At 41.9% G+C, this 243,793-nt stretch overlaps 13 protein-coding genes and 1 long non-coding RNA gene across 23 annotated transcripts; 1 reads left to right on the forward strand and 13 right to left on the reverse strand.

Annotated features, from left to right (window-relative positions):
* Window positions 1–10,324: 10,324 nt before the first annotated feature.
* Window positions 10,325–55,091, forward strand: pea15 (proliferation and apoptosis adaptor protein 15). Of its 2 annotated transcripts, XM_080486506.1 has the most exons (5): window positions 10,431–10,832; window positions 38,842–38,996; window positions 51,216–51,390; window positions 51,483–51,638; window positions 53,085–55,091. In XM_080486506.1, the coding sequence occupies exons 3-5, from the start codon at window positions 51,219–51,221 to the stop codon at window positions 53,147–53,149; spliced, it is 393 nt and encodes a 130-aa protein (XP_080342632.1). In that variant the 5' UTR covers window positions 10,431–10,832; window positions 38,842–38,996; window positions 51,216–51,218; the 3' UTR covers window positions 53,150–55,091. The 2 variants fall into 2 exon arrangements, with proteins under 2 accessions (XP_080342631.1, XP_080342632.1); XM_080486505.1 differs by lacking the exon at window positions 38,842–38,996 and having other exon boundaries at window positions 10,325–10,832.
* A 6,298-nt stretch (window positions 55,092–61,389) lies between these two features.
* mrpl48 (mitochondrial ribosomal protein L48) lies at window positions 61,390–63,972 on the reverse strand. Its single transcript, XM_080486507.1, has 8 exons — window positions 63,822–63,972; window positions 63,582–63,616; window positions 63,343–63,374; window positions 63,156–63,241; window positions 62,905–63,074; window positions 62,503–62,605; window positions 62,231–62,320; window positions 61,390–61,690 (listed from the first exon to the last, which is right to left on the reverse strand). The coding sequence occupies exons 1-8, from the start codon at window positions 63,840–63,842 to the stop codon at window positions 61,613–61,615; spliced, it is 615 nt and encodes a 204-aa protein (XP_080342633.1). The 5' UTR covers window positions 63,843–63,972; the 3' UTR covers window positions 61,390–61,612.
* A 1,274-nt stretch (window positions 63,973–65,246) lies between these two features.
* LOC308123814 (sterile alpha motif domain-containing protein 9-like) lies at window positions 65,247–68,554 on the reverse strand. Its single transcript, XM_080486508.1, has 2 exons — window positions 68,518–68,554; window positions 65,247–67,703 (listed from the first exon to the last, which is right to left on the reverse strand). The coding sequence occupies exon 2, from the start codon at window positions 67,652–67,654 to the stop codon at window positions 65,654–65,656; it is 2,001 nt and encodes a 666-aa protein (XP_080342634.1). The 5' UTR covers window positions 67,655–67,703; window positions 68,518–68,554; the 3' UTR covers window positions 65,247–65,653.
* Window positions 68,555–82,585: 14,031 nt separating this feature from the next.
* supt16h (SPT16 homolog, facilitates chromatin remodeling subunit) lies at window positions 82,586–95,610 on the reverse strand. The gene is made up of 24 exons (XM_080485809.1): window positions 95,197–95,610; window positions 93,633–93,725; window positions 92,697–92,867; window positions 92,458–92,610; window positions 92,210–92,356; window positions 91,579–91,730; window positions 90,956–91,128; window positions 90,704–90,794; window positions 90,321–90,394; window positions 90,093–90,205; window positions 89,736–89,801; window positions 88,433–88,531; window positions 87,897–88,012; window positions 87,016–87,169; window positions 86,169–86,296; window positions 85,815–86,077; window positions 85,613–85,731; window positions 84,899–85,137; window positions 84,711–84,786; window positions 84,444–84,613; window positions 84,225–84,354; window positions 83,989–84,115; window positions 83,832–83,906; window positions 82,586–83,567 (listed from the first exon to the last, which is right to left on the reverse strand). The coding sequence occupies exons 1-24, from the start codon at window positions 95,260–95,262 to the stop codon at window positions 83,467–83,469; spliced, it is 3,096 nt and encodes a 1,031-aa protein (XP_080341935.1). The 5' UTR covers window positions 95,263–95,610; the 3' UTR covers window positions 82,586–83,466.
* Window positions 95,611–96,587: 977 nt separating this feature from the next.
* Window positions 96,588–107,763, reverse strand: tox4b (TOX high mobility group box family member 4 b). Of its 7 annotated transcripts, XM_080485846.1 has the most exons (11): window positions 107,622–107,751; window positions 104,924–105,108; window positions 103,678–103,746; window positions 103,296–103,346; window positions 101,744–102,031; window positions 101,392–101,652; window positions 100,574–100,855; window positions 99,969–100,049; window positions 98,912–99,493; window positions 98,667–98,821; window positions 96,588–97,833 (listed from the first exon to the last, which is right to left on the reverse strand). In XM_080485846.1, exons 2-11 carry the CDS (start codon window positions 105,029–105,031, stop codon window positions 97,776–97,778), a joined length of 1,935 nt encoding a protein of 644 aa, XP_080341972.1. In that variant the 5' UTR covers window positions 105,032–105,108; window positions 107,622–107,751; the 3' UTR covers window positions 96,588–97,775. The 7 variants fall into 7 exon arrangements, with proteins under 7 accessions (XP_080341972.1, XP_080341975.1, XP_080341974.1 ...); XM_080485849.1 differs by lacking the exon at window positions 104,924–105,108 and having other exon boundaries at window positions 107,622–107,763; XM_080485848.1 differs by lacking the exon at window positions 103,296–103,346 and having other exon boundaries at window positions 107,622–107,753.
* A 1,923-nt stretch (window positions 107,764–109,686) lies between these two features.
* Window positions 109,687–136,612, reverse strand: slc12a6 (solute carrier family 12 member 6). 3 transcript variants are annotated; one of them, XM_080486600.1, is made up of 27 exons: window positions 136,449–136,612; window positions 131,702–132,461; window positions 126,471–126,565; window positions 126,110–126,238; window positions 125,067–125,213; window positions 124,388–124,442; window positions 121,809–121,939; window positions 121,421–121,647; window positions 120,869–120,996; window positions 120,574–120,759; window positions 119,655–119,819; window positions 119,202–119,300; window positions 118,876–118,933; window positions 118,619–118,793; window positions 117,864–117,982; window positions 117,255–117,353; window positions 117,053–117,172; window positions 116,689–116,793; window positions 116,413–116,581; window positions 116,104–116,299; window positions 115,853–116,022; window positions 115,625–115,756; window positions 114,376–114,483; window positions 114,067–114,123; window positions 111,971–112,236; window positions 111,741–111,874; window positions 109,687–111,307 (listed from the first exon to the last, which is right to left on the reverse strand). In XM_080486600.1, the coding sequence occupies exons 2-27, from the start codon at window positions 131,922–131,924 to the stop codon at window positions 111,216–111,218; spliced, it is 3,585 nt and encodes a 1,194-aa protein (XP_080342726.1). In that variant the 5' UTR covers window positions 131,925–132,461; window positions 136,449–136,612; the 3' UTR covers window positions 109,687–111,215. The 3 variants fall into 3 exon arrangements, 2 of the variants coding, with proteins under 2 accessions (XP_080342726.1, XP_080342727.1); XM_080486601.1 differs by having other exon boundaries at window positions 131,702–132,458; window positions 136,449–136,586; XR_013936265.1 differs by having other exon boundaries at window positions 109,886–111,307; window positions 114,062–114,123.
* Window positions 136,613–137,169: 557 nt separating this feature from the next.
* nop10 (NOP10 ribonucleoprotein homolog (yeast)) lies at window positions 137,170–139,628 on the reverse strand. Its single transcript, XM_080486602.1, has 2 exons — window positions 139,459–139,628; window positions 137,170–138,567 (listed from the first exon to the last, which is right to left on the reverse strand). The coding sequence occupies exons 1-2, from the start codon at window positions 139,510–139,512 to the stop codon at window positions 138,427–138,429; spliced, it is 195 nt and encodes a 64-aa protein (XP_080342728.1). The 5' UTR covers window positions 139,513–139,628; the 3' UTR covers window positions 137,170–138,426.
* A 1,008-nt stretch (window positions 139,629–140,636) lies between these two features.
* lpcat4 (lysophosphatidylcholine acyltransferase 4) lies at window positions 140,637–165,600 on the reverse strand. The gene is made up of 13 exons (XM_080485823.1): window positions 165,352–165,600; window positions 164,048–164,411; window positions 150,187–150,299; window positions 149,188–149,248; window positions 148,877–148,935; window positions 147,142–147,176; window positions 146,280–146,334; window positions 145,511–145,593; window positions 145,179–145,304; window positions 144,757–144,913; window positions 144,100–144,192; window positions 143,364–143,499; window positions 140,637–141,870 (listed from the first exon to the last, which is right to left on the reverse strand). The coding sequence occupies exons 1-13, from the start codon at window positions 165,433–165,435 to the stop codon at window positions 141,695–141,697; spliced, it is 1,542 nt and encodes a 513-aa protein (XP_080341949.1). The 5' UTR covers window positions 165,436–165,600; the 3' UTR covers window positions 140,637–141,694.
* Window positions 165,601–166,518: 918 nt separating this feature from the next.
* On the reverse strand, window positions 166,519–171,334 carry emc4 (ER membrane protein complex subunit 4). The gene is made up of 6 exons (XM_080485982.1): window positions 171,190–171,334; window positions 169,680–169,824; window positions 169,184–169,298; window positions 168,493–168,646; window positions 168,223–168,383; window positions 166,519–167,088 (listed from the first exon to the last, which is right to left on the reverse strand). Exons 2-6 carry the CDS (start codon window positions 169,781–169,783, stop codon window positions 167,053–167,055), a joined length of 570 nt encoding a protein of 189 aa, XP_080342108.1. The 5' UTR covers window positions 169,784–169,824; window positions 171,190–171,334; the 3' UTR covers window positions 166,519–167,052.
* Window positions 171,335–172,211: 877 nt separating this feature from the next.
* Window positions 172,212–183,694, reverse strand: cyld3 (cylindromatosis (turban tumor syndrome) 3). The gene is made up of 17 exons (XM_080486408.1): window positions 183,636–183,694; window positions 183,198–183,425; window positions 182,128–182,245; window positions 181,647–181,801; window positions 181,018–181,557; window positions 180,181–180,286; window positions 179,023–179,504; window positions 178,401–178,566; window positions 177,145–177,286; window positions 176,707–176,829; window positions 175,333–175,424; window positions 175,130–175,193; window positions 174,470–174,674; window positions 174,274–174,382; window positions 174,054–174,172; window positions 173,600–173,807; window positions 172,212–173,370 (listed from the first exon to the last, which is right to left on the reverse strand). The coding sequence occupies exons 2-17, from the start codon at window positions 183,366–183,368 to the stop codon at window positions 173,186–173,188; spliced, it is 2,985 nt and encodes a 994-aa protein (XP_080342534.1). The 5' UTR covers window positions 183,369–183,425; window positions 183,636–183,694; the 3' UTR covers window positions 172,212–173,185.
* Window positions 183,695–183,906: 212 nt separating this feature from the next.
* On the reverse strand, window positions 183,907–198,305 carry LOC308123754 (adenylate cyclase type 2). The gene is made up of 26 exons (XM_080486407.1): window positions 198,139–198,305; window positions 195,663–196,778; window positions 193,589–193,798; window positions 193,327–193,488; window positions 192,616–192,765; window positions 191,859–192,013; window positions 191,389–191,500; window positions 191,158–191,285; window positions 190,675–190,833; window positions 190,382–190,541; window positions 190,069–190,239; window positions 189,751–189,782; window positions 189,093–189,146; window positions 188,909–188,972; window positions 188,706–188,803; window positions 188,509–188,593; window positions 188,190–188,327; window positions 187,970–188,047; window positions 187,677–187,852; window positions 187,174–187,258; window positions 186,900–187,058; window positions 186,627–186,773; window positions 186,418–186,525; window positions 186,087–186,204; window positions 185,694–185,818; window positions 183,907–185,229 (listed from the first exon to the last, which is right to left on the reverse strand). The coding sequence occupies exons 2-26, from the start codon at window positions 196,533–196,535 to the stop codon at window positions 185,095–185,097; spliced, it is 3,882 nt and encodes a 1,293-aa protein (XP_080342533.1). The 5' UTR covers window positions 196,536–196,778; window positions 198,139–198,305; the 3' UTR covers window positions 183,907–185,094.
* A 2,553-nt stretch (window positions 198,306–200,858) lies between these two features.
* On the reverse strand, window positions 200,859–212,697 carry khnyn (KH and NYN domain containing). Its single transcript, XM_080486357.1, has 9 exons — window positions 212,279–212,697; window positions 210,721–210,994; window positions 209,685–209,819; window positions 207,352–209,090; window positions 206,704–206,834; window positions 205,527–205,623; window positions 204,353–204,460; window positions 203,983–204,084; window positions 200,859–203,331 (listed from the first exon to the last, which is right to left on the reverse strand). Exons 2-9 carry the CDS (start codon window positions 210,955–210,957, stop codon window positions 202,974–202,976), a joined length of 2,907 nt encoding a protein of 968 aa, XP_080342483.1. The 5' UTR covers window positions 210,958–210,994; window positions 212,279–212,697; the 3' UTR covers window positions 200,859–202,973.
* Window positions 212,698–226,129: 13,432 nt separating this feature from the next.
* On the reverse strand, window positions 226,130–233,340 carry LOC308123961 (uncharacterized protein; the record flags this gene model as incomplete). Its single annotated transcript, XM_080486712.1, has 11 exons — window positions 226,130–226,614; window positions 226,710–226,858; window positions 226,956–227,017; window positions 227,142–227,320; window positions 227,667–227,851; window positions 227,957–228,018; window positions 228,135–228,469; window positions 228,885–231,153; window positions 231,201–231,271; window positions 231,561–231,901; window positions 233,333–233,340. The coding sequence occupies 4 exons, from the start codon at window positions 233,338–233,340 to the stop codon at window positions 229,918–229,920; spliced, it is 1,656 nt and encodes a 551-aa protein (XP_080342838.1). The 3' UTR covers window positions 226,130–226,614; window positions 226,710–226,858; window positions 226,956–227,017; window positions 227,142–227,320; window positions 227,667–227,851; window positions 227,957–228,018; window positions 228,135–228,469; window positions 228,885–229,917.
* Window positions 233,341–237,867: 4,527 nt separating this feature from the next.
* Window positions 237,868–240,829, reverse strand: LOC308123524. Its single transcript, XR_013936220.1, has 6 exons — window positions 240,525–240,829; window positions 239,677–239,737; window positions 239,122–239,585; window positions 238,936–238,997; window positions 238,690–238,838; window positions 237,868–238,594 (listed from the first exon to the last, which is right to left on the reverse strand). It is a non-coding gene; the product is annotated as an uncharacterized lncRNA (long non-coding RNA).
* Between the last annotated feature and the right edge of the window lie 2,964 nt (window positions 240,830–243,793).

Here is a 243,793-nt window from a genome sequence, read left to right on the forward strand (position 1 = left end):
TTGAAAACGATGTCCATTTACACGAAACGGCAGAAATGCTGGAAAAGATGTAGTTGGCATGCCAGGCCAGGAGTGGGAGCTGTTGGTTGTTTTTATGATGAAACCACACACACATGCGTGCAGAGAGAACAACACGCTAGGAACACTAAAAACGGACATTCGTTTTGACAGACGATAAGGTTGGATTGGTATTCCGGGTGACTCTCAACTATAAATCTCCCAATAGTCCCAGAAGATTACGGTCCGGGAGTCATTCCGTCATTGTTGTTACTGTCCGTCTGCTCAGCCATGGCGCACGTGCGTAGCAGCAGCGTTTCAGAAATGTTGTATTGTCCTCCATTTCCACAGAGATGAAGTTGGATCGTTTTCGAAAAGTTCCACCTTGAGAGACGTTTTTTTTAAGTGTCTGTATTTTCCAGCACCGTCGTCGGTGTAAACCGACTCCCGAGAATGCATCATGTGGCCTAATTTGTGTTTTTCTGTAAAAAGCCCTTAGAGCGCCGAATTCACTCATTATCTCCAGCTGAAGACATATTAGCTCATTGGGGGAAGATGCTCTAAAATGAAGGCGGAAATGTCATAAATAGGAGTAACAAGATCGGTGAGCTGTACAATCAACATGCAGCAGAGCGCACATACAGAGGAAATGTAACATATATTCAGAGCTGCTAATCCATCGAAAGTCATCATGAATCTTGAGCGCTGCACGCTTTTGTCATTGTGTCAGGAAAAACACCCTCCACCTTTCCTTTCCTGCGGTGTTTTAAATAAATATTGACTCATTTCAACAAAATCTCCTCAAACAGTGCAGGGCCTGCTAAGCCAACCATGTTGAGCTTTGTGCTAATATGTGTAGTCACTCCTTTCAAGCTTCTTTTAAAAGCAGGTAAAATCAATGTCCAATATTTTCCTTGCATTTCTCTCACACTTTATCCCCCCCACCTTTTTTTTTTCTAACACAGCTGCAACTCACAGAAGTCAATTTGTTTTGGGAACAATGACACAAAATCAATACCTCTGCTTTTCTCTGCACAGCACCTAATGTGACAAAACCATCAGGCCATAATTGTTGGAGGTTGTAATTGGGCCTCAGCTAAAAATAAAAAAGAAATTAAAAAAAGTCTTGTAGTGATGGTTTGATGAAGGAAAATGAAGGCTAGTTTTTGTTCAAGTGACTCCCTGAAGGTTCAGAAAATAATTAGTGAATAAACATTTTTATCTTTTTTATTTTTTATTTCATTTTCTTACATAACATATTCAATCTTCTGGATAAGAAAACCTTAAATAGCTAAAAAGATTAGACAACAAATATTAAAAGGGTAAGAACTGGTAAAATGTCTAGATGAATAAATAAATAAATAAATAAATAAATAAATAAATAAATAAATAAATAAATAAATAAATAAATAAATAAATAAATAAATAAATAAATAAATAAATAAATAAAGGCCTGCAACTACAAGACGTGGCTATAAAGAAAAACAAAAGAGTGTCTAAAAGACTTTGAATAACGAAAGCACTTACAAACAAACAGCTAGAATAGAACAGATTTCTCATGAAAAAAAAACTCTTAAAACTGCTAAAAAAAAAATAATTTAAAGATAAAAGGGAAAAAACAGATGTTTAAATGAGTCAAAACTGCTAAAACTGTAATGAAATGCAAGCTGTGTCCTTGATTGCGGAGGAATTGTGACACAAAAATAGAAACTACATTTTGAATTATCAAGCTGTTTTCGTCGTTTCAAATTGTATAATGAAATCACAAAAGCCACCCTACATCAGTGAACCATTCTTTAGACATACAGCAGCCTCAAGATCAAAACGGAAAAATCGCTTGCAAACATGAAAATATAAATCATATCAAATTAAATGAGGAAATGTGTGTTCGTTGGGCTGTTTCTTTGTGGTAAAAATGCTTTTTGAGGATAAATGTTGTTCTAGTAGACAGCCCGATTATTTCTCTTTTAAATGGTAAATACGGTAATATTTTTCCCACTGGAAAGACGTGGTTGACTGAAAGAAGTAACAAATGAATTTAGCCAGAAATTTTTTAAATCACAAGAAGAAGCAATAAGCTGAAAACTTTTCAAACCCCATATTTTTGTCTCTCAAAGTGAAATTGTAGCCTAACCATTTGAAATACCTTCCACCAACCAGGCAGACTAGAGGAAAAGATTTCAGGCCTTTACTTCCTGCATGTTTTCTGTAATGGAAAAGAAACCCTGCCGCGATGCTCATTTTCATGTCGATATAATTTGTCACATGCGGTAGTGAAATGTCACATTCTTTTCTGTGATTGCACTACCAAAATAATTTTTTATTTTTTTTTTAAATCCCTTTGGTTTCGTCAGTTGTTACTCATCACAGCAGCAATCAACATGAGAGGCAATTAGCGAACTGTGCAGAGGAGTCACGACCGTCTGCAACAAGGGGACATATTTAGATAGCGAGTGAGTTTTTTCAGCAAAGCGCTTGAGTGGCTCAAGTCGCCCTCAGGAAATATAGCACTTGACTCATTAGATTAAAATCTAAAAAAATAAATAAATAAATCATTCATCAGACTAAATCTGGTGGTAATAATACCAATATTATAATGTTGTTGATGAGTGATTGATTGATGGTTTAAAAAAAATACTTTTCTTTGTTGCTAAAGTAATTAGATTTAAACACTGCAACCCAGTTTGGTGTTCGGCCATGGATTAAAGCTGCACTCGTTAACTGTTGGCCACATGGTATAATATACAATCCTAACACTTACAGTATTTGCCTTCCGTCTTTGTGTAATTTGACTTGTTGTCACAGGGGGCAGTGTCTACCCAATGAGATGTGACGCTACTGATTGATTTTGACCAGGGTTAAAGAGTGAAAATTCATCCACCATCAAAAGTTCGTGGCTGATGGATAAGCACTCAAGGAAAACCCACAGATGTCAACACAGTCTGTGCTTTAACTGAAGAGTGTCATACCGTTTGCACATAGAAATCCAGTGCAGATGAGAGCTGGTTCACACCTACTGTCGGATAATTGTGAAGAGTAATTCAAACAATTTAAACAGGATGTAATGATTACTATTATTTTTGTATTTTCAATGAGAGTAATAATGGGGCTCATTGTGTTTAATCACAGTAGAGAGCCCGGCAAAAAGCACTAAATGCTCGTGGTTTAACAAGTTGTCTGTCTGCGGCGTGTCGTTTGTCATTACCGCTCGGAGCCGGCTGGCTGTTTATAATGGGGCCTGATGCACTGAGCTGCCGGCCTGCACTTAGTGCTGTCGGTGATTAGAGCCCAGCCTTTCATTTCTGCTGCACAGTCCATGTCATCACCTGCAACAGCAGGAAAATAAGACGAGTTGGTGAAGTTTTTGCAGCTACGTTTCCTGATATTTGACTTTCCTAAAGATACATGACGTACGGAGGAGACAGGTGACACAGAGCCACCTATCATCTCGAAAAGGCCAAAAGAAATGATGATCGATGTGATTTTAATCACTTTATTATAATCAGTGCGGGTAAACGTGTGTATTTCTCTTTTAAATAGCGTGGAGACTCACGAGGCGAGGCAACAAACCCAGAGTCTCATGTGTAGTTTTTCTCCAGGTATTCTGGTTTATGGAAATATGAAAATGTTGAATGTCTGACGGATAATCCTGTCCAGGGTGCCCTGCACCTCCAGTGTTTGCTGGAACAGGCCCTGAGCACTGAGACACACTCTGAAAAAGCAACTTTTATAATGAAACGTCAGAAGAAAAGGAAATATCTTGCACATGTTTTCGATACGGAAGACGACTAAGATGTTTAAAATAGACTTTTTGAAAACGGCTCCCTAGGTGGAACTATTCATTCGTTCTTCAGCATATGTGCGAGGAGATGGAGAAAAGCATCAACAATGGCGGCCTCCAGAGTGTCATGACTCCTACTCCATATTTTCCTGAGAAATAAATTTTATATGAGGTATATACAGGTTGCAGATACACCACACACCACATGATGTGTGTGTGTGTGTGTGTGTGTGTGTGTGTGTGTGTGTGTGTGTGTGTGTGTGTGTGTGTGTGTGTGTGTGTGTGTGTGTGTGTGTGTGTGTGTGTGTGTGTGTGTGTGTGTGTGTGTGTGTGTGTGTGTGTGTGTGTGTGTGATATGGCCTGAACTGGATTATTCTGTCCTCTGAGTTTTATCACTGATCAAACCTCAATGATTGGTCAATGACAAAAACTTTATTTTTCCCCCCCTTTATTTCATTTTATTTTTTTAATCCTTTAAATGAGGTACAAGGAAGATCTGAGTGAACAGGGTGCTGTGACTCTGCATTCTCATTGTTTCCACTGACTCATCCCTCTCAATGGACGCATTCACATGCAGTCCAAGCTTCTCTTCTCTTTTACTCTCGTTCTGTCGCTTCAATCCTCTGTTTTTGATTTGTTCTTTCCCTTTTTCTCCCGTCTCTCTTGTCCTTCCTTCCCTTCCGCGCAGCTGAGGCAGCCTCGGAGTTGTTTTGTTTGGGAGAACTTCCTCTCTGTACCGGCCTTTCTTTCTTCTGCCCTTCGACAAATGAGCCGATCTTGTGATGGGGAAAACACACACACACACACACACACACACACACACACACACACACACACACACACACACACACACACACACACACACACACACACACACACACACACACACACACACACACACACACACACCATGCATTCTCTAGCGGGGCATATGAAGTGCATGTGTAACTGTGCGTTGACACAACCTCCGTTAGATGTTTGGCTCAGAATGAAAGAGCATGGCCTTGTATGTGACCCTTATGTTCCTTTGTTAGAAAAAAATAAAAAACCAGCCTCTTGAACATCCCCAGGAAGTGAGCATGTAGGAATACACCCACCGAAAAACACACACTCTATAGAGCAAAACCTTGCTGAGTCCTGTGTTCACCACGTGAAGCCATTAGCACTTTTGACGGTTGGATCCTCGCTGATCCCAGTTTAAAGCCTCCGCATTGGTACAAGTACAAGTTTTCAAAGAACCACACTGTCATATGCAAAGACTACTTGTGCAAAATGGTTTTAGTTTATCAACCTGGACCTCCCCTCAGACATCAGGTTCATCTCTTTTAGTGTTTCTTCGGAGTCGGACACAAACATGCAGCAGTGCTGCTTTTAGCTTCGGTGCACCGGTACGGTTTCTGATGGTGATATTTGGAACATTGTATAAAATACCATGGCATTTCTATACAAATGTAGGTTGATTGATGGACGAGCTGTATGGTTGTGTCATTTATTACAAAAGTTTCAGTGATTTCTTCAAAAACAATGTGCATTGGCAAACAAAACCACCACAGCAGTTAAACTATAACCTAATAGCAAAGTTAGATAAAGTACAACTTATGTAACCTGTGACTGAAAATACATATTCTTAGCATTGATTAGCCCGCCATGAGCATGGTTGGAGGGGGGCAAAGTGGAGGGTGATGGATTAATGCTGCACACTGTGTTCTTGCTTTCTTCACTGTGGTGGTTCTCCCCTTCTTTCACTTCACTTCTATAGTCTAAACTCCATGTGAGGGGTTTCTGTTACCATGGCACATCTGAACCAGCAAGATAATTCATTTGAAGAAACTCTCCAACACGCTGTTGAAAATATCTCGCACGGTATCAGCATATTTCCGTGAATAAAGGAGAACTCGGCACATTCATTGTGTTTATTCATTGTTACTCTGTGATGAGACAAAGTGGGGGAGCTGTTGTCTGTCATGTTGAACATTTCCATAAATCCCAGCATGTTAATCAACATATGGCCTCGCAGGCAATGGAAGATCGTCAACTGACTCATCCATCACCCACTGAGAGCTATTTAGATGTGTGACATGTGATGTACAAGTTGGGTTTTTTTGTCCTCCCAACCTCTTGTTTGTTCTACATCAAGTCGTTCAGTCATTTTTCTATTCACGTTATTATTTATTACTTGATTTGATAAACCACGGAACAGGAAAACAATGAGTCGCATTGATGCGTGGAAGCTTGTGTTCCCGCATCATCGTCAGTCCAAAGAGCATTTTGTGTTCCTCCATTACAAATGCAGGTTCCTATTTGCATACATTAGCAACAACATGCCTATTGTCTCGGGGAAACCAGCTTGTGAGGGGACTCTGGGGATAGGTGGAGTAAATCTGGATGGCGTGAAGACATTTAACAGCTGCAGTCATCGCTGTGTTTCCAAAGATCATCGTGAGTCCCGATATTTCATGAGACACTTTCCAGATTCTATCAAATCTCTAGCAAAACTTTCAAAATGACTCTCTTCATGTCTTCATGTGTGAAGCTTTATATGATCTGAATCTCGTCTATGGTTCTCCGGTCTGTTTGACTATTTCTGCTGCCAAAGCAGAACAAACAAATCACCCAATTTCTCCTGGAAATTCTGTGTGCCTGCCTCTTTAAGAGGCAAGTTGCAAAGAACATTTCTTTTTTTTTTTGGGGGGGGGGGGGGGGGGGGGGGGCTGTTTTTTTCTTCTTCTTCATCTTTTTCTTCCGCGAGTAACTATTCCCGCCCAGTTGGGTGCACATACACAAAAAGCACTTGCGTATTTGTTCGTAATTGTGCAAACTCTTCAAATCAAATCGTAAATGTGCCAGTCAAAGCGGAGGGATTGTGGTTAAAGTGGGAGCACGCACACGTGCGTGCGTGCATGTGTGTGGAAAAATGGGGCATCACCATCGCCTCCGGATCAAAGCCCCTCCAACAAAAGTCTAATTCATGTGCACACATTTCATGATCCACCTAATCATGGGATCCAAACCAAAGCGACTCCGATTATGAATAAAGCACAGCATGACACTATGAAAGTCATGAGATGCACGATGAACGATTAGGAAACTTTTAGACTGCAAGGAAAATCATTTCATAACTTTCCGGAACATGAAACTGATCGAAATTCTTCAAAAAGGTCCAAAAGACTTTATCCAATCCCTTGCCATGATTTCCCCCCCAAAAATGATATTTTGCCTTCCACACACCAAAAGTATGTCAAATCATTAGAAGGCAGCAGAAATGTCTCTTTCAGTGCAGTTGGGTCTCCTTTGGTCTCCAACACCTGTGGACGTCCGGGCTTAAGTTACACTTTACAAAAGCTCAAGCAGCTGTGCAGTGAACACCCACATGGACACACTTCCGAGGACTTCAGTAAATGAGGTGGTTGGAGGACTCGGTCTTCAAAGGTGGAACATTTTGATTATTGTTTAGGTTTGTGAGCACACAACAGACAATAGAGCATCACTTGTCGAGATGTGGCCAACTCACCCGGTGATAATTTCATATGATCTAATAGCAGGCCATGTTTTACTTGAATACATCATAAAATTAGTCTATTTGAAGATTGGTTTAAATCTATTAATCCTTTGCCATTATTGAACAAGCGAACAACAATAGATACATCAAATGAAAGAAACACTGAAGAATACCAGAATCAATCATTGCTTTATGTGTGTAAAGTTTGTGTTTTGTATATGCATCAATTGAGCCCTGTGCAGAGTTTGTAAGAGCAAAGAGAAAGGGCTTTATAAGAGCAAAAATCACTTGTTTAGTCCAAAGGGGGTTGAATTATTTAAATGGTTAGAAAACGTTTCTAAAGGGATTGTCTGAGTAAACAACATTATTCTCTTATTAAAGGCTAGTGTTTGGTCTACCCATCCATCTAGCCCAACCTCCTCCCTATGCAGACATTTTGGCTCTTTAATATATTTGCTGCCGGCAAGAAGGCACACAGTAATTTAGATTGGTTTGGATTATTAGTAACCTTTGTCATGAGCTGCCTCAAATGTTTGTGTTTCATCTACCGATCCATCCAACTCATGTTGCTCTCTTTGCACAATTTGTGGCTTTATATTAATGCCTTTCATAACAACTGTAGTCCCTAGAGAGCACCTAAAATCTAGGTTTGTGCAGATATTTAATTATTGCGTGATTTTTTTTGTTCCTTTTTTCATTGGGAACATGTGAGGAATGTTACTGTTGCATTGTAGAGTCACACAAAAAGCCTTATTTTGTCATCATGATTGAATGATAAAGACTTTGTTGAAGTTTGAGAAAACAAGGCTGCGGTATTGGTAAACAACATCAATCTCCTGTGACCCATGGTTGGTTTACCCATCCATCCAGTCTAGCCTCTCGTCTAAAGGCTCATTTATAAGTTCTACGTACGCATAAGGACATAAATAAATAGACTTCTGTCCACTGTTTGCATTCATTTATAGTTCTGTCTGCTCGAAGCTTAGAGTTGCAGTACCACCGGTAGCCATTTGGGGCACTGTTTGCATTATAAGCCGATAAACACTGAAGGTCTATGACAACTTTAGGTGTTTATCACAGTCACAGACCACCACCACCTGCAACACTGCATCTGATTGGCCTATATGTTGATTTACAGCAGTGTCCTCTGGGTGGATTGAATGTTCAAAGTTCATTCAGATACATAATTAAAGTGCATGTATCTGTTTGCATGGTGACATAGGACACATTTGCTTGAATGCTGACTTAAATAACAAGTTTCACTTTTCTTTCATACTTGGATGAAGCGTTTTGTCAACCCATCCATGCGGCCCACCTTCCTCCAGTTTGATGCTTATCATACTTACAACCATTTTTAGGGCATGCTGTCATTGAAATATAGACATTTGTGATCATGGAGCTTCTGATGAAATGACTGGATATAAAGTGTTTACATTCATATTCACAATCACAAGAGGGTTTTTTTTGGTTTGTTTGTATGGTTTTATGGTTTCGAGTGAGATTAACCATCAAATTGTGTCATGAAATCCAAGACTTTGACATAATCACGTCCTGTTTTTCCATTTTATTTGTGTTTTGTAGCAGCCGCCCCTTTCAGAAGGGCAAAGGAGTGAAACTAATGATTTAACTTCATTTGAGGGATCAACGCCCAGCAGCACCAGCTCCCATTGGCTCGCTGTCACTTTTAAAGAATGGAGTCGGGCTTGGACGGGAGGGTTGGTGTTTTGGATGTTGCTGTGATGGAGAGAAAGAAACAGGAGGAGGGATTTGCAGACCGGATAGCTTGGTGACATCAGCCACGAAAAATGTGTGTGCAAGTGAGTGTGAGTGTGTCAAATCAGAGGGAAGAACAGACGGAGCTCTCACTCTGTTCCTTTAGCTGAAAACCATTAAAAGTTTTTGTTTTTTTCTTTTAAATGAATGGTAAAACCTTTCTGACAGCTATGGAATAAACATGTAAGTCTATTTTATAAAGGTACAATATAATGTTTTTTATTTAAATCTGCCAACAGCACAACAAAAAAAATTGATACGATGTGTTGTTCGCATGGAAACTGAACTTAGAGATTACACCTAACGCAAACAGCCAGGACTCTCACAGAAACACGTTGACTCACTACTGCCACCTAGCACACAAGAATGGTATGACTTAAATATTACACAGTACTGCATCTTTAATCTGCAGTTTGTATGTTTCCCCCTTCTTTTTCTCTCCGACTGTCTTAATACATGTTTGTTCTCCAAGTCAATCCTTCCATCCATCCTCTAAACCACTTCGTCCCCTGCAGGGTTGCAGGGCACTATGGTCGAGGGCAGGATACACCCTGGAGAGGTCAAAAGTCCTTCATAGAGAAGTGTGTCAAGTATGGTATAGTCATCGTCTTGCTTTTATGTGTATTAGAGAGTTTACTCCTTCAACATACCTTTATAGAGCTTTGAAAATGTCTGATGACAGCTCATTAATTTAGATTGAGCAAAGAAAAATGTAAAAACATGCAGGGCAGTAGATTTCCAAGACAAGAACCAAGGGCCAAAGAATGTTGGAGTAGAAAGTGCAGATTGTTATGTTAATGTTTCGTGCTCCTGTCTAGGGTGCAGTGCATGCTGAAAACAATATTCTAGTTTGACAAAATCTGCGACATCCAAAGAAATGTTAAGTCATGTAGACAGCTAAGGTTAATACATGTAGTCAGTCAGTTCTGTGAGACTCCCTTTACTATGAGTCCAGGTGTTACACTCTCATAATAATAGTTAAATAGTTTTGGTCCTTTAAATGGCTTTTGTATTTATTTTATGCACTCATGTTGTGTATTTTGTGTTTGTGTTGCAACTTTTGTATTTGCACTTGCGTGAAATATGCAGCAAACAACTGGATTTGGGAAAATTATTGAAAAAACAAATTTTATTTACTATTAATTTTATCATTATTTCAGGTCTCAAACTAAGTATAATTTGATGTAGGTGCTCTTGTAATGAGGAGAGATGCACACTGTTCTGAATAGACGATCTTTGGACGACTCAGACAGCGTGCTTAACCGTGACCGAGAGAGAGAGAGAGAGAGAGAGAGAGAGAGAGAGAGAGAGAGAGAGAGAGAGAGAGAGAGAGAGAGAGAGAGAGAGAGAGAAGGCGTTTCCACGCTTCAGCAGCCGGTTATAGAGCAGCAGAGCGCACAGTGGACGGACGATCAGAGGAGTCACGACCACCCTGAACCCGTCTTATTTCAGTCTCTCCATCCTGACAGCTCCCCCAGCCCGTGTCTCCTTCACGGACGCCTTCCCACGCTCGTAAAAAACAGACTCCCCTTCATCCCCGCATCCGCCAAAGTGAACCGAAACCAGCCCAAACCGAGGGGGTGGACTTTTTTCTCTCTCTCTCTCTCTCTCTTTTTTCCCTCCCCCTTCTTGCACTCGTGTCTGCCCGGTCTCCTCTCGGCTTGTCATCCCCACAGAGCTGCTGTATTTTATTTTTTCTGTGAGATTTCGGAGGAACATTATCTCCCCGCAGACTCCCGCATCTCTCTCTGTCTGTAGCTGACTCATTTCGCAGCGGCCGGGGTGAGTACATCTTTTTTGTGTGCGTGTGTGTGAGTGTGTGAGTGTGTGTGTGTGTGTGTGTGTGTGTGTGTGTGTGTGTGTGTGTGTGTGTGTGTGTGTGTGTGTGTGTGTGTTTTCCCACGTTTCCACTCATGCAAACCGCTTTTAAAAAAAAAAAAAACGTTAAAATCTCAAATCCTCTCTCCCAGTGTACTTAATTCACGCGCTGGGAGTCAGTGCGCCTCTCCCATTCATGGATCTGGACCTCTTCTCTCCTCCGTTACATAGTAACTGTGAGAGTCTACTTCACAGCCTGCCTGGAAAATTTAGTTTTCCGGTTTGCTTTTTGGCACATCAGCCCAATTGAGCAGCCTGGGAACTACTTAGAAAATAGGCCGCCCGTGTCTTGTGTGATTATATAATTCCTCATCCTTCACTAAAATTCAGGTTTGGGCCACTTTTTTTTTTTTTTTCTGCATAAAAATGATTAAAGTAGGTCAGAAGCGTTGAATTGTAATCCATTCCCTAATGAATATATGTTATGTGTGTCTGGATAACATTTGAAATGTGCACTGGTGTGCTTGCTTGACACAACTCATTCATGAACTTGACTATTAAGTGCCAAATTGGTGAATTTCCCATTCTCGAGAGGGCATTTAACACACCATTGATTAAACTAATTGGATTGGGCTTAGTGTGGCTGTGGGCACTCATGTATCCAATGTCCTTTTCATTACATCCTTGGCCAATGTCCCCACAGTACCCAGACTTTAGTGATATTAATACTGTATATGTTCTCCTGCTGAACCTCAGTATTTATTTTTAATTTTTTAAATTATATAATAAAAGCCCTGGGGGTCTTCTTTTGAGCTGATATTTATGGGTTTAAGCTGGAATTGTTATCCAGGTTTGAAAATGTAAGACAAAAAGAGGCTGTGGCCAACCACTGGTGACCCCCCCCCACCACCACCCCTGTGTGTGTGTGTGTGTGTGTGGGGGGGGGTTACGGATGGGGAAGGGGTGGGTCATTCTATGAATGGATATGTCTGGACAGCAAACACTGCATGTATGTGTGTATTTATGTTAGTGTGCTGGGAGGACTCCAGGTCACTGACAAGCCTCTTCCTCACTTAATATCTCTTTCTTGTGTGTCTTTAACATGAAGTACATTTTGTCCAAGGCAGTCCAGTTTGTTTTTTTTCACCTGCGGACAACAAAGTTAAGACTGTCATGCTTGTAAAATCAAAACTTATTAAGATTGAATATGTTATTTCAGCATCAGGCCCGTTGTTTTAGTGATTTATTATCATGTGAGTTAAAGTGGAATTCTATTGTTGGGCAAGCTCAGATGGGTTCAGTAACTTTGTCAAGAGGATGCATGTGAAACCTTAAAATATGTCAGTTTTGTTGATTATATTGGTCATAAGATCTGATTTACATTTATACGACCAGAAAAAAACAATAATTTCTGTGTCCCAGCTCTTTAGCCTTCTATATGTTTATATTTTTTGACAGTTTCTGATTTGTGCGCGTATTTATTCTTTCTCCATCCCTCATACTGTGTCACAAAACCCGTTGTGTTTTGCCACTGCAGCACGACACATCCACATCTTTCAGAGTGACTTGTGTCATGCGAGTTAAAATTGATGTGATATGCTAAAAAAAAACAAAAAAGTACCACATAATAGCCGCCACAATTTGTTTTGCATTGCTAAGCTCTGATTTTAAAACAGTTTGTGTGTCATGAGATTAATCATCCTTTATCCACCCGGACGCTGTGTGACACACAAACACTCCACGTTACAAGTGCAAAATGCTCTGTGTAACACTTGTACACACTGACAGCTGTCAGTCCACTTCCTGTGCGGCTGAATTCCTGTCATACTGTCCCTGACCAGCATGCACAGGCTGTAAAACATTCCCATGTTTTGAATCGTCGGCATGCTTTTGTCTGGTTGCTTTTTTTTTCTTTTTTTCATGAGGACGTTGTTTTTTCTGAAACGTGAGCTGTCTGAGGGCAGTTTTTAAGGGTAGTTGGACAATCTTGGCTCATTACAAGCGTTACAAGGGTAAAACTTGTTCGTGTGGGCCTTGACTCAGCTTTTTGGGTGCCGGCCGCTTCTCCACTGTGATAAATATCGATCTGTCTCTTTCAACAGGGGAAAAAAAAAAAGGAGGCAGCGCAGCAGAAATATGCTTCCTCTCGCAGGTTCACTTCCTCTGTGTGTGTGTGTGTGTGTGTGTGTGTGCGTGTGTGCGTGTGTGCGTGCGTGCGTGCGTGCGTGTGTTGGTGGTGTCGGTTGTCTCTCTGCCGCCGCCAGGGGAATGTTTGTGGTTGACTGTTTGCAGGCGCTGAGTCAAACACAGTTTTCGGGAAGATCAGTGTGAAAGTGGAACAACCGTAAACTTTTTTTTAACCCTCGACAAAACAAGGCATCACTTTTATTTTATAATCCATTTATTCTATATTTTTCTGTGTGAATCTCCGTTCTCACGCAAACTGGCAGTTCGCGCTGCCATAGGAAACTACCGTTTTGGTCATAACTGGTAAAAAAGTTTGCTTTGATGTGCACGGAAATGTTTTTGCTTCACCACAGGCAGAGACTCATCGCTCTTCTGGAGATGAGTGTGGTTTCTTCTGCTACCGCAGGGAAAGAGGAATCAAAGCTTTTGCTTCGACAGAACTGGATTCGCTAACATCTGATCTGTTTCCTCTCAGCTCGCTTTTGGTTTCATTTGATAAGAAACTCGTGCGAAGATACTGTATTTTTTAGACCAACGACCAGTTTTTTACTGACAAATCTCAGAACGTCCTCCAGCACCACATAGAAAAACATCCGTACATCCGTATCAAAATCAAACAAAGGGGCCTTCTGCTCGGTGGTGGTGTTGTTGTAATCCATTCTCTGAATTCCAAGATTTTCTTTTGGATTTAGGGTTGAATAGAGGTGTTTTTAGTCTATAAGATTCCCAGTGAAACCCACCTGAGCCTCGGCAGCCTCACTTGAGAGTGCTCACCAAACCTCCGTATCAGTCCAACCTGGCAGCAGTGCACGTCGGAACAGCTCAGTGGGTAATTGCGATCAGTCAGAAAACCAATACAAACACGTGTGGTCCCAAAGTTTGGACTCGGATGGCTTGAAAAACAGCAAAGCAGGATTGATGAGCTGTGAAAGGGTGGCGTCCCGTGGCGGTGGACCCTGGGACGGTGCACACTGGGAGATGATTTTTCACTGTCACTGCCCTTTGTTTCCCATGTCTACTACCCCCACCCCCCCCACCCCCACCTCCACCCCCGTGCAGGGCATTAGTTGTTGTTTGTTTCTTTCCCACCATGTGTACTCGAGGCTCCCAGGATGCGATGAGTTACAGAGGGCCGGTGTCATTACGCCGCGCTACATCACCGCGCTGCATCACCGCGCTGCTCGCTCGCCCACTTTTCTCCGCTTGTGTTCGAGGTATCCATTTACACATTAAACTGCTGGAGCGGATGCCACTTTGAAACTCCGCAGGAAAACGTCTCCCGTAAACAAACAACACATGCGGCCCATACGGTGGCTGGGCGAAGTTTTCAGCACAGTCCCTGCAACTCCAAACCAAACTGCACAGGAACTCACGGCGGGAATCAAAACCCTATGAAACAATCTTCCACCACTGATGCAGTTCCTGACTCTCTGTTCGTCCGTTTTCACAGTAACCCCTCGGATTACCAGGAACAACTCCGCTAAAAGTTCCAAAATGTCCAACCAGGGTCTTGGGAGAAATGCAAAACGTTGGAAGATTATCCTTGCAAATCATAAAGCAGCTAAAAATGCTGGAACAACAAAACAATCACATAAAAAAACAAGAATCCTAATATGTAATGATGTTTTGCTCTAAACATAAAGAAAAGACCTAAAATGTGACAAAACACTCGTTCAGTTGTTTTAAAGATAAAGTGAGAAAGAAGCAGTTGTAACGCTGCGGATGGTAACGTAGATAAGAAGATGGCTTATAAGGAGCGAGGACTCTGAGAGCTGGCTCACTACTGACACCCAATGGACACTGGTGGCATTACATTAGTTGTATAGACTGCGCCTTTAAAATCAACCTCAAATTCATTTTTTTTCTGAACTGTACATTGTCTTGTCCTATGCATAACTTTAGTCATATATCACATTTTATTCAAAAGTTATTAGATTTTTTTAAATTCTTAATATTATATGTCGTCTCATGTTCGATTGTGTTTTAAATTCAGTCGGTCAGTTTTACTTTACCTCACTAGTTGTTATTAATTGACCTTTGGTGTCCAATCCTGTTTTTAAAGGGATTTTTGATCCCTTTTTTTTTCACAATCATATAATAGTCTTTTTCATTGTGGCCTTGGTTTTGCAATTTACTAATCGTCATTTGTTCTTGTCAATCATACGTGAAGCATTTTGTACTAACTTGCATGAAAGGAGCTTTCCAAAAGAAGTCTGACTCATTTAGCTGCAAATCTCTGGTGAATGTGACGACAGTTTTTGGTTTGTTGTTTATTTTCAGTTGTCTGGTTTGAAATGTTGACCACTGTTTCCTAAACTAACCAAATATGTACACATGTTCTAGTTTCAGGCAAAAGAAAATATTCATGTTTTAAAACCAAGGAAGCTTAAAAAAATATATAAGTGTTTTCCAGTCACCTAATTGATTAATCAAGTAAGAGCCAGCTACTGTCAAGCTCCTGCTCTCAACAAATGTTTGCTATATAAATATTTAATGTTTAATTGACTCATTCTTCCATGTGAGTTGGTTTTATTTTGACAGTTGCTGGATTTAAAAAAAAAAAAAAAGGCCTACGCCTGAACACCAGTGATTTAAGCCACCAGCCGAAGCCCCCCCCAGCTGAACTTCAGCTGAATCACTGCCATTATTTTCTGAGTCATCCCTCACGCGTTTCCGTTTGCCACTGTCGCTGCTGGCGAACATCCACTTCTGCTCCGTGCGACTGACGTCTCGGCTCAGCTGTATCCGAATGATTTAAAATCACTAAACTGTTTACTGAAAGCAAAGGCCCTTGAGATTTCACATCTTTGTTTTTTACAAAATGGCTACTGGATGTAAGAATAACTTGACACGGGTGTTTTCAGATTGTGGCAGGAAGTCGGAGTCGCTAGAGAAAACCAGCAGAGGTGGAACATGCAAACTCCAGGCCAAACCTAGTGTGTAGTACTTCACCATGCTGTCCTTGCAGATACTATAATATCAACAGAAAGAACACTTTATTAAACAGTTTTGTCAAACAAACATCACAATATATGTTAAATAAATTAGCGCTGCTGATGTTCACTGTAATAGTTTTCCGGATAGAGACAATGTCCACTCATTCATGTCCCATTTCACCAGGTGTTAGGTTAACATGGACACAACAGACACAGGAAAAGGACCCGACCCAGAATCAACCCCTGTTTTGCTTTTGCTGTGAGGCTATAAGCACTTCGCCACAACCTAATACCATCAACCATGATGGTGACGTTCTCTCCTGCTGCATCTCTACTGTGTATCTCAATGTTTCCGGTCAGAAGCAGAAATCTGTGGCATGTTTTTCCAAATTTAAAATGTTTGTCATAGTTTCAGATATTAAAAACAATCAGGAGTAATGGTAGTGAAGAAGGAAAACCACATGCAAGGACTGTAAAAACCCGAAACATGAATGATAACTACATGAAATGGACATTTGTGGGGAGTCTTGTGTTTCTGTCTCGGTATGTGGGTTTGCAGCGAGCCATCATGCCAGCAGGACCGAGTAGGTGTGTGTAGAAGCAGTCCTCCCCCACTGACTTTAAAAATGTCCGAAGCAAACACAGGATATTGTGTTGTTATTGTGTTACCGTCAGCACTCTGCTCCCGAGCTCGCAGGTGATGCCTTGAAGGGGAATTTTCCGGTTACATCACTGCTTTCATTCTCCTTTCCCCAGGTGTCTTATATCGTAGCTGCATTACACATGATCCTGTTGGGAGGGTTTAGCTTTCCAAATCCACCCACTTGCCTGCAGTGTATGAATATGCACTGATTCATTTGCAGGTTAATGGAGTTGGCAGACTACTGTGTTGATGTTCACCTAGGAAAATAGCATTGAATCTCATGGAATGGGTTACTTGGATGCAGGGAAAATGTCTCGTGCTTCCACCCAAAAGACGGATGTTTTTACCTTGATGCAATGCGTATTCTGTACATGTGAACCATGTACTGTGATTTATTTCAAATTCCCCTGTACTGCAGAGGTTAAGCTTTATCCATCAAAGGCCACACCAAAAAAAAAAGAAAAAAATCAGATTTAATCCCTCCAGCAACTGCTTGGTTGCGTGGTCGTTTGGTTGCTGTGCTACAAGTGACGCCTACACCCGGCGAGGAGCTACTTTTTGAATGCTCGCTGCCACTTTTGACTAATTTCATCTGCATCATTTACACTTCCTCTGTGTTTGGATCGCGTCTCTGCAAATGCAGCATGCTGCAGAGCGCCCACATTTCCCTCTCTTTGGGGTGGAGCAGCCGCGGTCGTGGTTTCACCTCACTAATGTTGATCAACTCTAGCGGTTGTGTTGATTTTGTGGATGGACGGGGGGAATCTAGGAGAGGGGTGTTGCCTGCATTAACACACAGTTGTGGGAATGTTTCATGAGTCCAATCTGTCTCACTGGCAGTGTTTCACAGTGGTCAGGATAATGGATGAAACGCTGCGCACACACAGGGAGCACACTTAAGCCTGCACAGACGGGCAAAGCGGCACAAACGGCAACAGTGCAGATTGACAGACGCGCACACGTGCGCAAACACGTGGGCACGTAGATAAACACCAACGCGCTCCTTCTCTCGGTCGTACATGTACGCCCACACGCACATTTGATTTAGAACATTCCCTCTTCATTCGTCTGCATAATCTACTCTGCGAATGCGATGCCTCAGTGGGCCTGATTGGATTTGATGAAACTTGATTCGATTGAAATGGGAGGGGAAGTGGGTACAGCCCTGCAGTGTATTTTGTGTGTTTGTGTGTGTGTACATGTGTCAAAACATCCAGTCACAGGTCACCTGAAAGTGTTGACTCCATCCTAAAGGGGCAGGTAATTTGCTTTTATAGCCCTCACATCTTCACATTGGGTCTCAATAATCCACAATATGACAACAGAAATGTGGCTAAACTATCAGCCAGGGAGCGCGGGTATAATTTTGCCAAAAGCCACAAGACTCAATGATGCAGGTGTTTTTTTTTTTCACCACCGCACCAAAGTTACGACTCCAGTAAAATTGGCCACAGAACTGCACATGTGACTACACTAATGTGTCCATTAAAAAAACAAAAAAGTACAGTTTATACATTTACCCAGTATGTGTGTATAAATGAAAACTATTTTCTGCGTAGAAAATACAAGAATGAGAAAAGCAAATGATACAAGACTTCCGCGTGTATTACATTATTCCTTTTATATAATGACCTCCTCTCAATATAGAAAAAAAACGACAGAGAAAAGAGCAGGCTGGGAACTGAATATGACCTGCTGGATGTCAGAGTGCCATCTCACTGTTGTCCTCAAAGTTGGGAGTTTCGTAGAACGCATCATACGACTCAATGTACTGTAAGTGGCTCTTCCGCGAATACATTTCGCCTGGTGTTTTCATCCATTACAGGCTGTAACGCACTCGGGTGTTTACACACTTGCACAATCCAGGATCACTTTAGATTTTAGATTGGTGATATCTTTCGGTCAGACGTTATTTTCCATTGACATTAAATCTAAGTTGCTTTTGAAAACACTCCAACGTTCTGTGGAAACAGGGGAAAATGAAACCTTTCTGAAATGCTGCTACGACAATCACAACAATGGCAGCCTCCAGAGTGTCATGACTCTCAGTACACATTCTCCTGGGACTGTAGTTTTATAGTTTAGAATCACCCGTAATAACAATCCAACTTTGTCAACCATATGAATGTACGTGTGTTGTTCTCTGCAAGCATGTGTGTGTGTGGTTTCATTACAAAAACAAACAACAGCACCTACTAGTGGCTCTACATGAAAATGTATTTATCTTCACGTGAAACTTGGAAAAACGATGCGTTTTCACCTGAAACTTTTATTTTGTAACCTTGTATTTTAGCGAAAGTACCACAAAATCACAAACTGGAGGTTCATTTCTAAAAAGCAAATTACATCGGTACAGAAATTTGTATCTGTGAGAGCGGCGAACTTTCCAGGCTATACTTTGACAGTGGAGGAGTTCGCTTTTGGTGGCGTGCAGAAAATAGCAGGACGTGTCAGAAGGGTGCTCGGGTGTGTTTTGCATTTTTCTTTCCATCTCTGTGTGTGTGTGTGTGTGTGTGTGTGTGTACCATGGAGAACACACACACCGGTGTGTTACAGTGATGAGATGCTTTGTGCTGCTGAGGTGATTCAGCTGGACATGAACAGGAACGAATGGCACGCCTTTATCAACTCGTACCAAAGATCATTTCCAAACAAAAGCTTTTCTAATTAATTCTTCTGTATCAAATTCCTCTTTAGGAGTGAGGTCCGTTGTTTGTGCGTGTTCGGATATTGCGTGCGCCTATTGTTGTGCTCTTTGTGTGTTTGACAAAGCCTCGGGAATCAGGTTAACCTCTTTGCCACGACTATGAAAAATTCAAAGTACACACAAACACGAACACACACGCGGGCGCACACACACGCACACACTTTAGCCTCTCTGCACTTAAACATGATAAAATGCGATGCAGGCGTCAAACTTGTTCGGTGTGTGTTGTTTATGTAACCCTCTGGGGACCTGTGTACCCACCTAGTGCTCGAGGTATCTTAGCCTGCACTAATGCATTGGACCGTTACACAAAGACCCAAGCTCAAGCTTTTATGTAATACCTTTTCAGAGTTTTTTGGCGAAGCGAGGTGGGCAACGAGCAGCCCACAAGCCACATCTGCCCTTGCTTGTTATTTAGTTCAGTCTGGACCCAGATTAGTTTAGATTTTCTTTTTTTTTTCTTTTCTGTACAATTTATCCAGGAACATCTTTTTTTTTTCTTCTTCTTCTTTTGATGGCTTATATGACATTTTCTGGAATGATTATTCATTATTTGGAAACTGCTTTACATGAAGACAGAAAGGGTTCCTCCGTCAGTACTTTCAAAAGGATTCATGTTGACGACTATTCGATCTCTGGGCATTTTACTCTCCATTACATGTGCAGCCTCACATAAAGATTGCATACCTCACCGGGTGAAAAGCCTTTGTCTCCCATATCTCCAGGTAAATGTTTATTCAGCTTGAGTTCTCTGGTTTGCTGTAGGATAAATGCTCACAACCTGAAATCAGGATTAGGACCTGCATGCACTGTGAGCCAACGCTTCCTAATTTATAAGCTGCGTTTGTCTGTTGCCATGTTAGGAGAAAATGTTCAGTACTTTTATTGGTACGATGACCCATAGTCATAATGAACTTTCTGTTTAGCACTATTAGGAACGGCGGAACTAGAAGTCGATGTTCTTTCAGCATGAACACTGTATTAGTATGTCTATGATTATCCACTGTAAAGCAACGGCCAATGCCAAACCTTCCTCTCAGAGACCCTGTTAACAGAAACGGCCGTCTCCGATCTGACATCACAATGAGCCCAAAATTAATGGACACACTTGATGTCAGGAATTTATAAAAGTGGGAGACTTCTAAATGAAACCGATGGTCGTTTTCCCAGGTCTTCTTTGCAGTGTATAACAGGCATGGCCAGGGTCAGAGGTCATCTCTATATGGCCTAAAATGTTTTTATTTCATTGGATGAAGCAAAACATGCAACATGCCATTCCTTTATTCTTCCAGGTTAGCGGCGCAATTCTTCAGCATACGTTCACATTCTGTGGCGTGTCGACCAGTCAGAGCCGGAGTTGCACGCCTCACATTCAATTCAGTGTTTTGCAATTTGTGAAACACATTTGCTTTATGAGGACAGAGTTTACTCACTTATGTATAGCTAGTAACAACATCCTTAAAGGGGTTGTTGTTTTTTTTGGTTTTTTTGTCAGTCGTTGGCTCTGGTGGCCAAGGACCTCATGTTGAAGGCCTACTGAGCAGAAAGTCAATGTTCCTTCGGTATTAGTGACATATTGTTCTGCCTGTGGTGATCTGATGTATACTTTACCTGCTACTATAATAAATAAATAAAAAAAGAACTGTTGTCAAACGGAAATGGCACAAACATCAACATGAGCATTATTAGTTTATTGTTTAGCGACCTCACGGCTGCCCTCCAACATGCAGCTCAGTGCTTGACTCACATTTTATGTGCTCTTGATTATCAAAACAATCTCTCTCTCTCTCTCTCTCTCTCTCTCTCTCTCTCTCTCTCTGCATTAACTGAGAGTGATGCACAGACAGAACATTGCTGGATCAATGTGAACCAAAAGCACTGGAAGAATGAGAAAATGAGAGGCAAACGATAAATATCCCTGCTGTCTTCTTTGAGGACCTCACACAGCGTTCGGTCCCCACATCAGGAGGACAACAACGACGTGTAACAGAGCGATTGGATCTTTAATGGCGGCGTTACATAAGCAGTAATTGATTAGAGATCATGTGGATGAAAGTGATCAAAGTTACACTTCACCAATGCCGATAATCACCGCAAGAAGACAAAGCCGGGGGCTTTACTGGTTGCTAAGGCGATCGGGTAACCAGGGAACTAATTACCGGTGTTTCATTATACTACAATTACTACTACTACTTATCTCAGTTAGCATGTGTTGGTGTAATGACACGGTGAAAAAGCAGCAATAAGGTTGTTACTTACTGTAATTGTGGATACATGAACTGAAAAACAAGCATTTCCACCCTAATTATTTTTCATTCTATTGTTTGTCGGTCATGCTCGAGTTGCAGTGATTGTCATGAATGTCTTTATTTAATGATCCAAAGAACCGAATGAGTTGAGTGATCCGAGTCATTGTCGAGTTCGATGCTGCAAAGGGCAGCTCTTCCTTTGCAACTCGGTCTTTAACGTCATCATATCCTTTCTTCAGCGGGAACGCTCATTTAACCGTAAGCTATTACTTTAATAACATGGTGGACTACACACAGAGTCTCACGGAGAATTCATCTGGTGCTGTGTTATTATAGAAATCCATAATCGAGCCGTTGCTTGAGCCTGGCAGGTAGTGCATGCTGGTTAGATGCCTCAGTCCCAGTGCAGGGTGATGGACTGAGTTTCATTTCCTCGCCGGTACCGGTGTGCTTAATCCCCTAATGGAACAATAGAGAGGTCTGAGCGATGGGAAGAGAGACAGAGAGAGTAATAAATGTGGATGGGGGAGAGAGAGAGAGAGAGAGAGAGAGAAGGGGGAGACAGGGGAGGAAGCAGCAGGCAGACAATTCAGAAATTCTGAGTCACGCCTGGAGTCTGAAATGTAGGCTGAGCAACTTGTTTAATCTCTAATGGACTGCTCAGGGACTCCAGCCCATTCATGTGTGTGTGAGAGGGGTCAGTGGCTCCAATATAGAGGGCCAGTCCCCACAGCCACCGACCATTTGACTCCATGTCCCCGTTAGTGAAAGAGAAGGGGAGAGGCTGCCATTAAAGATTGCCTCTCCTGTGTCGTTGGCTGTGTGTGTGTGTGTGTGTGTGTGTGTGTGTGTGTGTGTGTGTGTGTGTGTGTGTGTGTGTGTGTGTGTGTGTGTGTGTGTGTGTGTGTGTGTGTGTGTGTGTGTGTGTGTGTGTGTGTGTGTGTGTGTGTGTGTGTGTGTGTGTGTGTGTGTGTGTGTGTGTGTGTGTGTGTGTGTGTGTGTGTGTGTGTGTGTGTGTGTGTGTGTGTGTGAGACAGCCTAAATCTGTTTACACACTTACAATATGGGGGGACGTTTTCCTCGTGGGCACGAAAAACAAGTCTTCATTAGAAAAATCATTTTCATTCAATGTAATATCACCCTGGAGTGACGAAAATTGAACTGTGTGTTCGCATGTGAATGGGTGTGTTTTTGGTTTTTCTACATTGGTGGGGACCACAATTGGAAGTCAAGGTCCCAGTTCATAAAAATCGGTTCATTTTCAGATGAAACTATGTTTTAAGGCCAGACCATGGTTAAGGGAGCAGTAGCAGGCGACATCCGAGGGTCAGGGGAGATTTATTTTTTTTCCATTGTGGGGAACTAACTCTGTTTTCACGTTGAAATAAGTTGCTAAATTTTTTATTGAAAGACATGTTTTTTTTAGGGTGAACAGGAGAATAAGTGCACAAAAAAATGAATGCAAGTCACTGCAGTGTCGTCAGACGGCATGAGGACACGTTTGTGTGTGTGTGTGTGTGTGTGTGTGTGTTCGTATGTGTGCCATTCTTTCACCCCCTTCGGCTCACATGATGGTTGTAACTGACGATGACTCAGACCCCCCCCCCCTCCCCCCCTCCATCTTTCCCTCATCCATCCTCTCCTTTCTTTCACCTCCTCTTCCCCCCTTTTCTTTCCCGTTCATTTCCTTCCTCCCTCTTCTGTCAGAGATTCGGAGCAGCAGCAGCGGCTCTCATGTTTTCAATGGCAGGTATTGTGGATTAAGAATCAGGAGTTAGATGTGTTCCCCACCCACCGACTGACGATTCACAATCACGCGTCGCTCTAGATTACTCAATTAAAACATCTCGTGGCAGCTGGTGGTGGCGTGATTGATCACAGCTGTGACATTAGTCGTGCATGGTTCATTTTACATGCGAAGCTCAGAATGATTGAAAAGTTTCATGATAATAGTAAATAAGTGAAATAGCATGTGAGATGAAATATCTTCACTTGGTGATTATTGATGACTTCCAAATGATGTTGTATGGACTTTTTATCTGATAATTATATTTATCTGAATGGGTTAACAATTTTTTGAGTCAGATGTGAGCCGCTTGTTAGCATTGTGTGCTCACGGAGCTGGTTTCCATCGATGGGCGTCAGAGGTTCAGTCCTGAATGCTTGGACTGCACATGTGTTTGTGCAATTTGAAAGTAAATATATCTAACATTAATTAATTAAATGTTATATTGAACGCAAATTTTCTTCTATTTCTCTAAAATTATTATAAAAAACAGACTAAATGCTTGAAACAAATCAATAAATGTTAAAAAAACAAAAACCATCTTATATGTACTATTTAGTCATAGGATTATTGCAGAGACACCCTGAAGTATCATCTTATTTTAGAGCCGTATTGTTCTTTCCTTTTTAGGGTTCAGACTTTGAAGTCTCAGCGCAATAGTAGTTATTAGATATTGGAACTCAGACGCCTGGTGCCATGTTGACAGTGCAGCAGTCTCATATCCAGTTCGATAAAAGGGATTTTACAGAGGACAGAATAATAATAATGTTTTATGCTTCAGGCTTTCAACTTGGAGTCGGACAGAAAATCAGCCTAACAGTTGCTATTAGTCTCAGATGTGCTTGCCAGTGATTGCAAGGTGTGTTTAAGAGAAGACTCTGGAAAAAAACTGAAAACTTCTGAGTTATTTCTGGCTTATTGTAGCTCATGTGAAAAAAGTATTCAAATTTTCTTTAAAAATTTTTTTTTATAGTGTTTATAATCATCTCTGTTGCAGTTAAATACATTTTTTCTTGCTTTAAAAAGCATATATTGCATCAGGAAATAGCTAATGGAAGTATTTAAACATTACAATGTCAAGTAAGAAATTGCCTGTTAAAACTATATTTTCTGGACTTGTACTTCTTCTTCACTGTAATGAAATCAAGTTGCACAGGATCCATAATAAAGGACAGTTTTTCATGTCCAAACATGTCAGAACAGACCAACAATCTTACTCTTGAGACAAACTCTCTCACACGTCTTGACTCCTCTGCCTTTTATTTTGCACTGAAATTGAAAACACAACAAAAATGCATTTTCTCGCCCTCCTACTTCTCCACCGCTTCCAACTCCTCCGCCTCCTTTACGTTCTGTTCCCGTCCAACAACGGCAAAGCGGCGTGATTACGGCCAACACTCAGTGGAGTCTGTTTCTGTCTTCTTCCTCTTCTTGTTTTTGTTTCACTGTGTTTTCACTGAGGCCAGGGTGAGTTCTCATTCCTGCTCCTGTGCTTCATGTGAATGTACAGCTGAGATGCGTTCATCTTTTTTTCTCTACGTGCAGCCATTCAAGTGGGCTGATGTGAGCACGATGATGTGTGTGTGTTTCTGCAGCTGTGGCTCTTGTCCACTGTGTGTGAGGCGAGGTTATGGCATCCTGTTCCTTTTCCTCGCTGCCTCTCCATCTGGAGCCGAGCCAGCCTCAGTCAACTGTGCATTACAGTAGGATACAGCCCCATTATCAGTGTGGAGAATGCCGGCATCCGGACTGAGGCCTGCTGTGTAATTGTGCGCGCGCGCGTGCCCGCGTGTCCTTATGACTGTGTGGACATTGGTGCTCAAGGGAAAGGACCTCTCACCAATTCTCAAATATAAATAAATCCACCTTCCCACAGTCTTGATATAAGAAACTGCTGTATAAGTTGTTTTATGGCGATACAATTTAAACTAGGGGGCAAAGAGGTCAGCTCTCTCCCTCTATAATTTGGCTTATGTTATTGATGCTGTTCAAGTTTGCATGTTCCACTTGTGTGTATGGGGTGTATTCTGCAGGCCCTCCATCTCCCTCCCACAATCTGACCCAAAATCATGTGTTATATGTTAAATGGTGACTCTTAAGTTGCCAGTTGGTGTGGAGGTGTGTCACTCTCTGTTGGCCTTCATGATTTGGTCCATGGTGTTCCCCGCTTCTCTCCTCTTGGTAGCTCGGATAGCCTCCTGCTAACTGGGACAAACCTGGTATCAAAGCCAGATGGAGTTTTCTTTTTCTTTTTTTTGTAGTTTTAAAAACATGTTTGCATTAGAAGGCACCAAGAACTTATTTGGTCTTCAAAACCAGTTTTGTTTTTTTTGGTCCATGCTTGGGATGTATTTCGATAATCTTTGCCACATTTGGATAAAAATGACACAAAGACACGTGGGTTCTCCGCTTACACTGGTATTTTTAACATCAGACCAAAGTATTTACCCACAACACATGTTGGGCAGCTGTTGGGATGTGTAATTTTCCACATAGTTTACTGCATGAATGCTGATCTAATTGCAGAACAATGCATGTTTTTACCCCCTGAAACCTCACAAGCAGGTCAGAAAATGTACAAAGACACCAAACGGAGGTAGGAATTATATGACTGTGTACATCACTTATTATCTTCTGCAGTAATCTTACATTTATGAAGTTTGCCAAATCCTGCGGTTTGGCCTGTTCAGAGCTGTTTGGTCCGGGCCGCTGCACGGCCTCAATGATGAAACAACGTGGTTTACATCATCAAAACCATCAGGGAAGGTGCTGCATTGTGGGGAAGCTGAAGTACCACTTGAATGACTAAGGTTCTGGGGGTCCCTACCGTCGAGTTTTTTCCTCATTCCCATCCTCACATGTGAAAATCTAGGCTTGGTTGAAGGTGAGGTTGTGGGTCTGTCAAATGCAAACTTGAAAATATTTACACGGTGTGACGAGCCAAAGAAAACCTGTTCTTACTTTTGTTTTCCTAATCAGAAAACTTATTTCAGAGACGCTGCAGCTCAGGGATTCTCTATGGAAACACGTGAGCCGGACGTTACTCTCTCTCTCTCTCCTTCCTGTCTGTCTTTATGCAAATGTACCAGCGGCAGATTTACATTTCTCCGTTTTGGGAATCAGGATGTAGACAAACAGGAAGTGAATTCTTCCTTGGAGTTATTTTTGCAAATGTGTTGTGAACAAAATCAGAGGGAGGGGGACTCACAAAGACAGAGCACTGCTTTGCATTGTACATCTCATCACATGCACAAAGAAAACTTCCTGGTCCTGACGTTACCTAATATAGAACTGACTTAGTTTTTGTACAGATTGAACAAGCATGGTACAACATCTGTTATTACGGAAGTTTGTTTTTCACTTATTCCGCATCATGCAACTATGAGGCCACCAACTGACTGCACTCCAAGCAATAAATCATGGACACACTTATTTTTGTGTAAAACGACTTCATATTTAAAAAAGATTTCAATCTAAAAATATTTAGGCTTCATCCACAACAAAACAGCGAGAAGCTACGTTCAGTGTAAAAAAGTTATTTTAGTCATTTAACCAAACGATGCGTTTTCACTAGTGATGACGTAGAAGCTCCTCCAGCAGTAAACAGGAGTTTAGGGAAATGGTAATAATGTATAGTTTATAGTAGTGATGGTTTGCTCAGTAACTTGTGCACTTCAACACACTGGCCTTGATCTTGCAAGAGGGTAAAACAGGAGGCGTGAGATTACGTGAGCAGTGCAACGAGAGAAATCTGCAGGAGCGGATGAAAGCGAAGGGTGAGTCGCCCGAGATGATCGGGGGAGTAAATGGAGGCTGGAGAGGGAGGAAGTGAAGTGAAGAAAAGGTGTCCGAGACATCGAGAGTGTGAAGAGAGAAAATGAGAGATGTGTTGGTGTGATTTCTTTGAGGGGGGAGGGGGTTCTGCAGCATTCGACAGAGCTCATGTCACAATACAAATAAATCCAGCAGGTAGAAAGTTGAAACAATATCACAGCAGTAAAACACATTTCACCCGTCTCATTTCCTGAGGAACACATTTGGGAAATTGCTGCTGTTTATTTTTTTTCTGAGTGTCACATAAGACCAGGTTGTCTCCTGGAAAATGTATATAGACGGAATTTCCAACAGTAAAGAGATATTGAAACGGAAGTCATGTTTTAATGAGGTCTACACAATACGAGCCCCAACAAATGATTGAAAATGTATGTCAGAACAAGTTTAGACTTTTTATAATCCCACAAGATGATTTCTGAATGTCATCATCACCCTGGTGTCCAATCCTTAGAGACCATTTCCAACAGCCAGATGTGGAAACTTGTCAGTGCTTTCATAAACTAACAAATGCAAGTATTGCAATACCACACTGTGCTGCAGGAAGATAAACTGATGCGATTTCCTTCACCTATTCCCTTCAATAAAACAAATGGGGAAAAAATCGGACACCAAAATAAACAGGAATTATGAAAAACTACTGAAAGTCGGAGGAACAGGGACTCGCTGCTGTCATCCAGTGGCCAGAAGTGGTATTGCTTAAATGTTAAAACGCTGTAAATTTAGACTTCACAACATTGTGTGTGTGTTTTTGTAAAGCTTGGTGTCCAAAGGTGTAGTTTTCCTAACTTCCTCTACCAATGATGACTCCATGCTGTGACCTTTGACCCCGGGAGGAAACGAGGTACCGTTAAGGAAGCTGCTCCGCCATCTGGCTCTCATCTTCTCGTCGCTGCTGTAAAACATATCCAGGACACGAGTCACAGATCAATGAGAAGCGTAACGCACAGCACGCCGCATGACTTTACCACCTCGGCCTCGTCTCATCCCTCCTTCAGCCTCCTCTTCCTCCTCCTCGTCTTTCTCTCCCTCGGGCCGTTCGCTACTTGTCTTGTTAATTTAGTGCTCGTCCCCCCACATAAACACACACATAATAAAACACACCAACAGACACATCATGAAAAAAAACAGTGCCTTCTGATTGTCTTGATTATTGGACAACCAATCAAAACGTGTGACAGCGTTTCCCCGCAGGGTGACTGTGTCTGAACATTTTAGGCTCTTAATAATATTTATTGATTGATTACCTGGCCACCTGTTTCTTTTGTCTTCCTTTTGCCTGGGAACCAGTGTCTTCGATAATACTTCTTTTACTACAAACATGGACATAACAAGACTTAATATTGGATTCTATTTTAGAGGATCCGCCCGGGTTTGACTTCCACAAAAATAGCAGGTTTTCCGGTTTTATTGTGTTACACACAGGTTCACAGTGTGTTATTGGATGTGAATCACAATAGGGGCTCGATGAAAATTCAGTCACTTCTCCCCTTTTATTGTAACTCTGTGGGAGAGTTATAGTGCTTCGAATCAATTCAAGAAAAAAAGCACTGCGGCAATTCTTTCACAGTCGCAATTCGTTGGTTATATTGAACTACAAATTCAGCACAAACTAATCAATAGCATGCGAGAGAAGGTCTCCAGAAACAAAATATACATTTTGGGGGCTATTTTTAAGTTGTGTTTACAGTCCAATGGAAAATAATTGCACACAGATAAAATACGTTCACCTGCTTCCTCTTGTAAAACACCGTTGAAGGCTGATGACTGATCCCACACTTGAGGGAGTTTATTAGCTCTCTCTTTGGATATGTATGTTTGAATTGTTTTGGCCCGACATGTAAAGCACCAAAACCTCCTGCTTGTGTTTCTCCTGGCTTCAGCTATCAGTTCAAACAGGTGTGTACCACACAATAAGGACAATTAGCTGTTTATCATAATGTTTTGACAACATGCCCAGCAGTTCCCCTATATACTTATTTCAATTTTTTTCATCTGAAATACATTAACACACGCTATTTGCGAATATTACATTTGTTTTCATGCTTTGAAAGTGTAGTTTAGAAAAACCTACGATTTAACATTTGTTTAAACATCCTCTTCATGATACTTACGAATGTTATCATAAAGATCGTTGCAATACCATTGTTCGCCACAAGGTGGTGTAGGGATGTCACTGTAGTCCAGCATGTGCTGATGCTGTTCGATGGAAGAATAGATACGATGATGACTGAAACACAATTCATCAGTGAAGACACTAACTTCGAAAACACTGAGAGCTCAACACTGCCCCCCGATGCACAAAAACAACTTTACACACTGAAGTTTTAAGATTAGTCAATTAGTTTTGTTGCTTTAATTGTAGAAGCTTTACTTGTATTATGTACGGGGTCAGGGAAAATAAGTTTCACTTCAGCCTAAACCCTTCGGTCAAAAATTAAAAGAAGGATGTTGTCACATTGACACAGTAAGTTGACAGAAATTGTTTGTTTTTTTGTTTGTTTTGTTTTGTTTTGTTTTCCTTTTCTTTTCTTTTTTGTTGCATCATGCATTTGGTGGACCGAATAAACTACTTCTACTACTACTACTACTTCTACTTCTACTACTACTACTACTACTAAGGAATTTGACTTGGATACCATATCATTATCATTTTGGCTTTCATATGAATATTATCTGTCTTCTGCAACATTAAAATGCACACATTTTGGTTGTGGGCTGTTAATTGGAATGGTAAAAAGAGTTGTAATGCTCTTTTAACTGTTGTATATTGTAGTTTTTAGCACTTTGAGATTCACCAAATGTACAATCTGAAGTCATCTATATACTGAGACAGACATCTTTTAAATGCCGTGACTGAAACATCTGCACATGCAGTTCTTCCTGTTGTTAACCAATATAGAGACTGCATTATTATTATTAGTAGTAGTAGTAGTATTAGTAGTAGTAGTACTAGTAGTATTCTCATTGTTATTGTTATATGTAGAAATTAAGGTTATCAATAATAATAACAGTAATAATCAGGCTGAATCCAATGATTTTGAAGAATAACATGACATTTTGGGGCATTTTCAAAAAATTCAGTGGCAGTGATATCTAGGTCATTTGTGTCTTTTTACGCATCTTTATGCTTTTTTGTTAGTTAAATGTGCTGTAATGCAGCCAAAATTTTCAGTGTGGACCATTAATTGATGAGTGTCTGAAATCAATTTACGATAATAGAGTTTAGTTTAGTTATTTGCTATCTGAATAGGTCAGGAAAATCTATATTTCTTCCAGCAGTTTCTTGCTTATCTTTGGTAAAATTCTACAAATTTAGCTCCCTATCTTAAATATATGTATTGTAACATGTTCTGAAGACAGCATTGTTTCCTTTCTGTGTTTCATTTCCCAAGTTGCCTCATTATTTCTTCTTTTAATCACTACTTTTGAGGTATCTCAGCCAAAAATGGGCATTTTCCCTCATACACTCACACAAACCTCCAGTGTGGCTGGGATGAAGGAGCCGGAGGAAGAGGCGGAGATGAGGCTGAGAGATATTTTTGACTTGACTTCACAGTCGGATGTCTGAAGAGGCTGACGTCAGCTTCGCCATTCTGCACCTTTTGTCACGTTTTGCCTGCAACTTTCATCTAAGACGGTGGCGCTCGCACACAAACACACATATCTGGGATGCATGCAAAAAAATGTAGATATATTGCACCCTCATTTTGCCTGCATACAGACACACACACACACACACACATGCACAACCCCTCCCAACCTCATTCTCGCTCCTCCCAGAGGCGCAGAGATATTTTTATCTTCTGTAAAGCCCAAACACTAATGAAGCATCGACAACACAAACGCATTTCCATGATTTTTCCTATCTGGCTTCTACCGCCGCTGCTGTGACACGCCGCTGCATCTCCGTCTGCTGCTGTGAACAGAAACTGTCACGGTGCATGAAAGTCGAGATCACTGGGAGTCATGTCTGAAGCATTTCCACGATATGCACGACATTACAAACGGCCATTCAATCCCATCTTATTTCACGTACATTTAAGTGTTTCCGATATTCTCAAGAATTTTTTTTATCTGATTAGAAATTATCATAAAACTATGGTACACTTTATTAAAACATATATTGAAAATAAGAAAAACTCAAATTAACTGTTGCAAAAGTGTAACAGGTAGGACAATTGCAAGCTATATACGTATAGAGAATTACAGTGTATTTCAATGTCAATGCTTCTTGTCAGATTTCTGTTTGTTTGTTAATGTGATATTTATAAAGATAGAAATACTGCTTCAGGGGAGACAAAAGCCAATCCCCAATGCATGGCAGGCATAATCATACCACCAACTGAATCCCCTGCAACATCTGCTGCTAACTTATGCTAATGCTAAGAAAGTGGCCTTGTTTTATGTGAACCTTCAAAGATGTTGATTTCTGTTTTTCTTGTTATCCCCAGCTGTAATTTTGGAGCGACAAGAAACACTTAGACTTTGCCATTCGCGCTTCCCACACAAGCAGGACTTCAGTATCTTTCAGCTTCAATTTCTTCTTGATAAAACAAAATTTGCAGAAATGAAGGTTTACACAAAAGCTCGAGATGCAGTTTATCTATTTGCTTCACCATAAGACCTGAAATTACTGTTTTAATCTGTCACTCGACATGTGCAGACATAAAGATGATTGTATCGTGTTATTGCTGTCGAGGGATGTGCTATCAGCCCGGCATGATGCAACAGACTGTCATCAAGCCTTGACGTTTGGAGGCAGTTGTGGCCGGACCACATGCTGCACGCACGTCCAATCATTCATCCGCCGCGTTGTCAAATTCATGCGCGGACAATAGAATGCACCTGTTTTTTGGGGGGGGGGTTTCTGATTATCTGCCATGAGGATTTGTGTCGGTTAATCCTCTGCAAATAAAAGAAAAAGTACTCCATGGATGGATTTTCTGTGCGTCTGTGCTGAGCCTCCATCACTGTGCAAATTCAAGCCTTGTTTTAAAGGAGGTGGGTTGTAATTTACTCAAGCGTTGCACTTAAGCAGCAGTGATTAACTGTGCTTGCAAAATTTAATTCTGAGTCACATGTATTCACATCACAGCTAAACACATGAGGATTTTATTAATAATCACAGAATGCAGGAGTCTAAGCAAAATAGACAAATGCTCCACAGTAGAGAATAAATGTTAATAATCAACTGGTTGAGTCATATAAAATGTATTTTAGTGTCCCATAGATGAAGATTGTCTACCATTCTCTTGTCTTATTTATTTCTACACATATTTCTCTCTGGGCTGCTGAATCTGTAATGGATGGGTGAAGCTTGCTGCACAAACCTGTTGTCCATTGAGGCCTTTTGTTTTTGTGGAGAAGTCGTTCTGTGTGGCTTTCTTCAGCTTCCACCCACAATTAAAAAAGATGCGCTTTGTTTTAAGTTGTGTCTCTAAATGAGTTGTCGGTGGAAGAGTTTTAGTCCTGTGATGGCTTCCTCTTGTCCAGTCTTATCTTGAATGGAGTCTTTTCTGCTGATCTTGGTACAGAAAATAAAAAGCAGTTCAACTTTAACACTAGTAAATATGACCATGATTGAAGCGCTTGACCGTTGCCACCAATAAAAGCTCCTGTCCAATGGCTGACTTGCCTAAATACTACTGTGAGGCCATGTTCGCTCAGGCCAGTCACTAGACTCGCTGCCACCATGGCTCTGCCCTACACCCAAAGTCCTTTCAGAAACTTCTGAGAATCGGTGCCTAGTTAATCACAGCAGTGGTAAAATCATCTAATGAATAGTCCCATCATCATAAAACTACATTTTAATGCACTAATTAGATGCATGTTGTCATAGTGACTGCAGGTGTCCAAGACTGATGGTAACTGAGGTGTCATAGGGCAAAGCAACATTGGTGGGAGTATGTGCCCCATCACAGAGATCATCTGTATGGAAATGATGAAATCATGCATACCAGTTCCAGGTGGTGTTCAATGAGTGGTGCAAACAGCCCAAAGAGTCCTCATCAGGGTTCATTTTGACCTTTTCAGTATGAATGAAATGAGGAGGTGCTGGCAGCTCGGTACAGTAATGTCTGCCATAGGGCTAAATTCTTATTAAAGGGCTACATTTCATCACATTCATCATTGATTCATTTCCCCTGAGTGTATATGCCCTACCAGTACCACTTAATACTACAGCCATATTTCTATGGTTCAGAGTGCAGACTTCTTGTTGGAGGATGTGTGGCTGTATTGCTGATTGACGCAAGTGAAAGTCACATTTTATGCATCTGCAGTGTCATGCTTCTCAACACTTTACACGCAGATCTAATTGGAATTTAAGTCAATGGCGTCTCTGCTGGGTAAACAGCCCATGAAAACAAGCTGCAAGTCTGACTTCGTCAAAACCGACAGGCAAAAGACTTTAGTAATGAAATCAGCGCAGCTTATGAATCAGGCAAAACAGCCTTGTATGACTGTTGACTGTGTCGACTTATCAGGTACAGGAGGTTACTGACTTGCTTATGGTCGCTTAGCTGCAGGGAAGTGGGATTTCAATGGATTAAAGAATTAGACCTGGCGGCGGTTCGGTATTGTGGCGGTGTGTTTGCGTGACAGAGCGCTGTTGTCGCCTTGTTTCCTCTGTCCACTGCTGCCGTGGGGTCACCGGTCACCCTGATCAAACAGGCTTACTTTTCATTAGAGGCACCGTGTTTACCTGCGTATGTGTGTCAGCGCGTTCAGACATGGTGAGGCAGAAGAAGTCACTCCCGGTATTTCCGCCAACGCTGTAAACGATTTACTCTCATCCCTGTGCATGTTCCCTCCTGTTTTGCGGCAGAAACTATCGCTTCCTGCATTCCTGCACATCTGGATTGTCTCTCTCTCTCTCTCTCTCTCTCTCTCTCTCTCTCTCTCTCTCTCTCTCTCTCTCTCTCTCTCTCTCTCTCTCCTCTCTCTCTCTCTCTCTCTCTCTCTCTCTCTCTCTCTCTCTCTCATCTCTCTCTCTACTCTCTCTCTCTCTCTCTCTCTCTCTCTCTCTCTCTCTCTCTCTCTCTCCTCCTCTCTCTCTCTCTCTCTCTCTCGCTGTCTCTCTCTCTCTCTCTCTCTCTCTCTCTCTCGCTGTCTCTCTCTCTCTCGCTGTCTCTGGATTTAGTCAGGGCCATCTGTTCTTTTCCCGTAGCCACAGTGAAGTGTTTGCCATTAGAATTTAGATTAAGGAGAAGTCAGCACCGCCTGACAGCAGATCTGGTAGATCGGCCCGTCTCTTTCTTTCTGCATCTCTCGCTCCCGTTGGAGCGCAAACATGTGGAACCCGCAGCTGTTCCCATTAATGCACACATTATCAAGTGTGTACAGTCATGTGGATCAGACCGCAAAGGCTCTGCACTGCAAGCGCATGCCATTTATGTATAGCTACATCTTTATTTATCTATTTATGTTTATTTTATTTATTTTTTATTTATCACCAAACTAATTTGAATAACTTTATATCATCTGTTTCTCTCACGTGTCCTGTCATAGTCATTATAGTCATATTACATTATATATTCATAAATATATATCCTGGTTGGTTTATTTTCTCAACAAACACCGTCCAACCGATCACTGCAATCTGAACATTGACATTTTTGGTTCCATTTCCAGCAGATTTGTGTCTGTAACTGCTCATCCGTTCTCACTTTCATGTGTGGCCACGTTTTAGACAAATGAGATCCGCTGTCTTCGAAATGTCCCCGCACACACAGCCGAGCCCTGAGGGGAGACAGGGAGACAGAGGAGGACGAGCGGAGCAGCGTCGAACAAAGCAGAAGGATTAGCTCCACTTTTAATTCCGATGGCGAGTCCAGCTGCTGTTTTTTTTTTTTTTTTTTCTCCTCCATACATCCCTTCCCTCTCTTCTATCTCTCTCTCTTCTTTCTCTCTCTCTCTCGCTTTCTCTTGGCGGCTGCTGTTTTTTCCGCTGCCCTAAAGCCAGGAGCAGGAAGTGTGTCCATGGCGACTGCAGGAAGTAAAGCCTCGGCTGGTCAGTCGCAGCCAGGTCTCCTCTACACGCAAGGCTGCAGCTCCATTCAAATATCTTGCTTTGCATCTGAGCAACAGACGGTATTATATTAACTGTTGCATCTCTCAGATCTCTCCCGTGTTAATTTTGCATTAAAATAACAATAAAACCCTAATTTATTTGTTATTTCTTTGAAATCAAGACATTTAGATGATACATGTTCGATCTCTTGTGAATTGCTCAGAGGTCATCCACACTTTGACTGCTGGATAACTTCCTTAAAAAATTAGTTCCAGGTCATGTTGTTTGTTTTGAATTAAAGAAGCTCTTTTTAAATATCCTGTTTACCAGAAGGCGTTCGCTGTTACATATCTGAGGTCTATTCGTGCTATTTTTGGATCACAATCAGTAAAATTCATATTTACCCATGTTTTGTTTTTTTGCTATTCTGTCTACGTTTTGTTGGCCTTCCTCGCTGCAATGAGCGACACACTGTCCGGTTTTACTAATGAATCAATCCCTTTCACTACTAACACAAACTAAGCAAAACCATTTTTCTCCTTTTCACTCTGAGACACACGCGTTCATTCAGCATAAACGCTTCGATTTATTGGCTAAGAGTCTGTTGTGGGTTTTTTTTTTTTTTCCTTCTCTCCTCTGGTGACCTTTACCCTCTGGCTTCACACGAAGCCCGTGCCAAAACTTGAGCAGCATCTGTATGCGGGACACATCCACAGGGTGCCCACAGTGTGTGTGGAGTGAGTGGGTTGTGTTGATGTGGCGCTCCGGAGGATTGATTGTTGGCTCTGCCTGCACAAAGGCTTCACCGATGCTGTTCTTCTATAGCTTTAGGAGAAATGAGAGGGAGGTACGATACCAGCCATAACTTATAGATCAAGTCGAGAAAGGTCGGCGACTCATGAGGTTCGGCAAGATGAGCAAAAAGAAAACATGTATTGTACCCTTTTTTTTTATCATTATTATTATTATTTACAGTTTATGTTTTCTTGGTTTCATATGATTCATAGTGACATAGTTGCTGTCAATGTTGTCCCCACAAAAACAGCAGGAATACTGTTTGTATATGTTTTACCCTCAAGCTCAGTCAATCCTATGTGTGTTTCCGAAGCAGAACAATAAGCATTTCTGTAAGTGTAAACCCACCAGGTTTAGAAATTCAATCGAGATCTCTGATTGGTCGATTTAACATCAACTTCCTGACCGAGCTTTCATGACTGACGCATTGTGCCACCGTGGTTCCAGTTCCTTCGTCAGTAGTGCATTACTACTAAAAATGTATCACTATTACAATTTGCTTTCGCCTTCGCATGATCAAAGCGGTAATCGTTATTGAAGAGCGTCACTATTTCACCAAACTCATTTTTAGGGTTGTAAATCATTCATCCCGAAGAGGCTCAGTCCTCCTGAAAGCAATATGAAAAGTTCATTATCATCTGTGATTAGCATTAGTAACACTCCATGTTCATCTTTGTTTTGTTGAACTGATTTATTTTGTTGCTGCTTCCGACCTACACATATATGCACCATGTATTGCACATTTCTCGTTATTGTGATATTAAAATGCAATGACGATATAGCAGCATATCACAAAAGACAGACTGAGGATTCCCGCGCTGCAAATAACAAATATGTCAAATAAAAGTCGGAATACTCTTGATTATTTGATGAAAATTAAGTGATTAAAGTCGACACGCTGCAATTGCATTATCTCCTTAAGTGGGTTGTGCAAACATGTCACTATTACAATACTCAACAACAATATCGCACTTTAATGGAATATTCCTCAACTTTATTAGTGACTGTAAATAAGTCAGGAAGTTTGAGTAACTTGAGCAGAGCGGACTCTCCTGGAGCTCAAACTTATGTCTGTTTTGAAAACCTTGCCCCTTATGAAATTCAAAAAATCCCCCAGCATTGCTAATGGACTTTAGAAGATTGCAAATATTACAATATTGCTGACACGGTTTCCAATAATCACTTCCTAAAATATGAAATGGGTTTCGTAATGGACACATTATGATTTATTCATACCAGTGATGAGCCAACAGTTAAGTTCTTCCACTCATGGTGAATCACTCCAAAAGACTTTTTGCTTTTAACAGCAGATGTGAGATGGATTTTAAAACCACTGTGACATTTATGCTGCTCGTACCGCGTGCCGTTTTTTTTTTTTTTTGTTGTTGTTGTTTTTTTTCCACGGCTGAGCGTGGCGCTGCCATCTGGTGCGAGTGTTCCTGCACGACTCAAACTAAAACACAATCCTGCCTTTGAAAGGTCAAACACAATGCTCCAAGGTGGTGCCATCCGCCCTCTCTCTCTGCATCCACACCACTGCCTCTGTGTGGCGGTCTGCTCTCTGCACTTCACTTTGGAGCTTAATGTCTGGTTTAAAACTTCTATTGCACTGACCCATGAGTCGAGCCAGTTCTGGACTCCTTACCATTAATCTAACTCTGTAGTTTCTTTCACCCTCATCTTGCTCTTATTATCAAATTTATACTTTACCTAACGAAAATCAGTCAATAAATGTTTAATTCAAAGTATAAATGAGATCATGTATATAAACAGTCTAAAGTAAAAAAGAAAAACTTATTCAGAACAAATAATGCATTATTAAGAGAAAATGGTCGTGAAAACACATTAAAATTGCCATTAGTGCAACAGAGCAAGTCAACAAATTGTTGCTTCAATGTTGTGCAATTGTGGCTGAAGAAAGGTTTGTCCCAATAGCATTTAAATGAATATTTGTCAGAAAGGGTGGAGAAGACACAGAAGCGTTTCTTGAAATTAAAGGGTCTGGGTCGTTTTCCTTCCAGACGGCCTCGTATCCAATGAGGCAGCGAGCACTGCCAGCACTTATCAGTTCAAAAGCCCAGAGCCATGCGAGAGCGAGCGAACGGAGGGAAGGGGGGAAGAGAAACAGAGGAGAGGAGGAGGAAGCGCTAATCTGGGGAGAAGCAGCGAAGCGCCAGAGAATATAGGCCACTGGCCCATTTCTTTCATTGAGGAGAAAAGAAGATTTGCTGTGTGTAAAAATAGTGTGCTTGATTTAGATATCTATATCATTTAACTATCAGTTTATCCTCTATTTACTCTCCAGTTTGATTTGTCCTCTTTTTAACATTCAGCTTGTTTCATTCCTTTCATCCGTTTTTTTAAGAAATAGGTGAGCCGAATCTGTGGTTCCCAGGACCCCCTTGGGAGGGCGCCAGAGATCAGAGTGGGGGCCCGGGGTTTTTCTGCTCCCAGGCTGCCGAAATTGGATTTGCATACTTTAAACAAAACCTCAAAAAGACACTTTCTAGAACCCAAAGCAGACCTGGCAAACTTTCCATTTCAGGTTTGGTTTGTTATTGGGAGTGGGCGTGTCCCCCAGTGTTTGGCTACACTGTAATGTTTTGGAAAATCAGAGTTGATTTCATCTGAGGGGGCTCCGGGGAAAAAAAGTTGGTTTATTTTTAACACTCACCATATTTTCAGAATTATAAAGCACTCTTTTGATTTGTTGTTTGACTAGTCATGTGACTTACGACGCGACGTATATAATAAAATATATGTCTACATACCATGTGGGACCACTAGATGGCACTGTATGACTGAATTTATTCCAAAAATTATAGATTATGCATCAGGAAACAGAAACGGAGTATCAAGAAGAGTTCAGAGTGTCGGAGAAACTGTGACCGTGATGAAGAAAATAAAGAAGGCGAACCGTTCGCTAAAAGTGGAATAGTGTTCTGGTTCAGCTGCTGGATGAGGATTATCGACAGTACAGGTACATCTGAGCATGTCAAAATAAATGCGTCTTGTATATTAGTGCAATATTTTATGTTTTTTACCCTTTCATGTCACAGTTTTTGAGGGATGTGATTTACATTCAGTTGTGACTTTAATTTGAAAAATACAGTAAACTAATGCTTTTTTGTGTGTGTGTGTGTGGGTGGGGGGGGGGGGGGGTGACAAAGTCAAAACTAAGAGCGACTGAGAGCCAGATTAGTAAATAGTACTTCATTTATTCTATTGTTGTTTTTATATGGAGGTTTCTTTCTTCTCTTGATTTGGAATTGGAATTATTCCCTGGTTCGATCTGACATAAACCTCTCCGCAACTTTCACCACAAAAATGTATATATATTACTATAACTAAATATACTCATATAACTAAACTCATTAATCACGATCATCTCAAAAACATCTGTGTATTGTGTGCTCCAGAAGCAGCTTGTCCAGTCTTGCAATACCACTTTGCACCACAAGGTGGTATCCAGTTGGTGTCGTCCGTCCTCAGCACTCAGTAAACGCTCCAATGTATGAAGCTGGGAATCATTAAGTGCAAAAGCTGCTAAAGCCTCGTGATCCTCACTCCCACCCAGTGAACAAAACTGCCATTGAAATAAATGTTAACATTTCTTTATATAGTTTAAAGAGATGAAGAAAACAAACTATGCAGCATTGGAAGGGAAATGTAGGAATGCAGACCCGACTTTGTATTGGTAAAATATATTTCTTCTCTGTCAAGGAGGCCACACTTCCTTTGACAGCGCTGACAGACGAGATTTTAACTTTCCACATAAGACCGTAAGCTTATAAGAGGTCCTTCGCATCTCTGCAGTTTATTTTTGACTTTGCTTTCTGACTGAAAAGGAGATCTCCACTCCGACGCTGACCCTGACACTGTTGTCTGTCTGGCAACTTCTCTAGCTTTCAGAAGACAAATCTCACTTCACCCAGTGAAGATGATGGAGCTGTGCACTCGCCTCTCTGGCAGTGTGTGTGTATTTTTCTTTATGTTACTCAGGGTTGTTAAAATCACAGAGAAATAAAGGCTTTTTCCAACGCATATGAAAATCAAAGTCTTTGTTTGAAACATAAACTATCCAGTAGGTTGGATTTGACTCTATGAACTTTTTATCTGTCTTTCACAGAACTTAGCGTGATAGGAAAACTAGTTAAAAAAGTTGTAAAAAAGTATGAGCTGTATCAAGAGTATTCAAGCTGTTTAATTTGTTAAATTTAATAAAATCTCATAATTAAATCATACGACAATAAGAGAGTAAGCCCTTAGTGTTGTGTAAATGTTTTTAAAGCACCCAGAGTTTTTGAAAAAAGTCTATATAACTATATATTAATGAGAATTCAAGTGTAACAGCTATCTAATTTATATATAATTATACATATAAAAAAACTGTCCCCAGAAACCACTTATGTAGAAATATCTGTACGTGCTCACGGCGTGGCGTCATGTCTCGGTGTGCCAGCGGTGGATAAAATCGCTTCAGTGAGGATACGTGGCGAGATCTGGACAGACGCACCTCCTCCTCAGTGGCGGCCTGCAGGGGGCGGCTGTCGTTTGATAGCCTGCGGTGAGGAAAAGTGGGCCACTTTGGGGTCTGTAGTACTGAGCTCTGATCGATGTTTGACACTCACTTGATTCTCATTCGTTTTTACATTTGGCAAATTACTTCGATCATGTATGAAATGATGCTAAAACTCCTACCAAAAGGCATTTAGTATGTATATCCTGTCTTTAACGCCCTCAGAAAGTTCAAGTTTGAGGCTGCATGTCATATTTGAGCATATTTGTAAATGTGGAAATATGCTCGAGATAATCTCTGCGTGCTCTAAACTTCTGAGATTATGACTTTGTTTGCACTTACACGATGTTTGCACTTACACGATACTTCATTTCAGCTGCAAGCCAGTGGCAACATAATGTGTCATGGACTGTGTCTTTTATAATGTCTGGATTTGTTTGTTTTCACTTTCCCACATGTGACCTGTTGCATTAGCTATAAGCTTGTACCAACTGCATGCACTCTAGGTAATCTGTTAAAGCTTCACTTTCCTTCCATTATTAGTATTTAATATAATATATACACTGATGTTTTTGTGCACCCTGCAACTGTGAGTGCTCCTGCCTCCCACTCTCCGGCAGCCCCTGCTGCTTCTGCCCGATTGAGGACGTATTCAGGGAGGGAGAAGAAGCTTCACCTCCCTGAGAAGGAGTGTTGTGTAAAAACAAGAGGTGTACAGAGAGAAAAACAGAGCGTTACTGAAGAAGTGGTGCACTTCACTGTGCAGTTGTCTCAATTCTGATCAGATTACATCAGGTAATTACATAATGTTTGGATGACGAGCCGGTTTAGAATAAAACTGCGAACCGTGAAGTCGTTCATGGGCGATTTAAAGATGGAGAGTGGGCGGGACTCCTACTCTCTGCCTCTCGGTCCATCGGAGTGAAAGCGATAAAAAGAAGGGAGAGAGAGAGAGAGAGAAAAAACGAGTGAAAGAGATGAGGAGAGGTTGTTAAAGGTCACTGAGATTTAATGAACAAGACAGAGACGAGCTGTTCTGCCTGCGCGAGTAAAAGATGCAGTGGAGAGGAGAAGAATAAGGAAAGAGAGAAAGTGTGCAGTGTTGTATTTCAGCCCTTACTATCTTTACTTTGGCACCGAACCCAGTATTCTAAAGACTTCACTGGTGGCTGTGCTCACATTACTGTTTGCTGCTTCACTTTAGAGCTTAATACAGGAAGAGAGCAAAGGCAACCTACTTTCCACATCATTGGGCTCAAGAAGTGGAGCATTGTGGATACGTCTGTGGAGGGAAATGGATGAGGCCCGTCGTTTTCTATCAGCGCAAAGCAAGGCACACCGAGATGTGACCGAACCAGAACCAGAACCAGAACCAGTCGACCGGTCAGGTGACCGGTTGATGTGTCTATTCGTCAGTGTTGGGAATAACTTTTTCTTTTGGAGCACATTGTTCAGGAGGCTGCTTGACCAGCGACGGACGTTTCCATGAGCTCGGTTGAAAAACCAGAAAGCTGCTGTGTTGTTACTATTTCATTTAGCTCCTGTTTACTGGAGAATCAGCGCCTTTTTAATCCTGAAACAACATATTTGCCCTGATTGTAGCCGTAGTGTCCGAACATATTTGTAACTGTGCAATAATACACCAAGCAAAAGCTCTGAGAAAGCTTATTTCACACATTCCGACACAAAACTGCCTCTTATGTGGTCAGCAACCAACAAAGTAATAACTTTTCAATAGTTTTGTAAGAATAATCATAGAAATACAGTCCTATGTATACAGCATTAAAAAATTTTTTAAGGTTTTTTAATATATATACTGGATAATGTAACCCGTCAATAATGTGATAATTTAAAAATACTTGCAAAAAGTTATTACAATAATAGCTGAAATATTTTACAACATCGTTATCAGGTTTTTACATCATTTGTTTTATTCCACTTGATAAATATATTATTGGTTATGACACATAAATGCAGTAATAAATGGAGGCATTAATGATCAAGTATATGAGTGTAAATTGAAGTGGCTGACAGCTTGAGAAAAAAAAAAAAAAAAAAACAGTGTGAGAGAGAGAGTTGAGGGGGGAGACCAGACAGCCAGTCTGGTTATATTGTAAAGAAAACTGCAGAGCGGAGTCTGTGGCTCCTTCCAGATCTCTGGCAGAGATTTTTCAGCAGCTACCCTGGTGGTGTAGTTGCCATGGTAAAATCTAAAAGGCTTGTCTCTACACTGGAGTCCAAACACAGTCGGCCAGCAGTGTGTGTGTGTGTGTGTGTGTGTGTGTGTGTGTGTGTGTGTGTGTGTGTGTGTGTGTGTGTGTGTGTGTGTGTGTGTGTGTGTGTGTGTGTGTGTGTGTGTGTGTGTGCGTGTGTGCGTGTGTGCGTGCGTGCGTGCGTGCGTGCGTGCGTGCGTGCGTGCGTGCGTGCGTGCGTGCGTGCGTGCGTGCGTGCGTGCGTGTGTGTGTGCGTGTGTGTGTGTGTGTGTGTGTGTGTGTTTTCTGACTTTTCAGACTCACCCTGCAGCACAGCGTTGCCAGATTTGACAGTTTTCTGCTCAACTGGGCTTGTTTGGAACACATTGGGCTGGAAAAACTGCCACTGCGAGCCCAGATTCTGGGATGTTTTTCACAACATCAGGCAGGTTTTTTAGAAAATAGCAATCGTGCATTAATCTGAAGGGAATAAAATACAAAGAGTTTGTTCCAGAGAACAAAAATACAACAAAAGAACTCAAAACAAAAACAAAACAAAAAAATATTGATGTGACTTTTCATATTTGTAATTACATTTATTAGAGGATGATTTGGCAACTTGAACTGTACTCGCTTTTTGGGTATTTTCAAGTTTTAGAGAAATAAACTAAAACATTATAAGATAAAATTCAAAGTGCAAAAAGACTCATACGATAGATGTTGACTTTTGAAAAATAAGTATGTGTATGAAGAATTTGCCAGGCAAGATTTAGTCAAGAAACCAATGTCATTGTGTTAATGTAAAAAAAGATTTTAAAAAATCGTTTGTTTATAGTTTAAGGAGTGTCAGACTGAGCTGGCTGTGTCGACTAGGCTTTGCATCCTTGCACTCTGTGACAGTCCTGTTTATGCTTCTACTTTATTCTTTTGGTTATTAAGTGCAGTCGTAAAAGTTGTGAAAGACGACAGTGGAGTTATGTGCTTGTGATATCAGATAATTTAATATGCTTTTCTAAAGAGGTTGTGATTCGTGCTGCTTGTGATTAAGTTCGGTTGATATGTAGATCTTAAGGGGATGGCTTTATCCGCAGGTATTGAAGGACCCGAGGTTTCCTAGTCGTACATTGTCAAGTTGTGATCCCTCGTGCCAGGTGGTTCACCAGACTACGTCGCCTCCTATCATGGGCTTTCTGTGCAGTGATGGCGCTCACATACCTGTTGGTAGTAGTGAACGATTGTGACTGCACTGTGGCTCTGCACTCACGTGCACAAAAAATTGTGTGTGTTCTCACAACTTTCTATCCGACCTCACAGAAGTGCATCGATAAACCTTGGCTGCCCGCGATCCTGCCTCTGATAACAAATCACAAGTGCAGCAAAGCTGGTGCTGTCCTGACCCCGGTCATCTGGCCATGGAAATGTAACGTATGCAGAACGTGCTTCAGGCAACAACTTGGAAAATAGAATAATAACAACTTGCTTGTTTATAACAGATGGTGTGATGCAGAGATAACTGGTGTTATTCACGTCGCATGTCAGTGGTTATAATGTTATGGTGGATCAGATTAAAAGAGAGACAGTGGACCCAGTGAGCTATTGATCATATGACTGTCACGATGCCACGGTGGAGAGATCAGCACACTCGCATGGTGTCTTTGTAGTGTGTGTGTGTGTGTGTGTGTGTGTGTGTGTGTGTGTGCGCGCACTCCTTTTCTTTTTTCCTGTTATATCTCACACAGACATTTCGGTGCAGAACTGCAGGTTGTGCAGATATTCAAACATTTGTTAAGTCAATCATCCCGTGGCAATTTGTTTCTGAAAGAGGTGTGATGATTGTGAGGTGAGGTGGACGGGGGGGGCACGGTGGTGGTGGCCTCTGCCATGTCGCTAGGTAACAGTCTCCGGGCCTAAAGGCAAAGCCAGGCCTGGTTTCCATGGCAACGTCATTGGTGCGGAGGGTGAATGGAGTTTTGGTGGTTGTATTGTATTGTTTTTGTGTGTGTGTGTGTGTGTGTGTGCGTGTGCGTGTGTGTGGAGCATTCAGCAGCAGTGCAGTAGTTGAACCAAATGAATTGAGAATTTGCGGAACATGAGGCGTTTATTGGAAAATAAAATAATATTTTTGATCTTGGCAGCCGCCCGGGGATGAGATGAGTTATTGCCACAGCTCTCAGGGAGAGGAAAGACGGTATCTTCATTCATCCATTTCATAGACAGTGTGTATCACAGTTTCTGCCTGAAACACAATACACATGTTCAGGACACGATCTAATACATTGTTATTACATAACTTTATTTTATTTAGCCTCCAGCAAGTTTCTATACCCCTTAATCCTGCTCAGGGTCGCGGTTATTAAACATCAAGTAAGTGAAGGAGCGGAGAGGAAAAATCGGTGAAGATAAATAGGGAACATAAAATAGCAGAAATGGGAGAGGAGTGTGTCGTGTCTGGATGTATAATGGACCCATTGCGTCATGTGAAGCGGCAGACTAAAGGGGGGAGAGGGTTAATAGTTTAGTCATTGAGTGGAAGAGGACCGCTTCCATTTACATTGAGAGCTATGGCGGAAGCTTGTCATGACAATAGTGGTGAATCGGTGCACAATAATTAAAGCTTGAAACATGGAGGAACTGAGTGAAAATGAGAACGCGTGAAAAAAATACACTCCGACTCCACGTGACCGGTCGGGTTTAAATATGGTCTTTATACCTGAAACCTCCAAGACTATGTTTTATTATTCAGATTGTTGTTTTGTTTTACTCGGTTCAGTTGTAGCTGCAGAGCTGCCGTCTCTCTCTCTCTCTCTCTCTCTCTCTCTCTCTCTCTCTCTCTCTCTCTCTCTCTCTCTCTCTCTCTCTCTGCTTGTCTGTAAGAAACCTACATTTGCATTTATGCCAACTCACATGGAAAACATCGAAATGCTCAAACACTTTTGTTCTTGACACCTGTTTCTTTCCTCTGTGGTATCTCCAGGGCGCGCTCACAAAGTCAATGTTTAAAAACCTTGAACGCTGCGAATATGCCATTTGACTTAGTCATGATAATTGCAGTGACAACTCTTTCTCCCCCTCTCTCTCTCTCTCTCTCTATCACACACACACACACTCACTCACTCACACGGGCAGCAGGGACAGAGGAGCCAGCAGACAAAAGCATGTTTGTGTTCATGAGAATGTGAAGCACAGTGGGTCTCTATGTATGGACGCAGTGTCAGGCTCGTCCCAGAGAGACCGGGGAGCGATGGGGGGGGGGGGGTTCACAGACTCTCTCCCTTTGAGCGTGGCTGCAGCGTCTCAGATATGTTTTTGGTGTCTGAATCTGAAAATGTCCCCACTGTGGCACAAATAAGGATCATCTTTTCTCATCCACGTCCACAGTTTTTGTTTGTATTTGTTTCCCTATGCTTGCTTCTCTTTTCTTTAAATTCTTTTACCTCAAACTAGTAAAACATGTGACATAAGGAAAAGTCGTCATTATTTACAACGGCATGTTTTTTGCTCATTTAAATCAAAGTTATGACAACTTTCCTCCTCCGTTTTGACATAAAAACAAAATAAATCAAATTTTAATTAACTCAGGGTCATTTTTTTTTTTTATAAGCTTGATTTACGTAATTACAGAAAATGATTGATGACTGACAATGCAGCAAAATACTCTTCTTGTAAGAATTCAAGCTTATAATTTCTTAGTTGATATAGAGTACGATTTAAACACCTTTATTCTTACATTAAGCTAATATTAATGCTCGTGCACAGAAATCTCTACTCTGCATCACAATTTATGATTAAATCCCTTCATGAGTCATAACTTCTGCGCAAAAAAAGTACATTTTCAAAGATATTCAGCTATAAGGACAGAATAAAATGTCAACAGTCAACAATAAAAATCGATTACCACTTGAATCGGTCGTAAAATGTTATGATTGTGTTTTAGCTCAACTGTATTTTTGTGCCAGACCCATAGCAATTAAAACAGCGTTTGTCATCACTTTAAAGCGCGGCCAATCGCACACATCTTAAACTCGTGGCTGGGAAAGCGTTAAAAGCAGCAGGGGAGGGAGCGCTGCAGAAAGACGAAATGTTGCCACTTCATCCATTGTTGTGGGTTTTTTTTTCTTTTTTTCCTCCCTATTTCTCCTTTAAAAGTACACAAAAGCAGCGCCAGTCCATTGTGGTGCAAAACAGGGACCGAGCAAGGCGACCTGGGTCGAGAGAGGAGACACACACACACACACACACACACACACACACACACACACACACACACACACACACACACACACACACACACACACACACACACACACACACACACACACCACTTTCTAGCATTCTTTTCTTCTTAAGAATCTGATACTGATCATGAAATGTCCTATTGTGCTTTGTTTTTTGTTTAGTTTTTTTCCATGAGCACATCTAATTTTGACAACATCAGTGTCATCAAGCTTTGTACTCTCATGGTATCTCTGTTGCTTTCCCAAGTGGGGCGCAAGGTTGTCAGCCACAGCTCACTGGAATCCTCTCCGTAGTCTGATTTAAAAAAATTATTTAATGCCTTCACCTTAACACAGAATTATTTTGTCCCCATGGTCAGTGTGCAACTTACTCAATGTCCTCACAAGTATATAAGAACAAGAACAATGCGACACACACATTGTTTAGGCGTCTTCTGGGGACACTGTGTTGACTTACATTCTTTTTCTGCAGACTGACTCTAAAACCCCTCATAACTATTACTTACTTAATTTGAATTTAACATTTTAACATCTAAAAAAAAAATATTACCGCCATGACACAAGTCAGTGTGAAACCCGAGTTGGTGCCCCCACTGGTATATAAGAACATCAACATGTGTTCTCTTGCCTCCTGATGACAATATATACTTACATTGACTTTCTGTGGACTTACTGTAAATACCACTTTCTAAACCCGACCCTGAACCTCTCAGTCCAACATGTAGTCACCAAAAACATGAGGGATTTTTCAGTTCTGGCTCACTTCCAGTGTTGGTACAACATGGATGAATGAGGAATCTCAGCATTGATCCATCATGAACAAGTCAATGAGTGAAGCATACCTTGCACATATATGCACATAACACACACACACACACACACACACACACACACACACACACACACACACACACACACACACACACACACACACAGTGAGTTAGATGAGCTAAGGAGCATATTCCTGCTCTCTCCTCCCACAAGCGGCTCTGTAATGATTGAGCTAGATGTATTGGTTAGAGAGGGGATGAATGTGACATTTAATACTGAAATAACACAACACACACACACACACACACACACACACACACACACACACACACACACATTGAGTAAAAGCGCCCTGTCATCACTGTGCTCTCGCCCTGAGGCTCAGATCGTGGTTCAGACAATCCAAACCAAATGCCACCATTAGCCATTAGAGAGCAGACAAACAAATCTGACCTTAAATCAGCCGCTGGGACAATTACATTAAGTCGTCACATCCCCTGTAGTATTCTGCACCGTCCCACTCATCACATGCTGCTTTACAGACACTTGACTCATTGATCGTAGCGCATTTTGCAGTCATTAGTTCGTTATTAGGTGTAATATCTCCTTTTTAACTTTTAGGTTATTTATTAAGACAAATTCAGCAGCGTGTTTGAATGAACGGATTGCACCATGAGTGGTGTCAGTCATCCATTCATGGAGAAGATATTATGAGCTCAAGGTCCACCGCTGTGCTATGGAGTATCAGCCCCCATGCATATGCCCCAGTGTGAAGGCTAAGACGATTAAGCGCAGATAGTGTTGCTGCACAGTGAGATGATCATGCTTAAAAAAAGCAAAGCAGACTGCGAAGCGCTACAGCCAATGGGCGCCTTCTGGTGGCAGGGGGAGGTAACGACAGCCCCTCTATATAGGTCACACCACTCATCACGCAGCTCTTCTGGGCTTTCTGTACAGCGTGTTTATCTGCGATGAGACGGAAGGGATCAGAGGCAGACAGAGTTTCGTGCCAGTGCCCATGATGCACTGCACAGAGCAGCAGCCTCTCGCCAGCTGCATGGATGCCAGGGACCAGGGGGGGGTGGGCTTATGTGTGTGTGGCTTAGGAAGGGCTCAAATGAGCAGTGAGTGTTAAATGCAGGTTTTACGCTGTGGAGCCCTTGCACAGGATGGATTGAAAGGCTGCAGTCCCGATGCAACTTGTATCAAAGTTGTTGAAGTGTCTCCTGAGCAAGGCACCGGGTCCAAATCAGCTCGGACGCAGCTGCTGCTGCTGGTTGACCTTAATCATTTACGTAAAGCTAATCTGCTGTCTTATTAAACTCTCTACAGGCCAGGGAAGTCTCTCCAGGATTGGGGAAGTCCTGAGGCAGAATGTGAGAAAACCGTGGGGGGTGGAATGTCAGCCATTTTTAGACGATGCATGCTGATGTTTATTTAAACCAAATGAAGATTGCAGCGAATGAATTCTTCCACGCAGGCTATATCACTCCTTTACACAGCCATGGATCACAGTGGCCATCATCTGCCCTCACCCAAAGTCAGCATGCACACTGGACCACTCACCAGCCAATCACAGTGCAAACACAGAGAGACAATTACATTCACACCTGCAGTAAACTTAGGCCAAGGTTCCGAGTCTGCACTGCAACTTTTCTTATTATCATGTCCGTTTACATGGAAACGGCAAACGATGTAGGTTTCCTGTAGGGCCACTAGTGGGTGCTGTTGGTTGTTTTTGTAATTAAACGACACACGTGCATGAGGGAACGACATGCTGTGAACATTATGGACATGAGTACACAGTCATTCCACCAATGGAACAAAGGAACAGATTATCAGACATCAGTTGTCTCTGTTACACGTTTTTGTTGCATTCTCACGCAAAACCAAACAAAACTAAAATAGCACTTGGAAAAAGAACCATTGTTTTGCATTGTCTTGTCCCATACATGCAAACTGAGTTTGATTTTTGGTTTCTTCTTGGTAAAAGCCAACAAAATCCATCCATCTTCCCCATTCTCTTCATCCATTGGTTATTGAATTATTTAAGCAAACATGTGCTGCACACTTGGATTATTTGCTCCCATTTTCACTCCTACAACTTCTACATATGGATATACAGCCAAGATGAGGAGCTGCTATCTGAATTGTAAAAGTCTGCATTTGCTTTGTGACGTATTTCTCTTTCCCAAACTGACACAGCTCAACAGGCCAGACATCTTCACAACATTTCTGAGTCACTGTCTTCTTCTGCTTCTCTGTTTCTTTGGGCCTTTCTGTCTTTTTTTTTTGTGTGTGTGTCTTTGTGTCTGTAACCTTAACCCAGTAATCTCTATGGCACTCACTCCTTAATGCCAGCCTGATCTTTATCTGCTGAATCCCTGTGTACGCTTCCCAGTGCAGGTCACAACATGAAAAAAAGCCAAAAGTACGTAAAGATTCAAAGAAATGTTTCTCTAAAAATAAGTTAGTGAGACTTCTAGGAGAGCAAAATGTGAAATGCAGCCATCTGTGGCTAATAAGAGCATTTGTTGTCTAGTTTCAGTGAAAATGTTAAGATTAAGTTGGAAATGCAATTCTTAATATAGTTGATTGTTTAGAAATCAAGAATAAAATCAAATTTCAGGGAGAAAATAATCAAAAATATGAAGAACGACAAAGGAATAAAATATGAGGAAGATTATTTTGTATTTTGTATTTTCAGATTCGAGAGGAAATGTTAAAAAAAATATAGTGAAAATACAATCTGAACAACAAAATAAAAACAATTTATGTTGTGACTTGGATGATTACTTCAGGTTGAATTATCATTAAAATAATATTTTTTTTAAAAACACCAAGAACAAATATAAAATTTGAATTGAAAATGTCACATAAAAGGCAACATATCAACTTGGACTTGTTTTCCTCAAAATAATCATCCTTATTAATTGTATAATGTTTTGAAAACAGGTGAAATAAGCTATGATGCAGATCCAAAGGAGGAAGAAGTGTGACAGCTGCACACAGTAAACAAACACTTCTGCTATTAACACCTTTTGGTGTCTGTGTTGTCATTTCACCTGTTGCCTCTAGGAACAATATATGGTCTTATTCTGTAAAATAAATATGAGCTGAAGTACAAATAGTGAATGTGTGACTGACGTCCCGCTCCAGATGAACAGATCTGCCCTTTGGGACGTTTATTCACTAACGTTCAGACAGTCTTACGTCCCATTTTATCCTGTTTTGTCTCTGAGATTTGTTGTGCTTCTCAAGCCCACCCCGAGTGCTGTATGCTATTGTCATTAGCTGAGCTTTCCTAGACATTTTTTCCACAGTTGACTGTGGGAAGTAGGTGGGCTGTGGCTCATAAAGCAACCTAACAACTCCAGGTTGAATTCAGCTTCTGTTCTTTGTTTCCTCTAGTTTCTTTCACCTTGGTTTGTAATTCAAAGCATCGCTCACTCCGTTTGTTTGCCTCTCTGCCTCCTTTCCAGAACATGGCGGAGTACAGCTCTCTGCTCAGCGACCTGTCTGAAAACATCACCAACGAGGACTTGGAGCAGCTCAAATCGGCCTGCAAGGAAGACATCCCCGAGGACCAGAGCAACAACATCACCTCCTCCAAGGAGTGGTTCAGCTACCTGGAGAAGAACGACAAGCTGGCCCAGGGTGAGGCGCACAAACTCTCCCACATCCTAAATCTCTCTTTCATGGTGTTTGAATGAGGCTTTGTGGGTAAACAAACTGCCTCCCCTGTGCAGATAACCTGTCGTACATCGAGCACATCTTCGAGATCTCACGACGGCCGGACCTCCTGACGAGGGTGATTGAGTACCGCACCACCGTGCTGAAGATCTCAGAGGATGATGAGATCGACACCAAGCTCACGCGCATTCCCTCGGCCAAGAAATACAAAGGTCTCACACTCTTTCATACGCATGCACACACACGTAGTGGTCATGTTGAGGTACACTGCAGGCTGTGGCTTCAGCGATGTGTTGAGTTTTACTGCATTTTATTGCGAGGGGTTTCATCCCACCGACTTAGATATTAAAAAGCCGTCTCGGTGTGACATCGTCCAGCTTGACACCATCCATCCATCTTCTATACCGCTTAATCCTTTGCAGGGTCACGGGACGTTGGAGCCAATCCCAGCTTAGCATGAGCGAGGGCAGGATTCACCCTGGACAGGTCACCAGTCAGCTTAACACCACTACAAGCTAAAAAAAAAAAAACTCAGCTGACGTTTGGTTAAATGAAAACTTTTCTGATGATTATAATAAAAACTAGAAACTATTACCTTTATGAAAGCAGCATTTATGGGAGAGCTGATGAACTAGAATAGATCACAGCAGTTTGTGTTTGTGTCCCTAAAATTTGAATTTGGGATTGCAGGGACAGACAAATGGTAAGTCTGTTTGCTGTATTAAAAAGAAACCTGAAAAAAATAAAATGCAAAAAATATCCCTTGATTGAGTTCATTTTCTGCCAAGTCCAGTGAAGCTCTGCCCCCTAGTGGTCAAACAGAAAACTGCCTCAATGTCCTTTCTCCAATGATTCTCTTTGATTTGACCAAACTTGTTGCAAAAGAGGTCAAATGGTTGGAATATGTCATTCAGAATAAACAATTTCCTGATATTTGAAATAGATTCTACAAGATTTTACAGAAGAAACAAAAGATTTAACTTAATCCAGGTCAAGAATGGCGCTGCAGAGCTATGAAACTTTAAACACACTTTTTCTAAACATCCATTTTATTGTGGATTATGACATTTATAATCCCATGTTCAACAGTAGGAAAATGAATATTAACATTTTTAAAGGAAAATGTAAGGATTTTTGCTTGAACGACAGAAAATTGGGATAAACTTTTGCAGGCAAACCAAATTCAGCCAGTCGCATAATACCATTTTCCACCACTAGATGGTGTAATGAGTCACTGTACAATCCATTGTTTTTCCCTGTACAATAAGTCAAATCAGCAATAATGTTAAATAAATGTGTGTGTGTAAATGCTTTCTAAGAAAACTATTAGTTAAAAAAAAAGTTATACTTTATTTTATTTTAGTTATTTGAATGCATTTATTTTTGTTATTTAATACTGTGGTGCCGCATATTGAGGATTGTGCTTCTGGTTGAATAATGAGATGCTATCCCACAGCGAAATGTGAGGAGGAGGTGGCACTTTGTTTTGTTCTCTACCCACAATTTTCTTTTTTCCTCATTATTCCACAGCTTTTGCTTTTCTAAAATTTGAATTGTGATTTTAGGACATTCTGTCTATTACTTTGTGGATTAAATATCTCTTTCTTTTCCTCTTCCTCTGCTCTCTCTATTCAATACACCACCGCTAAAACAAAAAGACATCATCCGCCAGCCATCCGAAGACGAGATCATCAAGTTGGCCCCGCCCCCTAAAAAAGTGTGAGGCCTCCATCCATCGACCGGATCTTTGCACCTTGATTTCTTCACTCCTCGCACTCCAATTGACCGACCAACAAGTTCTGACCGACTCCATCGCGCCCCTCTCACCCGCTCCTTGCCCCGCCCTCACACGCGCCTCCTCCCCCTCCCTCCCCCGCCGCATCACACGCCGTGACGCAGAACGACGCAGGCAGCCATCTACAGAGCGTCCAATCAGATCGTAGCAACGCAGTCCCGTGGTGATGGCGGGCTGCACGAAACACACGAAAAAGACACTGCAAGTGGAAATCCTGAGACGGGCCGACCATGTGTGTGTTTGTGTGTGTGTGTGTGTGTGTGTGTGTGTGTGTGTGTGTGTGTGTGTGTGTGTGTGTGTGTGTGTGTGTGTGTGTGTGTGTGTGTGTGTGTGTGTGTGTGTGTGTGTGTGTGTGTGTGTGTGTGTGTCCAAATTTCACACTAAACTGAAATAGGGGAATGTTTCAGAAGGCTACCAGGATACAGTTAAGATGCGTGCACATCATCTGCATACCTGTGAGTGCTTTTGTCCATTTCAATCATCTTGATTGTGGAGAATAGGCCAGAAATTCTAATTAGTGGACTGAAGACTGCAATCTGGGAATCAAATCGAGCTCCTTTTTATTATTGAGAGTATTTAAGGAAAACTACACTGTGGCTAAAGATGACAGGAAGGAATTTAATCTCAAGCTCATACATATGTGGTTTATTGCTTGTTATAGCGTGTGGCTGCAGTCATTGATTTGCGCCTGTTGTTCCGCAGAAGCTTCGCCAGGCTCCAGCCTCATTTGACTGTTTTCTCAAAAGCAAAACAAAGGAGATCTTGCGGAGGTTAAGATTGAACAAACCCGCCGACCCTCTGCTGGAGGTCTCACTCTGAGTATTACAGATTTCCCTGAATGTCTAACTAATCCTTTAGATTTATTACGGATGACAATATTTAAGGTTGTCAAGCTGCCACCAGGTTGCAGCTTGCAGCAAAATGTTTAAGTTTTGTGCAAATTCCCTTTACCGTTATATACGATTACATCAAAGTCTAATATAGAGGAAAATATCCGAACATTTTCATAGAAAATATATGCCGATATTTGCATTTAACCCATATAGAAAGATATTTACACAAGAGAGAAGTTATTTCTGTATGAAGAAAGCTCCCTGATCATAGGTCTTATTTTCAACACGGGGACCAGATGGCATTAAAGTCAAATTTTGTATGAGCTGAAACAGACAAATAATATATAGAGAGAAAATATAGGAGAAATAATATATTGAGTGTACGTTCAATTGAGAGAACTGGGGCTCTAGCCACGGATTACCAACATATGAGCAGATTTACAACTAAAGTCAATTTTGTTTTTTTCATCTCAGGTAAACGTTTTCAGTGTCTCCATGTCAATTATTTTCAGTTTAAAAAAAAAAAACCCTTTGATGTGTACAATGAAGTATATATTTTAGCTATTATTTTTTATTTTGTGAAAACACAAAAACAAATGCTTAAAAGTGCAATGTGTGATATTTCAAGTCTGAAAACTCAAGAACATCCTAAAATTGACTTTATTAAAATGCAAAAGTCAGCCAAGCCTAAACCACCTTGCAATACCACTTTGTGCCACAGGATGGTGTAGTGAGTCACTTTCCCATGCTTTCTCGGGACACTGAAAAGTACTGCAAATATGACGACAGCGGAAGTTTCCAACAACAATTAACAGCGAATCCCTGAGGAACTCACTGCTGCCCCCAGAGCACAAAAGTGGCGTGACTTTAATCTTACACGCTGTACCTTTAAACCTTTATTTTACTGTTTTCATTACCATTCCATTTGATGCACTGAAAAAAAAAAAAAAAACACAAGTGACCCGTGTGTCATTTCTCTTTGAAAGATGAAGGCTACCGGAAGGGGAAAAGAAAACAAAAGATGGTGAAAGACATCAAAAAAAAAAAAAAAAAAACCTAAAAAAAAAACTGGCATGTGATTTTAACGTTCATTATTGAAAATGTATATAACGTATATATTTTGACAGCGATCTCTTATACACACCATGGCTCCTAACTATGCGATCCCTGCCATGCACCGACACAATAGCTAGCAAGACTGTTGAAATTAAAGTATAATAACCGCTCTTTTGAACACTGTGTACGATAAAGCCTTAGCTCTTACTCTTAACCCCCAAATTTCTAAGAACTGTGAGAGGCGGCGCGGCGATGAGACAGGGGCACCACCGCTGCGAGTCAATCAAGAACAAAGCTCTTGTTTTTTTTTGTTGTTTTTTTTGTCGTGACTTTTATTCAGAAAAATTTGCTAAGGACTTCAGTGTCGGTGTGTACGGAACGTGTGTGGTCTGTTTCTGTACTTGTCTGTGTTTTCCTCGATGCTATAGGATCAAAAATACAGAGGAAATCCACATTTCAAAAAAAACAATTTTAAAAATCAATCAGTAGTTAACTTAACCCCGCCCCTCCACCTTCCCGCCACATTCCCCTCACCACCACGCTCCACTCCCACCCCAGTGCCAACGACCAAGACTTGTTTCTTTTTTTGGGGGGTTGTTCATTTCGGTCACAGGTTCTGTGATCTTTATTTTATCTTTATTTCAATTTTTTTTATTTTGTATTGCTCGGTGTGTGTTGTAGTGTTAAACTGATTTGTATCCTATGCATTTGTAGGAGAAAAAACAAACAAACTCTGCACTGTAACATATCCTCCCAACCAAACCACCCAATCTAAAGGACTTGAGCTCTTTAATCGTTGACAAGTCAGCGTGTCTGTTCGTGGCGACATCCTCACATTCTTGTGCTGCATGCTGGAAATTATACCACACGTGTTTTCCAGTCTTCATTCCATGAAAATGGTGGGGGGGGGGGGGAGTAGAAGAAAAGAAAAAAAAAGTTAGACCAACAATACTGTACTACCTGTGTTCTGCTCTTTTGCAAGCAACGTCTTAACATCCGCTCGTCTTTGAGTGACAGCGATCTTAAACCAAGGTCTGCAAACCCTGGACAGTGTCTCCCCGCAGGAAACATCCAGGCACAAATCAAGCTTTTCTGTAGTACTGTTAAAGGAATAATCTACCCTAAGATAGACCGACATCATGGTGTGCCAGCTCCGGATTGAACGGCCACCGTTGCACGCATAAGAGGATGAACGTAAAAGTTACAACATTCGCCGGAGTTACAAGCGTCCAGCGGGCAGTAGGGAGCGCTTTGCTTCTTCGTCCATGGATCCTTACGTCCGTTTGTGTTTTAAACATTTCTAGCATGACGGCATCTGGACATGTGCACGGATCATTTTCAGACTCACTTTCCTTTTATTTCTTTAGGTCCACTGCAAGATTACAACCAAAAATAGGCCTGATTATTATTATTTTATTTTTTAAGTTTTTTGGGGTTTTTTTTAAATCTTGCTGTTTTGGTGTTATGGTGTTAAGAGTATTTTCTCGGAGGATTTCCCCCACCCAGTGTCCAGACTAGCCCACGCCAGGCCAGACCCCGAGTGAAGCGGTGGCTGCCCTCCTTTAAAACTTTAAAAACCACTGCATCTGTAAAGGCCAAGAGCACGTCGTCAGGTGAAGGGAGGCACTGGCACTCACTGCTATGACCTGTGGGCGACGGTCGTTCCCCCCCGCCCCCCCCCCCCCCCCCCCCAGTTAGAAACAAAAGAGATCGCCACGTCTCGCACGGGAGGTTTAGAGCCACCGGAATTCTTAGTCTCCTTTTTTTTTATTTTGATTCTTTAAATAGCAACTTGTGGATTTAGACGTTTGTGATTATGTGATTTTCTTATTTTTCTTAGTTTAAAGTAGGCGATGGACTCGCGTTAGCAACTGTGTGGTAGTTTGTTAGTCGTTTTGACAGTGGATTGACCCCCCCCCCCCCCCAAAAAAAAAAAAAAAAAAAAAAAAAAAAGAGAGACAATTTAGACAAGTGATTTAATCCGTATAATTCGCATTAAACTGTGTAAACCTTTACTCTCTTTTTTCTTTCTTTTTAATGTCATCCCGATTCCCATCTGACCACGTCGCCAGGCAAATCACATGTTTCCTCTGTAGCCGTCGGCACATAATATATCGACATATCAGTCTCGAATGATGTCAAATTTGGATTTCCATGCACCAATTTACATATCAACTTAGTAAATGCTGCAAAAGCCTACCAAAACAAATCAAGACGGTCTCATGGAGGATTATTGTGACCTATACATAAGCGTGAACTACGTAGATGATGAAGACCCTGATGCTCTGTGAAGGTATTCATCGTGTGACGCTAAACGATCAGCTGAAATTAATTCGAGTAACAATTCCCGCCGCGGGTTTTTTTTTTTTTTTTGGTTGTTTCTCTATCGTTTTATTAGTTTGTAAATATGTATTGTGAAAGTATATCACAAGTGTTTGTTTTTTAAATGGATTAATTTATTTAATGTCTATATATTGTTTGTTGTTTTTACATATACTGATTCTTCTTTTTTATTTTTTATTTTTTACTAACTGGAAGCAAATCAAGGGGATGGCGATGCCGTGCTCAGTTAAAAACCATCACGCGTCGATACTTTTCTATTCCATGTTGTTCTCTTCGTTTGCGTTTCGCTGTTGCAGCTTTTCAGTGACTGTTTTTACAAAGATGGAAAAAAGACTCATAAATTGTATTTACTGATATGCGTGTAACATATTATGTTTTACTGTGTCGTGTTTGAGCCGATGTGTCGTGGTCACTGCTTGTAAAGCGGTTTTCTTTTTTTTATTCAGAGTTTCCAAATCATGACAAAAGATAAGAGGAGTCACAGATATCACGATCTGATTCACTTGAGAAATGTTGATACACTATTCACATTTTTCTATTTGAGTTTTCTACTATATTTCGCACATTTATATATAAGGGTGGGGTTGTTTTTGGGTTTTTTTTCAGAACGATAAAAAAAGTCACAATTATTTTCCCATAGAGCCCCAAAGTGTTTAATATTAAATAAATAAGTTCGACAAAAACATTTAAATGCAGCCTGGTAACTAAAATGCACTTGAAGCCACAGCATAGTTGAAAGTGTGATACTTTTATTTACTTCTACTTTTCAATGGAGAAAAAAAAAAAAAAACATTAAAACTCGCAAGTTAAACTTTAAAGTTACCTCCCAGTCACTTCCACTGATCCACAGACAGCCAGCTGCAGAGTGGACCAAACCAATGTGACACAAATAGGGGGGGGGGGGGGGGACTATCATCTTTGTTAAATTGCAAATGTATGATTTTGTTTATAACTGGAGAAGACAAATTTCAGTATTTATATTTGAATAATTTAAGGATTGTTCAAAAATGTATATTTTCCTAGTCCCTCATAAATTCTGCCCACACATCTGAAAACTTTTCATGATGTAACCACTAATCTGGGAGTAATCGTTACGAAATAACACTGACATATAAGCTTATTGGCTCGTTTCTCTCCTTTCACGAATATATACAGTTGTTTTTTTTAATCTTATAATCAGCTTTTTATTCAATATTAAACACTTGAGGCTCCTTTATCTTTTCTGTTTAAAAAAAAAAAAAAAAGTGGGTTTAAGAGTGCATCGATGATGTGAGGAGGTAACTGAGTGCTGAGAAGTTTGAGTTGTGAGGGCGAGCCCCGGGCGTGATTTTAGCTGTTTTAAATACACTGGGGCATCGGGAGGCGTCACACGGTGAGTGTGTGAGGCCAAAGGCGACATCCAGTGTGAGATTATCCTTGTGAATGTTGGCAGATCTTGCACAAGATTGCTGTACAATGTTGAGACAGTTTGTGGTTTTAATGGAAGCAGGAGTTCTGAATGTCTGGCCGGTCCCATCACACAAAGCTGTGCAGCATTTCTTTTCTTTTTTGTTGTTGTTGTTGTTGTTGTTGTTCGCCTCTTCTTTGCTCAAGCTCTCTTAACATCCTTTTGCACACAAAAAAAGCAGCGAGCTCTGGTTAAGTTGCAAAGCGCTGGGGTGTGTGTGTGTGTGTGTGTGTGTGTGTATGTGTGGAACTTGAAATCATGACATGCTTGACATTTGTTAACTTCTCATGAAGTTTGTGGTGAACAATCTTTAGTTTGGGATGTTGTCATTGGTGGTCAGATATCAGAGGTTTTCTGAATTGTGCGTGTGGTTTTTGTGGACGTGACGTGTGTTTCCAGCAGTGGTGGGACCCGTAACTGTTGGAGGGAGGTTGACCGTAACAATAACACAATGCATTCCTGTGATGTGGGGGTTTTATTGGGGGCGGGGCGGGGGGGTGTAGGCGTCGAACCAGAGATGTGCGGTCAGGGGAGGCAGGTGAGCCAAAGCCTCATTTACTTTTTATGAAAGTGCCATGTTTCCTGGTCAAACTGTGAGGAAGCGGTGCCTCCCACATTGACAAGTCGAGAGACAGAAAGTCATTTAGGACGTATATAAATGCAAAATAATGACTTTTTATGGCCTTTAAAAGAGCTGTTGTCTCACCTGTCGCCACCCGCACTGCACATCACTGCGTCTAACTCTCTGTGTTATGTTGTGACAGAATTTGTAGGTTAGAGAAGGTGTTTTGTTTCTTTCTTTCTTTTTTTTTTACTTTTTGGGAGAATCAGATAGCACCTGACGGTTCTGATCTCGTGTGAGTGATGGAAGAAGTATCTCAATACTCTGGAGAGGTGGTTACATCTGTTACTTTGGAAAATTAACCTCCAGGTTAGGCCATAATCCTGCGATTCGTTTGAGGTGTTTTGTGTCGATTCTTTCCTTTTCAGCTGCTAAATTGACGATTTGTTACAAGAAAAAGAAAAAAAAAATGGAAAATGGAGAGCAAGAGGAGCAGCTGTTAATCTAACAGACTTTAATCCGTGTAACATGTTTTAATTGGACCCGTGTGTCACTGCCTCCAGAGTCGGCCGGCGGGATGTTTCCCTATCACGTTCTGTTCTTTTGTGACGTTTGTAGTTTTTCAAATGGTGTAGCAAGTGGCAGGCGTGAGTCGATCCAGTTCATTCCGTTAGTCGCGGCGTGTTGCTCTTAAATAAATGTGACCATGTAGACTTACATCTGTTAGATATCGTGCACAACAGTCGATTTTTCGGTTTGAGACGTGATCCAGTTCTGTTCTCAGTGACAAAAAAAAAAAAAAAAAAGAAAAACATAGTTGTATTTCTGTTGTATTTTCTGCATTCAGCTCACATCGTTACCCTGTCGGATGCCATGGGCTCAATGCTGTTAGAAACTTTTTGCTAAGGTTTCCCTCTGGTGGCGGCAAAAAGACGACGCACGTCGGGATTTGTTCTGCGGCGACTGCAACAAAATATGACATGAGGTATTTCAACCAATTCAAAAGGTGTGGCTTTTTGTCATGATTTAAGAGACTGAACAGAAATTATGCCATTTTGTCATTGTGCTAAATGAATATAAATATTATATATTAAAATATATTTGCTAACCAACACTGTGTTGCCTGGAGTTTACTTTCACTATGTTTACGGAAGAAAGTTTTCGGGTTATCTATTTCACTTGAGTATTGTGCAATAAGGAAAACTTACTGTGATTGACCTTTGATTTTTAACTTAAGTTAGTGATGTTTAGGAGCAGCAGCCTGTGGACGTGGAGCTCGTCTCAGTTCAGGCGTCTGCAGTGAAATGACAGCAAACGTTTCACTTCTCGTTTTCAACTCGGCTCAAGTTTTCGACCGGTGGGCGAAAATCGTAGTTGTGCAACCTCTTGTGGACAAATTACGAATAGCAATAACATTTCCTTCTTTCGATAACATTTCTTTTGTAATTTTGGAACTTTTCACTGATCCCATCTATTTATATTGCATTAATCTCTATATAAGTTTTCACCAGAATTAGTATGATCACATTAAAAGTGACTATTTTATTATATTTCTATGATCAGAAACCCATGAAACACCGGTTATAAATCCAAGAATTTAAGTGCTATATTTATCTTGGCACTACCAGACAGCTAAAATAAATATGAGCGTGCCAGCCTTTTCCAAAACTTGACCCTAAAGACCAATTTCCAAAAATAGAGAAATTAGTTACACAGGTAGATCGATGGTCATATTAACACATTAAAAGCAGGTATAAAGTGAAATCGCTCGAAATGCGTTCATGTTAATTTCAAGTCTTTTTCATATAATCAGTGTTTATTCTCATGAATGGTGGCGGTAGATGTGCCCTCTGGTTGTGAGTGTGAAACTTGAGTGGCCCTCGGGATAATCACAATTAATTATTCCATATGAAAAACCTTCGGTTTTGGCAGAACATTCAAGTTTAATAGGAAGAAATGAGGCAGAAAAGCAGAACGAAAATAAAAAATAACATTTTATTTCCAAAAGTCACAGACTTTCCACGAACATGATGTGTTTAGTTATTTCAATCACTTCTACTAGACAATAAATATACTCAAACAGACAACTTATTTGAAAAAAAACAAAAAACAAAAACAATGTCAAACATGGTTTTAGAAGTGAGGTGGCCCTAGTGGCCCACCTGAGCTATGAGGCCCTCCAGCTCCGGTCGCACCTTGAAACGTGCTTGGTATTCAGCTTCCGTGTGCTGAGAGGTGAGAAGACAGAGGATTTTCATTAAACATTAAAAAAAACAACTGCAACAGACCTGGAAAACTTCCCACTGCTTTCGTTTTAAATAATTCTGTTTTTACTAAGTGTTTTTTTTTTCTTTTAGAAGAGAGAACTGGGAGAAGGAACTCCACCTTTTGGAAATGTCTGACTGTTTCCTGAAATGATTTCCAATAAGCTGCAATAAATACTGGGTTATGAGATTCTACTTCCTCTTACGAGGAACTGCAGTGAGATAGATCTGCCCACAAAGGACCAACGGCTGATGATTGTATTGAAAGAAATCTATACAATGGAAAAAACTAACCCACAAACTGAAGGACAAAAATAAATAAATGATATGAATAAAAGACTCTAAATCCAAAACGAAATGTTCTTATTTTTGTATCTCCGTGTGTTTATAAAAGCCAAATAAAAAATCTTGAGCGGGAAAAAAAATCTGGTTAGTTACAAATCCACTAGTTGATATTTGGACGCCGCTGGACTGTGTCAAGAGTTGCATCTTAAAGCCACTCACCTCCTTCACAGACAGCTGAACTCCTTCTGGCTGATTCTTCAAGACGACGTCCATGATGACGGGACACAAGGTGGCATTTACACTGCTCAACTACAGGACGTAAAGGACGTAAAGGTCAGGTCTTAAGTCCCATTGGTTTTTGGAAACGGAGTAACAGAAGTTGTAAAATATAAATCGTCTTGATTTACATTTAACCGACATACACGTTAAAAAAAAAAATAAAAAAAAAAAATGTAAAAGTATCTTTTGTTTTGTTTTAACACTTGTTGTACCTGGACGACTCGTAGGTGAGACTTTAGCACGGTGTCGACGACCGTCTTGGTGCCTTGCTCTTGCATCAGCATCACCTCTATGGTTCTGGTTGGTAAAGCGTAGCTGCGTGAAAAAGTAAAGAGCAAAGAATTCAAGTTGATGAGAGACCTGGCACCGCGACCAATCAACACGACGACTGCCGACTGTTGCCAGATTGTTTGCTCAACATACGAGTGCCATTTGTATGAATTCAACCTTCAGATCTCGGAACGTCAGTGTTCGGATCTGTACTATTCTACAACTGATCCTGTTGCTGAGGCAAACACGTGATCTCCACTCCACCAATCAACACAATTAAAACCCATGCACATTAGATCGTATAATACGTTATACATGTGACGAGACCAATAGAACTCCCTCACCTCTCGACCACTTCGATGCCGAGCCGGTTGCACAGGTTGTGGATGTACTGGGAGTAATGCTCCACCACCGTCATGTCGTAGCCCGACACCGTGACGTTGAGGGTCCCGTACGCCGTCGGCGTCGCGGCTACGATCGGCGTCATCTGCAGTCTGTCTCTCTTTTTCTTGACCTGAAACAAAGCAGATATATAATGACATCCCGTTCATCGGAGGCCGTGGGGTTTTGGCGTCCAGTGGCTTTGCTGTCGTACCATTTGTTTGGGTAAAAGATGCCTCCACCTTCCGATGCCATGGGTTGGCATGCTCCTGTACGGTCTCTCATTCGCGAATGCGGTGCCTGACAAGAAAAGTTTGTTAAATCAAGCAGTCGCCAAGTACAGTAATGTAGAGATGAGCCACACAGGACCAGCGAGGTTGTAGTGGCGTTTTAATACTTACACCAGACAGGGTGCCGGATGGAGGGAGCGACTCTGCAAAGAATAGAGGACAAATTATTAAAATCAGTAATTATAATAGGGAATTCAGCACAACACAACCAATTGAATCAGCAGGTTTTTATCTGTGGCAGTCTCGCAACTGATTTCATTGCTGAAGTCTAAAAATACAGTGACATTGCTGTATTATTTGTGCCTTTATGGTGAACGCAAAGGGAGAAAACGAGCAACGCAAACACTCACCGACACAAGGCTTGATTCAACACAGACACCTGCAGCTAAAAAAAAAAAAAAAAAAAAAAATCAGGATTTATTACATATAATTCTCTAGTATTTAAAACTGTAAAGGTTTACAAACATGTTGTGCATTAGCGGATTGTCTCTATTGTGACACACGCGCGAGCACCGTCAGTTGAAGCTAAAGCAAGTGACCTCAGAACAAACCGGAGTTTTTTTCCTGAGCTAAATCAGAACAAACGTTACCTTTCTAAATGCAGGATTCATTATTCAGCCCGTCGGGATTCAACCAAATACGCGCGTTGTCCGTAGAGACGAGAATAAGTGATAAACTACAGAAAAAGTGGGCTCAAAATATCTGAGACTGTGCGGACACCGGATGTGTTCACGTGACACCGGTCCGTGGGAGAAACACAAAGGAACGAAGGTTCCGCGAGACTGAAGAAAGTTTAAAATGAATGCTAGGAAAGGTATACGTTTGATCTCATTTATTAATTTATTTATTTTGTTTTATTTACTTTATTTCATGCTCACTTTTTGCTTAGAACTGTTATAAGAAAACAGGTTTAATTATAAAACAACCCAAAAAACCACTAAGATCAATTACTCATTAGATGTGAATACTTCCAGATTTTTGTTGTCACGTGGAGAGCTGACATAAACAATCACTTAACTGACGGTCATTTACATGGCTTTTCCATATATATACATACACAATAGAATAATAATTCTAATGTTCTAATTTTTGTATATTCTCACCACTGTTATTTAAATGTATTCATAATAAACAAATACGTTTCTAAATGTTAATGACAATGATTTAAATACATACAGTCCGACTATTGATTTTACTTTTTCTGCAATATCTCAACTTAATGTAACATGCATTTACGTTTCATAAAAATCAATATTAACTGATATATTAGCATCAATATGTAGCTAATGTATTTTCGCAGTTTCTATTTTTGCACCATAATCTGTCAGCCCTAAATATTTCAACCCCAAAGCAAATTTGAAAACATGGCTATTGTGTTTTTCTGTATTTCCCTTCACAATATATAAGCCTTTGTTTTATTTCATAAAATCCATAGGGAGCATATTCAATATCAGTGTCTAATTATAAACATATTTCTCCCTTTGTTCTCGATTGTCATTTATTAGCACCGAAAGATGGTTTTGTCTTTTGGTATTTACATATTTCCTGGTGAGTGAACTTGAAAAGTGATCAAATTGAAAGCAGTGTTGAAGGAGTGACTATTCTCATTGTGTAAAATATATTCATTTATAAATTGTAACACTGAGCAGCCTTGAACCAAGATTTCCATTGCCCTTTCATTTGTGTAGAATATGTTGTAACAGCAACTGCCTTTATTTTGTAAATGTTATGCCGTATTGAAAGTTGTGGGAACATTAATGTATAGCTGCAGCCAGCTGAAGTCGTTAATATAACATTTATATGTATGCATGCACACCTTTTGGTCTTTCTCACTCACATAGTTCACATAGAATTGTTTTTTGTTAGTTTTTTTGCCGCATAAAAATACCTGTACATTTCAATAAAATCTGGTGTTAAAATAAACTTTTGGACATTTTAAATTTACAGCATTTTATGTCAGATTATAGAGAAATAATGAATTCGTACATTCTCAAGAAAAAACAGCAATTCATGAAATATTACAATCTCTTTAATGTCCCAGTATAGAATGTTTACATAAAATAACGTTTGTTTCCATGAAAGTTGCATTGCAAAAGAAAACAAAACACCACACAGGATAAAAACAGAATCATTATTCAGAATATATTATTTCGTCACCAATATTTTTAAGACCACACTTCTATAAAAGAGTAAAATTCAAAAAATTGACATCAAGTTTGTTGAAAATTATGAAAAATCTAAACAACATGGTTTATGTCACCATCCACCTTAATTATGTAGGATTTTTATATTCACATAATTCAGCTTAAAAGTTATATTTCACCTTGTTTTTCAGCCACCTGATTTAGAAATAAACTGCAGGAAACTCGTTGTTTTATAGGGTTCCATCCAAATTTCTCCTCCAAAATCTATCATCAGCAGCTCAGTTTGGCTGCACGGCACAATCATTAAGTTGTAGTTCATCATGTGGGGTTGAAACATTAATGACGACGGGACCCTGAATGGTGAAATAGAGATAGAAAAGCTCAGACCTCTGAGATGGCCCAACTTCTAATCTGGCCTGAATTTCCTGCCCTCCCACTCGAACAGAAACTTCTTGCATCGCAGCAGTTTGCTGTGACTCCACTTGGACCGGAAGTAGGAGTTCTCTGATTCCCTGGACCTGCCACACTCTCCCTTCACACCACATATCATCGATCATCTCTTTCTTCTTTCTGTCATTTTGTTCTGTTAACTCAGAGTCGACTTCCCCCTCCACAACTGCATCCAGTATCGATTTGTGTATCCACTTGCTCAACCCATGGCCTTTCCCCAGGAAGAACAGAGGGAGAAGGTAGCGGCCGCGGAGGTATTTGGCATATGTGCCCTCAAAGGCATTCTTCATGGATCTGACATGCTGCTGCAGGTTAAGAGGCAGAAGAGCTTCTGTTTCTTGATCCTCATCTGTGTCCTCGTCGCTTGACTCGTCATCCTCTGCAGCCCGTCCTTCCTCTTCATCATCAGCCTCTTGTTGCACCTCTTGAAGCTGCTCCTCCGGCCAAAACAACATCAGAGCCAGAAGGTGAAACTCTGGTTGTGGCGGTTGTGACGGTTGTTGCCAGAGGAATCTGCGAATTACTGATTGCAGTTGTGTCAACCGTGCAAGCTGAGGAGCGTTATGCTTCCTGTTGCTCAAGATTACGTTTGAAAGGATGTACCGCATGGCCGTCACAACATCGTCACGATATACCTGATACATGCTTTTCAGGTCATCGACAATGCCTTCTAGTTCAGGAGTTGTTCTCTGAACCTCAGCTTGTCTTCTCAGCGTGAAAAGGCCATGGTTCAGAGAATCCAGAAGTCCTGGGAAGCTGGTGGAACTGGCTGCCGCCCTTCCTGTGTAGCGTTGATAACAAGCTGCGATGTCCTCCCGGAAGTAATGCGGCTCCAACGTTTTCATGTCAGGCATGGAGTAGGTGAGATACAACTCAAAAAACTCAAACTTGTCTTCAACGTCCCTTCTCAATTTTTCCCTAAAGGGACTTTCACGAAGCTTCACAAAAACTAAGTTCGCCACTTGAATGAAACCAAAGTGGCCTCTGTTGTTGAATGAAACTGAAGTTCTGACAGCAACATCAGGATCCACATTCTGTGAGTCTTCTTCTTTCATAGCTTTCTCCTCAACAGCTTCGAAGGCCCTGAGGGATTTATTTGCATATTCCCAAACGTCCACTATTTGCCAAGCGTTTTTCAAACGGTTCTTATAAACCTGCCCCAGAGTGTCGGCCACATAAGAGTTGTATGGATCTATATTGATGGCTCTTTCAGCCCATGCTGCTGCCATTTCATAATCCCTTCTTTCAATGTAGTACAGACGAGCTATTGTTTGTGGATAAATAGCAATTCTGAATCTTGTTGATGCTGTTTTCAAAACAGACACAGCATGAAAAAAATTCTCTCGCTTCAGTATATCGCTGATCAACCGGGAAAACTTCTCCTTGCCTTTCTTTCCCGTCTTTCTTTTCAATAGTAAATCCTTGACCATCTGCACTACGTGTGGTTGGGGCTCACCTCCACAAAGAAAGTCCATGAGTTTCTTGGCTGTGGTGCTTCTGTTAATCCCTGAATTGTGCAGTATCTCCAATTGCTTTCGTGCTTCGTCTTGGTCGCACATGCATACTTGACCGGGTGTGTCTGTACTGATAAAGACAGTAAAAGGTTCCATTCTTTCTTCAAACGGGGGTCCTCCATTGATGGGATCAGGCGGTCCGAGGATCTGTTGGCACACTTGCATTGGCAGGTACGAGTCCGGAACGTAAGCATGCAGCAGAGCCAGAAATGAGAAGAGTCGTGTGTTGGTGGAGTTGCGGTTTTGCTGGATGTAATTTGACGAATATTCATCACTGCCGTCAGTGGAACTTGTTTCTGTTAAGTCGCTTTCCATCACTGATGTCTTCAAAAAAAAAAATTTTTAAATCCAAGTTTTCATTCACCTGAAGAAATGAAGACAATAAATAATATACAATAAATAAAATAGAAAACACAATTTATGTGTCACAGTTCCATTATCACCTCCCAATTCCAACCATCTTCTATGCCATTGAAAGGATTCTTGTGCCACCTGAGGCAAAATTTTAATTGAAAAAAAACCTGGCACAGCTAAAGCAACAAGCACATACTTCAGTTCATGTCGCAGGGAAATACCCATCAGCAGGTGGAGCCGCAAAATTTTGTTATCTATATTTTCCAAATAGAATAACAGGCTGTTTTAATATTAAAGACTCAGTGGAATTGAAAATAAAAATAATAAAATAAAAAAAGATAAAGGGATCTGGATACAAAGAAGTAATTAAAATTTAAGATTTGATTTGTTGAATAATTCTGAAAATTATAACATTGTTAAAAAATGTATTAATTTTGATGACATTTAATCTCTATTTCTAAGATATATCACAGAACAAGTGAATATTTAAAAAACACATTTTCGAACTCACACCTAAAGGCTATTTAGAGTCACAAATGAACCTCAATGCATACACCGGGAGAACATGCAAGTTTATGTATAATGGAAAATCAAATATCATTTCTATTTCATTGGATACTTTTTTAACCTCCTGAGGAAATTATTTCTCAGCATTTAACGCATCGTTGAGGTTTGAGCAGCCATTTACCAAGACTGACGAACTTTAAAGCCCAAATAAAAACACGGCACAGCTTCTACAAGCAAGTATTCGTTCATAAATCTAAGAAAAACCTGTTTAAATGGTGTTTAGTTGATCAATTACACTCAGAATTTAATGTTGTTACCTTGAGTTGTAGATGATGTGGAGTTGGCTTGTGGGCATCAATAAACAGTGTGAGCTAAGCCTGCCTGTTATATCTGATTTGTGCCGCAATATGTTGAGAGTGACACGCCTCCATGGTGACTCAGCACATAATAGAAGATAAATGCAGCGTCACTTCACAACCTAAGGTGTATCACTAAGGTCGGTCCAGCCAGTTTTGTTTCTGCAGAAACGACTGAGGCATGATTTCCTGTAAATGGTGACTTTACGAGAAGCTTTACCCATTTGAGGAATGATAATTGAAAAACCAAACCAAACCAAAAACAAGAAATACGGAATCTCTAATACGCGGTTGTATTTATTTATTTATTTATTTCAAATTCAAATGCTGATGAAAACACACTTGAATATAGCACAGCAAAGCAAACAGTGAAACATTACACGCCTGAACAATGTCAGTAAATCAAAGTCAGAATAATATTTCAGTTGAAACGGATCCCATTTCCTTAACCGGCTGACAATTTAAGTGAATTTATCAGCTTTCGCTTGGTTTTCTTGTTATTAAACACCAAAATGTTATTGCTTTGTTTACAGAATCTCATCTTATTTGTTATAGCTTATAGCTGCAGCAGAGAAAACAACACCCAACATGGCAAACATGAGTCGCAGGAGCACATGGAGACGTGGGATCTCCTTCTCCTTTCAAATAAATCACAAAATATAGAAACCCTCAAATCCAGGAGTGTTTTTAAAATGAAAAATAGGACTTGTTTTTGTTTATTTTCTATTTGCTCAAATAGTCAGAATAACCATGAATTCAAATGAACCATTTAACCCTCAAACAGTAAGTTCAGTCTCCAGTTCAGTGTTTTACAAACTTTGGCATTTCTTCTGATTTTGTGTTGTGGCGGATGGGCGTCTTACAGCATTTGGCTTTACTGTCATGTTTAGTTCAATCTGTAATCAAAGAGGGCGTCCAAAGAATTTCATATAAGTAAAGTTGAGTTCTTTGTGAAGTTATAAAATGTCGAAATTATTTGTTTTCATGTTGTTGGGAGATCCAAAGCGCTCCAAAATCAGTTTTGTGTTTTATTAAGATCACATCTATACAAAAAAAACAAAAAAACCTGGATTTATTAATAACAGACAAAAGCTTTGTGCGTTGGTTATATCCAAAATCAAATGAAGCTAAACACACATGAATACAGCAACATTTGGTTAGAGTACGAAAAAAGCCAGAGTCAAACTCTTAAATGTCGACTTCAAATAACTGATGGGCGAAACGTTATGAGTCAGAAGTTCTTTATGTATTGATAAAATGACGCAGGTGGTGATCTGTGATCTCACCCAGCAGGATTCCGTGAATGGCTTCTTCACTTAACCTGTATGAAAAAACACAAGAATTGAAAGTGTTTTTGTCATTGGTTGCAAAGAAAGACCGTATTTTCTATCATTGTGAAATCCTCGGTTTTGTTTTCCAATCAATGAAGGAACATCCAAATGAGGGAATACCTGTTTGGTTTGTCGGTGAACTCCTGACTCCAATCTTGAAATCAGACACGCCCTCCTCCTTCAGCCTGGACTGTAACTGTAGAAAAAACAAAACATGACGACTTCAAAATCTTTTATACTTTCTACGTGTTGTTTCTCTTGTCTGACTCACCTGCTGCAGGAGTGACTTCCTCTGAGCAGAAAGGCTCGGATCTACTTTGGAGATCAGTGTCAGCTTCATCACAAATCTCTTGATTTTGGAATCTGAGGTCAAAAAACAAAGAGTCGATCAAAGACTTGGTGTAATTCTAAGTTCATATATGCGGCTTTATATGTTACTTCAGCTTTGTTACTATTTCAACAAACTTCATGTTGCTCAGCTACTCACAGTTGTGGCAGACAAAAGGCTTTCTGCTGTCGCAGCTGACATCATCCCAGTGCAGCTGGTCCATTGTGTTGAAGACCCCACACGCCTGAGCGCCTTGGAAATTGTCAGGTTGTCCAAGGATCCAGTCTCTGAAGGAGCTGGGGCTTCCGTCAGACCACCTCCAGGTGTCTCTGAACAGCCCGATCCAGAACCTCATCCCTTTCAAATGGGAAATAATCCGCTGTGTCACAGATTTCACTGTGGCCAGGTCTTTGTGATGCTGCCTGCAGTAGCCCTGAGCAGCTTGCCAGGATTCAGTACTGACATACTCGGTGTATTGCTCATTACCATACTTATCATCTGGAAGGGAAGAAAAAAATTGAGAAATACAATCAATTCCAGAAACCAGCAGAAGGGCTATTTCTTCGCATGTTCACAGATTATCATAAAAATCAAAAAGGAAAACTCGTGCTCAAGGTTTAAACTTACAGTCAAAGCACAGAAAAGGCCTCTGGTTGTTGCACTGGTCCAACTGCCAGAGCACATCCGGTTCCAACCACACGCAGTCACCGCTTCCCGAGTTCTGGTTGTCCACGTTGTTCAAACCAACGCCCTCCGACCACCCCCACTGATGAAGTCTCCACTTTGTGCAGGCCGCTCCAGTAGCTGCTTTGCTTTCGGCCCACGGTTTCCTCCAGGAGCTTCTGCTCTTCCAGGCTGCCGACCGTGGCCAGGTCGACTTCATGCTTCCTGCAGAACCTCTGAGCGTCGTGCCAGGTCAGAGGTTTTTCATAAATGCGGTACATGCGATGCACTGCAGATATCATTTGGGTGGGTGTGTGGGAGGGGTTCAAAAGGACATCTCTGTGCATTTATATCGTAACAGGGTTCATGCAAAACAAGTTACATTTGACGGCTGTTTGGAGATGAAAATTGTATATTACTTCCTTTAATACAATACATTATTCTCTACAAAGCAATAAAAAAAAGGGTGTGTGTGTGTGTGTGTGTGTGTGTGTGTGTGTGTGTGTGTGTGTGTGTGTGTGTGTGTGTGTGTGGGTGGGGAGGTGGGGGTGGTGGTTGTGGTGGGTGGGTTGCGTTAAGTGACAGATAACCCTAACGCTATAATAATAATAATATTAATAATAATAATAATAATAATAATAATAATAATAATAATAATAATAATAATAATAATAATAATAATAATAATAATAATGAGGGGGAGGAGTAATAATTGTTCTTACCTGGATGATGGGATCCGATCCAAATCTCTGAAGCTGTGGTCGCAGCCATGAAAAGCATCAAGAAGTGTCGTGCAAAACAATGTATTTTCCACAAACTGGACAAAAATGGATTTTGTTCATTATTTCTCTCTCTTTTTTTTTAAACCTCAGAACTTTGCACTGAGCTGGTTCTAAGTAAGCTATCTCTTGTGAAAGCTAGTTTATTTTGTGAGTTATTACTTAAATCACTGTAACGATAATCATCAATTTAAACATCAAGGATGTGTTGATAAAGCAGTAAAAAAATATATATTAAAAAAGATGCCTTTTAGTGTGAATGCCCACTATTTTTATCTTCTTTTTTTTTTTAAATTCTGGTTTGAAGATTCTTGAGATCAGTTACAAACCTCTAATCTGAAGACCTTTCCTTTTGATTTGCATCTCCTTCATTTCCATGACCTTGTAGATCTTGAGTGGAAGTTAAACCTAAACCTCACTGCAAACCAAATATTCAACATTTGAATATCTTCAAAACATATGGAAGGGGTATACACTACCAGTCACAAGTTGGGATACTACTTCTCATTCAGTGTTTGAAATATATATATATAGGCAAAGTAAAGGGTGTCTATTTTGAAAAATGACAAATTAAGTCAGCTTCAAAAGTGCTTAAACTGACCTTCCTGTTTTGACGACCTACCTGATAGATTGAACAATTTAATGAAATATGGAAATGGGTTCATCACAAGTTTTCCATCTGTACTTTAATAAACATATCATATTAAATATATGAATAAAGTGAAAGACTTACCTGGCATAATGCACAACGCTTGCAGAGGCTTCCCCCCGTGAAGCTCTTCACCGTCTCCAACAGAAGAATAAAGAAAATGTTCTTGATGCGGATAACTTGGCAAATGGTCATTCAAATGTGAGCAAATGTTCATTTTGAGGGTGGAATTATTCAGACGATATGCAAACCCATTATTTATGATTTGGCTTTGAGATGGGTGTCTGCAATATTGATTTGGCTACAGGTGTACCGTAATAGATTTGCAAACTTTGAGGACGCATGAGGCCTGTTTCTGGAGTCCAACGTGACCGCCTATCAGAGGTTACCTTAAATATATAATAGCTGAATCTAAAAAAACCTTCATGAGTCTCATGAAGGACATTATGATTGAAGTTTTGTGTGTGATGCTTTAACAAAGACAGCTTCAACTGAATGTTGACGTTCTCACTGTGTCTCTACATGTTCATATCACCGATTATACTGATTATATTATATATATTACATAAATCTTCAATGTGCACTAACCATAGTGTTGCAAATCTCATCTTAACTTAGATGAAGTGGGTATAGAAGATAAATGGGTGGATAAAAAGTGCATTCATGCTGCTGTCTTTACTCACACGAGCCTGGTTATTTTCACTTTTTCTGCAATAAATGTCAATTGTTACTCGGTGCGTCAGGCACCTACGACTTTCCCCAGTGGGACATTCCGAGTTCGACAGCGTTCCGAGAGGAGGCTTTCCCAACCTTCACTCGAGAAAACACCAAATATTCTAAAGGGATTGAAATGGTGTTGTATCAAGAATTCACAGCAGTGATTGACGACAAAGAGCCTGGAGACTTCTTCAATGTTTATTCTCATTTCAATATTCTCACAAGTCTAAAATCAAGCGATTCCAGAGTGACTCTGAAATTTCTATTTATTTTTTCATAACAATGTGCAAACCTCAACAGGACCAAGAGGTAAATCCTCCAACTTGGGATGGGCCAGAACAAGAAAAACTGTGACGTTATCTCATACTTGTGTGAGCCGGACCATCCTCGCCCCTTTTAATGTGACGTCATCTTTTTCTACACACTACAACTTATATTTTCAATCCCGTTTAACATTTTTTTGTCGTATTTCCCCCTTTAATTGCAACATATTACACACAAAAACTGCTCACGGTGAATTCAAAAGCCACACTTAATGCCTAAGATAAGATGCATAACACAGCATATTTGTAATAAAATAAAAATGACGAAATAACTACGATTTTTTTTTTTTTTTTTTGGATGAAACCGACAACTTTCGTCCCCGTCAGACAAACATTCATCAGTTTACATGAAGATTTCTGTGCACAGTTCATGAACACCGTGCTGATGACACTGCAGCTTGATAAAGTCTTCAGGTGATCAGTTGTCGATATGAAAGTCAACAATTAGCATCCTGTGAAAAGAAAAGAAACATGTCTTTAGTGAAATGTGTAAACAAATCACCAGAAAATGGAGTTTCATGATTGCTTTCCAGCATAATGTCACACGTTTCTGCTGTTTTTATGCACTTAGTTAGTTTCAGTATGCTGGGATGGTGATTTTCAAATCAAATATAGCCCTACAAATACATTTTTGTTAAATCCCAAAGTTCTGATCTACAGGTTTTCTCACCAAATATCAAGCTGCTATCACTTTCTCAAATGACACGGCTCTTGTGCCGAGTGCATTCCCATTACTCATTGCCACCAATTGGCCATGTCTGGTGTGAAGTTTGGAATAATAGGAGCAATTATTTGCCAGTAACTGAAGCCAAAACTGTATATTTACTGCGACTTTGCACAGGAGCCAACTTATCCTGGGAACACGTTCTTTTCTGCTCCTGACATCTGCAGAACAGCTGCAAACTTACCATGTCGCCTCTTTAATGTATTATTGTTTTCTGCTTCTTCTGGATTTGAGGAACTATACCTTTCTTCTTGACGACGGGCTCCTCCACACGGTGAAAGACGACCCCGTGGGCGTCTTTTCGCCAGCTGAGCTTGAAATCGGCAATGTTCTGAAGTCTCAGGTGTGTGTCCAGCTGTAAAAAAAACAAAAAGTCTGTAAAACATTATCTACCTACTATACACTGTACCTATGAACCTTACTTACTACAGTACATAATGATTCATCTTTCGGTGTGGTTCACTTTCTCACGACGCTTAAAAAGTTTGCCAAACCACCATGATGTCGGCTGTAACCTTACTCTGACTGAAGCGGGCAGAGAGGATTGATGGACTGATGAACCACAAAGGTTGACTTTATTCTGTATTTTCTTTTTTTTTTTTCAAATGCAAATTTACAGTATCAACTTTACTTTCTCACCTTCAGTAGGAGTGTGTTATTTACTGTGGTGTTGGTCAGAGCCATGCCTGAGTCCATCGTAATCCTTACGACCACCTTCTTCACTTTGAGAGCTGCAGATACACAAAACACGGAATCGCTGAACTCGAACTAAATGCTTCTGTGAACATGTCCGGTGAATTAACTTATCAGCTTTACATTTGAGGAACTCACCGCCCTGACAGATGAACATGGACTTCTGCGCACACTGAGACTGAATCCAGCCCCCTTGCTGCGCCGCTGAAGCTGAAACGCAGCTTCCCGAAGAACCGGAGCCTTTGAGCCAATACCTAAAGGAGGTTTCTGTCCCGTCCGACCACATCCAGCTGTCCCTAAACAGGCCGATCCACACTTCTTTTGGAAGCCAAATTAAACCCGTCCATGATTTAATGAGATTGGCAATCTCTGAATTTTCTGCACCGGTTTCTGTTTTGGCCAGGTCGGTGTGCTTGTCCCTGCACCGCTCAACACTCTCCGCCCAAGTAATTTTATCATCTGAGTAATGAACGAAGTTTTTAGTGCCGTCTCGCTGACCTACAGAGACAAAGAGACATCTTAGTACAAGATAACACCAATGCTCAGTTGGGAAAGTTAGGAAACTCAATGTTATTAATATGGAATAAACGTGTGCATGATTTATTTATTTTTTATATCACAGTGAAGATTTCAATGTATTTTTGTGCATCTATTTACTTACGGTCATAACAAACATACTCCCGTTTTGTTTCACAATCCAAGTCGTTCCACTCAGTGTTTTGAGACATCTCGGTACACCCCTCATGCCCGGCATCATTGTTTGGCTCTCCGTCTGCCCACTTGGTGAAGGTCGCACTGCCACTACCGTCAGACCACCTCCATCGGGCCGTGCTTCCTTTACGGAGCCCGATCCAGGCGTACGTGACATCAAGTGTGTTGTCCAGCTTGTTTTTGTCGTCCATGTTGCTCACGGTGGCCAAGTCACTGTGCTTCACTCTGCAGAACTGCTGAGCTTCATACCAGGTCATGGACAGACGGATGAGGTGGTACTGCTGAGGGGCTGAGGGGGAAGGGTCACGTCACAAAACAGGGAAATGAAGGTGTGTTAGAGGACAAGAAGGATGGGAGGAAGGAAGGAAGGAAGGAAGGAAGGAAGGAAGGAAGGAAGGAAGGAAGGAAGGAAGGAAGGAAGGAAGGAAGGAAGGAAGGAAGGAAGGAAGGAAGGAAGGAAGGAAGGAAGGAAGGAAGGAAGGAAGGAAGGAAAGACAGACTGACGGTTAGATGGACGGTGGAGGGAGGGAGGGAAAGAAGGACAGACGGTCGGATGGAAGGAAGGAAGGAAGGAAGGAAGGATAAAGGAAGGAGGGATGGCTGGTGGAAGGAAGGAAGGCTGGGTGAAGGAAGGAAGGAAGAAAGGAAAGAAGGATGGCTGGGTGAATGAAGGAAGGAAAGAAGGAGGCTGGAGGGAAGGAAGAAAGGAAAGACACTCAGACGGTTGGACGGATGGGGGGCGGGAGGGAGGGAAAGAAGGACGCACAGACGGACGGTCGGAAGGAAGGAAGGAAGGAAGGAAGGAAGGAAGGAAGGAAGGAAGGAAGGAAGGAAGGAAGGAAGGAAGGAAGGAAGGAAAGACAGACTGACGGTTAGATGGACGGTGGAGGGAGGGAGGGAAAGAAGGACAGACGGTCGGATGGAAGGAAGGAAGGAAGGAAGGAAGGATAAAGGAAGGAGGGATGGCTGGTGGAAGGAAGGAAGGCTGGGTGAAGGAAGGAAGGAAGAAAGGAAAGAAGGATGGCTGGGTGAATGAAGGAAGGAAAGAAGGAGGCTGGAGGGAAGGAAGAAAGGAAAGACACTCAGACGGTTGGACGGATGGGGGGCGGGAGGGAGGGAAAGAAGGACGCACAGACGGACGGTCGGAAGGAAGGCAGGAAGGAAGGAAGGAAGGAAGGAAGGAAGGAAGGAAGGAAGGAAGGAAGGAGGGAAAGATGGCTGGGTGAAGGACGGAAGGAAGGAAGAAAGAGAGGGAGGGAGGGGCGGACTAAGGAAGGAACAAACACACAAACAAACAAACAAACAAAGGTATCTATACACACACACATAAACATGTACTTACTTGGCCGAGTGCTGACGCTCTGCAGCCAAAGCAGAATCCCTGTAATAATCAATATAATCACTCTTTATTTCCCAACAGCCAATAAAGACAAAGGTCTAAACGTGAGGCTCTTACGTACCAATAAGGGGAAGGGCACTTTGTAGCCGGAACATTTACCTCTGAATCACCGGCAGGAAGCAAGAAGAAGAAATAAAAATGCTCATGCTCCATAATGAAAGATGCTGAAACTATCACCAGGTCACTTATTGCATGTTGTTCTTTTGAACGCCCGGTTAAGTATTTAGGGCCAATAAATCCAAATCTTACCTCTTCTCGTCACGTTTCTCCGGGTCCACCTCCGCCTGAGAGCCTCGAACAAGTCAGGAGCTTTCATGGAAATGTTTTGTCACCTTTTCACGGGTATACATGCAAACGCTGCGACAGCAGGGAGGCTCGAGAACAAGCAGATTTGGTTGCCAGTGGCGCATTGCCGTCACGTAGCTCAACAAGCTCATTTGGTTTCCTACTCCTTTGTGTTCTTATCGCGTGTTCATCCACGTTAATGCCATCAAAGAAAACTCTTCTTGAAACCCACGATGCAGCTTTTCACACAAATGTAGGATTTTTAGTTGTTTTATCATTTGGTGGGAAACGATTCATGTCGACGTCAATCATGGTCTGAAACCTCTAAAATAAGCTATAAAGGTGTTGTTGTTTTTTTTAACCTATTAAAATACAGATGAACAAGTGCAATTATTTAGGAATCATCCGACAAGGAAATAGCTGTGAAAGATAAACAAATAAGTAAATCGGCACAAACAAGTTTTAATGGACGCTGGTTCAACAAGCAAGAGACAGAAAACAAATGTGTTTTGAGGATTTATTTGAATCAGTGTTTAATGGTTAGAAAACAAAACAAAGAAGCATAAAAAAGTAGATGTTCATTTTCACAAAATCTCTGTTTGGAGTGCGAAATGAAACTTGTGTACCTGTTGGACCGGTGTGCGGTGGATCTCTAGTTAAGCTGTGCCACTGAGGGAAACGAGTTGACTTTGGTCGTCAAGGTTTACGTTCATTTTCACATTAACACATCAAGATATGCAATCCTGCCAAAGCTGCCACTGGTAAAAAATATCTAAACGCTGAAAAAGTGTAATTATTGATTTTCATTGTGCAGAGGCATCATTCACAACAAATGTAAATACACTTTCACACAATCTAAGTCCAACATATTCTGTCCCCGTGAGTGGCTGTTGTGGGATTATCAGTGGTGGCGATTGCAGCCGCGGCAGATGTTGCACATCATCATTTCGATCCGGTTTTACATGAACAGAGCAGCAGCTGCAGGTTTCATGAAAAACTCTGTGGGACATTCAAGGCAATTTTTTTGGGCAGATTTGTAAGGCAATGAAGAGAAAAAGGACAATGAAGGATGGAGTTTGATTAACTCGTCAGTGTTCATGGTGCAAATTTGTGCCAATTTTCACAATAAAATTTGGATTTTAAGTAGAAAATCCTGAATTTTCGACGCCATTGCCATGTTGCCACTGTGGTGGAGGTTGTTGCCCCTGTGGTGGAGGTTGTTGCCCCTGTGGTGGAGGTTGCTGCCACTGTGGTGGAGGTTGTTGCCCCTGTGGTGGAGGTTGCTGCCACTGTGGTGGAGGTTGTTGCCCCTGTGGTGGAGGTTGCTGCCACTGTGGTGGAGGTTGTTGCCACTGTGGTGGAGGTTGTTGCCACTGTGGTGGAGGTTGCTGCCACTGTGGTGGAGGTTGCTGCCACTGTGGTGGAGGTTGTTGCTCTTGTTCTTGTTCGCCAGAGGACAAACTCAGGATTAGAGAACACAGGACTCCATCCATGATGATGTTGAAGCTTGTGTAAAACAGAGCGTTCACATACGTCGCGAAGTGATCGAGGTTGCCGTCATAACGTATCAAACACTCAAGAACAAAACTGGGGAAAAAGATGACCCAAAAAGTGATCATGGCAACCAACACGATGAGCTTCTTCTGCTTGGCAAAGGAGGGCGTTGCGACTGGCGTTAGAGACTTAATGACGATCGTCAAAGCCAGCCCTATGATGACAATAGCCAGAAGGATAAACGCAACGTAGCTGGCGTATACATATGTTGGACTGATAACAACGATCATCAAATAATACGCTGCGAGAAAATAGCGGTGGTGGGTTCCCTGCGTTGGATGACACAGGTGAAAGATGGAACCCACGGCAACCAGGAGGTGGAGAATGATTCCATAACTTCGGGAGATGTAAAATACATTGGACGCGACGGTGCAGATGTCTCCACTCTGACAATACCAAAGCATCGCACTCCCCAAGACGATTGACGTGATGCCGTTGAAAAGACCCACGATGAGCAGGGTGGCGAGAGCTCTGTAGACGGTGTGGATGCCGCAGAGGTCGCTTTGCAGGGGAGACCTCAGGCATTTCTCCTTGAAGTCCCTGCGTCCTCTCGGCTGGGATTTGAAGGCCACGATCCAAGACTTAAGGCCGCCCAGGGGGAGGGCGATCAGAAATCCTCCAATCAGTGACAGGTTTAAATAAAGTATTCCGGTCTGGTCTGAGGATCTGAGGAGGAGGTTTTCGCTCACATCCATGGTGTTGATGTTTCAATCAGCCGCCTGTCCTGCCGGAGAAGAAAGGAAATAAATTCCCTTATGTGTTGATCTGTACAGAGAAACGCCATCAGTACAAAGGTTCAAATAAATTGGACCGATTTCATGTGAAAAACTGATTTAAAAATCTTTTTGCTCAAAGTGCAAAGTGATGTAAAACATCAAAACAACAAAGTTTTTGAGTTTTTAACTCCGATTAATGTAAACAGTGTGTGCTTATATCTAAAATACACACACAAACTGCTGGTCAAAAGTTTTAGTACACCCCTATTGTTCCAGTTATTTATTGCAATTCAAGTCGTTCATATCCAGTAAACAACACAGAAAAAGTCTGAGACCTCTGAGATGGAAAATAGGAGTGGCGCTCATATTTCTGTTCAGCGTGAGCTTGAAATGGCGCAAAAGTGGATCGTGAACTCGCAGAAAAAAAAAAGTTCAAAACCGAAAAACGATTTCACAAAAGGGCTCTTTTCAGTTAAAGCAGAAATGTGTTAACAACTTTAAACTGCTGAAAGTTGCTGCGGCTAATTCCTACAGGTGTTCCAACTTTTCCGGATTAATTACAGCCACCTCTGTCTACTTAAAACTGCAGGAAGCTATGTGTCGCTATAAAAATAGCGAGAAAAAGGCAAATAAACCCTTTTTTTGTAAATTAACAGCAAAGGAAACTCTGTGTTCATTTCTAAAAGAAGGAACAAGACTCACTTGTTGAAGAGAGCGATGATCTTATGAGGAAAGCTCTGAAGTGATGGACTTTGTCTCCTTTGTCACGCTGCGGAGTACCTTGCGAAAACTTTAGGGTTTGTCATTTCCTCTTCTTTATATCCTCACACAGACATCACCCACATACCAGGTGATCCCACTGAGCAAATAAATAACTATGAGACCGTCTGGAGCAGAACCACAAACACAGCAGGTGAAAAAACAAAAAGCAAACAAAAGAAAACCAACATTTCGAGTAAAGAAAGGAACCAATTTGAAACTGGGAACCTGAAAATTGAGTTTATTGACTTTACTGGCATTGTGTATTGTCAACGGTCCACGTCGTATAATTCATGCGAGGCCATTAACTTCCATCCAGAGCAATTCAAGTTCAGCGTCATCGGCCTCTCGCTTCAAAAGTTCTGATTCAAGAACATTTCTGTCTGAACGTTGGCTGTTGTTACCTTATGTTGTTTTCATCTGCTCGTATTTATTTATTGGTTTGGACGTATGTATGTATTTTGCCAACTTTTCACAAAAACTATTCACCTGAATTGCATGAAATTTTCATGGAAGATTTCTCATCATCCAAGGACCAATCAAAACGGTTTCGGGACATTGACGGCTAAACATTTCCAAATAAATCACCAAAAAAAACAGTGAAATAATGTCCCATACAAAGCGGATGAGAGGCACCTCATGGAGATCAGAGATCAGTGTCTGTTGCCATGGAGACGCTCCCTGCTCATCGATAAAAAATTTGGTGTTGAAAAGAAGCAGGAGCCTGAAAAACAATCTGTCTGGACCACAAGCCAATCACATGAGTAGCACTTTTGTTGGGTGTTTTATTGTGAAAATCTGCTGACATGTCAGGAATAAACCTGGATTATTTATTTTATACTTTTACCATCTTCATGTGACTTTATTGGTTTTTATATCCTGTGACGGTTACATAAGCAGCAGCTCAATGCTCCCAGGATGAAAGATTAACCATGAATAAAATGGGTTAAATGCAGAGAAATCATTTCCCCCAAGCTGCAATTGGTTTTAAATTCTTCAAATGTGGAGAAATGATTTGTTCCTAAAATATAAAAAAAAAAAAACTGAGTTAGTTTATTTTCTGTCTCAATATTTTGCTAAAAGCATTCAGAATATCTTCATACCTTTCTTTACATAAAAACCCAGTGAACTAAGCGCCTTCAGAAGTCCAGCGGTGTGCAATCTCAGTATAAATCCAGCTCTCCTGTGAAGGCCTCAGATGATCATCAGAAAATCGGTCAGATAAGGACAAAATTGAAAAATTTGGACAAAAAGCAAAACGCTGTGAGTGGCAGAAAACAAGCACCTCGCATCATCCTGAACTCCCCATCCCCACTGTGAAGCATGGTGGTGGTAGCATCATGCTGCAGGGATGCTTTTCTTCAGGCCAGACAGGAGGGTACATCTTTTTTTGACAACGGGTTCCACAGCGATTCAATTCTAAAATAGCTTTGAGGCACGGATGGCCAGGACCAGCATTTTGCTGAAAATAAAGTCTTCTGTGGTTTTGGTGTATTTCAATGGCAGTTACAGTGCCACCTAAAGGCCCGGCATATGTAACTACAAGGTTATGAGCAATGTGGACTACATTTCACTTAATTTATTTTTTTTTTTTCAGAATGAAGCCAAAAATATTGTTTTGGTTCCTCTGGACAGGGCCTTAGAGGAAAACTGGGGTGGAGGTTCCACCTTCCAGCCTTACAACCACCCGAAATATCCAGCCAAAGCTACAATGGGAAAGTTTCAAAGCATGTTCTTGTGTTAGAATGGACAAGTCAAAGCTCAGACCTTCATCCAAATGGAAAATCACTGTTCAGACACTCTCCATCCAACCTGACTGAGCTTCAGCTGTTATACAAAGACCGAGCAAATATTTCAGTTTGTAGATGTGTAAAGCTGGTCCAAAGAAAAAAGACTTGCAGCTGTGATTGCAGGTAAAGGTGGCTTTACAAAGTATTGAGTCGAGGGGGGTGAATACCTTGCGTGTTACAATTTGTGGTTTATTTGTAATAAATTAAAAAAAAAAAAGTCATGTATTCTTTTTTCCACTTCACAATTATGCAGCATGTCGTGTTGGTCTGTCAAAAAGAATCCCAATAAAATACAAGGAGCATCAATACCTTTGCAAGCCACTGGAAATCTGTCAAAGGGCACTTTAAAGTCTTCCTAAAACCACTTTTTCCCGACTTTGAAGTATTTCCTCAAATGTTTTCAGCTTCGAATTTTTGTCTGAATTAAAAAAAAAAACCAAAAAAACAACAACTTGTGGTTATTAAAGCAAACATTGATGCTTAAACAAAACCAAATTTAAAAAAATTTGATTTAAGTCTTTCTGTGACCATTTCAACTGTAAAAACACTACAAAAAAAGAAAAACTACAAAAGATTTCAGGAATATGAAAGAGTAAAAACAGCCCACTGAAAACAAACTACAGCTCCTTTTAATTTTATTACAAAAACAAAAACAAGGATTTTCAGAATTAACAGTACAACATCATACCTACTCAGAATGAACATTAAAAAAAGGAACAGAGGACAAGTGCGAGGAGGAGGAGGAGGATAGTTGTGTGTGTGTGTGTGTGTATGCATAAGTTTACAAATCCCATTTAAAAAAAGAAATGATCAGAAAAATGTGCATCTGTCCCTCCCATCCCCAACAACTCTTGAAAGGAAGAAAAAGTTTCAGTTGTTTACCACAATTTAACAAACACAAAAGAAAACAAAGACGAGGGAAGTGGAGAGTGGATGGGGGGGTGAGGAGGAGGAGGAGGAGGGGGTGATCATAAACCTTCTATATAAAACACTTGGCAAGCGAGATGTCAAGTCTTGTCTTTATTTTCTCAGTTAAGAAATGTGTTTTTTTGTTTTGTTTTTATAACCGAAAATAAACCGGCTGCAATAAAAACCCATTTGAGCGAATACACACACACATACACACACACACACACACACACACACACACACACACACTCGGGACCCTGATAGATGGATGAATGGATGGATGAATGAAATGAGGTGACGAGGGAGGGGCCAGAATGAAGCTAATAAACAGTGAGAACATCCTGCTGGTTCATGACACGCTGATGAGCAACATAAAAAAGGGGTTTTCTACGACTATTTACACATTGTGTGTGTGTGTGTGCGCGTGTGTGTGTGTGTGTGTGTGTGCGTGTGTGATGTGAGCGTCAAATAAGCCAGTTGATGAGGTCGGTTGGAGGGGGAACAGAGGGGGAGATCGAAGGTCAACTAGGTTTGGCAGTATGAGTGGGGGTGGGGTGGGGTGGGGGGTTGGGGGCGGGACTTAGTGTCGCCGCTTCTTCTTGGGGGGCGGCGGGGCTGGCGGCCGGATCTTCCTCTTCTTGTTGGAGGGGTCTTCGTCCTCGTAGTGGCTCTCTCTGTCAGCTAGGGGGCAGCAGAGCAAAGTGTGTCAGAAAACCTTTTTTCAGAAGTTGCTCCAGAACACAGCAACACGTTGAGATGGGGAATCAAACCACGGAACTGAAAGATGACCCGCTCTACCCACTGAGCCACGGGCATCCCAGAGTCCCACAGGAATCCATCACCACCACATCAAACCAGAATATCAACTTTAATAGCTGAATGCAAAGTGTTTGGTGACGCCATGCAGCAAACAGGAAATGACAAAGAAACTGTGCAGGACCAAACCTTTTCTGGCCTCTTCCTCGAGCTCGTCCCAGTCTTTACCGCTCTCCTCCCCGCTGCCGATTGACGCACTGTAATCTGCAGACAGAACCACGGAGGCTTCAGCACAGACGCGCTTTTCTTTGACTCACGCACACAGAGAAGATCGTCACAGTCCTACCTGAGTCTTCAGTTTCTGAGCTGTAATCTTCATCACTGTCCTCCTCTTCCTCCTCCTCTTCGTCTGCAGACGGGTTGAAAGTCTCGTCCTCCATTTCGGACTCGGAATCTTCCTCTGCCCCGCTTCCCTTTAGCACAAACGAGACACAGAGTTTAAATTGGAGGTCTTAAGAGGACCACACGAGGAAACAAAGACAAAAAGGTTCAGTGTCAAGAATCCCCCGTGCCCGAACCCACCTCGCTCTCAGGGTCCAGGAACGACCAGCCGCCCTGCTCAAAGAAGCCCTCTGGATCGTCAACGATGGTTTTCATGATCTTGGTCCAGTTCAGAGACTGGACTCCCTCTGTGTACTTGATGTCGCACGAGCTGGGGAAGAAGCACAAAAACATCTCCATGAGGACAAAAAGCTGGGACTTTGAAAAAGAGCAATTAAGCAAATCTCTCCTCTGTCTTACTTGAGCCACTCCTTGATGGGGTCAAGGGAGTTAACCGGCACGGCGTTGATCATAGTGACCTTTTTGCTGTAGTCCTTGTAAACAATGACTACGTCGAAGTTCTTCAGGTGGAACTGCACACGCTCGAAGTGGACCAACTCCACCTCGTCCAGAGTCACCACGAACGGCGGCTACAGAGGAATACAGTCAAGTTTAGTTGTTTTTTTTTTAAGATATATTATTTCCTCTGCGATCATATAAAAAACAACAGGTAATGAGCTCACTCACCCACTCAGTAACATTGACCAGCGAGCTGGATGTGGGCTGTAGTAAGCAAGTACTCCTGTAGGGGGCTCCCTGGAACCTGGAAAAAAAATTAATAAAAAGGTTGAACTTGTCAGCTTGATCCAGTTTTTTTTTAATCTTAATGAACTTTTCTCCCGCCGCTCAAAGCGTGACCGCCCGGAATCACGTACCCCAGGTCTCTGAACGGCACCTCGAACTCCAGCTCCTCTCTGGTGAGCGCCTCCACCTTGTCGGTGAAGTTCTTGAAGGCGGACTTGAGCTTGTGCCTCATCTCGCGCTCCATCTGCTCGGCGTACAGGTCGTCTCGGTCGTGCATGTGCTGGTGTTTGCCCAGATCTGTGGTGATCTCTCCAACCTCCGTGTAGAACTGGACGTCGGTGTGGCGCCTCTTACCGAACATGATGGCGTTCTGGAAGAAAAGGAAAATAGCTCAATAACTATGACAATTTTGCAGATGGTATGAAGGTCCGATAGCTTCTAACAAGACGCTTGTTTTCACATGTTGTGCGTACACAGTCCAGTAGGAACTCCAAATTGTCCCGAGTGTATTTTCTCTAATATGGACGAGAGGCATGTCCACATTCTACTCCTGTCTTCCCAGATAAGCTGGGATGAGTTAGAAAACAGTTTAAGTTGCTCTTTAGTTAAATAAAAATTGGTTTTCAATATTTTATTTTAATATCACAGCAGCAGGAAACTTTTTTCCAGCATGATTTTATTAATCTTTGTGAAAAAATCAAGATAAAAACAATCAGTATGACACAACAGTGATGACACAGTATTTCAAATTAAAAGCAGCCTTGCTTTATAATACCAACCTGTAAATATCATCTTATTGGGGGCTCATCTTTCAGCGACGTGACTTTTTCACAAGATGACTGTACCTTGAGGTGGAAGTGGAGAACGATGATCATTTCGCCGTCGCATGGCTGGAAGATGGCGTGTTTGATGTTGTTATAGAGGATGTCCACTTTATCCCCGCGGACCGAGGTGAAGCGGAAACCTGAGGGCAGAGCAGAAGCACACGGTCAGGGTTTTGAGCCTCGCCGCCGCCGCCTCCACCAGGACGTCTTCCCGCCGCCTCACCGTTCGTGTGCGCCTCCAGCGAGCCCTGCATCCTCTTCTGGGCGATGTTGGGCCGGATGTAGAGGTCCTTGAGTTTGGGGTTGCTGCGGTTGAGGTTGATGACCAGCGAGTCCTGCTTCACGATGCCCTCCTTCTCCTTCTCCTCGGCCTCTCGCGTCTTGTAGCGCTTCTGCACCTCCTTGATGATGCGGAAAGCGTTCTGCAGGTTGGTGGAGGGCACAGACGTGTCGCCGGGGGTTTTCAGGTTTGACGCCCTGTACGTGCTGAGGAGAGGTAAACAAAGATTCGTTCAAGTTCACACTGTAAAAATAATCCCAAATGAGACACCGCTGGAAAAAACACACAAACACTCACATTTCTTTGACAAACGTGGCGTCAGGGTTGGGGAAGATGTTTCCTTCCTGGCGTCCCAGAGAGCTGCCGGGCACGTAGAAGTTGATCCTCAGGTAGGTGTAGTCTCCTTCTACAGACATACTGATGTTCTACAACAGTTGGGGGGGGGGACGGACGGACGGACAAATAAGTCAACAAAGAAATTCAAATGATCCTCAGACAGATGTTACTGCAGCCCCCACTGGTCACCAGTGGCGTAAAAGTTACTTCTGTACTTTGCTAGTTGCTGCTGCTGCTAAAAAAAAAAAAAAGCGAGTACTCAAATACTGACTCATGAATCATTAGGCAGGTCTTAATAAATAAAAGTTATTGTTTCACAAATGACAGAAAAACTGAAAATGGGCTTTTATTTCCAAAATAGGAAAGTCAATTGGGAAAAATAAAGACTTGAAGTGACGCAGATCCAAAACAGCTCGTCTTAACATTAAGCACAGTTTGATTATTCTAGTATTGCTGCGACAGAGAGAAACATTACGGTTTATAACAATGGGACATCCTTCATGTGGTCATCAGGAGGATTGAGTTCAGACTTGAGGTGCTTCTCCGGTAAACAGGAGCTTAGTGTTCTAGTAACAGTTAAGAAAACAATTCATTTTATTGATCATTTTAGAGCTGATCCATTAGTGTCGAAGTCGTGGCATTGCTGCATCACTGGGTTTGAAGCACAATAATACTACAGCAGGACAAACAGGAGTCGAGTGAAATGGTAACGGCTTTGAGTCACACCAAGAATGAGCTGACGTTCAACAACTGATTCCGATGAAAGGATTGAGCCCACTGACGAATGTTTGTCGACGGCTCGACGCACCTTGATGGTGGCGATGTGGAACGGCGTGGCGATGCCGAAAACGGGCATGACGACCGTCTCGTACTTCTTGTCGATGAAGATCTTCATCTCCCTGATGTCCTTTTCTCGGGGCATCTGAGACACGTTCTTATAGGACACGTTGGATTTTCTGGCCCTGAGAGGAAAAAGAGAGAGCGGACTCGGTTAACGACCAGGAACTTAATTACAATCTCTGAAGCTGTTCTCACCTAATTAACTCTTCAGGCAGTATTTAAGAAACACAGGTACCCTTTAATCTCACAATCCCAGAAACAACCCCGAGGCCTGAAAACCCATTCATTCTTGTTTCGCTCTCTGGTTCTTTAAATACTGAAGCGTTTCCTTTAAATCTACTTTGTGCAACCGCCCACTGCACGAGAGTTTGATTTAACTTTATTTACTCAATATTCTCGCCATTCTCTCCATTTTCCAGCTTTAATATATGCAGAATTACCAAAACATCAGAAAGGAAATACATTTTCGAATTTAAGTGTTTTATGTCATTCATTCTGATATTGTATTGTTCTGATCCACTTTGTTGGCTTTTAAGAAGTTTTATATTTCTTATTTTAGCCGTTATTCCGTTATTTACATTGTTTCCTCTTCATTTGTGTTGGAGAGTTCAGTTGTCCTTAATTGTCATCTGAACTGTACAAACCAATGTGAAAGTTGCTGATCTGAGTCACTGATTTCTATCTGCACTACTCCAGTTGCAAAAACCGGTGGTCCCATCCATCATCGTTTGCGTGAGGAATCCAATGTCGCCCTCTACTGGACACTGAGGCGACGCACACAATGGATAAATGAGTAGAACACATCTGGGAGGTCAACAGAACACAGACAAATTTTTCTCAGGCACTCACTTCTGGATCTGCTGCTCTCCTTTCTGTTCCGTCAGTCTCCGCTTGGCTTCCTCGTTCAAATTATTGGCCAGCTCCTTCTGGTGAGCCCGCCTCTTCTCCTCCGCCGTCATCTCGTTCTACGGACGTGGTGAAAGAGAGAGACAGCTGAGTGACCACACAGAGATGGGACTATCCTCAAAAACAAAAAAATAGGATGGAAAAAAAACAAAAACACCACAACCATGCAGAAAACAGACGTGTGTTGCAGCTTTAGATGGTAAAAAAGAAAGAAAAAACACGGAATAATAATAAAAAAAACATTAAAAATGACAATTTTCCCCAATCAGTACAGGAGTGTTTCTGTTGGGTTGGTTTTTTTTTTAGTTAGCAGAATAGTTGATGAGATTTTGAGAAAAAAAATGCAGTGGATACTTACCTTCCCAAGTAGCTTTTAGAGTACAAAGACATTCACACTCTTAGTTATGGACACTCTGTCATGTAGGCACAGCAGAAAACACTGATCACCGCTCGCACATTCTCAAACACCCACAACTCACTCGGGTTCGGTCTGCCAGCAGGGCGGCGCTCCGGGCTCCTTTCCCCAGCAGCTCCTCGGCGTCGTCGCCATCCTCCTCCTCGTCATCTTCGTCATCGTTCTAACGTCACAGAGAGACGAGGATCAGTAACGACACGGCTTCGCCTCATTGATTCGCCGAGTCGATCAAAGTATAGTTGTGCTGCGTACAACGCATTCTTTAGTACGCATTTAATAGTTTTATGAGTTTCTACAGAGGTTGAGATCTGGGCTGGTTTCTATCGAGGTGGGCAGGAAACAGCGAGTCAGATCTGGCAACCCTGGAGAAGACGCAGCTTCCCAGCGCCATGTGATAATGGTCACTCTGTAGTCGTCGTTCCAGAGTTTTGTGCTTCGCACTCATCTCACTCTGGCTCGCAAAAAAGTGGAAGGAGGAGGAGCTGCTGAAACAGTCTCAACAGGCAGAAAAGATCCTTGATCACCAAGAAGGACTGGATGGAGAGGAAAGGGAAAACCAAACAGGACATCGAGTTTCTCATCGACCAGATCGTCAACCTGAGTGACCCCGAGTGACCGGGAGAAGGCCCAGATGGAAAAGGCACAAAGAAAGTGCGAGAAGAGGCCGGCAAGAAGCAAGAGAGGACGGAGTGAGGGACTTGAGACAAAGGAGACTGTCCAAACATCCACAGTCGTCTCATTCAGACTAGAAACTGCTCCTTTGTCCTAATTTCTTTAAATGCCTCACAAAAAATAAAATAAAATCAGAACTGTGGGTTTGTGCGGCCTTTTACCTGGGGCCTCATACACAGGCTGCAAGGACACATATTACTGTTAGAAATCCTTTATAAACTGAATTTTGCTTAATGTGGGACCTTTAAAATAATTCAGGACCCCCCCCATCAACTGATAAAAAGTATTCTGACTGTAGAATTTCTTTGGACTTGAAATTGTGACTGGAGGTCTATGATAAGAAAACAAACTCAAAAGTTGTGACTTCAGGGATTGGGGCTTTCACAAATTTCTTTTTGATTCCGACTCGAGGAGGCGGGGCTTTCAGAAGTTCAGGACAGCTCATGCTGCGCAAGCAACACAGAGTGTGACATTAATTTCATCTCCAGACCTATTTGTTTATGGGTCTATGTCGCCGGATTTTCACCCAGGATACTGTATATGGGCCGGCGGGATCAGGACATCACTTTCATAGATGTCAAAGAAACTTCAAACTGGGCTTTGATCGATAACGCCGCAAAGTTAAAATTATTGATTCCATTCTCTAATTATGTGACTTCTTATAAATCCCATGAGGTGATGAGGAGGCCACGTACCTTCAGGAAGATTCCCACGTTTTTTATCTTTTTCTTCACTGGTGTAAGGATTGTAGCGGCTTCCTCCTGTCAAAATGTGAGAAAAAGAAATCCAGAATTAAACTCAGAAAATGCTCAACAGCTTTTAACTGTAGCAGGGATACTGTGAGCAAAATTTGCAATGTTCTGTGGGTTTCTAAAGGAAACAAATGGAACTGCACAGCAAAAACAATTTATGAACAAACTATAAGTGTAATAAGTTGGTACGGACAAAAAATAAATAAATCACATATAGGCTTCATTTTTATTTTTTAAATCACTTGATATTAAAGCAGCGGCATCGTCAGGAGATTGACAGCCGAGTGCAGCGCGGCTCACCTCGTTAATCTGTATCGAGTCGCCGATGAACAAGGCGTACTTCTTCTGCTCGTCTTTCTTTCCTTCTTTATTCACCAGATCAGCAAAACCCAAACTGACGCTGAGCACCATGCCTGTCCCAACACAAACAAGCTTTTATTCATCCAGGATGTGAAGATTCACACATTTAATAAATGTATCGCATCAACCAGTTCCCAGCAGGACGAAACTCTGACGCATGGAACTCACCTTTTTTCAGTTTGTACTGGTTTTTCGCGTTTAAGACCAAGGAGCCTTCTCTGAACTCGATCCCCATCGCAAAGCTGCAAGGAAAATCTGTGTCAGTGGGTGTGTGAGACTTGGAAATACAAAAAAGTAATAAATATAGCATTACAGAAAACTGAAAAACATAAAATATGTTTTTTAAAAATTTATCAAAGAACAAATCTGTTCTGTTATACACTTGTAAAGACATTTTCTTTTCTCTTACAGTCCAAAAACATGCATGCGAGGTTCATCAGTGACTCTAAATTGCCCCTATAGGTGTGAATGTGAGTGTGTGCCCTGTGATGGACTGACAACCTGTCGAAGGTACTGAGGTAAAACTAGAAAGACAACAAAATGTGAATTACCCGAGATTTTTAGTGAGCTTTGTTACGAGATCGGGCTTCTCTTTTTTTACGAACTCCAGAACCGAGTTGTAGGCCTCGCTGATTTTCACACCTGTGGAGGGAAATGATAACTTTAACAAAAAAAAAACTAACATTTTACTTTAACAACGGCAGTTTTTGTGACGACACATAAAAATGTTGATATTCACCTTCCTTTTCATGATAATCAGCGCTACCCGTCCCAACTCCCCCACCCTCACACCTGAAACTCACCGTGTTTGAGCTCCTTGAGCAGCTCCTCCTCCACCTGCAGCAGGAAGTTGTAGTTGTCCTGCATCTCCTGGGTGGGGTCCACCATGAGCGTGCGCACCAGGTTGGAGCAGTACGACTTGTAGCGGATGCCCATGGCGCACGTGATGGCGCCGAAGTGAATGTGGTTCTTGTCGCTAGAAGACAAGAGTCGGAGAAAGATGAGTCAGGTTTCATGGATCCACGGGCCATAGTCTCTTGCATGAGCAAAATAAAAAAACTGCTTTTTTCCTTCTTTTTAAACAAGAAAAATAAATAAAATAAAAAAACTGGGGAAATTACATCAAAAATTGTCATGAGCTGTTACATTAATAATGAGGCCTAAAAAGATAACATAATGAACTACAAAAATAAATGGGCAACTCGCTGCTCGCTGGATTTCAAAGAGGTTTCCCTCCTTTCCTACATTTAGCGGGTGATGTTGCATTTCTAGGCCGCGAGTTTCTCTCGCATGCAGATGAGCCTTGAACGTCCCTCCAAAATGGCCAAAAGCCCGGGCGACCTTCAGACGGCAGCGGGAACCCGGCAGCGGTGAGATTTGGCTGAACCGCACACAAGCGAGACGTGTCGTGACGAGCGGCGCTCACCTCACCACGCTGAACTTGAGGCTGTAGTTCCCTCCGCTCTGGATGATGGGAGGGTAACACATCTCTACCGTGGACGGGTCGGCCCCACCAAGGTACTTCTTCTCCTCGATGGCCTTCTCCACCGACTCCGCCAGCTTGCTGTGACGCACTTTCTGTTAACGAGGACGACAAAGACGTTCATTAGAGATGAGATTTGCTCTAAATTCTCCCCCTAAAAAACAAACAAGAAAAATCGACAGAAACTGGTCAATCGCCCAACAAAATGAACGATTGTTATGATTTTGTTTGCATCTTTTGGTCCCATGCCAACACAATGCAAGTCAGAAAAGAGCGTCGAAAGAAAAGTCGGTCCTTCTCTACGTCGTGCAGACGATAAATGAAGCTGATACGATGCCTTTCGTTTAAAAAGACCAGCATAATATCATACCAAGAAACAACATGAGAAAATGTGTGTACAAGTCAGGACCAACTTCGAAATGAACAAATCAAGTGAAAGTCACAAACCCTGAAACGTCAACAAGTTAAAAGTCCAAAAACTGAGTCAAGGGGGCGGGGCTTAAAGAGATTCTGAAAACCCCAAGGCAGGAGGGTAGACCTCTGGTGACCTATGTAACAACTTCTTCCTCCTCACCTCGTCTGCGTCCACGATCTCCATGACGCGCTCCTTGAAGAACTTTGTGTAAACCTCGCTGGTGATGGCCGCCGCCTTCTTCATCAGGCCGAGCTCGCCGTCCTCCTTCACTGCCATCGTGTAGGCGACCACGGCGCTGATGTCCACCTGCACACGGGACGGGACACGTGTGAGCGCCGCTGGACGAAACAAGCCGCGACCAGCTGCCCGCCGGTGTTAAGATTCAGACACCGAGGACGCCGTCTTACTTTCTCCAGCCCGTCGGCGGTGATCGTGTCGTTCCAGCTCTTCATGTACTCCCCAGGGAATTTGTCCTTGCTGAACACGCCCACCGTCTTGCCCTCTTTGCTGCCTCGGATCGCCTCGATCATCTTGTCAAAGTTTGCCTTGTTGCTTTCATTCTGCAGAAGATGTTGCCAATCTCCTGATTCACGTTTAGAAATGAGCAGATTTGACAGTTGACAGCCGGCGGCAGCCGCCTCTTTACCTTTTCTCTGGTGAGCAGGGTGATGGGCGGCACGCCGTTGGCGTTCTCGTTGCCTTTCGTAATGGCCACCTGCTTGAGGAAGTCCACCTTCTTCTTGCTGGCGAGGAAGATGATTTTTGTCTCGCAGAACACCATGATGGTGTCGGTCAGCTCGTAGCCGAACAACCAGGTCTGAAGAGGAAGATCACAGACGATTTCACCGCTAGAAGATCATTGAGGCCTCGCAGTAACAACTTCTGCTGAAGGTTGTAATACAAAAATAAGTATTTGCCCTTCGACTATATACTTTTGTTGTTACTGCTCCTGTTGTGTTTCTGTAAGCGAGCTTCACCGAGAACTTTACAGACACAGTTTGAATACAAGACAAAACATCGAGTGAAAACCAGAATCTGCAAGAACTTGGGCTTTATTAAACTCAGGAGTCACGTGGAAAACAGCCTGAATCTAGAGGTGGACGATACAACCAGCAGCAGCAACCAACGATATATGAACATGAGACAAAAGAAAGATAAAACTCTGACTGAATGTTTAAACTTGACCTTAAGGAGCAGACAAATACAAGTGTCAGCTTCATGTCAGGACTTTTCAAACACCAAATTACCCTCCTTTTTTTTCCTCCAAGAAAAATACATTTTTAAATATATTTTCTATCCTGCTGCTCGGTGCCAATAAGAGCACAAAGCTGTATTACTGCAGTATTGATCGCTTCGCTCATTAAGTTCAAGTCAAGTTAATGGGAAGAAGATGACGTTAATGTAAAACCAGCAAATACTAGTTGAACTCAAACTAGGAATGTACAATATACATGAACAGTGATAAATTAACCCTTCTCCAGTTTGGTGAAGACAACAATAGGGACGGAGACCGTCGTCGGTCACTAAAGAGTTGCTGCCGAACGAATCTCCATCAGACCGCGCCGACAGCTCGTCATCATACCTGTATGGCGGTGGATTTGGCGTACACGATCTCCTCGTCCACGCCCACAGACACCACGATGGCGTCCACCTTTCCGAACTCATCTTCTGCTTTCTGGAAATCACACAAAGACAAAACAAACAATTAATAGTCATAAGCTACCAAGAAAACATACTTGTATGTTAAAGTAGCATCACGAATACTAAAAAAATAAATAAATAATGAATTTTATTATTTTAACAATTCACAGCAGCAGCAAATATAAACAATGAGTATAAACCTGAACATCATAATATTGTTTATTTGTTTTCAATAGTCAAGAATCTTTTGGTGAATTAAAAAGGATGTGAAAAAAAAATCTAGCCTCCAAAAAGTCATATTGAATGTTGCCTCTAATATCATAATATAGCTAGAATATTAGAAGCAAAGTACTACTGTGATCAAAAAGTATTCTGGAGTGATTGCAGTTTCATTAACATACAAGTTTGTGACTTTACCCAAAGTACGATAAAAACCATGTAACATACTGAGCAAGACCACAATGTAAATATGTGGTTTAATTTGCATTTTAGCAGCAATCAACATTAGTAAACTTGAACACAGTTTACTTTAGTGTAAGAAGTTTATAACTCTAGAAAACAGCCAAATCTAGACATTAATACATAATTACTGCCCAGGGCAATATATTTACATGAATCAGACTGATATTGGGAACTTTTACCACCCTTCACAAACCAAGACAGTACTAGAAGACTCTGAGAATGCCAGTCAAACATTTTAAAGTTACACATTAACAGGAAATAATTCTTACAAAAGAGAAAACTAACTGGGACCTCAGAAAACAGAAACTCGTGTCTTAAAGTGATGCCGAACAAGGGGAAACTAGGTAAAAGCCGGTTAAACGCTTAAAAAGTGTCGATAATGCTGCACAAAGACGCAAAACGTGATTAAAAGTGCAGATAAAGTGATTTCCAGAAAGCTGCTGCACATGTTCTCTGGATGCTGTCCTCACACTCATGCTAATTAGCATGTCGGCTAGCACTAGCACGTAGCCTCAAAGTGCAAACGGACGCGGAGCTGAAACAAGCGGGTCGGTTACGGAAATGTCAAGCACCACTCCGGGAACCATCGACTCCACCCGGTCGCTTTGTGGGCGATTTGGCCATCAAACTGGCCGCGGCGGCTGTTTCGCGTCGCATTCGGCCGCTGGGTTTAGCGCGTTAGCTCCGAGGTAAAGTTCACAGGCTAACGCGGTGAATGGGGACGACTGCTGTGCTAACATGCGGCAGCTAACCCGTTTCTTCCACCAAACATGCTCCAAATGCGGCGATTATTGGCGCTACGTGCGTGCGAATGGAGGTGCGAATGTCGCACGCGGCTCCCTCGTAGTCCGAGAGGGTGAAAACGAAGCTCTCGCGCCGACAAACGCCGCAACACGCTCGGCTCGGTGGAGGAAAAAAAAACCAACCCGCGGCTAAGTTAGCTGGTGGCATCTTCCCCTCCATCTCACTCTCCTCTCGCGCAAGAAACAAGACGGGATGAAAAGAAAAACCAGCACAAGCTGCAAGTCAGCCTCGATTTTCACCTTCCAGTTGCTGTATAATCTCTTGATGCGGCGGTAGTACGCTTCCTTGTCCAGGTTTACCGCCATGGTCTGCGCTCCGCTGCGAACTCCAGCTCCCGGCTTCGCTCCTCAGCAGCAGGCCAGATGATGATGATGATGAAGATGATCGGCGTCAACTCACAACAACGCACTTTCTTTCCCCGCCTGCTGAGATCCAAACGCCGCTATGAAGGGATGCTGCTACCGCCTCCTGCTTCTCCTGCAAAGTCACCACTGACGAGGAAAAAAATATATAAAACCTACGCAACTGGTACAATTAGTAAAATACGCAATATTAAAATATTGAAACGTGATGTAACTCCCTCCGTTTACCACACGCAACACTACTCACACACACCAATCTGTTACAATTACCCCCCCTCCCCTCCTTCCTCCAATTGCCTCTCCCTCCCCCTCCACATCTTCACATATTAGCTTTAAATTATAACAAAACAATGTGAATGTCGCATTTGCTTCCTTACGAGAAGCTTAATATTTTGAATTCTAAATCTGAAAATGCGGTTGTACTTATTTCATCATATTTAATTATCTTTCGTAATCATATTTGACGTTTCGTGGCACATTTTAATGTGATTTTTGACGTTGCGAAACAGCGCCTCCTGTCTACCGAGGACCACGCTGCTTTTTTTCCCGCCATGGCGCCTTTCCCGCCACCGTCATCAAACGTTTCTGACGACGTCAGTCTCGCGAGACCGAACAAACCGGAAGTGGAGCTCGTGTTTTAGGTCTTCCTTTTATTACGAGCCAAATTCGACCGGAGTATTTATATTATCAACTTAATAAATAAACACCATCATTTATTTTCAACTGTACAAATAAAAACGGTTTAAAACCGACATGAAATGTTTAACACCTTAAACTCCAGTTATGTTTCCCCAGGAGACGTTAGTATGCAAAAGAAATTTATCATTTTCAGAAATATATATATATATATGCTTACATTTAATCGTCAGATGATAAAATAACCTAATACACCATGCAGTGGCAAACCCAACAGCCTTTTGTATGTAAGTATTTCCGTTGTATATTTCACAAATTTCCATTTGAATTGACAGTATGCAAGTCTGCAATGGATCAGAATCTGAAAGTCAGCTGCCCTTTTGATACTTAAACCTACAAGCAATAATATGAACTACTTTGATTCATGTTTTTAATAACAGGAATTTCTGATTCTCTAAGCCCTTCATTTTCATCAACACTGTGATACCCATTGATTGTACGAGGAAATGTATATATTTGTTTACAATCTAAATGCTGTTTCAGTGACTCATCTTCTTTAAAGTAAATAAAGGCATTCCCTCAAGTAAGAATGTCACAACCAGTTGAAAGTTTAAATAGACGTTACCAAATGTGTGATAAAAACATAAAATGTTTTTTTATTCCATAATTAAAAAACATTTCCAAGATATCAACAATAAGCCAGATCAATCACTGTATCGTTTATCTTTTTCTGGAAACCGCCGATTACACAAGCAATGCCTTACTTCAAATGATGCTAGAAAATAAAGCTCTTTATGCTGCATTTGATTTCCCTTTACAGTAAAAGTAGTGTTGTCAGAGCTGGTGAGTTTATTTCTTTTTATCTTCATTGCCTCAAAATGAATTTGTCACCAGAAGCTTTCTTTATAATCCAAAGAAAGCAAAAAAAACCAAAAACAAATAAGACAGCTCTTCCAGGGTGACAAGGGATTTCAGCAGGAGAGGACAACAGAGGATTTAAGAGCCTTTTTTTTTCCTGAATCGTAGCACCTGTTTTTGAACATCAGCCTTTAATTCAGGACATGTTCTCCCCACAAAGGCGCTGACAAACAACATTTAGCTGGTATCCAAAATGGCTTCTGATGAGTGTTTCACCCTCGTGTGTGGCTCTAAAGCAGCTTTAAGACGGTGTGCGCGTTGCCCGTACGTTGGTCTCCTCAGATCTGTCGAGCGGCCGCACTTCACTAAAGAAACAAAAAACAAAACAACCCCAGACTTCATTCACATCGATCAGTCTTCACTGTAACAGTAAAGGGAGGAGCAGACACATGTGAAGCGTTTAATAAATGAAATGAACTGAAGACGTCTGCAAGATTCTTGCCGCACATTTTGTATCTTCTCCAGAGAATTTATAAAACACAATAAGTTCATATAAAATGTTCTTTTTTTCTTTCTTTTTTTTTTTTTTTTTTAAACAAGTCCATCGTTTGAATTCACACCATGTGACCGAGCAGCAGAACTGAGCTTCAAGTTTCTTCTTTTACCTTTATTCATACATCTCTCCAGTACAACTGTAGTATTTGCAAACTTGCCACTTTGTTTTACTGTGCAGGAAGAAGTAAGAAAGCGAGACGGAGTGGGGGGGCGGGGGTTAATGCACCATCTTTTCTTTTTGCACTTTCCTGCGGTGGTTTTAGTCCTTTGAGTCCCCGAGATGAGCACGACGAAAACAAACCATTATGTGCCGACACCTGAGTCTGTCTTTCCACTCATTCTTTCCTGTTTGTTTGCATTTCACATGTCGTCTTTGTCCTTTAGTGGCCGGGTAGCGTCCGATCCTCCTATGTGACCGTGGTGGAGTTCTGCCCTCGGATGGCGCACCAGGCCATAAACACGTCCCTGTGAAGGAGACAAAAAAAACAAACAAAAAAAAGAGGACACCTGAAATTTTTTTCAAGACTAAGAAAGGCAAACAAATAGGAATCACATTCACAGTCATGCTGAAGATTAAGAGATGTATGTGGGATTTCTAGACTATATGAGCAGTCAGTCATAATGCTGCTGGATTCTATGACATGGCTTTTGGCTTTTAAAAAAACAAGCAAACAAAAAAAAAACGTTCAACTAAAATCAGTGCAACGTTGCATTTCTCTTGAACGAATGAACTACGATTGTGTTTGAACATAAGCTGAGCACGAAAACTCGAGATGGGTTTCTTCTCACTACACACACTCAATATTACTGAGCATATAAGATGGAAAACTTCAGTCGGGGACGGTTTGTCTGCCCCTACTGAATCTGAAAAATAAACCACCCCTTCCCTCGCATTTAATCATTTACGCACTCAAAATTTGATTAACGATTTGCTGAAACATTACAGAAATACACAAATGGCTCCAGTTTCTAGCACATCACCAAAAAAAAACTCCATAGTATTTTGGATTTTGCTTCTGAATATTAACACATTAGATTCCCTCCTTTTCACTCCCTGTATGTTGTCAGTGATGACCACCTGCACTCGAGCGCTTTGACAAATAGAATTGCTCGACGTTCTGAGCCTTGCAAACTTCACTGTGAAGAACATGCAGTTCCGTACAAATCCTTCAGATTCCAGCTCAAAGACGAATGGAATCTGGCGTGTTTTCCGCCACAATATGTATTTGTGCTTTACTGAATATAACTGATATATGTTCATTAAGACAGAACCAACCAACCAGCTAAAGTGTACACACCTGCAGTGTGTGGCGACACACTCGTTGCTACAGTACTCCTTGTCCCAGTCTTTGCTCTCCACGGCCGGGTTGGTGCAACCGGCTCGCATGCAAATGTTGGGGCTGGCGGAGGGCGTCACGCTCAGACCGGGAGCGACGTTCACCTCCACCTCCATCTGAGGAAGCAGAAGATGAGACGGATGCAAAAACTCTTGAAGACGTGACGTTGGAAATGTACAAGACTTCAATGAGTCTCCTGAGCTCACCCCCTCCTCGGCTTCGGCCACCACCTCCCCCGACATCGTCTGTCCCACCTCCACCGCCAGGGCCGAGGACGAGACGGGGGTTTCGCCAGTCGACGTCACGATGATCGGCGTGCTCGAATTGGCCTGGCGTGCTGCGGGGACGACCTTAATCTGCAGTGGGGGCGGAGCAGTGGCGGCGCCTCTTGGTTTGGCCTGCAGACGGGGCGGGGCCTGAGCGTGCACCATTTGCTGCAGCCGAGGCGGAGGAGGCGTACTTTGCATCTGCTGCAGCGGCGGCGGCTGCCGCGCCGAGGAGCGCACCGGCGTCTGCTTGATGATGATCTTGGCGACGAGCGGGGGGTTCGGGGTGGCTGCCGGTGGCGGCTGAGGCTTGATGGCGCCGGTGCGCGAGCGCGTGGTGACCTGCGGCAAGTCCAGGATGATGTTGGAGGTGCAGATGTTGGTGATGGTGTTCTCCTCGGGGTTGTAGTGCTGCGATCTGGTGGCGCGTGGAGCCGGGGTGGCGACCGGTGGGGCAGTGACCACCGGAGCCGGCGCCCGAGGGGAGGGCGACGGGGTAGAGTCCATGACCTCAATGGGAGACTGAAGGCAGGAGGAGATGGAGCGAAACCTTAGAAGCCTCAAAGCATTCACATTCAGTCTCATTCATCCACTCACACCACGACCACCGTCACTGGGAGCAACTCGGCTTTCAGCGTTTTATCCAAGGTGAAGAATATCACACTTATAACGCTAATGACCCGAATGACCATAACAAGTGGGTGTGGCCAAAACCTTGACAATAGACTGGGCTTTACGCAACTGGTCAATTCTGGAAAATGACGTCTTGTTGCAAACCAGAAAAGACGTCCCCCTCAGTTCACGTGTGAGAATGGCCTCAAATAGCAGAGTAACTTAAGTATTAGTGTAAGATTATCGTCATTAGAGTTATAAGTGGTAATATTCTTCAAAGGACACTTTGACATGTAAGCAGTTGGAGATGGGAATCAAACTGCCAACCCTGGGATTGGAAGATATATATAACATCAGTAAGATAATTACTCTCATTGTGACTCACCTGTGAAAACTTGTTGGACTTGTATTCCGCCAGTGCTTTCAAGTAATCTTTCTTAGCAGCTTCATTCTTCCTCTTGTAAACCTGGATTGTGTGTAAAACACAATACATATTTATTTGTCAATGACATTACAAAAAGAAACCCAAACTTTTAATACCATAAAACAACTGACAAGCATGAAGAAGCAATTCAAAGGTGTGTGGTAAATCACTCCCTGCAATACTATTTCTGACCACATGGTGGTGTAGTGAGTGAGTCCTCTGTCAGGTCTTCAGTAATAACATCTTTTAACAATTTGAAATACTTACAAATACTTAAATAATACATCGTGAATGGGACTTATCTTCTAATATTACAGCTTAAAACTGGTGTCAGTTGTAAACTGAATTTAGAGCAGCAAAGAAAACTTAACATTTTACTGAACACAGCAAAGCTGAAGCTCTGGACAATTTCCAAACATAATTCCTCTTAAAAAAGAATTTCATATGGGGGTTGTTTAATATAATATATTATTAAACATATCGGCACTGTCTGATAGTTGGTTGTAATTGGCCCTTTATGAATTAAATATAGAACTTAAGACGTTTCTCCTCCGCTGCCCTCTGACCTGTTTCTGTTCTTCCCCGAGACTGTCCCACATGGAGGCCACAATCTTGGAAACCTCTCCAAACGTAGCGTTGGGATTCTGTCCTTTAATGGCCGCTTGCGTGTCCCTGAAGAACAGCGCGTAGGCCGACACAGGTTTCTGCGGCTCCCTGGGGTCTTTGCGTCCGACGGCTGACGACATGCTGGAAGTTGGCGCGGGGAGCGGGGACTCGGACAGAGACGGATCGAGGGAGATGACGCCCGGGGAGACGGCCAGGGAGACCGGGGACTCGACGAGGACGCTCTGTCCAGACAGGGGAGACAGTGATGCGTGTTAAGTACAGAAGAGTATTAGGGACACTAAAGAAGAAAAACATTTTTGGAAAAGAAAAAGAAATAATTAGAATGCACTTCGAGAAAAAAGTAGAAAATCAATGCCAAGATTTTTGGGGATTTTTTTAAATACAAATTGGAAACATCTTTTCTTCAGTGGCCCGAAGACACGGTATTAGAACATAAAAGTGACGGCTTGTCTGAAGAGGCCCAAACAAACTACAAACTACTAAAGATAGATATTATTTTTGTTTGTTTGTAAAGATATGATGAAAACACATTTTCGAACAAGAAAACAAACTCAATACTCAAACCACAGTAAAGTTAATGAGATGAAATTGAGCTACATCGCAGAGCAACGATGTATCTTTACTCAAAATATTGCAAGTAATGGCAAAACATGATCAATTTGCATGTGTTTAAGCTCCTGAAGGATTTGGCTCCAGTTTGGCCAAAAGGCTTCTGCTTTTTCTTTCGCCCAAAACGTGAATTAGTTTGGAGACGAACCCGTCTGAAGTCGTCCATGTCGTCGTCCTGCAGTAAGCTGGTGGGAGACTCTGTGGCCGATAAAGGGTTCTCAGGCGACTGGCCGCGTTGCAGTATATTCCCGCCCCCCAAGCCGAGCCCCAGCTGAGCGCTGAGCTCTGATTGGTCGATGGTGGTCAGCTGGCTGGACCCCAACAAGCCCTGGCCCATGTCGCCCAGCGGGACTTCGATGGTCACCGGGGACGAGCTGCTGAACTGAGAGCCGATGTGATGGCCGAGATCCTGAGGAAGAAGAGCAAGAGCAGAGCCAATTAAAACGGCGCTTTAATGAGAGCGACGACTTCAACGCGCCGACACGCCCCGCGCTCCTCACCATCGTCAGCGACGACGCCAGCAGAGCGCTCCCCGACGTTTGGTTCATGACCCCCAGGCTGAGGTGCTCGAGGCCCTGCGAAGAAGAGCCGACGAACGTGGAGGCGAAGGAGGGGTCATCCCCTTCCACCACGGCGTTCCCGGGCACCACCACGCTGTCGGAGGGGCCGGCGTCCGACAGCTCCCCGAAGTGGGACACCACGTCCGACACGGTGAGCGTCGAGTCCGGGTCCAGGGAGATGGGGGGGATCTCGAACTCCTCATCGCCGAGGCTGGGTGTGTGGAAGGTCTGAGGGGCGGGTGAGAGCGAAGAGGAACAGTAAAACACGTTGTGGAAAACAGGAAAAGGAAGGGAAAAGGGCAATAATTGAAGAGGAGGGGAAGAGAACCGCCGCAGCCTGTGATAATTAAGCTTTCTTAAATCGGCTTATTCTTCCTTTTGCAGTCATTCACTTCCAACAGTCGATCCGTGAATTTCGTCAACTAATCATCCACACGAAGACAATTTGATGCTTTTTGGCAAAATCATCTTTGGAAAAGACTTTTTAATTTCATGAAATCTATAAGACGAGCAGCGGAGCTGAATGTTGTTGGTTTGCTGCGATCGGCTCTCCAGTTCCTCTGCAGACGCTCCGGTTTCTTCAGACTTCAATCATCCAATCCACCAAATCAGAGTCATCAGCAAAGAAATATTCAAAAAGAGAAATAATCATTCCAGTGGCATCAGATTAATTGCCAAGAAGCACCGTCGCAACACAGGAACGTGACTTTGCGGCTATTTCTGTTGTTTATTAAACGTTAATGAGTTTAGAGCCGTATAACCAGTTCTTGCCATCATTTCTAGGGATGTCTGGATCAAGCCTTTTATCAGCGATCTTTGATTGGTCGGGTATCGGCGAATCCAGCCGATCAGCTGGCTGATCTTTTGTACATCAGCTGTCATGAACTGTAATCTATATGAGTGGATCAGATATTCCAAATAAATACATTACAAGACATTATTTACAAAACAACACAGTGAAAGTGAAATTTGTGATTTTGTTTTGGCGACTGAATGAAGTTAAAATAGATTCTTCCATCAGTCCGAGACGAATTTTGATTCTATAAGTGACTTTTACAACAATTAAAGCAAAGTTTCTTCCAGTGAAGCTTTTAGCTTCAGACAACTTAGTTGCTACTCTAATATACTCTAAGTAGCTTCACAATATCGCAATGTCAGTGTCGGATCGGCAAAGTATTGGTATCGGCCAAAAGTCAAATCTGAAAAGAAATATGGATGGAATCGGGGGCTAAAAGGTTGTGATTGGGACGTCGCTCATGCTTTCCCCGAAGTGGGAATGTTGAATCACGAATCAAACGTCTTTATTCTCGACTCTTACGCTTCTGCCGCTGCGTCGCTTCAGCACTACACCAGCATTTGTCTCAAGTCAGTTTGTCAGCTTTTAAAAATCAATTCTTTTTGTGCAACAAAGGAAGAAAGAAGAAGAAGGGGGGGAAAAAAAGAAGAAGGTGAACAGGAGAGCAGGTGTGTAGCATTTATAAACAGTTCATACTCCACCAGCAGATCCAGCGAGGCTGAAGAGGTCGAGGGGTTTAGTGGAGCACTAAAAAATGTGAGTATGTCAGTAAGTGCAAGTAAGACTGTAAATGTCATGTAAATGTCATGTGTTTCTTTTGTCTCATGGCACGGCCATTAAAGAGGTCAAACACACAGCAGACGAGGCCTCAGTACGCAAACATCACATTGAATCCAACCAATTCAGCTGAAAACTATTGAACACGAGTGTGGCTGAAATGTCAGTCGAAGCATGTTTTGATTAGACTCTTCAATTCAGCGGCCGAGTAAATACCTCGAAAAACATCTTGGATAAGCCCAATTGCACAGCCAAGAGAGGAGCGTGTGCTTCTCCGGCGTTAGAAACAAGGAAGACTTACCTCCGAAGACGAGAGGAAAGGATGGCTGGAGCCTGAAATGGTCAGGTAGTTGTCACTGCCTCCGGGGAACTGAAAGACAAGAGACACGTCAGTTATTCGGGGAAAACACATTTATGGAACTCACCAACTTCATGAGGAACGAAAAGGTGTTTTCTTATACGTCCCAAGCTGTCCAAGGATGTACTTTATGAGGCCAATATGACATTTCTGAAGCAATCATATCTGCCCGGGAATAGTTTGCAACTTTTGTGTGACTTCCCCACAAATTGAGGTTGGAAAAACATGTCACAATCTACCATCGTCAAATTTGTGCAGCTTTCTATTGATGCATTTACTTTAACAATCTACTTTGTTGTTGTTTGTTTTCCCCCACTTGGACAACATATTTACCTGCAACCCAACCAACACAGTCTCAAAACATCCTGTTTGAAATACAAACCAATACAAAGTAGATGTCTGGAAACTGTGAAAGGAGCCCGAAGTAGATCAGAAAGGATCTGAAATCATCACTTTAACAACTAGTTCCCTCTCAAATTGAGGATTTTCTGATTTACCAATTTGTAACTTGACCTGTCATGAGAACCCGAGGTACAACCAATGAGAAAACAAGAATCCGCGCAGGATTCGGTTAAGATGCACCAACAGTATTATTCTCTCCAAAGTGAGCAGCAGTGTCAACCTGCAATTCTTGTGACCGTGAGGTTTCCTCTTTCTATTAGACCTTCACCTTTTAAAAATACTTCTTTTTTTCTCCAGGGCATCATAGGTGCTCCGAACATGTTCTCTCAAGTTCAAGCGAGGTCCATCCACCAGTTTTACACAAGTCTGCACAAGAAACTAGTTAAAAAAAAAAAATACCCAGGATATCACAGATGAAATCCCAAATAGTCTCTGACACTGATGACCAGACACACTTTATAGTCTGCTATAGTCTCATTAGTCCCACCACAGTCTCATCTCTCTTCACCTCCAACACTGGTGCCATCGTTTTTTACAGGACAGCCCAGAATCGACCCTAAATCGAGGTATTAACTGATTTGATCATTAAACAGCAAAAGGCCTTTTATAAACAAACTGAAGACCTTCCAAGTGGGATTAGGAATAGCAGATGACGGTCATGTTGAACCAGAACTGGTCCAATTCCTGAAAGCATTATGACTTGGAAATATTTGGGTAATTACCACAGAAAATAAAAAATACCACGAGTATACGTGCACAGCTGATTTCCAAATGACTGGATAGTCACCTTGTTGTCAGAGTCAAAGCCATTGAAGGACTGCGGGTCCAGGAACTCTGGATCACCGTCGTGTTGTCCGGTACCGTCCGTTAAATCCGAGTAGAAATTCAGATCCATCTTTTCAGCAACCTCCCCTCCGACAGCTGGCTACGGTTAGACGGGTCTCCTCCCCCCGGGTATCGGGGTCGGGGCTGCTGATGTGCGATTATTTTAACAAACTGACAGCTTTGGAACAGACTACCTCACACGACTGAGACCGAGCATGTGCGCGCGAGCAGCCACAAATAACCCGTGCCCCCCCCCCCCTCCCACCAATGTCCGTCCCGCGGACGTCTAACGTGGCCGTGGGCAGAGGTAACCCGTCCCGTCCTGCCACGGTTTAGCGGCTAGCCGCTTTGACGCAAAGGCTGCGGCGCTCCACACGTCGCCTCGCCGGGGCCGACCACCCGTCTGCTCGTCCGCCTGGCGCCCCTCAGTCTCCCGTAACAGGTCTCATTCAAACCGGCGGCCGCGCCGAGCGAGCACCCGGGGGCTTCACCGGGTCACGGAAAGCCGTTAAACGATTAAAATAAAGAGTCCGCGGTCGCTGGAAGGCGACTGTCTGACAGCGGAGGAGCACAGAGCGACTAACCGATCAAATGCTTCGTGTTGGCTCGGGCCAGGACGCTCAATGGAGCCGGAGACACGGATGATGACCGACCGGAAATTACAATGTAATCTCAGGTCAAAATAAAAGATGTAGTTTCAAAATAAAAGCCCTCGGACCCGACGCTTTCTTTATTTGCAGAAAACATCTTTTTAATCGTATGGGCCCGTTTACACAACAAGGATTGTAAACATGAAACTTTTCTGAAACAAAAATGATGCGTTTTAACTTGAAATGTTGTCATGTTGTCATTATTGTCACGATGCCTAAGGGATGCCTTTTCGAAGCAGGGTCTTTTTTTTTTTGAGATGATATCATGAAAAATAGAAAATAAGTGACCAGCAATGCTGAACTTGGTAAAGCCATATGGAAGATGGATAGAAGAAAGAAGTGGAGGTTAAAACAGTAGTGGTATAGTTGTAGACTATATATGAAGACATGGCATATTTCAAGATGAAAGCTTCAAACTAGCTCGAGCGGAGGTGTTTTTTTTTTTACTATCTATCTTATCATCCCAGGCAGGTGCTTCAAACTAAATGCCCGAGGGCCCACATTGTGGCTCACTTTTACTCTTGGAAATGTTTTAATTGTATGGTCCTAAAAGTCTGGGGCAAGAAAACCACAGAGCTACAGGGGGTCAAGGGGATGCCTCATCCCAGCTGTATTCTTTTTTTCTTTTAATTTTTGAGGTGAAACCATGATAAAAAGCATTAAGTGGAAGGTTAAAACTATGAATATTTTGATACAACATGCATTTTTATTACTGAATTGTTGTGACTGTAACAGAGACTAATTACAATGTTGAAATAAACTTTAATGCAAAACTGTGAGAGGATATAAATGCATACTTTTCTGTGTTCTGCTTTATATAAAGTGACTTTAGGACATAACTGGCCTGGGCTGATAGATAATAAAGCAATCATAGCATAATACTGCTGTTCACATACAAAAAAAAGTGTCTCTCCTTACACAGCAATGGCTTCTGTCACTAAAAGTAACAGTAATTATGTCCTTTGCATTTTTATACAGACTGTATAACCTTCCAAACACCAATATTACACTGCTGCACGTAGACATAGTCACAGACTGTACACACATGTAGATACCAATACTTGCCATAATTTCATACTCACAGGTCTGGATATTACCGTGTTTATTACTGGTTGAATCACTTCTGGTCAGATGCACTCCAGATTATTGCAAGTGTGATATATGCAATGGCAATAAATTAGAATCTGACTCTAAATCTTAGTGCTGTTGGATCTTTTTCTATTTTTGTAATCGAAGATTATTCACTGAGCCTCTCACTTGAAAAACCTCTAGAGCTGACTTATTTTAATTATTTTCGGGTAAAAACAATCATGTTCTTGCTCATACATTATCTATCTTATTCAGTATTTTATATTATAGCACTGTTTGCTAAAGTTAGGTTTCTTCTTACAACTGAAATGTATTTACATTATTGCTGAGCTATAAATCTGCACTTTTGCTTTCATTTTGGACTTCGTAGTAATAAAGAAATAAATAAAAGGTGTGAGGTATGAAGCAAGCTGTCACTGTGTATTATTGGGATAATCCATTGGACCAGAGATGGAACTTTCTTGCATCATTACTGCTTTTTACAAACATTGAACCACCTGACATTGGTCAGGAGACATTATTAGGACAATGAAAACACCTTCAGATTCATTTGTTGACTTCAAAACTCAATTACGTCTACTTTTCATCACCTTATAAATTCAGAATTTACCCCACGTTCTGTCTCATTGGTTGGGTCCTATGTATATCATTTTAAAGCGTAAATCTGTCAGACTTTTTTTTAAAAACGACTAAATTAAACCAAAATTAAACACAAATCAAAATCAGTGTGTAGGGAGACTAACTTAAGAGTAAAATTATGCTGTTTCCTGCAGAAATAAAGATCCAGTTCAGACGGAGTGGTAGGCTCCGTGAAAAAAGGCTATCACTGTTGTGTTTGCGGCCACCAAAGATCGTCACCTGTTTGAACACAAAAAGTGACTTTTTTATTGCTGTGTCGAAGAAACTACCAACTACTCTTACCTCCATTCTCGCCCCCGAAAACCTGATTAATGTTTTGTATTTTTATTCCACTTTTTTTCCAGTGAACTTCGCCCAGAATTGATTTCCTCAAATATCACAACAACATGGCACCGGCTTCCCGACTGTACGTACAGCTGGACGTGACGTCATCACGCAACGCTGAAGGGAAGTGCGTGTATTTAAAAAAAAAAAAAAAAAAAAAGCTTTATTTATAATAACAGCCTGTCGAAAGGGCCGTGGTGGCATATCTTAATAAAACGTGGGGTATAAAATAAATTTCTCTTACAGGTAAAGAATTGATTTTAACACAACTTGGCAGACAATTTTGAAAAATAATTTTATTTACTAAATCTCACACTTACCTTTCGCTCTGCACCTTGATAAGACACCTGAAACGATTGATAGAAAGCATTTTAATTTTCAAAGAACTCAATTCATCAGTTAAAAACACCATTGAATGTCACGTTGATATACTAAAAATAAGTTGGAGAAATAAGTTGGAGAAATGTGACCCTTCGGTCGAAGGGTCACATTTCACAATTTATTGGTTAAAATGTGAAATTGTCCTCCAGAATTTGTGAAGAATTCTAAGATTGTTGAAAATTTTAGTTTATATGTAAGTGAAGTGTTACAATTGAATCCATTTGCAAAAAAAAAAAATGGTTTGATTTAATACACAATTTAAGGAAATTTTATATATTTGCATGTATAAATCCCTGCTGTACGTACTTCTAACAAGCCAAAGATTTATAAGTAAATGAGAGAAACAATGGAGTGAAGTGTCACTTTCTTAATATTATAACTCCTACACAAAAAAGCACCAATATCTTTGTTAATGTCACTTTGCAACGAATGTAATGAAATGTAATAAATGACAGACAAAAATCACACTTCTGCTTTTATTTTCTTCCAAAATTGCTTTATTTATTCTCATATTTTTTTTTTCAAACAGTTTTTTTTTCATGATTCTTTTATATTAATGTAAATAAAAAAAGATAAAACAAGGTTTTTTTTTTGTCTTTATGTACAAGCGAGAAAACAATGTTTAGGAAATAACAGCGAACATAAAAATAATCCCTGAACAAAAAACAAACAAACAAACAAAAAAAAAAGAACAAAGCTTTAGAGGGGAACCGAAAAACCTCTAGTCTGGAGCTCGTTACTTTAACCACAAGCTCACACACATGCGCACACACACACACAAACGCACACACACTCGCCGGGATGTCAGCAGGGCTGTTTCAGGTGTACGATGGGGTGGAGACTTTCGGGTGGAGCTCACGCCACACAGCACAGCTGATGTTCTCCCGGAGGAGCTGAGGGGGTGAAAAACAGCACGGCCACATGAACCCATTCAAACATTCACACACATGCAGTGCAGTGGTCCTCTCCAGTGATGGTCCGGTGCGACAACAATACTGTGAACAACTCAAACTGTGAACACTTTTAAACAAACTGCCGTCGTCTAACTAAACCGTGGCTACGCAGTCCAACTGTTCACAACGCGGGGGGGGGGAAAAAAAAACAACAAAAAAAACAAACCTGTGCTGGTTTTTATGGAGTCGTAAATGACATCAACGATGAACGTGAAGTTCGCGAACAGATAACTCGGCTTAATTTTAATCACGGTAAACTGCACACTGCAGCTGATTTCTCTCATTTGTTTTAATTAAGATTAAAAAGTACAGACGCCAATTTCTTCGCCACAAAAAATAAAATATAAATAATATAAAATCAATAGCTTTTGCCCCCAACATGTAAGAAATCATTGTAAGTGTTACTTTATAAAAAAACTTAAAGTCTTGACCTTGTGTCATCTTAATAAATAAGTCACAACTTGACATTTCTTTGTTGTGAAGCAGGTCATATTTTCAAATTTGTACCTTTACTATTGGACAAAAGAAAAATAACTTCAAGGGGACGAAACATTCATATAAAATAATGACATTAAAGCGATTCGTCAAATTTATCTTTAAATGGATTTGTCAGTTTGTCCGGCTGAAATGGTTTTACCTTTGTGTCCCAACTCTCACGTTATAAATCTAATTCAATAACTGATGTCTTTGGAAAAGAACTTGTTTTTCTCAATTTTACATTTTGTTTAATATTTTCATTTAGTAGAAATCAAATTTCTTTTTTTTGATTTATAGTGCAGGATTTTCTTTCATTTTATTTAATTTTTTTAAGTAAATATCCTCTGTGAGGATATTGTGATATAGACACATTTATGGCTTTTCATGGGGTAAAATTATTATTATTTTTTTAGAATTTGTTTTAATCAGTTCAACAACAAGTTTGACTTTTAACATAACTTAACATTTACCACAACAAATCGATCAGATGATCAGCTAGAAACTTTTTGTGGAAGAAATGGGCTTCCATATCAGCGAATGAGAAACAGCTGCACACGAAAAAGAAAACCACTTACTCCACCTTCGGGGTGAAGAAAACCAAAATGAGGTTTGTAAGGATGCTTTCACACCAGCGCTGTTTGGTCCCGGACCAGAGTTTGTTTCAGGGAAAGCCCGCTTCGTTTGGGTCACGGTGTGAACGTCCGCCTGGGACTCTGGTCCGGACCAAAGAGGTAATCTCTGGTCCGCCTGAAAACGCGACAGTGCGAAGGCGTCAGGGACGAACCAGCGGACCGAGCGAGACGACGCGATGTCGAGTGCAGTGCATTTTGGGTCGTAAACAAAGAAAGTTAACAGCGAATCGGGAAGAAAACAAAAGGCAGAAAGAAAAAGTTGGAAAATGTGTCATAGCAGAAGGTGGGGGTAGTGAGGAAGGCGCTCATTGATATATGGTCTGAAGACAACATACACCCCCCCCCATCCCACCCCACACACACACACACACACACACACACACATATACCGTACCGAGTCCCTGGACTGTCCTGGTGTGAAAGCACCCAAAGATTATTTACCGATATGATAGAGAAACGAATGCAGCCGGTGCTGATATGCAGCAGACGACTCCTTCCTCCTTCCAGCTTAAACATTTTCAAGTAAAGAGACGTTACAAATGTATACCGACGTTTCTTAATCAGGTACACGCTCCAGTTTAGTTTAGGTTTTTTGTAAAGTCGTTGAGTTGTACTGAATTCAATGTTTGTGTCTTCAAAGAGAAAGAAAAGCAAAAAAAAAAAAACATTCAGAAGACAAACATCTGCTCCCAAAGTACATTCATTCAGCCCTGAGTCTCGTCAGAGGAAGGGCTGCTCCGCTCTGGGGTGCTTCACGCAGTTTTCTCATCCATCGTTCAAACACACTCACTCCCCCACCGGAGGCCGGTGCCTCCTCCAACCAATCACAGGTCCCGCAGGTGGATGACACTCACAAAGAAAAAGAAAAAGAAAAAAAAAAAAGTCTCTGTTTGTTTTTGCCCATTCGAGGAATTGTGGAGTGGAAACCGCTGGGGAGGAAAATGGCTGAGTGGGAGGTGGTTACGCTGCAGCCGGTGACAGTCGCTCTATTTTGGAGAGGGGGTGGGGGGTGGGGGGGCACAAAGCTCCCGGAACCCGCCACCTGCGTCCGCTCACACCTGCATGCCTGACTGGTCATGTGACGCTGGCTTCCCGCCGTCTCCGTCCAATCAGGAATAGATGGTGATGACCTCACTGCCGCCGCCTCTGACCAGGAGGACGTGCTCCAGCCCCTCAGTGAGGACCTCGAGGAACTCCATGTCTGAGCGACGAGTCAAAGAAGAACTGAAGTGGTACTCAGGTAAAGCTTTCTGCACAAACACTGGGAGGGGGGTCAACTTGTTTTCGTCGCGTCACTTCTGGTATTTACTTTGAACTCATAAACTACAAGTAACAGTTTGGCCAAGGACTCACGCAGCGGAGATCCTAGTATATCTTTGTCACCATCATGGTTCATTGGTTAAACCTTTTTTTTTTTTTGATGCGAACTGAGAATCTGTATAACCTGCCTTCACTCATCAGCTGATTTTGGCTCCAGTGTCCTGTGCTGGATAAAGAAATAAAGAAGATGGATGGATGCATCAAAGCAAAAAAAAAAAAAAAAAAAGATATTGTAACATTCATCAAAAACCAAAATAAACCCTACAGAGTGGTTTTAAAGCTGCCAGTGTCACCAGTTTTTATTTTAAGGATACAGTTCTCGTCTCCCTCAGAGTTCCTGGGGGGTCCTGGCATGTTGAGAAGGACAAGCCGGGCATCGTGGGACTTGTTCACAATGACCTCGTTGAGTTTGACTGCAGTGTGCATGCGTCTGACGTTGGAGTGGTCGCTGTGGGGGGAAAAAAGGGAAAATACTCAAAGTCCTGATGTGTGAATATTATCTTATGGGGGGACAAAGAGAGAGAGATGTGTTGCGTCCGCTCACGGCCTGATGCTCAGCATGTCTCTGAAGCCCTCGGGTGTGGAGCAGCCAGAGTGCGCGGCTCTGTATTGCGCCGTCTTCTCTTTGGTCCAGGTCATCTGAACACGGCGGTGGTGCTCGGTGCTGCCGTCGGCGCCTCCGCCTCCGCCTCCTCCGCTGCTGCTGCTGATGATCGCTCTGTTCTGCTCGAGGCCGTCGGTGTCGTCGTCGTCGTCTGATCCGATACTCGTCAGACGCAGCATGGAGTTGCGGTCCTTCACCAACTGGGCCTGGAAAAAAAACAAACCAACAAACGCCCTCTTATTTCCAATCCCTCCTTTTATTTCCCCCTTTATCTACCCAAGGCCTTTGTCTTCTATTCAAACTCCTGACTGGTTTTAACCGCCCTCTGCCTCTTTGTACCTGCCTGTCTCCGTCCACTGCGGGGGTGTTTGATGTGTGGACTTCATTACTCCTGTACCAGGGGGAAAGATACACCTACAGACAACACAAAGTCCCCCGAATGTGCTAAAACCAAACACAAACTACGTCTACTCAAGTAACACTGGAGCGTAACTACGGGGACACAACGCGTCCATAAAAACATCTGGAAAAAAATTTTAAATAAAAAAAGAGCGAGGAGTCAATCAGAGGTAAGCGCAAGAGAGAATGCAGTACAGCTAAATTCCACAACATCCCTGCAGTACTTATTTATGCACGAGTGTGCAGAGATTTCCGTGCACGTACAATTTGAAGGTGCGCAACAAAATTCATCTGTCCATACTCTAATTTGTGTACATACTGAAAATTTGTCCACAATCCAATTTGAACATGTGTAATATGTTTGATGTATGCACTGAGATTTGTGCATGTCTGAAAGAGTTAATTAGTTCTTTTTGAACCCTCAGTCTAGTTTTCCAGGTTTGTTGCGACAGTCCAGTCTGCACTAAGCCTTGTTCTGCATACAGCCGTCGTATCACCAAGCAGTACTGTAGTGGGGCTTGTTCATTTCAAGCACCATGTTGCATTTGCCTTACTTCAGCCTCATTTCCACTGACTGCTGAATATCGCGATCCAGGTCAAGCAACGCCACACTAGAAATCACTGAACAATCCCCAGCAAACCTGCCAGTCAAGACCGAGGGCAAAAAAAAAAAAAAAAACCCCTACAGTCACACAGATTTTTGTCATGACAGGGGAGTTGAAAATGATGCACAAATTTAAATATGAACACACAAAGCATAATACAGACAACTCCACATACACACATCATTCTGTCGCTACATTACCTGAACAGAGAAGCTCAGACACTCGTTACCAGTGCGTCTGCAGTGGCCTCTACATCTAAACTGCTCTACTTTAGACACTACTATCTACAGTGAGAACTTACATCATCAAAACTCCAGCGCACCCTCTGAAGAGACCGACAGCAAAAGGAGATTACAGAAATTTACTGGTATTTATCACAACTTCTGCGTTATAAAAACATATTTTTTGGTTCGTACTCAAGGGGTTTTATGTCGAAGAGGTGTAAAATACCTAAATTAGGCTCTGAGAGGATAATGTTGGCCTCTCACACTGGAGCTAAAATCATTCAAATCAAGTCCATGTTGACCACTTAAGCCCAGATTGAACACATTTTTTCATTAAAACTCAGCCATCGAGCCTAAACAAAACATTTCAAATTCAAAACAGGCATAGCATGATAATGTCGAATATTAGCAATAGTCATGTTTAAATGGTGTATTCTTTCTTCTTTCAGCCAAAGTTAAAGGTGAGGAGATAAAACCTATTCAATGAGTTATATTCAAGGAGGAATGTTTTTTAATGGTTTAGAGAAAACTGACCTCAAGCCTAACGTGTGGTATATTTAAGGGTACGTCTTGTCCAGTTTGTTTACACCTGAGGTGCTTTAGATCCCTTTTTTTGTAACAGTTAGCCAAAGGTTTTCTTAAATTTTCAAGTTTACTACAAAGGTCTCTAAGCATACAAAACTTCTAAAAAATAAAAATCTATTTAAAAAAAAAAAAAAATGAATAAGCTGCCTCATCTACAGCTGCTACAAGTCTCAGTTTCATACAACTCATCCACTCACAGCGGGTCATAAACCACTAACCTCACCTGAGACCTTGCAGCTCCACCTGCCTGTGTCCTACTGCTGCTGCTACCAGGATTTCCCTGATAAAAACGATGCATGACATTCACAAACACAATCAGATACACCGGTTATGGCTTTGTTTACACATGAATTATGAGCCAAACACCATTGGTGTATCTTCAGATTACATTTAGGACATGATTGTTCACATTTTGTGAAGAAGACATGACAAAAGAATGTGTGTGGCCTACCTAAATGTAGGTTTAGTTTGTTTTGTCAACATCAAATGAAAGCTTATGGTTCCACGCTTGCTCCACATGAGTTAAGCTTACCTCTCTTTCGCGATCGGATTTGGAGAGCCGCATCTGTCTGAGCATCTGCGACCTCTGCTCCATCATCAGAGTCCTTTCGTAGGTGTATGCACTGATGTCGCTGTCATGCTGAAAGGTGAAAAGGACACATCAAGCTTTAACTTTCTGATAGTCACTATTGGAAATCTGACATTGTTACAGCACCATATCTCATCACAACACACTTCCATATTGTATGTGTATATCAACAGAAATCTGCTGCTCAATGCTGATCATTTCTCTGCAAACTGTATTCATAGCAGTTTCATACTTTTGGATAAAAAAAAACAACAAAAAAAGACAATGGTGTGTCTTATATAGATGCTCGAGACAAATATAGGACTACTTTTTCTTTAGTGCAAGCAGAATTTCAGCCACTTCATGGCAAAATCAGAAAAAAGGAATGGGATGAAGCTGGACAATCAAGAAGTACATGTCTATGTTTTGGCAGGAATGTACCTGGTTTGAACCTGCTGAGTGACACAATCTTCTTGTGTGGAATTTGCATGTTCCAACTATGCCTGTAAATGACTGTTGATCAGGATGCATTGTATTGAAACTTGTACCACCATTGTTTACATATGGGTGTACTATTATTGTCTAAAATTGTTTGTATGTTAATCTTTGTGCATTTGTATAATATTTGTGGAAATAGGTTAAAACTGATTTTGTTTTGTGCAGTTGCCAGATGAGTCCACAAAGTGGCACTAGCAAACTTTTAGACAACATGCATCTGGTTTACCAGACAACGTTTGGTCAGTACTGCAATCATGTTGTATTATCAATAAGGAAACTAAACACGTTTCATTCGGAACGTCTTTGGAATTACAGTATAAACGTTGATGAGCAGAATGAGGTGTGTCCTTGTTAGTAATTATTTGGCCATGATACTTGTTTCCATGTATGCAAGTTCAGTCTTCTCTTTTTGTGCTCAGGAGTTTCACAGTTTTCCTGAGTGTGTCGCAGATTCTTATTGGTGAAATGAACTAAACAAATCACAGTGAAAATCAGTTAGTTATTTCTGCATTTGATTTGAACCAAAACAAGCTGCATTGAAACTCATTGCTATGTCGAAAAAAAGCCACTGACGGAGCAATTAATGTCTTTGATGAACCCTGAGATGAGCAGAAAACCACCAGCAACGGAATATAACAATCGGTGATATTCTGGTCATGGGTTTTCTCCAGAAGTTAATGAAACCATAAGATGAACAACATCATTGTGAGCGTACCATCTCTACTACTTCCACTTCAGCTTCAATGCGTAAGTGATAAAGGAAGGTTGCCAGGTCCTTCTTCATCTGAATTGAATTATCCTCCATCTGGGCCACTGTGAAGATTCGCATCCCACATTTACGCCACACCTGAGGAGAGCCAGGAGTGACCAAACGGAGCCGTTAAATCAAGAAGGATCTGAGAGACTTTAAATTTTCAATCAAATAGGTGTCTTTTTTTCCTACTTTGTGTTGACGTAGAAGGAAAGGCAGCAGCATCAGCATTCCTCCATCATGGACGATCCACCAGACGTCAATGTAGCCCTCCGTGCAGGGTTCGCTGTTACTTGGAAACAAGGAAATGTTTTTGGGCACCAGCAGGGCGAGATGGGCTGCTGTGGTTACCCGCACTGTGTCTGGAAAGAGAAGAGGGGGCGCTGTTGGCATGCTAATTTCCATAAATCAAGAACATTTTTGGCTGACCTCTTCTGACTCACTGATGAAGGTCTTCCAGGACTGTGGATCCTCGCTTTGCCTCCAGGCATGAGGCCAGCCCATCACCACCGTGTTGGGCTTCATTCCTCCCAGGCCGCTGGACTGGATCATGTGGCTGATGCCGTCACGTGGCTTCTGAGCCACGATACACTGACAGAAGCCCTTCACACGCTCCTGGTCCATCAGGTGCTTCAGAGTCTGAGAAACAAGCCAACAAGGTTCAAATGTTATCTACAAGTAGCAGCGGTTCCTTTCAACTATCTGAGATCTACAGAGTCAAGAGAGCTTCGGGAAGACGTTTTCACTGTAACCTGCTCAGCTGCCAGGGCTTCTCCATAGCTCTGCAGAAAGTTCCCAGAGACAACCGTGCCAACAATGGTGAGACCCTTTCCTGCCTTGAGCTGGCTGGCGAATGTCAGCAGGCGGGGTGATTTGACATGGGCGTCTTCATCGAGTTTTAGTAACACGAGCAGCTGCGGTCTAAAGAGGACCAAAGCAAGACCGGAGCTAAGTTAATCCTGGTTCTAATGCGATGGCGTCTGAACACAAGAGAATGAAGGACAGTGTTTCAGCTGGAGCTTAAGTACCTCCAGTTTTTGGTGTGTGGCGGTCCCTCCTCCAACCTCAGGAGGGCATAGCGGGCAGCACTTAGAGACAGACCACGTATCCCATCCCCCCACTCTTTCTCTGCTCTGTTCACACACACAAACACACACACACACACACACACACACAAACACACACACAGACACATGAAACATAACCAGACTGCAGATATCCACATAGACACTGTGAATACTTCACTGGCTGACATCCACAAGACAACAGATGATTCATGTAAGAAAAAACAAACTAAAAATACCGACAACACAGTTACACATACGCAGCATTCTTGACCATGTTGTACATGTACAATCATGTGAAGGGGAAAAGATCTCCATGGCAACATACCCGTGATACTCAATGTACTTGTAGATCATGCTGGCGATCACCATGGCAACAATTGCGTAGTACCAGGAGGATATAAACATGAGCGCCAGGCAGATGATCATCCCCAAAAATGACAAGGACCTGGACGAATGAGCGCCAGAGGTTCACATCAAGAGTCCCTTTCCACGTGTGCGTGTATATGTGTGCGCATGTATGATCATACCAGTGGTAGTAGGAAAAGCGTGGCCTCCAGTTGGGCGTCCTCAGCAGAGTCTGGAGGGCACAGGCCAGGTTCACGAACAGGTAACACATTAGGAAGAACCTGAACAGACGCAGAGGATTGAAACTGAAGCACCTTAATGACAAAGTGAAACCAGAGACATAAACGGACACACACCTATATTTGTTGGGGCGTATTTCAGACGTGGTGCCTTCACTAGTCCTTTGGTCAAACATTACAAATCACAACCGATTTTGGTGTTAGTTCTGAAGCCATAAGCTCACGCTTACAAGACATGATAACATCCTGGTTTAAATACCACAAGTGTGGTGCACCACCAGTTGTTAGGTCACACACACTGTCTATGCAATGCTGTGCTGAGGCTGTACAGGCTCACGGAAAGGACAAGAGAGGCTGATTAGGAGAGCGAGCTCAAGCCTGGACACTACAGAGGAGGTGGGTCAGAGGAATGACATTATAACTTAAACCTATATATTTTTACATTTTTTGCTTTCACTTTCAATAATACTGAATTAATCTGGTGTGGGATCAATGAAGGTAAAGTCATCTTATCTTGGAAAGTGCACACACACACACACAGCTGAGTCTCACATTGTCAGGATTGGAGCCACCAAGTCCAGAGAGGCGATGAGAATCCCCAGCTCAGCTATCAGAGCCGTCAGCAGCAGGGCCCAGGTGGGTTCTCCGTTAGCTTTCCCATGGCCAAATACCTGCGAGGAGCATAAACGCACACACAAAAGGCAAAAAAAACCCATGAAGACGTGCTAAAAAGAACAGAGGTGTGCCCTGTCATATCAATTATGGCAATTTTGACCTGGTTTTAAAAAATTACAACAATCTATTTTGTGGTAATCACGCAGTGCCACAATAAAAGACACGCATATTAATGTACTCTTCTCTGGACGAAAATACTTGTAGATAAGTGGATAACACTGCCACGAGGTAGGAAAAAGGAGGCTTAAACAGTCACTATGTGACTAAGACCTTGGTGCTCAGTGTACTGAATCAGTAGACGTATCGAATGCAACTCAACTTTTTCCACATAAGCTACTTTATAAAAATCACGTCTACGATTGAATGGATGTCGTTTTGGTCTGTTGACATGTACTGTGTTGATAGTTGGAATAAAACAACAAAATTACGAGCTAAAATTACAGGTTGACGACTCAAAAACTCCATCTTACTTAGCATCAACTACAGAAAGCAAGTTCCATTCTTATCTATTATAGTACAGCATTTCCCAACCTGAATTCAAAGCTAAAATGTTGCCAATCACATTCAGTAAATGGTTCCAGTTGCTATTTGGCTTTTGAAGTTCTCCGCTAATTAATATTTGCAGCACTTACCCGGAGGAAAGGGATGATGTTGTCCTTAGCAATGGCCTGCAGGAGCCGGGGAGCGCCGGTCAGCGACTGCAAGCCGGCGCCACACGTTGAGAAGAAGGAGCCGATCACAATAACCCAGGGAGAGGGCCACGCAAGAGTCCCAACCACAAGATTACCCTTTACTGAATCTCCGAATCTGCACAATGGATTACATTTAGAGCATTTTGAGTGTATAGGAATATTAGTATGCGAAGACCGACACGCGAGAAGATACTGACTTGTCTCTGAGGACGACTCCTTCAATGCAGGCTCCAAACAGCAAAACACTGCTCAGGTCTGGATGGACAGCGCTCAGGAAAACAACCCCCCTCCCCAAAAAACATGCAGTGCATTTTAAGGGCCAAGATTTATGTACAACAATTAAGATACTTTTTTTTTTTTCATCATCCAATAAATCAGCACATAAGCTGAAATGTGTTAGTGAGCTATTAAAAGAGACAACATCTGTTGGGAAAGATATTATAAGTGTTGTATGATGATTTCAGCAGCATTTTAGGACAATAATCTAAAAATGAAAATATTCTAACGTTTCATCAAAGGATACAAACAAGCGAGGTAGTAACGATGGCAAGGATGGTGCCGATAGGGATGGAGCGCTGAGCATCTTTCAAATCTCCTGATCTGTTGGAACCGGCCATGATTCCTGTGGAGAAGACAAAACTATGATAAAGACAATTTTATAATTCACTACTTATGTAGCATAACTGCTATAACTAAAAAATGTCTTTATGTTTGAAACAAGAACTTAACAGGGACTAGGAAAATGGCTCAAAAGGCTAGCTCCTGTGTGGAAACAATTGTAAGGAACATGCATTTGTGAGATGAGAATAAGAGCCGTGTAACTGGGTTAGGCCCATGAAAAAGATGCCCATTGTGCAAATTTAAGTGTCATACTTTTAAGATGTACGATCAACATTCCGATCAGCATTACAGCTACTGAGATTCTCACTCTCACGGCACTGTGCAGACCACACATAAAAAACCCAGGAGAATGTACCTGTGACCGAGGGGAAGAAGATGCCCACCAGCAGTGTAAAAGAGGTGGTAATGTCAGCGAACACGTATGGCTGATGAGTGGACGCCGGATAGGAAATTTGAGAGGAGCTGAGCGAGCCTTTCTCCACCACATCCCCTTTGCTGAGGTAGGAGCTCCACAAGTTCTCTGTTGAGAGGAGATTTAATAAGTGTGTGCCTGTCAGGAGACGGATCTATCCACTTACGAATCAGAGGGTCCCTGAGGGGGTTTCAGCACGTCACAACAGCAGTGATTAAGTGATAAGCAGGAAGACAAAACGACAGGTCACCCACCAGCCAATATCAGAGACAATGCATAATACAGACAGACAAGCAGGGTGATGAAAGCACAGATTATGAACCGAATGTTTCACTCAATGTATTTCATCAATGCGACGATGAAACGCAGACAGCTTTAATTCATTCTTCTATTGAGCTGTTCCTTTTCAGTGTCAGTGCAACCTGCACTGTAAATTTGGCCAGTTTTTACAGGGAATAACCTTCGTACTGCCACGGGAATTTGAATCTTTTGAGCTTTAACATTTAAAGTAAACACTTCAAACTAGCATACATCAACCAATTCCCATTATTGCCTCCAGATGAGGAGTTGATAACATCTTTCACGATAAAAAGGTAGATGGTGAATCAACTTTAGAGGTAATTGCATAATTTTAGCTGGTCAACTTTAACGAGTAAGAAGTGCAGCATTGAGCACAGCTGCATTAAGAACGGCTAGGACTGAACTTGGCTGGCAGTGTGGATCTTGCCACACTAGCGGATGTGATTAAACAGATCAGCCAATTGTCTCTGAGTGACTTCCTGTGGAGTCTCATAGATCACCCACAAGCCCCGCGTGAAGTCAATTGCCGAAAGTCACGAATGCACACGTGCACGCTCCCTACCTGAAATGATCCCACTGGCCAGGCCTGGGATCCCTTTAATCTCAGAGAAGTTGTTAGCGATGAAGTAATCGTCGCACGAGGCGTTGAGTTGTTGGCTCTGGCAAAAATGTTTCCAAAGATACGTGGCGGTCTCCACCATCTCAGGAGCATAGCTGGACACAACGGTTGGAACCACTGTGCTGTTTTCTGTGGGAGGCATCCAGTACAAGTCACAACAACGTGGACAAGCAATGTGGTAGAGGATATATTGCAATTTTTCAGGAAAAGCATAAGGAAATACAAAATATTAACCCACCATCAATATTTGTGATGTTTGTGTCAAAACTCGGGGGCGTACTGCTGATCTGCTGCATGACGGTTTTCTGACACTGGCCATCAACAACGTCGTGGCCACTGATGGTTCTGTTTCCCAGCATGCAAACACTGCGGATGGGAGTCCATAAGTCAGTCAAAAGCAGGAGAGTTTAAGAAATTGTTAACATTTTGAATGCAACAATTAAGTAAGTAGTAAGTAAAGTTTGTTTATAAAGCACTTTTCACCGATAGAAATCATAAAGTGCTGTATATAAAATGCCTGCAATAAATACAAAACATAAGAATTTTAGAAAATACAGTAAAAGTGGCAGAAAGCTTTTAACCATGACATTATGGCACCTGTCTAATACTTTAGCACATACCCCGGCTGCCAGAACAGCCATAACCCAGTAAAAATAACACCAACATCAGGACAAAAAGTTTTCCAGAATAATTTTACTCCATTATAATTCGTTTCACTTGTCAAGTGATGTACTCCGAATGCTATGGCAGCGCAATTTAGATAATTTAGATGGGGGAAATGACCACTTACGGAAAATGTGGCTCCGTGAAAGCGGAGACCAGCGCTCCAATGTAGATGGACACGATGGAGACGATGACGCACGCCAAGAAGATGGAGGCCAGTTTGTTCACATACTTAACGCCAACAAAGACCAACAGGGACATCAAGAGGAGACAGATGGTGCCGTAGACCCGCATGTTGTTCAACATGGCTGCCCCTTCGCCGACAAATATGGCTGCTTTTGGTGCGATGTACATCTGAGAGAAGGAAGCGGGTGAGAGGATTAAAGTGAGCACCAATAAGGCATTTCGGCTGTTTAGAGACAAAGAGCTTGAAAACTTTTTCGTGATATAAATAGATACAAGAATAGCTGAGAATATTCTAATACAAGATGTTCTAAAATCTGAGCAGAACCAACCAGAAGGATCTCGATGGCTCCAAGGATGTACATGGCTCCAGCGAAGGTGGTTCCCAAGTAGAAACACAGGCCCACCGCCCCGCCAAACTCAGGACCCAGGGAGCGACTGATCATGAAGTAGGAACCTCCCGCTGAAGAGGGAGGAAAGACAAGGGGGAGAGGAGGAGGAGAGGGAGGCGAGGGGAAGGGTGCACATAAGGATTGGAAGACGAGAAGACATACAGAGAGAGAGAGAGAGAAAGAAAGAGAGAAGGTGGAGGCAGAGGAAACAATAGATTGTGAAAGGAAAAAAAAAAGATGGAACATAAAGAGAGAGAGAGAGGAAGATGAATGGTTGGTAACATTATGGCGTTGGGAGGTGATGGGAGGGAAGAGAGGACAGCTGATGAGAGAAGGCATCCTATGCTTGTAGAAGTAAGCATAATGTTCTACATGACACATCGGAGTAAGAAGACAGCAGTTCGTCGATGAAACAGTATCTGCAAATCCACACATGACAACTGTTTTTCTGGCTCACTTGGACCGAGTACATCATGCCAAATCACCTCCTGACTGGCTGGGTATGGAAGCTCAGTACTTACAGCCAAGAATCAAAGGAGAACGCAGACAATGTCTAACAGCTGCTGATTCACGTCCATATTCACAAGTTTTCACTCTTCTTCAGAGAGACACTAACAATTAACCCCCCCCAAAAAAAATTAATTTCATTGCATTCCAGGAGCCTTATGTTAACAACATTGCCTAATGATACAAATCTGCCTCAAGACAATCCATCGACGGGACAAAATAACGCGTGTCAGCCAGACATGAGGACAACCATCCCAGAAACTTTAGACGGATGTGTCCTGACGTTTCTTTTCACACAAAGCACCGACCCTACACCGCGACTCCAAGTGAGCTGGAACAAGCAGTGAGCATGACTTGCCGATACAGTTTTAACCGGTTAAAATCCAGAGTACATGGAGGAATTGTAGAGAGCAACTCAAGTCCGATCCGATCCGATCTGGGCAATTAGCATTCAGTGTTTGGTCTCCAAAATGCAACTCGTCACATTACAAGAACAAAGAAATGGATGGGTAAATGGGTGGGGTGTTGTGGGCAGAAACATTTATTTCGCAAAAAAAAAAAGAGAACGATCCCACCCTGAGCCGGTCGGTGAGAAATTTATTCCGCAGAGCATGTAGGAAGCAAAATGTTCTTTCAGCAGAACTCTCACTGCACTGAAGGCCATGTTCACACTTGGCAGTATGGGTGCGCTCAAACATACTTTTCTCATTGTTTTAATCATATTTTCATATGATTAAAGCAACCATACTGTGCTATCAGCAATAAGGCAGATGTCTTTACATTGTGTCTGAGTGTAGAGCTAAACACTACGGGAACAGGTTTTACGTGTCAGTCTGGAAAAGTCTGCAATATTTTTGATAAAGAGGATGCTATATCCAGTGACAAAGCCATGTCCAACCCCCGCTGAAAGTTTTTACTGTGTTTATGTTATTTAACCGGAGTTGCTTGTTTGGCATCAGTGATGGCACTATCTCGCCGAGCGCTGTTGTCAAACTTCTGAGCACTCGCCACTGGATTTAAAAGTATTGCTTCAAGTCCAGTTTAATGTCATATTTTGAAACCACAAAATTATTATTTTTTTTTTTTAATGATTCTAATGTGAGGATGGAGGGCTAAAGGTACGATCCAAAAAGTGGAGCTTTATTAAAGTCTTGGAACTGAAACAAACGATCCCATACATGCATGCAGTTCAGCAGACAAAATGGACTACATGTCGGAAAAAACAACACAAGTGTGAACACGGCCTGAAACTAAAAAAAAAGAGTGTGTACCCTCACGGGCTGCAATTGTTGAACATTTTTAGTGCAGAGTGGTATTTGAGAACCAAAACACCATTATTACTACTTTACACAACTCCCAGTAGTCTACTTGCTGTATTGTACAACTGAATCAACCACCATCCAAGGCCGGATGGTGAGAAAGCATGAGAGCTTGAAGCTGTTCTGGTGGAAAATAGCATGGGGTGAAATGTCAGACGCAGAACGAGACGTGTTAGTCGTTACTCCTCTATGTTATCGAGCATTTTACACACGATCATCAAAATGCCACATGCCAATGGAAAAGAAAAAGATCACACTACTTTGACATTTTGAATTTCCGTCAAGTCATTTTAGTGAGAGATCAGGTCAATGGCGGGTAAATATCCTGTTTTGGTTTTTTTTTGTTTGTTTTTAAATGTATGTTCAGACAGAGAGGGAGAGGATGACAGAGGGAGAGACGGGACAAACAGAAATAACACGAGTTAGAAAAAACAGACCAGCACCGCCACGGCGGCAAGAGGAGAAGAAAACCCCCAGAGGTCACTTAGCTGGGTAAGATAAAACTTGTCAAGCACTGAAATCATACATAGTTTCAAGTTCTCACCTGTGGATACACTTTGTTTTTGTGTAATAACTCTGTTGAACCCTCGGTTGTTGTTAGTGATACAGGTAATATAGCAATGGCTGCATCGTGAGCTGAATCCACAGGTAGAGAAAGAACAAATAGGAAGGAGAGAGAGGTAATAGACATACCTGGTACGACTCCGTTGGTGGCAATCGCACTCATTGATATGGCAGTCAGCATCGTCTGGAGATGAGACACAGTGTCAGAAATTCTCATTTTAATCTTTCTTTGCATAGCAACTTACATTTGTATAGCGTTTGCAAGGTCGTTTTGTAAATAAAAAGAAGACATATTTTTTATTTATTTCTCATAAACCGCTCATCTATGTAGGTAATTTTTTTATCCATAATAGTTTTAAATATCTTAAAATGTTAGAGCACTATAGAAATGTATACAGTACCGTTATATGCTTTTTCTCATTTTGGAAATTGGGTCAGAATTGACACATTCAAATATTAAAAATGCGTGAAACTTTTTTGACTATAGAAAGATCCGAAGAAAACAGAAGTTTAATTGCATCTTAAGTTTACACGATGCACCTGTAGACAAACACATTAATATTTCATTCACAGTACATGCACACATACATACACAAAGCCAAATAATTACTTTCATTTCTGTCTAATACATGAATAAATTACAGATAATGGAAGCTACCAATGTAATAAAGCATAAAAGAGTACATAATAAAGAGTAATAAGTAAAAGATGATAAAATATGCAACGCTTTACGAGGATAAAATGATAAAATAAATAATGTATGAATGAATGTTGAAAACTGTCTCCACACTGATGCTTTAACACTCACACAGCAGCAGCATAAGAAGACAATGCACATGGCCTGCAGCACGCCGGCGGTCCCCACCACCCACGTCAGCCGCAGGAACAGGATGACCCCGAAGATGTTCTGCAGGCACGGCAGGTAAACACCCATGAACGTCCCCATCTGCGGCGACTGGGAAAACAAGAAGTGCTAATAAGTGAATAGTTACACCCGTTAATGACTTGGGTACACCCTCTGTTCCTAGAGCTTTTCAGACATGGTTAAGATTTGTGTGCATGTGTGGAATGAGTGATTTTCTATTGAATATGGCGATATGGATTATGGGTACAGCCATACATGGAGTCGGCGTATGTATACATGTAATTTGCTATTATCTCCCTGTCTGAAATAAATAAAAATCAAAACATCTCACAGACGAGTCACGCTCGCGTTTTAGTAATGTTGGTTTAACTGCCAACGCCATCCCATTTATTTTGCAACAAAATTTGGCCTAATTGTGTTTATCGGTTTGATGTAGTATATGAACAATGGCGTCATCCCCGTTTATGGTTACGACCATGACAGACACTGCCGGTGTTTCCGTTTCAGCTATGTGTTAGGGAAGCGAGGCTCGCGAATCAGAGCAGTGTGGAAACAGTTAATTACTGTGCACCATCACAATAGATCATTCTATCTGAGGCAGCCGGCGTTTTATCAGCGAGGATTGAGGTGCGTATCAGAGTCACATCCTCATGTACTTTCAGCTGCAGACGCTGAGTCATGAGGCAGCGGGAGATAACGTTTGTGTATCACAGGGACTCAATGACCGGCGATAACCGGACGGCTCATGAGCTCAAGCGTGAACTTTGATATTGTTTCAATTAAAACATTCAGATTAATTCATAAGGGTTGTACCACTACAGCATATTAGTCATCTGGGACATGGGGGTAAACAACAGGTACACAACAAAGTTGTGGTGCTTCTGTTGGTTTTTATTCCTTTAATTATGGCTTCGCTTCACACCAACTTCCCCTCAGGAGGTTTTTATCAAAACCTCATCATTTGTGGCAAGACGGGACACCGATACCTTGCCGGCTTTCTTCTTTTCTCCGATGCTCTCGGCCTCCTCATGCTCCTTGGCTCCTTGTGTCAGGTTGGTGTAGTTTGCCAGGCGGCTGAGGAGAGACGACACCTTCGGCCGAGTGTCCATCTCCTCCTGTCAGTGAGAAAGGTTAAGGGCATCGAGTGAAAAAAAAGTAGACAGATCGAATACAAAAGTCGAAATAAAAGGAAAAGAAGATTCTATTTTCATTTTCTTTTTATTCATTCAAATGAGAGCAGCACATCGACCAATGAGAGAAAGAATGTACCTTCAATAGGAAAAGGAATATGCAGAACAATAATGACCATGCTCCAGAGAGCAGTTTTAAGATCGTTGTATTTCAAACCTCAAATAAAGCCAAGTTTCTGTCGTAGAAGTCATCATCGTCCACCCCATGAGCATTGTTGATGTAAACACTGGAGATTTTGGAGTTACCATCACCTGTAGAGAGAGGGAGGAAAAAAAAAGAAAGATCATAAAAACAAAGGAAAGAAACAAACATGATATGAAGCTCCGCCCACGGCGGGGTCAAGCTGCTCTCCGATTGTCATCGCACTTTGATACAGAGGTGATACCGGTTGACAGCCGCCTCAGTCAGCACAGACCAATGCATCTGCAGCACCTGAGTCAGCAGCATCACTTCCCTGCACGCTCTGCCACAAGTCACGCAAGCAGCAGCAGTAACACTTGACAGAAGGACACTCAGACACATGCGGTGAAGGGGGGGGGGGGGGGGGGGTTTAAATGACTGAAAGAGGAAGAAAGGAAAATAAGCCTGACAGCTTTCTGGTGTGAGGCCTGAAGAGGACATTGTCTTTTATGATTAATATTTGTGATAATATCTTGTTAATGACAGAAAAACTAATTCTGACAACGTTTAGCTCCCCTAACCTAGATAAAGCTGGTGGAGCAAACAAACAGAATTCAAGCCTTAAATACTCCGTGGTCCAGAAAGAAAACCAGCCATTCTGGTCAATCTGTTCCGGTCTCCCCGAGATGAAGCAGTACAGTACACCACTACCAACTACAACTTTTACTATCCTACCAGCTGGTTATGAATTGAGAGGAGGAACAAAAAGAATCAATAGCTATAAGAGAAAATAGCAGCATTTGGCTGGTGGGTGGAAACTTCTCATCTTGTTCACGGTCCATCAATCGGCCACAGCGAGTGAGTGTGAAACCGATTCCACACCGGCACAAACGACGTCTGGTTAATATTCAGAGTGATATAAAGCATGCTAAGACGGTGGCAAACTATCATTTGTGCTCTCGGACCGTTTTGATTGGCTGATTATTCCCAATTCAACCATTCATTACGCGACAGCATCCATTACTCTTCGAAATACAAGAACAGTGTGGTTGATTTGGACTAAATACTATTTCACACGAGACACACTCAAACCCTGGTATGTTTGACATCCAACCTGCTCATCGGGAAAGTCAACATTCTCAAACTTCCGTTCTCTTCAGACCGTCTGACATTACTTCCTTAGTCATTCCATGGAAAGCTGTTTGGCACACATTTATTTTGTTGTCGTTTTTAATTCTAAAAAGAGGCCTCGTCCTGAACATGTGGACAATCCATCGCATCCTTTCCACAACACAGGACTTCACCGTCTCTACTGTCCATATTCACACAACGTACATGTGTTCTTCTTGGCTTTGTGGGAAACTGTAAATGTATATGTTGTGTCATTTTTCATTATTCTTGGCTGCTTTATCATAATAACACACAAAATAATTAATGGACATTCTGAGATGCTCTTATTAGAATAATAATTACTAAAGTGATTACTGGTATTACTACTAAATGATAGTATTGCGTGTATGTTCATTGCACTGTTCATGTTATTGTCTAGAAATTGTGATAGTTTCCAAACTCAGGATAAATAAAATACATCTACTTAAAATTTGTCAATAATTTTACAATTTGCAGACAGGCATTTTATAAAAAAATGTTACATACAATACATTCAAAAGAAATTGATGCGTCAGTGTGTGAAACATTTTGTTAAATTAAAAAAGACTACAATATGAGGTATTTGAATATCAAGTCTATTGTAATCTACTTGATTGATGCCCTACAATAAAAAAAAAAGAATGGGTGAACGCCCCTGCGTAGGCACACAAGTCATTTATTGCTGCTGCAAATTTACAGCATAGAAGGGAAGAAGAGTCATTTTCTCTGCACCCAGCTCTTTTCACTACAATATAATACAACTTTACTGAAGAGGAAAGCAAAAATATACCTAAAGACGAGTTTAGATTTTACTCTCTCTTCCAGTTTCTTTCACTTGAGTGGACATGCGGAGCTGAAACGCACCTTAAACCCCCTGAAGCGAAAGCGTGACCTCATGTTAACGTGTCAAACACGTCATCCGTGACGGCAAAACATCTGAGCTTTCTACCAACAGTGGACATAACAAATGCTCTACTGGGTAATGCTGCAATTAGAAAATCCCTTCCACACAACAGCAGTGGGCAGGACACCTGGCAGAGGAGGCTGCAGCATCAGTGCAAAGAACATCTGACGTGAAGCACTGCTAGACTGAATTAAGTTTGTTTTGCTCATTTGATGCAAGATGAGAAATAGTCTGTCAAGTTTAACCAAACACTGGGAAAACCCTATTTAAATGAGCTTTAGCACTGAATTATTTCTCTTTTTATTCATCGGCTATTGACAGCTTATTTTGAATTTTCCCTGCCCATGTTTACTAGTTTGTTCTGTTTAAACGTTACATCTTCTTAATATTATAAACAAGATTTCTACTCCAGTGATTCAGTTGTTTACAGCTTCCAGTTCATACAATCGTTCCAAAGGAATCAGCCGTCGCAGATATAGTTTAATCAATGTGGTTTCACAAATTGAACAGAACTGAGCTGCTCTCATTCAACCCGAGGACTTACGATTGACCAAATTGACTTTAAAGCATTACCGATATTGGCTTTGAACGTGTTTTTCTTAAGTTATATTTTGTTTTCCTGCAAATCTAGGTCAGTCAATACAACACGTTCTGATTATTCAGGGGGGTCAATGAGTTGAAGTGTCCTTGGGAAAGGCACTTCAACACATTGATCTCCAACAGTTTACTCTGTTTGGAAACTAAAATCCAGATTCACCTGTTACTGCTTCCTCAGTGGCTCAGCTGTGGGACTGCAGCATTCACACCCATCTTAACACAGGCGAACACAGCTGTGTGTATGTGATTCCCAAGAGGAGCCACACCTGGCTTTGATGGCTTTTCTTTTTTTTTGTTTGTTTGTTTTTGTTTTGTTATTGTTGTATTTTTAGTGTGTCTGTGTGTTAACGGTCAGTGAGGCAGAAAGCTGCTGCAGCCAGATGCAGCCAACTGTACACACATCAACTTCAGTGGCTAAGTTCTTATTGGTGTCGAACAAGAATGGATCAAATTGACCTTTTTTACTGGAAATAACTCTCTGCACCCCCTGGCTAGTTTCCTCTTCATCACCTTTAGGACTTTAGCTCACCGACTACAAACCCCCCCCTCCCTCATTTCTGTTCCGTTCAGGTGACTGCTTGGCTTTTTTTAGTCCTTCCACACAGAGAGCTGGACAGGCTGGACAGGGACGCGGTGCAAACAACCGCTGCAACACAACAGCTTGATAGAAACTCAATCGGATTAACCAGCTCGATTTCTATTTCTGGAAGCTTATTAAAGAACGTGGGGAAACCTCACTACTATGCAACTGCTTAAGTGGATCAGCCGTGCTAATACAGTTACATCTCTCCACGGTTATAACCCCCCACCACCACCACCACCAACCCCCCCTGTTGAGCCTGTGAATCAGCACAGCTATTCTTAAACACTTTTTAGAAAGTAGGATTATTCCACTCCCTCAGACAACTGCAGAGTCAAACGGGAAACAATTAGCTTTTTAGTTTTCTTGTTCCATTTATTCATGTGTATTCCCACGCATGACACACCATGTCGGGCTACTCTCAGCCGTACATCTGTACCTGTTGAAACTGAGTCAATGAGAAAAGGTTCCCGCTGTCAGCTGCCATTAAAGTAAAGACGTGTTTCACTGGATGTGGTCTGTAGGTGGGCTGACAACAGAAGTGGGGGAAGTGAAACCTGTAGTGAAATCAGCTTACAGGCCTTGAATTGTTCTCTGTGTCTGCTAAGTCCGACATGTCAGCTCTGCAAACAAGCATCTGAAAGCTGCATTTCTTGTTTTTCCTGTCAATATATTTAAAAAAAAATAAAAAATACAGGTCTGAGGTGAGCACGAAAATGTTTCTTTGTTTTACAAGCTTGCTCAGAGTTTCTCGTGTGGGAATTCAGCATCAGCTTGAAGCGCACAGGTTTGTACTGCTACGCCATGCTTTCAGGGTCACAAGACCATCAACAGGCCTGAAGATATGATAATACACTTATCAGATGAGAAAAGCATGAGCCAGCACAGTGTGTTGTGCTAGTGGAGCTTAAACAGCATTAATAACTAGTTTCACTGCAGATGAGTGCAACACCGATTATTATTATTATTATACCGTTCTTATAATATTATAATATCTAATAATATTTTGATCCTTCGATGTCAGCTCTTCCTATCATTGTGAAGCAGAATTCACCAAGCGTTGGATTGTTCACCCACTAATAGGGAACGTGAGCTGGGATTAGACCGTCGTGAGACAGGTTAGTTTTACCCTACTGATGATGTGTTGTTGCAATAGTAATCCTTAAAAAAAAATATATTTTAAATATTAAAAGGGACACCTTTCAGTTGTACAACACCAAACTTGAAAAATGACACAATATGTCTCATAACATTTGACATGATTACACAGATATTCACGGTGACACATGACCGGGTACACTTGGATAACAGTCAGAGACTATTTGCCCCAGAAAGTAAACTTTGTTGCAATAACATTGACTTAAGTGATGATATAAAAATCTCTTATAAATAAAATTAATTGTAGCTGCATGTTAACGTAGTGGTTAGCAGTTGTCATGGCACAGTGTGATTCCACAAGTCTACCTCTGGGCTTGGGCCTTTTTTCTGTGAAGTTTTCTTGTTCTGCCTCTGTGCGCATTGTTGTTTACCACCCAGGGACTTTGACTTTAATTGGTAACTCTAAATTGTGTGTGCCTCTGTGTTAACCTGTGAGAGACCAGGGAATTGTCCAGGGTGCACTCGGCATTAATTCGATGCTGGCTGGGATTGGCTCGAGCCCCCACAACTCTGAAGTTGGACCCGGCGTGGCGAGAAGATGGATGGATTTAACTGGATTGAAGTGACGTGTTTTCCCAACAAAGGTTCACTTTCTCACAAGACGAACTGAGCCACGGACACCACTTTAGTCTCCAAACTTCCAGTGAGCTGGATGTTTACCACCAAAGACAGCTCATTTAGTATATTAGTTATAGTTATATTAGCTACACAGCACCCAGGAGAGTCCAGGATAGTGTGACAGTAAATATCTTTCTCAGTCATGTAGCACAGGCTGGCTGCCAAGTCTCAGACATGTAGATTTGTTATTTGTCGGAATCAAATGGAGCAAATTGCTTTGGTCATTTGAAAAAAAAATATGATTTCTTCTGCACTCCTTACCTTGGTCTGTGCTGCTGTGCTCCGGTGTGTCCGCCCCGCCTCCTCCTCCTGTGGTCGTGGGCTCCGCCGAAGCCTCGCTGAGGGGGTCACTGCGGTTGACGCTCTCCCTGGAGCCGAAGCGCACGCGAGCGCCGGAGCGGGAGCTCAAGTCAGGCGACGTGTCGGACAGTCCCGGGAGGTCCTCCGCCTTGGTGGGAGTCACAGTGAAGCGCACCGATGCCATGGCGACTCGCTGTGGAAAGCTAATATAGGGGAGGTGGGGACGCTGTGTGGGACGCGGTAGGAGGAGTCTTGGACTGCTGACCTCAGCTAGGCTATCTCCCAATTGATGCCGAAGTAACGGCGGCTGCTACAATTTGATCTTTGGATGTTTTGACGCCCCATTGAAGCCGACTGGTTGAGTTCCACCAGGCATGAGAAGAAAAAGCTACAACAGGGAGTTTTTCTGTGCCCACAAGTGTAACAACTTATCCTGCCTAACTTAACCGCCTAAGTTACTTGTTGAGGAAGTTACACTGGATCAGTCAATGTTAACACGAGCAGCTCTCGGAGACGACTGGTAGACAAAGAATTAAAGTGTCCCTTCATGCAGTGAAATTCTCAACAGTATTTCTCCTCTTTTTACAGTATCTTTCAAACTTGTATGCTCTGATTCAAATGGCTCAGAATAGCAGTGAGAAACCGTGTTAAACTTGTCTTTCCCACTGCCGTTTCCAAAACCTCATCTGATATACACCCTGGAGATAAAGACGTCCTTCTGCTGACAAAAACCATCATTGTAGAGCAGGGGAGGAGGGAGAGGAAGGGAAGGGATAGAAAAAAGACAGAAAAACAAAGAAATAAAGCTCAAATATAGATAAAATTCCAAACAGTTACGTTTCTAAGAAGGAATGCCAAACTGTAAACCTGCATCAAAACATTTCAATGAGCAGTTTCTTAGACGCTTCAAGTGCAGTTTTTCTTTCTTAATCTTCTGCTTCTCACTTTAAATCTACCCCGTGCTCCAAAAGCAATTGGCAATTCTTCCCATGCAATAAAATGCCACCTTAAAAAAAAAAAAAATCGAAATCTTTATTCCATGAGTAAACATGGGGATTTTTTTTTCTTTTGGGTGTGCAGCAGACAATTTATGTTTCATTGCGCGATAAACCGTCACCTAAATCTCAGATGGTAAGAGTACCATCCTTCCACAATATGACAACTCTGTAAATGGCATTCAAGTTTTCTCCAGACTCTCAGGGGAAAAAAAGTGGCAGGACAGGTGGGTCTGAGGAAGTGTTGTTTCAGGCTCGGTTCATAATTTAATTATTAAGAGAGAGCGGTTCCAACCGGTTGTGCCAGTATCTGCTGGCTGGGCTCTTTCAGCCTGCATGCAGAGGCACGGCACATTTTTTCTGTTTTACAGCATCGCCTGCCTCACAAGTCTGTCAGTCCGCAGTCAGAGGTGGACGGTCAGAGAGACAGCAAGGCTGTGTGGAGGGCTTTTATGAAGACAAACGAGAGCTACAACACACACAGGGTTAGGAAAGTGCCGACATGGGAGGGGCTGGGAGGTAATTTTCATAAACGTATGTACATTTGTATATGGACTCAGTGGGAGAGCTGAGGCCGTGTTGACACTGGGCGTGCTGAGACCTTATTTGTCTACAACAGGGGTCTGCAACCTGTTCAGCCCCTCTGCAACGGCACCCCAAAACTCCTATGTAAATAAACATTTTGTTTTCATTTTTATCATATGTGCATACCGCACTGTTTTTTAAAAAAGGTCTCATCGCATGCTTAAAACAGCTAAAGAAGGCATAACAGCTAAAACAGCCAGAATTACTAAAAAAAAACAAATAAAATAGCAAAAACTACAAAAAAAAAAAGAAACAGCTGTCAAAAAAGCTTAAAACTGCTAATATAGCTAAAACTGTTCTAACCATCAGCACAGCCGAGATATAAATAGCGGACTCGGCTAAAATAGTCAGGATGCATAAAATAGCTAAAGCAGCAAAAATCCACCCAGAAAAAGAAAAGAAAACTTGCTAAGATGGTCTACAGAAGCAAAAAAAGTAACAAGATAAAGTATATTTAAATGTAACAATCAAATGTCATGAATGCATTTTTTTTTTTTTATCATTTCAGATTATCAGCAAGTTTTGCGGCTCCAGACAAATTTTATTCGGTGGAAAACCGCAAAAATGGCTCTTTTGGTCATAGATGTTGCAGACCCCTAGTTTTACACAAACACACTCATACCCGGAGGTTCTTAGGATCTCAAAATGTCCAGGTAAACCCAACTTGCTAAAGACAAAAACAAACCAGAAGCTCTGACAAGTGCCCTCTCCTAATCATCAACACATCATGGTAATATACATTTAATACTCGATAGATTTTCCCACATTACAACAAAAAATGCCTCTTTGCGGCCAGTTTGTTACAGTAACTCTTATGTTCTATAGAAATGCGATTATAGCCGATATTGTAACCTCAACATCACTTTTGGTCAAAGCATTAAAATCTGCACATGACAGGATTCAGGACATGTTGTTATCCTTTCAGATCACTCATTTTCATTTATATTTTTGTCACATCGGCTAAGATCTCGCATCTTATGGGAATCCTGAATATTTTACTTTAACTTCCACAATCCTCTCCTGTTGACTATTCAGGAGGATGTTCTAAATTACAATATATTCTAATGTAAAGCTCGAAAAGCACAAGCATAGGGCTCCTAATAATGTTCGATAGATTTCAACTGTATTTTTTATGTATAAATATGTTTCAGAGTCATTTCTACCGACACAGTTTAATTGTCTGCTAGAAATTGCATCCTCAATTCCAAAGCATTGAAATTTAATTTCTGGAGTTATGGAAAATAAATAAGAGTCCCACGGTGGTGTAGCAGTTAGCACGCTTCCCTCCTGGACACAAGTCTGGTGTGGGTTTTCAGTGGATACTCCAGTTTCCTCCAACAGTCCAGAGACATGCATGTGAGGTTAATTAGTGACAACAACAATTGGCCGTGGGCGGGAACGACAGAGTGTGTTGTCTCTCTTTGGTAGTCCTGTGAAGACTGGCCATGACGTAAACTGCCACCGGGGTTGGCTCCATGCAGCACCCCACGACAGTGAACTGGATGAATCGGAATTTAATGGATGGGAAACGAGCATTTCATTTTTATCTGATGCAGATATGTAGAATTCTGAATTTAATGAAGCCCCAGTTGTTTTAAGAATGGTGCCGAGTGCAGGCGGGCCAACACGAGCACCTGGACTATTTAACTGTGAAGGATTCACTATGTGGTCCAACACTGTTTTCCTGAATTATGATGGACTTTCCTAAAAGCGGTGTTGTCTGGATGGCAACAGATGTTTGTAAAAACTTGGCATACTTATCAGCATTGACAACTTTACAGATGTGCGAGCTGAAGAAGCAGCCCTGTAGCAACAAAGATTCTAGTGTTTACAACAAGCCAGATGATCTTTCTCCTCGTTAGTCTGTACACGCTGCGGATTTCAAACACTGACTCACGTGACGACACTAACAACATTTCATCTCGTCTCAATCCATTTAAAGAGAATTACGATACATGACATGGCTTCAGCTTGTATTTGCTGACTGCACATTGGACTGCATTCAGACATTTATTTCTGAAGATGTTCCCACGTCCATCCAGGAAAAGAGAACTAGTTCTCTGATGCGGTGTTGCCAGAGGTCTTGAAGATAACCGTCATCCGACAGTGACCTTTCACCTTGTTCCTTGAGCACAAACATTACTCAATATTCTTTTAATGGCTTGAGAATGTGATGGATTGTCGATGTCGGTGTGTTTCAAACATTTTACTCAAATAATTCCACGAATGGTGGCGGACAGGTGAACCTGTGCTTCCCTTCATCTCCAAGAGCCTCTGCCTTATAACAATAGATTGGAACTATTTTCCACTTCTTTAACATTTCCACATTGCCCCAGCCTTCCAGTAGTTATGGTTACATTCCGAACACTCACAAACAACCGTGATCGCACAAGTGTAAGATTGTCAACTGAAATAAACTGGTTCAAAGTGTCGTCTTGTTGAGTCATCGCCTGCCTGTGCTGGTGTGACTCTTATCTGTAATCCGTACTGACCAAAAACACAATCAAAGCCATGTTGGGGCAGAGAGAAAGAGAGAGGGATCCTCTCGCTCCACCAGCGGATGGAGATGCTCGCTGGCTAACTGGCACTCACTTGCCATTCTAAGCCAATTAAGCTCGCCATAATAATTCTGGCTCGAACCGGTCGGTGAAAACCTCCTGATGTGTCTGCACAGCACAGCGCCGGGTGCCGTGAAAGCACAAAGACCAGATGTGGTTCAAACCCGAGGTTAGGTAACAAATCCATGACAAAAGACACTGCGGCATCAGTGTGGAGCTGCGGGGTTCGAGGAGCGCTGACTTCAAGCGGCTGAAAATCAACACAGGCGCGCACTTTATTATTCGGGATAAAGCGGGTGGTTTAATCAGCCCGTTCCGGAGGAATACTTGCGGTATTTGTGTGAAACGATCGCCGCGTTGCCAGAGAGCGCCACGCCAGGCGACGATCCATCACTCGCGTGGAGGTACAGAGGCGGAGGGGGGCTGTACCCGGTGAGGTGGTCGCTACCAGCCGAAGCTAGCGTTAGCCACCGCGGCTAGCCATGCCGCCGATAGACTGTCAACTCCGCGGAGCTCTCTCACTGACAGCGGCACAATTAATCCCGCACGCGAGTCACATGAAACGCATACCTGGCTAGGGGTTTCCTTCAAGCAGCGCTGCAGCCGTGTGGCTGTTTTCAGTTACATCTGGGAAGAGTTGGCTCCTCTCCCGGGTTTTCACGGCACTTTTCTGCCCAACCGACCCAACGAAAAATACGCGGCTGCGCCCGTCAGGTCCCACTTTCCTTGCCGTTGTTCCCACCGTGTGCGCATGCGCAATGGTGGAGCAATGGTGGCGCTTAATGGGAAATGTAGTTTATTTGCACACAACCGATTGATTCATTGACTCGTTTAAATTTGGAATAAATGTAAGAATATTTATGTTAACAAGAAAATTAAGGAGGAAATCTTGTGTGCCTGCCGCTCGCTGCCGACATCCTTTGATTTGAGCGTCTCAATTACAACAGACGCTCGTCTTCTTCTTCTTCTGGGTTTAACGGCGGTTTGCATCCATAATGTTGCATTACTGCTATCTGCTGTTTTTATCTATCTACATTGTTTCCCACTGCTCTCATCATCCCTGATGACTATTTCCCTCTCTCTCTTATCAGTAACTTTTTCGTCCCTGATAACTGTTCACCTTCTTCTTCTTCACTTGGGTTCAACGCAGTTGGCATCTGTGAAGTTTCACTACCGCCATCTGCTGGTTTCAGCTAGTCCATACCATTCCCACTGCTCAAAAGAACGACCTGTCTGCCTTCGATCTCCTCCATGAGGTCCCTCTACCATCCGCTTTGTATGGGTTTTTTTTGCAATTTATTCAATACATGACATTAGTACAATGAAATTACATACTGTAAGTATTATGGGAGAAATGCTGTGTACCTTTGAAGATGCATTTATTGTACTTGCATTTAAATGACAATACTGGATTTTAAATATAGAGTATATAGTTATATACACCTTAGTTTATACTAGTAAATGTTTCGTTACAACCTATTGGTTATTATTTGGTATGTATTCTATACCCCTGGGCCTCACAGCGAGACGGTCATGGTTTCAAATACTGGCTGGGCCTTGCAGTGTGGAATGTGCATGTTCTCTCCGTGTTTCCTCTGACATTCCAAAGACACGCATGGTGTGAGGTTAATTTCCCTAAATTGCCCCTTAGTGTGAAGGTAAATTTGTGTAGTTGTCCGTCTGTCCTGTGACGCACACAAACCCATCCAGGTGTACCCTGGGATTGGCTCCGGCTCCTCTGCACTAGGATGTGAAGCTTCTACTCAAACCAGCACTTCCTGCTCACTATGCAAACAAATACTGGAACAAGGCCCCATTTATTCTTTAGTCGTCCAATAGTTATCAGCCCACCAATACTGCTTCAGTTGTTGCCCCTCGGCAGATTACCAAATGATTTGCCAACACAAAAAAAATTCAGATTTCTTGACAATCTCCAAATTTTCATTTTTCAATTCTCACAAAATGTTGTGTACCTCTGACAAGTTTTAACAAGAAATAAATGCAAATCCGCTATACCATTGTAGCAATTTTTCCTTGAAAACTCAGATTAATAGATGCATCTGGTTGTTTTTCCATAGTTCTTTGCCCGTATCTGCCTTTTATTTCTGATTTTGTAGTGTTGTCATTTGTTTAGATTATGTTTTTATATTGTTAAGTTCATAACGAAGTTGGGTTTAAAAAAAAAAAATAATTAACATGTTGGCCTGTTGAGTCAGTGAACAATTAATTTGTAAAATAAATCATTAGAAGTGTCAGTTAAAGGGCTCTCTTAAGTGTTAACTTAAAAAGCAACAGTAAACAACTTGGCAAATCATTAACCAAACATTTATTTAGCATGAAGAAACTTGACAAATTAAAACGAATTTGAACAAATCCAAGATGTAAAATATGATTTGTAACATTCTTGTTAAAGTTGAAAAAAACAAAAAAACAAAAAACCCAGTCCCATCAATTCACATCAGGAAGTTTTCTTGCTCTTGATGAAGGAACCACATCTTCACCTCCACACAAGTCTTGCCTCTCTCTCACTCCATCCCCACACGGTCTCTCACAGGACAGGCCTGGGCTGCTGCGTCAGCAGAATGCCGAAACGTTTCTTCAGCATCACTCTGTGTCGAGAGTACTTGTCATCCGGAGAGAAACGAGCTGGGTGAGCCGAGCTGGTGGGCTGCCCATCAGGAGTCAACTTCTGATGGTGGCAAAGGGAAACAAAACAAATTGGAACATTGCTTATCGATTTTGTCTTTCATTGTATGAACAGAAATAATTAAATAAAATGGACATCAACAAAAGCAATGACTTTAGTCAACTTTTTTTCAATCCAACTTTCAAAACACCTTGTTAGAGCTCATTTCCCTTTGGGATTAATTAAGTATTTATGTTCTGCTCTAAGATCCTAGTGGTCCATTATCGAACAACCCAGCGCTGCAACAGGTAGAAATTAACAATGCGACCAATGGCATGTTTCCTTTTATTTACTTAGTTTTACCCCCATAAAGACTATTGAAGTTTTTTTTTTTAATGTAATTTGTACTTTATTAATTTAGAAGCACGAGTTGTCTGCCTCATGTTTGTTGTTCTTTAGAATACTTAATTGCTTGGAGTAGCCCAAAGAGCATCATTGACTTTCTGTAAACTGTGTCACGATACATACTCATACCACGTTTCTCAGGACAAGCAGCTGTCTGGACATAAAACTATCCTAAGATCATCACTAACTTTAGGCTTCCGCTGATTGTTGTACTGGAGTTTTTTGACCGTTTTTGTTTTCGTTGAATAATCAAAAATAACAATCGAGCAGTAATTTGTTTCTAATCAAATGAGAATAAAAACCAAATACTTCAGGTGTTAGCTTTCCAAGTTGAGGATCATTCTATTTAATACTGAAGTTTGTTTTGAGTTCAATGCAAAGCATGTTATATATTTAAACATACAAGAACGCAACATAAATACTTGAAATATGTCAAAATCCAGTCTCCAATCCTTTATTTTGTCTATAGTTGTATACCTGAAGTGGCAGTAAATGCTCCAAAACGGAATGCTAACCACACAAGATGTAAACACAGCACGTGAGCGTCACCTTCAGGGTGTAGACTCTGTCCCCGTTCTCGTTGAGGAAATACTGCAGGAACATGTCGACGAAAGCTTGTTTTTAAGCTTAAAAAATATCTTTAAAGTCACAGTTGTCTGCTTTGAAAAAAAAAAGTATTTTGCGTCCGATCCACGTGTGGCACAGCTTCCGGGGAAGGCAGAGCGGATATCCGGGAAAGTGAAGCATTCTGGGAAAAAGGGTGAACGCCAGCGAGCACTGTTGTCATGGAGACAGCTTCCGCGTTGAACGCCTCCGTGGGTACTGTTGCCATGGAGACAGCTGTGCTGTACTCTGTAAAAGACGAAGAAAATTAATATTATTTTAAATATGCTGGGATGTTTTTACACATGATGTCTGAGTGACAAGCATTTTGTAAAAACAAAAAAACAAACAAAAAAAAATGACATGCAAGAACAACACACTGAAGATAAATTCAGACATTCATCCAGTTTGCTTCGACTGGACGTGTCATATATGAATCCCGATGGTCGTTTTATGTGTGATCACAGGTTTCTTTCTTTGTTTTTGTTTTTTTTTAGAGCACAATCTCAGCAAGAATTGACATGACTCAATGAGACACCAGCAGCAGCAGAGAGAAACATGCAGACCAAGACTTAAGGTCAGAGGTCAAAGTTGATTTAAAATAGAACCTTGATCGTGATGCTGGAACCGAATGGATCTGAAATGTTGGATAATTTCTACTGATCAGTTCTACTGATAATCTGAACCTAGAGGAAAAACCTGGGAGAACACGTAAACTCCACACTGTAAATCCTGGATTTCCCACTGTAAGGCGAGTGATGACCACTGTTTGGCCTCAAAGTTAGTGGGAAGTGTGACAAGAGTTTCGCAGCATGTAATACTTCCTTACATTACATTAAAGAGAGATTACAAACTATTATCAGTTTTGTCCAGTGATCCTGTAACTTTTGAGTTAAAGTCCCCATCAGCTGATGTTGCTCAAGAACAAATCCCTGCAGTAGTTTTCAATCTTTAGTTTTTACCAATTTGCACACTAAGATGCTTTAAATTGCAAAATAACATACATTTGAAATTGAAATCATTCATTATTGAATATGCAGTTATCTCTCAGTAAATTAACAACAATTTAAAGGTGTCAGGCATTTGAAAAAAATCAACAGACTATTATGCAACATGACATGAGTCGTGTCATCTTGAAGACATCTTTATATGGCGCTGCAGGAGTTTATCATTTCAATAAACAAGCAAGACGATGAGCCCCCTGGTGGCCCAGACTTGTAATACAACCACAAGTTGTTACAGTGAATCAGTCTAAAATCTTGTTTTGACAAAACTCTAGGAAAACGAGTGATGTCAGAAATAATGATCATTTGGTGCATACATTTTTTTTTTAAATCCTTCTTTATCTCAATTCACAGAAGAATAGCAGAAATCTGTCGGAGCTGTTGATGACAAACTACAAAACAATGAGAAAGACGACAAGCAAGCCATCAACTTTCTCAGTGCAGAGGTATCAATAAACTATTAACTAAACCTCCTTGAAAATATCCACAATTCAAGGTTTGAAAACATACATTTTGAAATTTTTGCACTTAGGCGGGAAAAAAGAAGCAGAAAGGCCAGAATGACGAGAGGATGGAGTTTGAAATTGACACCTTTCAGGAGTGTTTGGATAAACTGTGTGGCGATGAACACCTTTTCCCAAACATGTGCTTCACATGCTAAACTCTAACCAGTAAATCGTAGATGTTTAACTGTACATAAACACAAAGCAGTCAGTCATTATGTCGCACGTTGTTATTGAGGGTAAAAGTGAAAATTCCTGAAAATGTGTTATTGATGAGTAACAAAAAAAATAGTAACAAGACATATTAAATATTTCACAGTTTTATTATTACATTTTAAGAATATTCACACAAAAATGTAAGAAAGTCCAATTTACATATAAAACTTTTCAGAGTCTTTTTTTGTCTCTTTGAACAAAGCAGAATTCTTAAAAAAAAGAAAAAAGAAAAAAGCAGCTGATGTACAGAATGGGATATTTTATAAATAAGACAATTTCTGACTTGATAAAAATCTTTTAACAGCATCTGAATATTTGAAGAATTATCTAAAAAGAGGTAAACTTGCACACACTTTAGAAAAGGAGAAAAAAATACATCCACAAATAACTTAAAAATTCAACCGGCTGTCGACTCCCTTTTGCCCCCCTGCAAAACCTGATCCAAGACAAATGCGTTTCTCAGTGAAACTTCTTGTCTTGTTGGAGGAATCTGTTGTTGTTGTGCGCGTCGTTTGCAGCCGTTCCATTGGCCAGAGAATGGCGTGACGGCGAGGAGCCCGCCTCTCCAACCTGCAGATATTCCTCGACTGCTCGCCGATAGGTCGGGTGGGTCGTGAACACACGCAGCAGGTTTTCTGCGAGGACACAGAGATGCAATAAGGTTTTGTTGAGGTATTTTTTTTTTTTGATTATTCAGAACTAAACAGTTCCTCAAACAATGAAGTGTCACTCCTAACCCAGGAACAAATAGTAAGAAAGAAAGAGCTATTTCTTTTAATTAATCCCTCACTATAAAGAACAATATTTATCACTATATGTCCAAACACTTGCTGAGATTAGAGAATTACACTTTATGATTTTAACATTAAAGAGACAATATATAACAATTTCAGTGACTGAACCAAATTAAGTTGGCCATTTTCATAACTTGTCTCAGGCTAGAAAGTTTTACATTGCAGGTTTGCACCACAAACGGATGTATTGAGTCACTCAAAGAAGCAGCAGGAGGATCATTTCGCACAACAGCGGCTGAAGCTCTCGGCTGGAACCGTGTCTGTGAACCAGATATTTAACCAAAGGAGCAGAACTGAACCACCTCAGCGACCAATCACACAGAAGTGCTCAAACTGTAAAATACAAAAGACAGACTGGCTTGAGAGTGACTCAACAATGTACCACAGATGCATGACTGAAATATCACAAAGAGATGCTTTAGAGTGTTGTTTTTTTCTTGCATTAAAAAAAAAAAAAAAAAAGAACACTACACAATAGTGAAGCATAAAAGGCCCCCAGTGTTCTTGATCTGTGTCAGAGTTATTACTGCAAGCAGAAACGTTAAACACAAAGACCCAAGAACGATGATACTTCTTTTCTCCATATGAGCAAAATAATGCAATCACCTGCCCTTGACAGTTCATTTCTATTCTGTCCTCACAGATAATGACACTCGTCTGCCACCTAAAACGAGCCAACACCATCATTTGCAGTTTCATCCAATTGGGGAATTTTTTTTATCTTACCAAATAGTATTGAAAAACTGTCCAAAAAACCCCCAAAAGATTCAAGATGTTTAAGAAGCAGTCCTGCGTGTTTTTAGTGTCCCTCTGTTCCAACAGGTACCTATTGACCTTGTTTGCTCAATATGACTGAAAGAAGAGGCTGTAAACGGTCCTAAAAATATATATACTTTTTTTTTTAGGGATATTCTTTTTTCCCTTAATGAATTCACCTATTTTTCTCATCTACTTTTAGTTTTGATGGTTCATACAATAGAAAAACTTTTCAAATGAACTTTTACACAAGTCGGTAGCAAACAAATGTTCCAAAGTTAAAGGTTGAAGATTTTTTCATTAATCCTGTTTCCACGTATTCCTGCATCATCACAAAGCTATGAAGAAATCCCGGTACTGCATCATGTGTTTTTTTTATGAAAGTCATTAGATGGAATTACATATTACAGGTTTCTTCTTTTGTGAGCAACAAAAACAGTTTTGGACCTGCCGAGGTTACTGTTTTGTGTTGCTGGATTTAGTTTGAGTCACAGACGATCCTTTGCTCTGAATGTCACACCCCGCACCTCCCTCCGAAGCCTGAAAGCTCTCAGAACAATTGTGTTGAGCAAACAAACCTTCAGTGAGCCGGCCCTGACGGGACGCCTCGGCGTAAAGCTCGGCGGTGTTGTACTGAGTGACGCCCAGCAGCGCCCCCATGAGGTCAGACAGCTCCTCTGCACTCAGAATGCCCTCCTCTTCTTTGCTGAACAGCTGGAAAAAAAAAGATGCAGTTGGAGGAAAGAACTCATCACCATTGTTTACGCCAATACAAATAATGAAACGACTCCGAAGTGACAGGTTATGTAAAACGCATTTTGGTGTCTTTGATTATTTTAATGTAGCCTCTTTATTTACTAAGATTAAAGCATAAACATGGGTGCTGGGGTAATACTCAAGAGATTGTCATAGACAATAATTGAACTATTGATAATAATCGGTTGCATTTGTTTTATCTACCTAAATAAACCTCTAAAAATAGAGCACTGTATTATATCACATACAATAAGCCAAAACTAGCATTAAACATAAATTATTGTTTTGTATTTTTAGATCAAAATTAACATGCATTTGTAGTTTTCAATTAATTTACTTGCTTTTTCACCGTCAACAGTGTATGGTTGAGTTCTTCTATTTCTACGGTCACATCTCGAAACGGGAATTGCAGATGGATGAAGGCTACCAAACCTTGTCGAGTCAATTTACAACCTTGCAAACTTGCAGTTTAATGTTACAAAACTGGTGAGGAATCATTTACTGACAGGTCACATTCAGACGAAAAGCACATGTGGTGTGTGAAACAACAGGACTTACCGTGAAAGCAGAGTGTAGGAGGGACTTGAAACTGACAAATCCAGAGAGGGCTGACACACTGAAGTAGACCTGTCTCACGTCCACAATGTCGTCCTGAAAACATAAAGAGGATCGGATTTCAGCACATTTTTAAGGATTTTAAAGCAGCACTGGATCAGCAAGCCAACGTCCTTCATTCACTCTGGAATTGAAACCATCCGTCTTTCCTAGAAGTAGAAAAACTTGTATGGTAGAAGAGGAAGAAAGAGGCTTGGAAATGGTGTCACTACAATGAACACAAACGCTTCACGTCTACACATATTTGCACTCATAACCAAGAGAGCCGACTGAGAACGTTGAAAATGATGCGACGTATTTTCTCCCAGCTCAGGGTCACAACCAAGACCAAGTTGATCATCAAACTCCTGATGAACCAAAGCGAGTGAAGCCTGAAACTACAATCCTTAGAATGTCCTGATCTCAATCTGTCCTCTGTTTAAGTCAACGAATAAGCAGTTATTCTCCAAATTGTTAGAACATATCTAAAAATGACTCCTCAGAGCCAAACAAGTTATATCAAAAACTGTATCCACCAGTTTTGGGTGTTTGTCATAAATACTGAAAAGGAAAAGCTTCAACTGTTAAGCTTTCATTTCACACAAACATCTAGATATTTACCTTTGAGTAGAGGCCACTGATGCTTTCGGCCGTCTGCTTTTCCTTCAGCGCCAGGATGTCGGAGAGCTCCCTGGTGCTGACCCTTGACCCCCAAGCTCCTGACTCGCACTTCTTCATCATTCTGTCCAACGCAGCTTTGATATCTTGTGTCTCCACACTAGTGAGACGGGAGGACAAAGACAACGGTGAGAACACATTCCGCCAGATCTACTTAAAGTCCACGACTGACTTTTTTAGCTTTACACATCACACCCATCTTATGCAGTGATATACAGTGACGTTACCAGGGAAACCATACAAAACCAGTTTGTCCAGTACTTCCCTGACTTCAACCAAAGAACGTTAAAGCGGCTCATGATCGTTAACCGGTGCACAAAAGCCTTAATGCTTAAATCCTACATGATAAATCCGTGTTTTCTCACCGGTTTTTGTGCAGCAGTGACAGTGTTTCTCTGGCAGGAGACTCCAGCGGGACAGAGAGACCGCCCAGTTTACTGACAGGAACCCCCCCCTCCATCACGTAGTCTGTTGCTGGAAGTCCAAGAGCTCTGAGGTGGAAGTACAGTTATGTCAGACATATATTCTTCTAAAATAACAATTGAAAACAAAAAAAAATAGTCAATTGCCCAGCAAAGGTTAAATCCCTCAGAAATAACTACATTTATAGGTATTTTATATAACCAACAAGAAGAAGAATATTACGGTTAATGATGACTCAGAAAATTTTGAAATGACTGTTGGATCTTGGACTTACTTGGCCATGAGCTTCTGCACATTGTCTGTATAAAGGTTGGGGTCATTCTTCTCCTCCTCTGAAGGATTGTAAACTGGCAGGAACTACAGCACAATTAAAAAAAAACAAAACAACACCTGTGTTTACTCTCGTCACATTAACCATTCAACAGTGAGACGCGTGAAAGTTACAGACAATAACGGAAGATGCATGCAATGGATTTTTACTAAAAACTGACATTACACAAGCTGAGCCCTGCTTCTGCACACACCCTCCTTTACTGATTATTATAACGCTGCTGCACCTTCAAGCAGCAGTGATGTCCGAGTGAAGTGGACACACCCTGAGCACACATCACGGCTCCACTCTGAGGTCTGCAACCACATGCTCACTGACACAAAAATTACAACACTTCGTATTCGTCGTCTTCGAAAAAAACCACGATTTCAGTCTGATTGAGAGATAATTTACTAAGATTTTTCTGCTCTTGATACCGCTACAACTTACATCGCTGACCTCCTGAATGAATGTGTATATTTTCTTCACTATTAACGAGTGAGTAGTGACAAGTAACATTTCTACCATAAGTTCAGCCCATCGAGTTAAGATACAATGAGCGGTTAACATGAAAGAAAAAAAAAAAGAAGAAAATTCATAATCTTGTTTTTTTTTTAACGCAACATATCAACATTCATAGATAGACTTACACACCCCTGTGTGTATCCAATCATATGAAGAAAACAACACATTTATTGATAACATCGCGACACATTAACAAGTGACGTCTTACCTCAACAGTCATATTGGTGTTAAGCTGTGAAGCGGTGTGCCACAGAGTCTCGTACCTAAAAGGACAAATAGATAATATTTCATTTTAAAAACACTTGAAGCATCAGTCTGTAGCTCCCCATTGAAGACATGAGATCTATGGCCAATACTGCTGTACTGTGTCAATTGCCAAAAAGAACAAGCTCAAAAAAGATCTTTTAACTTTAACGATCTCAAGCAAAATAAGAACCTTATCTACAATGTAGGGTGTGTCTGATAATGGGGCCTCTAGGTTCATAAATGCTGTGCTTGCACAAAGATACACATCAGGAGTCACTATGACGACGCCATATAGTAACAGATTAAGTTGTTAAACCAGAGCTGACCAGCTCATTTCAGCTTAGCGGCCATATAGAGACCAGTTTGATCCAAATTGGGCCAGAACAGTTCAATTAAAAGCATGTTTATTTACCGTCCCCTTTGTTTTGGTGCAAAAAAGTATGGTTACACGGCACCTTACATGGCCAAACCACCGCAGCGTCGTCTCTCACACCTTCTCCAACAAGAGCTGGCGCTCCCTCTGATACCCCCACTCTTCATTCTGCTCACTCCCAGTCAACTCTGCTACATCCACTTCAGCTTCTTTTATTTTGGTCCATAGAAGATGGATGGATCGTTTTGTCCATAATGTTTATGCTTTACATTGTTATACTAATACAGGCCGTTGGCGGGCCAATATTGGCTCACAGGCCATATTCTGTAGTTGACAGCTCCAGTCTTTTTCTAACTTCCTCCCCATTTTGTAAATCCATTAACAGCCTAAAGTTTTATCCACAAAATAGTATCAAAAAAAAAAAAGGGGAAAAAAAAAAAGGTAAAGTTACCAGGCTGTTCCTTTGTATGTCCAGCGAACGGTATCCTGTAGAAGAGTCATAAAGAGTGTAATCACACAGTAAACACGATACAGGTAGAACAAAAAAAAAAAATTGTAACAAAGAAATAAAAGGGAGTCATAAATAAATCTGTCGACATCATCTTTGCCATACACCCATGCAGTATGCAAACGCAACCTTGAACAAACTGCACAGCATCCAGAGGAATATCTACAGTCTGATAAAATGCATTCAGGGAAATGGCAGAGTTGAAAAAACAAACAAAAAACAAATGATAAAGAACTGTCAAAGCAAGAGGGAAGTATTTACATGCAGGGATATGCTCCGAATGCAGGATGCAAAACATTCAAAAGAACAGTTGCAGTGGCTCGGTGTTGGTCTATCACATAACATCCGAATAGAATACGTTTACATTTGTGGTTGTAATGCGACTAAATGTGGAAAAGTTCAAGGGGTATGAATACTTTTGCAAAACCACAGTATGTACCCATAATATTCACATTCTGCTTCAAATTCTTGCAGAGTTGTACAGACCTAAACAGTTTTCCCAAAATTCAGTAAAAAAAACATTATTTACACCAGCATACACAAATACTAGTCTTTCTATTTTTTAACATTACAGTCAGATTTTGATTTTGTCAAATCTTTTGGACTCACAAATGCAGCGACCGCACGTCATCACTGCAGCCCTCATAACTGCGCCGTACTCGGATTTAAGTGATATTTCTTGTTATAGAACAGCAACAGATGAGAATTTGACTTTGGATCGGGCTTTTCAGTTTCACTTCCAAACAATAACATGGCCTTTTAGTAACAAACTGTGTCATATGAAAACTATTTAACTTCATTGTCAACTCAAACATGTTCACACTGGTCTGCTCATCTTTCTTGTGTTTTGTTATGTAATTCCACTCAAATTGCCAACTGAGACACATATTAAATGCGTCCTTTAAATAACTCTGGCCAGACCATCCCATGTACACTGTGTCCATAACACTGCATATAAATAACTGAGCAGCCTACTGTAGGATCAGGCAGCGGATGAACGCAGTTTTCAAACTAGTGGAAACTGATTGATGATCGCGGTCATTTTAATTTGGCAAAAGTGCAAGACTTGACAACTTTGTTGCTTTAAAATCCTTCCTATAAATTTCAAATTTCTTATTATTTCCATTTTCAACACAACGTTTTGTGGTAATGTGAAGTATTCATCAATGCAGTTCTGACACTGTAGTCCATCTCATTGTAGTTCAGGGACAAATACAGTCAGACACTACGGCTTTAAAGCTGATGTTATTCTGGTAGCCAACTGTAACTGCTGCAACATCGATCCCTCAATCTGGGCCTCAATATTAACTTCTTTAATCTTTCTAAAAACAAATAAGAGACAGCGGAAAAATTTGTAGTTCATGTCGTATTTGTAATCATTACACATTGCAAAGTTTATCCCTTCCTGGTTGCCAGTTTTGGCCCCACACTGTATGATAACCCCATCCTGGGGGAAGATCTCGCCCGCAGATTAAACGCCTCTGATCCCGTCTTAATCTGCAGCTCTGTGTGGAACTTTGATATGAATGTTTCCCCGGAGTAAATAAAGAAAGAGGCGTCACTTTAACGGCTTCATATTTTATGACTGAAACACTATTGGAAGTTATAAAGTTACCTGTACAAGCAGGTGCAAGCATTAGTTTTATCTGTTGCTAAGAACCAGAGTGATTTCACTCACCAGCTGGTTGGGGTAACGCAACAGAACAGGTTGGACGGGGACGCCGGCGAGGAAGGCACCTAGAGACAGGGTGGTGGAAACAGAGCACAGAGACAGAAACGAGAGGGAGGATCAGCAAGGAAAGAGGAGAAGTTACTCATCCAGTAGCAAAACAATGGGCGGCGACGCCCTCTCCTCTCATGCCACTCATTCCTACGTGATTTGTACAAACAGCAGGCAGATGGAGCACATTCTCTCCGAGACAAAACAAAGAGGCAAGGACTTGGCCTCCTCTAAAGGTGGCATACGCGTGTTTCGCTGACTTTACTCACCACGCTTGAATTTGATGAGTTGCCGGCCGTTCGTTGTGGTTCCCTCGGGAAACATCAGCATCTAGATCATATTTATGAAATGTTCATTTGCAAAAAAATAGACTCCTCACACATTGCTGCACGCGGGACATCGCCATATTGGTAAAAGTTTAGATGAATGATAAAGCAACCAACCGGCTACCTGTTATTAATTAGTAGGAAGAACGCGGGTTCAACATTAAAACAAAGCAAAGGAACAGTTTTCCCTAAAGGCAGCAAAGAGGGCTTCACTCACATGTTTCTTTTGACGATTTCTCAAAGACCACAATACCCAACTATTGTAAAACAGTTTATTCCTGTACTACAGAGGTGTACATTTGTTGGGGTTTGTCCCATCGCAGCATGTGACCTGTTAGGTTAAAATCATCAGTATATAAAAAGGAATGTCAGTGCAGCGCAGAAGTGAAAATGATAATTATAACTATGATAGTACAAGCACCGGAATTCGACATGACGTACATTTTATTTACAGTATATACTTGCTGTAATATTTTGCCCTTAAGGTTTCCTGAAATTACAATCAGCACTGGATCCTTTGAGGAAGTCAAGCCTCAGACATATTTCTGCTCGGAAAGAAACGGACTGGTTTGGTATGTTTGTTGGCTTTTGTCACTTCTTGTTTTTCCTCAGACAGAACCATTCCTGAACTACAGAAATGTTCAAAAGTGACTGAAACAACAGAAAAGTGCCAAATTAACGATCTTATCATTATCTTAATAATAATAATTATTTCATAGATTCTATAGAAAAGGAAGAAATAAAATGCAATCTTTCCGGTTTTAGTAGGCAGCCATCTTGAAAAAGGTCCTTCATCCTGGTACAGGTTTATTTTAATTCAGCCCAGCTTGAGGTTTGCTTCACAACTTAAACGATTCTGCTGAAAGATGCAGACACCAACCGTAATATCGGCTTGAAGGTGTTGCAGATTAGTCTGAAGGACACCGTGGCAGGACGTCTCACCTGAGGCCAGTAGCCATTGGAGGAGAGCCTCTCATTGAGCTGAGCGACCGCCTGTTTTCTGGACTCGGGATCCTTCCTGCTCACAATCACCGACTGGTTGAACTCCAGCAGGGCTGGAACACAGATTCAACACGTAAATCAGAAAACAGAACCGGAGTCCAAAAAGATCCCGTCACAGGGCAAGAGAGAAAACCGAAGGCCAGTGAAGTGAGTCACTTGTTTATCTTGGAACTTCCTGCCATGCTTTTACTTTCCTCGGGCCCCTCGATTCCAAATATTACTCTTGGTTGTTTGCATAGTAGGTGGGCAAGTCGAGTCGTCCTTTCTCACGTAGCAAACAAAGTTATGAGTGCCAGTTAAACACAGAAAACTGATGGACATTTAAAAACAAAAAAAGAAAAAGAGTACATCCAGATAGATTTCAGCTGCCAGGACTTTATTTTGCCAGACTGAATATGGTTTTCCTATACCAAGTGGGGATTATATACATATATATAGTGTACAAACCATAAAAGGGCTTATCCAAGCTTGGTATTCAAGTATGATAAAACCTACAATAGCAGAAGACGTCAGAGCGCAGTGGGAGTCAAGTCCCACTTAACACTGCTCAAACAATGACTGTCATTTCCATGTGGAAGAAGAGGAGACTTGAGAGGCATCTCGAGCAGGTAAAGCCAGCTCGCAGTGGGCATATCAGCTATAGAGGAGGATCCGCGTGCAGACGACCTTCAAGATGTGTTTCAGTAAAGCTCTGGCTTTCAATAGCGATCGTTAGTTTTATCACCCAAAAAAAAAAAAAAAAAGAAAAAGGCTTCAGCTCATGTGACACAAAGCTTAAATTCCTGTTTATTTTGTTTTAATAGGAATTAACCAGATGATCTTGGGAACAATCCCCGAGCAATTGGAATTTAAACACTTCCACTGAAACAATTTACAGATAACTGCTGGTTTATTTTTATTTCTTCGAGTCGTTCTTGGTTGCCAAGCTTTATAGCTGGAGCACAGAGGAAGGCTGCTAATTCGGACAACCTCAGCACGGGGCCTTCGACCGGCCTTGTGAAAGTGTGTTTTTCCCCCCTCTATCGCAAAGTTCACATCCTGACGCTTCGCCAACTCTTGTTTTGTTAAGACAACTTGGTTATAACGCACCTTTAGGATCAAGGTGTGGGCCTTGGTCATGGCAGGCTATGGAGCCTCTGGCTGACTGCTGTTGGGGTCAGCGTGTGATCAGAATATGCAAATTACCCTAGTGGTAGGCTACCGGAAGGTTCTACCCTGTCAGAGGTAATTTACATATAAACGAATCGCCAAACAGAAGTAAATTGTTATTTACGGGTTGACAATTACTGATCACTAGCGGTAGGCCACCAAAGTAATGGATTACTGGAGTAATAGATTACTAAGGTAATGTACCAAGTGTAAGTTATGCAAAGCTATAAAGGTTGATTGGAGTAAATAGTCAGTTATCGGCCAACAGCTTTGAGCTAAAAAGGGTCGCCTGACGGGAGGAACCTCCACGGGGTCCAATCGCGAAGGCGGTCCACCAGTGGCACGACCGGTCAACAGGCGTGACGGGTCACTCCTTTGTTGACAACTGCGGGTCAGTGGCGTGACCTACCGAAGCGCCTGTGGACCCACAGGAGGCGACTCGCTGGAGTAACCGGGGAAAAGCTCAAGCTGCGAAGGCGTCACAAATGGCTATTGACCTATCAATGAACAACGGTACTTGATTACGAGTGATGATTAAATTACGGAGAGCAACCTATGATTCAAGTTATCAATGAAACAAACCTGCGATTTGTAAGTCAATAACTGAGGGGAGGCTGAATTACTTCGGTGGAGTGGACCACCGAAGGTGATCTGCAAGTAATTTAGAATGGATTGTTAATCAAACAAGTTTGGTTATTTATCTAATAACAATCGGGAGTAATCAAGGAGGAGTTGGAATTAATTAAGTAAAGTCGGGGTTTACTAATTAAATACAATGAGTTATTTGAATGAGCTAAACCATTGAAATTGAATTAAATGCAGTTAGGATTATTAATTGGATAAACTTGCGCTTTATGAATTAATAATACTGGATAATTGGATGCTGAGATGCACGAAAACCACTTAAAAATGATTAAAAGCACTCTTGAGTATTAATTGAATAAATTGACTAATTTATTAATTAATAAAGCATACAAATTATCTATCTGCAACAAAAATAAATGAACAATAGCTTAGAGACAATTCAAGTTGTGATTAGGTTAACTGGGTAACAGATCAATCAATAATAGTGCGGGTAATTAACCACAGAAAATGCGATGAAACACTTAAAATTATTTAAAAGCAATGCGGGTTATTCCCGTGGAAAACCTGCATTCATTCGCCAACGCCTCCTAGGTGTGTTAAATTACCCAAAGCGTTAAAATCATTGAAATTGATTTAAACCATTCAAACTATTAATCAATTGAATATTACCGTTACTTAATCAAAGTCGGGGCACCAGCTGAAGTTAGGGTCTTAAACGAAACATCAGTCTTAAAAAAGAAAGTTCAATTAAAATGTTTAAATTATTATTTCTGATTGAAATGATAATCGCAATTTAACTGAAGCAGGAAAGGAAGGCTGTAAATCCGAGCACTGACTGTTACAACCAGCAGTTGTCGCTGAAAAGCACACAAAAACCACCAAGAATCGTTCAATTCAACTATTAAGTGTTTATTAACAAACGTCTATTCCTAAATCATCAATCTATGAATCACATCTAATCAATAAACATCAAGCAAGATCTCATAAAACAACACAATACAAAACAAAGCCGGCTAATAAAGTGTGTGTGTGTGTGTGTGAGTGTGTGTGTGTGTGTGTGTGTGTGTTCGAGTGTGGGGGAGCGATGTGTGTGAGTGGGTGTGTGTGTGTTCGAGTGTGGGGAGCGATGTGTGTGTGTGTGTGTGCGGGTTTGTGGAGCGAAAGGGGCGTGACTTGGTGAGAGGGTAATGACCACGAACGTCCACCAGAGGGAGGTAGACGTCGGCGGTCCGGTGTAATCACCCGATCTGGCCACTAGGTGCGCGTCGGCGCGCGGGGCAGTTGTGATGACTTAATGCAACCACCAGATGGCGGTACGAGCGGTTGCAATTACCCACGCGACTACCAGAGGGCGCCAAACGGCTCGGCGACCCGGCGAGGAAATCGATGTGATTACCCACCCGGTCACCAGAGGCGCTCGGCGTGCTCTGCCTGGGATAGCGTGACGTCACTGAGCTCCGCACGGGCCGTAGCCGTCGGGAGCGCGCCGGATTCCTTGTGGCCGAGAAATCCGAGCCGCAGTGAACTACACACGGTCCCAGGGACGCACTGAAAGGAGGCGCTTGGAGGCAGCGGCGGCCGTACCGTGCGCTGGTTAGTGAACAGGGAAACAGAGGAGAAGAGGAGAGAGAGAGAGGAGAGAGGAGGGGGTGTCTGACTGTGTACACTGACGCGTCCGCCTCAGCTTACACGTACAGAGTCCAAAAACGGCTGTTCAGGCAGATATGGACTCTGGGAGCAGAAGCGTGAGCTGAGGATGAGGAGGCTCGCGCGTGCGTGCGATGATTCGCGTGGATGGTTGTCCACGCGTAGACACAAAAGTACTCAGAAACAGGGATCGGCGTCCCAAAGTTACAAGTACCAACAATAAACACACAGCAATAATAATATCACGTTATTCTAATTCCTGCCCAGACTCTAAGCCTTACTTGGTTGGACGAGGGGGAAACGTGCTTCCGTGGCCAGGTGAAATCCGTCGATTTGTGGCCGCGGGCGGTTCTCTGGCGTCCCAGAAAATAGAGACCTGACGTGGACTACGGAGGGGAAACCCGTAGTGTGATCCGAGGGGCGATCAGCAGCTTCTTGCGATGAGGGGGGGAGTGAAGAAGCGATGCTCAGGTCGGTCTGCAGACGAGCGTGCGGTTGCAGCGCGCGCTCGGGGTCCGGATGATGCAAACAAAAAAAGGAAGAAAAAAGAAGGGGAAACCAAAAATAAAGGGAATTCCCGCTTTTCTTGAGCTCGTCCAGCGAGGTGAAGAAAATTCAGGCCCGGTCCAGGTGCGTTAACACGAGGCGCTTTGTCTCCTTACGAAAAGGTGCGTCTGGGTTGACGCGATTTCGTTTTGGAAGAGGCTGGATCTCTTCCCGGGCCTGAATTTATACCGTTATGATGTCTTCCGGGCTCCCCGCGGCGTTGGCCGTGGTTCAGCCAATCCACGCGGGGTTGGCTTGCGCGTCACCGGGCCGGTGACCCGGTGATGACGGGATTTTGGGTCCCCCTGCCGTCGAGCCGCAGTGCCGCAGCTAGAGGAGGGGGGACCCGGGGGGCCCCCCAGGGGGGGGTCATGTGATCAATGGCGAATTTTCCAGGGTTGAGCACATGGTTTCTTTGTTCTCAAAGAAACGTGGCTCACCCCCCTCCTCGCCCCCCCCCCCTTCCTCATGAGGGTGAGTGAACAAAGGATTTTGGCTCCAACATCCCCCCTTTGTTCCGAAGAGTGGGATGCAGGTCACAGTCTTTGGAGCAAACCTGGGCCGAACAATCCATAGAATCTGTGAACGTCCCCATGTCCTGTGAAACATACTGTCCTTCTCTGTCCACCAGTTCACATGTGAGGTTATTTCCTGAGCAGGCTGGGCTAGTCTGGGCAGGCTAAGGCTAGTCTGGGCAGACTTACTATTTCTATTCTAACTATCTAAGCACACATACATTTCATTTCTTAAGGGTCGTCACCAGTGAACATGAAAGAGGTAGGAAAGGGACAGGAGAGTGAGAAATAGGAAGGGAACGGGTGGTTAGGAAAAGGGTTAGTAGGCCGTGCCTTCACCTCTTGGTTGGGTGAGGGCTGGCCTATTGTGTGTTTGTGGATGGGCCCACAAAACGTGGCGAGACCAGGGTCAGGGAATCCAGTCGGGCCTGTAGTTTCTGGATGTACTTGTACATCGCGTACGCCACTACGGCCGTGATGATCCAGCCACTGAGCAACATTCCGAGCGCTGCCATGCTGATGGGATGGTCTTGGTATGGGTGTCCACCTGCCCGCCTAGGGAAAGTGGCTGAGAGCCCTGTGGGCTTTAAATTGAATTTAATCAATTTGGTTCCCTCAGCCAGAAGCTGGCTTTGGAGGGTGGCATCAATTGTGAAATTGTGCCCGGCGAATGCATCCATCATCTCAATCTCCACCTCGTGTCGGTCGGCATCGAGATGATGGAGGATTATGTCGTCAATGTGTACTGTAGCCCCTGGTGGGACATTGAGGAATATTGTTTGATTGGGCAGGGTGAGCTTGGTGGCTATATCATGGCGGTCGTAGGACATGGTCGCTTCAGAATGAGGTGTGTTGACGAGCCATCGACTACCTGCTCTCTCTACTCTGGTCTCGGTTCCTTCATCTTTGATGGACAAACTACCTTGACATTTCTGCTCCGGGGCGTCTGCCCTCAGCCCACATAGATAGTTGGTGACATCTCTAATGAAAGGGTTGCTGGGACAGATCCAGTGAATGTCTTTGGTGTTTGTGCACATGCTGAGATTGGGGACCAGGTAGAGTGAGGGGTTGTCGTCGTGGTAGGCGAGTGTGGGTGGCGTTCGGAGGTGTACGTGTGTGTTACCCTCCCAGAATCCCACATTCAATACGGTTTTTAAACGGTACACATTCTGCTTTTCAATGATTGGTAGGTTTAGGATAAATCCTAACTCTAGGTTCTGTGGGTTCACAGAGATCGGAATAGCACTGCCGAGACTATATGCCAGATGTACCTGTGAAGGTTGTACAACAGTGGTGGTAGTGGTCTTGAGAATCTGTTCAACCAGTGTTAGTGGAACTAAGTACGTGGGGATCTTCCCGGTACTGAGGCTACTCACGGAGGAACTGACTTCTCTAAGGAGATCTTGCATAAGATCCCTGACTATTCGCACATACGTTATGTCCTCACTGACGATACTTGACAAGGTTGTTAAGGCATGCAAGGTGTTATTGATTAAAGCAGAATGCAAGTTTACAGTGAGTATGGTTCCCTGAACCGTTTTGGTCAAGCCTTGTAACTGTTCACTCTGTATTAGGAGTCTCTGTTGGATTTCCGGCATTTCTTCTTCGAGTTCCCCGACATGTCTCTGAAGGGCCTTCAGGCTGACCGAGTTGGCTGCGGAGAGGCCAATCGAGAACAGCGAGCCGATGCCTATCTGCACGGAGAGGGCACATACACCAGTTGCTTTGATTAGTGTCTGCGGCGACCCTGCAGCAAGCAGGCGATGGCTGTGCTGCACTTGGACAAGGAGTGCGTTGTGTTGGCACAGATCCTTTAGAAGATCGGCATCAATGGCAGATTTCTCTGACCACAGAGCCAAGAGTGTCTCTGGGACCAAGGTCCCATTCAGGTGTACCCCCCCCACGATGTGGGGATTGTATAGTGGAGATCCATCGTTCGCCAGTGCGCATAGGAATGATGGATGCTCTCTCAGAGACTGATAGCTCCTAGACTGCCGCGACTGCTGGCCGTCAGGGAGCATGACAAGAGGGGTGTTTGAGCCAGATTCTTTGGAAGGCGTACACATGGGATTAGAACTTCTGGACTCGATGGCAGCGTTCATGCTGTCAGAAGAGGGAGGGTCCATGTCTGGACCGATTCGAGTCGGGTTGCGTACTTGGGCCCAAAGGTACCCGCGACGGCAATCGATCAGTGGGGCTAATCGGTTAAGGAGATCTTGGCCAATGAGTAATGGTTCTGTGTCCAGCGTGGTGACATAGATGGGATGCACCAAAGACATCTCTTGGAAAGTGACATCCACCCAGACGCGTTGGGTGATGGGTGAAGTGTCCTGAGTGAAGCTTCTGATGTTAATGCTGCAAGCTTCGACCTGCAGTGGCTTTCCAAGAGACAGCAGAGCTCTCGCAAGCTCGGCGAAGGTGGCTGAACACATTAGGCTTATTTCGGACCCGGAATCTAACAGCGCGAGGGCGTTTACCCATCCTCCCACCACCACGGATGTGTAGATGCGGTTGGCGTTCTCTCGGTGCACGAGATTGCCTAAGAAAGTCAGGAACGGCAAATCGGTGGACTGGGAAGCTGTCGTTCTTGAACGTTCTCCCGCCTCACCTGTTTCTCCCCCCCACCCGACAAGGTAAACCTTGTTTGTGGTGGGTCGGGGCCGCCGCTCTAGTCAGGAGGGAGGGGGCCTACGTCCCCGTCCCCTTGAGGGGGGGTGGCGCCCCCTTTGGTTGGACAGGTCCAAGTTCTGTACAGCCTCTTTGATGCAGGTTTGAACCCACTGCTGTAGCTCAGTCTTTAACTGGTCAGCTCTGTAGCGACCGTGGTCCCTTTCCGAACCTTTCATTTTCCACTTTGAATTCGGGTCGGGCCCTTTCTTCGGTTGGAAGTTTTGTTCTGACCTGGCCCATTTTCCACCCTTTTGATTTGGTTGTGCGCCTTTCTGCTCAGACGGAGAGGGTGTACCAGACCCTCCTCCAGCATTCGTTCTGGGTGTCGGCAACTCATCGCCCTCAAGCCTCAAATCCGTGTTTTCCCTTGGCTCCATTTCCAGGACCCTCTGGTCAATGTCAGGCTTCTTACCCGGGCATTGACGCAATTCCCACACCATCTGCGCGTGCTGGCGCAGTTCCTTCATGGTGGGTTTGGCGGTCCTGCAAAATAGAGCCACATCGAACCTCCCACTGTCGTGGAGGTTGTTGACAAACAGAGACTTGAAGGCGTGATCTTCCTCCAACCCCGGTGCATTGCGGCCTTGGAAGTAGGCCACTCGTAGGCGCCTGTAATACTCCTTTGGAGGTTCAGACTTCCGTTGGGTGATCGCGAATGCACCAAACGTTGCCGAAGCAGGGTCATTGTACAATGAATACTCTTCCCGGAGAGCCTGGCAGAGGGTGGAGTACCGGTCTCGGGTGTCTGGCGGCAGGGATTCCATGAAAACATGGACTGTTCTGGACGTTGTTTTCCAGAGAAGCTTTAGCTTCTCCCGCATGGAAGGACGTGCGATGTCGAGGAGGCAGCGTTCAACCTCACGGAGGTAGTCCTCGATACTCGCGTCCTTGTTGCTCGGGTCAAAGCGTTCGATGTCCTTTGCGAGGGATTCGAGCTGGCGGGTCCGGACATCCCACCCCCTCACGGGACTGGGGCCGTCAGAGTCCTCTGACGACAGTTCCCCGTGGACTGCTGTCTGACGCGGGTCGGGGCCGCTAGGGCCATACAAGGGAGGTCTACTGGGGTGTAGAGGCACCCTCCTGGACCCCTGCTCCCGACTGCTAGCGTCGCGTGGGGGCTGCAGATGGGAAGGAGTGGCGGAGTCGTCGAAGCGCACCGTGCTGCGGCTGCGCGTGGGCTGAAAAGAATCACCATCTAAGCTATATGAGGCGTCATACCTCTGCGTTGTGGCGCATGAGGAGTCGATAGTGCCAGACCTCTCTGGCGAAGCCAGATTACGACGACCCCAATTAGGGTCACGTTGCGCACCTAGGGTGGCAGTGTAAAGCTGGTGTCGGAGATTTTCTTCCCTCTCCATGCCCATCGCGATTAGCGACTGAGCTTCTTCTAGGTTTTCCTTTAACTCCTGGATCTGAGGCTCACTCTCTAGTGTGCACTCATCGACCTTCGTCTCCTTATGAGGAGGCAGAGCCCGTTGCTTCTCGGGCTCTGAAGGCTGATCCTCGTCCTTGGAGGCGTCCAGCTCCTGTCGGAGGCGAGCGTTGTCCTTGGATAGCCTCTGGTTGTCCAGACGCAGCCGATCCGTACGCTCCTCCGCCTCCTTTGACTGTAGCTCTGCTCTACGCTGGTAGAGCAGGCTGATCTGGCCCAGGACGTCCGGCACTGTACGTGCCGGCTTGTCCCCTGGGTTGTTGACAAAACTTACCAGCTCTCGGATCTTTTCTTCGCAAATCTCAACGCTGTAGCGTTCGAGATTTGCTTTCTCCTCCAAGGAGAGACGGACGAGGTGGGACACCACGTCTCGTATGGCCGGCTCAGTTAGCACCGGCGGAGCCTCGGCTCCCTGTGCCCGGGAACTCTTACCCTCCATTGAGTGGTTGAGATTTACGCCCGAAGTCAACAACGTTAGCTGTGGTTAACGGCAAATTAGCTTTGCTACTGCACAGGTAACGGCTGTACCTGTGTCTTACAAACCTCTCGGTTTCGTTAATTGCTCGAGCTGCACCCTATCCAAGTTAGTCAGATGCGTCTAACACCTTGGCGAGCAATATTGTTAGTGTCTATTAATCGTAGTCAGAAATCTTAACACAGCGTGTTAATCATGCGTAGAATGCAGGGAAAGCAAGGCACTAACCACTTCACAACTGATTTCACACCACAAGTGACTTTGTTCGACAGTGCTGAAAAAGTGTATCTTGAAAACCAATTCTGGGAGAATAAAGTTAACGGCTACACCTTAAGTGAACGATTCAGGATTATTTTGTGCAGTTATTCGTAACAATGCTGGTTTACAACAGCCTCACACGGGGCACCATTATGTTGGGGTCAGCGTGTGATCAGAATATGCAAATTACCCTAGTGGTAGGCTACCGGAAGGTTCTACCCTGTCAGAGGTAATTTACATATAAACGAATCGCCAAACAGAAGTAAATTGTTATTTACGGGTTGACAATTACTGATCACTAGCGGTAGGCCACCAAAGTAATGGATTACTGGAGTAATAGATTACTAAGGTAATGTACCAAGTGTAAGTTATGCAAAGCTATAAAGGTTGATTGGAGTAAATAGTCAGTTATCGGCCAACAGCTTTGAGCTAAAAAGGGTCGCCTGACGGGAGGAACCTCCACGGGGTCCAATCGCGAAGGCGGTCCACCAGTGGCACGACCGGTCAACAGGCGTGACGGGTCACTCCTTTGTTGACAACTGCGGGTCAGTGGCGTGACCTACCGAAGCGCCTGTGGACCCACAGGAGGCGACTCGCTGGAGTAACCGGGGAAAAGCTCAAGCTGCGAAGGCGTCACAAATGGCTATTGACCTATCAATGAACAACGGTACTTGATTACGAGTGATGATTAAATTACGGAGAGCAACCTATGATTCAAGTTATCAATGAAACAAACCTGCGATTTGTAAGTCAATAACTGAGGGGAGGCTGAATTACTTCGGTGGAGTGGACCACCGAAGGTGATCTGCAAGTAATTTAGAATGGATTGTTAATCAAACAAGTTTGGTTATTTATCTAATAACAATCGGGAGTAATCAAGGAGGAGTTGGAATTAATTAAGTAAAGTCGGGGTTTACTAATTAAATACAATGAGTTATTTGAATGAGCTAAACCATTGAAATTGAATTAAATGCAGTTAGGATTATTAATTGGATAAACTTGCGCTTTATGAATTAATAATACTGGATAATTGGATGCTGAGATGCACGAAAACCACTTAAAAATGATTAAAAGCACTCTTGAGTATTAATTGAATAAATTGACTAATTTATTAATTAATAAAGCATACAAATTATCTATCTGCAACAAAAATAAATGAACAATAGCTTAGAGACAATTCAAGTTGTGATTAGGTTAACTGGGTAACAGATCAATCAATAATAGTGCGGGTAATTAACCACAGAAAATGCGATGAAACACTTAAAATTATTTAAAAGCAATGCGGGTTATTCCCGTGGAAAACCTGCATTCATTCGCCAACGCCTCCTAGGTGTGTTAAATTACCCAAAGCGTTAAAATCATTGAAATTGATTTAAACCATTCAAACTATTAATCAATTGAATATTACCGTTACTTAATCAAAGTCGGGGCACCAGCTGAAGTTAGGGTCTTAAACGAAACATCAGTCTTAAAAAAGAAAGTTCAATTAAAATGTTTAAATTATTATTTCTGATTGAAATGATAATCGCAATTTAACTGAAGCAGGAAAGGAAGGCTGTAAATCCGAGCACTGACTGTTACAACCAGCAGTTGTCGCTGAAAAGCACACAAAAACCACCAAGAATCGTTCAATTCAACTATTAAGTGTTTATTAACAAACGTCTATTCCTAAATCATCAATCTATGAATCACATCTAATCAATAAACATCAAGCAAGATCTCATAAAACAACACAATACAAAACAAAGCCGGCTAATAAAGTGTGTGTGTGTGTGTGTGAGTGTGTGTGTGTGTGTGTGTGTGTGTTCGAGTGTGGGGGAGCGATGTGTGTGAGTGGGTGTGTGTGTGTTCGAGTGTGGGGAGCGATGTGTGTGTGTGTGTGTGCGGGTTTGTGGAGCGAAAGGGGCGTGACTTGGTGAGAGGGTAATGACCACGAACGTCCACCAGAGGGAGGTAGACGTCGGCGGTCCGGTGTAATCACCCGATCTGGCCACTAGGTGCGCGTCGGCGCGCGGGGCAGTTGTGATGACTTAATGCAACCACCAGATGGCGGTACGAGCGGTTGCAATTACCCACGCGACTACCAGAGGGCGCCAAACGGCTCGGCGACCCGGCGAGGAAATCGATGTGATTACCCACCCGGTCACCAGAGGCGCTCGGCGTGCTCTGCCTGGGATAGCGTGACGTCACTGAGCTCCGCACGGGCCGTAGCCGTCGGGAGCGCGCCGGATTCCTTGTGGCCGAGAAATCCGAGCCGCAGTGAACTACACACGGTCCCAGGGACGCACTGAAAGGAGGCGCTTGGAGGCAGCGGCGGCCGTACCGTGCGCTGGTTAGTGAACAGGGAAACAGAGGAGAAGAGGAGAGAGAGAGAGGAGAGAGGAGGGGGTGTCTGACTGTGTACACTGACGCGTCCGCCTCAGCTTACACGTACAGAGTCCAAAAACGGCTGTTCAGGCAGATATGGACTCTGGGAGCAGAAGCGTGAGCTGAGGATGAGGAGGCTCGCGCGTGCGTGCGATGATTCGCGTGGATGGTTGTCCACGCGTAGACACAAAAGTACTCAGAAACAGGGATCGGCGTCCCAAAGTTACAAGTACCAACAATAAACACACAGCAATAATAATATCACGTTATTCTAATTCCTGCCCAGACTCTAAGCCTTACTTGGTTGGACGAGGGGGAAACGTGCTTCCGTGGCCAGGTGAAATCCGTCGATTTGTGGCCGCGGGCGGTTCTCTGGCGTCCCAGAAAATAGAGACCTGACGTGGACTACGGAGGGGAAACCCGTAGTGTGATCCGAGGGGCGATCAGCAGCTTCTTGCGATGAGGGGGGGAGTGAAGAAGCGATGCTCAGGTCGGTCTGCAGACGAGCGTGCGGTTGCAGCGCGCGCTCGGGGTCCGGATGATGCAAACAAAAAAAGGAAGAAAAAAGAAGGGGAAACCAAAAATAAAGGGAATTCCCGCTTTTCTTGAGCTCGTCCAGCGAGGTGAAGAAAATTCAGGCCCGGTCCAGGTGCGTTAACACGAGGCGCTTTGTCTCCTTACGAAAAGGTGCGTCTGGGTTGACGCGATTTCGTTTTGGAAGAGGCTGGATCTCTTCCCGGGCCTGAATTTATACCGTTATGATGTCTTCCGGGCTCCCCGCGGCGTTGGCCGTGGTTCAGCCAATCCACGCGGGGTTGGCTTGCGCGTCACCGGGCCGGTGACCCGGTGATGACGGGATTTTGGGTCCCCCTGCCGTCGAGCCGCAGTGCCGCAGCTAGAGGAGGGGGGACCCGGGGGGCCCCCCAGGGGGGGGTCATGTGATCAATGGCGAATTTTCCAGGGTTGAGCACATGGTTTCTTTGTTCTCAAAGAAACGTGGCTCACCCCCCTCCTCGCCCCCCCCCCCCTTCCTCATGAGGGTGAGTGAACAAAGGATTTTGGCTCCAACACTGCCACGAGGGACTCTGGGGTGGAGTAGAAGGGTGACACATACCCTCACCTCACCCGACTTGACTTATATATACTGGCACACCTACTTGTCGCAGCCCCTCCTATATTGTCTGCGCATGTCGATTTCAATCTGCAGTTTGGTTGAATCCAGTGGAAAAATGTATGGGGTTAGTTCAAGGCCAATTATCATGTTTTACCTGTAGCTCTTTAGAAGAAACAAACACACCTAATGGCAGGGAATTTAATGTATTTTTCCCAAAAGAAAATTCATCCTCGGATTGTTTACCCTCCTACAACAACCGCTTCTCTTAACCTTGATACAATTTGAAGATGAAAGAACTGAAGACAACTACATAAATACTGTATGTCTGGACCATATATCAAACCTAATTTACGAATTTGAGAATCTCTTTTTTTGTTTTTTTAAAAGCTAATTTAAAAGAATTGAACAAAAAGTCATTCTTACAATCCCAGAAGAGATGCTTTTTTTTTTTTTTGACTGTCAAGACTCTAGCAGACCATTTATATACAATATTATTATCTTTTTGTCGTGTGATTCAACTTTGACGAAGAGATGAAAAAGAGGCAAAACATGACATGGTCTCTGTTATTTAACAAACGTGAAGCGGGACTGTGTTGCATTCTCACAATTATTTTAAAAGTCATATGAAAAATATAAAATTTTTACATCACTAATATAAAACTAAGTATTGTGTGGCTGACATAAATCTGTTGTTGTTTGAAAGAAGCAGGGAGGACCGCTCAGCGTGTTGGAATGGACTGTTGTTTCTGTGGATTTCTATTACTCTTCAACAGGCCGTTGAACCAGACCACGAGGGATGTGACCTGCGTTAAGATCTTCACAACACACAAAAAAAAAAACCAGACTGAAATGTGTTTGTGAAGCACAGCTTTCTTTGCTTTTCTGGGCTGTACACCCAAGAGTCTCGAGTTGGACTGATATCCCTCGTCTATGCCAATTAACCAAACAGATTCTGATAAAATAACAGTTTTTCTAACTGGGCCAGCGCTTCTCTTTAACGTAAACGACGCCGTGAACTCAAAGTTAAGTTCCTTTCATTTTACCTCCAATGACAGGCAGGCTCGTGTTCTCCGATCGCGACACCACCGTGGCCAGCTGGGTGGGACACAGAACCAGCATGTCCAGAAAGCTGCTGTGGGGTGCCACCACCAGCATGGGCGCCTCCTTCAGCCCCGCCCTGCGACCTTTGACCTTCATCCAATGGAAGCCTACCGAGAAGAAGACGGCGCGGCTCAGCAGCCAGACGATCGGGTGGAAAAGCCAGCGCCGCCAGCCCGTGACTGGCCGGGAGCGTTCCTCGGCGGACAGGCCGGCCATTCGGAGCCGGGCGACGGGCCACATGATGAGGAAGAAGAGCACCGCCATGGAGATTCGCAATGGGAAGAGGAAGAGGCCGAGGATGAAGCCCTGAGAGGAGAAATGTACAGCAAAATCTTTATGAAACATGCCAAACATGGACAAAACAAACAAAGTCTAAATAAAAATAGGTTAAATAGCGCAGCAATATATTTATTGTTATTCACTAAACTCCATGTGAACATACGCTGTTGGTCCTGAGGTTCCCCTTACATGTTTAAGCATGTAAATGACAATAAACTGACCTGTATGGGTATAGATTTTCTTTGTTTGCCTTTTTTCATACTTACCATTTAAGTGAACAGCAAATCTTTTGATAAAGCATCTTCTACTCTTGTGATTGAACATTAAAACCACAGTTTTAGAAAAACAAAAGAGCCTGAAACTGGGTATTTAAACTATTTTCTTCAAGGTATAAAACAATAAACCAAAGTTAATATATTCAAGTAGATTAAGGGGGTTTGGATCTTTTTCTTTTTTTTTTTCAGATTTGTCGACAAAAATTAAATCCTCAATATGATAACAGCAGTTTCAAACTCAGTTCAGCACATGATGTGATAAGAGAACATTAAGTGGACTGATAATGAGCTCTGTGACTTTCCCATGCATCCTGAATCCAGTGTGGGAAAATGTTCTTATATAGATCATGGCAGCATTTCCAGCCAAGTTACCTTCCCTTTTCTGGCGAGTCCAAGTCGTTGGTGTTATGCAACTCTGTGGCATGCTGCTTGGACATTTCTTACATGATGAGAAGGAAATGTAAACCACATTTCTTTATGGGGCTGTTAACTCGAATGACGAGTGCATGTTCATGTATGGGAAAGAAAAATCAAAAGAAGGGGGAAAGCCAAGTAAAACCATTTCCATGTCACTTTATATATGATGCAGTTAACAATATTTGTGACAGGTTGTCAATATTTTGTCGTTGGAAGGTTTGTTAAGAGAGTAACTTAAAAAACAAATACATATAAAAGGAGTTTTTAAAGTTTACCTTGAGCCTCTGCTGTCTGCTCAGCTTCACCTCGTGAATGAACGGATGAGGGTACTCGTGCGTTTCTGAGTCGTACTTCTCCATGGCGACGAATGACACGAATTTACGCAACAACAAAAAAACAACAACAACAAAACAGGTGAACAACAAAAAAAAAAGTGACTAAAAACTCCCTACGCGTCCGCTCTCAGTTCCTCCACATGGTGAAACACACACTTATCCTTTCATACTTGTAGCCTCCCCTCACCTGTCCCGCCCCCTTCACGGCCTGACAGGCCGGCCCACCTACACTCACCGCCGGGCCGGTGAGGCCGGAAAGGCGGGAGGGAGGACCGGGGCAGACGAGACAAACCGGTCCCCGAAACTTCTTCACCGTCATCAAAACGTCATCCAAACACAGAAACTGAACGTAAGAACTTTATCAAATAGTTTTGAAACTGGAAAACGATCCAGGATTGAAATAATGATCAATGAAAATGAAAATATTTCGATTCTAATGAAAACATATTGAGGATACACAAATCCAGAGTTATTTACATTTTTGGTGTGAGATTTGAATCGCCCCAATTGCGCCTGTGCCTTTAATTAATCCACGTTCAGACATGATCATTAGTTAATAAAAAATTCTGAGCTTTGCAACAACGTCTCATTATCGAGATAGGGTTAACTCCTAGTGAAAGAAAAACTTCTATTTTTGAATTTGTTTATAAATAAAAAAATGTGTTTCTTATATCCTTCTGGTGCTCAAGTACTGTAAAAATATTGTATTCAACCAGCTGTCAAAATGAAGCTTGTAAAACACATTAAGCAAGAACGTCTAATTATAGTGTCATTAAACGGTTTCACATTATTATAGTTCATGTAATCTGTTTTTAGTATTTGAAGGGTTGATTTAGGATAAAATATTCGAAAGGAAACACGTTTAATTATAAGTATCACAATCCTATCCCACGTTTAAACAGGTGTCACTGATTTCAAATTCTTATAAATGCCAATGTGATACTTGGCTCTCATCCAGCTTTTTCGAAATATGAAGGATGTGCAGAGGTGACAATGCAATACAGGGTCTAGAAATAGTGCAGCATTCATTCCTGCGTCAGGAAAAAAAAAAGCGATCAAAACCGATTCCTTTAAAAAATAAAAAAAAGTGTAAAAAGAAGCAACTCTAAAAGAAAACTTCCACATTTCTTTAATCATCCAACACATTTATTGACATAATTGAAAGCAATTCAAGCAACAAATAAGGATTTATTTGATAGAGCAATTTCATAGGAAAAATCTGTATAAATTAAACAGACCTATAAATTAAAACGGCTTGGTAAAGGGGGCTGGTGCGCATGTTGAAATCATGCAGGCAAAAAAAAAAAAAAAAAGTTAGTGAGAAACAACTACAATCTGAGAAAGAAACGAGTGAAATGGGAAGAAAATGTTATTCTATGCAAAAAGTTTTATTAGAAATTCTAACTGGATAAGTCAAACAATTTATAGACTCTGAACTTTAACTTTAGGAGTTGGCGGATAAACATCTGTTAGAATTATGTGTACACATCTAAAAAGCAGGTCTATCTCTGAACTGTGTTCCAGAAAATAATCTCTGCTTCTTGTTTCGCTGTCGTGGTCGAGTCGTGGTCAGAAAACAAGGAAGATGGAGAAAGTAATTATCTGAATCCTCTGTGTGTTTGTGGGCACGCTTCGGCATCCTCACAACACCATCCCTCCGCCCATGATCTCCATCCTCTGTTGAGAAAACAAACACGTGAGATTGTGTCAGCCGCCGCACCACAAGTGAAATCACAGTTCCCCCAATGGGGCTTATATAGAAGCGGAATTACTAGGTAAACACTCGTGTGCATGCACAGTTGCATGTGCTTGCATAATTGCATAATATTTGGTGTGAGCATATTGAGATAGTGACTGGCACTGTTTGTGGAGGTGATGACAGGGACACACAGGTCATCACACACCGATTATACACACGCAAAACATATGGATTAAAAAAATGGTTTGAAAACCACAAATCAGTCTCTGCCCATGCTGATATCATTACAAGCCTACAGATGCAGCAATAGTAGCACCATTTTCCTACTTCAGCCACATGAATCTAACTTTTATATTCAGTTAATTAATAGAAACATACTTTATATGCATTTATGAAATAAACAGAAAACATTGATAAAATCTAACACTCTACACAGAATATATAATCAAAGTGCAGGTGTGACGAGTATCACTATCACAGTATATTATACCACATCTGGAAATTGTGGTCTTTAAAGTACCTATATAGTTTTCATTGATGTGATAATAATCTGAATTATTATCTGATGTATGCCAATGCTACAGTGCTGAATTTAGATAACTAATAGAAAGAAAAAAAAACAATGGACCACTTGTGTTTATTTCTTCTATTTTGGATCTTGACTTAAAGTTTAAATGCAAAAAGAAGAGTAATTTATCAGACGATATCCTGGATTCCACACACTGACTCTACAGCTTTTGCTTGTATAAGTATATTTAGTTAGAAACTGAGAGACAAAAGTCTTTTTAAAGATCTTCAACTGGGGTTTGTGTGGTTGTGGTAACTATTGCGCTTTAAAATCAAACTAGAAACTGACCAAATTCTGCCCCCTACTGGGCAAAAAACAACAGTACAGGTTGTTCAGGCACGCGACAAACCCTCATGTTTTATCTTTTAAAACAAACTGTAAAAGGGCTAAACACACAAAATGGCTTTTTAGAAACAGAGATTACTCTACTCTGAAAATAAAACACACACAGACAGGACTCTACAAAAGTGTCAGCTCACATCTAAAATCGACAAAACAGGTGGACTTGTGTTAATAGCACACATCTACACGTGTGTAACTTTACCTGCGGTGGTTCTATGAAGGCCAGCCAATCAGATGAATGCGTCGGGAGCAGACCCATTGACTGACACTTGTAGATGGCCAACGCTGAACCCAAGAGGTTTCCGATCAGGTACACGAGTCCCTGAAGCCACTGCTGACTAGAGCTCTCCAACAGCTTGAAAGCTGAGACACAAGAAGGAGCCGCGAACAGATAAAGTGACAGGAGCACACATGTGAAGTGCAAAACTGTGTTGTATGTAACGCGCAGTGAAAACGCGACGGGGATACTCACTGGCAGACATGGACATAAGAGCCTGGATGGGCCTCCAGGCCATCATACACACCATCATGATGGGGAAGATGGAGATGGTGTTTCCCGACATGTACATTATGAACAGGTTCATTGGGATCTGTTTTAAGGGTCCAAGGGCCACGTCCCAGCAGCGCTGAGGCACACAAACACAGAAAAATTTATTTTCTGAAACTAAAGTTTTGGGAGGTTATAAACACCAAAGCCTTTACTGATTATTACTGAAATCCCGTCTCGTGAACCTTTTTAAATTTAGATATGTGACTAGATCAAGCAGGAGAGTTCAGTCTTTCCTTGATTTTGATGTAGCTATATGAAGAAACGAGAGGGGGTTGGTTCATGGTGTTAAATGTAGGCTCACTTTGACTCTGCCACATTATGGCTAGTAAGGTTATTTCTACAAAATAGATATTGTCTTTCTTCCCATTTACTTGTGCGGATGTTTTCAGTAGAATGTGTATTGGTATCCATTCATTTGTGCAATCTTATCTTCATGTAGGTGTCACTTACAAAAAAACTACATCAGTTTGACTCGTTAGATGAGGAATGCGATTTCAGAACTAAAGTAACAGAAGGACAAAATATAACCATGAATGATGCTGGGAAGACTTTTGGGTAAAGTAAAAAGAAGGACGGCCATCCGCATTTAAATGAGGGAAAAGCTCCGGCTCACCTTCTCCACAAGGTTCTTGTCTGTTTCCTGAATGCTGGTGTCGGGGACCGGCTTCTCTGAGAAACCAATGGGGTAAACAACGTCTCCCTGACCGCCCTGCCTGTCACCGCGACTCCTGCCATGCAAAAACAAAACAAATAATCACGTCTGAATTCTGTCAATAATCATACCCGACAACAAATACATTGAGTTACAAGCTGAGACAAAGAAACAGCCGATCACTCAGACGCATCCGAACAGATATTTACAGACAGTTAAAAATAAATAAAAATAGACATTCCATTAGACTGAGAGAATAATTATGAATGAATAAAGTGAGAGTGTTAACTGCTCCAACACCATGTGGTCCAAGAAGTTGTCTTTGGTAAATGACTAAAAGAGCAGATAGATACCCTGACATTTTCTCCATAAACATCCAGGAAGACAAAATAAGTTTTATAGCAGAATGAACAAGTCACTGATCACTGCTGCACACTTCACTCATGTCTCCGCTCACCTGGTGTTACCCAGACTCAGCTCCAGCGCCCACTTCATCCTTCTTGCCCCAGCTCCACCTCTGGTTGCCAGAGCTCCTCCTCCTTGCCCCCCTGGAGACGCCATGGTAAAAGACTTCAGCACTCAACCCCAGAGACAAAAAGCACCTGTGGAGCAATAAAAACACACAAGATCACCTCACATAGCTGTCAAGTCAAAGTCAAAAGTGAGCTTTATTTAAAATTTTGCTGTACATAGATGAGACTAAATAAAAAAAATAGAGAATATAGACAAAATATATCACACAAAAGAGAATACAATGAGAAAATAGAGACTGTAGGTGAAAAAAAAGACTGCAACAACTTAAATATAGAAGTTAAACAATCTGAAATGTGCAATACACAATACAATGTAGCCTCAGAATAAGCTAGAATTGTCTATGGGTTGGGTATAGAATGTGCACAGGACCTCTCTGCAGTGCAGTCAGATGTGCACTGCATCAGCTACAACTGTGATCCTTAACAGATGTTCTTATTGTGTTGGATGTTGAAAGCTTGAGAGCTTTGGGAAAAACTTGAGAAAAACAAATCAGGTTTTCTGCTGCCCAATAGGAACCACAAATCCTTCACAAGTTACATTTTACAAACAGACATATTAAGGATTAATAACTACCAATGTTAATTGTTGGTCATGGGACACTGAAATGTCAAATAAACCTAAATATGCAGTAGGAAATGTAAGAAATGTTTTTTTTTGTTTTGTTACGCACCTACAGCCAAGACTGATAGAAAACACAATGATGGCTTTATCTATACTGTGTGTGGGAGAACATGCAGTATAAATCTAAGTTTTGACACACAGACGACAAATATCAAGCTATACTAGAAAACCCAGAGGAAATTGTGTGTTATCTCAGCGTTACCATGGCAACAGACTGCTGATCTCCTATGATCACCTCCGTGAGGTGCCTCTCTCATCCACTTTGGATATGACAATTCTTCAGTGTTTTTGAGGTTTTGTTCGGAAACAGTTAGCCGAATCATTAACAAAAGACATGGCACTATGTCCCGAAGCTTCCGCACGTTTTGATGTGCTTTTTATGTCCGTGGTCCCAACGCTGCGGGCCTATTTACTCAGAGAAAAAAATGGCAGAAGAATATTTATAATAATAAAAGCAAAAGGCCGCCTAGGATAGCAATCTTTGCGCCTCGCCACTAGGGCAGGCACAAGAATTAACAAGCTAAAGGAAGGCTGCGAAAGTGGAAAAAATGCTACACATCTACTGGCAAAACAGCTCTAAATAGGAGCAGTGACATCTTGTGAATTTAAGCACTATTTTCTATTGTATGGGATTATGTTCCGGTTAAATATGAGCAGTGACATCTTGTGACTTCAATCCACGAGATCTAAAATCTAAATCTAACCTGACGTGCAGTGAGGACGAAGTCAGTCATCGTCTGAACACAGGTCAGACACAAGCTTAAACGTTATTGATCCGAGATATCAATTAATAAAAAAAACACGTATCTTACCTTACAGGAACATCCAAATTACAATTATAAGGATTGTTCTGTTAGTTTTAGCAGAAAGAGAATCAATTCTGGTCGAAGATACTCGTCGTCCCCTCGGTGTTTGCTGCTTCCGGCGCAAACATGACGCATCACGCTCCCGTCGCGCATATTACGTCACGTCCGGTGAGAATCTGTACGCATGAAATAACTGGACATACAAATATAATCTTTGAGTTTAAGAGTGAATTTTTTTCCCATTTTTTAAAGAGAGACACTATTTAAGCACGCACTCAATTAAAGAGAAATAAGACAGAATGATAAGAACTTGGTCTCTTAACACTGATTTGTAACAATGACATTTTCTATTGAAAAGGACACCGAACTTTGACGTTACAATTTAAGTAAACCAAAAGGGATGATTTGTAATCCCAATGAATCTTAATGTCAAAACAACTCAGTTCAGTTAAATTAATCATTAGATGCACAATAACGAACCATGTTTACAAACTGAGCTATATTCGCCTGTATGTAGATAATAGATTTTATTTATCAGCGCTTTTCAGAACACCCAAGGTCACTGTACACAATGATCATATTAAAATACAGTAAAAAAACAAACAAACAAAACAAAACATGGAAATGGCATTAAAAAAAACATCCTGGGATTTCCAGTAGACCGACATTGTTTAACATGAATATATTTGTTTAAAAAGCTAAGTTTTAAGATGAGGTTTAAACTGATCAGGGATTAAATGTTTTGGAAGTTGGGTGAAAGTGAGTTCCAGAGATGGGGGGCGGAGCAGTTTAAGGCTCTGGACCCACAGAGGTCATTCAGGCTGGAGGGACAGATAGGCTGAGAGAAGAGAAAATCTGAGAGTGAATCCACCCATTGAGAGCAGTTTGGGGTTCAGTCTCTTGCTCAAGGACACTTTAACATGTGGACAGGGGGAGACGGGGAACTCGCACATGCAATATTCTGTCTGAGGGACAACCACTCTACCAACCGAGCCACAGCCGCCCGCATCCAAATAAAAAGGCAAATTCAAAGAGTATCAAAGTTTTTATTATCAGAGATCCAAGCAATACTTACATTTTTTTTAGGGGATTTGTAATATTCAATGTCGGTTCAAGGTATCAATATTATTTACATACGTAACTGACATCCAAATGAACAAGTGCAAATTAGACAGAATATGTACATGAGTTAAATGTTGCAGGCACAGTGGTTCTTATACAGTGTGAGAGCATCAGGAAGCCACAGGAAAACCCACAAAGGAAGTCATTTGCCTGCAGATTCATGAGCGCTCCTTTGCCTATCGCCAATCTACAGATGTGCACATTTGTTCCTAAGGCACATGAGATGTGTGCAAGAGTTCCTGTGCAAATGTTGCTGTGTTGTTTGTTTTTTTTATCCGAGTTTCAGCTAAAGCTGTGTCAACATATAGATCCACACTTTTGACTTTTCTTTAAACTCGTTTATAGGAAAATGACAACGGCATCTCTCCAGACAAACTGATATTAAAACGACTACTATTCGGAACTTGGTGTGCATTTGAGATCAATGCCGGAAAATCGAAACACAAAGATACTGCCTCCTTGAAGCCGAAGACATCAGAGCACTTAAATCTTTTCATTTATTCTGAACACAAATAGAAATTCATATAATAATGCATGTATGGCAAATACACTTCAGATGATATCAACATGGAGTAGGAAAATTCACCAGAATAAAAAAAAAAGAAAAATGCGCCCGGATGTATTTTATTGCTTGTGCTGAACAAAGCTTAAGCTATGAAATTGCAGTTTTCGCGAAGGATTTTATGACACACAAATGTACACAAGGCATCAGAAGCTGAATACTTTGAGTTGTAAGACTTTAAGATTAATTCATGTTCAAACATTCTTGTCAAGGCGATAAAAAAGGCAAGTGATATTTTGTGAGTGCAGGAGGCGGTGAACCTGAGGAAGTGTCGCTGATGTCATATTTGGGTTTCGACGAGCCACGTTTGCCGTCAGGTCACTTGTACAGGCTGAGCTCGGGACTGTGGTACAGACACATGTAAGAGTCACACAGCAGGCGGCGAGTGGACTCCCGTAAGGAGGCGGCGTCCACCCTGCTCAGCTCGTCCACTGACAAGCTGAGGTAGCGGCCCACTTCTGGACAGGCCTTTACATGTGGGATGTTGAAGCCGTTTTCTCCACCTGTGTGAAACATGGCAGACACTGAAATGGAAGCCGTTGCACTAAAACCATAGTGAGCAAGGTTACTGAATAAAAAGTGCTTCATTTGTGTTACAAGTTTCTTTATTAGAAAGTAGTGGAGTTACTAGTTTCAAAAATTTAAGAGTTGGCTGAAACGACACAGTCCTGCCAGGCAAATGGTGGCGCACAGAGATTTTATTGGTAAAGACCTGCTGGTTTTCGCATTTACCTTCACGGTCGGCCATGCTGTCAAAAAACAGCCAGTCAGAGGCGAGCGGCCCGTACTTGACAAAGCTCACATAGTGGCTGGTCTCGATGCACGTCACAGCAAACAGAGACATTTGCTGGCGGGCAGAATGCAGAGAACCCGTCCACGTTGCGTCAGGAACACTGATCTTCACCGGGCTGTGGGACGTACGCTTCTTATGAGTGTGGACCTGATGATCGATAGAAAGCAGAGGTATAAAGCCCCACCAGCTGATAAGAGGACACGTGATACACCGCCACCAGATGACGTTTCTGATCAAGATGGATGTAAAATTGAAAAAGGTACAAGATTGGCTCCAGTCCCCTGCGAACCCATGATGGATAAACTGATACATGAATGGCTGGACAAATCCAAACTGTGGTTCCCTTTCAACTCGTAGGTCAGGTGACCTAACAATGAAGTAATACATGCCTACCTGTGTTTTGCAGGTCTGGCAATACTGCTTGAGATGGCCAGGAGTGATGTCTTGGTCTTCATAACACTGCAGACACTCCCACTCTGCGATAGCCTCACAGATACTGCACTGTCTCAAACCTACAGGCAGAAACAGGCAAATAAAACCACATTGAAATGTTAGAAAAAGCAGTTGAGACCAAGTGAAATGCAGCTCAAAGATTCCTTGTCGTAGTTCTTACTGTCATCCAGCAGGTCGGTGATGTCCAGGCTGAGGGAGGGCAAAATGGCATCAAACATTTTAAACTCCTTCCCAAATCTTGGCATGAGCAGTAAGAGGCAGGAAGGAGCCTGAAGGACAGAATCGACACAAGCTGTCCAAAGATCATACACTTATTTGAACAGTAGTTTCATGGACGCATCACTCATTTCTGCTACCTCGACAAACTTGAGGCCGGAGTGGAGGAACGAGGCTTCCAGCAGGCTCTGGACGGTGGCCACCCGCATCCGACTGGATGCTGGCAAAGAGAGAGGGATGGGGGAGTTGACCGGAGAGAGGGATGAGGGGGAGGAGGGGGAGGAGGGGAGGGCAGGTGGGAAGAGCTGGTAGAGGTGACACTCCTGAGGCTGCTGAGTCATGGATCTGAAAGAGAGTCGAGGAAAACAAAGCAAGAATTTGAAAACCCGGTTACTCTGGTGTGTCATGCCAGTGCGGCAAAAACCCGGATGAAACTCGTGTAGTTATCTAGAAATGGTGTCCGCTGACCTGCGCTAGTTAAAATATAGTGCTGATGAACCCATGTTTCCTCTGAGAAACCATATAAGAATACCTGCAATGGAGCTGTGCTGTGTTTTGATGAAGCTTTGTGTGTGTGTGTGTGTGTGTGTGTGTGTGTGTGTGTGTGTGTGTGTGTGTGTGTGTGTGTGTGTGTGTGTGTGTGTGTGTGTGTGTGTGTGTGTGTGTGTGTGTGTGTGTGTGTGTGTGTGTGTGTGTGCCTGGCTGCTTGTAAACAACACAACAATAACGTGCAAACCGTCACCCCACGAGAGACGACGACATGAAGCCACAGTGGAGCTCTCAAAGCGCGTGGCGCTCACCTGATCTTGAGGAGCGGCTCGACTCGGAGGAGCTGGAAAAGCTTGTTGAGGAACTCCTCAGGATCTGACAGACACAAGACAGCCGTGTGACAGCATTCCTCCCTTTCATCAACATTCTTTGCGTCATGACGGCAGAGGGCTGATTTTGTGAGGGTGAGAAAAACCGGAAATCCAGAGACACATGAACGCTTTCACACACATACCTTTCTCCTGGTTGGTGAAGCCGGCGTTGCTGTTGGCGGCTTCCAGCAGTCGTCTCAAGGCCATGGTCTTACTGGCACACACATAGCCATACCTGGGAAACACACCCGTATGACAATAAGCACGCAAGAATGTGACTCAAGCTTTCCCCACAGGTTTCTCTGTGTTAAGAGTTAGTTTTGGCACCGAAATATTTATTTGCTTGTGTGAGTCTCTTATTTTCTTGTAACTCAGCCGGCTCACCCCAGGTTTTTTTGGGAAGTTTTCTTCTTATAAAAGCAATAGATATAATAAAAACAACACTGCTGAGAAAAAAATTTATTATTTAAAATTTTTTGTATTGTAGGAACTATATTATCACATTTTTATTTCTTATTCTTCAAAGTTTCCCATCAAACTATTCCCAAACAGAAAAATATTAGAATAGCTTAGGTCAGATATAAATGTTTTAGTTTGAAATATATTGAATGTTTTATCACATTGCATCCATATTAGTGAGTTGACACTTCCTGAACCGGCAGAGACGGTAATTATTTAGAGCCTATTGAGCTTGTGGATTTTCTTTTTTTTTTTTAAATCATTCAAATGTTGCTGGGTGGTTAATAACATCCAACTCTGAAAATCTAACAGCGACAGATTCACACAGACTGCGACTCCAGTGCTGCAATTTAGTCACACACTTCTCTGCTGTGCACATTTTTTTGTTGGCATTTCACCATGATAAAGTGCTGCACATCTTCATTTCTTGGTACATTTTGACTGCTTTGTCCTTTAAGATATAATAAAACCTGAAATATATTTTAAATAATATGATAACTTCAACCGAGAGAGAGAGAGAGGGCTATAACCTGCTAGATAATGGTTTGATGCCAATAAAAAGTCTCAAAATATTAGTCAAACTAAATTTTCTGTTTGTGAAATTCCATAACAAATTAATATTATCAAATCAAAAAGAGTTTTTCAGAAAAAAATTCTAGACATTATTAAAAATGACAAATTCACTTTAACACAAAAATTATATATAAAAAAGCCATTTTAAAATCACCTTCATACTGCATACTCATTTCCATTCTGCATGAATTTGAGGCTATTTTAAATTAAAAAAAAAACTCATTCCAAATGTTAAATTGTCCTCTCATAATGATAAATGTGTCATATTGTGTGGAGGTGTGGGGTTTAACAATTCAATATTTCTGTCAAACAAAGCGACAGAAATTGAAAGAAGTTGAAATTATACTTGTGCAGTTGACTGAAATTTAATGAACCGAAACCGTTTGTTGACAGCAACCTGTGCGTACATGTGTGTACACACACACACACACACACACACACACACACACACACACACACACACACACACACACACACACACACACCTTCGGAGGGGGTTTACGATTTCACAGCGGAGCAAGTCTTGAGCCTGACTGGAGCTCTCTTCAGTTTCAGCGTCAGAAGGCCAAAACAACACCCAGTCAGCTGAGCTGCAGCAGGAGAACAGGCTGGAAATAAAGGAGACGCAGACGGACGAGTAAATACATAAAGAGTCTTACTGTGTGAACTGAAACAGGACATTAAAAGTGTGTGATAACGTGAATCTGACAAGGTCAAAATCATTTAAACAAATAGTTTTCTCCAATTAAAGCATAAAAAGTAAAATTTGGGGGGAAGATTTATTTATTTATTTATTTATATATCATTAAAAAAAAAACATGACTTCTGTGTAAATTCTATTCTGCTGTTATATCGGATGAGGTGCATTTTGCAGCGCGACTCGTCTCTAAGTGGAGACTTTCATGCCAAGACTCCGGTTCCACCTGAAGAGCGTGGCGTCCAGGTAGCAGGAGTTGAGGTGACCCTGGATGCCTCTTTTCCAGCCGTCGAAGAGCTCTTTGGCCTCGTCTCCCTCCCCTGGAGGAGTGTGCTCCTCCACACGCTCGCTGCCCCAATCGGCGAAGCCTGGCAGCCACAGACAAGAGTTCAGTATCGTGTAATGAAAAGTAAATATACCTTCTGAAATTCTGTTGGATGAGAATGTCTACTGAAAAGCAGCAGGAGTGGAGAAACCTATTAAAGGCGCGGCTGAGTATCAACAAACGTGTGCTCCAGCGGGAAATGATTCGGCTTCTTATAATAACGGCACCGACTACATTTCAGAAACGTCTCTCAAATGATCGCTCATGGTTTGAGACCGTCGGGAATGGATGGTTTGACCGTACGCTGGCCAGCTGCTCCGGGCACAAGAGCAGCAGCGACTGGGGAACCTGGTGTCAAATTACAAGCTCCTTGATGCAAAATTGCAAACACACTTTGGCAGAAAACTGCAGATGACAATTTATTGCACATTCGGCACAATGTCTTTGTAGGACAGTGTGTTTTTCTCACGACCTGTGGAGGTTTAAGACGACCAAACGTGGTGACTGCAGGTACTTGATGTTGTTGTAAATAAAGATGATGAGATGTATCGATTCACAAGTGGCACAGAGGAGCTATAAGTGTAGAAGGTTCCGTTTCTTCAAAAAGTAAGTTCAGATTGCCGCGATTGCCTCATTTGAAAACTGTGATATTGTCACTGATTCCTTAATTTAGAAATCTGCCCGAGTTTGAAAAGGATTTAAAACGTTGACAAAAAAAACCATTGAGCAGAGCGGCTAATATAATAACTATTGTAATTATTGTTGTGGATAGAGAAAATACTGGAGGAGAGGAACTTTCAGTGTTGTCATGTAGCCTAGTAGTTATCAATTTCTGTTTCTCCAGAGACCATTTTTGTAAAGTGTTCCAAGAATGAAGGATGATTAGATTATGCAGTGGAGTGTGTGAGTCCAGGTAGCGTAAACTTCATGTTTCTCTAATGGAATGCATTGTTATTTTAAGCTTTATGGTTTTTTGGGGTTTTTTTAAGCTGTGGTGTTGCTTCCTTTTCCATTAAGGCTCTACATCAAACTTAAGACTAAGAGTTTCCGGGATGCTGTAGTCGTCAACCTCATGTTAAATTCAGAGAAAGCGTCACCTATGGCACCCATACTTTCTCAAGCGATACAGTGAGAGGAGAATTTGTGTGTTCTCTCACATATAGAGTTGCACCGCTCCACTTGATTGACAGGCGTCTCGGGGGCGGGAAAGCGGGAGTCGCGTCGGCAGTTGCGAAGTTTAACAAACAGCCCCTTGTTGGGCGGGCAACGGAAGTGACGTTCACCGATGTAACTGCCATCTGTTCCTGCAGACAGCTCCTGGTCCTGACACACACACACACACACACACACACACACACACACACACACACACACACACACACACACACACACACACACACACACACACACACACACACACACACACACACACACACACACACACACACACACACACACACACACACACACACACACACACACACACACACACACACACACACACACACACACACACACACACACACACACACACACACACGTTTTCATACCTTTAGACGACCTTGCACCAAATTACATTAATCTCCTGCAGAATTACTGAAATCTGCTTCACATTTTCTCCCAAAAATTCCAACGTCTTTTTATGGGTTTGTCCTAATGGTGTCAGAAAGTCTCGATAACATGAGAGTATGAATACTTGGGACTAATTCATTTGTGGGTGGATTCTGGGTCTTGCAGCAGAAAGAGATACTAAAAAGCACAGATTCAAGCTCTCATTACCAGTTCGATTCCCGCCACCGTCTCCGAGATGCCGTTTATTCGTCCGATCCAGCGGATCACCCCAAAGAGTGGCGGGTCGTTCACTTCCACCATGGAGCCCACCTCCAGCTCCTCCCCCGTTCCCGCCTCTCCATCCTCCGCGGCATCCTCCTCGTTAAGCGGAGACCACAGAGCCGTGGGCGGGTCGGGGAGGCCGTTGGCGTGTTGCGGCTGGTCGGCGGCAGGAGGTGAAGACGGGCTTTGAGGTTTGGGCGGAGGGACAGGGGGAGGAAGAAGAGGAGGGGGAGGCAGCAGCTTCGGGGAGGGTTTTGGATGAGGCAGGGGAGGAGGCTTGAGTCCAAGCTTGCCTGGGGGCATCAGGGCCATCTTTGAAGAGGTGGTCGTTGGCGAAGTTGAGACTGGTTTAGGAAGAGGCGGCAGTGCTGGCTTCAGGATAGATTTGGGAATTTGGACAGGAAGGTTGAGACGGTGGGATTTTTGCTCTGAGGACGTACAAATACAACAGCTTACATATAGATACAAAACTGTTAAATAGTGCAGTGTGAAACTCTCAGGCGTGAACAGAAAAGTATTTTCACATCTCCAAAGCCCTTGTCAGAAAAAATGTTTAAGAAAATCTACAAATTTCTCCTTGTCTACATTTTCTACCATATATACGATAATAAAGTGTTGGACTATCACATTAATGGTGACAATGTCAAAGGACGATTATTTCACAGTTTGTAAGATTCAGAAAAATGTGTCAGAAATAAAAGGTTTCATTGTGAAAAAATGATTGTCAAACAAAATAACTCTTTTAATGAGAAAAGTTTTGTAGAACTAAAGCCTGAAAGCCTAATTTGCTCGAATAACTAATTGCGTCCAAAAAGATCCAGTATGAACTAAATTTAGGCTTTCATTAACTTCAAACCACAAAAATCTAAAGAGAACAGAATATAAAAGTGAGAATAACAGGTCCCCATTGAATTTATGAATACAACTCCCCAAAATAAAAGTTCTTAGATATGGTGCAGCTTCTTCAAATAACAATGATCACTATGTGGATCGTAGATGTTGGGATTTTTGAGTAAATCGTCAACAAAAAAAATGTTAGAAGTAAAGAAAGATTGTATAACTAAATGTGGCTTTTTTTTAATTTTATTTAAAAAGCTGCCATACCCAAGGACACCATGCTGACGGGCAGCAATAGGCCATAGAGTGGTGCAGGAATGTGGCAGAGCTTCTCTCCTTTGTAATGCCCGTCCCAGCCGCCGACAGGAGCGTCCTGAAACACAAAGATACCGTCCAGAAAAAAGATTTTTAAAGAAATGGGAGTATCCATTCTTCAAGCTGACACGAGTTATTTAACTGCTAAGCACAGACAGTGAGAGATGCATATATATAAAACTATAATCAGCCACAAACACATGTAGATGTAATTGCTGCATTACTGGGATAGGAAGATTCGTGTTTGGTAAGGAACATTTAGGGGATGAGCAAAAGAGTGGAGTATGTTTGTTGCACTAATGATAAACAACATTATAACTTATTTGGCTTTTAATCCTTATTTTTAAACTTCTGGTACCACTAAATCAGGATTCTATAACCCGCAGCTCTGAAATCAATAAAAAGCTTATTCTTCGGCTCAAAGTCTCACCAATGATTTCAATAGTTTGTCAACAAAAACATGTATAATCTGCCCGCTTAGCCTTCTCTGCATGTGACAAATGTTGAGATTCAAACAAACTTAAAACAAAAAGTCTAATTTGTATTTATTACCAACAAAGCAGGCTGACCTTTATGTTTTAAAAAGTGGAAAAGTATGATCACAATGCTAAATGTCAAAAATTACTAAGCAAGCTCAAGCAGACAGAACTGTCTGAAAGACTGAAAATGGATAAATATAAAACAGCTAAAACAACTAAAACAGTTATAACTGCTCAAATTGTGAAAATAATATCTGAAACAGCTGAACAGGTAAAAATTGCAAAAAGGGTTCTGTTGGTTGGAACTGACCGTAATCACTCCGACATACATCCCCGATGAAGGTCGACCTGGCAGGAGACCACAGAAGCGAACCTCCCCAGCATGCACAGTGTCCTCCTGGGAAATACACACCCGCTGGCCAACCTGGAATGGCGGAGGCGGCAGAGCATGGCCGCGGCTGTGAGCGGAAGTGGGTGCCGACTCGGCGGTCCCTGGAAGCATACCGTGCGCCTGAGTTGTGCTGCTGGGAGGATGATGGCGGAAACTGGTGTGGCGGCTGCTCTGCTGCAGAAGTTGATGAGGGGGACGGTTCGGACGGTCAATGTTGCCATGATGGCCGTTGCTGTGGTGATTGCTGCTTCCCCGGCGGTGAACCCGGTCGCGCGCTCGCTCCTGTCCATCGGAGCCCCGGCCGCGTATTCGCTCCTGTCCCTCGAAGGCGTCACTGCGAGACCATTGGCGGGACGTGATGTGACTGGCAGGGACAAAGAGGGCACAGGCCTCGGGGCAGGTGAACAGACGATGACCCTTGTACGAACCGTTGCCCTCTCCTTTGCCGACGGCCGAGCCCTGGAGGAGTAGCAGCGAGTGTCAATGTGACCAAGGAAATAAACAATAAAAAGGGTTTTTAACTACAACCTGCCTGACAGTTCATTTACCTTGAGTTGCACCCCAAAATACACGGTGTTGCTCCCTCTTGTGAGCGGCCCGACGTACTTCAGTTCTGCCTCCGCGAGCTCGCCCTGCTCGCCGATTTTAACCCACAGCAGAGCTTCGAGAGGTAAAGAGGCTAACTGCTGCAGTGTCCCGTTGTCTGGAAAATAAAAACAAAAAAACTAATCTTACAGAGGCAAGATGTCACTGTTGACAATAAATAAAGCAACATTATGGCATTTATTAAGTCACCATGGGACTTTCAGTTTAAGAAACCTTTAGCTTTGTTCACTTAAGTGTGTATATATACTGTTGTGTATTCACTTTTCACCAAAATCCAATTTATTTGAACCATTTATAGTCAAGCAAGACCGGTTTCTTCACTAAAAACAAGCTAATTTCAATTGAGCAAATGTACAGCTTTCCATGTATAAACATATAACAACTAACACTAACTCTTCTGAGTACTTAGTATGGATGCATTACTTAGAAGTTTCAGTCGAGCTTCAGGATCCGTCACAGGCTCCAGCAGTCCAGCGAGGTCAGTCGGGACTTCGAGCAGAAACCTCTTCTCGACTCTTACCATGGCACCATTGTCCAGCACCTGTTGTTAAACATGACGTCCAGTATAAAGTTCAGATTAACTTTATCAATGTAAAACCCAAGCAAGTGCAATATATATGATTAATAAAGAATGTGCTGAAGAGTCATATTTTAAAAAGCCTTTTTAATTTCTGATAACTTTCTTTAGCAGTATTTTAAGTCGTCTTTTTGTGTATAGCCCCTACTTAGGAATGTATAGAGACGAACTGTTAAATGTAAGCACAATCAAAAAGCAACAATGTGAAAATATGATTAATATACAAGTTGTATATTTGATAGGGAACCAGGTGGGAAAAAAAATAAGTTGGTTCATCAAATAATGGCACTGTAATTCAGTGCTCAGCATTACCACCTCAGCAAGAAGCTTTGGATTCACTTATGCTACGGAGTTATCACTCTGTGGAGTTTGTTCTCTGGGTGTTTCCTCTCCTAGTACTTTCTTCCTCCACAATCTCAACAGATATTTTCCTTGTTACTTGTTGACTCTGAATCACATACAGGTGTGTTTCTGTGCATGGGTGGATGCCACCCATGCTTGGACAGATTTCAAACAACACAAAAAAGGATCAAATGCAAATTCATATCAGAATCTGTGAAGCAATTGATTTTGAAATATCCCTGAGATTCTGGTGCGTTGGTTGGAACAAGGTAAGATAAAAATAAAAAGTGAAAGGATGTGAAAGTAATATTCAATTCAATGTTTCTTCAGCTTTAAACAAAAATCAAACAAGCTATTAAATTACTTTCTATTCTTTTCATAACTTTGAGTATCAAAGTTTAAAAGAGCTTAGTTTCAACAATCAATAAGTCATCTTTGAAGTATTTTAATTTAACTTACATGGTTTGAGCATTGCGTTGAGTTGCATAAAAAGTTACTCTTCCTACAGATATCATTGTGTATTACACCCTACAGGTGTAATTTCAATTTAATTCTTTAAATAATAAAATTATACCTTGACCCAAGGGTGGTCCGTTCGGCTTCTGACCGAGTCCTGCTCCTGGCAGAGGAACCCCCGTTGCAGCAGAATGGTACCTTCCAGCTGGTCCTGGACCTTCAGGTCGGTCGAGATCAAATACATTTTGGGGGGACGGCGCTTCCTGTTGTACTCACTGGCTCCTGACATCTCGAAAATTATTTTAATCTGTTACTTGTTCACAGTGTGGTTCCGTCCTTCATTTTTCTGTGAAAAAACACAACGTTTTATAAGAGCCGAAGAGTGTCGCGTTAGCGCGTTTTCACCAACTTCACGTACCATCAGGTAGGTAACACCTTCTCAATTCAACTTAAATTCGCTCTGAAAACATGTGAACAACAAACACCACCATACCGCTGTATCTATGTTTTTAATAACAAACCACGCGGAAAAGTTCGCTCCAGTGGAAAAACTCACCGACTTTAACCGATCGTCAACATTTCCAATCACATTTTTAAAGTCGCTCGGCTTCAATAACAAACCAGCTCACCTAGAAAGCAGGAAGCACAATGAGTGACACCAAATTGGCCAATCACGGGCCAGAACAGACCTGCAGGGCTTAGTTTGAGCCAATCAGAGAGCTTGTGGGCGTGACCAATGGGGAGGGAAATTCCAGTCGTTAATCGTCAAAGTAAAGTACAGACTTATTCACACAACGTGCAAGTAGGAGGCAGACACAGACAACACCAGACTTGTTATTACCTTTAATCGTTTATAAATAGAATAGAAAAATATTTCCCAGAACTGTACATATTGCAACTTTTTTTTTCCATTGGCACTTGTCATCATACCTCAGAGAAACAGGAGAAGCATCCTGTGTACAATCAATACGGATTACAATAAGACAACAAATTAGAAAGTGCAACCATCTAACTCACATGGCAGAAGTTAGTTGCTGTCACAAGTGTCAGAACACAATTAATGTCAGTTTGGGGCAAATAATGAGCCTACTTTAAAGTTATAAAACTATGGTGAATCTTCCTGGCTTCAGCTGGGCTGTGATGGTTTTTCATAGTGTTTTTCCCTATGCAGTTTTTGAATAATGAACAGTGATCAAGGTTAAACAATAAAAGCAGACCCATTTTGGAGAAAACAGTACATTTTGCATATTTTCTTTCCTATCCCACAAATCACTAGAGGGTATCAGGAAAAGAATTTGGCCAGATATGACAAGTTCAATGGCTGCAAAGAAAGTATATCTGTTTGAGCTTTTATGATACATTTAGAAAATATTTGAGCTTAAACCTGGAGTAAAAGAAGCCTAAAAGATTCCAGTAAACATTGTAAAATGACCACGTACGATAAAAGCCATTTGTAGATCCTTCATTAAACGTTGATATTGTTTTGTACCTTTGCTTCTGATAAAATAACTACATTCACTAACAGTGCTTTGCCACTAGACAACACAAGTGATTCAGCCATATTAAGTTTACCAGACAAATATATTTCAAATCACACATCTTAAAAATAATACGTAAAAAGTTAAACTTCACATGGTGGAATAGACAGTTCAAAGACATTGAGCACAAGGCTCTCCACTTTCAGTTGTCAGTTTTTGGTTTCAAGCCTTTTTCCCAGTCAGACATTTATTTAGTGTCTCATCCGAAAGACAAAGGCAGCTCCTTCCCGGATGTGAATGATGAACAGGTGTTGTCCTGTGTTACATCAATGTTTCAGCATTGAGTCCCTGTAGCTGATAATTGCAGGCCACAAACTGATGTTTTATTAGAAGTCCTTGCCACCGACTGTGTTGCAATGGCTTGAGTCATGTTGGGCATCCGGTCACCTTCAACTGACTAGTCTACCAGGCTCATTGAACCAAACAATAAGCGGCTTGCACTTGGATCCAGGCCTGCGATGAGGGTGAAGGATCTGATCAGAACGACGGCGACGACGAATCTGTGTTAACAAAGTAGGTGGTGAGCTCGCCTTTTCCCTTCACGTTGATTTTTCCTCTGAGAGTGATGCTGTATCCCACACTCTCCACTATCACGCCCGTCTCCTCCGTCACCTGGTAAACCGGAGACAAAACCAGAAAGTGAAAACATGTTTGTGTCCGTTCAGCTCCTTTAAGTTTGTTTTTAAATGCTTTTGAATGTGAAGTTTAATCAAATTCAAAACAAATACAACAAAAAAATCTGGATAAATCTACATAAAATTTAAATAAAATAAACAATAACAGTAAATGCAAGCAAACTATATAAAATGAAAAAACTGTGTATAATAGGTGAAATATGCTGGATTAAAAAGTGTTGTTACACTTGAATTGTGTTCATTTTTAAGGCATGGACAGCAAGCATCCCGGTTAAAGAGCAACTTGAGAACTCGTTTTGAACTTTTCATCTTGAAATGCTATTTGATTCTGGATGCGCTGGCTCCCGGCTGACTCAGAATCTAAGTAATTTTACTGTAACGAACAGATGTTCAAAAGTTAATTTCTTGGTTTTTTTCCCTCATTGCCACAGTATTGTTCACCTGTATCTTGTCCAGCACTCCTGTGCTGTCCATCCTGCTGGCGACGTTGACAGTGTTTCCCCAGATATCATACTGTGGTTTATGGGCGCCGATAACTCCTGCAATCACTGGACCGTGGTTTAGTCCTGTAGGTAGATAACACAAACAAAGAGTTAAATCTTTACCTCTCCTGACAGATTTTGTTCAATCTTTACCCATGTCTGTTCTCTGCCACTTTTAAAGAGTGATGTACACACTGATATATTGACCAAATAAGCTATGTTTATTATTCCAGACTCTAAAATTTGTAGTTTACTCTTAAAAAGGATAGTCATTTTAGTTCAAATTTTTAAATTGATAAAATCGAATCAGTACCATTGTTGTCTGGTTGGCATTCGTTTGGAAGCGACTTACCGATCCTGAGCTTGAAGATGTTGAAAGAGTGCGTGTTGATGCGCTCCAGTTTGCTCATCAGAGCGATGGCAAACTCCAGCATGGCGCGGACGTGGCTGTAGGACATCTCACTGTCTTTCTATAGGGGGAGCCAGAGGTCATGCAATATAGCTCAAACGTTACTGAAATAGGTTTTCCATTTGAAACTTTCTCATTTATCCTTTACAAAGACATTAAATCAGTTTTGCAGGATAAATAGAATTAAATGCAGTCAATATGAGGAAAATGTTTAGAGAACGACCAATGAGATTTAAAAACATTTGACGCTTGAGAAAACTTGAAACGGGCAAACCTTTCTTTCATCCCCCGGAGGTGTGTATGTCAGCCCTGCAGCAGCCATGTATGTGCTGCCGATGGTCTTTATCTTCTCCACTGAGGAGAACTTGGGTTTGGAGAGAAGCTGTGTGACAAAGGCGAGCAGAAAGGAAATTATAGTTAGATGGAGAAAATGTTCCTCCCTGCTGACAGTAAATGTATTGAACACCAACTGTTTCCTCGTACCTCATCAAAGTCTGCTATGATCTCATTCAGGAAGCGCAGACACTCCAGACCTTCATTGTTAGCGCTGCTTTCACTGTAGAAGTCTTTGAACTCCGGCACAGACGCAAACATCACACACACACAGTCATACGATTGACTGTACAGGTCCTGAAAATAAAAGATTTTTTCACTCTTATTTTCAAAAATCATTGTTTAAACATTTTTTTCCCCCTACGTTTTCCTGAATTAAAAAGTGGACAAGCAATTAAAATGTACTGGGCATGGTTCATTTACTTGGTTGTGAATGGATTTGCCCATGAAAAAAGAGGTGACGTGGTGCGGCAGGACGTTCTGAAGGAGGAGCTTGTTGACATTCTCCATGGTCTCCATCTCCTCTCTCTCCCAGTTGAAGCAACGCTCCAGCAGGAAATCTACACGGCATCCCAGCTCGTCCTGAGAGGGAAAAAAATAACATTCCAATACAAGGTAAACACTGAGTTTGGATTAGATAATAAAAATAAAAAAAATTCCCTCTGAATTGCAGTAATTTGTACACATACACACACACCTGTCTGGCGAGTATGAGGCTTATGATGTAAAAGATGACCAGCCAAACTCCAGAAAAGATTTGAGGGTCCTTTAGCACTCCAGGCCTACAGAGAAAAAACATAGTCTGAGTCATTCTGACATTAGACAGTCGGCTAAACTGCTACTGAACTTCACTATCAAACAGGAGCATCTCTCGGTCAATAGACTCTCAACTCACAAGGGTGGGCCTTATCTTTAGAAAGCAACTGAATAAATGATGGTGATCTGAAACTCCAGACAAAGATTCACAATCTGGACTGTGAGCGGAGGACAAAAAGTAGGAAATTAAACACCTGGGCTGTGTAAGACAGGCGGCTTTGCTTGAGAGGGCAGTGAGCGGGATTACTGAGAGCCTGTGGGACTGTGCATACAACAACAAACCTAAGCATTGTGTATAAAGTATATTCGCTTTCGTCCATGTTCAAGGACTGAACAGGTCATTTGTTTAATAGGTGCAGAATCTGTTGAATAAGTGTCTCTTACTGGGTGTCGTTGTACAGCAGGTTAATGAGGCAGGTGGACCTCTCAGCGTAAACATGGATGAAGAGGGCGAGGTAGACCACCACCGCCAGGGTGAGCAGCAGAACCTTCACCGACAAGCTCGTCCGAATGAACACGATCACACCCAGCATGGCCAGCAGACAGCCGTAGAGGTAGTACTGCATGTTGGAAAAAACAATGTCCACAAGTTATGACACAAACTATCACGCGTTCTTCAAGGAAATATGGAAATATGTCCGTAAAACAGTTTGTTCTGTGAATTGAGAAGTACTTACAGGACCAGTGTAGAGTTTAAGACCTTCTAACTCTGTTTTGTTGGTGATTAAAGTGCAATTTTGTCCTGGGAGGAAGGCCTAGATGAGAAAAAAAAAGTAAAAAAAAGAGATAAGATAAACGTTTCTAAAAGACTTATATTAAGCAGTATTAAAAATACATGTCTTATTATTTGTTTAAGTTACACACAAACATGGCAGAGTAATGGTTAAAGGAGCCTACATAGTTGAGGATGGCCATTAGGAGGGTGATGAGGACACACAGGATGACGAGGAAAAGCCGGAGTGCCGCTTTAGTGGAGACACTGCGGGACAAGCCAGAAATCCACTGGGCACTCAGCGGCATCTTGGAGTGCCATTTCTTAAAAAAAGAAGAAAAAAAAAGGCACATCCTTGAAAGTCACTGTAATTATACACACCTTTTTTTTGAGTAATTACACGGGAAGTAGGAACAACCTTCCGACACCCTCGCGTAATTCATTATTCTATCATTGACATACATTTTTGAATAAAACTACAAATATGTGGGTGTTGTTTTTTACCTCCAAGTACCCAGTGAAGGAGATAGACAGAACCAGCACCACTATAGGGAAGGTGGCACCGTAAGACACCGCCAACTCGAAGTTCCTGGAGAAAAATAATATAATTAACTCTGTCCTGTCCTGTTAAGACGCGTGGCTGAAAAAACCAAAGCAAAACTTGCAAGTCTGAATGTGACCGAGGTATTACCGGTACTCACTTTTTAGAAACCAGCAGCTGGACGGCAAAAAGTGTGACAAATACCATCGCCATGCAGCTCATCGAGTGATGCAAACCATGCACCTCCGACAGCCGAAACTGGAAAATTAGAGAGTTTTGATAGAGTCAGCTCTGTATACGTATACTTCAAAAAGAAAAAAAAGAAAAAATAACAGCACTCAGATTGGTTATGAGAATGAATACCTGTTTCTCTAAACTGAGGTCATTAAACAGAAGGGTCAAACAGTTGAGGGTTCTCGCTTTCCTCCTGAAGGACAAATTTAAAAATGGAATCAGAGGAGAAACGATGACAGTTCTGGCAAATAAAAACTCCATTAGATGATAGATGAGAAAAAAAAATTAATTGTGAAAGCCTGTGTAAACTTACCCTGCAGTGTCCAACGTGTCCAGTGATCCCTGAATTTGACTGTCAACAGCCAAACTGGGACAAAGCAAGAACGCATGACACATAAACACATGCAATTCCATTGGAAAGACTTACTTTACTACAGAGGAATGCACCTGAACGTGTTCTCCATCTTCAAACTGTACTGACATTAACTCTTTATTGGGCTGAGGAACCGATTTAGTAACTTCTTCGTTTCTTTGCTTAATTTAGTTACAGGCTTAAAATAAAATAAAATAAAAAAAATCGTCTGAATATTGTTAAATTCTGACGCGGAACGATGTAGGAAAATTAAAGAATTTGTTCAAATTTGAAAACTACCCGGCAGTACACATCCAGTGACGTATCCAGTAAGTTGAATATGCAACAGTTCTATTTAAATAACACATTTTTTTGCAGGATTCCGGAGTGTACATGATTGTAGAAATCCTGCAGTTTTAATTTAAACAAATAGGCTCATATTGTAGCTGCAACTGTTGAACAAAGTTCCGATTTTAACCTGCTTCACACTTTCCAACAGATCTGAATAGAAATTTTAGAAAGTGTTTTAAATGAGTTTCATTTTACCGACTTTAAAAAGACATAAAATTAGGCTAGGGTATTACATTGCAGTGTAATTTACCCAATTCCTGGTACTTACGAGGAGGAGGTACTCCGACGATGTAGTCTTGCCTGAATAGAATAAACACACACACACACACACACACACACACACACACACACACACACACACACACACACACACACACACACACACACACACACACACACACACACACACACACACACACACACACACACACACACACACTGTAAGGCACACAGCCCTCTTGACCTTACTTCATCTCTTTCAAATGAGAGTTCTTGATCAAGCGCCAGCAGGACAGAAAACAAAGACTTGAGGCGTGGTGAGATAGGGGCCGAGCAGAAAGTAGGCCAGTGGCGTAAGAACACATACTGGAGACAGGTGGGACTGGTTGATCATGAAATTGCTCAGGATGAGCTTCTTCTTGGAGGGCTTGGCATTGGGGTTGCTCAGGTCGGCAAATGGGTGGATGGTGCGCCAGGACTGGAGGTACTGGGACATCCGGACTGATGCCCGCTGTCGGTTCTCTCCGGCTACAAGAGCCTGAATAAAAGACAGACAGAACGAGTTTGCATTTGTTCTCCAACAGGTCCGTTCCGAGAGTTAGAATCAGGCTTACAGTCAAACACTGATAGTCTGTTGTGCAGCAAAACAAACATTTTCTGATCAAATCGTTGACAAATACCCCTTTCTGCCTCCTGGAAATACTGTCCAGTTTGTGAGGGTCAATCACGAAGAAGGTTTTTCTGCCTTTAAGAAGAGAATCCCGGCTTCCTCCGTCTGCATCCTCTACTTGGTACGCTCCATTCAAGTGCTGCAGCGTCTCCTCTGTGATGTGAACTCGCCTGTTTGCAATACAGCGGTGAGGAAACAACATTCAAGATGGGATATTTATATCAGTTTAACAGACTAAAGCTCTATTCAACCAAGCGTTTTTCTTTTTCATGGTATCAAGAGTTGATCTCAAGACTTTCTCACCCAGGCAAACCTCCGGACTCCATGTGATTGGCTAACGTGACGTCATGTGACCACACGTCGTACTGCCACTTCTGCAAGCCGATCACACCGGAGAGCACGTGGCCGGTGTGAACGCCGACTCGCATGTTGATGTCAACCCTCGTTGCCTCACGCAGTTTGCTGAGACAATCACATTGTAGATATTTGAAATTTGAATTCAACTATTTGGGGCATGTTCAACATAACAATGTCTTTTCATGTTGTGTCCTGTTAATAGTTTAAGAATCCCTTGTTATTCTAACAGCGTGAACTGTACACAGCAGTAAAAGAGTCAATAAAAAAAAAGAGTGATATATTTTAACTTGATTAAAATTCATCTGAGATTTGTTGAGACGAGTCAAATTAATAAATCAATACAAAAAACATTGGGAAATGACACAGAGCTAACGCCAAGTGAAAATCAATTAAAAAAGGAGCAAATAAACCAGCAAAAACTTCACATACCCAATGGCAGTGCACATGTCCAGCCCCATCTGAACACAGTTCCTGGCGTGGGTGGGAATGGGGTCGGGCAGTCCGGACACACAATAGTAGCAGTCACCCAGGATCTTAATACGAAGGCAGCCATTCTTCTATAAGAGAGGAGAGGAAGAGCGTGAGAGGGACCGGAGTCCATCTTAACATAATATCAGTCTCTGTGAAGAAATAGAGGCCAGGATGAGACGGTAACTTCACCTTGGCAATGTCGTCAAATCTCCCGAAAAGCTTATTGAGCATCTCGACCAGCTCCTGGGGCGTACAGGTACTGGCCAGCTTTGTGAAGCCCACAATGTCAGCATACAGGATGCTGCGCACACACACACACGCACACGCACACGCGCACACGCACACGCACACGCACACACACACACACACACACACACACACACACACACACACACACACACACACACACACACACACACACACACACATTAGAGATGTATTCATATGGAACTACAGGAACTTCATACTCTAGAACCTGTTTTTATTTTGTTAGTGTTTATAGCTTTTTTGGATTTGACGTGAGTTCATCAATCTTCTATAATCACATTTAATCAAGAGGACCATAAAGTAGCACTATTTTTGTTAGTGCTGGAATCGATTCAAGTGTTCAAGAACATTTGGGCAAGAAAAAAAATACAAAATTAGAAACGGATCTTCACCTGACGTCTTTGTGCTGCCGTATAAAAAGGCTGTGGAAGTTGTTAAAGTTGGACTCGTTCTCCTCTTTGTCCTTCGGCTCGGACAATCTCTTTATCACCTCGGTCTTCAGCTCCACGGCGATGTATCGTGGCAACACGGAGAGGAGGAGCTGCTCCTGTTGCCAAAGTAACAGAGAATGACGAAGGGTCAACATGCATGTGGAAATAGGTGATGGGTTCTGAGACAAGGGTCATTGGATCTCCGTCTCACGGAGGTGACAATCTGTTCACAAGGGCTGTAAAAACATAGGCGGCCATCGGGGAGTGTTTACTGAGTGGATCGTGTTTCGCCTATTTGTTTACTTGCTATGAATAGTATCCATTCGGGTTTACCAATTCTACCGCTGTTGGCCTGCAGACAAGTGAATCATTAATCTATTAGCAACAGGAGAGAATTGTAAGCAGAGCTTTCATGAGAAGGGTAAATGAATGAGAGCCTTAATCAATTTATACTCTTAAAACTTAAACAAGCTGCCCAGAAGAGACCTCGGGGGATCAAAGGGGAATAGTTTTAGTACCTTATCAAAAAAAATACTGCATTTTGATATCTACGTCTACAAGCATAAATTACACAGTAGAAATGAAAGTTCTCGAATTGCCAAGTTTTCACATATTACATAAATATAAAATGTTTATAATATGGTATAAACTATACTATAATAAATTATTATTACTACTATTATTTGTCATTTTGCAGAATAAAAGCTGAAGTCTGGACCTGCTGATATTTCTGGACTTCCTTCTGGGACCGTATGACACTGAACCTTTCTCTCTTCCGATTGGATATCCTGAGATCGTGCTCCGTCATCCACAGGTGGAAAACCCCCAAGCAGTTGGCGCAGGCAAAGAGCACGGCGTTCGCCACCAGCTGTGAAGGAAGTCAGAGGAGAGCAGATGGAAATCATCCCCCCCGTGTTCAGAGCGCCGGTATACCTGAACCACTAGTGCCATATGTAAATCAGTAACAGAGAAGCTAGAAATGTAAATTATTTCTTATTTACATTACTGACATTACTCTTTTGTTCGGTGCATATTGCAGTGGATGCAGCAGATCATTGGCAAACAAATTTGTTGAATCAGTTACATCTGGAGCTCCACAATATACCATTGCTTCCACCAGTAATACCAGACCTGCACTGCGAAACATTTAGGTCATGTATTTGTTTTGCACCGGATCGCAGCAGTGAATTCCAGTTTGAAGTTTTGACTCTTTGCAATTTGGTTAAAGCTCAAACTGCGTCCATATTCTGAAGCTTAAACATTCGTTCAGTCATTGAGGCACTCCTGACAGCTCGTGTGCTCAAGGTGTGTGAGAGCTGCTCACCCCACCTTTATTAACAAGAACATGCCGACATGAGTTCATATGCATTTATTAGTCGGTATGTAATAATCCTGGGCTCAAATATATCAAATTAAAGCCATTCCTTACCTGCTCGGCAAGAGCTGGTGTCTCGGGGCTGGTGGCGGAGACATAGACGCTGACAATGATGATGTGTGAAAGGCTGGTCCCAAAGCCAACCAAGAGGGCCCAGGCCAGAGAGAGAGGCAGCACCGTGTACACACTCACAGAGAGGAAGAGGAAGAAACCAACCTGTGGAGGACAAGGGGTAATGTGGTTAAAAAAAAGTGTTCGGGGGCGAGACAGAAGTGAAATTGATTCATTCTTTCTTTTTCTTTTTTCTACTCGTCACCTGTTCCCACGCTGTAACCGGTCCTCCTGTGAACATGAAGACAATGGCAACAACGTACAACGTCCCCCAGACAAAAAGGGCCAGCGCTCCACCGCAGCGCCTCACGGTCGCCAGCCAGGGCAGACAGACGAAGAGGTTTGCACTCAGACACAGGACGATGCAAACCACCGCCAGGGCGCCGACGTGGGTGAAAGGGTTCTCCAGGGAAAACTGTGAGCAAAGGGACAAAATTAGCACATCAATAAGAGGTGAAAACTTCACTTTTTATTGCATGTCTTTCTTTACTTACTGTTAAACAGGGCTGTGTGCTAAAAGATTAACACTCAAGCACACTCAAAAAGCGTGAGCGTGTCTTTGTAGACAAACAGTGCTGCTCGCTGCAAAAGTGTAAAGCCAAAGAAATTTAACGAATACTCAAAAAACTATGAGCAAAACTGCTCATCGAGTACATTACTGAGGGCTTACCAAAAGTGACAATGCTTTAACTTCGACTTAATTTTTGTCTTCACTTCATGTACCATAGAGTTAAACTATAAATCAAGCCTGTTTTGTAAAGATGTTGCACAAGGCTATTGTTTAAACGCTTTTCAGCCGTCATGAAAGGTTTGACTGTCAGCAAAGAGTACAATTAGTGCAGGCATGATGGGTAAAACTCTTTCTTCTCAGAGGTGTGTGAACTTGTAAAACCTTTAATGGCTGTGCGAGCCCACCTCACATCCTGTTAACCAAAAATATATTTGACAGTTATGTATAATTAGTGCAATAATGACAAGTCACAAAAATGAGTCATTGTTATGTCGCCGCTTTACGTTCTGATTCATCTCTCTTTTTCTCCTTCACTTGATGTAACACTTTGGCGTGTGCAAGTCTGTGAAACCATAAAAAGACACAACTTTCTGCTCTTTGAACGATTTTGCTCAAATTTAAAATGTGTGAACACAGAAACACTGAGCAAAAGTGCGAATTTAGTGGTCATAAATGTCAATTTTCTCAATTGTGTCAAAATTCTGTCGTTATACACAAAAATTAAGAAAAAAGAAGCACATCCTAATCCGTCAACTGTTACCTTGAGCTGCCCTGTTTTCACATGGTCACTAGATACAAAGCAACACCTGTCAGATCAACACAGGACGCTACACTTTTCATGCCTTTATAATTTGCAATGAAAGCCTGGATGAGCTTCAAACAGGCGTGTTTTTAAGCTCCTCTTGTTCTGCCAACTGAAGGTATTTTAATTTGAGCAATGTCAGGGAAGGTCAGGGTTGCTTTTCAAATTGAAACCTCAGTTCCCATTTAAAAATAGTCGCATGTGAAAACATAAGAGATGGGGGAATTTTGAATAAGTCCTAAGATTTTGTTATTGCCAATATTGTTCCTTCATCCAGAGATGAATAAATTAATTTTATTGTGTGACGTGTGTTTGATCCTTAAAATTAGTCGCATATGTTTAGGACTTAATCCATGGCTTGCTTTCTAAAGTTTCACAGAGTAACTCCATCACGAGACCAAACAGGATGTACATCGACTTTTCCAGCCTCTTTGTCTGTCCAACTGGAATTAGTCTGTTTATAATATTGTGTGGGTTGTGAGTGACTTAATTAAAAATCCACATTTGAGACTTAGACGCACGTTTGGCTTATTGCTTCTGTTGAGTGTATCTCCGTGTAAAAATTCAATTCAGAAGATAATCTCACTGAATAAACATGAAAGTGTCATAAAAGTGTCCGTTACGTGATTTTATTGCGGCGTCTTGTCAAAGACAATTCGAAAACATATTGAAATATAGTAATTAGCTTTTTTTGCCGATAGAAACCGAGGTGATGCTAATTTCCTCCTACGGGTCAAATGTCATAATTTAAAATGGACCAAAGAGAAGACATTGTGAGGTTTGACATTGTCATTAAAAATGCATATTAAATCAGGAGCCAGTAAGAGTTGGGTGCTATATTTCATGGAGTGTATTCATGTGCACCACACCAGCGTTCTGTGGTCGTGAGAAGTCATGCAGACTTTTTCTGAACTTGCACGCTACCATCCTCGAACACACACACACACACACACACACGTCTCTCACCCGTCCTGTTGTGGGAATGAGGACGATCATGGCTATGCAGAAGAGCAGCGACAGCACCAGCCCAGACAACATGGCTGGCGTCTCCTCCACGCAGCGCAGGAAGGCCCCGTGGATGGCCTGAAAGCAGCAACACACCGACTCCTTCACCTCCTTCGCACTGCGCCTGGAGTGGGTGCTTCGCCGGTCGTCCTCGTCCCACCGGATGTCGACGCTGTCTCGAGGCTGACTGGCAACGGACAGAGATTCGGGGAAGGTTGTCGAAATGTCCCCGAGTGACGTTTCAGTCTGTTTCAAGTCGGTTTGGGAGTCATCATCCGGACTGTTTAGGCTGGTGTTGTTGGACTCAGATGCATTCACAGTGGATTCAAGGAGATTCAGGGGGGAGATCGTGTTTGTCTTTTCCAATGATTTCCTATCGAGCTCCAACAGCTCTTGCCCAGAGTTGTCCGCGCCGATGCTCATGCTGGCGTAATCAGGGATGGATTTTAAGCTGCTGTAGTCTGAATCGCTGCTGCTGTTCATTCCTAATGACTTGTCGTTGTCCATATTATTGTGAGGCACACTCTGTGGATTCCCCCTCAACAAAGAGTTGGCCTTGAGAGGTTCAGGAGCTTTTGCTGATTTTGCAACACCTACTTCGACTCTGAGTCCAGCAGAATCACTTTTACTTTCATCTCCGTGGAAAGTGTCGCTCCTTTTTGCTGAATGTTTTAACTCATCTGTCGGCTCACTGAACTCGTCCAGCTCCAGCGTGTCACCTTCGGTAACTTTGCCCTCCTCGTTGCTGGAGATGACAACAATGTCCGGCACTGAGGACGCCTGAGGTCGCACTTTTCCCGGGCCGGTCTTGTCCTTATGATCGTGGTCTGGCATCGTGACCCTCTGTGTGTACCGGTCGATTTGCTTCCTCTGGCTGTCTGTGTAGAAAAATGCACCTCTTGATAGGCTTTACATCTTCCTTGTGGATATTTGAGAGCAATAATTAAAACTGAAATGATTCCCACAGATGAGGCGACCACAGTGCAGCAGATACAAGCTCACAGTGGTCCAGTAACACTCCAATCAGGACCATAACGTAACATCATTTGGCCAGCCTCAGGAGAAAGAGGACGGTCTCTGCAAAATGAATAGTACACATGAGTAAATTCTGAAACAATCGTAAAAAAAAAAGACAACGACACAAGGTCAGTGGCATCATATTTTTTAGCTCACAGATGGTCTCCCTAACAAAGTACAATAATAGAAACAAGCTGCACTGTTCAAGTCATTTCCTCATTATGCAAAAAAAAAACAAGTTGGATGAGCTCTTCCTCTCACATACACGCACAGCACATGCAGAGTCATTGTTCAGGTGTGTGCAGGAATGACGAACCAGTGACCCACCCAGCGCATAATAAAAAAAATTTTTTCCAGTCAACACCTCCACACTGCGGTTTACATGAATCCTTCTCACTGACTTCACTGCCATCCATGCAAAAAAATGTCTCTGCACCCTGCCAGCCTACTGTGCTGATTTAATTCTGAGATTAAAGTATTGTTTTAATCTGTCTCCTTTCCCACAAATACACATCTGATATAATAACAAAAAAGGGAGGATTATGAAGTGATTTATCTGATTCATACCTTTCACCTTGACTGATTTGCCCGTGGTAGCAGTTCAGCTTTTTCACAGATCAGTACAGTGTCTGTTTAAAACATGTCTGTGACTGTGAATTCATTGTTTTTGCTTGTTTGAATCGTTGTGCCACTTGTGGTCTTTTGACTCTGACTGCTGGTTTGGACTACTTTTGATCAGAAATGAACCATTTGTCAATTATCTACTCACTGAACCCTGTCTAGGACTGCTTGGTGGTTTGACACTGGTAATAGAAAAGCACTTTGCTGTAGTTACAGATTTTGCTCACAGAGCATAGCACAGCACTAAAGATATTGAAGTAATTCTATTAAGCTAAATTATCAAATTTGATGAGATGGTGGACCATTTTAACTGAAAGAATTGTAATAAAAACTAAATAATACACTTGTTATTTCTAACATTCCCCAATTTACAGACATCTCAATGCTTCTAGATTGTATCTACCAAACCGAAATGTCACTAAGACTAAAATCAAATGTTGCGTTTTATTAAGAGACCTTATTAAGAGTGGAGGTAAAATAAATGGCTAAACAAAGATATATGTGATGTGTGGCATACTGTATGCCAGCAACAATCACATAAAACTCACATAAGTATAAAAACATTTCATGTAATTAGCATTAAACGGACAAACACAATTGTAAATCAGATTATGTCATTAAAGTTGGAGTCAAAACTTTCCAAAAGCGCTATTGAAACAATAAAACAGAAGTAAATAATTTTTATCAACAGTGCGAAAACAAATACTTACAAGAGGTTGTGAAAAGTGAATAAAGTACAATAAAGTTAAGTGTTACCTGATTGTTTATGAATATTGACGTCCAGATACTATTATTTTACCTTTTTAGCGCTCCGCTTCATCATTTTACCTCCGCCAGAAAACGACTCGCTTAATCTTTATAAAACTGACAGAAGACGTGAAAAATATCGTCCCAATTCTTCTTTTCTTGCGCGAAAAAACGGGATGTTAGTAAAGTGCGTCTCAGCGGCGGCAGACTCGCGCGCTCAAGTTGGAGGCAGCTGAGTGTTGGGCGGGAGCGAGCGTGCGTGCGCGTGGCCGAGCGAGAGGCAGAGAGCGCGCCGGTGCAGCAGCACCTCCGCAAACAGGATGAAGGTAAACAGAAAGATGGACGGAGAAGGGGGAAAGGGTCAAAGGGCAGACTTGTCAGCTCAGTTTTCATCCAGACGAGCTTTTCCTCTCAATCCCAACCTTAATATTAACTCTCTCACGTGAGATGCACACAGGAAGACAGGATGAACTGAGGAGATTAAACAAAAGATGCAGATATGCCACCGCGGCATCTAAACAAAGCAAAGGTTGAATACAAACCTGCCAAGGCACGGACAAAACGATATAAATGACAGACAAATTAAAGCTGCAAGCAGCGATGAACGGGCCCTGGCACACTCACACGTGTTGGAATGTGGTGCATGGTGAGGTTTCGTGCACAAAACCATTGATTGATTTAATTTGGCAATGTGCAGCCATTTTGCCCTGCTCAAGTCTGAAACCAATGAAATAACTAAATTTATAAAACTATCTTTTTTTCTGCTTTCGGTTTAATCACTGGACCAGAACCAGAACCCTCGAGACGGGCTGTTGGTTTGCTCCAGAGGTTCAACCTTTGACATAGTACTGATCCTAAATAATATGAAAGGGATCTTTCATATGAGTTTCTATGGAGATGCATTCGGGAACAACATATCAACAGAGGATTCCATGCAGTACTTGGGGGATGAGCATATAAAATATAGGATTTTTCACAATTAAAAAAAATTTTTGTCAAAGAAAATTTTAAATAATATTTTCAATACATGCTAAACTTCCTCCTCTCTTAAAAACAAATTTATTTTAATTAAACGTTTCCCGCATTTTCTTCCTCCCTGAATCATACATTTAAGATCTGCTGCTAGATCCAGTTACTGAGCTTAAGTATTTAGTATCGTCCTATTAAAGTGTCTTGACATCAAAAATGGATAATATGATTTGAAGAAACAACATAAAACTGTTAATTAACTGCTACTTTACATTTTTAACTGTTATATCACATCCTTTAACTGTTACTTTATCCATTTTATCTGCACTGTCATACAATTTAACTGTTACTTTACATCTTTTAACTGCTATATGATTTGAATCTGTATTAGACATTTCTTCAGAGAGATTTATTTACACCGATAAGCAGGTAGCTGGATTATACACATCTTTATTATATATTAACTCTTCGCAGTTTGCTTCTTCCGTCATTCAGAATGGAACTAGTACATCACAGATGATCACTCTTACCATGCCATTGACTGTTTTCTGATAGTACATATTTACTAATTGCAACCCGCTTAATCCTGTACGCAAATCTATTGTTTCCACAAGCATTAAAAACTGAGACTTGACCTGCATCCTTCCCATTAAAATTCCAGTGGACGTGTGTGTGGCGTCAGGTGCTATTCTAAAGTATATCACGTACAATGAGGCAGGGTGATTGATTAGTTCCACATACGTCAAGCCTGTGACAATGCTTGTTGTATTGTTCAGGAAGTTCCAAATCTTGTTGAACTGGTTGAATACGCTTCTATTCTCAGACGAAGGCCGGTCGGTCTGCATCCCTGAACTTCCAAAAAGAGAAACAACTGTTCTCCTCTGTAAGCCTCCTATTTACCTGCGTGAAAGTAAATATGTAATCTTTTTTTTATTCTTTATCTGATGTGGACAAACAAAAGAAAAACTCACAAAAGAATAAAGGAAAGGGAAGAAAGCCCAAGAACTAAAGCACACAACTGGCAGCACAGCAAATTCTGTACGCTACTTTTCCTTTTATTATCATTTTAGTTGAAATTTCAATTGGGAATATGACATCTTTTAATACATAACATTTTGATCATGTAAGAGTTATTGAATTTTTATTGGATATTTTTGCTCACTTGATTATAAAACACGCTGATTCCAATCACTACTGTTTGATTATTGCATAACAGGAGAAGCATTAGAATGTGTTTTTATGGATTCTGCCATAAACCTTTGGCAACACAGATAATATGTAAAACCTCACGCAGAGAGCTTCCTTAGGCCGGAGCTCGAGTGTGACACTGTGGAGCTTCTGAAGGCTTAGACTAACAAATACTTAATCTATTTATTTATGGGGAATTAGACAAGCATTTTGAAATCGAAAACGAGGGATTTTAATCTTACTTTATTGCATTTCGGCTCATACCGCGTAATGAGATCAGGCCTCAGCTCACTGGAACTCCAGCTGAATTTCCACATCCTGGAAATATCAACGAAGTGCGTCCCCTTGTGGGCAAGTAAACAAACAGCAAGTTCTTCATCCGATTTGTTTTGGTACACAATTTTGTTTTAGTACTCAGATTGTTGTACTGATATAAAAGAAGCACCATGCTTAAGAATGTGTGAAACAATCTTTTCGACATAATGTGCATGTGTATATAAATAAAGTTGAATTGAATCGAATTTGTCCTGGTGTAGTTTGTAGTTTGCTTTTTCAGGATGCAACATTGAGATGAGATACCCACTTCTGCTGATTTTATATATTTTTTTTTATTTTGCAATCTACGTCTCACCACCAGATTGTGATAAATCGTATTTCACCGAAGTATTTAAGGTGCATTCATTTAAAAAAAACAACAACAACAACAGGTCATTCTCAAGCACAGAAATTAATAACATACATTTCAATCTAAACTCAAATAGACCACACATGCTTTGTATTTTGACAAGTACTGCTTTTCTGGTTGAATTCCAAACATCAGAAATGTTTCGATGGCCGTTTAGGATCCATCAGCAATAAAGAGCATATATTGATGTGTGTTAGTAAGATACTTTTATTTATTGTAACCTGATAAACTGCAGCCTGGTTGTAAGGAGCTTTATAAGTTAAAATAAGTATTTTAAAATCTATTGTGGCTTAAATAGGAAAACAATGAAGAGCAGCTAATATTGGACTGATGTGAGCTCTCCTGCTGGTTCCTGCCACGACTCTCGCAGCAGCATTTTTGATTCAAATGAAGACAATTTCCCACAGATTCAATTCTTATGCGACACGATGCTTAAATAAACCCCCAGGGAAATAAAACGATGACAACATAATTGGAACACATTTCTTTTAAATAAAGATTTTAATCAAGTCTTAAAATGTACAAAAAAAACCCCCAAACAACTGCCATTATTGCATGTGATTTAAGACCAAACATTAGTTCTTGTAAGAATAAGTTAATAACATAAAATTAGGCAGACTGGAGTCGTTTACTTGTTCTTCCTTTTTTGAAACAATTGGGTCAGATCTATATGAAATAAAATAAAAATCCAAACAGTCTATATAAGTAGCGCTATATAAGTAAACCACCTGGTGCATCTAAAATAAAAATTTGAATACGATAGAATAAATTTCCCGTAATTCTATTTTTGCAGAGAAACGTCTTGATACGTCTTAATTTAAAAACAATACAAATGCTAAAAGTGTTTTGATTTTTAGGTTATGAGTTTGGGAAATATACTCAAATTCTTTGACAACTCACCTGTTCAAATCCAAACCTCTTGTGTGTATTTAATCTTTTTGATACAGATGTGAAAACATAAAAAAATAAATAAAAAAACTATTACTGAGAAAAGAAACCTTTCACAGATGAGTCTTCAAACATTTCTGATAGATAAACCCAACCAGTAAATACAAAATAATGGATTGAAGCTATCCCGATGAAACTTTAGTTCACTTTTCGATCCTGATTTCTATTATACCTTCACGCAGTCGCCTTACAAATAAGATTAGAACCTGTTGTTTCACTTGACGAGTTTGTCCGGAGCTTGCATGTTCTCCCTTTGCCTGCATGTGAAGTGAACGTCAGTTGCCTCTTTCTGTGTTAAGCGATGACCTGTCCAGAATAGAGGTGGTGCGACGAGTTACTCTGATTACTTTTTTAAACGATAAAGACAGGTTAGACAAGCATAGCCATGCAAAAACAGCTGGAGCCTTCAACAATGTATTGGTGTCACATATACCCATTTCCTGTTTTTGACAGTTTTTGCTTTTATCTAATGTTAGTGACACTGAGCACAACAGTATAGAAATCAGTCGTCATGCTCAGCAGACGTCTAAATTTTGCGTTTTATTAAAACAAATTTGGTCGACAAAACTGAACTATTCAGCCAGTGAGACATGTGTTAAACGTGTTATTTGCAGGCCTCCACAATGCTTCTCGACAAAGTGTCGTATTGCAGTTTTCTTCAGGATGAACAAATCTATCTTCCGGGCATGTCCCTCCGGTAGGAGGCCTCGGGGCAGACCTAGGACACGCTGGAGAGACTATGTCTTTCGGCTGGCCTGGGAACGCCTCGGGGTCCCACCGGAGGAGCTGGAGGACGTGTCTGGGGCGAGGGAAGTCTGGGCTTCCTTGCTTAGACTGCTGCCCCCGCGACCCGGCCCCGGATAAGCGGAAGAAAATGGATGGATGGATGGATGAACAAATCTAACTATGGCAGAATAAACCAGCCATAAAGGGTCCCAAGCCACAGGTTGGGAACCTCACGTAAGAACGATGGATGAATGGATGGTCCCTCCAACGAAAGGATCAACGTGTATTAAATAGAAGCAGGTGATAACTTTTACTGGTAAACTCAAACTAAGACGTGGAATGTGTAAAATAGTCCCGGTAAAATCTGAATTTTAGTCCGCCTGCTGCTCCAGCATGAGATCCGACAGCACGTTGATGTCCGTCTCAGCGGGGTGGCACTGCAGCACCAGCGTCACCATGTTGTCCTGACCTGGAAACACCTGACAGAGCAGCTCTCTGAGGGCGGCGGTGTCCTCTGCACTCCGGTCCACCACGGCGGGGGTCTGAGCCTCCCACCCCTTCCCGTGTCCTCTCCCTTTACCCCGCCGGCCTGCACCAGGCGCATTCGGAGCTCCCCCTAGGGTTTGGTCCTGGAAATTGAACACCTCCGTCAGAGGGTGTGGCGGATCGGTAGAGGGAGAGAAGGTGGTAGCCGGACCGGCAAAGGACTGATTTCCTGCATTGGGAATCCTGCATCGGAAAACAAAGTTTAATTCATTAGAAATTGCCACGTGAGAAACAAAGTTACAAAGTTCTTAAAATACAATTTTTTAAATAAAAAATAATAGTACATAATTTATAATAGTTTATAAAAATTACTATGATTACTGTGATGAAATCAATAACATTATTTATCTACTTATTGGATTAAACAACATATTCATGAGCTTACCATTAGGATTTAAATTAACAAACAGTTGTTTTGATGGTTATTATTTCACTTTGTTTCTTTTTACCATAAGAGGACCACCTCTTATGTTATTGACCTGGCTCAGAGCGCCGGACAGCAAGAAGAAAGATGATCCTCCTCCATATAGCCACAGCTGAATGCATTAACAGCCTTCAACAATGTCTGCTGCAGTTTGCAAGTGTTTCTTTGTATACGTCCAGAAAGAGCATGTTCTTCCATAAAGGTATATAGCTTCAACTATACAGCTACTCTATGTCCATAGTAAGGCAGGTGTTACGTGAAGGTTACTTTCCCATGTAACTGGTTCTTTCTTCGTTTATAGCAACGACGAGAGTAAGTCCACTATTTTTAAAATTGTATCACAAATTTTTTACAACATTTATAAAATATTGGTATTTAGAAGATTATCACGAATCAGATTGTTTGGTCACCTGGACTTTGAACGCAGAAAGTCATCCAGGTGAGGCCCTCCTCTGCCCAGGGGGTCATCAGGGACCATGAAGTGATCCCCAACAAATGTGTACTGAAGGAGTCTGTGGAGGTGACGAGAGATCATACAAGATACCATTTCAACATGCACAAGAAAAGACTTTGCGTATCAGTGACACTCGAAAAACGTGCAACAGAAGCAGAGGCAGGAAAAAGTTCACGTTTTCAATAGTGCAATTGGTGTAATGTTCATATCTGTGGCTGCAAAAGAACTTTGTTGACAAAAAAAACCCCACAAATTCAATCGTCTCTAAAGTATAGATACTGGAAAGCTATATCTAAGCAAGACAATCCTGATTTATCTTTGTGTACCTCTTCTTGATGATGTCCTTAAACACACGAGACTCATCCAAAAGGTCTCTCAGGTTGTCGTTGGTTACAATCACTCCATTCGTCTTTTCTGCAAGCTGCAACATGAATCTGTGGAAACACAGAATGAAGGGGTTAGGACATTCGCCCTTAAATGATCAAGAGAATAAATCCAGGTATTTATAGTCCAAGGCATTATCTGTGTGGTTTTGTCCACTTTTTTTTTATTTCATTGGTGGATAATCTGCGAGTAAAGCCCAGCGTATGGTCCAAAAGACTTATTCTCTTTATTCATTCAATATGTATCTTTCTGCTGGCCTGGAGTGTGAATGCATGTCTAGGTTACTGTGACAGAAGAATTGATCCATCCCCCATTTCCTCCAAGAATTCAAGTGTGCTTATGCTTCATTCCTGGATTTTTTTGTCTTCTCGGTCACTCGTGCTTGCTGGATTTTTCTCAAACTGCTATTATAAGGTGAGACCTGACTGTATTTTACTCGATAATAAAATAAATGTGGATTATAAACGTGTATGCACCAAGCAGTAGTGAAAATGACAGCTGGAGGAGAGGAAACCTAATCAATTTGACTGTTTATATGTGAGCACACTGGTCTGAAAGGAAGGAAAGCACACAGGGATAGTATTTAAGGCCAGAATAAATGCTATTTAATAAGAGTGAGAACCAGATATGACAACTGGGCTGGCCTGAAACAACAAAGAATGTGCATTTCTTTGCATTAAATATAAGAAGGGGGATAAAGTCTTAAGATGGAATTCCCCAAAATTTATAAAAGTGGCAACCTTATAAATGAATGACCTAATAATGGCAGATTATGTAGCCACGCAGGGAATTTAGTGAAACAATCATTGGCGATTAAATATAAATGAAAGCGAAAGTGGATCGCAGAATATGTTTGAATCTCGATCATTCCAAAGCAAGCTGGACGCTGCTTTGTGCCTGGTGTGAGCAATAAAAGGCCTGAAGTTTCAAAAGTGGCACGAATGAATGAGCGGATGATGGCAGATCCAACCGTAATATAACTGTTAGAAAATATTGTCTCTTAGTTTGACAAAGTTTCTTCAGTGAATGACTGAAAAACAAGATCGAAATGGAAAAACAACAACATTTCTGGGCATTTTTTCCATCATGGTGATTTTCTGCAGTGCTGTGGCGTACCGGTCGTCGTACGAGGCGATCCTCTTGCCTTGCACCTCCCTGGAGGGCGTGTAGGAGAGCAGGCCCAGCTTCTGCAGCTCGCTCAGATAGTGCTGCTCTGCGAGAGACGGGAACAAACAAGGCCGTGTTTAGTCTGTGCTGAGAGGAAACGAACGCCCACGCGCTCCATGCGTGTGCACCGCAAGTCAAGCGGGCCTGGTTTGAGTTCCTCTTTTACGGGACGCTGAAAACAATGCAAGCAAGTAAATACCCACAGAGACGCGTTGGAAGTATTCAGGCCCTTGTTATTTTAAAACCACAACAGTCATTCCCCTAAAATTAAGACATGGAGCTCAGCGCAAACTACCGGAAATGTGTTTGTTTGTTTTTACGTTTGAAAGATCCAACAAAAAAGCTAATTAACAGATGGATTAAGGTTTAGCTGAAATTAAAACTTTGCAAATGGAATATCTCCACAAAATACATTGTGTAATAAAATAAAGAATTATCTATTGTGAGGTACTGCAGTATTTTGTAATGTTTTTTACCTTTTTACAAAGTTTGCCACAAATGCAATATGCATCATTTTACATGTACGCTACAATACTAAAATCATACACCTGGGGATATATATGAGAAGTCAGTAACCGAATAAAGAGAGTACGATTTTTCCGTTTTCTTTCAAGGAACCTGAGAAAATACTGCTTTATTTCAATTCCTTACATGCGGGATTTGGCCGTTTCCGTTTTGGATCATTGTGTTGGTTTTCACCACGTTGGATGCAGATAGAATCACACTCAGGGTAAAAGGAGGTGCTACACTGTACAATGGAGAGCCTGATATCGTTTGTGGAAAGTGTATTTTAATGAAGCTTCCAATGTGCCATCTGATTGTCTTATAGTCTGATTTCAACTTAAAATCCTCTTTTTTGCCTGCTTTGGTCCACAGTGTCAAGTCTACACATTTCTTAGATTATCTGGAGATGCCAGATAATTTTTTTAGATAACCACATTTTTTTTCTACTTATTGTAGTACTTATTTCAAAATCTTAAAATTCTGTTGGGCTGCTCCCTTTTACTGCAGTTAATCATTGCTACTCGCATCAGATCCTCTTCCCGCCTCATCTGGGATCAAACCCGGGTCCCCGAAACTCAGTCTTAAGTAACGTAACAATTTCTCGATCAAGTTAAAACGACACCTTTGATCTTGGGGTCGCTCTTCTGTCTCCACTGTGGCAGGAGAACGCTGATATGACGATGTCCTCGGTCCCAAAAGTGCTGGACCGCCAGGGCGATCCCTCGGCACGAGAAGAAATGACCCAACCCGTGGCTGCAGGAAAACAGGTTTTAGAACAACATCAGATTCCTAGAGGGATAGAAATCACTGCTTCAAAGGATTTATGTAAATGACCACAGTTCACTAGATATGATACCCTCACATGTTTCTAAAATGTATACACGTCAAATGAACCGTAAAAAGACAACATCTGGCACTGTGTGTGTGTGGGTTTTTTTTTTTTTACAACTGTCCAGCCAGCAATGGCTTCCACTAATAAAACAAAACAAAAAAAAAAGACAACAGACATATTGTTCATGCTGATGAAGTATAAAGTGAACCTGTATTTATGTTTGTTCAACAGGAAAGTAACTGGAATCTTCTACGTATCTTCATAAATGCCTTTAACGTTAGTGTCCTTGACATTGAGGGAAGGACGAGGCACACCCTGCACAGTGACGTCATCAGTCCATCATGAAGCAAAGACGACGGTAAAGAAGTTCACTCCCAATTGAATTCATGATCTCAGCGCTGTCCAGCAATGTTTTTCACAAGTGTCAAGACGTCTCACCTCATTGCCACATTGCTCCCATCAATGATGATCGTCCTCAGCATTGGATCGCCAGGATCGTCTGTTAGTTTCAGCTGAAAGGGGGCAAGCAGCCCCTCCAGGAAGCGTTGCTCTCCTGTGACCACCACCGAAGACACAGGAAGGAAACCCTTCCTTTTAGTGGGAGAAGAGACTTCAGCGGGGAAGACGTGGGGCTGAGGAGCTGAAAAAGCTTGCTTTGAGGAGTTGGAGGAGCGAGGCTTTGGGACGACGTCGTGATTTTGACGACCTTGTTTTGGAAATGACGGCGTGAGCCAACACATGTTTTGCGTTTGCTGCTTGTCCGGGTCTAGTGATGAGGTATACATGGTCATGGGCGGCCCTTTGACTTCAGGCGGGAAGGTCTGGTGAGGAGCTTTTAACTTTGGAAGCTGGTTTGGATCTTTCCACGTAAACAAATCTGGTTCTGCAACACGAGCAGTCAGGTCTGGTAGCCTCCTCTGTCCTTCCTCCTTAGATTCTACCTGAACGAGACGCCCTTTTTCTTCTTCCACTTCTACTTCTGCTGGTCCAGATTTTGCTCTGTCTTTCTCCGGCACCACATCGTCCATCTCCTTGGGCCCGTTGTCGAAGGTGTCCCCCTCCCTTGTCTCCTCCCTCTGCAGTTCCAGCAGCAGCTGGTGAGTGGAGCGATCAGGCAGCATGTTGTAGAACTTGGTGACGTTCTGCTCGGTGTAGCCACAGCTGGCTGCAGCTTTCTTCAACACTCCCAGGACAAAGTCCTCGTCTGGACCCATCCCTTTTACATCAGTGCTGCCCTCTTCTTGAAGCTCTCTTGTGTCCCCATCCTCCCCTGCTCTTTTCCCATTTGTATTCATGTCACCATCTCCTCCTCCGTATTCCTCTCTGTGCTCCGTCTCACAGGGTCGATTGATTTGCCTCTGATCCAGGGCGACAGCAGCCTCATTATTTCTGTTCGGGACATTTGGAATTCTCCGCTCTTGCTCACTGCGATCCTGCTCCTGCTGCACCAGGTCTAGAATCTGAGACGCCTCTTTCGGTCCTGTCCGGGCGAGTACTCGATTCACAACATCTTCTGTGTACCCCATGGCCGTGAAGAATTTCAGAAGAAGCCAGAACTCCTTGTTTCCTATTGGCAACTGCATATCCAGTTGTTCATCCACCCTAAGGCCCTCGTTTGCATTTGCACCTGAGGTTGCGCCTTGGTCCATCGCTCCTTCTTCTCCGACTTCGTGTGTACGAAGTGCAAGTCTCTGCTCAGCTCCCTCTGCAATCCCTCGGGTGCCGAGATCTGTCAAACAAGACTGAAAGAAGAAGTCCTTGGCTGCACAGTCCTTCCTTGATTCTGCAGTCCATTCATCAGGAGTCCAAAACAGATCCGGGAGTGTTTGCTTGATAGCGCTGGGTTCTCCCCGTGCATCCTCCAAATCCTCGTGGGATCCTGCCGCTGTTGGCGCTGGGCTCGACCCAAGCCCCGACTCCTTCACCAAATCCAGGAGGATTTCCTTCACTGACCAAGGCAGCACAAGAAGATCAAGAGTGTGCCTGTCGTCCCATTTTTCCACCAGAGTTTTGAAGGCTCGTCGCGAATCCAGAGATTCACCCGAGCCTCTGTCTCCGTCTTCTGGACGTCTGGACTGAGTGCTCTCATACCGATCCACCAGCTCTGTAATGAGGGAGTACGCTCGAACCACCGGCTCAGCCAAGCCCGATATGAGCAAGAATCCTGGAGAGCCCACCTGGTTTGAGGAACGGAAAACAGGCTTTATGAGACTTACAGAGTAAGGCAAGATGTTAAAGGTTTTTTTTTTTATACTTTGAAAGCAAAGCCTTCGGCAAAGTGTTCAGACAAGAGGCCAGGCAAGGTCCTTACACTGGGAAATAATCTGAAACCTTTATCATTTCAATTTCAAACTAAATAAATATTTAAGGGCAACGTCTCTTTAAAATCATTGAAACCTTCTTAGACCTTAGAAACCATTTCTGACAAATCACACACACATTTGAACAACCCTACCGTTGAATAAACTACTAACACAAAATGAGACACAAACACTGCAGATATTGGGAAAACTCTGATTTGTCCACATTTCAGCAAATTTATCAATGCTATTAGCCATGAGCGACACAGTTATACACACGTTAGGAACATATTGGTGTGACGCTATAAAAGAAACCATCTGAAAAATATCAATGAAACAAAAAACTAAATAAAACCGTAAGGTCAGTTTACTAAAAGCAAAAATAATGTGAATAATGGATCAGCAGTTTCATCAATCAGACAGATAATAAGACAGACTTTTCAACAATACAACAATAATAATGCTGCTTACCACTATATGTGCTGAGGTGCTTTTGATCAGGCTGTTCATGAACAGCCCTCGAGCGCCACAGAAGACACAGTGAAGGACCCCAGGATAAGAAATCTCCTTCTGCTCCTCCTGGTTCACCACTCCTTTCACAAATAACTAAAAGACAGAAATATTGTTGTGTTTCTGTTGTGTTGTTTACCATAAACTGTTGCCGTGCTCGCAATTTTACATCGCCGGAGGCAATAAAGTAAATTACACTCCCTCAAACTAAACTGTCTTTTTTTAAAATGGCCGTGAGAAAAGGAAGAATGCAAACATCCCACAAGGTTTGCATATTATAATACAGGGTGCTGTTTAGAACTTATTACAAAAACTGGAAATATTTGCAAAGAAACATTATTGATGTAACTTGATCACCTTGTGCAGCTTCATAATTAATAACAGTTTAATTTCACTGTAACTATAAATCGTCTCCAGGGACGTTAAGACAAGAAACAAATAAATGTCACGAAGGGAAGGAGGAAAAAGTACAGATATTTCTGTAAAAGTGCAAGGAATAGCAGTAAAGGAGAAACAAATACTTGAGGAAATTTATATTTGAAATATTCAATGCAATATTTAAAACACCGTCCTGCTAAAAACTGATAATCTTAAAAAAAAATAGCACAAAGATTTAAAAGTCATAAAACTAATCATCTGCAGAAACGTCACTCTAAATGGAAAGCTTACGCTTTTCCTGCTTGTTTTCCGTTCCCAATATTAACTGGTCGGTCCGCTATCTCGCTGCGTACATATAACAAAGTGTAACCGGGCAAGACACTGGACCAATGCAGGTCGAATCCTTTGTACTGTCATCATTAGCGTGAGTGTTTGTGAATGGGTGAGTCTGACGAACGGTGTAAAGCAGTGAAAAGGCTTTATGGGTCAAGTACATTCATCATTAAAAAAAGGAAGGAAGAAAGAAAGAACATATGACGACGCAGGCAGATGGATGATTGGAAAATGTGAGTGATGTAAGTACAGCTGCTACTAATGCAATCAGTAAAAAGGTCTTAACCTTGGCTGCTTTCACATTGCTGCTCGGCCCTCGGAGTTTCAGCCACATCTGCCCGTTGTCGCTGTGAGACAGGTGGTCGGCTCCGATCCCGAATGTCACCCGAAATATCCGCTCCACCGTCCTGTGCAGGGAGATCAGGGATCCCTGCAGGATCTCGGCGCAGGCAAACTCGTCCTCCACATCTGGATCTGCGGGACCACCTCCTGCTCCTCCTTCGTCACTGCGCTCGCCGTCCATCCCGTCTTCTTAAGACAGCAGCAAGGAGTTGTTCATACTGCAAACAAGAGATTCCAGCCAGTATTAGGATCAAACTTACATGCAAGATACTTTGTTGAAAGTGATTTCTGTGCATTTAGCCCATCCTATCCACAGTCAAGTCATCACTGCCTTTATATAATGAAGACTAAAATACACAATCTCTGTGCCTGTTGTTGAAAAAAATTTACTTGCATTTGTCTGCATGTGCGTGTTTATCTCCCTGTATTGGTCTTGTGACGAACTAGTGACCAGTCCAGGGTGTATCAGCCCCACGCCCAAAGATAACTGGGATCAGCTCCAGCACTTTGCAACCCTAAGCTGGATAAAGAATGTGTAGAAGACGGATAAATGGATGGACATCTTTACATTCTTGATATAAAAGCAGCATAAAGCAGTTTTTAAGTGATGTTTGTCAGGCTTTTTTGACTGTTGACTCTACCCGCTGGTTCAATTAACTGCTCAACTGAATATTTCCTCATGCTTTCACACGCAATGTGCATCTCACTTCAACAAATATTTCCTCCAAGTCCTTGAAGGAAAACTCCTTTTAAATGAATATTTTTCAACTGAATTGTCTTTTTGCTTCCATTTCTCATTTGTTTGCCCAAAATCTGACACAGAAGACTGTGTCTTTCCTCCAATGCACAATAGAGCGAAGAAGGATTTTGTGCTCAAAACATCATTAAAACATGTCAAGTACAACATTAACTCACTTTTTAAAATCACTTCCCCTCCATCAACCAATCTCTCTTCTATTACTTTTTAAAAGTTGCAGGGCATTGGAACTGAGTCCACCTTACTATGGATGAAGGCATTATACACTCTGGATAAGGCACACACACACACACACACATACACACACACACACACACACACACACACACACCACCGCACTCTGATTAAAGTAATCGGTTGTTGTCTGAGGATTGTGTGACTCTAATGCGGATGGCGAGGAAACATGAGAGCTCAATAAAGTGACAGAACCGAGAAACCTTTGTAAAAGTTATAAACAAGGGCGAAGCTGTCCCTGACACACTTTACAGTCCCTTTTACAACACCGTCCTCATTTCATATCAGTAAACAATTACGTTAAACTTAGTTTAAAAACAAATAGAAATGGCGTATTTTGTCGGCGAAAATTCAAAAAGCCCCCCCCCCCTCCTCCAAAGGGTGTCGTGAATAATTTAACTTGTCATTTGTAGGTTAAATTATTAAATAGTGACGATCACGACCTCAGCTGACGTTTCAGGTTTTAAGAAATGACAAAAAAAAGAGCATAAAATAATCGTAGTTGTCTTACTTGAAGTCGTTCCAGCTTTAAAGTTTCGTTTTCAGCTCGCTACAGGAGGGAGGGAGGGAGTCAGAGCAGATTGCTTCACTCTTCCGCAAATTACCAAAACAGCGATCAATCACGAGTCTGGCGCAGAACGCGTGGAGCGACTGTGGCGTTTCGACCGGAGCGCGTAAAGACGCACCGTGTCGCTGCGGGAGCCCGCACCCGACCTAGACATCCCACCACCGGGCAAAACCCCGCAGACTAAACCGAAAGTAAACTTCAATGGCAGCCGTATCTCCCTCCCTCAGAGGGAAAAGGGGCGGTTGTGCCCGGATGGGTCACAATAAGGCCGTGAAACCACCGTGAAACCTGGCAAGCAGCAAAACTCCACATGCGCTCATGCGCGCAGAAACGCGTCTCAAAACTTCCCCAAACGACGTGATAAAGCCCGTGAAATGATGACTTGTTTCTATTTATTCAACACATGTGGGCATTTTAAAGCATACTTGCAGCGTATATTTGAAACAGGCTGGCTTTAGTGGAGGAGTCGATTAAGGGGATTTCCACTGACGTCAGAAGGGGTTTTTCTTTCTTTCTGCTGTTGACTGTCGAGTCACAGGCGGACTTCATGTGGCAGTTCGACACACTTATGACTTTATATTCGGCTTTCAGGTGAAATTCCAGGATGAACCTAAAACACACTATAAGCTTTACAGGTGAACTTAATGTGACTAAACTTTTGAGTGCACACGTCCAACAACTACTCAAGGTTTCAGTGCTTTTTGCAACACTTGCTTAACAGCAACATTCCAAACAGGTATTTAATCCACTTAAGGTTACATTGAGGCCCAGTTTACATGACAACGAATACAGAATGGAAGCAGAATGCCTTTTATTGTCACTTGTACAGGTACAGTGAGATTAAAAACAACTCCAGTGACAGTGCAGCAGTTAAAAAGGGCAGAATATAGTGCAATAAGGAGGGTGGGGGGTGTAGAGTGTATTTACAGGGGTACAGAGTGTATTTACAGGAGTACAGAGTGTATTTACAGGATAATAAAAACTATAAAAATTATATTGCACATTATGAGGTAGTCTGTAAGTAAAGTAAAGTCAGTGCATACAAGAGTTCACAGTGGTTATGGCTTTGGGGAAAAAACTGTTTTTGAATCTGTTCGTTTTTGATCTCATGACCCTGTAGCGCCTTCCCGAGGGCAGCAGGTCAAACAGGTCAGAGCCAGGGTGGGAGCTGTCCTTGATAATGTTCGTAGCTCTGCTGAGGCAGCGGGAGGTGTAAATGTCCATCAGGGAGGAGAGAGAATACGAGTGTATCCGCAAAACTTTCTTCACTTTTTTGGGGGGGGGTTTACACGGCACCAGTGTGCGGATGTATCCACTGTATTTTTATACCACCTCCCAAGGTGGAAAGACTCTTTCACGGTTGTTATTCCCTTGTGCAGAGAGCCTGTTACTGTGCATGCGCAACTCTCTCCCTCCCTCCTGCTCATCCACACACGTCTGTGTAGTTTCAGTACAAAATCAAGCAGCAGCGCCCTCCTGTGGCCCAGCATACTAACTACATCGTTGTTTCTGTGTCCACTGCTGCAGCGTAAACGCACTCCTTTTTTTTTTTCGAACGGATTAGGTGTTGCCAAGTCAAACGTTGTCGTGTAAACGGGGCCCTGAGGTTAAATTCGAATTGTTATGTAAACAGTCCTCCTCATCACGCTGCATCACTTTGACATGATGAGACAACATTTTTACAAAGGACCGGGTTAGTTTTACAGTAAGAACACCCATAGGACCACACAGAGTACTACACAAGGCCAGAACTTATCTGCCATCCAATCAGCAGCTGGCGCCACACACGTGTAATTTTTGACAAAACTTGTGTGAAAGCAAGAGGGGTGGTTGAATAAATGGTTTATAGGCATGTGTTAACGTGTCTGCATGTTTGCCAGTTGTTTAGGTTTTTTTTTAAATGGTAAACTTGGTCATCGGAAAACAATTGTGTCAGCAAACCCAGTGGGAAACAGGACTCATTCGGGGTAAAAAGGGACTTTAGTGTGACACGGGTAAAAACAGGTTGATGACCACAATAGGCCGAGAATCCTGGAAGTAGACAAGCTATTTTTGGAGGGTTTGAATGATCTTATTTTTTAATATGGGAATGCGAATTTGCCCCACTGTTGGGATTTGGGAAGGACAGAACATACAAGAAAAGAAAACGCAACAAGCATGAAGTCAGTCAGTGTCTGGCTCAGAGTTTATGAACTGAATGTGAATGTTTGTCTGGCATGTTTGCCATGTCAGGTGTATATAAGAGATTACTGAACCGTGGTTCAGGGAGAGAATCATTTTGGCTGCTCCTTCTCCCCCAGGCAAAAAAATTTACCTGTTTGATCTTGGTTTACTTCTGGGTTTGTTTGTTTTTTTCTAATACACATATTTTTGTGTAATGAAGCCAGCATCCTTTGTCATCTGCACGTCATGTCAAACAATGGATAGAGTTATGCATCCACCACTGTTGTCACCAGAGGAGCCTTTGGTGGTGGTGGTGGTGTTACAGTGTGGGCAGGTGTGTCTCGCCAATACAGAACTGCTTTACATTTTATGAACAGTGGCAAGCCATACTACCTGAAATGCATCATTAATTCAGTCACTGTGTCCCTGCATGAACGCCCATCCATCCATCCATCCATTCATTCATCCATCCATCCATCCATCCATCCATCCATCCATCCATCCATCCATCCATCCATCCATCCATCCATCCATCCATCCATCCATCCATCCATCCATCCATCCATCCATCCATCCATCACCACATGCAGGAGCTCAGTCTGGAGGTGTCACATTTACACTGAAGTCACTCTCCTCTGGGAAATATTCAGTGGTGACAGGGAGAGGTAAATTATTCATCTGGAGACATGAACTAAGTATTTTTCATTTCATTTTCATTCTATGATTCATTTTGCAGCTGTTTGCCCCCCCCCAAAAAAAAAAAAACAAACTGCGTGTCTGTAATTCTAAAATAACTTGCCTATTGACCATTAAGTTTATATGTTTCTTTTGATTGATCTGACTTTATTCAACTTTAGACATCCCTAAATAAAGTAATCCTCCATTTCTACACAATACTTTAAAGCGTCTGCTGTCATAAGGTGCTGGGACTCTTATTTGTTATTAAACCCTTTCTCACTTTGTTATACTGTGTGACGCTTCCAGTTCCTGTAATACACTTGTTGTATTGGAGCGCCATCTTCTGGCCAAATTAAAAACACACACCTTCAAATGGCGACAAAAAAGTACAAACAGGGTTCAATTCTTTTCTGTTTTTTTCTTCGGGGTTCTGTTTGACAGAAGAAAGTACTGAAATATTATAATTGTGTAAAAGTGTCTTTACTTTACCGGAATTCCACGTAAGTACAAGTAAAAATACCTATGTAAAAATCTAATTGCGTAAAAGTCGAAAAGTAATCATTTGGAATTTACTTTGAGTAAAAGTTACTTGAGTTAAATTTACAACTTGATTGAGGTCACTCTTCCTTGTATGATAAAGGACAAGGAGTCATTTTTATCTGGGGATTAATAAGGGATGAATAATAAAAATAAAATAGAAAATAAAGAAAATACAATTACACATACAGGACTTATAAATATGCTGGTATATATATGAACTGGTTAATGTATTTGCACATTATATAAAGAAATACAACACATATGTTTTGGGTAGCGTTTTAGCACCACTACACCGCCATGCCCACCAAGGAGACTTGATCATACCAAAAAACCACAACGCAAATTGATCAACAACTCAAATTCTGTCATTTGGCCGAGTTAATTAGAGTTCATCTTTCATGTTTTCAAGACAACGTAGTAGGTGTGATAACCAGTCCAACCGACCTTTCGTTACACACAATGCGGTTGACTAATAGTACAAACAAACCAGTAATTAAACCTGGGGTGTGGCAGGTCTGTGTAACCTGAAACGCGAGTGATTTCTTTTTTAATCTGTTGTGGGAAGTCACAGCTGCCAGCTCATCGGACGATTGTCTTTTCGCCGTATCGCAAGGAGAAAAGCCCGATTTTGCCCTTTTAACGTTCCACTTTTCCCAGATTTCACTTCTGTTTTTCAAAGCACAATCAGTCACCGCTTCTTTGAATTTGGCACGAGAAACATCAAGCAAACCAACTGTTGATTTGATACTGATCGAGTTTCATGGTCGAGCAGGTTCAGCTTCATCGTTACCTTCCGGGCTGCACCACCGTCTCTCTGCTGAGCTGGAAATAATCCCTCTTTTATTCCCAGTTCTGGAGTCAAAGGCACAATTCTGAATGAACATGTGTGAACGATCCACGTTGGATGTACTCGTGCACATCTTTTACCTTGACAGGGTTTTGACCTTTAATTCTATGAAAAAAAAAAAAAAAAAAAAGCACTTGTCAACAACAGCCTGTTCTTTTGTTTTTATGATTGGTTTAACATCACTACGCTTTCACATCTTAACAGTGAATACACTTAAGTCAATCCAGTGAAGAAAAAAAAAGTTGCTTTCCTATAAATTGATACAGGAAATTGTCCCTCTTAAATTGAGCCACAAAAAAACAAAACAGTAAAACAGTGATAAAAAACAGTAATCTCTCTGAAAAAGAACTGGTTGTAGAAGCGTTAATAGGTGGGTTTTGTGAAAGTGTTTCGGCGATAAAATAACCACCCACGTCACTAATTGCACCCATAAAAAAAACATATAACATTAACCTTCTTGATTTACACTTGTAAAAAAAAACAAAAAACGAAAAACAGTTTGACATTCTGGGAAAATAAATAAAGCGAGCAAACTATACTATTAAAAACAAGTCATTAAAAAACCATTCAGTCCACTTACAGTGCTATGCATCTAAATAAATACATCAAAAACAAAGTATATAGAGGAAAGTGAAAACTTTATTATTAGATAATGGAAGTCGTGAATAGAAGCGGGTGTGTCAGCGGTGGTGATCAGGCGTTCGGGAAGCTCGTTCTGCAGGTGGTTTCCGATTTAACGATTGAGAGTTTGTAACAATCCTTTGACACGCAGTGCAGAGATTTAAGCGCAGGTGGAATGTGCTCCACCCTCTTTTTATTGGCGACAACTCTGGATGAGCGGCAACTGTAAAACATTTTTGTCTCCTGAGACATAATGCGTTCAACAGTATAAAGTTTCTGGCACGTCCGCTCATTTTATGCGCTTACTCAGCAGGTATGAAGGGCCGTGGTCGTTCACCGACACGGAGATGACAGATGTTGTATTGTTCACTGAGCTGCACAATCGAAAAGGTGAAAATGGGGTTAGACAAATGAGGCAGAATTGTTCATTTTAAGTCATGGCTACACAGTCCACATACACAAAGATGAAGATGGGGGCACAGATGGAATTATGCCAAGCAACAAAAATAAATACAAACACATAAAACAAACAAAACAGAGCAAAGCAAAAAAAAAAAAAAAAAAGTTAATAAATAAATGATGCCCCAACATACCTGAAAAGGAGCAGGATGGAGCCTATAAGCTTATTCACTCATACCCCTTCTCCACCTCTATTAGTCATTCTACACCCAGTGGTTATTTATGTTCATATAAAAAAACAAAACAAAACAAGAGTAAATAAATTATATAAATGAAAAAGAAGTCATTTTTACACCAGTGTCACAGCCCCTCTTCCTCTCTGTACTTAATGTACTCACTGGTTTTTTTTTAATTGTTTCATGCTTGAACACTGCCTGCGCTCCACCTCCAGTCCATTCCACAACCTCACTCCACATATTGAAGGACAAAATGACTGTAGCGTTTTTGTGAAATCTACCATGTTTTAACTTTAAATCCTCTCCACTTAAAACCCCCATCTCTGTTAAAAAATAAAAATTTTGAATATTTGTAGAAGGTTGACTGTTTATCGCTTCATACATCATTTGTGTTTTAAATTGTCCCAGGTTAGTAAGTTTTTGCATTTTGGATTTTAAGAAGAGTGAATGTATAGGATCTCTACGGGTTTTAACTTAGTTTCATGAATTATTCTTACTGCTCTTTTTTGTAAAAAAATACCATTATATATTATAATGGTACTATTGTAATGCTTTCACGATGATCAAAATGACGGATGAGCACCAGCCAAAAAATGTTTCTTCGATAGATTCTTTAAGAGCGACTTAGAATGCGTCTGTCACACCTGTTTTTCAGTGGAACACATGACGACTGTTCGCTCCGGGAATCCGTGTTCCGTCCCCTCCTCCATTTAGAGCAATCAGTTGAATGAAGCCTCCAATTCTAAAGCGGGTTCACTCAGTAAATACAAAAGTGCTTTTTCTGAAGGAAGCGACTTTTACTGGAACGCAAGTTAATGTGTGTGTGTGTGTGTGTGTGTGTGTGTGTGTGTATCAGGTCTGTGTGTCTCACTTCGTGTTTCCAATTGACCAAGGTTCCACTTGTGTCCACCCCTTCCTTGTGTATTTAAACTCCTCTCCCTCTGTTGTCCTGGTCGGATCGTCTTGTCAACATGTCTCGTCTTCTCGTCAACTAGTCTCGCCTTTTGTCGTCTCGTTGCTCCGCACGTCGTTGCCCCTGTGTCCCCTGTGTCCCCTGTGTCCCCTGTGTCCCCTCGCGTTCCATGGACTTTTTGTTGCAATGAACCTGGTTTTTACGGGACTGGCTGAGTCTGCGTTTGTTTCCACCCTGCACAACCCTGACAAAACGATGTGTGTGGCCCGCGGGGTTTGAAGTAGGGATGCAACAATACCACTTAGGTTGACTACGAGTATTAACCGTTACCTACTTGCCAATACCGAGTACCGATATGAGTACGTTTGAAATGCCGCGAAGCCTGATCCACTGTCCATATGCAAACCATGTCTGAAGGCTGCGCGTCGCTACGAACCACCTCTGCGTCGATGGTGCACAGACCTCAATAGCCTCACAGTCTGGAGTGCTCACGTCGCAGTGCGTAACGACTATCTACACTCTGCCCTGTGCGTACTGCAGACTGTACACCACGGGACCAAGCTTGATGTGTGCCGTGCACACGCTCGCACCGGCTCTCTGTTAATGAGTGTGTGATACTGTCATCACATGAAGCACTAATGAGCAACACCTAGTTAACTCTGCTGGTCCGAGTGTCACTGGCTCATTAAGTTGTGAACTTTCTTTAATGTCTCTAGATACTTTTGGGCGGATCATAGTTTACACTCTGCCTTACATTTGTCATTGTCATTAACGGCAAAGAATCTCCGAACCACTCACATTACTCGCGCTCTCTTGCACACCTGTGTGTGACGTTGTTGATGAGTGACTTCACGTGGGTTGAATCAGGAATCTTTGTACGCGAATAATCCGCATAGTATGAGTATCATCGCGTTCCTGGTTTGAAGCGATGACATGTGGTCTGTTTGGTTTCAGGTGCGAATTGTCAGCCTCACTGTCTCTTCCCGCAATCTAGAACGGGAGGACATTGTCAGGACGGCTAAGAAGGGTGTGTCGGCGGACCCCGAGATAGCGGCATGACAAACCTGCAGCGATGGCACCTGCAGCCGTAGGAACCACCATGAAATAATGCACTTTAAAGGCGACACATATAAGCCTGCCTTTCACGGCTGACCCTCAGTGCACACAAGCGTTTGTCAATTAGGTGCTAATCAGCTGCCGGCCACACACTTTCCAGCACGTGAGGCTCAAAACAAGAGTGAACACCAACAGAAGAACATTGCAGCAGATTCTGCCCCCCCCCCCCTGAAATTTAAGGCGCTACCGACACATTTTGCTGTGTTGCTCATTCTACAAAAGCACGATCATCACAAGTCATGCCTTGTTGTAAAGGTGACTAATAAGGCTTTTCAACGGTATGTAATACTACACCAATTAGTTTTATCAAAGGGGAGAAAAAAATGTACTAAAATAATGTTTCCAAACTTTTCTTGAGGGGTTTAGAAGTAGTTTCCCACCTGAAGAGTCCCAGTGTGAATGAATGTACCTTTTCAAGTGTCAACAGTATTTCTGTCAACCTTACTACCTTACTGTCTCCCTACTATTTCAATGAAGTGAAGGAATTCTGTAGAAGGCGGTCGGAAGAGAATTTATTACATGTTTATTGGCTGTATCAATGCTAAATGTACTTTATGTATGTTCCTGTGTCTCTCAGTCCATCAGCAGGTCAGATCACAGATTTCGAGGCGGGAGTCAAGATAGTTCACTTTGATTTGCGTGTTTGGCTTCTATCTTCATTGAACGTTATTGTATAAAATAAATATATGAATCTGCCTCCAGAGTTGTCCTTGCGTGCCACCTCTTTATAACCTTTTAAACTATCCTGTTGTAGAGCTCTAACGACTACAACATATGATTCCATTATTATTGTCACTGAGATGGTTCTTGATATTTTGTTTTGAATGTGTTTTATGCAAGATTTCCAATTTATTTGATCAATTATGAGAACAAGAAGCCTACTTTCATGAACTCTCTTAATTTCCACACCATCTACCTTTAACTGCGCCTATGTATCCCCTTTTTACCGTTGCCAAATAACACTAATTTTGTTTTACTTAAGTTTAATGATAATTCAAGTTAAACCCTTTTAGTTTGCACATTTCGCCACTGATTGTTCTCAGTGGCGTCTGGAAATCACGCAGCAAAAACTGCGCATTCTATTTCTTGTTCAGCCCCTTGAAAATGATGACATTCATTAGTAATGACGGTAATTTTGATAAGTAATGATTGACGTAATTGCGTAAAATGAACTACCCCAAAGTGATTAATATGGTATGATTAGTTTAGCTTTAGTTTAATAAAGCTTGTGTTTAGCTTTTTAAACAATGCTTGATCTTCCGCTATGTATAGTGTGTTACAAACCTATTTTTTCCAAAATGCCTGAAAATAAACCAAAATCACCAAATTACCTTCTTGACAAATTGTCCACTTTTCATTTTTAGTAATTTGGTGTATTCTGTCGCAATCTCTAGTCTTCTTTTGTGCAGCCTCCCGACAGAATCTGCTTCAACCCGGCACACATTCATCACATACAGCTGCTTCAACATGTGAGTCACTTCTCACGGCTGGCTTTGAACGAATGCCAACGTCGCACAGATTACCTCATTAAATAACACTTCATTACATCGCTTCATCCTTGTCTGGTCACTTGTCTTGCGGCGGAGGCCACAGGCTCAGGCTTGGGAAATGTTCCCCTCCTCCTCTAAAAAAAGCACAGCAATTTTATTATCTATATGATAGAGAGCGCTTCCTTTATGGCATCATAAGCTGTGGAAATAAATTTGTATGTATTGTCACGAACTACAGTTGAAGTAAGACAGTTTTCTTGTCCTGCTTACTTCTGTACAGGACGGAGTTTATGTTCAGCAGTGTGAACGTTTGAGTCTCACCATCGACTGGGTGTAAAAGGCGTGTTCGCCCAATGCTACTTACGAACACAGTAAATGGTATATTGGATAACTATGACATACCGTGAACATGTGAGCGCCTCTAGAATCGGCCACGCTCCGCCAGCATTTTTGGGGGATCGGTCAGACCTTCAAACTTGTATGTGCGTGCGCACTGATCAAGCTCGATGCGTTGAATTACTGAGTTGATGACACCGATCAGGATCAGAAAATGTTTGACTATGTCAATCCAAGTATCGGAGAGATATTCAAGGCATGTTAATCACGTTGCACAGTACAGGCCTCAGGCTAAAATGTGTGTGACTGAGATAACATAAGTCAGACAGGAGTTTGACTTAATTGTCTTCCAGCAAGTTGGGCTCAACTAAAAAGTACATACAGTACGTCAGTGGCACAAACCCGATCCTCCAGTGTGCACATACAAGGGATGAAATAGGCGAACGAATACGTAAAGGGTGCGCCAGCTTACTTGGTTTGCTTGGTAGCTTCAGTAGACAAATGGATAAATATGCATAGATAGTAACACGGATAATCGTAATTGATCGCATCAGTGATTCACGAGTCAGTGAATATGTTTACTTAATTTTAACACCACAGTTTTGTTTCTTCTTCTTCTTCTTCTTCTTCTTTATTTTCTTTGATCGGCTATCCCCCAGTTCCAGCTCAACCATCTTCTTCTTCTTTATTTTCTTTGATCGGCTATCCCCCAGTTCCAGCTCAACCATTTTCAGTGTATGCTTGAGCAGCGGGGTGGAAAACCCAAGCGTCTGTGGATTGCGCACAATGATTGATGGTGGAAATTGTGCCCATGTGCAAATGACTCAAATAACTCAGACGCGCGGTTCACGCGGATGAACCGACCAATGAAAACACGAGTCGGTAAAATTCTTGGACTTGAAACTTGCGAGCAGGATGCAGGTATGAGTGTGATACTATTGCAATGCTTTCACGATGATCAAAATGACGGATGAGCACCAGCCAAAAAATGTTTCTTTGATAGATTCTTTAAGAGCGACTTGGAATGTGTCTGTCGCACCGGTTTTTCAGTGGAACACATGACGACTGTTCGCTCCGGGAATCCGTGTTCCATCCCTTCCTCCATTTAGAGCAATCAGTTGAATGAAGCCTCCAATTCTAAAGCGGGTTCACTCAGTAAATACAAAAGTGCTTTTTCTGATGGTAGCGACTTTTACTGGAACGCAAGTTAATGTGTGTGTGTGCAAGCTTGATGTGTGCCGTGCACACGCTCGCGCCGGCTCTCTCTTAATGAGTGTGACGTTGTTGACGCATGACTTCACGAGGGTCGAATCAGGAATCTTTGTACATAGTAACCCGCATAGTATGAGCATCATCGCGTTCCTGGTTTGAAGCGATGACATGTGGCCTGTTTGGTTCCAGGTGAGAATTGCCAGCCTCACTGTCTCTTTCCGCAATCTAGAACGGGAGGACATTGCCAGGACGGTTAAGAAGGGTGTGTCGGCGGACCCCGAGATAGCGGCATGACTACCTGCAGCGATGGCACCTGCAGCCGTAGGAACCACCATGAAATAATGCACTTTAAAGGCGGCACATTTAAGCCTGCCTATCACGGCTGACCCTCAGTGAAAGGCAGTTGTCCCTTGTGCTGAAGGGACAATCGTGGCATGTCGGCGCTCGGAGCACAAACTCAACTGCAGGACTTATGCGCACAAGCGTTTGTCAATTAGGTGCTAATCAGCTGCCGGCCACACACTTTCCAGCACGTGAAGCTCAAAACAAGAGTGAACACCAACAGATCTAAAGACTGCAGCATATGATTCCATTATTAATTTTCCCAGTGCTGACACAAGTATGTGAATTATGCAATTTGTTCAAATGCAAGTCTTAGCAACCGACCTATCATGATAGATAATCCCTGTGTGGACGAGACTACGCGACCGCTCTGCAGACATACTTACTGGGATCAACTTGTAAGTATAGTTTTAGTGAAGTCATCCCTTCAAACTGTATAGTTAGATGATCTCTTAGCACTCCACTGTCCTTTGCAGGAGGATTTAAAAAAACTTATTTGCAGGGCGGAGCCTCATCCTGCACACGGACTTGAAGAGCAGAACCGTGTGATGCATTGTGTCGCCCTAATCCTCCACTTACTGTCGCCAACCAAGACTCCCTGTAGTTCTGTGAAATTTTAGATAATGAATGAGGATGACGAAGAATGATTGTTTGAATAAGAAAATTAAAGGGTGATGCAGCAACACTAAACAGTCAAAGACATTGTTTACGGCTCGTTGACGGTTGGTATGTTCCTCATAGAAACCCACGCGCCACAAGTGTTTTAATCACAAGTTTAGATAGAGTTCCTCTGGATGCTTTTGTCGTTTCTTAACCTGACTCACTTATTCCAGTTTATGTTTAGAATTAGAAGTAGCGTCTCTATTTGTTTACATAGGACCGACTCATTTAACCAGTTCGCTCTGAGACCCTGGTACATTCATTGTTTATTACAATTAACCGTTGCAGTGGTCGAACCAAATGTTTAGCAAAGTAAAAACCTAATAGTTTTTTAATTAAGTTTTTTTTGTTTTGGTTTAAAAAAAAGAAAACCAAGCTTTTACATCTTAAAAAAAACCTAAAAAAAACAAACCTGTATATTTCAAACATGGGATTATTTCACAACATATTACATGTGAAATAATTAGTGACTAAATGAAAACTAAATCGCTGGTGAAATGAAAATTAGAATGTGACGGATGAGGTTTAAAGAAGATCAACGCTATGACCCACAGAGAGAGAGAACGTATTTAAGGACACGGGAGACAATTGGATGATTTTTTATTTTTTTTGTACTTTCGCTGTAAATACTTTACAAGATGAAAAAAAAAAACCTGATAAAACTAAACATAACAGAAGTAATACGGAAGAGAGAAAAAATACATACAGAACCTAAAAGTAATACAATAACTATAACTATAATAACTTTTCATTGTAACCATTAATTATTTAGCTTTTTAATGTTTTTTTGAAGCACAATAAAGATTTACACAATTTTAAGTCCATTCCATAAAACGACTCCCAGAAAGGAAACACATCTATATTTAACATTGCTTCTCGCTCTACCTCTTTCAAATACACACAATCCTCTGAAATTATAATTGTTTTCTCTTAATTTAAAAAAAAAAAAAAGTGAATAGCTGTGGGAAGACTTGTATTCTTCACTCAAAATAGTATTTCTAATGTTTGTGAGTATACAGCATCTATGGATTTTAAGGTGCAAGAGTCTATGAATAGTTTATTAGTGTTTAAGCTTTATTTGTTATTCTAATAATTTTTTTCTGGAGCTTAATGAGGGTCTATATGTGTTCTATATGTATTTCCCCAAACCTCAACACAATATGTCAGACACGGCATAATAAGCGAGAAATACAATACGCGCAAACATTTCTTGTTGAGAAAGTCACTTGTTTCATTTAATGATAACTTATTAATATCAAACCACTCTTTTAACCTGATTATCTCCTTTTCTATGGTTGTCAGCAGTTCTTTAATCTCTGGTCCTGTGCAATATAAAGTTCTATCATCTGCAAATATTATACATTTCAGTTTATCAAATACTGCACAGACATCATTTAAATAAAGTATGAATAACTTAGGTCCCAATACGGAACCTTGTGGAACGCCACAACGTCACTATTTTATAATGTGACACTGTATTATTAATTTTTACACACTGATACCTGTTGTCTAAATATCTTCTTATCCAGTTCAGTGTAACACCTCTTATGCCATAATGATCCCGTTTCTGCAGAAGTAAGGAGGCTGATTGTGTCGGATGCTTTTACGTAGATCAATAAAAACACCTACAAGTTCCATCACGGCTGGGGGAGTTGATCTTTTACTCCTGAAACCATACTGATGGTCACTCAGTAACTCATATTTCTCCATGAAACCATCCAGCAGATTTACAAACTTTTGAGAACTGAGGTAGCGAGGACACACGTCTGTAATTTGTTAATATATGTTTGTCACCATTTTTATAGATTGGGGCCACCTTTGGCCGTTTTCATCCTGTCTGGAAAAATACCCGTTTGAAATGATTTGTTGCACACGTAAGTGAATGGTTTAAGGATGCAGTCCATTACTTCATATCGATGGTATTATCGTCTGTGAACTTTTTGCCCTTAAACTTTCGGGCCAGTTCTGATACGTCACTCTCACAGACTCCACCGAGGAACATTGAATGGTTACTGCTGAATGATTATGGCCGACATCCCTTATTTCCTTTGCTAAATTTGGGCCGATATTTACAACAACAACAAAAAAATCGTTAAAAGCAAGTTCTTCAGTATTTTCAATAACTGAATCGTTGTTATTTACAAAATACATTGGAAAGTAATTTTTACTACATCTATTTTTTGAATCTGTGAGAAAAGATCTTCAGAAAAGCAAGTAAAAAAAAAAAGAAGAAAAAAAAAGATGTGTTTCCAATAGCTTTAATAGAAGCATCTTCAGTAAATTAAGATACAGCTTTCAGTGCCTGTTTTACACATTCAAAACATTCCATCATTGCTATTGTGATACAGTATAGACCATCTTTTCCATCATTATTATAATGTATAGCATCCCTGAATATAGTTACACAAAGAGAAAGGAAAGGTGACAGAAAACAAATACTCTAAAATACATTTAAATATTCAAGCCGACTGGATATTCATACAGGACTTTTACATTTGTTGGATGCCTCAGCATTCACTGAGGCTATATAATGATTTCACCTGAATCCTGGCTGTAAACAAAGTCCTTCTTCATACCACTGACAGAAAACATTCTCTAGCAGAGGTTCTACTGCTGACATGAGAGCAGCCATGACAGCAGCACCAAGACGGAGGCGGTGCCAAGGCTGATCTTGTGGCTCACTCCACCTGCGGTTGTATTTGGAGTTGCAGTTGACACAGGAGTATCTGTTGGATAAAAAGGGAAACAAGTCACTTCTTAAACAAGCCCTTCAACAACATTGTACATTTTTAATGAAATCGTGTTTTTAAATCGTGCTTACCCATCCCGTTCACAACAATAGAGGTGGTGTCAATGTTGAAGGCTGTGACATTTCGAGCTGCAATAGCCAAAACGTTTGCAATCTGAACGTTGTTAGGAACCGACGATGATGCAAAGGTAAGTTGCAACATGTTGATGATGGATCCATTTCTGCAAAAGGAATATTCATAATTTGGTTTTATTTGCCTGAATATCCATTTGATATTATTATTTTAGTTTTTTAAAGGAGACTGCTCAAATGACAAACCTGAATGACAACACTGATAACCGTCTAAATGAAGCAAATTCTCGTTGGTAGAAAGGGACAAGCTGCAAAAATACACAGGAGTTCTCCGTAAACATTCATTTATATATTCATCTTATCTCCAATTTCATCATTTGTATCAAGTCTCATAAGATATTTCACAATACTCTCAACTTTCAGAGCACTTACATTGGTTGTTATCGATGTTGCCCGAGCCATGAATGCAGCAGATGATGAATTTGACAAGTCACTTGTAAAAGTCTCTCCACGAGATGTGAAAGTCAAATCTGTTGTTGTTACTGCCTCTGCAGTTGGAGCAGCAGTCGTTACATTGGGAGCAGCAGTCGTTGCATTTCCTATATTTGTTGCTGTCGAACAAAAGTCAAAAATTAAAAACAAATAGAACCCCCCCACCAAAACTCTATGCAACTTTTATGGATGGCTGTCACTTGAGCCAATGTAATTGTATGTTGCTAGTTTTTGGCAACAATTCAATCAGTGTCAGCCGAGGGAGTGGATGAGTGAAAAAAGGTGGTTTGAAGGAAAGAGCAGTGGCCTCTTTAATGAACGGCCATTAATTGCTGCCATGCATCAGTAAAAAGTTCTTCTCTTCCCATTCATTTTAGAGCTAAATCAAAAATCTGCAATATATGTTAAATAGAGGCCGATTCAGTCAGTCATCTACCTAGAGATGTAGGACTCCTGTTTACTTACCAGTGACTCTGACAGAGTCCGTATCAATAGTAAGGTTGCCAGTGTTGTTGGGATTGGACGCAGCTTGAACGAAAGACATTGAAACATTTTCAGCCGGTGGGATTTCTGAAGACGGCGCAGACGAATTGAACTGGACCTCCAAATCTGCCTCAGTGTTTTCCATTCGCGTTCTGGCTGAAGCTCGTCTGCACCAAAGAAACATAGAAACATTGACCAGGTGACATGAATGGAACTTTCCAATAGAGGCGATATGAACAATGACAATCAAACAGGTGATTGTATGACCGTACCTGAACGCTCTGACGAAGCAACCCATGAAAAATCGAAACAATGGTCTGTAGGTACGGTCACACTGTGGGAAGTAAACAAGTACAGAAATGAGCAAAGTACCATTCAGGTTCATGAATGGAAAAAAACAACAAACTCTAATCATCAACATTTATCAAGCAATTCTGAGACAGAACTCACCAGATTCAACAACGGCGCTTCAAGGGCTCTAAATGCTTGACTGTTGCGATCATTCAGGTCTTCTGTGAACGGTTGATCTATGTCAAATTGAAGAGTTACAGTTGGTGGAGGAGCTTCAGTGGCTGGCCCTGGGGCTGCTGCTGAGACTGAGGTTGCTGTTGATCCTCGAGTTGACGTTGAGCCTGGGGTTGTAGTGGATCCTGGAGTTGCTGTTGATCCAGGAGTTGCTGTTGATCCAGGAATTGTCGTTGATCCTGGAGTTGCTGTTGATCCAGGAGTTGTCGTTGATCCTGGAGTGGCTGTTGAACCTGGAGTTTCTGTTGAACCTGGAGTTTCTGTTGATCCAGAAGTTGCTGTTGATCCTGAAGTTGCTATTGATCCAGGAGTTATTGTTGATCCAGGGGTTGCTGTGGAACCTGGAGTTGCAGTAGAAGCTGGGGTTGCTGTTGATCCTGAAGTTGCTGTTGATTCAGGAGTTGCCGTTGATCCAGGAATTGTCGTTGATCCTGGAGTTGCTGTTGATCCAGGAGTTGTCGTTGATCCTGGAGTAGCTGTTGAACCTGGAGTTTCTGTTGATCCAGGAGTTGCTGTTGATCCTGAAGTTGCTGTTGATCCAGGAGTTGTCGTTGATCCTGTAGTTGCTATTGATCCAGGAGTTATTGTTGATCCTGGAGTGGCTGTTGAACCTGGAGTTTCTGTTGAACCTGGAGTTTCTGTTGATCCAGAAGTTGCTGTTGATCCTGGAGTTGCTGTTGATCCAGAAGTTGCTGTTGATCCTGAAGTTGCTATTGATCCAGGAGTTATTGTTGATCCAGGAGTTGCTGTGGAACCTGGAGTTGCAGTAGAAGCTGGGGTTGCTGTTGATCCTGAAGTTGCTGTTGATTCAGGAGTTGCCGTTGATCCAGGAATTGTCGTTGATCCTGGAGTTGCTGTTGATCCAGGAGTTGTCGTTGATCCTGGAGTAGCTGTTGAACCTGGAGTTTCTGTTGATCCAGGAGTTGCTGTTGATCCTGAAGTTGCTGTTGATCCAGGAGTTGTCGTTGATCCTGTAGTTGCTATTGATCCAGGAGTTGCTGTTGATCCTGGAGTGGCTGTTGAACCTGGTGTTTCTGTTGAACCTGGAGTTTCTGTTGATCCAGAAGTTGCTGTTGATCCTGGAGTTGCTGTTGATCCAGAAGTTGCTGTTGATCCTGAAGTTGCTATTGATCCAGGAGTTATTGTTGATCCAGGAGTTGCTGTGGAACCTGGAGTTGCAGTAGAAGCTGGGGTTGCTGTTGATCCTGAAGTTGCTGTTGATTCAGGAGTTGCTGTTGATCCAGGAATTGTCGTTGATTCTGGAGTTGCTGTTGATCCAGGAGTTGTCGTTGATCCTGGAGTAGCTGTTGAACCTGGAGTTTCTGTTGATCCAGGAGTTGCTGTTGATCCTGAAGTTGCTGTTGATCCAGGAGTTGTCGTTGATCCTGGAGTGGCTGTTGAACCTGGAGTTGCTGTTGATTCTGATGTTGCTGTTGATCCAGGAGTTGCTGTTGATCCTGAAGTTGCTGTTGATCCAGGAGTTGTTGTTGATCCTGGAGTGGCTGTTGAACCTGGAGTTTCTGTTGAACCTGGAGTTTCTGTTGATCCAGAAGTTGCTGTTGATCCTGGAGTTGCTGTTGATCCAGAAGTTGCTGTTGATCCTGAAGTTGCTATTGATCCAGGAGTTATTGTTGATCCAGGAGTTGCTGTGGAACCTGGAGTTGCAGTAGAAGCTGGGGTTGCTGTTGATCCTGAAGTTGCTGTTGATTCAGGAGTTGCCGTTGATCCAGGAATTGTCGTTGATCCTGGAGTTGCTGTTGATCCAGGAGTTGTCGTTGATCCTGGAGTGGCTGTTGAACCTGGAGTTTCTGTTGATCCAGGAGTTGCTGTTGATCCTGAAGTTGCTGTTGATCCAGGAGTTGTCGTTGATCCTGGAGTTGCTGTTGATTCTGATGTTGCTGTTGAACCTGGAGTTGCTGTTGATTCTGATGTTGCTGTTGATCCTGAAGTTGCTGTTGATCCAGGAGTTGTCGTTGATCCTGAAGTTGCTGTTGATCCAGGAGTTGCTGTTGATCCTGAAGTTGCTGTTGATCCTGGAGTTGCTGTTGAACCTGGAGTTGCTGTTGATTCCGATGTTTCTGTTGATCCAGGAGTTGCTGTTGATCCCGAAGTTGCTGTTGATCCAGGAGTTGTTGTTGATGCTGGAGTTGCTGTTGATCCAGAAGTTGCTGTTGAACCTGGAGTTGCTGTTGATTCTGATGTTGCTGTTGATCCAGGAGTTGCTGTTGATCCTGAAGTTGCTGTTGATCCAGGAGTTGTTGTTGATCCTGGAGTTGCTGTTGAACCTGGAGTTGCTGTTGATTCTGATGTTGCTGTTGATCCAGGAGTTGCTGTTGATCCTGAAGTTGCTGTTGATCCTGGAGTTGCTGTTGATCCTGGAGTTGCTGTTGAACCTGCTGTTGATTCTGATGTTTCTGTTGATCCAGGAGTTGCTGTTGATGCTGGAGTTGCTGTTGATCCAGAAGTTGCTGTTGAACCTGGAGTTGCTGTTGATTCTGATGTTGCTGTTGATCCAGGAGTTGCTGTTGATCCTGAAGTTGCTGTTGATCCAGGAGTTGCTGTTGATGCTGGAGTTGCTGTTGATTCTGAAGTTGCTGTTGATCCTGAAGTTGCTGTTGATCCAGAGGTTATCGTTGATGCAGCAGTTGCTGTTGATCCTGGAGTTGCTGTTGATTCTGATGTTGCTGTTGATCCTGAAGTTGCTGTTGATCCAGGGGTTGCTGTTGATCCTGAAGTTGCTGTTGATCCAGGGGTTGTTGTTGATCCAGCAGTTGCTGTTGATCCTGGAGTTGCTGTTGATTCTGATGTTGCCGTCGATCCAGAAGTTGCTGTTGATCCAGCAGTTACTGTTGATCCAGGAGTTGTCGTTGATCCAAGAGTTGCCGTTGATCCAGAAGTTGCCGTTGATCCAGCAGTTGCTGTTGATCCAGCAGTTGCCGTTGATCTAGAAGTTGCTGTTGATCCAGAAGTTGCAGTTGATCCAGCAGTTGCCGTTGATCCTGAAGTTGCTGTTGATCCAGCAGTTTCTGTTGATCCAGAAGTTGCTGTTGATCCAGCAGTTTCTGTTGATCCAGAAGTTGCAGTGGATCCAGAAGTTGCTGTTGATCCAGCAGTTTCTGTTGATCCTGAAGTTGCTGTGGATCCAGGAGTTGCTGTTGATCCTGAAGTTGCTGTTGATCCTGGAGTTGCTGTTGATCCAGCAGTTTCTGTTAATCCAGAGGTTGCAGTGGATCCAGAAGTTGCCGTTGATCCAGAAGTTGCTGTTGATCCTGGAGTTGCTGTTGATTCTGATGTTGCTGTTGAACCTGGAGTTGCTGTTGATTCTGATGTTGCTGTTGATCCAGGAGTTGCTGTTGATCCTGAAGTTTCTGTTGATCCAGCAGTTGCTGTTGATCCTGCAGTTTCTGTTGATCCAGAAGTTGCTGTTGATCCAGCAGTTTCTGTTGATCCAGAGGTTGCAGTGGATCCAGCAGTTGCCGTTGATCCAGAAGTTGCTGTTGATCCAGCAGTTTCTGTTGATCCAGAGGTTGCAGTGGATCCAGCAGTTGCCGTTGATCCAGAAGTTGCTGTTGATCCTGAAGTTTCTGTTGATCCAACAGTTGCTGTTGATCCAGAAGTTGCAGTTGGTCCTGAAGTTGCCGTTGAGCCCGGAGTGACTGTTGATGATTGAGATGACACTTCTCCAACGGTTGCTGTAAACCACATTGACAAGGATTAAAGCTAAATCCAGTTCACACTATGTTTTGTTTCTCCCCTCTTAGTCTATAAAAATCCCTCACTTACCAATTAGTATCACAATAATGGTTATTAGCTGTCTGTTCCCCATCATGGCCGCCGCTTGAGTCTGAAATGTTGGAAAGTACAAGTCAGTGCATGAAACTCTTTCACGTACAATTCATGACAATCATTCATAAAAAAATTAATTATGTGTATTATAGTTGGATATTTATAGTTCTGTCAATAGGGGACATTATATTATGCCAAGTAGAATATAAAACTATCAAACTCCTGTATTGAATCAAATAAAATGTATTTTTCCACCGTTCCTTTATCCCACTTCAGTAAACAAAGTTTCTCATTACAAAGTTGATTCCTCACCATTCACTTTTTAACCAATAGACATATACACACTTCATTCCAATTCTATTTTAGTTCATCAGTTAACATAAACATGTTTTAATGTAAAACAGCCAGCTTCACATTAAGTCTTTCTTTACACTGAGCGTGAAACCCTCTAAATATATTTAATAGTATTGCTGTGGAGGATTCACTCAACATGAATGTCGCTATTATTAAATGTAATTATTAAATCTGTAGGTAAGTGGGAATTCATATTAAGTTTGTGATGTGAGTTTGTTTTATCTCATTTAGCAAATATGACCTGTAAATGGCGTGTAGGAAAACCATAAGGGCTTTAATTTTACTCGACTTAAACTATTTCACAACCTGTGTTGTATTGTATCGATTCAACGTGTATTTATTTCGGTACCACAGTAGGAATGTGCACAAAACAAAAAAACTGAAAAAATATCAAAACAAATTATCAATTAAAAACAATGGACAATTAAATTTCAATAAAAATACTTAAAACTGATTTTATGTGAACTTCATCCACTAAAATGTACTTACCCAAAATCATACTAAAAAATACCACAGTAAGAATGTGCACAAAACAAAGAAACAAAAAAATATTTTAAATAAATCAGGTGTCTTCGTTTTATCATAATCTTCTTTATGATTATGTTTTTATGTTTTAGTGTCTTTTGTGTCTCAACAAAAACAGGAAACCAACTGTCAATGTTTTTTGAACATGAAAATTCAGCTACTGTTTTAAGAGAAATACTAGATCATCAAAACTGTATTTTTTTCACAGTTTTGTGAACCTTCAAACAAATAGTGATTTTTCTGATGACTGCTGCACACCAGCAAAAAGCACAACAAATTGTATAAACACGTGAGCAATTAAATCACTAATTCAGTGTCATAGGTTAGTCAGTCAAAGCAGGATAGAAGATGTAACTGGAATCAAAGCAGATTTCATCTAATATGTTCAATATCAAACCCTTTCAACACAGCCTGAAGACAGACACAATTTTAACAGTTGTTTTATAATTATTGTTTACCCCCACATAGCCAAAAATTAAAATCACATGCAGTTGTCAAATAAATAAAAATTGGACAATTCAATTTCAATAAAAATACTTAAAACTGATTTTATGTGAACTTCATCCACAAAAATGTACTTACCCAAAATCAGAGTGCGTTTTGTTAAGTCCTCTGTGATCGTCCCTCCTGCTTCCTTATCTCTTATGATGCTCCCAACCTCCTTCAGCTCCTTTATATGTACAATGCATGTTGCAATAGTGTGAGGTATGACAAGATTTCTCCGTGCAATGTTTCAGCACGTCAATGTCGACGAAATGAAGGGTGAAGTAAACAACACAAAAAAAGGTTCCGTTTTGTGTAATACGTTTTACTACCTTGTTTGGTTCTGTTCAGAAAGAAACGCAACCATATTTAAAAAAAAAAATTTCCCCACAAAATGACCACAGTAATTGGAGTTAGTGTGATTGATAGAGTTACGCTCCCTCTAGTGTTCACATGGAAATGGTGCAGCCCAGCAGGAAACAGGAAATGTCGTTGGGTGCGTCTCTGGCGTCCTCCTGGCAAATGTTGCATCGATCCAATCAAGTCAAAACTATCAGCACAGAACTGAGAAGTCAGAGTTTTTGTTCACAAACAAAAAAATTAAATGATGTCACTTCACCCTGTCCATTCAATAACTTTTCACCCAGTGCAATACCATGCCCATGATCCCATACTGTTCTAGCTTAATTTTTAATATATCATGTGTTTACTGTGTCAAAAGCCTTTCTGGAATTAATAAAGAATCCTACTTCATACTGTTTGTGACAATTGTTTTCTAATTCTATTGGGGTGTTGATTCTGCCAGTAGATTTGCCTGATTGTGGCTGTTTCACACTTAGATTCTGGAGCAATCTTCAGATGGATTTCAGAACATGTTGAAGTCACCTCCAATTCGGGTTGTAGAGTTAGACGATAAGTCTGGGATGTGGGACACATTTGTGAGTGAGAAGAGTGAGTTATAACGGTGGAGATGGAGGGAGAAACAGGATTAAAGGGGTTATATCAGGGCAGCCTGTGAGGATGGAACGTCATCCATTCACCTGGTGGGATTGTTTCTCTCCATTAGAATGAAATTATATTAGTTTACAGCAAATCTCTAATGTCACTGGGAACAGTGGAGCTGGAAACATATCAATAACCCTTAATCACTTCTCTTTCACATATTCTAATTGGACTAAGTCACCTGTTTACTTGTTGTGAATCATTTGTATATACTTTCATGTGGTTATTCACGATTGTTACGCCCCACAGAGAGAGGGAACATAATTAACGACAAGAGACAAGGGTAATACAAGAGGAGACAAGAGGAGGCTTTTTTACATTCAGTTTATTTTTAACTTTGAAGAGAGAGCAGACAGGCGGCGTACCCACGAAATCCTTGTCCACCAGTTAAAAAAAAAAAAAAAAAAAAAAAAAAAAAAAATCCAAAATCCAAAAGGGAAACAGTAAAAGTATGAACTTAAAGATGGGCGAGACGACCGGGAAGTCCTAACAAGCGCCCTGGAACAGCTGACTGCGGGAGCGTGCATGGAGACGAGGCGTCCCAAGGAGGCGGGGAGGAAATGAACGAGCGAGCCTCGTGAGAGCGAAGCACCAGCCTATTTATAGATGGAGCGGAAACGATCGCGAAAGAAAATAACCCACAACTAAATACACCCACCACAACTCATAGTCTCCAACCGTTTCATATCAATTAACTATATCAAGAAAATAATGGGGACAAAATACCCACAGGAGGAACCGAAACAGCAGAAACGCTGAAATGATGTCGTTTTCATGTTGGGCTGCTCGTGGTGACTGTCGTTTGTTATTGAATTAAAACCACACCCATGGGTTTAAAGTACTTCACAGCACTGGGGCTGCTTGGTCAGCCAACTAACTTTAGTAGATAAATGGATAAATATGCATGCAACACAAGGCACAGTAGCTACGTTTTAAAGGTTTTAACCTAAAAGTGTTTGTATTGTTGCTTTAAAGCGTGACGAAGGCACATTTGCAAAGAAGCACCGACTCGAAGGACAATCTCTCTAAGTTATGTAGTACTGCTGAAGAGAGTAGGGTCTTAACATGAGCAAGTGAACGAGGTGGGAGTGCTCATACTCTGTTGTAAGTTCACAGCTTTTTTGCACTTCACCCATCACTCAGTCTTAACCCTGCAGGAAGCTTAATCTGTAAACAAAAGCATTTTTGTAGAACGAATCATAATGATGCATCAGGTTATCCAACAATCCCATCTTTATTAGTTTCTGGCTGGAAACACAAACTTCGCCCAACTTCCGAAAACAATTCCTTCTCTTACAACTTGCAGTTATGACGTAGATATGGGTGTGACTATTGTAATGCTTTCACAGTAATCAAAAGGAATGATGAGCATAATAATTGTTTCTCTGACAGATTCTTAATCATCTTCTTGAAGTGTATCCGTCAGACCTGTTTTCTGTTGAACAGTGTCTTGTTTCGGGAATCGGTGTTCCGTTTCCTCCTCCATTTAGAGCAATCGGTTGAATAAAGCAGCTTCACACAGTAAATACAGAGGGGATTTTTCTGAAGGTAATGACTTTTCCTCGAATGCCAGTTAGTGTGTGTGTGTGTGTGTGTGTGTGGCCTCTTCCTCTTTGGAGGTGAGCAATGGGATCCTAAAAAGAGTTGCTCAGTCATTCCAGGGGCGTTGAACTCCTCTGCTGCTTCAGTTGTCTGAGCCACTTCAGGCTTGCCAAGGTAAACTCATCCACACCCAATACTTGCCTGGTGAGTGAAACGAAGGCTTGTCGTTGAGCATTAACAGAAAAAGATGTGTTGCTGTGTGCTCAAGTCGAGTTTCACTGCGACAACAGATGATACTGTGTTTTCAATTCACCGCACTGATTTCAATTTACAGTGTCACTCAACCAAACTTTTCAAATTATGGTACATGATTGTGTTGCGATTAGTGATATCTGGCGATTCAGGTTATATTCAAACTGATACTGATTTCAGGGCAAGATCTGGTTTTGGGTTATATTCAGCTGAAAATCGGAAGTCTTTTACCCAAAATAGAGCTTGTTTGGGTATACAAGGAGTCCTATATTACTATTGGTAGTTGCTGCAGACGTCCCTCTGCAGCAAAGGAAACCTTGTCCTCCTCATCTAACCTCCTCTCCAAACTACCTGACAATGAAAATGCCTCCTGTGGTGATCTGAAATGTAACTGGCTGACACCAGCTTCAGATGAATTTAAAGCATTTTACAACACAATGGATTTTAAACAGCTAATAGCCTGGCCTGTATGTCAGTATTAGGTCCCTGCTATTTGTATAATTTTTGGGTTGAATCGTCCAAAATGCGAATTGTTTATGCAGACGATACTGTTATTTATTGTTTTGGAGACACTATATTGGTGGCTGTTGAGCACTGGCAAGCTGCTTTCAAAGAAATAAAAGCCCAGCATCTGACTACCACTCTACACTCATAAAAGACTGCATAAACAGATGGAAAAAATACTTCCAGATCCTCCTGAACAACCCACCAGTTCCCAAAGACCAAGAACTCACAAAGGATGCAAAATAACATCGCCATCAACAACCAATGGATCCATTGCAATGCCCACCAGTCGGTGCGCCTTGAAGAAGCCAAAGAAAAACAAAGCTCCCGGCATCTGCAAACATTACAGCTGGAAAGCTCAAAGCAGGTGGAGACAATATCCTCCTATGGTTTACTAATATCTTCAACTCAATCTGGATCTGTGAGACACTGCCTGATGACTGGTGAAGGAGAATCATTCTCCTTTAAAAAAAAAAAAAAAAAAAGGAAAGGAGATCAGCTGACTTACAAGAGCCATAGAGGAATTACTCTCCTTTCCATCGCCAGCAAAGTATCCACATGGTTTTATATATATACTGTATCAAATGTCCACCGTTCGTCTCACTGTTGAGAAAGTTTGGTAATGTCGAAAAGGATGCCATCTTTTTCATTTACCTGAGGTCAGCACTCGATACGTCCCTGTGGAAAATCCTCAAGGCTGTTGGCACACCACCCAAAATAACATCCCTCTACTAGCACATGTATGCAGGTGCAGAAGGCTGCGTCCGAGTCAATAGGAAATGCTCAAATACCGTCACAATGAATAGTGGAGTAAGGCAGAGGTGTGTGGCAACACAGACTGAGTTCTGCCTTAGAACACTGTTCAGAAAACACTCAGATTACAGGAAGTTATTACCATTGATGTTTTTCAAACTTATATTAGAGACTTTTTAATTGCTAATGGCATGCGAAGATATATTAATGTATAGCACAATCACCATCATTTGTTTTAGGGCTCTATAAGCATGTGCTGAGGTCCTGTCTGGTTTATCATGACTCTTTTGCTCCTCGTGACTCGCTACTCCTCTCTATCCGGCCCTCTCCTCTCCCTTTAGCCCCTCCCATTCTTCACCGGACCATGTAACACCACTCATCCACAGGACTTGGTGAGACGAGAACTTTAGAAAAGCAAGTTAAAGAAAGATGAACAAAAACCACCTCATAGTCCGTACATGTTTCCAACACCTTTAATAGAAGCATCTTCAGTAAATAAAGCTTTCAGTGCCTGTTTTACATGGCAAAAACATTTCATCATTGCTATCGTGATACAGTATAGACTATTGTTTTACACATTATTATATAATGTAGAGCATCCGTGAATATAGTTACACAAAAATAAAGCAAAGACTATAGAAAAATACCCTGAAATTACATTTAAATAATAAAACAGACTGGATATTCATACAGGACACAGTATATTACATTTGTATGACGCCTCATCATTCACCTGAATTCTGGCTGTAAAGCTCCACTGAGGTTTTGAGGTACAGCCCACAAACTCTTGTTGAACTTTCACTCATATAAAAATAAAAGACTTTGTTTTGATCATAAATAGCTTTGTCATTAGACAGTGAATATTGTCGGTACTTTTAATGTAGGTGAATCAAAATCTGGATTTATTGAATGCCAGAACAGCAAAGTACTTATTGATCAAGTCTATTCATCTTAAAGTTTTCTTCTGAAGTTTCTTCCAATAGTAGTTCATCACGATTTAGCATTTTGAATGTCATCAAAGTCCTTCTTCATATCACTGACAGCAAATATTCTGTAGCAGAAGTTCTACTGCTGACATGAGAGCAGCCATGACAGCAGCACCAAGACGGAGGCGGTGCCAAGGCTGATCTTGTGGCTCACTCCACCTGCGGTTGTATTGGGAGCTGCAGTTGACACAGGAGTATCTGTTGGATAAAAAGGGAAACAAGTCACTTCTTAAACAAGCCCTTCAACAACATTGTATGTTTTTAATGAAATCGTGTTTTTAAATTGTGCTTACCCATCCCGTTCACAACAATAGAGGTGGTGTCAATGTTGAAGGCTGTGACATTTCGAGATGCCATAGCCAAAACTTTTGCAATCTGAGTGTTGTTAGGAACCGACGATGATGTAAAGGTAAGTTGCAACATGTTGATGATGGATCCATTTCTGCAAAAGGAATAATCATAATTTGGTTTTATTTGCCTGAATATCCATTTGATATTATTATTTTAGTTTTTTAAAGGAGACTACTCAAATGACAAACCTGAATGACAACACTGATAACCGTCTAAATGAAGCAAATTCTCGTTGGTAGAAAGGGACAAGCTGCAAAAATACATAGGAGTTCTCCGTTAACATTCATTTAAATATTCATCTTATCTCCAATTTCATCATTTGTATCAAGTCTCATAAGATATTTCACAATACTCTCAACTTTCAGAGCACTTACATTGTTTGTTATTGATGTTGCCCGAGCCATGAATGCAGCAGATGATGAATTTGACAAGTCACTTGTAAAAGTCTCTCCACGAGATGTGAAAGTCAAATCTGTTGTTGTTTCTGCGTCTGCAGGTGGAGCAGCAGTCACTACAGGTGTCATAGTGACGGGGGCTGTTGTCGGAGTTGTGGGGGCAGATGTAGTTGTGGGGGCAGATGCTGCAGTTGTGGGGGCAGATGTTGTAGTTGCGGGGGCAGATGTTGTAGTTGTGGGGGCAGATGTAGTAGTTGCGGGGGCAGATGTTGTAGTTGTGGGAGCTGATGTTGTAGTTGTGGGAGCTGATGTTGTAGTTGTGGGGGCAGATGTTGTAGTTGTGGGAGCAGATGTAGTTGTGGTGGCAGATGCTGCAGTTGTGGGGACTGCCGTTGAGCCCGGAGTGACTGCTGATGATTGAGATGACACTTCTCCAACGGTTGCTGTAAACCACATTGACAAGGATTAAAGCTAAATCCAGTTCACACTATGTTTTGTTTCTCCCCTCTTAGTCTATAAAAATCCCTCACTTACCAATTAGTATCACAATAATGGTTATTAGCTGTCTGTTCCCCATCATGGCCGCCGCTTGAGTCTGAAATGTTGGAAAGTACAAGTCAGTGCATGAAACTCTTTCACGTACAATTCATGACAATCATTCATAAAAAAATATTTATGTGTATTATAGTTGGATATTTATAGTTCTGTCAATAGGGGACATTATATTTTGCCAAGTAGAATATAAAACTATCAAACTCCTGTATTGTATCAAATAAAATGTATTTTTCCACCGTTCCTTTATCCCACTTCAGTAAACAAAGTTTCTCACTACAAAGTTGATTCCTCACCATTCACTTTTTAACCAATAGACATATACACACTTCATTCCAATTCTATTTTAGTTCATCAGTTAACATAAACATGTTTTAATGTAAAACAGCCAGCTTCATATTAAGTCTTTCTTTACACTGAGCGTGAAACCCTCTAAATATATTTAATAGTATTGCTGTGGAGGATTCACTCAACATGAATGTCGCTATTATTAAATGTAAGTGACTGAAAATCTGTAGGTAAGTGGGAATTCATATTAAGTTTGTGATGTGAGTTTGTTTTATCTCATTTAGCAAATATGACCTGTAAATGGCGTGTAGGAAAACCATAAGGGCTTTAATTTTACTCGACTTAAACTATTTCACAACCTGTGTTGTATTGTATCGATTCAACGTGTATTTATTTCGGTACCACAGTAGGAATGTGCACAAAACACAAAAAACAGAAAAATATCAAAAAGATTTATCAATTAAAAACAATGGACAATTAAATTTCAATAAAAATACTTAAAACTGATTTTATGTGAACTTCATCCACTAAAATGTACTTACCCAAAATCAGAGTGCGTTTTGTTAAGTCCTCTGTGATCGTCCCTCCTGCTTCCTTATCTCTTATGATGCTACCAACCTCCTTCAGCTCCTTTATATGTACAATGCATGTTGCAATAGTGTGAGGTATGACAAGATTTCTCCGTGCAATGTTTCAACACGTCAATGTCGACGAAATGAAGGGTGGAGTAAACAAAACAAAAAAACAGGTGCATGTTCATTGTGACAAGGCCCAGAGACCAGATCTTAATTGTTAAAGCTGCAGGTTCAGTTTCGTGTAATACGTTTGACTACCTTTTTTTCTGTTCTGTTCAGAAAGAAACGCAACGATATTTAAAAAAAAATTCCCCACAAAATGACCACAGTAATTGGAGTTAGTGTGATTGATAGACACACTATGGAAGCGTCCCACAGAGTTACGCTCCCTCTAGTGTTCACATGGAAATGGTGCAGCCCAGCAGGAAACAGGAAATGTCGTTGGGTGCGTCTCTGGCGTCCTCCTGGCGAATGTTGCATCGATCCAATCAAGTCAAAACTATCAGCACAGAACTGAGAAGTCAGAGTTTTTGTTCACAAACAAAAAAATGAAACGATGTCACTTCACCCTGTCCATTCAATAACTTTTCAATTCAAATGCTATAAAGGTGCATCTGTCAAGAGAGGATGAGCATTTTGGAAACAATGAATATTTCACAATTTATTCATATTGTGAACAAATAAATCTGCCGTGAAACCCAGGTAATTTGCTCCTGAGTTGCATTACAGCCCATAACTGTCTAATGAGCAAAAACAACTACAGGGATTTCTTTACCTTTGTGAATGTTTATGTAATGGCTGTGTTGTTATTATTGGTAACTACAAACAGTATTATTGCAAAAGTCTGGACCAATATGATGTCAATATTCAGAAAATAGCCCAAAAAATATGCAAAATCTGCTCCAAATAAGCTTACTTCACGATTGATAATAAAACACACACTTATAAAAAGCTTTATTCCAGTTCAAGAAATACCATGGCATCACATTTGCTCTACAAAGCAGCAGAGCACGGCAAGCGCTTTATACTATTAATCCTTAAGTGATGGAAAATAAAGACTTTTAATCGACTCAGATCAGCGTAAGCTTACTAAGTGCACTATAAATTTAATAAGAAATATACATAGGTCTTATCTAGCCTACCATAGGACATACTTCACAAAAGAAACTTTTTAATTTTATCACTGGTTATTTCTTAACACGTGAAAAATGTTTATCTAATGAAAAAGCAGTGACAATAACTTACGTGAACTTGATAAAACTTAGGAGTTACGGAGTCACAGACGGGACTGTCATCCGTCCATAGCAAGCGAGCATAACTGCGAGTGCAACTGATAAATAACCTAAGGTAAATTGAAATGACCTCTTTCTTTATTACGTTTCTCCACCTCTTCTCTCCTTCTCTTTCGCCCCTGGGCTCCCGGAGGCTTTGTTTTATTTATTTGACATGATAATGGTTGTTTGTCGTGTACTACTGTCTTTCAGTGAGTATCATTCACGTCCGATAAATAGCCTGTCCATTCTCGCCCACCATGAGCAGGTAACAAGGAGCGGCGTTGTGATGTCGGGGGTCAAGCAGAAAGCAGGAAAATACAGTAGGGCCTATTTTTTAGATAGGTTATCGTCATGTTTTCTTGGACTCTTGTGAAACATTAATAAATGATATGAAAATAATTTTTCTTCTTTTTGTCCATTGATGTTAATTACTCACTTAATTACGCCCCCGAGCATTTGGCCCTGGATTTAAGACCATGTTGAAGTCACCTCCAATTCAGGTTGTAGAGTTAGACGATAAGTCTGGGATGTGGGACACATTTGTGTGTGACGAGTGAGTGAGAACGGTGGAGATGGAGGGAAAAACAAGATTAAAGGGGTTATATCAGGGCAGCCTGTGAGGATGGAACGTCATCCATTCACCTGGTGAGATTTTTTCTCTTATAGTTATATTAGTTTACAGCAAATCTCTAATCTCACTGGGAACAGTGGAGCTGGAAAGCGAAGCACCAGCCTATTTATAGATGGAGTGGAAACAATCAATAAAGAAAATAACCCACAACTAAATACACCCACCACAACTAATAGTCTCCAACCGTTTCATATCAAATAACTATATTAAGAAAATAATGGGGACAAAATACCCACAGGAGGAACAGAAAAGAAAGGCGGGGGGGACCCTCAAGACGTAACACCAATGACAGGCCCAACATTGTATCAAGGCCCCGTATACACGACAGTCTTTCTAAGTGAAAACTCATGCTTCTTGCGTTGTTTTTGTTTCAGAAAGGTTTCCTGTTCACACGGCAAAGTCGAAGACGAAGTCTGTTTACACAGAAACAGCAGAAACGCTGAAATGATGTCGTTTTCATGTTGGGCTGCTCGTGGTGACTGTCGTTTGTTATTGAATTAAAACCACACCCATGGGTTTAAAGTACTTTACAGCACTGGGGCTGCTTGGTCAGCCAACTAACTTTAGTAGATAAATGGATAAATACGCATGCAACACAACGCACAGTAGCTACGTTTTAAAGGTTTTAACCTAAAAGTGTTCACCCATCACTCAGTCTTAACTTTGCAGGAAGCTTAATATGTAAACAAAAGCATTTTTGTAGAACGAATCATAATGATGCATCAGGTTATCCAACAATCCCATCTTTATTAGTTTCTGGCTGGAAACACAAACTTCGTCCAACTTCAGAAAACAATTCCTTCTCTTGAAACTTGCAGTTTCGACGTAGATATGGGTGTGACTATTGTAATGCTCTCACAGTAATCAAAAGGAATGATGAGCATAATAATTGTTTCTCTGACAGATTCTTAATCATCTTCTTGAAATGTATCCGTCAGACCTGTTTTCTGTTGAACAGTGTCTTGTTTCGGGAATCGGTGTTCCGTTTCCTCCTCCATTTAGAGCAGTCGGTTGAATAAAGCAGCTTCACACAGTAAATACAGAGGGGATTTTTCTGAAGGTAATGACTTTCCTCGAATGCCAGTGTGTGCATGTGTGTGTGTGTGTGTGTGTGTGTGTGTGTGTGGCCTCTTCCTCTTTGGAGGTGAGCAATGGGATCCTAAAAAGAGTTGCTCAGTCATTCCAGGGGCGTCGAACTCCTCTGCTGCTTCAGTCTACGTAGATGAGAATGACCCATATCTCCGGGCCACCGACGTGCAAGTTCATGACAGTGTGTCCTCACCTGCCGCCATTGCCACTTGTTCTTTGACACTTTAGAAGAGGATTTATGA

Source organism: Lipophrys pholis (genome assembly GCF_963383615.2).
Source record: "Lipophrys pholis genome assembly, chromosome: 18".
Classification (NCBI taxonomy): domain Eukaryota; kingdom Metazoa; phylum Chordata; class Actinopteri; order Blenniiformes; family Blenniidae; genus Lipophrys; species Lipophrys pholis.

Bases quoted from the DNA above. Each gene is read 5' to 3' on its own strand.
- tox4b (XM_080485844.1), bottom strand. From the start codon at position 105,031: ATGGATCTGAATTTCTACTCGGATTTAACGGACGGTACCGGACAACAC. The intron at 103,747-104,923 runs GTGACTATCCAG...CTTGTCTTTCAG, and splicing joins GCTTTGACTCTGACAACAAG to TTCCCCGGAGGCAGTGACAA. The intron at 100,050-100,573 runs GTCAGAGGGCAG...CACACAATCCAG, and splicing joins TCGGGGAAGAACAGAAACAG to GTTTACAAGAGGAAGAATGA.
- cyld3 (XM_080486408.1), bottom strand. From the start codon at position 183,368: ATGTCAGGAGCCAGTGAGTACAACAGGAAGCGCCGTCCCCCCAAAATG. The intron at 178,567-179,022 runs GTAATGAGAGCT...TGTGTGTGTCAG, and splicing joins CGGTGGCGGGAATCGAACTG to GACCAGGAGCTGTCTGCAGG. The intron at 175,194-175,332 runs GTATGTGTGTGA...TGTGTCTGTCAG, and splicing joins CTTCACCAACCAGGAGAAAG to ATCCTGAGGAGTTCCTCAAC.
- emc4 (XM_080485982.1), bottom strand. From the start codon at position 169,783: ATGGCGTCTCCAGGGGGGCAAGGAGGAGGAGCTCTGGCAACCAGAGGT. The intron at 169,299-169,679 runs GTGAGCGGAGAC...TTTGCATGGCAG, and splicing joins CTGAGTCTGGGTAACACCAG to GAGTCGCGGTGACAGGCAGG. The intron at 167,089-168,222 runs GTAAAGTTACAC...TTTTCTCAACAG, and splicing joins CCTTCATAGAACCACCGCAG to AGGATGGAGATCATGGGCGG.
- slc12a6 (XM_080486600.1), bottom strand. From the start codon at position 131,924: ATGGCATCGGTGCGCTTCACTGTGACTCCCACCAAGGCGGAGGACCTC. The intron at 121,940-124,387 runs GTATGTCTATTA...CTCCCTCTTCAG, and splicing joins CACCAACGGAGTCGTACCAG to CGGGAGGTTCCTACTTCATG. The intron at 116,023-116,103 runs GTGAGTCAGAAG...TTCTCTTTCCAG, and splicing joins GTCCTGGAAGACCTTCATCA to ACACAGTGCGGGTAACCACA.
- mrpl48 (XM_080486507.1), bottom strand. From the start codon at position 63,842: ATGAATCCTGCATTTAGAAAG. The intron at 62,606-62,904 runs GTGAGGGAGTTC...TTTTTCACGCAG, and splicing joins GGCATCGAAGTGGTCGAGAG to CTACGCTTTACCAACCAGAA. The intron at 61,691-62,230 runs GTGAGTGGCTTT...CTCACCTCTCAG, and splicing joins TTCAGCTGTCTGTGAAGGAG to CACACGGAAGCTGAATACCA.
- nop10 (XM_080486602.1), bottom strand. From the start codon at position 139,512: ATGTTCCTGCAGTATTTCCTCAACGAGAACGGGGACAGAGTCTACACC. The intron at 138,568-139,458 runs GTGACGCTCACG...TGCCACCATCAG, and splicing joins ACAGAGTCTACACCCTGAAG to AAGTTGACTCCTGATGGGCA.
- khnyn (XM_080486357.1), bottom strand. From the start codon at position 210,957: ATGGACGGCGAGCGCAGTGACGAAGGAGGAGCAGGAGGTGGTCCCGCA. The intron at 209,091-209,684 runs GTAAGCAGCATT...TCCTCAAACCAG, and splicing joins GCACCTCAGCACATATAGTG to GTGGGCTCTCCAGGATTCTT. The intron at 205,624-206,703 runs GTGTCGTTTTAA...CGTCTCTCGCAG, and splicing joins GAGCGACCCCAAGATCAAAG to AGCAGCACTATCTGAGCGAG.
- lpcat4 (XM_080485823.1), bottom strand. From the start codon at position 165,435: ATGGAGAAGTACGACTCAGAAACGCACGAGTACCCTCATCCGTTCATT. The intron at 149,249-150,186 runs GTGAGACGTCCT...AATATGATCTAG, and splicing joins CCAATGGCTACTGGCCTCAG to ATGCTGATGTTTCCCGAGGG. The intron at 146,335-147,141 runs GTAACTTTACCT...TTGTCCTTTTAG, and splicing joins ACATACAAAGGAACAGCCTG to GTACGAGACTCTGTGGCACA.
- pea15 (XM_080486505.1), top strand. From the start codon at position 51,219: ATGGCGGAGTACAGCTCTCTGCTCAGCGACCTGTCTGAAAACATCACC. The intron at 51,391-51,482 runs GTGAGGCGCACA...TCCCCTGTGCAG, and splicing joins GAACGACAAGCTGGCCCAGG to ATAACCTGTCGTACATCGAG. The intron at 51,639-53,084 runs GTCTCACACTCT...TAAAACAAAAAG, and splicing joins CTCGGCCAAGAAATACAAAG to ACATCATCCGCCAGCCATCC.
- LOC308123814 (XM_080486508.1), bottom strand. From the start codon at position 67,654: ATGGAAAGCGACTTAACAGAAACAAGTTCCACTGACGGCAGTGATGAA.
- LOC308123754 (XM_080486407.1), bottom strand. From the start codon at position 196,535: ATGCCAGACCACGATCATAAGGACAAGACCGGCCCGGGAAAAGTGCGA. The intron at 192,766-193,326 runs GTAAGGAATGGC...CTTCCTTCACAG, and splicing joins CACCAGCTCTTGCCGAGCAG to CTGGTGGCGAACGCCGTGCT. The intron at 190,240-190,381 runs GTATTTGTCAAC...TCTTTTATTCAG, and splicing joins TTTCCAGGAGGCAGAAAGGG to GCTCTTGTAGCCGGAGAGAA.
- supt16h (XM_080485809.1), bottom strand. From the start codon at position 95,262: ATGGCGGTAAACCTGGACAAGGAAGCGTACTACCGCCGCATCAAGAGA. The intron at 85,732-85,814 runs GTGAGGCGGCGG...CTCTGCCCTCAG, and splicing joins GCTGGAGGCGCACACGAACG to GTTTCCGCTTCACCTCGGTC. The intron at 84,614-84,710 runs GTGAGTGAGCTC...ATTCCTCTGTAG, and splicing joins TGGTCAATGTTACTGAGTGG to CCGCCGTTCGTGGTGACTCT.